The sequence below is a fragment of the Cyanistes caeruleus genome, chromosome 1 (assembly GCF_971803275.1).
Source record: "Cyanistes caeruleus chromosome 1, bCyaCae1.hap1.1, whole genome shotgun sequence".
In the NCBI taxonomy this organism is placed as follows: domain Eukaryota; kingdom Metazoa; phylum Chordata; class Aves; order Passeriformes; family Paridae; genus Cyanistes; species Cyanistes caeruleus.
In genome coordinates, this window is record NC_141701.1 from 38,178,684 (window position 1) to 38,467,041 (window position 288,358).

Sequence of the window (288,358 nt, forward strand, 5' to 3'; positions counted from 1 at the left end):
TGTGTATCATTAAATTACACTTTGGCATTCTTTTGTGTGTGAGGACCTATGGACATGCATTATTCAAAAAAGAAAAAGCTTTTCCAAGACTTAGCTAGGTTTAGCTGACTGCTTGCTCTTCTGGAAAGGAGAGAGGACTTCCATAGTAACCATGACTCAAAGCAAGCATTCTTAGTGATGTTGTCAGAGGCATTGCATTCAGCAGGCAAAACTAATACAAAACTCTGGTTAACATGAAGTCACAGAGAATTCCTGCTACACAGCTTCTAGAGTTTCTCTGTTGCCAGGGTCTGCAACATGTCTTCCACTTAGAAAATATTTGGCTGTTTGTTCAGAGATTTGGGGGAAAGGGCTTATTTTTATTTTTTTTTTAATGCTTTCACTGCTTAGGCTGTGTTTAAATTCACTTAAAGTAGAAAGTTCTGCAGTGAAGGCAATGGGAACACATTCTGATATCATGTGAGGAAGTTTAGTTTCAGGTCACATGAGTCCTTTCCTGAGTATGATCTATAATATTTCCTCTGGAGTTATTCCTGCCTGGCAGAAGGACTCCATTAGGACATGGTGCCATTACAAGCTCCATTTTACCTTCACTGTGACCTCAGAGGGACACTCATATTCTCTCAGACTTCCTTAGGAGCTAATTTATCTTTGCAGAGATTGTCCTGCTCTTAGAAGGCAGAGGATCTTATAATTAAAAATCTGGCTAAGAATTGATCTGGGGAAAGATATATGCCTGTAGAATACAATTTTTTTTAAAAAGTGTATAGAATATGTTTTTTTCTCCCTCTTTTTAAAAAAAATTATCATAGTGAATAATTAATGTGATCTGGGAGCACATGGCAACTTTTTTCTGAAGTCTTCTATTCCAGGCAGAGTTAAGCGTTCTGATGGCGGAAGAAGGAATGAAGCATTGAGAAGCTTAATTTGGGACAGATAAAGGTCAGAGAAGATGCCACATGGGGTAAAAGCTGTTTTGAGGAAAGAAGCAGCCACTGAAAACAAAGAATAGTTTCCTTTCACTAGGGAGAAAAATAGTCTTTCACTAGGGAGAAAAAATTGCAAGCAAAATGCTGAGTGGGATTAGAGCAGTCCTCAGGTCCAGGACCTAGGAGTTCAGAGCTATATGTCACTGTAGGCAGAAAGCAGTTATCTTTACAGTTATCTGTACAACACAGTTAGCTCTCTGTATGTGAGATGGGTACTTCAAGTACAGCCAGGCATCCTAGAAGTGCCCGAGTTTATTCCTTTCCACATGCAGGAACATCATTTTGACAATGGAACTTAGAAATTGAGCCATAACATGTATTTGTTGAAATGCAGAAATGAGCTTTCCCCAAATTATATAAATTGCAAATTGGCATGAAGGGAAGCTGATTTTCTACATGACTGACTATCCAGTTTCAGGAGACTGAAGATGAGTCTTTTGCAGGGTAATGGGATCCTGACAGAAGCCTGTAGTTCATGGACACTGTGGTGAACCTTATGGTTCATGTGGCCTTGTTGTCTATGAATCAGCATGTTACAATCTGCCAGGCTTTTTTGTTTGGTTGGTTTTTGAAGTCATGGCAACGATGATGAATCAAGTTAGTTTTTATATTTAACATAGCTTCCTAATCAAAAGAATTAAAAACTTGTTTCCTCTACTAGGGGTTTGCACAGAGATGAAACATGCCAACAAAGTAGATAAGCAGATGCTTTCACTGAAGTCCCAAGGCTATGGAAGGATTATCTCTCTCTACCTATGTCAAACACACTGCAGTGAAATAGGGTTTTTTCATATAAATACTGAAGTGTAAACTAAAGGCTTCTCTCATGTGCAAAGAACCTAAGAGCAAAGCTAACTTTGCTCTATATATCCTCAAGGATGTATCCTTACAATATTAAACTACAATTCTCTGGACCCCTTCCATGGTAGTAGTGACAGCTGGAACCAAATATCCCATGCAACAGGGATATTGCAGAGTAAAATAGGTGAGCTGTGTGTTGGGAGTGGTCCTTGCCTTATACTATCTCACACACAATGTCTGAGAGCTGTGAGAAAAAAGTGCAAATCAGTCAATGCCAAATAGATTCCAAAGTCCCTTCTAGTACATAAGAGTCAATATGATTTTCAGTTCCCAGCTCACAGTGCCTGTGAACACTCCGCAGTGTCATTTCACTTTCTAGAAGAGAGGTCTATTATGAGTTCATTTTTTATGACCTATTAATGTATATTTTTAAGAGAGGCTGGTGTTACACACAACATCTACAGTGAAATTTGGAACAGCTTTTTTTGTTTTCCTTGCTGGCTATTTAAATGGTTTAGTACTGTCTCCAATTCCCAGCTCTTAAGCTGAACTTTTTTAAAAGTGCAAACAGATGTAGAAACAGAGGTAGATGCTTTTATTAGCAAACAGGCTACCACTTCTATAATGCAAGACAGTTTTTGAAAGGAATTTTGTACTGCTCATGATTAAATGGATGGATATGCATACCGGGATAGCTTCTTTTTCCTAACAAACCTAATCCATAGATTATTTTCAGATGATTGTGTTGATTTTTTCCACACTGTTTTGGCTTACATGAAGATCTGCTTTAGAAAAGAACTAGGATTAAGTACAATTAAGAACTGATCTAACATTTCCTAATAATAGGTATGGAGAAAACAGGTGAATCTTGAGAAAAACTAAGATGAATTATAGTGATATACATACTTTATCCATTAGATTCACAGCCTTTCCATGGGAATGTACACATGTTAAAGTGTACAGAAGGGCTGTTATTCCTTGCTAGCAGCAATATCATGCTGTGAATTATAAATAAAAACATATGTGGCTCACATAGGGCTGTTACATAAAATATCAATCTGTCTCTGGACACACCTAGAAAAAATACCATTCCATTAATTTCACTAAGGCCAGTATACCAGCCAGCGGATCATTTGGAAATAGTAACAAGAATACAACTGAAGTTATTAAATTTGGTTGGATTCACCTCCTCCAGCACCTCCCACCTTATCTTATGATAGAACTTGATAAAGATCAGAACTGCTCAATTTAATTAAAGTAAACAGATCCATGTAGCTAGAGGAACTGCATTATTCGTAATTCTGAAGAGCTACCAATTCTGCTAGACTAGGTTTATAGCTGCAGTAATCTAAACCCAATTAATGTTAGGTGATCATCCCTTTAAAAAACTTGGGTTTGGGCCTTTCTATGGAAATCACACCAATTTGGATGAATTCAGATGAGCCCAAATGCTTCAAGTCCAACATACATACCAGACTGGTTCCAGTCTGGTAGCCAGATATCACTTTAGTGTGGTGCAAAAAAGTACCATTTTATTTTGAGGTCAGACAAAAGAGTGGTCCACAAATCCCTGAGGCATGTGTCAAATGTCTAAAGCATTCATGCAAGTACTTCAAGGGGAGAAAGTCTTCTGTCAGATGACTTAAAATCATTAGGTTACAGTCTGATAGTCAAAAAAAGCTTCTGCACTTGTCTTTTTAAGCAGTGAGAACTTCCTGTCCCCTCCATGTTTTCCTGGGTCAAAAAAGGGACAATTCTCACAGTAATAGAGTTTTTGACACCCGTGTATACAGGTGCATGTAATACAATTATAGCTTTGGCCATAGAGAATTAACAGGTGGGGTCCAAATATTGTAGTAGAATAAACCTCATTGGTAAATTGTGAGCATGTGTGCAATTGTGGACAGGACTGAAGCCAAAGTTAGGAAAAAAGCACAATTTCAGTGATATTGCTGCCTCTACATGTAGTGTAATTACAAAAGCAATTTAGACCATGGAAGTTAAGGGGTTTTATTGACCAGGTAGATCATGTTGTACTATTCCCTTGTGGTCCTATAAGCACACCATCAGCCTGTTAACCCAGCTAGCAGCAAGTGTTACTCAGATGGATTTAATGAGATATGTTTAATAAATACATTCACAATCAAGTTCAACACACAGGATTTTTTGCTTTCCCCGAGCTTCTGACAAAGCCTGTGACCAGCTGTGAAAGTTAATTGTATGTTATGCTGTAACTGTCTGGGGCTGTCAGAGAACCTTTATCCTATGGTATATTTTTGTCCCTTGGCAGCAACACAAAAAAAAAGGAAGGTTGAATTTCATTTTCCCCTGGTTTGATGTATAACAAGTATGGCAATGTGTTTGGACATGTTTTTATGTTGCAGTGAGTTCTAGACGTACTCTTTTAAAATTTTGTCTTTTTGCTTCCACAAAGTGGAACCCTCACAGACTCTTGAGGGTTCATTTTTGTTTAGCACAGGTAAATCCTGCAATAGCGCTTGCCTAGTTTACCACTGCAGTAAACACTGAAGGAAATTTTCTGTTTTTTTTATATCCTTAAAAGTCTTTGTTTTTCTCATCCAGGACATCTTGGTGTTTTTTCTGTTTTGCCTTCTCGCACCTTATCATCCCTTTATTAGTAATATTTTACCATTCCTTTATTAATACCACTGTGATATCCATCTACTCCAGTTGCATGGCTAGTAGTATTTGAATTCTAAACTATCCTATTTGGCATTTACTGATTGAGTTATTTGAAAACATAGCAGCCCTTTTGAGTAGTCTGTTCCAACAGCAATTATTAAAATAAAACTACTTTATCAGTCAGATAATTTTCAAAGTCCCCTTTTCTTCAGCTTTGTGAGTAGCCTCTGCTGTATCTTCCTGAGGGTTACACAATTACATCAAAATGAGAAAGCAGATAATTTTTTTTTTTCATGGGGTTTATATTAATATGCTTGGGCATTCCTTATCTCATGGTGGTTTTTGGGTTTATTTCTTTGCTCCTGCAAACTCATAGATTGGATGTCTTGCCAGAATGAGTGGCAGTGAATTGAGTGGATGGAATGGGCATGTAGCAGGATTAATTTCCTTGTGTTTCAGAAGTATCTGTTTTTTCTTTAGTCAAATCAACGTTTTATGATCAAACAGCAGAAAGACATAATCTTCTTTTCCTACTTCCCGGCATTCCTAATAGATTAAATTTTTTTTTGTGAATGAAAGAAGGTTAAATGTTTGCAAAATAGTAATTACTAGTGTGTGATTTGAACATTAAACAATAAATGAATTGCATGATCTTAAGTGAAGAATTTTAAGACATTTTCTTCTGAAGGTCTCTATTTTAACCTGCCCCTTATAGATTAAAGCTGAGGGGCTTTACAGACTAAAATCAGCCTACCCAAATTCACAGTTGTATGATTTATAATACAGTAGAATCATAGATTTGTCTAGGTTGGAAAAGACCTTTAAGATAATTGAGTGCATCCATTAACATATTATTGACAAGGCCACCACTTAACTATGTCCTACATACCACATCAACACACATTTTAAATAGCCCCAGGGATAGTAACTCCACCACTTCTCTGTGAAGCATGTTCCATTGTCTGACCACCCTTTGTAAAGAAGTTTTCCTTGATATCCAGTCTAAACCTCCCCTTGCATAACTTGAGGCCATTTCCTGTTGCTTCATCATTACCTGGGAGAAGAGGCTGCCCCCCACCTGGCTACAACCTCCTGTCAGGAAGTTGTAGAGGGTGAAAATGTACCACTTGAGTCTCCTTTCCTCCAGTCTAAACAACCATCAGCTCCCTCAGCTGCTCCTCATAAGATCTGTGCTCCAGACCTTTCACAAGCTTTGTGGCCCTTCTCTGGACACATTTCTGTTAGTCTTAAAAAAAAAAATTCCAGCCTTTTGGAATTTTGTTTGGTTGCATTTTGTACCAAAGCTGAACAGTCATTAGTTTGATTTAAAGTGCATCCTCTTAGATTGACTTGTGGCTTATTTGTCTGTCTTTAACTCTTCTCCCTGCTTGGCCTCTGCAAACCTGTTTAAGCTGTGCTCTTGATCTTGCTCTGGGCAGCGCTAGAGCTGAGCTCAGGGGTTCCATGCAAAGAATGTTGCTCCTTGGTGTAACTTGGTTTCCAAACATGTTTAATTAAGCTGGTGAGGCTTTAGGAATAAAAAAGAGAAGGCACCTGGAAGAAGCAGGAGCTGTGCCTGGAAGTGACAGGAGTTTATAGGGTTTGAGGACTTCAGTCCAAACTGGCTCCTTCAGCATGAAAATATATTTCTTGGGCTGGCATCATCAGCACTGTGGGTGCCTTGGGACCCCGCTGCAGTCCAGCTCCTGCAGGTAGCACTACTGTGCTCTCAGGAGGAAACCTGCTGTGGCATGGGACCTGCTTGTTAGGCAAATGACTTGCTGCTGATAGGGGGATGCTCTGTGTCTGCCGGCTCCTAGACTGGGAAAGTAATTCATCTTCAGCTGCAGGTGAGGTGAATAAAAATCAGTCCTGGTAAGGGTGATAAATTACTCATTTAAAAGTTACACTGGTAGTCTAGTTCTAATAAACTTTAGCAATTCTCATCCACTATGATACTGCTACTTTTCTATAGGAGGCTGGTAGAAAGATAACACTGCACTTGGGGAAATCATCCTCTCACAGTAATTTAAATGCAATGCTTCACCACAGATATCTTTTAGTGTTTTCAAATGAAAAATGCCATTGAACTGTGCATTTCCTGTGTTTCACTTTTGCCAGTTGGTATTCCCTCAGTTCTTCTCTGAGCACATCCCCATCTGCATCCTGATATGTACGTACTTAAGATATTTTCCCTTTTTCTGTGTGTTCATTTTTCCTGCTCTAAATATTTGCAGTTGATAATTTCCCAGATCCCCTCCCAGAGCCCTCTTGTTGATCAGCTTCTGCTGTCCCTTCCTGACAATGACCAGTTCAGCCCACGTCCTACATTCTGTACATCTGCTCCATGGAAGTGAAAATTCTTCTTTAGCAGTGCAGAAGAAATCTTGAAAGGATCATTATCTCCACTGGATAGGGAGCAAGCACTTTACAGAGTTGCTTATCCTAGATGTCCACCTGGAAGCTTTAACCAACATAAGACATGCTCAAATTCTTGTAGACAGAATGAACTTTTACAAAATCACATCTGCACTGGCTGTGGACGTAACCTCGATCTGGGTTCAACCTGCACACCTGATTGCCTCAGCTCCTTAGTTATAAAATAGAAATCCAGTGCTTATCAGGTAGTTTGGAGTAAATGTGTTCAAAATTTTGAGCTGGCATAAAATGTTAAGTAATTTATATGGTCATGGTGTATTTATTCCCCAAATTATCTTTAGAAACAACTCTGAGCTTAGCCAATACTGAAAAAAGAGAGGCCTATTGGAAATTCTGCTGCTTAAACCATGTGAAATATATAAATACCATCAAAAATTACAGAAAAAAATGTTATTTAACATAATAGCGCTATGACTGTAGTTAATACCCAAAGGATAAACTACAAAGTGTTGTTAAAAATTGAATCATCAAGGAGAAAAAAATCATCCGTCTTATTTCCTAATGAGATCTTCCAAACAGAGCCCTACATACCCTTTACTGAGTGGGTACCTAATCTGCAAAAGATATTTGTACATTCAGTGAGCACAATACTGTATAAATATATAAATGATCAAATGTTACAGCATATACCATAGAAAAATGCATATCCTCCATTTATTTCCTATTATTAAATCTTTTCACAAAATTGCAAGTTCCAGAATGAAAGGTCAAATACTAAAAAATAAAGATTAAGTACTCCAAAATATTTCTTTCTAGAGCTACAGCTTCAGAGTGGGTTTCTTATAAATTCCATAAATGGAATGATTTTTATTTTGCTGCTCTTCTTCCTGTATTAAATGAGGGAAGCAGAAGAGTCACCATAACAACTGCTCTACCACCAAGAAAAGCAGCATTTTCTTAGAGCAGTACATCAATCATATAAATAGATCTGTAAACATATATATTTGGGGTGTATTGTCTAAGATTGACAGCAATTACATCACTGTTGACAAAATTAAATGAAGAAGCACACCAACATCCTGTGTCCTAGCACCCACAGGGCCATAATTTCTCCTTTTTATTTTCCTCTTCTTATATGCAGGTATATTCAGCAATATTTCTACATGGCACCACGTAGTTCTATTTTTTCCTAGTGTAAAACCTATAAAAATATGGCACTGACAAAGTTTAGCAGAGAGCAGGAGCAGTTTCTTTTGGACTGCTTGGGCTATTTGCTTACATGGAGAAGCTGTCCTACTGACCATGGCACTGGAGGTGGGTGAGTAGTGTTAGAGGATGTCAAGACCTGCAGCTTTTATGTAATGTTAATGTTTAATATCACTACTAAGCTTCCTGTCTTTAAAAAGTGTCTTTTAAAGGTGTCTTTACCTCGTTATCGACATCGGTTCTTTCTTCCCATTATAAAGAAAACAACATTTGATACAAACGAGAAAGCAATCAAATCACAGTTGGAGTATTCCCTAGTTCATTCTAAAGTTTAAGTGTAGCTGGATAAAATAATTAGAACGCAGCAGTGTTGGTAAACAAACCTACTTTACATATAATATCTCACTCCTTGCATCCAAGGAGCTCTCTTAATCCCAGGTGGCATTTTCAGTCACAAGATTATGCATGTAATAGCAATAGACCTTTTTATCCCTCAGGTCTTCCATTTAGCCTCTGGAGGCAGATAATATCTCATAGCTTGTCAGCATGACAAGGAAAATGCTCTAATCAAACACTCCTGTGGACCATTATAGCACATAATAACAGAGGCTTTTGATGGCTTTATCAGACATGCACTGGAAGGTTCCCTTTCAAAAGACAAACAAATTATTTTGTTTTAATGCAAGGCTTTGGGATATACATTAAGAAGGATAGAAACTGAGAGGCAAAATGGAGGGACAAAACTATTATGTCTCCAGTGACACTGGATAACGTGTTTTATAATAAATTATGTTTAAATTGAAATGCTCTCATCACTTCAGCATGATTTCCAGGGTGTGCCCTGGGAGCTGGTAGTGTGCAAAAATCTGCAAATTGTATTATAACCTTTGAAGTTCAAAAGCTGTCCAGAACTGCCCCATTTCAGGGATGATATTTTCAGGACTTGAAAGAATAAAATCAAGCCAGCGTGGAGGAAGCTGGTGTGCCAGACCCCTGCAAGGAATGCCTGAGGGACCACACAGAGCAGTATGGGTCATTTTCAAGCCATCCTATAGAGGAAATAGCTGTGCAGGGTGTTAGATTGTCTAGCTGAGCTGTCTCTACCTGGAGAGGAGATCTGGTGAGTTCCTGCAGTCTCTGGGAATCTGTCAAGGACATGAGCAAATTTGCATGTGTACGTTTGTACATGCTACAATTTTGCTTACAAGTGGAAGAAGCAGAAGGTGGACTGTACTGTGCACACTGCTGGGGTGTGGAAGAGCACAAATAATTTTGCAAAGGAGTAAAATTATGTCAGATTTGAAGCATGAGCTAACGAACACTGTTGCTAAGCCTCTGGAAGACCCTGTCCTTACTATTTTAAAGGACTTCTTAAAATATATGTGTCTTCAGTCTCTTTACTGTTCCTCAGGCAGCTTGTCTGTATTTTCCTATACAAGAAAATTGTGCTGTAATTCTTTAACCTTATGATATAATACTTTATTTATATATATTTTTATATCATAATTTATGATGATCAATACACTCCTGGATTTTTAGTACCTCTTTGGTTTCTCAGAGAGTAGTTGAGGTTAGATGGGAGCTCTGGAGATTATCAAATGCAAGAACATGATAGTGAGAGCAAGTACCCAAGGTAGTTTTGGATTGTGCTTTGGATATTTCCAAGGATAGAGGCTTCACAGTCTCTCTCTGGAATAGTCTGGCTATAAGCATCCAATTCATTACAACTTGTCTTTCTGCACTAAAGTGTAGCTTTTCCTACACTGCCAAGTGGTGACTTTTTTAAAATCAGATTATAAAAATATTACAGACAACAATTGTTTCCAGCTTGACAGCACATGGTGAGTTAAGAGTCAGAGACAACCACTTGCCAGAGACTGGCAGCAGTGTTCTTGTTACAGTCCAGACCACCAGAAAGTTTTCTAGCCAACTTTCCCAGAGTGCAACTACAACGCAAGAGCATCTGTGAAGAAGCTATGGAACAACACTGCGAAACTTTGGCATCTGTTAAAGTATCTCATACTTACCTGAGAATTCTGCTTCTAAATAGGTCACAAGAGACCAGGTTAATGCTGCAGAATGTGTTTACCTGCTTTGAAATCTTACAGGCAATGTTCAAATGGGACTTCATTTATATGATGCAAGCTTAGTATGCAGATAGCTTTAATAAATCTCTTAAGGCAGTGTAGAAAACTTTTTTAGAAATTCATTTAACATAAGTCCTCATAAATAATTTCTTCACATTATACACTACCTCAAAGACTGTATGCCATCTGAACAGATATCTAAATTCTGGGACTGAGCCTACCAGCTGGTGCAGCTGTGGAGGCAATGACAAGCTTGGTGTCACAGCAAAGATGCCAGACACTACATTTAGTTAGCATGCCCAGCAGGTGGATTAATTCACGATTAAACAACCATCTCTTAGGAATCTATTCACCTTTTCCTCTGAGCTGAAGTGTAGGCATGATAACCTGGGAAAGAAAAGTGATGGCTTCAACAAGTACAAATGCAATCTTGAACAATTTAATTCAATAGGGAAGGTGCTCATTCCATTCACATAAGGCAATATTCACACTGTAATGAAAACAGTAATAATAAGCCATTGTATTCAACAGGACAAACTAGTCAAGAAAATACTCTCTCTATATCACATTTTGACACTTTTGGAAATATAAATTGGTTATGATTAACTCTAGAAGTGTTGCCTTGTCCTTTGCAAAACAGATGAGTGGATTTAGGAATTCATCCAGCAAAGAGGCAGCCAAGGGCTTTGTTATTGCCAACAAATACTCCACAGTTTCCTCCACATCACTCTCACACTTGACCTCGCCTCTGAACTGCAACAATGTCTCGTGCTTCCCCTGCCTCTCCGTTGTTTCAGATGTTTGTTGTTTCAGATATATACTTGCCAGATATTCTCTAGGTTTATTAGATTTTGTTTGCTTGTTTCTGAAATACTAACAAATGTTGTCCAGGGATGACATTAAAGCCAGCATATTGATTTCTGTGGCAGTGCAGAACAGAGCTGTGCCTCCTGGCACAGCAGGCAGAAGTGGGCTTGGAGAGGCAGGCTGTGACAAGACCTCTTCCATGCACTGCTCTTCCTGCAGCTCCGTGCTGTGGTTGGGATAAAACCCACAGCAGGGTCTCCTGAAATCAAACAATACCTCAAAGAAGTTAAAATCAGAGGGGATCGGCTAGCTTGCTTTTTATTTTGTGTTTTTTTAATGATTAAAAGTGTAATACTACAACCAAAACAGAGAAACACAATAATCTGACTTCTTTAATTATGACTCTGGCAGAACATGAAGACAAAAACTCACACTTTGGCTTATTGTCACATATTTCTCTCTTTAAATAAAGATTCATTTCTAAACCCTGTATCAGCTTTGAGCACAGTCAGTGATGCTTTTGGAAGAATCCCTTCTCCATTCTTCAGCATTTCTTCAGCACTCATGGCTTAAGTCTTTTGCCACCACTGATGCCCATCTTAAAATTTTTCCATTCTTTTATTTACCCCTATCACAAATAAAAATGCTTCAACATGTTTTTGTTCCTTGCCCATGAAGTATTCTAACATAAAATACCAATTCTAAATCTTAATGTTTCCTATCCTACTGCACAAGAAATCTAAATTATTCACATTCACCTTTGCTAATGTGACCTATGCAAAGGGAATAAAAGTTATAAAGTGATTTTCCCCAGCTGTGATTTCAGTGCTTCAATTCTGTCAATAATACTTTCTTCTCCAAGGTAGTGCCTTTGATAGACAATGTGGTTTTTTCATGGCTACTTGTGATTAATCATCTTTCTGCTCATGCCAACATGGTCTCCAGGACATTTTCACTATGAGTTTCTAAAATCTCAAGTTGGGGGATAATTTTAAAATTTTTTAAAAAATATTATTTTAAATATAACTCATTTGTAGAAAGCCCTAATATAATGGAAAAACATATAAGGATGAAAAGGAGAATTATGTTGACAGTACTTGCTTGTAGATTTTGTCAGCATCTGTGTTTCCCAGGGAAATGTTAGTGGTTTAAGTGCAGGAATTCATATTTTTCTCAAATTTCTGTGATAAATATGACTATTGACACTTTAGGCATATGTATTACTAAACCCAAAGGAGCTATTTTTGTCCTGAAATAGACCATGCAACTAGTAAAATTTTATGACTTCTAGTCATTAATTTATTTTTCACCTTCTCCTTCAGGACAACAAATATAGCCTTATTACCATGAGAAGCAGCCTTTGCTCGATGTGACAGATAAAGAATTTAATCATTTGCCTTAGGCTTTGTCAAACATTCTTTTCTGCTGTGTTGACAAAGAAATGTCGTTTAGGTCCTCAGAGCACTAATTTTATTTTACTTATTTGTTTGGATTGGTAAGGAATGACAATAGAGATAACTGTTTTTTAAACTAAAACATCAGCAGAAACAAATACATTAGTCTCATGTCACTGGGAGAGGAACTGTTTCCAGAATGTCTACATGTCCACAGATAAGAAGGGGACAGAAATTAAGGTAACAGGGCCTGGTGATTTTCTCATTAAAAAGGTCACATTCATAATTCGCTTACTGCAGAGAAATACTTGAACTTTTCAAAGCTGAAAGGGTCACCCAGCTCCTTTAATCAGTGCCTTGTGGGCAGCAGCACGTACACCACATGCACAGGGACTGCTCTGTGAGGCTGAATCTTGCCTCAGCTCTGCCTCCCAGTCGTGCTATCCAACAATACACAGGTAAAATTGTGAAACATCTCTGGAATAACAACACACAAGTGATGTATTTTGGTTCCCAAGAGATGTGTATGAGCTACCCCACTGGTCTGCTGAGGAGGCTGGCACTGAATCAGACCCCATGGCCAGTTGTGCTCCTCCCAGCTTTTTCCCCTGTCCTCTCTCCTATTGTGGTGATTGGAGGCAAGGCAGAGTTTGCAAGCTTCTTGGGTGTTTGAATGTCTTACACCTGTACATTGCAAACTTGTGCAGCATACAGCATAAGTGCACAAAAATTGAGTTCCATCTTCAGTCTGAGTTGAGTTTCCCGCAAGAAAGAGCCTTTCACTTGACTGTTTCTGTGGTCATTTGGGATGAAAGTGTTCACTGGGAGGGAGAGCTGCTTCAAAAGGCACAAAGTTACTCCTCTGGGAGCACTGCTATCTGAAATAGCCTCTAAAGAGAACAACAGATCTTATTCAAGCAGGGTCTGGGCTCGGGGTCAGACATAAACCATAGCTTTAGACCAAATCAGAACACTGAGTTGGAACATGGCCAGTTCCAGGAAAAAAATTGGCTACAAATCTAGACCTGAGCATCATAGCTCAGAGCCTGTTTGAAGGCATGCTTCAGTCCCTATTCTTTGTTTCACTCTGAGCAGATGGGATATGAGCAAGTGGCTGCAGGCTGCTGCTGAGCACTCTGGGTCTGGGAGCAGGATGGTGGCAGCAGTGGGGACACTTCATTCACAGGGCCCTGTAAATTTGTACACATGTGCAAAAGCAGGGATGCCGCTTTTGGGATGGGGAGCCCTTGACCCAGAGATGGCTGGAGGCAATGCTGAGGGAGTGCCACAGGAGGTATTGCTGTCTTTGCCTTGGGTCCATACCCTCCCAACCTGTCTGCTACAAGTTGCTTCTGGAAATTAGAATGAACCAGGTGAAGCTTTTGGCTCCTTTGGTATGGCCAGTCTTAAATGCTGAAACACAAAGGCATCATTTAATACATAAATGCTAAATATTGGCATTACGTAGAAGGTAAGCCAGAGCCAGCTGCATAGGCTGTGAAATACCTTTTGCATTGCTTTTTTTGGGGACTTGGGGGATTCTGAGTCTCAAAAGTTGCTCCTCTGCCAGCCTTTCTTGGTGTGCTCCTTCCCATGAGAACTGAGGGGGAGCTGTGCTCTGGTTATCTATACCTGTACCTGGTGAGAGCCCTGGCCATAAGTCAAAAAAGGCTTGGCAGGCTCAGCTTGGTACTGTCTCCTGCCCCCAGAGTGATCTCAAAGGGAGAACTTAGGAGCACTGCTCCCAAAAAAGTAAGATGGGATGCATTTTCACACAATTTGATTTTACCAAGGAGCTACAATCAAAGTCTCCTCGGCAAAGTGACTTAGTGCTGTAAGAGGGATGGTGCAGGTGGACAAACATTTCTGTCATTTAAAATGCACTTAAATTTCTTCAGAAGACAGTAATAGCTCTTTCTTTTTCAATTTAGAAAGACAAGATACAAGTCAGGAGCTGACAGGTCTCTGAACAGCAAACTGGATGGGATATTCTTTACCAAAAGTGTTGCTAGTTAAGCTAGTCCTTATTTATCCCAGTGGAAGACTTTTAACTAAGGTGGAAGCTTTGGGGCTAACCTCAACATCCAGATCCAATTTGTTAAACAATGATAGTGCTGCCTCCTGCCAAACGCAGTTTTAGATCTACAGATGAATAGTGTTATGGAAGAGGATGGTTTTGCACAGACAGTAGATTAATTACTACATACTCATTACTATGTCTACCAATTGTGGAAGTCCAGGGAACTGCCTCAGGGAATGAAGAATGAGACAAAGCTTCTAGCACAACAAAACTGAAAAACAAAGTTCCAGGAGAGTCATGCCCAGAAAACCCTTTTCTGAGATTACAGCTGAAGTAACAGCAACAATTGGTAAACAGGCATTAATCAAGCCAGCAGATTTCCCTTAGTGAGAGTAATTAGCTACTCTGCCAGCTCCCAGTCTGCTCTGGAGGGTTGATTGGCTGGTAGAAAATTTTCATGGCAGACATATGAATGTACACACCCGTACACAGATCCTGACCAGATTATAAATTAGCTTCACCATGGAAGCTTCCATGCATAAATGCTATTTTGAGAAAGAGAAGTGCTCTATACAAAGCCACTTAGTGTGATGTCTTAGTTCCATGGATGGCAATGGGACATTTTCTATTTATTTTTATGAAGCTAAGATTTTACCATTGGTTTTACTCAGACATATTCTCTCTCCACAAGCATAATCAGGAGATTTTAAACATCTGTCAGACTGAATTGGCTGTGTCAGACTGAAGAAGATGGGCTGGTTTCTGTGTAGTGAACATATTTTGGAATCCAGTAATGGATTAAAGCATGAATTACCCTGATAGCAGATATACTTGGGTAACCACAACTGAAACAAGGGGCTAACTCTAATTTTTGAGTCTAATCTGCCACCCACCTCTAACACAAGGGAAAACTCATGGGAGTACACTTCCTCCATAAGTGAAGTTGCTCACAGAAACCTTTACCTGACTAATCCCTCAGTTTATTCCATCCTAAAGCATACTCCTATGCTAAACTGTAACTGAAAAGTCCATTTGATAGAGTGGGTTGGCAGCCTGGGACTAAATAATCATGGAAGCATAAAAAGTAAGGTAAAAGAGAATGAAAAGATAAACATTTACCTTCTGTGGAGTACATTCACAAAGAATAATGCTTCTGAAAAGCAAGTAACAATTCTGAGCTCTCAAGAAAGTTGATGAAAGAGAGGTTGTATTTCCAAATGTCTGATGCTGAGTGCTCAGGAATGCTGAATCTGGGATCTGAAAAGTGAGGAATTCAAAATTGTTAGGCACCCAACAGAAATATTGGCTGATATTCTTGGATTTGGTAACATTCCTAATTTTGAAACCTTCAGCTGGGTTTATTTATTAAACAGCTGATTTTCAGTTTGAGTGTTCCTCTTCTAATTTCTTGATCTCCTGTTCTTTTGGCTTCTTTCATTAAAGAAAAAGATAGATAAATAGCAGAGTTGAGGGAGCCCATTTCACATGCAAGCAAACAGTTTTTTTCAGCAACCTCTGCATGTTTCTCTCTTTCTTTTGCTACTGCTGTTGTTTAAGTGCTGGCAGGAGCAATGCATGTAGCTGGAGGAGGTGTGTATGGTGCAATTGCTGAGATTACAAATCTCTGAGATTACACAATCTCTGATATTGTGAGAGATTACAAAGGCAGCACATAACTGTTTGGAGGTGCCTCTTCTTGTAGAGAGGCAGTAATATGCAAAATGCTGTTTCCCAGCTGTTCCTTTCACGTATCAAAGAGTTTACAATTGAATTACTCAAATCCAAGGCCATACAAGTCTTCTACCTCTCTTGTAGTCAGCAGTTTATGTATGTATGTGAGTCAGACAGTAGAGCTGAAGTCAAAGGTCTGAATCTTGCAAAACAAAGCTATTCAAGGATGTTAAATCTTCACAAGACTGAAACATGACTGGGAAACCAAATGGATAATAGAGTCTGTGTTAACCAGTAATTTCTGCTGGAAGGATTTGTAACTCATCAAAGTAGAGGAAATCATCTGCATTAGTGTCTTATACAAACTATTAGGCATGTCTGGGCTTTCAATTAAGTGGACTAGAAGAAGAATCAAGCTCTGATTTCATTAGAATCTTTCATTTGTTGTTTACCTTAAGGGTATATATATAATCTGTGGGCTTTTTACTTACAATAAAAATAAAATAATAAAACTACTCCTAGCTACTTCCTTGTGAAAAGCAAATATTGCATAGCAAAACCTGTTTTTTTCAATATTTGTACAGATTAGTAAGGCAGGGATTTACATGTACGTGTCTAACACTGCAGATGTGTATATGCAACATGCATATATCTTTTCTATCCTACAAAAGCATGAAGAGAAGGAGGGCTTTCTGGGATATGTCAGAATCACTAGGAGGACCAATTGATCTAGAATTTGAGACAATTATTTGTGGCACAACGCTGTGCTGTGAGAGATGCCAAATCCAGCCCTGCATAAACCTGTTGTGTTACCAGCCTTGTTAAAGGGCATTGTGCCAAAGGTAATGATGCAGGACCAGCTTCTGCAGGGCTCATCTGGCTGTTTGGCTACTCCAGACTGAACTTAATGAGACATTGGTTCAGTTTAGAGCTCTTGATTTCTGGCTTCTTGAATATTGTTCACCTCCTATATAATGGCACAATATAAACAGAGGGACAGCGTCTTGCTTTTTCTCTGTGTATCTCTCCTACAGCATCAAGATTGGGACATCTACTGGGAATGATCAATGTGTGCATGAATTTTCTTCCCCAGAAGAACTCCAAATTCTGCTTTACTACTTCCATTAGCTATTGGTAAAAATTGCTGTTACTGTCCCATCTGACTATTTGCAAAATAGTGATGTTGTTTGTTGTAGAACAAATGTAAGTGCCACATTTGGAGATGGGGAGCAAATTCAGATGCTTATTACTGAGGCAATATTTATTTGGAGGAATCAACATATTTTGTTAGATTAGCTGATGAAAGTGGTAAAAAATTTTTACCACTCAAGTGGTACTTGAAAATATAAAATATTAGGAGCCTTTCTACTTATCCTAGACATTACTTGTGTCAGTCTAGAACCCCAGTTTACAAATAGTCTGTATGCTGACTGTAGCTTTTGTGTTTCTTCCTGGCTGTATAAGATAAGAGCTTAGCTTGTTTGTGCATTAATGTGTCTACGTGGAGCAGACATTCTTAAAATCAGAGAGGGAAAAATCATGGAAACAGTGAATACACTAACCTTTAAATTTCTCATGTGAAAACAATTAACACTTTATTTTATATTACTTTATTAGGAAGCAATAAAGTAATAAAACTCTGAAAGTCTAGGGCTTTTCTAATAACTCTGCTAGCTATAACACTGCTGATAACAAGACACATCTGCTGATTATGCTGTTTTGAGTTCCCCCTCCTTTCACCTCTTGCTCCCCTCCACACTCTCATTTTGGCACCTGTAATTAATTGTGGCCCTCAATAATCCCCCTCCATCTCCCAAGCCTATCTTCTTCCCAGGGTTTCAGTACCAGTATCCATTTCAGAGCCTCAAATCAAGTAATGAAGGACACTTGTCCTGTTCATATCAAAAGTGCAGATAATTACTGGGCACAGAGAAAGGAAGAGAAAGATCAGAAAAAATTAAAAGACAAACACTCAAAAAATGAAAGAATAGGCTGTGTCTAGCATCTCAGTGATGGAAGCATAGAAGGAGGTTTTTGGGTTAATGATATCCAGGTAGCAGTTACACCCTTCCCACCCAATAAAGCACCGCTGTGCTCAATGCCTCATCTATGATCGCATAAGAGGTGCTGTTAATTTCCAGGGAGTGAGTAATAAGAACAAGTCCTACATGTGCCCACCCTCTGCACAGGCACACTTGAACAGCAGGATCATCTCTTCCCCACAAGTGCCCTGGAGATGCTTCTTTTTGAAGAACTGCACCGTGGGACACATGGCAGTCCCAGCTGCTGCTGTGAATGCCCCATAGGATACAGAGCCTAAAGGGTCAGCTCCTGGTCACACAGAGGCCTCTTGGTAACACACAGAGAGAAGAGGAAAGGAAGTGAGTGATTGTCGCTGCTGGACACGAAGTGATTCACACAGACACAGCTCAATGTGTGATGAAAAAGAGTGTGATTTATTCTGTGGTTCCAGTATTTACAGATTCTCGACAGCGACCAGGGATTGGATAGTAGGTTACCACCTTCCCAACCACACAGGTCATGAGAAACGTCCATCAAAAGGCATTTCTTTAATGGAATGTATCAACATCTATGTTTATAGTTACTTTCTTGGGAAAGTGGCTAGAAACTATGAAAACAAGATCAGAAAGTTTTATTCTCAGGACAACAAGTGATAAAGCATAAGGCCCATCCTAAATGCATACATGGGTACCTTCATGCAAATCCTTCCTGGCCCAAGCTTTGGGAAGTCATACAGAGGCTTAGGGAGTTGCTGTAGTTCCACAAATAATGCTGTGCCAAATGCATGGGGGAGGGCCCTTGGCAGCAAACCCTCTGTCCGCAGTGGCTGCTGCTTGTCCCTGCAGCTGAGCCCTGTCTGCTGGCACGGCTGGCACCGCTCGCCCAGGGCCGGCAGCCAGCGCAGCGGGGCAGAGGCCAAGCGGGGCAGAGCTGCTCGGGGAGCTCAGCCTTTGGCAGAGACATCTGGCACGATTTCCTGTGGTATGGGAAATCTGTGGCATCAGGGGACCTTCCCGTGCTGCAGGGAAGCTAAGCTCACCTGGCTTTTGAGACCACACCAGTCTTCAGAGCTGACAGGATTAAAAATCCACAGGGTTTACTACAATAAGTTTGGCTGCTGCCAAGCATAAATGGGAGAAATCTCACAAACTTCTGGTATTTATTGATGAACAGTCTTCATCTTCCCATTTTAACTGGACAACGCTCCCTTGGGAATTGCGGCAGAGATGGATAGATAGATAGATAGATAGATAGATAGATAGATAGATAGATAGATAGATAGATAGATAGATAGATAGATAGATATCTCAAGAGCAGTCTGGGCTCTGTTATAGCTGCAGATGATTGTGAATGTGATCAGGAACATGCTCTGCCCTACTTGTGCAGCAAAATCAGTCAGGTTGGGATGTAATCTTAAGGCTGACTACACTGTTTTCATCCAGCTTCCCCAAATCAGTGCCATGCAAAGTAAAGTGATGACAGTTATGGAAAAGTGGAAGCATATTTCCTTTGAGGATTCCCTCCTTTCCCTAAGAAGTATGTCAATTTAATGTTACCATTAGGTCCTGTGACTGGTACATGTCAAAATGCTAGTGCTCAGTGTTATCTTTCTATATCTTAGCAGAAAGCTGCTTATAGAAGTGACAGTGATTCTTTTATATAAAACAAATACTGATGTCTTGCTAGAGAGGTTTGCACTTTTCAATCAGAAAAATAAATAATTAAAGGAAACTGGGTATTAAAAGGACATTAGCAAAGTTTTCCTTCTCAAGACTGACAAAAAACCCCTGAGAATACAAAAGACAACACAAGGCAAACATCTGTTCAAATAAAGGGAGTTAGAGAGCTGCCTTTTGTTGCATTGAAGTAATATTCCACCCATAAAAATTAACCTCTCTGTATTTCCCCACACTTTATACCATACTCAGTTCTTAGGATTATGTTTACTGGAAGGTTTTGATTGTGACATTTCTTTTCACTGCAAGCTAATTTATGGTTCCATGTAACTTAATCACATTTTCTTCAGTCTTCTATTAACAATACAAGTCTGGGACAGATAAAAAGCCATCATTCAAAGGAATAACACACCTCCTTAACACAAAATGACACAGGAAAACAGGCTAAGGCTCAGACAGTCCCAGACCTCCTCCATTAAGAGATGAGATTTTTAACAACAGATCTGCTGGACCCCACTGGATATAATGGGCCCTCATCATGGCACGACAGGTGATTATGTTCTGGAAATGTTCCAGTGCCAGCTGTGTTGCTGCACGTTATTTGTAACCTCTGTAATTGCAGCTTTTCAAAAGCATTTTTATTTGGAAAGCCATTATAGAGGAAAAAAAAACAAAACCTAAAAACAACCTAGCACCATTTGTTCAGAGAAGAAAAAATCAGCATATCAAAGCCTGAATAGTAGTGGCCTGTTTTCTGAATTGCTGGCTTAGACACCCTTCTTCTAACAAACCCCCAAACCTTAATGTAATCATTGTTACATGTTTTCCCCTTTCCTCATAGTCCAGTTACTGTTCCTGCTTACAAACGAATGGATCAACAAGCATCTGCTTAATGCCTGCAAGGGCAATTCCTTCTGAAATATTAAAAGGCTGAGAAGCTGGGCCTGTTAATGAGGGCTGCTTGAGCAGTAAGTAGAGAGTCTTCTGTGTGTCTGGGGTTTAACCAAGGAGGGGTCAGAGAAATGAGCTAAGTTTGCTCCCAACTAAGCTTAATGTGTTTTCTCAATTGCGCTTTTAAATATCCTGGCACCATCAGGCTGTGCCTAGAATGAACCTGAGAAACCACATGAGCCAACTACCACCATCTCTGGACCCTGCTACTCCTCTGGTTAGGTCAGTACTGTCACACCAAGTCCTTCATTCAAAACCACCCATGGAGAGAGGACAATCCTTTCCTTCGCTCTGTACAGAGCAGAGCCAACTTTAGACCCCCACATAATTTCTAATTATTTCTAATTATTATTTAGACCCCCACATAATTTCTAATTATTTCACACTGTTCATCTTGCTTGCCTTGACACTTAAGGAAAATTCTAATCCTTGGATTTCTTTCCTTAGGTCACATTTGAATATAGATTTAGAAATTAGTGGGAGAGGATTACTCTGCCCCCCAAGATACAAAAATTGCCTACCCGTTATGCAAGTGATGGATTACTAAGGCAGTGATGTGGGTAGTTTTATTCCTGGTGGAATAAATAATCTGGGCATGAATCACCTTTTCTTCATTGCTGTATATTCAGAGCAAATACTTATATATCCATGTTTTCTCAAACCATCTGAGAAAAAAAGTATATAAAAAGAAGTCACGTGAGAATGGAAGGAAGTTTATAGAGCTTTCCTAGGATTTTTAGTTGCTAGGGTAACCATTTTACTCTGTAATCAATATGTTTGGCATGTTTCTATTGCTTTGTGACTGCTCTCAGAAACAACATGAAAGGTGTTTGGGGAAAACAAAGACAAGCAAAGACAACTACTAACTTTGGGAAAAAATTATTTGGATATGATAAAAGGAAATAACTTATCCCCCAATTAGTCTAAAACTCTATCTGATTTTTTTGGGAAATTGTGGTGTAATTTTGTTTGATAGGTTTGCAGGATTTGAGACAATCCTTTGGAGTATATGAGTTTCAGCACAATGCCTACCAGGTAGCACAGAAGCTACATATCAAGTTTTTTTCCCCATGTTAAATGCATTGCATTGTACACAGTATTCTGTGTCAATCAATGAAGAATTACCTTTTGAGTGATCACCTTCTAAGTTTAAAAAAAACACATAGCAATCCCACCACCAGGTTTAGCAAAATAACTGACCAATGTTACCTATTTAAATTTATTATTGAGAAGACAAGAGCAATATTAGCCACTGATCCAATGCACATTCTTAAGTATTTTAGGAGTATCCCTATTTTTGCAGTGTTTTCTGACCGAGGATTTCAGAGTGTTTTTGTGAATAATTTTTAAGCACTGTTCTTAATTTAAAGGCAGATATATGCTGGCAAGAAGCAATAAAACTAGTTCTTCAACTCTTTGACAGCAAAGCAGGACATGTCTTGTTGCTACAATTATGGCTTATTCCTTTGTAGACATTTCCACCATTCATGTGTCTCCAGTAGCATGGAGCAGAAGCTTATGACCCAATCCCTCTTACTCATCTCCTCCTGCCCTGTTTCTTCTCTTTCTTGGAGTGGTGCATCACAAGGCCTGCATCAGACGTCTGTGAGGGAGCTGACCTAGGTTAAGCAGGTTGTGTGACCTGAAGCCCTGTGTTTCAGAAGGGAAACAGCAAGGGAGCTTTAATGCATTCGCTGTTTGTCAGAACCTCCTCCTACCCCCGCGTTCTGAACCCATGAGACATCAAAATGTTAGAATAACTATTTATTCAGTTCAGCCTATTTTTTATTCCAGTCTTTTTCAAACAGAGAATCTTCAAAAACTTCACAGCTCAAGATAAAATTAGAAACTGCTTTAGAGAACTGGATGCAGAGATGGCAAGATTGTAAGAAAGGAGACATAAGGAGATGTGTCAGAACAGAAAAGGAAAAAAGATTTTATTAAAATGAATGTTTGTATTGATGGGCATTTCCAATAGCTACAAGGCAAAGAGAAAGGGGGAAAATGAAAAAAAAAATAATGTAATGAACTACTTTATTCATTGGCATTTACTTAGATCATAAAGTATGCTTATATTTATTTCTGGAGGTATTGTGCAGATTTTGTGGTGTCTGCAGATGCCCCACATGAAAATTACTCAGTTCAATCAGTTCTTACTGAACCAATCCAAATTTTCTTTCTCTGAAAAAATATTAGAGGTCTTGGTGAATTTAGTGAAAGGTGACAGACACTTCTGTCATTGATCATACCCCTCTTAGCTGGTGCTGTGATAAAAGCTGTTCCACCTCTGGGGAAATCTGCCAGGCAATATATATTCAAGTCAGGTGTTTGCTTCACCTGTGGCACCTGTCTTCTTTCATCTTACTTTATCATTAAATAATAACTACTATTATTTTTGCTTTCTATTTTAATTAAGGACTTATTTTGTGGCCATACCAGAGGGACTAGGAGCTCAAGTACCATTACCTGAGGAAAAATAAGCCTGTGGAGTACAAGCCTGTCATGCCAGTGTCTGTTCCTTCTGATAAAGAAAAGGGAAACATTATTTTTGCAAAACAAACTGTAAAGGCTTCCCATCTCTGCTCAGGAAAAAGTATGGACACCATGTTCTCTATCAGCCACAGATGATGGTGTCAGTCAGTTCCCTCCAGGCAGGTCAACACTGCAGCTCCTGGATCTGCCCTGAGCCCAGCGTGCATCCAACTACATGAAGTAATAGTGGGTAACAGCATGGCTTTTGGAGGGTCTATTGCAAAATGCACCACTTCAGACTGCACTGAGACATTTGGCAATTCATCTGTGCTGTCTCCTTGGCTGTGATGCCTGGAACATCAGCAGTGCAGAGCTGGCTGTTTCAGGGCTGGGCTGGATGCTCTCATGGTGTTTTCAGACACCCATCAGTGTTATCCTTGAAGCCCTTACCAAATGATTTTTATTTTTTTCCCTTAGATCTGTGGGAAAATCATCCTGCATAAAGAAAAAAAGGCAAAACCCATTTTCTTATCCTCACAATTGCAAACACAAAATCCACTGGCCCTTTTCCCCACATTGTTTTTCAACCGTGTGATCCTGATGTGGAAGCCTCATCTCATATTTTTTTTGCTTCTTCAGGTTGACAACACCGTGTAAAAGTTTGTTTTACCAGCAGGAAGGAACCAGAAATGTTATGGTCCAAATTTTTTTGAGTCTAAACCCTCTTAACCATTCTTATGGGAAGGATAGTAATGTGGACAGGGTGCATCTTTCCCTCAGAGACACTCCTGACTTCTAATTTCTCTGCTGCACCACATGCTTGTCTAGGCTACATATTAATTATTTAAAAATACATATTAAACTAGAGTTAGGGTTGAGAATATATACCAGTGTGTTAAGGTAATAAAACCTTACAGGGATGTTATAATTATCCCATAAAGAAACATGACAATCCCAGTGACTTCAGATGAAGCATAAAAGAAATGAAATTGGGTTAGAGATAGGCAAAATGCCTCAGTATAACCTTTACAAGACTCTCTAGTGAGTTCTTGAGAATTATAAAAAGAAAAAAAAATATCAGTTTAAAGTAAAATATCTTTTTCATAAGCAAGCAATCATTGTTTTATGTTCCTATCTCTTATAAGAGCACTATACCTAAACCAGACTAGCTGATGATGGTGTTTGAAATTTAATTAGTATTGCTGATTGCAATGTCTGGGTCAAACTGTCTTGGTTTGCAGCGCTCTTGAGAGACAGGTTGAAACACACTGGAACTCCAGTGAGGACATAAACATGGCATTTGTTTGGACAGAGCTTTCCCAGAATTGTTGAGAGTGTGCTCTACTCTTCTCTTAGAAGAAATTTTGTTGTTCACACTTGACACTGTTTTGTTGTCTGCAGATGTTTCTTAATTAGTTTCAGTTTAAGTGACATCCATATGAGACCTACAAAAAGAAAAATAAAACAAAATTTGATTAAAGGTTATGGAAAAGGAAGCTAAGTATAAAACGCAAAGATTTCATGAGTAAAGGGAAAAATAAATAAGCCATAGTGGGATATAAGACGGCTCGATTATTATGGTGCATTTTCATTTCCATATTGCATCTAGATCCAGTGGTATTATAATACACTGACTGTACAGCCAAGATTATAACAATATCAAACTAAGTCAGACTTCACAGGTTCCAACTTTTCCAAAGGCAGCTTGAGGTGATGTAGTTATCTATGCAACTGCAAAGCAACCTGTCTGCACACAAAAGGCAGAGAAATGTCAACACATATCTGTGGTGATTGCCACTAAGCTGGAATTACAGGCTGGTTGGAATGCTACAGTTCTGCAGAAGAAGGATATGTGGGAAAATGAAAGGAGGTGACTTAATCAAAACAACTTTCTTCTGTGTGTGTGTTTATGTACATAGGCGTGTGTGCCTGAAGTAGTGAACGCTGTGTTTGCCTGGAGGAGGAGGAATAGGCCAACGCCAAGCTGGCTTTGATGTTGTGTTTAGGTACTTTAGGTACCAGGCAGCAATCAGGTCAGGTTTAGTGGAGCTCAGAAACCAGCTCAGTTGTAGCCACAGCTCAGCATCCAAACTGATTTTGTGTTAATTCCCCCCTTGTGTGTTGATTGCCATCTGCTCTCACTGTTGTTTTTTCATGTTTATGTTCACTCTTTATTATTCCACGTTGCAGTACTCTCATTTATTAGTAATGACAGAATTAGTGTCTTCACAAGACAAGCACCACACTCCTATTACTACTCTCTTGCAGCGCTGTTTCTCTGGTTCAGCCCCATTGCCACAGGCACATGTGTTTGGTATAGAATTTTACTTGTTCTTCAATTAATTTTGGTCACAGATTGAAGCATCCAGAGGACTCCCTGGTTTATGTTATATATTATATTCCATATATAGTTGTCCTTTATGATGAATCAGGAAAGGGCTCATCTTGATAACCCTTCTGATAATTGAGTTTCTGTGTTGGTTAAACTTCTCATATAAACTGAAACATGGCAAGGGTATGATGGGTTTTACTTGTGTGCTCCCCATTTATGCTGTATGTATCTATTTTGCTACAAGATTAGCCTGGGCTGCTGCACTTGAGACAGTCAGAGCCATGGCAGGGAGGGAGAGAAGGCAGCAGCAGGGAATGTTTGTGGATCCAGGACTGGGCTACTCAAGGACAGATGCTGCATCAGGGAGACTGCCATGCAGAGGGGCTGGAGGCTTCTGAACAGGGCAGGAAGCACAGAAATGCAGTCAGACCTCAAAGGTGATAGAAAGAAAGAGGTTTCCCCAGCTGTGTAAGGTTTCTTGCAATTAGGAAGTCAGTAGAAGTTTCCTATCTGTGAGCAAGAACGAAAGAAAGGATTTACTGTGAAGTATAGAGGTTTGGATGTGGGGAGGAGAATATTTATTTACAAGATGTTATTTTCTAATCTCTTTCAGATGCAGCTGATTAAGGCTTCCTTGGCTGCAACAGTGACTAAAGTAGCCTGTCTTTTAGCAAAATGGATCTGCGGAGACTAAAACTGTTTTCATGTGCTCAGCAGAAGAAGGTGTAAGGAGATCTACCTCACAGCTCTGCCTCACATCGGGTTGTGTCATATTTATTTGAGTAGAAGTCCTTTTTCACCTTTTCATATCTAATTAAAAGCCTCTCTATTGTGCTTTTCTTAAACAGAGCAGACAAAATCCAGCCAGGCTCTTAGCACAAAAGCAGCCTTCTGCTCCAAAAAACCAGCATCAGTCCTGGCACTGTTTTTTCCTTTCTTGGTGGCTTGTGCATACATCTAAGTACTTAAATCATCCTCAGCTCCCCTCTGAGGACCCTCACAGAGAGAGACAGTCATTTCAATAAATCATTCTCTATTTAACAGATGAAGTTTCTCCACAAAGCCAGAATTTGTATTGCAATTAAGTGTGAGGGATGTTGTCCATGCAGTTTACCTTATATTAGTCTTAGTCTGTTAGCAACATCCATACTGATCCTTCATGATTTTCAGTCACAAGTGCTACTACTGTAGCTGCAATCTGTGCCCTAAGATATTTTAATAATCATCTTCTACAGTAGTAGTTGCATTTTTTTATAGTACCTCTCCCACCTTCTTGTCACATGTAAATGTCAATGCTGCTTCAGGGATTCAACAGTCCTCTCCTTCTCTTTCCTTGGTTTGAGTTTTTTGATCCGAATGTAGTCCAGACTCTTTCTGTGTGTGCTCACAGCCATCGCCTTTAGGACATGACTGTTCTTTGTGTGCTTTTAAATGGAGGTTGTTAGAGCCATCGATCAAAATGCATGGTAAATTAAAAGTATGACTCTCCCTGCTTTTAGATATTATTGTTTGCCACTGTCTACTTCGCCCTCAGCCATTTCCCTATACCTTTTAATCTCTGCAAGCTTCATTCTGTTCAGGTGCCATGTCACATCGAGGTGCTAATGAGCTTGCAGCTCGAACAATGACACATATGTTACTAATATAAATGCTAAGCACTTGCGTTTACATGCAAAGTATGTTTTGAAAAATGGGCTGATTATCATGAAGAGAATCAGGAATGTGCAGATGGCAACTCCATCTCCATCCTGCTCCCGGAGAGTGACCCCTGCTCTGTTGTGCCACGAGCATCCATTATCCCGCTCACAATGCTGATACGGCCAGAGTCCCTTCATCCATATGTAGCATCAGAGAATTCTTCCTCTGAGTGGGTCAATATCCCTGTCTCCTTGATATCAGAGGTCACTGTGGCTCAGATAACAGGATTTTTATTTACAGAACATGAATGAAATTTGGAAAATCCTTGGAGACCATTACAAACTCATTGAGTTTAAAGTATTTTCTTTGTGTTGTTTTCAAAGATTGCCGAGATGCTGGGCTTGGTATGAGACTCCTGTATGTTCATAGGAGGACACAGCACACTAGAGATCATTTTTCATTAATGCTACTATGCATTTCTAAGACATGGCAGCTTATAATTCCTTCTCCAGCATAGCTGAAAAGCAGAAGGCCTTGGAAAAGCTAATCAAATTCTCACATAAGAAATGTGGCATTTCCCACCTTCCAATCCCATTCTTCTGCTCATCTTTCACCTGCAGCATCATTGCCTTTCTGGCTCATGTGCTGCTCTCCCACACAGGTGTGTAATATCGCAGCAGTACAAGCTCTCTCCCATTCAGCCTTTCTGACTTGTGTGGCTACCTATGTCCAGACAGATGTTTATTTTTTCTCAAGCTTTTGTGCTATCTAAGCCTCATGTTCCAGTTCTTCCACATAAATCTGACCTCTTGTGTCTGTGAGGATGGTAAGTCTGCCTTCTCTCACTTGATACATATCTTGCTTGAGATGGTATCTCTATTCGTCTGCCAAAATTCACTTTTCTTCTCATCTTGACAGATTTACAATTTCAGGCTCCAAACTCCCATTCTTTTCAAAGTCCAGTGTCTTTGGTTAAAACTGGGAACAAGAGGGGTGCACCTTCTGCTTATGGTGTTACCACCTTTCTCCCATCCAAATCTGGTAAGACCTCAAAACACACCTCTGTTGCACATGAGCTTCCCAGAGCTGCTCTGCCTCCCTCCAGCCTCCTGATACCACCTTCCATTGCAAAAGTTTTTATTCACACTCTTTAGCCCCCCACATGATTATTATTTCTTCTCCTGTATTCAGCATGAAAATCATCTGCACCATTTAGCACACGAGCTCCTAGCCCCATGTGTTTCTCTTTCATGTTCCCATTGCAAAGTCTAGGCCAGACCTTGCCATGGTGTTGGCACCAGCGCAGCTTCTCCTGTCACTGGAGTGGGGCAGGTGCTGCTCAAGGGAGCATTAACACTTCATCACAGTGGTGAAGCTGTGCTGGTGAAGATCCATCCATCCATCTCTCTGCTCCTGGGTGCCAGATGAAACTTTTCTCTGCACTGCTGGTGGGAATGGGTATACAAACCAGGAGAGCATGTCCAATTTAATTTAAATTTTATACATATTCCCTATAATAATGAGATTGCAGGTACAGGCATACTAACCATTACGTTATATGAAAATTATATTTCCATATTTTCCCAGATGAAACATCATACAGATTCCATCTCTTTTTTTCTCCTGGAAAGGTCTGGAGGAGAATAATTTTTTTAATCTACTTTCAATTACTACAATTGCACAGCCATAAAAACCCTACTAAGATAAAAAAACCTCTGGAAACTATTATGGAGCTACAGAAATGAACTCTTAAATTGCTGTGCTACATTTATTACCTAGCTCAGTAGGCTCTCAATGGTTTATTATAATTTTAACTCAATAAAGAGTGCATCTCTCCAAGGGCAGAAAAGTCTTCCTACCATTATTTTATTGTTTATCAAGTTAATGCAAAATCATTTCATAATGAATACATTTTTACTTTCTAGAATTTTTCTATTTTAAAGCCATTTTCTGGGAAAATAAATGCCGGTGAAACTGAAAATCTCTATTCTGTCAGTTTCATTTTATACTATAATTGTTTGGTTGTTTTCTTCCCTAGTGAGATACTGACCTGAAGAAATACTATCCAAGTTACAAGCACATTTAATTTAGGTCCTCCTATCACCATTGCTGTGTACTCTTTTTAAGTGACTATTGGAAAGGTGATGATTGGTTTGCTGAACATTTCATTTACTAAAAAAACCTGTTTACATTGTCCCTCCACAATTAAATCTTTTTAATAGAATATTTCATTGGATCTGAAATGAACATTTATTTCACTGAGAAATAAAGAAAGAGCTCTTTTTTTTTCTTTCTTTTTTTTTTTAATTTAAATTCTTTTTACCCAACCTCAGTTAAGTCCTGTACTGATGACTCCATCCTTTACAGTTTTACTTACAAGTGGTGCTCCAGTGTTGGTAGAGAAAATTTGCATGGGTGCAGTGGTCACAATCTTGTACTAATTGTACAGATGCAATTTAGGGATACTAGCATCCACCATCTATTTTCATGTATTTAGGATATATACATAAACACATATAAACAAAATACTAATACAAGATATGAATACAGAATAAAGTACAATTCCTAAACAACTCAGTGATTATCCATTGTCACTAAGTACAGAACAGTTTAGAGTGTGGTAACTGCACTGAGAAATTTCCTACCAAGTTTCTGAATCAAATTAATTCAATACCAGCTGAGATCACAGTTTTGTGAGAAGTATTACTCAGTCAATGGAAAATGGTTTAGTCTGCCAGTGTCAGGACATACATGGAAAGATGGAGAGGTTTGGGCAGGTTCAGAGCAGTGCTGACTGTATGGACAGAGCCATCTCCTCTTCCACTGATAGAACCTCCAGCTTTCCAAGGACTCACCCTGACTTGGAAGGAAAGGCAAGACAGATGGAGCACCTCCCCACCAAAAGAATAGATTCACTGTAGGCAAAATTTCCATACACAGTATTCCATGAATACGTCAAAGAGTTGTGTGGCTTGATAGCTCAAAGCCTTCTTTGAAAAGACAACTAGCAAGGATAACTGTCCAAACAGCATATTTGCCCTCCTTTCATCCTCAACCAGTGCTGTGAGACCATCAATCCCTCCCTTCAGGGAGTTCTCCACAGTTCAGTCAGTAGCTTTTAACCCCTAGACATTGTCTAGACAAATACTGTAGTCTGGTCCTCGCTCAAAAATCCAGCTCAAACCATCACCCCAAGGCCTAAGATGTTCTGCAAGCATGTGTGCTCAGACTTATGTGATTTTCTGGACACATACCAACACTGGCAGTAGGGAGATAGAGATGAGTGTGTTCTCAGAAGCCTCACTCCCTCTTGCAGGATTGCTGATGAGGTCAGAATTGGTGCCTGTGAGATAGTCACAATAGTTTTACTGTTACCCTGTGGTGTGTGCTGTATTTTAGCCACTTGTAGCTCTTTGGTCTGCAGCCAGTCTGGGTGCTGCCTGCAGAGTGACTTCCAGCATGTGTCTAGAGGCTCACCGCAGCCCTGTGGTGACTCTGTGATGGTAACAAATGGCCCTGAGTCTCTAACAGGAGCACACCATGCACTGGCAGTGCACAGAGGCTCAGAGGGAGAGTGCAGAACCCTGTTGGAGATGGTTTTCCAAAGGCAAATATACAATAATAGAGAAGAAACTTTGCTCAGTCAGTCAGCACAAATGCAGATCAGCAGGAGCTTAACACTGCTTGCTACCTGTGAGTAGCTTTGAGGGCCTACAGACCATCACTTGCCTCGCCTACTTATTGAAATGTTTGCCATTAAAAAACCAAAAGAACAGTCCTCCCATGAACTGCAAGTTTGCTTTTCTTGCAGTACAATAAAGGAGACAATATATGTATGGGGCATGGGAAGAAAAATATGAGAGTGCTTTTAAAGCAAAAATGAAGAAAAAGTGGGGAAAACTATAAAAAAGAATAAGAGCCTCACTCTTCTTTCTGCAGAAGAGTGCAAGAACATACACAGTAAAAAATTATTACCCCAGGACAGCTGACTTTCTGAAGTGAATTGCTGAAGATTCTTTACCCTGTAGTGCTAATGCTCTGGAGACATCAGGCATCACAACCTCATATTTAACATAACTAATGATGGAGGAATCTCATCCTGCTGTCTGTTTATCCCTAAGTAGGATAAATCACTAGATTACATCCCAGATGTCCTCTTTTGGCCCAGTAATAAGTCCCTAAAGTGTTATCTTGAGTCATACCTTCACTGCTTTGTTCACTTTGTGCTAAGCAGTTTTTCAGAGTTTCTTGAAGGGCTCAGTTGGTTGATCTGGCTACTTGTGAGCCTCACCAGATTGGGTTCTCTTGGAGTGGACTCTAAATCTTTGTCCAATCTAGCTTGGAAGCATGAAAAACAAAGTACAAAGGTACAAAGAAATTGGACAAAGTGCATCCTCTCATAGCCACTACCTCTGTGCAGCACTGAGTTATGCAGAGGAGCAGTGGAATCTCCCCAGCTTGTGTCAAGAAGTGGCTCCCTTAGTTGTAGGAAGCAGTTTAAAATTTTAAAAAGGTTGCTTACTTTGGAAAGAATTTGGAGTCACGGGCCATGAAACTGGAGGTGTCGGGTTTGGTGTCTCCATCATGCTGGGGGACACTGGAGGTGAGAGGCAAGAGATTTTTTTGGGTACAACTGTTTTTTCTACAAGAGGAGGTGTTTTTTACCTGTTTCTTTGTAGATAGAGTTTGAACACAAGAGAATGTGATAAAAAACTCCAGGTGTGTTTTGGATTTATGCGTTATGTTAGCTGCACTAAAGAAAGATGTTAAAATAAACCTTTTTTTTAAAGGAAGATTTATTTATAAGGTGGGATGTGTGTACTCTTCCTGTCTTGCTGTATACATCTTGGTCTTTCCTCAGCTCTTTGACTTATCCTTGAAATTATCAAAGAGCAAATAAAGTTATCAGTGTTTGCTATTAAGGAAAGTAATTCAGATCCAGAGAAGGCTTGTGGATGTCTCTGCTTTACACTATTATTATTCCATCAGGCTTTACCTTGCCATTTACAGGTTCATTCTCAACAGCTGAGAAGTATTGAATTTTGCAGATCATGGATCCAATATCACCAGAGAGAAGGGAAGCTGAATGGCTTTAGAAAGTCTACATGTCACATAAGGCAAATACCATTGTTTTCTTTCAAACCAAAAATGTCAAACACAAAGGTCAGCTCAACCCTAGCAAAAACAATACTATCATGGCCTGTGTATGCATACAGTGCCCTGCTCATATTCCTCAGATCTTAGCAGCTAAAGTGAGATGTGAAAAGTGAGGAAAGACAGAGCAGTGGCCCCTGGGGTGCTGTGATACTGTTCCAGTGGCCTCTTTGAAGGAGACAATGCCTTAGCTCACCCCAGGGACAGCTATGTCTGGTTACACTTTTTAAAATGGGCATACCTGGTTTTCCTGCACAGCTGTAATTTCTTTCTTTGGCCCTGAAAGTTTTCAAGGGGGAGGTCACTGCTGCTGCTGCAGCAATCACAGACTTTGAAAGGTCACAGAGCTCAAATGCCCTGTGGAATGCGCTCAAGTTCCCATGGACCAGTTTCATAACTGAATAAAGGAGATATTGTAATACTTAGAAGACCCTTGTGATTATAATCACAAGATATTAGCAGATAAGAGATGATGTGTGCTGGGATACGATTTCAAACAAAGAAATCTGCTTACTGGCAGTGGAAACTCTTACTCTTCTGGATGGAGTCTCTACCTTTTCACAGATTAAAATTAAAACAGAGAAGAGGGAAAAAGTGAAATCAAATGCTATGTTGATGCAAGATGGAAAAAAATTCTCTATAGAAAAAAACACTTGGCCATTTTCATATCAGTTTGTCTCTAGAGTGAAGAAATGTGCAGTGGATAGTGAGTGTTATTCTTCAATATGTTTACTCTGGTAAAATGTCCAGCAGGTCTTCCAAATTTTAGTGCAGGCAAGACAAAAATCACTTTTTGCAAAATGCAGAGTTTCACAGAGTTATGACAGGAGCGTGCCTGGCCAATACTTACAGGCAAGTTTCTTAGAAGAGATTTGTAGAATGCAGAATGCAAACTGGGGTGTACAAGTACATGTGGATGTGTGTGTTTGAGAAGACTGGAACAGGCTGTTACCCCGAGTCTTGACACTTGCCACTGGCAATGCTGCAGGCTGAGAGTTCTCTCTGAATAGATGGTGAGAGCAGCACGGTCTCCCCTACTCTTGTGGGATTTGGCATCTTGTTATCCCTTCCACAGAGGATAATGGGAACACAGTGTCCCAGAAATAGGAGGATTTACAGGGTGACTTGCTAAGGGAGAGGGCATTCAGCTCCCCTGTGGTGCTCCTGCCCTCAGACAGCTAAGCATTACAGTTTAAGAAAAGCTCGTCTTTTGCCTCTGTTCAGGCTCCATGTATTTATGCAGGCTGTGTGCTCAGAATAGAGATGAACAGAGAATGCAATAAACAGCATTTCAAGGCTCAGTGATAAAACTGATCTTTCCCCCCTCTGGTAGTGTCATTGATTCCACTTCCTTCCTGTATTTCTTCAGCCATCACCTTCTCCCATCACAGAGGTTGCACCTCAGTGTGTGTGGTGAATTAAAGGCTTTTTTCCAGTGTTAATGAGGTGCTTTTCCTGCTGTGAACACTTGGTGTGTTTATATATAAGAACCTTGCACAACCTCAGCACTTTTACTAAGCTGCCTGGTGTTATTGATTTCTCCAGGTTCTGCTGTGAGGGGTTTGTGGTAAAAAGCAGTGACTCAGCTGATGTGCTCAGTGGAGCTTTTTTACAGGCTCAGATTGTGGTGCTATTGCTGCCAAGTGGTTAAAAAAAAAAATCACAGACAAACCTTTAGATTTGTTTGAAGTAAAATGTAGGCAGCAGCAAGGTTTTCTGGCAACTTTGCAGAGATTATTGCAAATGCTCTTAATGGCAGGTCTGATTCTGGGGGATAAGTCTGTGTGCTGCTGCAGCACCAGAAGGGCAGACAGAGATCAAGACTCCAACTTCCCTCTAGGATGGAGCTTGATACACAGAAGTTAAGAACAATCCCACCTGGGGTATTTGGAAGGGGAGATGCCTGGAAATGCTGGCCCAGCTGCTGAAACAGTTCAATGAATATTGGGGCATGTTTGTGCTGGTGATCTCAGCTCTCTATCTGCATCTGCCAGCCTGGCTATGATAGTGATTTACTCAGGGTGAAAACTTTCTTGATGCAGTCCCATGGAAACCTGCAGATGTAAAATGCTTGCCATCTCAACACAAAACAAAGTGGAAACCTCTCTGAAGTTCTCACAGGCAGGAAATTCAGCAAATGTGCAACCTGAGGAACAAGAGGGGGAAAACTACAGCTGTTCTGGAAGGAAAATTTGGTATTGTTTATCTGTTTCTGAAAGATAAATAAGCTGTTCCTGTGATCTTGCTTATCTGAAGAGCAGGACTCCTAGAAGCTTTCAAATCACCACAGATTCATGGAAGTGTAGGTCAGAAGGCACCGTATGGAGCTCTCTAGTTCAAACTCTTGCTAAAGGTATGTTTATCACCAACACTTCATGAATCCATGGCTTTGTCTAATACTTTCAAATATTGAAAAGCTCGAAGGAAGGAGATTCTACAATGTCAGTGGATACCATGCTTTGGTGCTGTACTGTCACCTCAGTAAAGAGTCTTGTCTAATGCCCGTCCTGAACCACTGAACACAGAGCTTGTGGCTATTGCCCTTTGTCATATGGTCTGCTGCTACAGAGGATTTGTATAACCTTTGCACCACTGGTTATATTAAATAACCTGAGCTATTTATTAGTTTCATTAATGACATAGATGGAGGGATTAAGTGCACCCTCAGCAAGTTTGCAGATGACACCAAGCTAAGCGGTGCAGTTGACACTGCCCAAGTGTGCACCAGTTCAAGTGAACCCTCATGAGGTTTAACAAGCCCAAGTTCTGGTGCTGCACCTGGGTCAGGGCAAACCCCTTCCTCAACACAGGCTGGGGGATGAACAGATCCAGAGCAGCTCTGCAAGAAGGACGTGGGGGTGCTGGTAGATGAGAGACTGGAAATGACCCAGCAATGTGCACTCAGCCCAGAAAGCCAAAGTGGCCAGCAGGGACAGGGAGGGGGTTCTGCCCCTCCACTCTGGTGAGACCCCAACTGGAACCCTGCATCCAGATCTGGGGCCCACAACAGAAGAAAGACATGGACTTGTTGGAGAAAGTCCAGAGGAGGGCCACCAAGATAATTAGAAGGATGGAGCACCTCTCCAGTGAGGGAGGGCTAAGACAACCGGAATTGCTCAGCTTGGAAAAGGCTTCAAGATGACTTCATTACAGCCTTCCAGTACCTGAATGGAAGTTACAAGAAAGATGGAGAAGGACTATTTACAAGAGCATGTAGTGACAGGACAAGGGGGAATGGCTTCAAACTGAGAGTAGGTTTAGATTAGATGTTAAGAAATTCTTTACTGTGAGGATGGTGAGGAGGTGCAACAGGTTGCCCAGAGCACCTGTAGATGCCCTGTCCCTGGAAGTGTTCAAGGCCAGATTGGATGGGGCTTTGAGCAACCTGGACTAGTGGAAGCTGTCCCTGCCTGTGGCAGGGTGGTTGGTCCCTTGCAACCCAAACCATTGCATGATTCTGTGATTCCAAAAAGCTGTAGGCTCCTATTGGATTCCCCACCGGCCTCATCTTCACCACACTAAAGAACCCTGCTGCTGCTGGAGATGAAATAGATCACACAAACACAGCTCAAGGTGTGGTGAAAGGAAGAGAGGACTTTATTCCTTCTCTCAGAATTTATAGGTTTCTGACCATGGCCAGGGATTGGATGGTCAGGATAACACTTTCCCAACCGCACTGGCCATGAGAGATGTCCATCACAAGACGTGTAACAGAAAGAATGTACACATATCTATATTTACAGTTACTGTCCTGGGAAAGTCTTTAGAAAACTATGTTAGCAAGCTCAGAAAACTGAGTTTTCAGGGCAACAAAGCCCAACTTTTCATTACAGGATTCATCCTGCAGGACTTACACTCTCCTGTTAACCTTCCACTGGATATTTGCCAGCTTCTCCAAGAACAAACAATTTAGAAAGCCTGACAGGCCCACCAATGGAGCAAAGCCAGGACTTCTGCACTTCACAGGATATGGAGCTGAAACACTCAGGCTTCCCACCACAGTGCTAGAAGCCCATGCTGTGACACCACATCTCTCATCTCCAAATGTTTACCTGGGATTCAGGAGTCTGTAGCAGGTAGCCAGATATACCAAGAGGCACTTAGGCAGTTGCACACAGGAGACAACCTGGCTACATTGAAACAGAACTTTCTTTTTCACTGAGCATTTATGTTTTGACACCCTTATGTTCTTCAATTCCAGTAAAATTTCTGAAATCATATGGGTTACTTCAGGAGAAGGGTCTTGGCTGAAGGGAGGGACTCTTGAGGGGCTTAACCCATGCATGTGCTCTGAATTGCTCAACAGCACTGCCTTGTAAAGAAGAAATGGAAAAAAACAGAGAACAGACTGACCTGAATTCAAAGAGCCTGACAACAAGCCCAGTTGTTGAAAGACTGCGACACAGAAACCTCACAGTGGGATCTCTGAAGGAAGGAGACCTTGGGAAAGAAACGTGGGCACACTGACTTGTCCACAACAATCTCTTGGGTATCACTAGATCCATTCATTACATGTTGTTGAGATCTCAAACTGCCAAACATAGGAAAAATATTTTCAGTTTTATTTAAGAGTTTTGCAATGTCAAGAAAACTTTCTCACCCTTCTGAGTCCTAAGAGAGTTGCTGTGGAGAAACAGCTAAGCTGCTTTCTTTCAAAGTCTGTACTCTCCCTGGATTTATGCATTCAACAACCTTGGCAGACATACAGAGGGAACCCTTTACCATAGCAATGGATTGTTTTTCATTTCTTTCCAGATTACGCAGGAAAAAAGTTCTCTAATCAGATACACAGATTCTGAAATTCCAGTTTTTTCCTCCCTCTTCAATAAAAGGATTTTTAAGTGCAGAGAAAAAACACATACTCCAGCTGTATGGTTTCTCTTGCCCTCCTACAGCATCCCAAGGTAATAGATAAAAAGATGCTATTTGAATTCTCTTTTTTGAATCCAGCATTTAAATTGCAGTTGAAGTTACTATCTATATTGGCAATTTTAGCTCTGTCATGATTGAAACCCATTCTTCCTATCTAAACTTGTGAAGATGTGGTATGTTTTTCTTCATCTGAGAATGTGCAGGAATAGCATTGAGACACAGATGAAGGGAATTTGGAGGATTCCCAACTTCAACAGAGTATTTGCCATGCTGGATCAAACAGGTTTCCTATCCCACCCCTCTGCCTCCCAGTCAGGACTGCTGCATTTGGTAATGACTGGGATTCATGTGAGGAAAATAAGAAAACCTATCCATGACCGATATTCCATGCCAATAGTGCAATACTGTATGTGGAGAGAAGGCAATTTTCTTCTGACCTTGGAAAAGAGCAGCTTAAGAAGTTACTGTTATGGGGTCCAACAAACTCTGTAGTTAATTGTAAAAATCCATCCCTGCTTATGGAAAAAGAAGGTAATACTGGATGTGAAGGCTATAGTACAGTCAAGAAACACCAGCCAGTACTATTATTGATATTCAACAGATTTTGTTTAATGGAATGCCTGGACACATATATTGTAGAAGCTTTTCTTATAAAATGCAGGTCTGTTTCAAAGTTGCTTGACCTTCATTCTAACCTGATGTCTCCACACATTTCTAACTCTTTCTTGCTGGGAAGCTGCCTGCAGGACGTACTCCTACAGGCATAGCAAGAGCCATCTCTGGGTACAATGAGTTCTTTCCCTAGAAACTTCCTCCATGGAGTTATTCTAAAAATCCTTGCAGGCTTAGCCTTCAGTTATCTAGAAAGATAGAGAACGGCTCACGTTTTCAAAGGAACGCTTGTGTACCCTGCTGTTATCATGATACCAGTGAAAACCAGCAGATTACAAAATGTCTCAGTCTGGGACAAACTGTTATATTAATTGGCTGTATATCTGTATTCCAGAAAACTTGGATCATTTAATCCCTTAGCCCCACCACTTCTTTTTTTTAGTCAAGTTACAGTGGTAATGGAAACTAATGGAAATACCTGATGAAGCTTTTAGATTAGAAACTAGGTGTCTGCTAAATTTTCTGCTCTATACTCATAGCCCTGAAAGTGACATAATTCCTTTTTATTAATTATGAAAGTGTGATTACTGCAAGTTCATCAGTTGTAAAACAAAATATTTATGTTACACATTTTAGCAACCTCAGTTTTCACTCCTAACCTGCATGCATGGCTCTTTATAGACAATGGCATCAGCAGTCACTCTAAAAAGGTTTGTTCACAGAAACACATGACTGATGCCAAATATTTACCCACTTCCAAAAGATTTCCTTATTTACCTTTTTGTTAAATAGTGCTAATGTGATTTTCATTAGCCCTTCTTGAAGAGCTAATCAGCACAATTTACCTGAGCACATGTCACACCGAGGGACTTCTCAGTAGATTATCGACAAAAAGAAGTACCACTGCTGCCATTATGACAACACGTATTTACAGGGAAGGTGTGGTGTAATACATAAACAGGTTAAAGCCTTTTGAATTATAGTATAGCTTTTCTGGCTCCGTTGCTCTTTTATCTGGTTTATCTTCAGAAAGGGCTGCTCTTTCTTGCAAACAGTGTAGCAACATGAGGGCAAAGTGGAAACTGCCACAGTTCCCACAGAGATAAACATCAGTGATCTCCAGCTGTTCAGTGGAGCAGTAGTTCTCATGAGTACAGCCCACTGGTTTTGGTCCAAGTCTGGCTCCCCCTTTTACCATGACCTGGCTATTGTCATGTGTGGGAGAAGGAAAGCAGGTCGTGCTGCCAGCAGCTCCCCCCATCATCCTGTCCCTGGACAGGCTCCAGGGGCTTCACACACACACCACCATGCCAGCTGGGCTGGCCAGGTTCCAGCTGTGGCTGCTTCTCTGCCTCTCTTCATGTCTGGTGTATTCTTACAAGAATTTCTGGTAAGCAACAAGCATGGAGGGTATAAATTCATCACAGAAGTTGTTTGCAGAGAGCAGCCTGGAGATGTACATCTTCCCATGCAACCCAGCTGCTGACAAGAAATACAGACCTCTGAGGAAGACCCGGCTTTAGCCATTCTCCCTCTTTCTTGGTATTGTAAATTCATTCCTAAAATGCTGTCTTCCCTCCCATATGGTGGGGAAGAGAGCCATAGCAGTCAGTGCCACGCAAGGATGTGGGCACAGGTGACACAGCTGGGGAGAGACATCCACACTCACCCAGACATGCTGCTCCCTGAGGCTGTCAGCAGAGCAGAGAGCTGCAGGCAATGGGTCATGGAGACGTCTGCAGAAAGAGAGGAGGCTGTCATTTATCAAGATTGAGCCTTAGTGAGAGGAGGGGGACATTCAGTTTACACCAACCTTCCCCAGGAAAGTAGTTCAAAAGTAAATTTATAATGTAATAGTGCATTTATTGTTTCCTGTCTTGACTGGGCCATAAAAAGAAGAATAAATACAAGATGGAAGAAGGTGTGTATTTTGTCTGCCTGGCTTTCACTTTACAGGCCATATACCGGTTTAAGGCAGCCACTATTCAATTTCAACTCAGAATTCAATTGATAAGAAACAACCTTTTAAAACCTTGTTTTCTGCAGAGGCATTTTTTCCTTAGGAAAAATATTCTGTAGTGTCTTTAAGCCATCTGTAGGCAGACAGGAAAGCAAGAGGAAGGATTTCCCTCTGAACTTAGAGCTCTGCTCAGACCTTGCAGTGCAAGTGAGACCCGTTCTGAGCTTGCAGAGACCATAGTCCACCACCATTTAAAACCCCAACACAATATCTACCCAATGAGAATCTCTTGGACATTATACAGATGGGACTCTGCTAAATCTTCTAAGCAATGATGCAGTTCTTTCATCCTCTGAAACCTCAGCTTCTAACAGGTGAAACATGTTTCTCCCCATTTCAGATATAAAGGACAGAGACAGTAAGTGGCTTCAAATCCACAAAATAATCTCTGTCACACCCTCAGACTTTGAACCCAAACTGAAGGTGTGTCAGGTGAAAGTCTCTCCCCAGGACAACCTACTGGTGAAACAGTTCCTATGGACACATGCTGAAGCTGGATACTGTGCTATTAAGTGCAGTTCATTGCTCGCAGGGATGGCAAGGATTGCTGCAAGTGAGCATAATCCTCTCTTGGGACTCAGAATAACTGGACTAACACCTATTATTTTCTACACTAGACTTGTTCAAGAGTTTAGGGACCCTGAGGCCAAACCCATTAAAAACTTGAAGAAAGGAAAACAAAGACTTGGGAAGAGCCATTTGCATTAATACTGAGTATCATCAAGGTGTCTCAGATTCTTGGGGTTTATACACGCTGAAGAAAATTTGCAGATCTTACTCCCCTCTCCCCTTAGTAGAAACCCAATGTAAAAATATAATTGAGAGATTAAAAACACCCCACCTCACATTTTTTCACAGATCTGTACTAGGGCTTCACTAACTTAAGCTCTCTCTTAGCAACTCTTATCTTGTTAGCTCCAGCTGATCAGAGGCTCTCTGAGCTCATTGGGCTGGCAGAGCAATGTTCTTTCTGAAGAACAAAAACTTTTCACAGCTGGGTGCTGCCTTCTGTGTAAAGCCTTTCAAGCAGGTTTACAGCTGTGCCATGGCACTTCTCCTCTGAAAGGTTTATGCTCATTTTACAGCAATCTGGTAGGTTTGGTATCCCTGCCCAAGGCTGGCCTCTCCCTGTTAAATTTCAAACATATGCTAGCTTCAGCTGGCATGGATGGAGGGTCCATAGCCACTTGGTACACATTTGGTTTGGGAATAAGGCTGTCTGGTCTCCCAAACAACCTCTGGAGAAGGAGAACTAATCTGTCCTCAGCTTTGGTGTCTTAAATCCATCCCACTTTCTTCATAATCACTGGTGTAGGGTAAAAGATGCTTGAAGGAGCTGTAGCTCAGCTTCTCTGCTTTCCTGTCTTTTAGACAAAATCCTACTTTTGTTCTCTAACATATAGTCATTCATCAATCTAGCTGTGAAAAAGATGTGAGGATTAATTTAGATGTATTCTCTTTCACATACCAAAAACAAAGTTGTGGGGATTTTGTTATTTCACAGTTAGCTTCCCAGACAAAAGTATGATTGAAATCTTTTGGTTTTATTACAGTTATGATAATAATGTAGTGTATTTGTCCTGGGTTGATTATGATGTTAAATTGTATCCCCATTCGTCCACCTAACCCAGACACAGTAAAACACCCAGACACCCTAATCTAGGACAGTATTTCTTAAAAAAAATAACTCTTTTAAACAAATATCTTTCTTTCAACACTGTAATTCTAGAAATGGTACTGTTATTAATCTTATTTTACCAAGCTTTGGTTAATTCAGACTTCTTTGCTTTAGGAAAAGGGCTTCCTTTGATGAGTCACTATCCCTGGAGGCATTTAGAAGATGTCTAGTTCTGCCACTTAGGGACATGGTTTAATGGTGGACTTGGCAGCGCTGGGTTTACATTTGGACTCAAGGATTTTAGAGGTCTTTTCCAACATGAATGATTTTACGGATCTATGATGTTGCTTCATTTCAGCTGCCACATCGTGTGAGCTGCAGTGACCTGAATATAACTAATTCCCAGGGTTAGTCAGCAGGTTTTCTCAGTGTGTTTCTTCTAGTTCTTTCCCTTCCCAAGACAGCTTAGAAATCTAATTACAGACAAGGTAGGAGTAAGAAGTGGGTAATGGGACTGGAAGAGGACAGAGCTGAGTTGGCATTGCCTTGTGGCAGAGCTCAGCAGGGAGAGAAAGGCAGAGCACTGCAGTCTCTCCATCCATCTTCTACTTTGCTGCCTTCACAGCAGGTTTGGGAAATTATCCTGGAGGAGGTCAGAAAGTTTCTGCAGTAGGAAAAAATTAAAATATTTAGAAATTTTGATTCAGTCAGATGTACTTTCTCTTTCTCTCCCTCTTTTTTTTCTTAATGGAATCTGTTGCCTAAACATTTCTGTGCCTTTGTCCCTGGTTTCTATTCTGCTCTTACTTGAAGGCAGCAATTTTGCTTGAGAGATTCATAACAATGGAAAACAGGAGACAGAAGTCTCACTGATATTTTAGACAACAAAGGAAAAACTGAAAAAGAAGGTAATTAAAGTAAAATCATAAAAGCTCTTCATTCTACAAGGTTAAAAAGTGTCTCTAAATCCCAGTTTAATTTTTCTTGTTGTGTTGACTATCCAGCTCCAATGAACAGACAAAATGTTCTAGTGTATCTCCCTTCATGTACATATTTTTAATTCTTTTTTCCTGTACTTATATTACAAAAGGTTGAGAAGCTGGAAGCAGTTATGTGCACAAAGGAAGAGTATTTGCTCTGCAGTCTGATGCTTATTAGGTTTTAAATCTGTTTGAAATAATGAATTGCAATCTTCTGTAATTAAATATAAAACATTGAGTGTTATTAACTGAGCAAACCAAGAACAACTTGCAAAGTTGGTATTTTCTTCCACAGATATTTCCCTGCACACAAGGACTCTGTATGCTAACCCTTAAAGACTCCATGTCAATTACAAAAGACACTTTTCATTTTCAGATGGGAGGTCATATTTTTTTATTCAATGTAATATTACATTATTTGAAGTTCAGAATTATTGTATGAAAAGCTTATGCAAGAATTTTAGTAGTAAGCCTCGTATTTCTCTCATTGGAGATATTTTGCTACGCATCAGTTCCAGCAGAAAGATTAATATTAGTGGTATTGTTGAATTGAATAGACTGAATATACTTTGCTTGATAATTTAGCTCTGAAAAGCCACACCACAGACTACTATCTTGAGCACTCTGACACTTAGGAGATTCCTATTTACTGCAAAAATTCCATCCAGGAGCAAGTAGTCGAATTTATTGCATGTAGCTCAAATTCTAATCCTTAAGAGTTAATTGATTCTGTCCCATATAGTACTTTGAAGGGCAGTTGATGAAAATTATTTTGGGGCAGAAGGTGCTTGTTTTTGGGAGACCTTAATGAACCTAAAAACTTCTTCAGTTTGGAGAAGCACAGTGTTGACTGGGATAAGGGTATGGTAGCAGATGATTACAGAAACAAAACGTCTTTGGTTGCATGGCATTGTGCACCACCTATTTTCCTTTTTTTCTACCTCCCTGTTGCAAGCAACCTGCTCACTCTAATATATCACTGAGTTGCATGATGTGCCTTGCAGGATCCAGCAAGGTACAAACCCAGGTAAAATTGCTCTTTCCCCTTTTACACTAAAGGCAGCCAGTTTCCCAGCACACCAAAGCAAATAAAACAATTCCTAAAAATTCAGTGGCTGCAGGGCTTTTGACAGAAAAACACTGTAAAGGAAAAGTGTTTCCTTCCAGGCTGAGGGGAGAGAGACAGACAGAAGACTGGCTTCAGTGTACAATAAAGATTTGCCTTGAGCAGCGTCCAGATGCCAGTATTTCGCCAGATGAACCTTGAATCAAGCCTGAGTTAATTGTTAAAGCAGGTATTTTAATTAGGACACGTGACAGCACTCCCTGCAAAAGTAAGGAGGCTCCTCAGCCTCCACCTTTCTCAGAGAGCAGCACCAGCTGTACTCTACCTACCTGTATGCAGAATGATGTCCTTTATTCCCTCCTAAGGAGGGCATAAAGACAAGATTTCCTGCCCATGTTAGTTTTAATTCTGTGACACAGATTAGGAATAAAGCTGAAGCTCTGCAATCCCTTTAGTTTATTACCTCCCAACTTCTCAAGACCCAGTGTCAGTAAAAGATAGATGGGTTCAGGTTTATGTCTTCAGCTCCTTGTCCCCCTAAGTGCAGGGGAGTGTTTGCATGGATTTTGTGTAGCTATCCTTAACCAAACCTCAATGTTCAACCTGGCTAATCCTCATGACTTCTATCTGCACACATAATCCAAACAGCCATCTTTCCCAATATTTTACTTTCTTATTTTCTGTTTGTATAACTCCTGTGAGGTTTGCAGGCTGCATCTAGTTCCCTCAGGGAGGTGGCAAAATCACAGTAAATCAGGCTCTTTGCTCTAAAGTTTCCCAAAGATCAAAGTTTAGTTATCATTAGAATGTAAATGTCACAATATTATGAAACTGGTGCATCGGGAAAGAACATATCTTCCTCTTTGAAAGTGTTTCTATGTGATGTGACATTTTGGTAACATTTGAGGTAGTAAAGACTTTTCTTCTTTTTAATGATTTTTTCTTCTTTTTTTTTTCTTTTTTGGTCATTATAAATGTGCTGCTCTCACCTGTTAAAATGACATTTAAAATATAGTATACCTCAAAATCTTCTTTTTCAAGCTGACTCCAACATCCACCTTATTGTTTTATTTAATGTGTTTTTCAGGGCTAGAGAAATGCAAATGAGTTAATGAATATTAAGAAAGCATAGCTCCTAATCTCATCATAAAATATACTCAGATTATCAATATACCACAGCAAGACATGGGTTGCTGGATGTTGGGGAACAGGGGATCCACTTGAAATAATATTGATGAAGAAACAGAAAACTTGAGATGATAACATGGTACATCGCACGTTGGAGGTGCTCTATGCCAGTCAGGATTGAAGCATCTCACAAAAGCAGCCATTAAAGTCATTAACCTAATGGGACAGAGATTTCAAAATGTGTGTTGCATGAAGCAAAAATACCTATGTAGGAACTATGTAGTGATTATATCAGGTAATGTTGATACTTCGGGCGATTACTTTAAGCCAGCAGCCTGAAAATATTCACCCCCCACAGCAGCCAGCTTTAATAAATTATCAGTGATGTCAGTCAGTTCAGCCTGAAATCAGTATTTATTATTAGTATTATTTTATCTCAGGCCCTGGAAACACTGGTCAGCCAGGTCTGGGCTGCAGATGGACATCTCACCTGCCAGACCCTGCACTGTGCCATGGGTCAGCCTCCAAAGCACAGCCAGATCTCTCTCATCTAGCATGGCCTTCATGTGTGCAGACAGAGGTGGAAGCAGATCCTGTTTTCTAGTGCATTAAATTCAAGTTGATAATTTTTAACTAGTGCATTTCTCCAGCCATAATAAATATGAAAGCAAAAATAGAGAAGGTCAGCGAAAGTGGCTTGGTTGAGGGATGATATTTTTTTTCCCATAAGCATTAAAAACCATCTATATTTTACATTTTGCCTTTTTGAAGATCAAAACTTGCAACTGTTGAATCTTGGCCTGGAAGTTTTAGTGGAGTTGCTCCTGAAGGATCCTTATTCAGGAAAAAACTCCTGAAGACCAATGGCTCATTTTGGTTTTTAACTTTACCACTCAGAGACTCCTGCAAGTCAGGAGACATTCTGTAATTGTTTTAATACAAAAATCTTTAATGGAAGTGGTAATGGCCATTAAAGAGAAATTTATTAGAGGGTGGATCTTGTAAAAAAGAAAACAAGTCCAGACTATATTTATGTGCACATTTTGGCTTGGACATCTTAAGGAATACTTACACTCTTAACTACCGTAGGTGTTTGGTTGTTTGTTTTGGGGTTTTTTTTTTTTTCCATTATAGTGCAGCCAGAATTATACCCTGTAACAACTCTGATAAGACTTGGAAAGGAAACCTATTCAAAGAATTTTAACTTGGCTTGCTTTATTTTCCCTTTTTAAAATAGCATTTTTCAGATTAGGCTTGTATTTCTAGGGATTTTTTTCCCCCTCTGTAGATAAACACTATCAGCTTACACCATCATATCATTGCTAGTGTGCAGTAGGCTACTTAAGTAAATTCTGGTGTTCAGCCTCTGTTGTTATAAACCTATTTTTATTTTAATATGACTAAATTGATGTGGAAAGGCAGGAATATTGCCTGTTATTGCAATGCTGTAAATATACTGTGTATGGAAAACCTAAGTGATAAGAGCTTAATTAACTGTGATTTATATTGATCTATATGATCATAAAATCACCAGAGTTTGGAGCAACCTAATTTGTTTTTAATAAGCATTGCCTGAAAGACTAGTAATTACAGTCATAAACCAATTACTGAACTAAAGCACAGTAAATTTAAAAACAAAAGCAGTCACAAGATATTTCATTAGGAAGCCCACGAAGTTAAAACAAAAGTTACTTCAAGTTTCTATGACACTGGAACTTCAGTAGCACTTGTGGCAGGTGAATTTTCAAGCAGTTTCCCACTCTAAACTCATATTTTTGAGGCTTCCAGAAATATTTATGCTTTGGCTTAACAGTTGTAAGCACAGTCCCAAAGCTGTCTTGTTGATTTAAGTGGATGCAGTTAATATTATTTCTGTGCTGTGTGTGGGTAAGAAGCCCTGACTAGACCCAGAAGTTGGCAGGCTGGGGTGAGGCCACAGTGAAGGACTCTGGAGAGCAAGTTTGTGGATTAATAGAGCAAGAGTCGCCCTTGGCAAAGCCAACAATTGTTGACTGATATATGAACTAGACAAGTAAGAGGCAAAATCATTATTTTCACTCTTTCAAGTCAAATACAGTTCAGCAGGAATAAGCCAAAATGCAGGTCAGGCTGTCTGAGAGGTGATGGGAGCCCCACCCGCAGTAACTGGACACTTACACACATGTAATGCTGTGTTTCACCTCTCTTCTGCTGAAAATAACTTCTTTTTTTAATTAAGATATTTCTAAGGAACCTGAGAGGAAGGCTAAAGTGTGATGGCAAAAGGATAATGAAGACAGGGCCATACTAAAACTTCCACTGTGGCTACACTTCATGGTGCTTATAAGAATCAGTTGCTAGAGGAGACATAAGTCTTTCTGAAAGTTTGTGCTCCAGGCATCACGATACTGGGGCTCCATTTCTGAGGGAATGGAAGAGAAAAAGGACTTAGAAGGAGAAAATAACTACTCCATGTGGTGAATGGAGACTGATGAACACTGTCTTTATGTGATCTCTGAAGACAACATTGAGGGTTACCCTCACAAGTTCCCACAAGTGTATCAGTAGGGTACCTCATTAAAATTTGGCAAGGACTTGCAACAATAACTCATTGAAAGAGAAAGCTATAAAACATTATTAGGAATAGATCATCAATCTTGAGAACTGCAATTGCCCAAGAACTTTGAAGAATCATTGGGGTTTTTTTAACAGATAAAAGAACTAACAAAATCTGAAAATGGAGCAAAATTGTTTTTGTTATGCCAGAGCAAGCAAAGAAAAACACTGCACACTCTAACACAGCAAGGTGCCTGCTCAGAATGATGAGCTTAACCATCAGCTAATAAAAGCCATGTGTACTGAAGGGACAGTGCTCAGCTGGGTACTGAGTCAGGTGTAACTATTCCAGGAAAAGGGGGTTCTAGTAAGGATTGTCCAATGGAATGTGCAGGTGACCCAGGCAAGCTGCTGATGCAATCACTCCCCAACCCCGTTCTGTCACTGGGATCTGGGTTAGCCTCAGCACTTAGAGCAGTGTGTCACTTTTTTCATGTTGCTTTGTGAATTGTTTCTTTAACATGGATCACTGCAGCTGAAGTGGGTTAGGGAGAAATGGCATGGGGTGCTGTGCTAACAGGTCTGGTTACTTTCTGCCTTGTGAATGGCAGGAAGGGACAAGGCTCTGGTCAGGCAGAGAGGGGGAACCTCACAGACCTGCAAAGCTCAGCCATCACTCCAACACTAGGACAAAAGACACAAAAGTGAGAGAATATTATTAACACTATATCAGTGGTGCATGCAGGGTTATTTTGGCTGTGCGCTTCTGCTAGGACACCTTGGAACAGGTAGGATGAAAATCTCTTCATCTGACAGCTGTTTAGTGTACCCCAGAAAAAGTTAAAGGCAGACACACAATCTCTGTGCAGTAAGTAAATCTGTGGTAGTGGGCTCTTCAGCCTTTGCAGCAAATGTACAGCACTACCTCGGGGCTGCTCTTTGAAGCTGGACAAATTCAGACTGCAAAGGAGATTACAATTTATCTAAGCAGGGGGTTATTAACCACTGAAATGATTTAGTAAAAGCTGTTGTGGGTTCTCCATCTCTGCCTTTGTTCAAATCAAAATAGGATTTCTCAACTGAAATACTGCGTAATTTGAAGGGGAAATAATTCATGCCTGGATATAATTGGTGTTATAGAGAGAGTCAGGCAAAACAATTAAAGTGATCTCATCTGGCCTAAAAATTGATGAGTCTGTTTAAAAGGGAAAAAAAACTCAAACCAAACATAACAAAACTGACTCAGGGAATTAATTTCTAGAGGCTGAATTTCACAATGGAGTATCTTTTTCCACTAGCACAAATCCATACCTTGGATAATAGTGCTGCATTTACTCAAAACATTGTTTAAGGAGACAAGTTACTTTTTAAAGGAAGTCACAGTTATAATTCTTGGGTAAAATCAGAGCCTCGGTGACAGAAATAACAGGAGTTTCATTTCTACTGGAGGTCAGAATTTTATCTGCTTTTTCCCTCCTTTCACAGCCATAAGCGTGTCTCATTCTGCAGGATTTTATAGAAGGATACAGGGGATTTTCTGCTCTGCAAGTTGTGGTATTTCTTTTGGAAATGAAGAAAACCCAGCATACACTGGCTGAGTGGTTGGCTTTGATCTGATGATGTCTTGAAGTCAAGGATTAGATGAACAGAGGAATGTCACTGATATTTTTCAACTTCAGAGGGTTGCATTTATATCAGTGTGGCATCCTAAGAAATAATGATCTGGTGGTTTTTATGATATATTGCTAGGAAGGTCTCAAAATCAGAGTGAAAATGCAGAGTACATGCCAAAAATCACTGCTAGCAGCCCAGAAATTTAACTACAAATGAAAAATGCATGTGATGCATTTTAAATACGTTGAAAGAAAAGAGATTAGGTGGAAGAGATAATGGACAAAGTTTCCAAAGCAAAGGACAGACAATAACCCTCTTTACACCAAGGTTACTATACTTACTGGGCAGGAGAGGTCAGAAAAATATTGGGTCCTCAATGCAAAGCCTGTTGCATTTTGATACACTGATGTGTTATCTCTGTGCACATACTGAGTTGTCACAGACACTTCAGTCAGTGTCCAAGGACCCCAGAGAAACCTCCTGTTCAAATTCTGACCAGGGCTGACTGCCAAGCTGAAAAGCAGCATTTTGTTTCTCCTGTTCTCATTCTGAGGTGGCACTTTGTTTGGGAAGGCAGTCAATCCAGTCCCACCTCTCAGTGGTTGCCAACTTGTGGCTGTTTTGCAGTCTGTAACCTAGTCTGCATAAAGAAAAATCTGTGGCCTCTGTTTATTTAGTTTTCAGTGGTTCACATGCGACAAATGTACATATTTTAGAATATTTGGTGTGAGAATGGACCCTTTTTCTGTAGCCTGAACCCTCTTGGAAAGCCTCAGAAAAGGAGGTTTTATTCCTACATTTTCCTACAGAGAACACATCTCTGTTTTTCAGATTTTTTCTTGGAAAGAACTGGAAAAAGGAGGGACTCCAACTGCTATAAATGCCTGCTTCACCTTACAGATTAGACTGAAACAACAATTGTCAGCTGTGCTGACAAAAGCACCCCTGTCTCAGGAAAGAATTCTCTCCAGAAAAGATTGAGATCTCAAAATTCAATTTTCAAATAATTTTAAAAGCTCACAAAGAACAGCAAACACCGACCTTTGTGGTACAGAAGTGCAGGGTCTCAGAGCAGAGGTGGCTCCACCACGGGACATGTTGATTTTGATGTCTGTGAACTCTCCAGGCCCCAAAGACACACCCAGTTTGGACATGAGTTGCCAGATGCAAACCGGCCCATTAAACAATTCATGGTGCTGCAAGGGCTGCTCACCTTTTTTGAAGGAGACCTGTCTTTGGGAAGCAGGGCAAAGAGAACTTGGTTGAGCAACTCAGACAATAAAACTACTCATTTTAAAGATGGAGCCAACTCCACTTGTGAGCAGCAGCCTCTGAGCAGAGGGTTGGGACAGCAGGGGGGTGGGCTGAGGGCAGCAGAAGGGCCCTTCCACTGCTTAAAGTCCACTTATCCCTGGGAGCAGAGGTTTACTGCTCTTTCATGACTCACTTGTCAATCAAAATCTTTGTTAGAAATAATGCAGAACTGTTTCAACCGAATTATTTGATTTGGAGTTCCTATAACTTGAAGGTGGCTTTTTTATTTCCCCTGTTCCACATAAAATTTTCTCAATGTCAGCTCTATTATGCACTTTCAGATAATAAGCAGGGCTCAAAATGAGTTATTTCTTATGGGAAAAACGGTCTGTTGGGAACACATTACACATTCCATTTACTAATCAGAATCTTCTGATAATTTTTACTGTGCATTGCAAATGCAGGCAGCCTGCATTACATCTGCAGTGCTCAGATAGACTGGAACTGCTCCAAACTGCTCCTCAAAAATTTATTTTTAAATTTTTCCATGAACTTACTGTTCCTTCATCTTGGTCACAAATGCATATTTATGCAATGGACTAACTACATGCATGCAATAGTTTAGTAGATTTACATGTACCATAGTGATAAAAAATAGACTGTCTCTCAAAGAATGTAGAAACTGTTGCCTAAAGAAATAAGTGCTTCAATCTGAGGAAGCTGAAAGACTGAAAACATCAGCAAGGAAGATAAATGGCCTCAGTTTAGAGTAAGAAAAAAGCAACAGGAAAACTAAAATTTTAGTGATATGCTTCATGAAACAGTTTCATATGGCTGGACATAAATAAAGCGGAGACCCAGGTTGTCAGAAAAATTTCAAGGACGAGCCAAACAGCTGCAGCCCTGGCTCCTGACTTCACCACTCAACATCAGAATAATAAGATCCAGGAGAAAGGATGTTCAGCTCCTGAGTAGCTGATGTGGAAACATGGGGCTGGGAAAGAAGCAGCAGCGGTGAAATACAGGGCAAGCACAGAGACAAGAAGCATTGCTCTACAGAAGTATAACTTCCTACACCATGGTGGGAAGGGACATGTGAGCCAGCATGCTTCTGAGTGCGTCATTTCTCCCCACACCTACTAAATCACTGTAGAAGTGCTGCCTATTTGCAGCAGCAAAAATGTGGTGGCATGCAGGGCAGGACTTAAAAAAGTTGCAATTTGTTTTCAGCAGAAGCTTGGAGGGTGCCTGGATTTAGCATCTTGTCCAGTGAGGCGGGTAATTCCTTTCCAAAACCTTTAAGAGCTGCAGCTCCTGCCTCCACTGTTGCAGTGCCTCCCCCAAAGGGGGCAGTTTCTCAAGGGAACCGACTGAGGAAAAATTCCTGGACCTTTCCTATTACTCTCATCTCTGCTGTGTTTCACTGCCGAGGGTACAAAGACCTCCAGTATTCTTATCTTGGCACTCCCCACTTAGGGGAATGAGAGAAGCATTACAAATGAGTCTGTAGGGATGTATTGTGAAATCAGTAATAAAAACTAAAAAGCTGGCACCAGTGGCCGTGGCCAGTCAGATCCTTTGGGAGCCTTGGGCAGTGAAGCTGTTCCACATCCCTGCTCTGAAATGCCTGGCATTTAAACCTGGTGACAAGCTCTGCTCCTGCAGACTGTTCATGAGGAAGATCTTATGGTCAGATTGTTGCAGTTAATGCTATTTTCAGGTCACATTTCTGTTCCCCCTTCTACTCTCCTGCAGTCCATGTGCTAAAGCAGCCGTCTCTCCCCTTGCTGTCCCCCCATACCAGACACAACATGATCAGGATACACTAATATCAAGGTTGCTCTGAAAATGCATGCTCTCCCTCCTGCTTTCTCATTTAATGGTTTTAAAGACAGCAAGTCTGTCTATACTTTTAGAACCTAACAACTTACTTGTAGCTGTTGGGAAGGACACATGCAATAGTCAGCATCAGTCAGGAAAATTGTTTCTATATTTTATTGTTAATAGTATTTTTCTGAAGAGGTTCATCTTTATAATTCAGTTATTCATAACCTACTAACAACCCATATTATTATCTACATGACCTGCTCTCATCTGGCCCAGTAAAAAAAGGTGCTGTGTGTCAATAACTGCCAGCCAGGGAACTACTATTGAACTACTTCTCTAACTTTGTATTAAAAAAAAAGCCCACAAAAAAAAAAAACCAAAAAAAACCACACCACTATTCACAAACACATTTAGGTAATGGAATAGATTTACTGCATATTAATATGAGCCAATAAATTAGGCTTAAAAATACTGTATTAAAACATAATTAATTGCCTAAGCCCAGCTTGTGGCATGGCTTTGTAGAGCTAATCTCTCCTCCCAATGCAGTCTTCCCCTTACCTAGCATGTTGTGCTGTATCACAAGGGGCTGATGCAGCTGCAGGACTTCATTGCTCCTGAAGTCACATGAGCTCTGCCCTTCAGTGAGCCAATCAGACCACTGACTTTTGCCCAGTATTTACTGAATGAGTGCTCTGCCAAGATTTCAACTATGGGAAATGGCATTTTTTGCTAAGCAAAACATGATCAGGAAACCTCTTTCCATAAGTTTTCAGCACATTCCACAATTTCATGGCATTACACATCTGTTCACTCAGCAGCTCTGAACACAGCATGACCTGAGCATCAGCTCAGTGTGGAACTGGTGTGGGAATGAACCACGAGAAAAATCTTCAATTTCACGCCACAGCTGCCTTTGGGTATCAAACCACCCATGTCTCTGAGCAATGACAGCACATGGATGTCCTGTATATCGTGGGGGAATAGCCAGAACAAGGTCCTGAAGAGCTCTGTTTGCTTGCTCTTCAATAGCAGAGCTGGAAATAGGACAATGACAGAAGTGAATACTTTCCCATGGTGACCTCCAAGGAGCAGGATCCATCCCAAAAACTTCATAAATGATCTCTCAAATAAATAACGGCCCTTAAAGATTTTTGATATCACAGCTGACTACATAAATGTGGTTTGGAGTAGGATAAATTTGTTTTCAAATAGCCCTGGTCATAGACTGCTCCTGTAAGACCTCCTGAGGCTTGATATGAATATTCATGATGGCTCATTAATTTGCAGGTTTTCCATAATCTGCTTATTAGCTGTTCAGTAAAAAACTCAGAAAACAAATGTGTGCTGCTTATGTGTAGAGACACACCCTGTGCTGGGCAGGTAGGTACTGACCTTGTCTTTACACCAGCACTACTGGTCTGTGCTTCACTAAACCTCTTCTTTGCCTCATCTCCGTAAGGTTTCACTCCTCCCATGACTCCTACCTGCAGTGTCTGGAGGGTTTTCCCCCTTTCACTTTTTGAGACGACAGAATAATAAGTGAGAAAGTAGTAGAAAACTAGTGCATGATATTCACAATAGAGAAACCTCATCCCCAAATAGGCAAAAATATTAAGTTGTCACGGTGGGTGAAATGATGTCTGTCCCACTAAAGATCAGTAGTAAAGTTCCCATTGACTTCAATGGAATTTGGATATTCATTTTTCCATGGTCTTCCCAGATGAAGTGCTCAGAGAGGTTTCAAGGTTTCCTTACACCAAACAAATTTTAAGGTTTCCTGCGGAGAAAACCCAGAATCATGGAATGATTTGAGTTAGAAAAGACCTTTAAAGGCCACTTAGTCCAATCCCTCTGCAGTAAGCAGGGACATCTTCCACTAAGACCAGGTTGCTCACAGACCAATCCAACCTGACCTTGAATGTCTCCAGGGATGGGGCATCTGCTACCTATCTGGGCAACCTGTTCCAGGATTTTAGCACACTCATAGAAAAAAATTTCTGCCAAATATCTAGTCTGACTCTACCTTCATTCAACTTAAACCCATTATACCTTGTCCTATTGCTACTGGCCCTATGATATATTTTTGCACTTTATAAGTGCAAACACACACACTTTATTAGCTTCTTTGGCTCTTTTTGACGGTACAGCATCTTGGAGGGAAAAAAAACCACCAACCTGCAATTTCATTACCAAAAAAAACAGGAAGAAAATTGTTTTCTGCTATGGCTCCATGCCTGTTCTCTACCTCCTGAATTCAGTACCAAAGAATATATATATACTGATAAAAACCTGCTATTTTCACTCAGTCTGTAGGAGAGGAGGATGATGAACATGCTAGAAACAAAACCGGGGGAAATTGAAAGCACTTTGACAGCTCCTTGTTCAGAGTCATTAAGCACAAAACAATCACAGAATCTTGGAAAAGACCTTTAGGATCACCAAGTGTAACCATTAACTCAGCACTGCCAAGTTCACTGCACAAGAACCAAAAACCATGTCCCCATGTGCCACATGTTCACATCTTTTAAATACCTCCAGGGATGGTACATACAATGCTTTTCCCCCTTATCCTGTCACTTGTTATTTAGAAGAAGATACTGACTCCCACCTGGTTACAACCTATTTTCAGGCAGCCCTAGAGAGCAATAAGGTCTCCCCCAGAGCCTCCTTTTCTCCAGTCTAAACAACTCCAGCTCCCTCAGCTGCTCCTCATGAGACTTGTGCTCCAGACCCTTCACCACCTCCATTGCCCTTCTCTAGAAATACTCTAGAAATACCTCAATGTCTGTCTTGTAGATAATATACCAGGTGGACACAAGCCTGTAAGTTTGCAGAAGGTATTTTCAGATGGGATGATTGAGCTTTGTGCCAGTTTTGTGTAAGTTGATATGCCCCGAGGTATGCAAAACATCAATGAAGAAAATCAAGCCTTTGCCAAAACCTAATAATGTAATTTTCATGCAGATACATTAACCTGTATTTCTCAGTCTTGCAGAACACTAATAAATAAGACTATGTTAGTTTTCTATTGCCCCCTACAATCATTTTAAAATAAAGGACAAAAGCCCCACCATCAAAAATTTTAGTAAAATAAAATTCACTTTCAGCTAAGCACCCTTCTATCCTGTTATTTAAATCACTCCAAATCACCGCTGGTACACTTTAAACGCTGTGTGCTGAGAGCAGCAAAGCTTTTACAGTTCAGAATGGCAAGACAGACTTCATAAAAGATTAATATACTTAAAAAGCAGGTCATTTATTAAAGATCTTTTAAAAGCTTCCTTTCTTAAAAAGCAAAACTATCTGCCCACCTCCGCATCTCATCTGAAAGCATTTGCATACACAGCTGTTCTCCAAATTCCAACTCTGTTCCTTTTTTCATCTTCATGTTTTGAGACACGAATAGCAGGCACTTCGTGAAACAGTAGCATGCTTCAGCAAGTGCCTTCTGCTTCCACACACAGATTTATCCCGTCTCCCAGACACTCAGATACCCTTCTCTCACACACACAGGATTGAAATCTCAGACCTTTAGCCCCAGGGCTGCATGAGATGGCAGTTTGGGGACTTTAGCTTCCAAACCTTCTCTTACCACAGCTGAAAGTTTTCCATAACTGCCAGGGTAAGGACAGGCTTTCTCCCTCCTGATCTTCCACTGTTCTTTTGTTTTACAAATCCTTTCAGGCAGTGGTGCCTGGGAACTGCACATGCAGCACAAGTGGTCTGGATGCCAAAGGTGCAAGACACCCTTTTACCAAATAGCAGGAGGCAAAACAATAAGTATTTATTGGATAATAAGCCCATAGCATTCCAGCTCACTGGAAATTGTTACACCTTTGCACACTGCTGTCCTGAAGACAGCATTTTATTTGTAGACAAAGAAATAGCTGGAGTATGCATTGAGTGAGATATGACAGAGAAAAAAAACACAGACAATTTTGGACCAAGAAGTTGATATTTCTGAGATGTTTGACATTCTGTTCTTCACAAGTGTTTTCAATCACTACATCTTCCTGAAGAAGCACCTCTCACTGTCTCATCTTGCCTGCAAATAATATGACACCCCAGAAAATTAAAAATAATCCATTAAAAAGATTACTATCTTTTCAGGACATGGCAGCTCAACTGTAGCCACAGAGTTATCCTCGTGGGAACAGGCTGTCATGAACACAGTGGTAATAAAAGACAGAACAACTTGAGGGAAAGCTGTTTTGAAAGGAGGTTAAGCGAGGAGAATATGATGACCTTGGTTGTAAGTTTCAAAGGAGAGATGATGTAAAAGTCAGACACCACAAGCAAAGGAAGTCACAGAAAAGAAAAAAGCTGGGAAAACTCAGGGCGAGACACCAAGAAGGTGGAGACAACTTGCTGTGCCAAAAGCAAGAAACAATAGCACAGATACCAGCACTCTTGTCATAAGATAGTAATGAAAATTACTATAAATTTAGAAGAATGACATTCAATAGACTACTTTTTTAATCTATAAATGATTGTTTTTCATTATTTTTTTTAAAGTCACTGCTTATTATTAATCAGTTTTGATGGGCAGCCACAATCAAGTTCCTAAGTAATCAAATATAGAATATCCTTGAAGGCTGTTCATACCTATCAGGGCAAGACAGGTGGTGTAGTGTGTCTCCACTTTAGATTGCACTGCAGCCCAAGGGACATCAACTGAGTATTTAACAAAATTGTAATGACTGTAACTCAGCTATTGATCACCATTTGGGCTTTCAGGGAGAAAAATAAAAGGCATCTATGGGTTAATACTTCTGACTGAAATGTGCTTATTTAGATGTTCACTTAACAGATGTCATCATCAGGAGATAAAAGTCCTTACACTGAAAAGACAATTTTAATGGCCTTTCCCATTAAGCTATGGATGACATATTTCAAAGGGCAGATTATTGGAGTCTTTCTGCTGACAGCAAGGAATGACAATTGAATTCAGAATATCAGTGAATTTTTAAGCCTTGGTAACAAAGATTTTAATATAGAGCTATCTTATAATTCAGGACAAAACACCTTGACCGATTTATTCTTCTGTACAGCACATTTATAACCACATTTATATTCATTGCCACAATAGGCAATGGACCCTTACTGTTCATGGGAACAAAACTCCAGATGCTCTTATATTCTAAGCTTAATGTGTTCAGTTACTGGTGTAGCAGCATTAATCACAAAGAACAAGAGTTTTATGGCTTCAGAAAAATGGAACCTCCCAGGTTTGTTAGACTACTCTGCTCAATAAAATGTTTCCTATAAGCAAATGAGCTCTGAATATAATGTACTAAACATTATCACCCCATAATCAATAGGTATCAGGAAGACTGTTTTTAAGGTTTAGTTGGCTTCCCGCTCTCCTCCAGACTGCAATTATTCAGCTCTGTACTGCAGAGCTCCATTAAGCACTTTGTTTTTCATTGAATGACTAGAATCAAGTGCGTATGGCCTCCACGGATGGATAAACTGCTGTAAAAAGAGATAAGTCAGCAATACTGATTGGCTCTGTTGTCTGAGCATGCCTTTTGATTTTTGAATTACTGCCAAAAGCATCATCATTCTGTGTTTACCCTTCAAAAGCCCTCGGTCACTCAGATGGTGCGTATACTCACAGCACAGAGCTCTCCTTTGCAGAGACAGTATTCATAAAAAAAGGACAGTTTCAGTACTTGTATTTGTTGAGTGCAAATTTGTGGCACAGATCCTCTATCTCTCATCTTTCGTGACATTGCTACTATATAATATGAAGTGATTAAAAGACCAGTTTTACTGTGGTGCCGACCTCTTTCACTCAGATAAATGGTTTACCTCTATGCAAAGCTGTAGGTAGCTTTCAAAGTGTAATGGGTCACACTGTTTTCCTCTTCCCTTCCTTCTCTGGCAAGTCAAAGAAACAGAAACCCCCACAAACCTCTGTGGTGGTTTGTTTTGTCTGTATGAGTTTATACCAATCACTGAAGGCACGCTGCATTTTTCTTCACTGCTGTGGCTAGGGCCGTCAGTGCCAGGCTGAGTACTGGCTTTCACAGGACATCACGGGCTTGCATTTCCCTCCAGAGCTGCAACAAGAGCTGCTGTTTAGCTGTGAACACTTGCAGTGCACTTTGTACATGGGTAAATGCCTGCTGGACACAGCAGAAGCATGACCAGAACCGGTCCCTGATGAAGCATTCGAGCTGGTTACAACTCTTTGTGAATTCAACATTTAGCACTCGGGAATCTCCTCCGGCAGAGACAGGTAATCCTACCATGTCAAATATCTTGACATGATAGGATTACCCATCTGCAAAGGCAGATAATATATAATATTATATTATAAAGAATGGTTATTTCCATTTAAATACAAAAACAATCAGACACCAATGATTTGGGTTTTATGCAAACATACAGGTAATAACAAGACCATAAATAATGAAATACTATCTGCAAAAATGGCAATAAAGCGACAAATGAAGGCAATTGTTACCTTGTTCAAAGCCTTGTGGACATTCTGCAATCCTGTGATTTTCATTACTGCAATCTCACCAGAGTTGCAAGTTCAGCTGACTGTGAAGGTCTAGGCCCTGTAAAATCTTATTCATGTGCACACTGTAGGAAGCAGGGGTAGTGAAGGCAAAGCCTGTGCTGTTCCAAAGGCGCTACCTAAGACCTTGGGTGAGGAAATGCCCTCTTACAGATAGCTCACAACCCTTGTGTGATTAAAAGTAAATTCCCAACAAACCTTGGGAAACAAGTTCAGAATACTAGCATATGCTCTTATCCATTTTCTCGCTATAAAGGCTTCTTTATTACTGTTTTTGGCTGACAACACTTGAGATTGCATGTTTATCATCATTCTTAAAACACTTGAGAGAGAACAATGTGGGTGCATTTTTTATTTCGGTTTTAACTTCTTTATTTCATTGCTGTACAGCTGCATTACACTTGGCTTGAATCCCTCAAGCATTATTTTCCTTGGCAAAACAGTCACTGAACTGAGCAGAACTTACTATTGGAAAAATATGCTTGAAAAACCAGTGTTATGTCAATGCCAACTGAAACCCATGGAGCTTAAAATGTCACAAATGTGCCTGTAGCTGAAATACAGAGCTCCTCATTTTTTATTTATTTTTTTTATTTATTTTTTTTTTGTCTGAGCTAGGAATGTTGTAAGTTTTAGGTTGTGAAGTCAACTGTAAAAATCATAGAGTAGCCTCCTGAAGCTGAATGTGTGCTGAAACTGAATGTGTGCTTCTCCCCCTCCATGAACAAACATTTAGAGAACAATTATATAAAACTGGATGTAGGATAATTCCATAGGAAACAAATGACTGCATGGCTCCGTTTCCAGTCTTGCCTGCATTAACTGTAGCTATCTATAAGAAGCTGGGCTACAGGCTTCTCAGAGAAAAGATAGAACCCGACTTTGTAAAACATCTTTAATATTCAAATATATAAATAAGCACTACTGAAGAATAATTCAGAAGACTGCGGTGATTCATTACGAACAGATGCTATAAACGGGAACAGTAACATTGCTAGGTAAGGAAGAAGCAAGCTATTTTAGGAGTCTTGAAAAATCTCTTCTAGTTCTTCAGACAGATCATGCTGCTATAGTTATTTTATAAAAAATTATATTCTGAAAAGCACTTTAGTAAAAGAAACCTTTTACTGGAACTATTATTTAACCAAGACCTTCTACAGCACTAAAACACACTGCAATTGAGTTCCTGTTACAGTTTTAAGAATGGGAGGGGTGAAAATAAGAACAAAAAAACCCTACCATACCTGCACCAGGAGCTATTTATTAGCATAACACTCTTCCTTTTAAAGATTTTGTAACAACTGAAGTATATACAAAGTCTTACAGCATTTACACAATAAAAAAGTTTCCTATTAGCTGATGTAGTATAAGGTAGTGCTGCAATTTACTTCAAAGCGTGAATACAATAATAATGAAGCAGACCACTGTACTTTCAACTTCTCCACTACAACACCACCACTGTCAGTTGAAATGACAGTTAATTAAATCACTGGGAAGACAGGTTGTTGAAAGATTTGTAACAGGTTGATTCGCAGCACTAACCGTCTTAAGGAGAAAAAAAAAAAAAGAAAAGAAAAGCTACATACTGTCATGTTTCTACACTTTCCTAGAGCTGGAACAAACTTTCACAGCCTTAGATATAACATATGCAAGACAACATAATCACATTTTTTTCAGATATAGTTCAGCTACTGGGTGTATTTACTTCTGAATAGGAGGCGTTATATTGATATGGCTGTGTGTTTCCATTTTTGTTCATTAACTGTTTAAATAGGTCTACAAAAAAAAAAAATTAAGACAGCATGGAGTTTGTAGTCATGATGTGTTTTGACTAATAAAGGCATTCAATATCAGCTATAGGATCTAATTATTCCTGTCAAAAGTTTAAGACCAGGAATCTTTGAGTAAATATCAAACCCACAAAATCCTGCACCTGTGCCATTTTCATCTGCTGACTCCAACCTTCTTTAAGCTTTTCCAACTGGTATAATACAAAATCATTAAAATGCTTACACCAACCCAAATGCAAGACTCATTTAGTTTATGAGAGGTCAAGCAGATTCACTAGACTACTTCTGCTGTAAAACAGAGGGAGCTTACCTAGGAAAAAGAAACTTACTGAACAGTGCCTTACTACAAGTAGGGATATATAGTTTAACAACGATACATAATTTAAGAACATAGCATTCTTCGCCTTTTAGAAACAGCTTTCGTGTGCCAATAATGCACTTTCTACAAGAGATAAGGCTGCTTTGCCTATCGTCATATGCCTAAACCTCATATTTTGGCCAATTCCACTTTTCCTCCCCCCAGAGGGATTCTCTTTCAACTTAGAAACGAGTAATGTCAGTTGACAACATCTGTATTAAGACAAAAAGTGACATATATAAAATCCACAAGGAACCACATAAATACCAAAGAAGTCATATAACCTTTCCATGTAAACACTTTGATTCTACTGAAGCCCTAATCAGATTCTTGTCTTAAACTTTTGGCAGATAATGTGTATGCTCAGCCAGGCTTTGTAGTTAGTTATTGTTCAAGTGGAAGCCAGGTCAGCTCACATGTTGACAGGCATGCAACTTGGAAACATTGCACAACAAGCAACACAAAGAGATTTGAGAAGGGTACAAGACTTCAAGTAGACTTCACAACCCTTCACAAACTGAATATTCACAGACAAAGATACAGTCCTTGCTTTTTTTTTTTTTTTTTTTATGGTGGATTTCTCTCTCACACATGGGACACTTTCTGTGACTCTCTAGCTTGCTTGATGCTATATAACCACTTGATGATTCTGGCATTCCTTTCAATGGCAGAAATGCCATATGGCACGCGGTCATTGGCACTGTCATCATTTCTAAGGTCACTGTTGCTGTCCTGAGACTGTTCACAGTCTGAGCTAATCATGCTTGCACTGCGAAAGTTGAGGGATATAATATCAGAATTAGCCCTTGCAAAGTTTTCCATCCCAAGATTTTCAAGCTCTTCAGGATCCAGTCCGCAGTAGTTAAAGAACCGTTCAACATCTGCGTCAACGCGAAAGTATCTGTCGCTTAAGTCTGATTTTGATCGCTGTAGGGAGGGTCTTCTACTAACTCCACATCCAGACTCAACTGCCTCAATCTCTGGGGATTTCAGGGTGGCAATGGCAGCGATTTTGGGCTTTGGAGGCAGAGGTGGGGCTGAACTACTGCAGGGTATTGCTTTTAAGGGCTTTGCACTAGTTACTTTCCTAATGTCTGAAGAGCTGTGAGAGACATGCAAGAAAGTCTCTGCTGACTGATCTAGGAGCCTTCTGCTGACATTGGAGCTGCTCTCCTGTGGGCTGCTCCGGCCCTGCGTGGGGTAAACCTTCAAGGATTCGGCAAACGAGTGTCGGTTCAGCTCTGTCGAGTCGGCCCTGTGGGGTGGCCAATTTCGGGGGCCGTGCTTATGCCCTGAACCCGAGCTGGAGCCTTCAGAGCTGTTGATGATGTTCTTCAAAATCTCAAGTTTCAGATTTTCTCTCTGGACTCCACTCTCAGTCTTTGCATTGTTGCTGAAGACTTTCAAGGTGGGGCTCCCCAGCGCTCGCTTGGCTGCAGGACAGACCGGCGGCTTTGCCAGCACCGCCGGCTTCACAGGCTCCTGCTTGGCATTGATGACCTCCTGGCTCTTGACGTATTTCGCCTTGTCGGCTTCGAGCCTCTCCACCGCACTCAGTCTTTTGGGATTAGGCTCCGCCTGCCTGCGAAAATAGTCAGGTCCTTTGTTCAGGATGCGGAGAGGAACAGCAGATGTGAAAGTCACGGCAGGGCTGACCGGCTTCACCATGCTACCTGTCGGTAATGTTTCTGTAGGCATGTTTGGTGGTCTTTCCCCCGCAGCCGTTTTGGATTCTTCTCTGGGATCTCCTAAATGCACGGTGCAGAAACATGTACATTAAGCACAATGAATAGCCGATGAATCCTGGGATCTGAGCGTTAGCAGCAGTGCCTCATCTCACAGCTCATTAAATAGCACTGCGTTCCTCTTTTTAAAGGCAGCCTTTGTAGGGCAAGGGCACCCGACACAAGTCCGTATTAGTCTGCTCCGCTGGCTCCTTTCTTCTCGCTGAAAGATGCGGGAGTCTCGCCGTCCCCTCCGCGCTCCACGAGCGGCAGCGATCTGAAAGGCAGAATAACCAACCACACGTTAGCGGGAGCGCCTGACATCAGAGCGATAGCAACAGCCGCCTCCCGGCCCTCCTCTGCCACCGCCGCCCGGGATGCTGCCGCTGCCGGCACAGGGAGGCAGCGCGCACGGTGCCCCTGCCCCACCCTTGGCCCAGCACCCCTCCGCATCTCACAAGACATGTGTTGTTTGATATTTACACTCTGAGCTTGGATTTAACATAATCACACTGGGGAAAAAAAAAAAAAAGAATAATAAAAAACATAAGCCCCACCACAATACAGCCATACATTTCTAGAGGGAGAAAGGGAAACAGAAAGAGACAATTCATAGACTTTTACCCACCCATCTCCCAGAAAAAAAGTACTTCATATTAATATATTTGGCTTAGTTAAGTTGATTTGTGAACATGTTTTATCTCTAGCCCCCAAACATTTTTCTCGTTATAGGCAACGTAATAAATCTCAGCAATCAAGTGTATTTTCCTTGCTCATTAAATCGTCCAGAAAACAATCTCGTCTAAAAAGAAGAGAGCAAATAGAGACGTGTAGAGCTTTAAGTGCAATGCACATCTTTCATTGCTATTCCAATATAGAATCAACAAATAAAAACAAGAGATGTCACTAAATCCACCATTTCCAGTTCCTAGTTTCTTTCAACATTAGTGTCCATAGCACTGGTGCTCCAGCAATAAAAGAAGGCTTTCCAAGCTCTTATGATCACCATACAGGCTTAACAGAACAACAGAAAATGACTTTGTTTTTTTATGCAAGACTTTGGGAAATCTTCAAGACCAACCTGCATGGCTGGGTCTGAAAATGAAGAACCCATCTTCGACATGTAGAGACAATCATTCAAGTTTTCCATCAAGCAGTAAGTACAAACAAAATTTATGTTAATCTAAATTATTTTAAGGTTTTATCACTGAGATTGTCACAACAGTCTAAAATCCAACACCATGGATGATATTACAAGTGCTGAAACAATTTTTCCTACACGAGGCACTGAAGGGCACTTATCACGGAATCTACTTTTCAAGCAGTGATTTCGCTAATGGGTCTCATTTGTTTTATTACTGCCCCATTAATCTATGCTGCCCTCTTTAATATCCAATTTCTATTATCACTGTGATCTTCAGGGAGAGGAAGAAAAGCAGCTGCTACATCTTCACTCTACCCTAAAGCATACAGAGCAGCATCCTTCCCTGGGATGACTTACTTTCATGTTGCTGTCATCCTGGGTATTCTCATCCATCAATACCTAACTTACTAACATTTACATTGTTTTGGCAAAAACCAACAAATCCAAAAAACAACAACAAAAAACTCACCACAAAACCAAACAAAAAACACCCCCCCCAAAAATAAGAAATTCCAGCTGAAGTTACACTAACAGCAAAAACAAAAAAAAAACCCTCAACTACTGATGCTCAGAGACATGTGATATATACATTAAATATTTTCTTCATATTATCCAAGGTCAAAGCAAGCAAATGAAATATACAAATGCTATAATGAGATTATAGGAAAAGGCTGAGCTTTTTCCTGAAGGTTCACTGTCACAAGCATTCTTCAAATACAAACTAACACAGTTAGGTGGGTGATAAACCAGACACATATTCAGTGCAACTGAAAGGGTAGGGAAACGTTAATTAAGCTTCTCTTTCAATGTTGTTTTATAAATCCTAGTGCTAACTCTTCAGCAGTTTGACTTCCTGAATTTAAACTAAGTCTCTCTGAAAGAGATAAAGCTTTCCTCATTTGAATCAACATATTTATCGGTACTGTTTTGAAATTAAGTATGAAACTTCCAAATGCACAGAAGGCAATTCCAACATGCATCTGCGCACACATTTCTCTTCCATACACACAAAGCAAATCTTTCCACATTGCCAGCTCAGAGCTGGATGGCTAGGTGCCTGTATAAATACCCCATTGATGTGTATATTTAATACTTGTGTGCAGAAACCAAGTCTGTGTGAGAGCAGGGGTTTTGTCAAGAGGGAGAAAACCCCACAAACAGCTGAGCTCTTTGTACTTAACACTGTCACCCAACTGAGTTAATACCACTTGAGTAAGCAAGACAACTTTCCTCCTTGACCACTGTCATTAAAGGTGACCATGGTCCTGCCCCTGAGGACAGCTGCCAAGTCTGATCTCCTCCTGGTGAGTGGCCCCACACACCACTACAGATCAGAGCTACGGGAACTGAGGCCTCCAGCTCCAGGCTGCTTTTGGAAGTCTTTTCCCAGCATTTAATGACTTCCTCACTTTGGATTAGCTGACCATCCACACTGTCTTCCACACTACACTTAAAAGGAAGAAAAAAGAAGAAAAATGAATCCCACGAGGCATGTGTGTTTATCTGAGGGAACGAATGTGCTCGTTTGCAAGCAGGTATGGAGCCAAGTGTCCTAGAGACAATGGAGACATGCTGCAACTGGCAATGTGCTTCAGGCATGTCTAGAAAGAAAAGCAAGGACCTGGTGAGGAGCCAGGACAGAAATGTCCACTTGAGCCAGCACAGGGAGCCTGGGGGGTAACAGCCAGGTGGTGACATGGCCAGCTATGGAGGCTTTGTACCTGTGGGGCTGCTGCTATAAATTAAGGAACATGCAGCTATGAAAAGGGATCAACTTTTTGTGTATTGTTTCAATTTCTCCATTTCACTGACACGCTGCATTTGAATATTACCAGAAAGCTTATTCAGTATTGTCATCTCAGAGAGATAAAAATTACTAACCAGATACAGTTAAACAAAAAAATGTGATGCAAGAGAGGTGGATGAATGTAAAATCTAATGAAACTTCTGCCTGTGCTGGTGATGGCTGCAGCCTGATCCGACTGCTAACTGGGAAAGTGAGTTCAATTCCTACCAGCCTCTCTTCTGTCTGTGGGCACCTGAAACACCACAGTGACAGAGCCTTGCTACTTACTAATTTTAGAATTAATTACAGAGGCTGAGGGCAGCAGTACAGTGTAGTCTCAGGAAGACTTAAGATTCTAGTTGTGAAAATCATCATTGCAGCAACCAGGGCATAGAAATGGCTTTTTCTTTCTGGCTTAAACTCCAAAGAAACTCACTGCTTAGGCATCTGAATTCCCTGTTGGGTACATTTCTGGTTCCAGCAACAGCCTGCAGAAATTCAAAGGCAAATAGGTTTTCTTTACCCACTCCCAGAAAATGTGTGAAATATACCTAGGGACCCAAGAAATGTTCCTTTCTCTCTGTTTACATCCAGAGGTCTGCTCTATAGGTATAATCCTGCCATGGACTGAACCGTGTTTTTCAGTGTTTACTCTAGATTTCCATTATTGCTCTTCCTTACAAAACTACTAGACTTAAGAAATTATTTCAAGAAAAAAACTTCTGCATGCATTCAAACATTTATTTAATACCACGCATACACTAATAAAACCTTTCTGAAAGGTCTTACTGAGGTCCTCTAATACCCCACAACTATTGCAGAGTAGAATACAAAATGCACAAAATTTTGGGTTTTCAAAGCTGCATTTTCAGCCAGACACTTCAATTCAGGATTCCTTTGTGGCAGAAACAGAGATTCAAAGCACTTAATTCATTCTAGGCATCACATTAATCACTCTTGAGTCCATAATACGTTTGTCAGATATTCATATTTAAATAACCAATGCACTGTCTGCTTGATTTAGGGGAATACAACACAGCCTAGAGCAGCAATAGCTATACAGCTAACATTAATTACAAATAAATCCCCTATAAAATATTCTTTCCTTAATTTAAAGCCAAGGCAGTAGGAGGAGATAAACTGTGCAGAAACTTTGGAATCCCAGGTCCTTATATTCTAAGTATGCAGTTTCTTGAAATGTATGATAAATTTATGAACAGAACCCATTCTGGCAAGTACTTATTTCTAGCACTATTATGGATACAACAGTATTGTACAAAAATAGAGTTCATTTTTTCCTCTCATACCTAAAACTGCATTCTAAACACAGACTGAATGATGTCAACTGACAGTAAATAACATGCTTCCCTCCTCAGTTCTGTGCTGCCCTGTAGCTCCCACGCATTGGCCACGTTTCAGCCAGTCTTGTCTAAAAGAATCCACATTTTATATATGTAAAATACTTACATATTTTAACAATATTCAAGTTACAGAAAAAGCAGCAAAAAGCCATGTGAAAATGTGGTCCAAATGAAATGAGTGAAATTTCTGTCCTTGACTTTGGTGAGGACATTGCTTCACCTGACAAAGTTACAACGAAGCTCATTCCCTTAATTCATCCCTCTGGGACAGATGAAGGGATTGCACAGAAGGGAGGATGATGTACAGTGGATAAATATAATGAAGTTTGACAGCCTTTACTCTGCTTTCCTTGATATTTAAAGGCCTGTGTCAATTTTATTTTCCAGGTGATAAAATATAACTACCACTACCTCAAGATGCACCATAAACATGACATACATTCCAGTAAAAGTAATCAAGAAGTGGCTGCAATGTGACTCAAAGAGATTGCAAAACAAAACCTGCACAGGAACACAGGACACAGGTGAAAAATGTCAGGTTCCTCTAACACCTGGGTGCAGTTCAGAGCTGCAGGTCCCATTACGAAGCTGCTGGTTTTTTTAACAGTCACTGCAAAGCCTACAAATGAGAGCTTCCCTGAGAATGATGGGCTACAGGTCTATGTGCTAAGTTATACTAATATGTATGCCTAAAACTGATACAAGTTATTCTGTCAGAATAATTGTCATTGTAAACCTCACATATATATGCTAATAAGTGTAAAAATACAGGCAAAGCCTAAGTAAACTTGGCTGAAAATTGACAAAAGGTCATCCATATCCAGAATGGCAGCAGTATTTCATTTTTAAAACCAATTTTAGATAAAAATGTGTATGCTGTGTAGTCTTGGTCTCACCTAATATTAACTGTCAAGATAAAGCGTGAGGAGATGAAACAGTCTTCCAGATCAACCATGACTCAAAATACTAATGAAAGTGCCTATTTTCAACTCTGTTCCTCCCTAAAACATGACACAGTGAACAATAAGAGCAATATGCATCTGTTCAAGTACACATTTAAACCTTCAAAAGGTCATGAATAATGTGAACTACAGTGACCTAAAACTAAGAGTGGCAAAATTATATAGGCAAGAGAAATTTCCACCAAGTGGGAAGGCAGTAACTTTAGCAAAGGCAGTCACTTTGCACTGCTGATGTGCTACTTCCAACCAAAAAAACCCAAACAACAACTAGCATTGTTTGCAATAGCTTGCATAGCTGTGCATAATACAAGCTGATATATTTATGCTAATTCTGCTTTGCTCTTACATCAAAGGTTTTTAAGACAAAACTCTCCATAAATACAACAGTGCCACCACTGAGCACTCTATCTCAATGTGCAGTGAAAATGATGAAGCTTAAAGCAGGACATTGCCATAACCAGAAATACTAACGCTGAGTTGAAATAGCTGCTGGAAAATCCATGGAGGTATAAACATCTGGAAACCAGGAAAGCAATCTAGCAGCCATACTTACATACTAACCCTACAATGTATGTCCAGAGCTCACTGGTAGCTGGATAGAGATGCTTCCTTGAAAGACAAAACTTTAGAAAGTATTTTGCTTTTTAGTTCTGAAATCCATCACTGTTACATCTGCCCAGTAGCAGTAATCCACTCTCAGTGATGCTTCTGGGTTAAATACTGCCCTATAGATACTTCTCAATGATGAAAACTCTGATTTCTTTCAACAGGCTACATAAATCCACAAGAAAGCCCAGAAATGAAATTCCCCTTTCTTCCAACCAAGACAGTACAAACCAAAATAAAATGTCTTATTATTTAGAGCAATACCACAGGCTTGGTGTTTGTAAAAGCTGTAGTGGAAATCAGTTCTGTTTTCTTTGGATCCTTGTGTTGCTTAGACAGCACTGTTGTTCTTTGCAATAATTTCAGTCGCTCATTAAAAGTCAAAAAGAATAAGGGCCTAAAAAATTATAATAAGGAATATAATGTTTTACTACATTTGTAGCCTTACATGAATATTTCTATTTCAGTGTGCATTTTATGAAAATGATGCTCTCAACACTTCACAAAGTTTAAGGCAACACCTTTACGGCTTGTTCATCAGCCAGTGTCGTTGGTCTCAAGGCCAAACCACTTTTATACTTTTAATTCTACATCTCTCCATAACCATCATGTTTTAAATTTACAGCTTCCTCCTTACAACAAGGCCACAATTCCTAGTTTATCCTGTGATCTCCTGAGCCTACACAGTTTTTCTAGTATCTTTTACATACTTTTACATATCAACACAGTCCCCTTCTTCAATACAGGATACTTGGCCCTGGTGTTCAGTTACATTTCAGAAGTTCATCAGACCCTGATACAGATCCCTGCTGTACCAAATCCCACCTGCTTGGTCCCTCTACTCTGGAAAAAGGGGGGCTTTTATTCTCTCCCACTACTCCACCTTATCACACTGCTTCCCCATTTCACCATCCCATTTTTGCAAGGTACATCCTGCTCTGCTCTGATGGAAGGAGCAGTGCTATCTGCACTATAATTTTCCTTTCTTCTCTACTGATAGGAAAAGCTACCATCTCATCTCCTTGCTCCTGGTAGATATTCTTCATGGCCATGCTTGGATTTGGCATCCTGGTAAACCACCTTTTTTTCCTGTGGTAGTGCTTGTGGGGGGGGAAAAAAAAGTTAATTGGAGGTTCACTGCTGCAAAGCAGGGGAAAAACAGAGGAAGGCAGAACAAGAAAATAATTTCTATTACGAAGCTCAACAAAAATGTTTTAAATGGAATACTATTCATTTTATTATTTTATTATTTCATTTTTCAAGTCCATTGCAATTCTTAACAAGCCCACTTTCAGAGTGAGACATATTTAAGCGACCCAAATCTTTATGGCAATAGGTTCTGTAGAAGTCATATGCACTTGCAAAGAAGGAAATAAAAATCCATCTCCAAAAATGTGGAGATACACCTGCAAAACACCCTCCTTCTAAGTATTATCACAGATACTTCGCCTCACTAGCAGGATTTTCAGACTTCATCAGCCATGCTGTCCCCACACCACCACTGCCAAGTCTGGTCCTCAACGACAGAAACATGAGTGTCATCAGTAATCAGGCAGCTGGAAAACAGCTCAGTAACTTCTGCAGCATCCCTCACCAAAAAAATATAGTTATTAACTCACCTACAGAACATTCATCTTGATAGCAGTATTTTCAAAATGCCAATTCTGAGCTGCTTGTCACACTGGGATAAATTAAACATAGTCCTAAATCCTTTAAATGTTTGGAAACTCGTATGAATGTTTAAGCCCCCTACTGCAGCATACCAGTGCAGCTATAGGATTAGACTTAATTACACTATGGAGTAAGCCCTAAAACATAAATCACTTTAGCTTAGAAGAACTTTTATCTTGGAAATACTAAGAAATCAAGCCAGATTTAAATGGATAAAGTGCAAGGATAGATTTTCAAAATGAATATTTATATTAAATGTGCAGTGTGCCGACCAACACAGCCTTGTAGTCAAAGACTTAAGGAGCCATGACCAGAAGACTTCTGCAGGCTCATCTCCTTCATAGCTACTGCTGCACGGCAACATCAAGCTGAGCCTTCAAAACTCATTAGCACTGAAACACACACACACCTTAAATGGCATATTCTGTGGGGAAACAGAGCCTCACCATTTAAGTGATAGCAGTACTCATAAAATCTGGGGTAGCTGATATTTAAGCTTGGATCTCACCACAAAGCACCTGTTCCTCTGCCAGTACTTCTCCCCCTCAACTAATACATTGAGAATCACTTCTGAGCTCTTGTGTCTGCCTACAAGGCCTCAGCTAAGTCCTGAACAGCAAACCATGTCACAACCTGGGCACTTTCCCCATCTCCCATATATAACTTCAATGGCTGCCCATCTCCCCTGTTTCACTTCTATGGAAGGGAACTGTGAAAGATCTAGAATGATCACGAGCATGTAGGACAGAAGACATGTTCAGGGAAAGAGGCCCATGAGCTGAGCCCTGAGCACCAATGCCACCTGGCACAGGTGAAGCTCCCATTTTTATTGACAGACATGCAAGCAAATAAGCCTGAAGATAATTTCCAATCTGTAGAAAAAACAGGGATCTCTTCACCTTAGTCATCCATAGTGTCTTATTCAGCAGGTACCTGTCAGACCTAAAAATGGAGTCAGAGTTGTGGAGGATGACAATGAAAACACTTCCTCCACTAGATTTGGAGTCCAGACTGGAAGCAGCCCTCCAGTGCAGATACTCAGGGTACCAGGCTACACCTTGTATTATAAAAATGCCTCAAATGTGGGTGGTCAAGAGGATGGTGCCAGACTCTTTCCAGTGCTGCCAGTGACAGGGTAAGGAGAGATGGCCATAAACAAAAAACAGAGGAGGTTCTGCCTCAGCATCAGGAAGAACTTCCTTACACTGAGGGTGGCAGAGCACTGGAACTGCCCAGGGAGGGAGTCCTCTCTGGAGACATTCAAAACCCACCTGGACACGTTCCTGTGTCACCTGCTCTAAGTGACCCTGCCTTGGCAGGGGGCTTGGATGAGATGATCTCCAGAGATGCCTTCCAACCCTAACAATTTTGTGATTCAATATGTAGAGACAGATCCTTCTCCAGCACTTTCTTTCAAAGGCTTCCACTTTAAAACAACAATAAAAAAAGTATTTGCAAGTTTTCTTTAAATAAAGATCAAAAAAAACCACATAGGGTACTTGACAAGGAAGTTGGATTACTAACCCTGCTCCAGTGCAATTAAATAATTTCTAGCAAGTAGGACATTTCAGCTGAAATAGGAAGATTAACTCAGTTCTTCCTCAGGGGGTCAGAAACTTGCCCCAGTTTGGGGACTGGGGATTTGATCCAATCTCCCATTTCTCAAAAGAGTTCAGCAATCTCTGATTTTATGTACATAAACACTGCTGCCAGCTTGTTCTTGTGGGAAAGGCAAAAATTTACCCAACTGTCATAAAAGGCTCAAGACCCTGAAATATCAAGTTGTCATGTTTAGACTCTTAGTTATTGATGGAAGTTCTCTAAAACTGTTTACAATGAGAAATACATTAAAGGGACGTAGTATCATAGATACAAACAGATTTTATGTGAGAAAAAACCATAAACCCACAATGAAACAGCTTCATTTAGACACTCCCTTGCAGTTACTAATTCTGCAAAACTCCAGAAATGTTCAAATACATGAAGACCCAAAGTAAACAAATACAGCTGAGAAAAGAAAAACAGTTCCAACAACTTATGCAGTGAAAAAACAGAAACCATCAAGAGCTATTTTAAATGGAAAGACATACTTAAAATTTCCTTTCCTTTAGAGATGTCTATAGTAAAAGATTCTTTTGAAAATGCTTATTTTCATAGTTTCAAAACAAAGCTCAATAGCACCTTCCTGAAGTTTCTTACATGTTGTGAAAATGTAGTTGAAAGAAATAGTGCTGAAGAATATTTCTTATAATACTTGTCAAGATTTTACAAGCAAGAAACCAGAAAGCCATCTAATTAATTATATTTAAATATTTTCTTACTTTAACAGCTTGTTACATGGAAAATTCTTTTTAATAAATTCTATACATGAATACAAGCATTTAATCTTTAAAAAGAAATATTAAAATATAGCTAATTAACATCTGCTAGTGATATTAAAAACTTACAAGGCCACCTTTCATAGGCAATACAGTAGGCACAATTAAAAAATTAGCATGGTAAAACCAGTACCATTAGAAAAATGATAATGTTCAGCCAGGGGGATACAATAGAATGGCCTAATTCTGACAACTGTGAATTTTGAGCTGCTCTTCTGATTAGCTGTGGGGTCTTGTTTGTCAAAACTCTTTGTATTAAACAGCCTTTTCTGGAACATGAGATATTACTGCAGTCAGGTCAGCATGGCTAATTAAAAGTAATGTCTACAACCTAATTGCCCTTAGTTAACCATTTCTAAGCACTGAAACTCTACACACATGAAATATTGCAAAATTATTTTTTCTTAAATAAACACACTATAAAAGTTTTGACTATGTAAAAACAAATCAAGTCTTTAAAATTATATTTGGAAAAAGAAAACCCCAACAAAAACAAACCATACATGATTTACAGCAGTGTTCAAGGGCACTGCAACCTTCACAAAAACTCCATGAATGATTTCTTTTATTTTTGAGTGGTACAGCTATGTTTTTCTCTAGATAAGAGGACATTTTCCCATACCACAGGATGGTTCATTCCCCTTTCTTCAGCCTCATGTCTAAAGGTACATGTTGTTAGAAGTCAAGAAAGAAAACTGAAGGCATGTATAACATTATGTCTTGAAGACATACCAGTATATTACAGAGTTCTTCAAGCAGATGGTTAAATGTACCAGTTTTGGCACTGGAACACAATGCAATTTAGGTCCTCATGATGTTGCAATTAATGATTGCAGCTGTGTAACTCAACACAAGTGCTACACTTGTGCATGGTCACACGCTTGTGTGTGTAATACCAGCACTGACTACAGCTGTTGAGGTGTTTGCTGTTAGAACACACTGAGTATATTCTGTTGGGAAATACATGCCACAGAGCTCACTCCTTAAAACTACAGGCCTTCACAAACCATTCACAACCCATTTAACTGGAGATGAACATCAAGCTAGCTGTCAATGAGCATCCAAACTTTTGTTTAATATGCAAATTTGACACTCAAAAGTGGGGCTTTGTATTACTGTTAAATTTAATGACCCTTCACTGAAACAATATTCTTGAAAAGTCTCGTTTTAGAAATCAGACTGTCCAGATTCTTTTGAATGGTTTTGCCTATCTGAGGGGTTTGGTGAAGTTATGATGATGATGATGCTGGAAATTCTTCCTGACCACAGATTATAAGAAACCATAAAATCCTCACCATCCTAAAGAAAACAAAAGCTGTACTGAGTCATGACCACTGCTTTTAATTAAAAGGAGAGAGGAAGGCAGTGCAGGGAAAGTGGAGGCATCCCAGCTCCAAGAAAACAAACAAAGCAAACTAAAGAAACCCAAAACCTGGAATTGTGAGTGTAGGGACAGAAAAAAGAAAAGTGAGAAATGACAAGGCACAGAGAGGTAGAAGAGAAATACTATTAACCAGGCAAAGAGCAGAGAGAAGAAAGTGTTGGGAACAGAGAAGGAGGCACTGAACAATGAGATGAGAAGCAGGAGAAGATTACAAGGACAGAGAAGGATTTTAAGAAAAATGAAAAAGACAGCTCAAGTTCTCTTTCTCATCTCATCTCCTCTCTCACAGCTCCTACATCCTGCAGAAGGAACAGAGCTGGGATAAGGGCACTGTGGAGAAGGGTGAAGCTCTCAGTGAAGCTCCTCATGAAGTAAAGCTCCCTGCTAACCCAGACCATTTTTGGGTTGAGGAGAGAGATACATCTCTCTCCTGCAGCCTCTGTGCCTGAGGCACACTGCTGAGCTTAGAAGGCTGGGGGCAAAGGAGCTGGCACTGGGTGGTTGGCAGGAGGATATCACACAGGGATACCAGGCTCAGAGCACCGCGCACTTTCAGGATGAAAATGCACAGTTGGAGTAAATCCAGCAATCAGAAATACTGACCAGCCGATTGAATGAGTGCTGAGGTTTGCTGCAGACTCCTCAGTAAATCCAGTTCTTCTTTCTGGCAATGTTTCAAGACCCCTTTCATGTGCTGATTGCATATGACCAGATACACAACAGGCTTGTCCCTGGGGATGCTCTCCACCTTGTCCTCACAGGTGCCATAGACTATTGCTTAGAAAGACTGCTTAAACTACTCCTCCATTCCTGCCCTCCCTGAGAGTATCAGACTACCCCAAGATTGCTGTATATCCATTCTCCTCTAAGATACGTGGTTAATTAACAGATCTCCCTTCTCCTGTAAACAAAAGTAAATCTCCAAACTGAAAGTTAAATACAAGATTGATACTGACTGCCCAAAGTAGCATAAGAAATTTATCCCAAACCCATAAATTGGACAGAAATATGGCAATCTTGTATCTACTGCTTTATCTTCATTAAGAGATGAGAATCAGCAAAGTTTTTAAGTAGTTGACTGAAACTACTTGACCCTGCTTGGCAGGGTTAAGATGCCTAAATCAGACAAATAATGAGATGTGGAAACCAAGGTGCCAAACCTCAAATGAGGACACGTGGTGTCTATTTATCTGTTCATGTCTGCTTCATGAAGGTAACTTCTCCTGCCCAGCTGCCCTGCCAGCACACCATCCCCACCACTGCTGGGGAACTGAGTCCCTCCACTGAAGATGTCCCTCAGTCCTAGTTCCAGCTCATCAGTGATCTGGACTGGTTTCAAGGCATTCTTTAAAAGCTAATGAAAAGGGAGGGCTGGCTGTGTCACCCCAGCCAGGACTGAATGCTGCCGTCATCATAAATCACAAATCCAACCTTTCCTGTTGACAAAATGAGCAATATATTTCCAACAAAACTACAGACCTGCTGAAGCATCTGTATGAACACAAAACATTGAATTCCATTTCTAGGATGGCAGAAATAAATCCCATGCAGCACGACATGAGGAAGGTAAAAATATGAAATGTGACTGTAAAATTAATGTAGGTTAACTTGTGATCACAAAAATTAACACAGATCTTTGAATGTTCCTGGTGTCAGTCCATGGCACAGCTAAAATGGTTTGGCTGCCTTAATTTCATAGTATATATGCAATGTATCTAGAATTTCAAGTTCCCAGTTCCTCAGCTGACAGAAATGGCTTCGGAGATGATTTTCACATTCTGGGAACAGATTTTTACCCTTAAATTAGCCATGTGTACTCTCAGACTTAACATTTTGTCTTGAAATAAAACAGCAGCGATAATGGTTAATTTAAGACCCCACACAATGCAAATTTATGTTCTGGAGCCAAATATGCTGATTGGAAACAGATGAACATGAAATGCCTTTTACTGAGCAGAATTAAAACTAAGTATTAGTGAAGTGTGTTGCTAATTTGACACATGACACGTTAGACATTGATTACTGATTTCTTTCTTTGCTACAATGAAATACCAGAAGTGCCCTATTAATCTTTCAAGAATTGTACCACCATTGTTATGAAGTGCCACATGTTCAGCTCCTGTCCCCCCTGCTGCCCTCACGGGCTTCAGCTGGTTTACTTGTACTCAACAAGGATGAAGCTACTCTTTCCATTACTCCTGACAATGGATTCCTGACACCTCTTGTTTTGGAGTTTAAGTGACAAAAATAAAGATTTTAAACTTTAATGCTCATCTTCTGCTCAGACCTTGAGATCAAGCTCAGAGTGTTGTGGATGGACTTGTGCCTGACGACAGGAAAAAAGCACCCCAGCTTTCAAAATGGGCAGGAAAGAGGATACAGGGAACTGCCAGCCAGCCAGCCTTACCTTCCTCCCTGGAAAGGTGATGGAGTGGTTCATTCTAGAGGCCATCTCTATCCACATGGATGACAAGAAAGTGTCAGGAGTAGCAGTTCATTACCTCACTATTATCAGTTTAGTACCTCACTAAAAGTAGATCATGCTTGACCAACTTGATTGCCTTCTGTGATGAAACAACTGCCTGGATGCATGAGGGGAGAGCAGTGCATATTGTCTACCTTGACTTCAGCAAGGCTTTTGACCCTGTCTCTTACAACACCCTCATAGGCAAACTCAGTAAGTGTGGGCAGGATGCCTGGACAGTGAGGTGGATTGAGAACAGGCTAAACAGCAGATCCCAGGGGCCATAAGCAGTGACACAGGGTCTAGTCAGAGGCCTGTCACCAGTGGTGACCCCAGAGCTCTACATTGCATCTACATCAGCACTCCTAACTTGTTCATCAGTGATTTGGAAGAAGGGGAAAATGCCTCCTCAGCAAGTTCACTGATGACACCAAGCTGGGAGCAATGGTCAGTTCTGCAGAGGGCTGTGTGGCCCCTCAACGCTGTGGGACCTCAACAGTTTGCAGAGATGGGCAGAGAAGAATCTTCTGAAGTTTAACAAGGACAAATTCAGGGTCCTGCACCTGGGGAAGAACAACCCCCTGCACCAGCACAGGCTGGGGCTGACCTGCTGGAAAGCAGCTCTGCAGAGAAGGACCTGGGGGTCCTGGGGGACAACATCTGTCCATGAGCCAGCAGTGCTCTGGTGGCCAAGCAGGACAATGGTGTCCTGGGCTGCATTGGGAAAGGCACTGCCAGCAGGTCAAGGGAAGTGATCCTGACCCTCTCCTCAGCCCTGCTCAGGCCACATCTGGAGTGTTGTGTGCAGTTCTGGGCTCCTCAGGACAAGACAGACATGGAGCTCCTGGAGCAGGTCCAGCAAAGGGCAATAAGGATGATCAAGGGACCGGAGCATCTCTCTTATGAGGAAAGGCTGAGAGAGTTGGGCCTGTTTAGCCTTCAGAAGAGACAACTGAGAGGGGACCTCATCAATGTCTATCGGTATCTGAAGGGGGGGTATCAAGAGGATGGATTCAGACTCTTCTCAGAGGGGCCAAGCAATGGGACAAGGGGCAACAGGCAGAATTCGACCCACCTGAATATGAGGAAGAACTTCTTTACCAGCAGAACTTTTTTTAATGGGCACTGGAACAAATTGTTCAGAAAGGTTTTAGAGTCTCCCTGACTGGAGATATTCTAGAACTGTTCAGTCAAAATTCTGTGCCATGTACTTTAGCAACACACTGCTTAAGCAGGGAGGTTGGACCAATGACCCACTATGGTCCCTTCCAACCTCACCCATTCTCTGATTCTGTGGGACTCAGTATTTGGAAAGCAGTATTAATAACCAAGTAACAGAAAGTTCTGAAGTACTGAGGCTACCAGTGCTTGTTTGCACTGAAGGTCTCTGTTACAAAAAGCTAAAGCAATCTACTGAATAGAAAAAACAGTAAACAAAGTCCAGGTTGGGAATAAAGGATGGTAAAAAGCCTGGAACTACTAGAATACTTCCAAAAAGGAGTCAGGTAATAACAAAAATAAATAGAAAGCTCTGGAGGACTAAGGCAAGAAGTCTTGACTTGCTCTGGAGGTCTCCATTGTAAAAAGCTAAAACAAATTTACTGAATGGAGCAACTGCAATCAAAGTAAAGGTTGGGAATAAAGGGTGAGAAAAAGCCTGGAACTACTCAAGTACTTCCAAAAAGGATTCTGCAACATTGATACATACATGGCTGTGTGACTCAGGCCAGCAAGAGAAGAGAAAGCCTCAATTCTTCTGGAATGACATTCAACTATATACTTGCAACTGATAAATCTGCCAACCCAATTGACTAGTAAAGGTAGAGGAACAGAAATTATCACAACATACCTCCTGAGACAACAGGGGAGGACATACTAACATCATTCTGGAATTGCTCTCCTTTTATCAACCCCCTGGACAACAAAATGTGCACTTTAATTCAAAAAGTTACCTGTAGAAGCAGAATGCCAAACGCTTGTCCACACTCCAAACAGGGGAATGTAATGCTCTAAAGGATTCTGGAAAAAAAAAAAAAAAAAATATGAAAAAAGGCATTAAAAAATCCAAAACACAATGTAGCAGTAACACTGCAGGTGCATGCACATCAGTACTGAAGGTCATGGAAACAGGGCACCAAGGTCAGTCCATGCCAGGAGATGGGAGGGGAAGAAGTGCAAGGGAGACACAACATCAATCTGGACTATTTCACATGAAAGGTGAGATAAATGATGACTTCAATGTGGCTGAAGCCTACAAGCTATGTAATAATAACAACTAATTAAAAGGTCATTATGGAAGTCTCAGAACACAAGCTTGCATGTGATTCAGTATCTGATGTGTGAGATGAAATGCATCTGTGCTGAAGATCAATGAATAAATGCAAAAAGGCCAAAATGTCAAAATGCAATTTTTAATTCACTGATGAAGGACAAAAAATTATGCCTTTTAAGTTCTTGTTATAGATAAATAATCCCTTTTATTGTGTTTTTGGCTATTTCTAAATAAAGGAGAGAGAAAATACTGCAAAGGAAAAAACACTACTCTGTTTCTATGATAAAAATTTTGTAGGGCATGGAATCCATGCCAGCTACTTTACAAGTAACTGAGGGGAAAATATCAATATGTAAATGTTAGTGTTATTTCAGGGCAACAGCTAGTTGATTTTGACATGAAAATATGGAATCTATATTGATGATCTGTTTTCGCACACTCAAAGTTAAGGTCAAAGAGCAAAATATTTGTGTGCTTAAAAACTCTCCCTTGCTGGGAGGGATGACAGGATATGTTCCAAGCTAACAGCAAAAAGCACAAAAAATATACTCTTTAATTTCTGTATGTCTGTATGTAAAAATTTTGCTTGTTTTTTTTCTTAGTCTCTTTCCCTTTTCTAAAACATTCATTTTAGACGCTTTTTAAAACTATGCCAGTATTGTATCTACAAAACACTACTCCTGTCTAGTCAATCAATACATCTTTCATTTCATATGCAACACCTTCTCCTTTTTCTCCCCAAAATTATTAGCTACTCTTTTGAGATTTAAACCAGCTACTGAAGTCTACACAGAAAAAAAAAATATATCCAAACCACTGTATTTTGTGTCACCTGCTAAAAAAGATTGAAAATATCTTCATAATAAATTGGCTGACAGAAAAACACATAATTTAAAAATTTTGAGATAATAGTCCTGTAATTAAGCATTTGTGTATGCAAAAGGTAAGGGAAAAATAAGTCAGTGTATTTCTTTGGGAGGAAAACACCTCTGCTGCAGGATGCATCTTTGTATGTGGAAAAAAGGCAGCGATGGAGGAAGGGGAGAAGCAGTTTTCCTCTCTGCTGTGAGCAGGGTGACAGCCAGCAGAAGGGCAGAAATGCCATGCTGAGGAAGACCCACTGTCACAATGGCTTTTAAGAGAGATCCAGAACTCAGTTACCACGTAAGTGCACGCACAAAAAAGTCTTCTTCCCGTACCAACAAGAATACACTTTTACTTTCTAAATGATACAAGTATATGGACATAATAACTCACATACTATTGGTTTATTCCAATAGTAGTAATTCAAACAGACACATTTATGATATGAATGCCAGTGTGAACTATATAGTGGAATATGTGGTTGTTTAGTGAACACCAGTGTACACCATGTTAAGAATGTATAGCCTATTTTATCTTCTAAGTGTTAGAAAGAGGTCACAGCAATAAAAAGTGGAAGAACTAATACTGGAGTAGTTCTTGTACAGTGAGTTGTCATAATCCTCTGTAGACGCACTGCTCCAGGTCTCAAGGATTTCCCAAGATGGTATCCATTAAATTGTCAAACCACCAGGAAAGCACACACCACATGGGCTTCACTGAGCTTGGTTCTGGACCCAGGACAGAAACGACTGAAGAAGATATGCATACACAATTCTAACAGATGAATGTTCTGTGGAGCTTTTAGTGCATAACTGGTTTCATTGTTCATGCCATGAAACAAATCCCCAACAATACTATTTAGCATCTGCTGCAGCAGTGTGCACTGACAAAACTGTCCATGGATAAAGCTTATGGAGTAATGTGGAGGCAGAACAAGTTCTGAACTAACTTACACACTGTACAAGTTCTTCAACATAACACACAATATCCTCACAGCTACATGTCTCACCCATGGAACCGTGAAGCAGCAGTGTGGAAAACCCTCTGTGAGGACTCCTGTCTCTGCCAGCAGGACAGCAAATCCTCAGGCAGGCAGCACTGGTAGGATGAACAGAACAATGCAGAACCATGTACTAATTGCCCTGTTTAAGTAGATGAACTGTTCTGGTAAAAGATGTCACTTAGCACTTTATCAAGTGCTAAACTTTATCATTTCAGACAAATCTCTTAATCAACACAACACCCTTAACACAGCTGAGAAGGGTCACATACCCCACTGTGAGTATTTTTAAACATTAACACAGAACTGCAAGAAAAAGTAGAGAAAATCAAGACTATAGCATAAATTTCAGTAGAATTCATGAGCAAGGGCTTATCAGGATAGCTAAAAGCACCAGATCCTCCTTTCCCAATTTAATATACTGTTTAGCATAAGAGGTGTCACATGAATATTTTTCAAGTTCTAATTATTCACACAAGTGCAATTCTTATGTGTTTAGCAAGCACCATGGCATACCCCTGTCACCAAGTTTTGGCTACTCCAGCTACTTCCCTGTATGGCCCAGTTCCAACGCAGAAGAACCCAGAAAGGCCACCACAACCTACATGCACTTGTTTTTCTTCATGAAAATATAAAAGGAAGATGATAAATAGACAAGAAATAGACTCTGCTCATCCCACTCCTTCTGTGGAACTTGCAGTAGAATACAAGGCCAGACCTGTATTGGAAGAACCATCCTACTTGTGATAAACCAACACCAAATGTTCGGCCTCCAAGAAGGCAACCTATGTCTGACAACTACTATAGCTGATTCTCAGGTGCTTTTTAATTCTTTCTTTGATTTCTTCCTGGATCTGGAGGCCCAGGATTTAATATCTCCTGCAGTTGTATGACTCAGATTAAAATACAGCAGGATATGTTGCTGCACAGATTTACAGTAGAGTTTGAAAATGTTTGTTATCATAAGGAGCTCAATGCTTTTTCCTGGTGATGGAAACCCATTGACACTCTAATATTTATTTTTTTTTCCCTTTAAGTAACTTAACAAGACCTATGTAAGCAGATTTGTATCACAGAATCAGAGAAGGGTTTGGGTTCAAAGTGACTTTAAAGATCATTTGTTTCCAACATCCCCACCATGGCCAGTGACACCTTCCACTAGACCAAGCTGGCTCAAAACCCAGTCCAGCCTGGTTCACTCCAACAGGAAAGACTTCTCTTAAAAATCAATAATAGATATGCTGATGTAGTGCCAAACACACAGCAGCTGAGATATGTGCAAAGAACTGATTGGTCACTGGCTCCTACTAGATAGGTGCAAATGGCCTCAACATGAATATTTAAAGCAACTGTCCTTATCTTTTCAGTTCTATTTTGAGGAAAAAAAAATAAAGAGAGAGAAAGAAAAGTAAGAGAAAGTAAAAACAAAAAAATAATCTAAACCATCTGAGAACCGAAACAACATAAGAAGAGCTCATATCAGACTTCTCAAAATCACAAAAAATCATGACACTGAGTGATGTAGCTGGTTTCTCCTTGGAGCTTCAGCTGAGATTTAGTCTCCTCTGGAAGTGCAGAAAATGCCCCAAACCTAGACAGGAGCATCCAAATCAAGACAAGAAACTCTGGACTAGACTCAGACTGTAAAAAAAAAAAAAATTATCTTCTTTAATTATATGGGTGTGAGCTATTCTCCTCTGAATTGACATTCCTCTGTAGCTTTTTTTCCTCTGTAAAATCCCACACTCATTCAAATTTCTCTCAAAAAAATCCTTGTGGAACGCCTAGAAAAACAGTCCACAATGGCTGGGCAGCTGGCATACTGCAATGGCTCATTATCCTAATTTCAACAGGAAATCTCTTATCTGCTGGTTAAATCAAGGTCAAGTGGAAAATTTTAACAACCAATATGAGGAGATCTGTGCACCTTAAAGTTAAGTTTGTAACTAGATAAATTATAAACATTTTTACCATTTTTTAGAAATGTATTTTTTTGACCATTTGATAAGCAAAAGGCATGCAAATCATTCAGGAAGGAGTGATGCTCCTTTTCAGGACAGACTGACTAACTTGGGGACAGACACACCCAGGCTGGGTACTGGCAGGACAGAAATTCTCCTGCCATTTGTGATGCCAGGTCACTCCAGTAATATGACACACTTAGAAGATTCTAAGATATTATTTAATATCTTCATAATGAGGTTGAGACCTTTAGAACTAAGTCATTGAAACGCTAACGTACATACAAAACCACTGAAAACTTCACCTCGTTTCACCAGTGATCCCTTTAGCTGATCCCTTGCCAGTTCAAAATTCTTACAATAAAAAGCACCCATGATATGAGAAAAACAAATATCAGAGTCCTGCGACTGGCATTGCATATTCAAAATTTTAAAATCCCCAAGGAAGGATTGACCCAAGTGTTTGCCATGTATGCAAGAGCCCAGAGAGGATTTTTAAATGGAGAAAGAGGCCAGCCTAACATCTGGATTTCTTATTTGAGATACATCTGAAGAATGGAAGAGACATCTGTCCCTGGATATTATCAGCAGAGGGACACATCTCATAACATATTCTCAAAGCCATTGTCAAGGACATATCTTCTTCAGCATCTCTTAACTCAAAAGCATGGTGTGCCCCATGCCTGGGGTAAGAATGCAGGCACTGCAGTGAGGATTCAGGGACAGTAGCTGACTTTTCCTATTTTTTACTTGCTGGAAAACAAGGAGTTTGCTTCCTCAGCCTGGCTCCTCTTTAGACAACCACAACATGAGAATTGCCAAAGCTTATCTCAGTTTAATCTCAGAGATATGAATCTTAATGAAGAATAATTACAGCAAAAACTACTTTGCCTTCCTGATAGAAACTGAAATGAAAGAAAAATCAAATGAAATTACTATAAAACAATTTTTAGATAGGCAACATCATGTCAACTGAATGCATCTTATGAAAAGCAAAAATATTTATACCTGAATATGCTTTCTATAGCTGCTCTGCTTATTGCCTTCATGCAGGTTCAGAGAAGTCTCATCCTTGAACATTAAAATCATAGAAATACTACAACAGGAAAAGTGAAAACCGCACGTGAAACTTCATTTGAACTACCAGTATGACAACAAATCTTAATTAGGAGACCACACACCAACATGTACAGACAGAGAGGAATTCCGTGTGCCCAAGCTGGCCAACCTGTAAATGAGTGGAGAGCTCAAAGTTGCTGCCCATGCTCTGCTGAGGAGCACACAGTGCATTAATACAGCAGGAGGTGGGAACCATGACTTGCATGACATAGCAAACCTTACTTCTGACATGCTTCCCATGAAAGAAAAAAAAAAAATAATGTTAAAACACCTCCTAAACCTCTTTCTTTGGAAAAATGTTCATCTCACCACCTTTTTGAAAAAAATACCATAATAGAGGGGAAAAACAAAACAAACCCCAAACAATCAAGGCAGTGACACAGCCACGAAAGAGAAATGGAAATGTTTAAGAGAATGAAATTCAATTCATCACTGACCTTTGCCTGAATGAAACATTGGGAAATTTCACTGGCTTTGGTGACTGCCAGCAAAAGGAGATTTAAAAAGTGCGATGGTTTATATGAAATATTCATATTTAGATGTGTCAGTGACCTTGCTCAGAAAGTGTACCTGGTGTTTCCCATAATGGAATCCTCTATTTCCTCACTTGCATAGCGTTTTTTTGTGTTGATCTCGAAAGTCGTTGATAATCTCAAAGGTCTTTTCCAACCTAGTTCATTCTGTGATTCTGTTTTGTTGGCTTTTTTTTTTTTAATGAGTCTCACATGATTATGATTCACAATTACTGAAGGTAGCCTCTCATTCTGAGAGTTAACATTGAACAAATTTTTAACCAATATAATTTTATTCAGTATTGCCCAATCTACCAAAAATGAAAACCAATTTTTGAAATAAATAATTTGAGCTGGAGAGATGTAATTGGAGCACATTTGAAGCTTACTGTCTTTCCCAACAATCCATGTTAAAGATATAAAAATGTTTTTATAAACAAATATACTTTATTTGTAATTTTTACAAAAAAGAGAAGTATTAATTCAGGTACTGAAAAAGCTAGGCTTGTATTTTTCATGGAAGTGCTTAATTAAGCCTAAATTCAGAGATTCTGTGCAAACTTTCAAGAGGTACTTAGCATCCAAAAGTCAAACTGTGACCATGAAATAGGTCCATGGTGTCTGTGGACACCAAATTTAACAAACCAGATTGGAATTCATGAAGTTGAAGACTGCCTTTTGAAATATTAGACTTTGTGCACTTCTGCTAGATGAAGAAGACACTATGCAGGTGGAAGGAATATAGCCCATTCCTTCTCATATCCCTGGCACATCACCCTTGGCAGCAGATCACACACATCTATTATTAACACCTCTTGCTGAAGAGGAGGAGATGAAAACAGGACTTAGCTGCCTATGTACTGAAAGTACCAAAAGGGGATTCTTGCTTCCTGTCTACAGAAAGAATCCCTTTGATTTTTATGCAGTTTTCTAATTAAATTTCTTTATGCATATTAAGTTTTCAAATGTCTAGCTATTTTAATCTCAGCCCCAAATCAAAAGAACATACATTCATAAATGACCCTTCCACTAAAAGAAACTAAACCAAAAACTAATACAAGGTTAGTTGTGCATAAAGATATCACCCACTCTAGTTGTTTCCTCAGTTCAACCAAGGAGAAGAGATCATGCACATAACTTCTAACTAGGTCGCAAACTCTACCTTTCTAATATTTTATTCATACACCTTGTAAAGGGATGCACATTATTTCAAGTTCCAAGAGGAGCATCATGGAATGAGCAACAGCTCTTCACGAGTGCTTCAGTATTGTGTTGGGATTACTTTATTTAGGGATGGAGAGACAGATCCAGTTTCTTCAGTCAGTGAGAAATAACAACATAAAATCAAGTTGTCAATCTCTTGACATACTATTTGCTTTAATTTATACTCAACAGGTCCTTGATGAGTTGGTGGATTACTCTAGAGGAATTCTCATATATCCTTGTAACAAGAAAATGCATTGTCCAAAGTCTGAATTGCATAATTTATACATATATTAGACAATATTTAATGGTTATAAAGTTTTTAAAATGTATGTACAGAATAACTGTGTGTGAATTTTCAGCTGGGAGATAGTGGATATCTTAAAAAATTACATGAGAATTCATCAAATGCCATAGCTCATTACCTGGGTGTTTAAGCATGCCTGATCCTGCTTCTTAGGATCTTTACAATCTGATGTCTTCTTTCAGGCCAGTATTTGTTACACCTGATTCACTAAGATTCAGAAATTCTAATCTTGAAACTCTCTTTTTTCTCCCCTAGCTAGAAAATGTTAGATATCTACACCACACTCAGTGCTGCTGAGAAAGGCAAGGGCCTTTGCAGAGGTTAAAAGCAGGCTCTGGGCACTGAGCCATCCTCCAAATGTTCTTTGCCCCTGCTAAACTGTGTTTGGATTTGCTGTGAGAGTATACAGTATCTGGAAAGAAATACACCAAGGGCAACCTAATATAAAAAAATAGGGAAGCAGCAGAGGAAACTATTTAAGAGCCATTTTTCCACTTCATTTGCTAACAGAATATGACTTACACAAAGATACTGGACTTGGAGTAGCATCCGCCTTTTTGGGTTGGATGTTTGCATTTGACTGAAGAATATTTAATTTCACACTGGACAACACATTTTAAGTTCTTCAAGAAAACGTCAGGTTCAAGCCTCACTGGATGGGTATAGTTGTAAAAATGAACTTCATGAGAGATAAAAGCAACTGAGTTAAGAATTAACAGTTGCTTATTTTCTTTTCTACTATTATATACGGATTTTGGTGTGACATCATACTCCAGGCAAACACTTGAAAATGCTACTATTTTTGAGAAGTTATGCCAAAAGGTTGAAAAAGGAAAGAAATTAAGGTCAGCTGACATGAAAAGAGAAACCATTCTCAGGGTGCTCATGGGGTGCATCTCAGAAGGGAGTTTTTCCTGTAGGCATGCTGCCTGGGGCAGCACAGGCTGCCTGCTGCCAGACCCCTGTTGACCCACCAGAGGCAGCTGAGGAGCTGGAGCACAGGAGAAGAGGGTGAGTGCACTGTGTTTGCTCAGCCATGAAAAGAGAGGGCTACAGGGAGACCTACCCATTAGCTGATTCTGCCTGATGGGAGGGGACACAGACTGTCCTCAAAGGTGCACAGGGAGGAAGGGGAGCATCAACCAGAGCAGCAATGGGATATTACAAGCCTTCTACAAGGGAAGAAAACTTTTTATTTTCAGGGAAGTGAAACACTGAAACAGAAGTTCAGAAAGTCTGCTGGACCTTCATCCTTGGAGATGCTCCAAAGTATCCTGTGCATTGCCCTGAGCAACCCGATCAGATGGGACTCAGGCTGGTCAGCAGGATGTACTAAATGACCCCTGCAAGTCCCTTCCAACCTATATGATTCCCTGACCTCATCTTGCCACCTCTGTTTCAGAAACCCAAGTGTTTCTTTGTCTCACCCTCTCCTCAGCAGTGCATGATCCAAACACGGAAGACAGAGCAATAAATAAGTACATGTTTAAATTCATCACCATCTTGAGCCACCTCTTTCCATTTCTCCATGCTTCAAAGACTGGAATGTTTGCTTCTCAGTATGCTGGGCACTTCCTCTGCTCTTTTGCTTTTTGCATCTCTTGGTTATTTATTTGCCAACAGCACACAAAACAGGATGACTTGAGAAAATCGAGAAAACACAAAGAAGAGAACAGGAACCACATAGAGAAAGAAAAGCATCATCTCTTCCTTTTTAGCAGCAGGCACCTGTAATTTATTCAGCAAGGCAGCGACTTAACAGGCACTGCTGTGCAGGACTGCTTTGTGTGCAGCATTAAGGAATCAGCTCAGGAAAGGAGGTGAGAAGGATGAAAAACTGCTAATGCCAGTGTTTAACTGCCAGTAGAGGCTAAACAGAGGGCTGATGGGCTGTGCCATTCTGAGCAAGCCTGGCTGTCATGCTGAAAACATGCCCCAAATTCCCTGTATTGGTGATACAGATATGCAGGGACATACAGGGACACACATGATATACTGGGACAAGACCAAGTGACAGGTATAACAAATGCTGCTATTTAGAAACTGTTAAATCAAAGGAGATGTTCTGATACCCCAGAACATGCATCAGTCAGGGAAATTCCTGAAAGTACTTCATAAAGTTCTGTGGTACATATCACATGGACTGAATGAGCCAGTTCAATCATGACCTAATCTGCTCCTTGCCCTCACAGAAGACCACATTGAGGCAGACCCATGCGATGATTTTGTCAAAAGAAAATAGAAGATAATGTAAGCAATATTAAGTTAGTTGGCTGTTTGACTCTCCCCAGTGTTTCTGCCAACAGTACAAGCAAGAACATACCAATATCTGCAGTGATACAAGTCAGTACCAGTATTCCCAGCAGACACTGAGCATCAGAGATCACTGAATTAATTTCTTCTGTTTAGTGAAAGTAAACCATAGCATTATTAGAGACTGACAGAGGACAAACAAACTAAAGCAACTCAGCAAACCCACACAAAACCTGGGTAATTAAACTCCCATTTTTCTCAGCAAGGATGCCTGGAATCTCAACACTGTAAAACATGTGACACGTCCCCCATTCAATTTTCCTTAAATCAGCTCTTTTTCTTCACCATCCCCACCAAACACAAACTGCATTTTGAAAGGATCCATTTTAAGAGATAAGCACAACTCCATAATGAAGTTACTGGAATCAAAGCCCAACCCTCTGGTACTTTGTCACATGGCTCCTGGGAAATGCTGCTGAGAGTCATTAAAGAAGCAAGTAACCGGTGGATTATCATCTTAAAGATGTTCAGTGCAAGACTCAGAGCCTGCATTCACAGCTATCTTATCTGCTAGTTACTAATGCAGAGAAGCAAACTTTGTGCTCACCACCAGTGAACCTCCAGATGGCTTTGCACTGCAGATGCTGTCCACACTGAATGTAAGCCACGATGCTACAAATGTGGTTTATGGTTGGTGAGGTTTCCAGCCAGTGTCTCTGCACTGCCAACAGTCCCTTCTTCAGTTCATTTTCTCATCTTACTGTCTAGCTGCCATTATCCAATCTCATTATTACACCAGCATACCAGGAACCTGCTGCAAAGGAGTACTTATGAGGGTGGAAATGTTTTACTTTAAATATTTCCTATGAAGGAATAAATGCATACAGTTCCCACCTCTGCATCTTTGTTTTCAGGACTTAAGCATTATTAACAACTCTATTGATAAGGAAACTATTATTGTTTTTACATAATAAGAGGTCATGCTAAGGATTAATAATATATATGTAATACTTATTGATTTCACAATGAACAATTTATTTGCACTTATAACCCATACCTCAGCTACAGAGACAGCACAGCTGCCCTCCACTAGTCACCACAGTCACATTAGAACCCCTCCACCAAAGCTCACGGTAAAAAAATGCACAACCAATGTAAACTGCATCACTTCTGAATCACTGCTTCGTGAGTTATGGGAATGCCACAATGTATTAGCTGCAAAACACTACACCTATCCCAAATTCTCCTTCAGCAAACTGTATACCTGGTGGGACCAAGCACCAGAGCAGCAATAGGTAATAGCCAAAGAAATGTCTGCCCTTTCCAGCCCTTTCACCTGGACAAGATGCTGGTGGATAGCTCATCTGTTGGATGAAAGCAGCTTAGAGTAGGATCATCCCGGGAAGGGGCTGTGTTACAACAGCTCTCAGCACAGCCAACCCTGCAGTGCTGGCTTTGCAGAGGTGCTCGCTGCTGTGACAAACTTTTCCTGGGAGCAGGTCCCAGGAAGCAGGAGCAGAGAGGGGCAGGACACCCCAGCCCAGCCCAGGGGAAGCATAGGGCACTGTTTGCACTGCAGGCCAGCTCCTGCTCCCCTGTCTAACAATGGCAAATCTCTTTGTCCCTTGGCAGTTCTGAGAACAGAATATTTGTCTCATAAAATTTCAATGTTGTTTTAATGCTACCATTATTAGCATTGTCTTCAGACAATAAAATGTTCTGTCACAGTCGCTGTGGGCTCACAGCAGTGAATACACACTGAGTCACCCTACATTAACTTAAATAGCACAACTGTGAACACATGTTCTTCAGTTAAATCTACACACACTCAAAAGTAAAAATAAGCAGATCTCCAAGGAAGAACTCGCTTTCTACACAATACAAAAGAACCCTAGCTGTGTGCTTTCACAACCTCAACAAACATGTGGCAAAAGGCTTAGTAAGACTACTCCTATTTTCTGATCTGGTAGTAGATGAATATACAAAGCCACCCCAAAGGGTTATGTAATTAAAAATGTGTGTGCCTAAACCTGTCTTTATCTATCCTGGGACCATGACAACACAAGCAGAGGTGGTACCCACAAGCAGCCACTGTGCACCATGATGCCAACACAGAGCAGCTTCTGTCCCCTCCTTTCTCTTCAGATCAGAACAGCACCTCTCAGGATGAATAATGGCTCAGATGCTGTCTCACTATCTGTAATAACACACTCCCCATGTTATGTGCAGCCCCATTCAGAGCAGGAGATCCCAGAAGATTTCAAAGTGGAGCACAGGGACAGTCTATAGCCCAGACATTCACTCTTATCACAGGACTTGCTGTGCAGCCAATACACCACACACTGCTGAAACCAAAGCACATAAAACCAAAGCAAACAACTGATCTGTGTTCAGACCTGTCTGTGCTGCTGTCCCTTAAGTAAACCGTCACTAGGAATAGGAATGGCATAAAGTAACAGATTCCATACTTTGAAATGAAACTACAAAAGGCACAGAGGGTTAAAATGAACTTTTGTTTGTTTGTTTGTTTTACACCTCTGAAACCATCCAGCACAGTCCTCCTCACACCAAAGCTGCACAGCTGCCTGCAGGCACATTATTTTACACTTCCTGAAGCAAAACCTCCTACGTCTAACAGTTCTAACACACAACCAGATATACTCCATCCAGGTATCATCATTTTAAAAGGATTTTCCTGTCGTGCGTGTGCAATATATTGGGCACCTGAACAACTGTCCTGCCTGATAGAGCGTAACTTCACCATGATACGAATTCAAAGGATGCAAAATTGAGGAAAATAAAGCATTCATACCACCAAAGATGCCTCAATTCCCTTTCTCTAGGAGGAGTTTTGATGCACCTGAAGCTCCTGTCCTTGCCTTACTTGCAGGAACTTCTCTCTTTTCCTGTCCAGTATTTCCTTATGGACAAGAACTAGGGAAAGGAAGTCCCTAGTTCAGGGACTGAACTAGTTCAGCCACCTGGCAGTTTTAAGCCCAAGTTAGAAAACACAAGTAAACAACACAGCACACAAAAGTCTTCAAGGGAAGATCTAGCTATAGGAAAAACAATACCAATAAAAAGCTTTGGTTTTTTACCACAGAGTATATCTGAGGGGGACATTGTTTCACAACTCCCCTAAATTTTCAAACTCTCCCCCTCTACCTCGAGGCAGTGTCTAATGTAAAGAAAAGCAACTTTCTTGCCTTACTGTGAGGAAAGCTGTGGACCATAGCTTCTTACATACACAGAATGAAAGCAATACTTAAAAACCTAAAGAAACAAATTTTTTTTTCCCACCATATTTGAATACCTAATTCCTGCAATTGCCTGTACAGAACAATGAACAATGTTAGATAAACAGCCAGCGGTCTTAAACCTCATTTAAGCCCATGTAGGAGCTGTCTGGAGGAACCGGCAGCTGGCCACCTTGCCAGGGCCCAAGGTGACAGGACACACTATCTTTTGGAGCTGCTTTTATCCTACACTGATTTCCCCTTTTATCCCTGGCAGGTCTCTTGTGCACCTGTGCAATGCAAGCCTGGTTATCTCTGCCAGCCCAAAAGAGCACAGCTCAGCCCACGGGGTTGGTTGCCAGTGGCTGAACTATAGACAAAACAACAGCGTGCCCTTGTCCAAAGCATACACTGTGTGCCACAGGTTATGTGACTGCTGGGGCTCCCTTGGGTCCCTGTGGCACAGTGCTGGGCAGAGTCAACAGCTTCCCCAGCTCTCTCTCCTTCACCCAACAGCAACAAAATGAAACATGCCCTGTGCATGGAAACCAGCTGGGACAGCAATGCCAGACATACTTAGGACACCACAACCTGGTGAAGAAGGGTAGCACACTACTGTTACCAAATACCCATGAAAGCTTATCATACTCACTGAGGAAACTAATGACTTCAACCCCACAGACACAGGGGAAGGAGTAGGGATGAGAGAAATTTGTAGGTGTTTGCCCCAGGTGCCTCCTGGCCTTAAGTTTATGCCCTTATGCTCCAGAAAGCTTTTAGCACAGACTTTAATACTCTGAACTCTTTGCCTTCAAAACTGATGCATTCATACAATAAACATCTTTACAACAACCAACAACTGCTCTTGTCTCTTTGAGACCCAAGACCCCACGCAGAACTCGACACTCTTGCATGGATTTATTTCCCCCAGATGAGGCCACTGAAAGCCTTGCAGGTCATGGTCGGGCTGGTATCCCCTGGGCATGCAACAGTCCTCTCCTTCCAGATCAGACAAGGGAGCCAGAAACAACCACCCCAGTACTGAATACAGCTAGCAGAAATTACAAAGTACCATGGGGATTGAGGGAAATGTTAACACAGTATTCCTGAGCTAAAGTTTTCACTGTTCTCGCATCACTGCCACAAAGGGAAGGGAGCGAGGTTTCTGGGGCATGTTGTTATTGCAGCCCTGCACTGACTTGCACCAAGATCACCTAAATGGCAATGTGCAGCACATTTGGCTGGGCTAACTCCTCCTGTAAGCCACTGCTGCTCATGTGGAATCCAGATGGATATTTTTAATCACACTTCCTAACTACTGGCATTTTCATAGTAGTTACCAAGCAGGTGAATCCTTCAAACAATACCATGCAAAAACTACAAAAAGCCTCAAAATTTCAGGTCACACAATTTTCTCTCCTGCTTAGCACCCCAGATGTTTCAAACAAGGAGAGAGGTGCAGCGCACAGGGGTAGTCTTCCAGAAAAGCTGACTTTCTGGGGCTTACAGCTTATCCTCTGTAGCTCCTGGAAGGCTTATACTTCAACCATGTGAAAATGTTATCACTTATTATTACACTATATTTCATGCTCAATATTTATGCCCTTTTCTCCAGTGCCAAAAGCTCATGTTGATACCTTAAACTTTACTGTGCAAATGCAAGACTTCTATTTTTGGGATGCCTTTTATTTTTTTCCTTTTCTTTCTTGCCCCTCCTCCCTCAGACACCTAGGTAAGCTTTAAGATTTATTCAAAAATCCAACAGCAATGCAATCTTAGGGAAAAAACATCTAAGATGACAACATACCCTGGGCATTAAAAATATATTAAGAACACCATTTTTTTTTATTTCACACATTCAATCCTAGAGTGATTTTTATTAGCCTACAGAGCATTAAAGCCTTGTAAAGTCAGATTTACAACAGAACTTGAAACAGCCCCATCTATAGCCTGTGAAGTGCTGCTGTAACACAAATTCTAAGTGTCAAACTTTAGTGAATTATGTAACTCGGCACTTCCCCTCTTTTTTAGCGGTAATCTTATATGAAAAGCTGCTATCACAAAAACTGCCTGACCTTGTGCTGTAAATATCTCATTATTTTATTTATCTTAAAGCTGTTACAAAAGTAAAAGTGACAAGCCATGCATTAGATTGCTGATTTTGAAACTGTTTTGAAAGCTTGAATTTCATAATGAGTTCTGGATTAATATACATAGATAGAAGCAAAAGGATAAGATAAGACAGGAATGAGTAGGTAGATAAAAAAGAAAACAGGTTTTTAAGTTTTATCTTGTAAAATGTATGGAAGGTAACAGTCAACAAGAAATATCCAATTTGGGCAAAACCACCAATTTGGGCAGTATTTAAAATAAAGAAATGCATATTCCTTCTTCTTAGATTCTCTTAGTTTTTTGTAATTGCTCCAGGACCTTAGCAAAAACATAGAGTGTTCTGATTTTTGGGCACAATCTTTGGGTAAACATTTTTTGTTTTCTTCTCAGTAGCTAAAAATAAAATTTAACAAGTGTGAATGTTTACCTAACTTCCACAGTTCACAAAGTGAACAACTACTGCTCTTTCTGAAGAAATATATTTCAATAAATATGCAAGACCTACATGCATACAAACATGCATTTCTCTTGAAGTCCATAAAAGCACAAAAACTTGGAGTAAAAACTACACAAAATTGCTAAATAAATCTGTGTTACGTTTTCACAGTGAAGCACTACATTCTACTGATGTTACACCTTTTTCATATGATGTCATGCATGCACTGAAAAGATAAATATACACCATGCTGACAGCGAAATCTTCTGTATAAGAGCATGTTTTTTTTACATTACTAATCCTTAAAAAACTACCTTTTTTCCCCACTTAAATTCAGTTATATTCTTTCATTCATCAGTAGTAGAAAACAAGTAACTGAAATGTCAAATGTCACCATTAATATCAGCGTTGCATGAGAAAGCTTAAAACCAGAAGAGATAATTAGGATTATAGAATTATTAAAGTTAGAAAAGCCCTCTAAGATCATTGAGCCCAGCCTTTAACCCAGCACCACCATGCTTATCACTAAGCTATATCTCCATGTGCCACATCCACCACCCTTCCAGGAACAGCGATTCCACCACTTCCTTGGGCAGCCTGTTGCAATGCTTGACCCACCCTTTCAGTGAAGAAACTTTCCTAGCATCCAGTCTAAACCCCCAGGGTGGCAGCCTGGGGCTGTTTCTTCTTGTCTTGTTACCTGGAAGAAGAGACTGACCCCCAGCTCACCACAAGCTCCATTCAGGTAAATGTAGAGAGCAATGAGGTCTCCCTCTGAGCCTCCTTTTCTCCAGGCTAAACAGCCCCAGCTCCCTCAGCCACTCCTCACATTGAGGCTCCAGACCCTTCATTGGCTTCATCCCCCTTCTCTGGACACACTAATTGGAAACACATTTTTTTTTTTTTTACATTACTTCTATATATGCAGGGATGTGTGTGCATTTACAGTATTTATTTATATATTTTATTCTGAATGCCAGAAAAATCACTGCTTTCCTGCCCAGCATACTTCTCCATCTCCTACAGAGATGGATGAAGACCTTAAGCAAAATGTTATAGTTTAGAATGCAAAATATTTTATGAAGACTAAACAGAATCTACCTCATGGGTGGGGGAGGTAAGAGTAAGTGGCAAATGCCAGAAATACTGTCAGAGAGTGAATCTATTCATTACAGAAGTTATTTAGTTCCTAGATTAAAATACCAAAGAAGAAGAATAGATGATCACCATCCCAGATCACTCAGATTTGGAAAAAGGAGGAAAAAAAAAAATCACTTCTATACTAACAAAAACTACAAGATATCAAATGTAGTCATCACATCCTGTGAAAATTTTTCATATTTTCCTCATGATGCAAATTAAATCTCCTTCTCCCCCCCCCCCCCCCACCAAAACCTTCTCTTTCAAGACATTTTCTGGATTAGCTCCAGGGGAAGGGAGAAGCACAGATGAGCTAAAACAAGTAACCCAACTTATCAAGCACACTGCAAGGCTGGATGCATATGGAAATGAAAGATATTCACAAGCAGATAGACTAGATATGTCAGTATGTTTTTGCCATCTCTGATATAAAAATAGATGTCAGCAAAAACCCAGTATAAATTCTTGCAAGCCCCTGCAGGAATGCTGCTGTTTTCCTCTGGATAGTTCAACTAGTGCAATCACTCAGAAACTTCTCATAATTAAGGGAAAAAAGGGGTGGGAGGAGATTCACACCCCAAACCCTCTCACTTGTTGTGTTCAAAACCCCTACCAAAAACCCCCACATTTTTCACATTAGTTGTTGAAAGTACTCCTGGGTCATCACCACCGACCCAGGAATGACAAGATTCTCTTCCTGCGATACTGGTGCCATCACTGGGGGTCAGGAAAGAACTCAGGAGCATTTAGTGACCTAGAAGCAAACCAACAAAAATGTATCTGCTTTTCAACAGCAAAAGCAATGCAAGGCGTGCTCCTACAAGCTTCACCTTACAAAGGAAAACCTCCCTGGCTTTTTGCTGTTGTGTTTTGCTGTGAGCAGGCATCACAACCGGCATGTGCGGGGGCTGATGCCAAGCACTCCTCAAACTTGCACTCCTACACCTTGGATGTTTTTGCCCGTGCTCCTGCACGCATAAAAGACGGTGGCAAAGCGTGGCAGCCGTGACCTGAAGGAAGCACCAAGCGCAGCGGGCTACCCTCCGAATCAATTTATGCACACTTCACAGATGCTCTCCTCCAGCACCAGTGTGGCCAACAGCGATGCACACAATGAAAAAGGAGCTCTCTTAAAAAAACTGAAACAAAAATAAATTAAGAAAAGGGAATTAGAAATGTTTCGCCTGCAGGCAGCTCTTGGTTTCTCCTCCCACCCAAAAAAAAGCTCATGTGTTGCTTTTGTAAGCTATTATTAATCCCTATATACATAAATATAGCAATTTCATGGCTGTTCTAGAAAATTAACAAACTGAACTGCCAAAACACACCCCACTCTATGACCAAAATGCAATATCTTGTGTTTCACTCGAGCTTCTCAAACGCAACTTGTCTTTTTCTGCATTTCTCTCTCTTGCTTTCTCTTTTTCCTTCCATTTTGCCCCAGATTTACAAACTCCAAATTCTAGTAGATTAAATTGGTGGAAATCTTGCTCCTGAACAAAATCACTTCTTGGTCCACAGCTGCAGCAGACAGACAGGCTGCAGCCCGAGGATGCTGGATCAGGCACGGAGTATGGAGCATTTCAAATTTAGGTCACTCGTGCTGCTCTGACCCCAGTGAACAGTGACGGCGTGTTTTTCCACACTTGACTGTTTTGCTGCTGACCTGCATCTCGAACAAGACAAGTCCCAATGCAATTTAAAGAACAAGATCAGCACAGGAGATATTGAATGCTAAATATGCTAGGAAAGGGGCAAAGTGACTGGGAAGAAGAATTCGCTTTCCCAAAGTTTGCCAACGGAGACTGAAGGTGCAAACACTAAAACTGCATGAACACACATCCTTTGGCCGTGTTTGCCGCCTGCATGACTGGGATCCAAAGGGGGGACCGATGGCAGGCAGAAATTGTCACCACATGAGGCAAAACAGAGCAGAGCCAGCAGCACACACAATAAGAATTATCTCTGCTGGAGGCTGCTCGCTGCCGTGCCAGCACCTCGACTCAGCGCTGACAAATGCTGGGGGGAAGCCGGCACCGAGGCCAGAGCCCACTGATGATAAATAAAGCACCTCAGGCACTGAGGCTGTCAAACCAGCAGAGTACCTACCTTGCTGCAAATGAGCTAACCACGCCACATTCAAGAGAGTAAAACTCCTGGAGGAAGTAGCTGCTTGCTGCAGAAAGGTGGGAAATGTAACCAGGCCCCAAGGTAGTGGAAGGTGAAAGGGAGAAAGCCCCAACTCTCTTTCCTTGGGGCTCTGCTGTTTGCTGGAGGGTTGGAGCAGGAGGCAGGGCAAGCTCCAACTGCACCTACTCAAACTGCTTACTAGTTGTTGAACTCAACATTTGTGTTTATTCTCCTGTAGTTCTTAAAAATGAAATAAAATTTTTAAAAAAAGGATTATAAACTTTGCACAACACAACAACCATTTATACAGAAGAATGGTTCCTGTCCAACTATGGTTTAACTACATGTGAATCCAGAGGGGAAAAGCTTAATGAACAACAAAATAAGGTATTTTCACTTGCCCCTAGATGTTATCCTACTGCTTCAAAACTGCAACACATCCCCATGGACATCTTCAAGCACAAGCAGCATGGGCAGTTGTCCTGGGGTGACTTTATGATGCCCAGTTGTCTGTTCTCTTTATGTTGGATGTTAAGTTCTGCACCTTTAAGACAGGTTCTGAGAGCGAAGGGGGTAAAGAAGAAGAGCATAGTTTGTTTGCAGAAATGACACTCACCTCCCCGCATCCCCTTCCAGACTGTTATTATCTGCAGCATGGACAGACAGTGGGACAGAGCTCTTCTCTCCTTTTAGTTAGTTATTAGCTAGCTGAGACAGAAGTTCCCTGGACTGAGGTTTTTAAGCTTTTTTCTTGGAACTGTTCAAACCTTCCCTGGACCAAAACCCCAGGAAAACCCAGGGAGCTCATGCCTGTGGCCTGGGAGTGCCTCCGCACTTTCCAGAGTTGGAGGGACTGATACAAGACTAAGAGAGCCCTACACCCCACAACAAGGAATTTCTGAATTTGCCATCTCTTTGAACAGTGAGAGGTTTTATTGTTTAATATAATTTAGGGCTTTTTTATGCTTGTACATACTTTGCTTGTTAAATAAGCAGGTTTTTCCACTTTTTCTCCAAGGAAATCTTTTCCCGAGCCAGCTGGGAGAGGGGCCGCTTGAATTTGCTTTCAGGAGGGACCCCATTCAGAGGCTTCTTCCCAGATTTGCCCTAAACCAAGACAGCAATCCAAAGGAAGGTAACCTGGAAGGAACTCTGCCCACTGGCTATAGGCTTAGCAAAGATTAACAGAGGGACCAACCAGAGAGGCAACACCTACTGAATACTCACTAGCAAATCAAGCAGCCAAGCTTGTCACTGGGCATTGCAAAAGATTCCCAAAGGGGAAAAAAATCAATCTGGACAGGCTGTAGTAGGAGAAAGAACTTTGTTTTAATGAGTTTTTGATATATGCATGGGTTAGCGATGTTTCACCCAGAGGATGAAATAGTGTGGCCAGCAAGACTAGAGCAGCCATCTCCTGTACTTGACAATAATGAGGCTGAATCTTGAGTCCTGTGTCCTTGGGCCCTTCACAATAAGAAGGACATTGAGATGTTGGAGTGTGTCCAGAGAAGGGCAGAGGAGCTGGTGAAGGGTCTGGAGCACAAGTATCATGAGGAGTAGCTGAGAGACCTGGGGTTGTTCATCCTGGGGAAAAGGAGGCTCAGGGGAGACCTTATCACTCTCTACAGCCACCTGAAAGGATCTCGTAGTGAGGTGGGGTCAGTCTCTTTTCCCAGGTAACAAGCAATAGGACAAGAGCAAATGGCTTCAAGTTGTGCCATGGAAGGTCAAGATTGGATACTAGGAAAAATTTTTTCGTGAAAAGCACTGAAACAGGCTGCCCACAGAAAGGGCTGAGCGGAGGTCTGTAAAATACGTGGAGATGTGGTGCTTAGGGACATGATTTCATGGGGGCCTTGGCAGTGCTGAGTTAAGGGTTGAACTTGGTGACACTGTATGTCTTTCCAACCTAATTCTCAGTTTTAAAGAGCAGAACAAGGAGATGTGCCAGAACAGATCCAACTTAAGGGGAAAAAGAAACCATACTTCATGTAGATGGATATAGGTTTCATGAAAGAGCTGAGACTGAAATTAAAAAGGGAAGAAAAGTCAGTATCATCTCTGTATTATGACAACAGATAGCAGATCTGTCAGTAAGTAAAGTTCATATTAGTTAATAGGTTTTTAAAGAAACAGCAAAGTTCATTCACAGGGTACAATTTTTTATTTTTTTTTATGGGAGATCTGCAGGAAAATCAGAGACAGGCATTGTTCTTGTAACTTTCACACATCTAAAAGACTAGTAAGCAATTAGGAAATACAGACATTAGGAAAAGGACTGTTCCTTTCTCTAATCCTCCGAATTGAAGATTATTCTCTACCACCTCTTAGCTATGGTTTGTAAGATCTAGAACTAGAAACTAAAGGTGGTAGAGCCTTTTCCCAGTTTCTGTAGCAGATTATTCTCTGGATATATGCATCTACAAAATGAGTACCATTACGTTTTTCTCTGTTAATTCCTGATTCTTGTTACATCACCTATACTGAAAGTTTCTTTTGTACTTCAATTTTATTTTGCCCTCACATTTGTGTTTTTCTTTGCTGAAATACTTCAAATATTGTTGACAATATCCCCCAAGGTATAAAGCATCTACAACTGACTGCCTAGATGAGGAGAAACAGAATTTGTTGCAATGCCAACCAACATCACAGGGGTCCAACTTCAGTGGGGTCAGAATCAGATCTTCAGAGCCTCTACTCCCCCCTGCAGTGGGGCATCTTTATATGAACAACCATTGTGAGGCTCCCTCCCACTGTATTTTAGGTCCTTCCTGGTATAATTCCCAAGTATTTCATGGCATTATCCTTTTTTGAAGTCTCTCCACAACATGCAATAGTTTCATTTGGGATACACTTCTGTAAAGTTAATTGCAGTTTTGCATTTTGTTTTATGTTTCTGACCTCTTTAAGTTCTTTTGAACTTTGAATATTTGTCCAGACATGTATATTCAGTTCTCCATAATTCCAATGTCATTCATACAGCATCGGAACCCTCTTCATATGATCAGTTTAGTTTAGAAAGGACAAAAATGAAGCCTTTTGGAGAGAAAAGGCTGGACAAAGTTTCTTGAGAAATGCACAGATAAATCCTGTTTTATCACACTCCCCATCCGATTATTTTGCTGAAGTAATTTTGACTGAAAGTCCTGAAGTACGGGCAGAAATGAAATAGACCCTATTTTGAAGAAAAAAACCCTCAACAACCCAGAATTAAAGTTATATAAGCTTAGACTGACTTCTTTAATAAAGCAATGAGAAGCTTCAAACTGAGGAGAAGACATCAGTAACAGACCCATGGATCAGAGATTATATTGCTGTATTAGAGAAAAATAGACATGACAGAGATGCCCACCTACTGGGAATACTAAATAACATTACTGCTTAAAAAGTAAGAAATTGCAGAAAATAATTCTTTATAGAGTTACAGCTAGGTTATTTTTAGCACCTAAGGAGGTTTTTTTACTTGCTAGTCTAAGAACAACAGTGCCTCTGCAAACAAAACACAGGAAGCTGGGGAAGAAAAAGAAACAGTTTGTATTGAATACTTGAGTTTGGAACTCAATAATTTTTGGAACTTCAATAATTTTTCTGCAGTAGACAAATATAGAAAAGAAAGGTGATGTAGGGACCATATGGCATGCTAATTCCAGTTGTGACAACAGCTCTGTTGTCTGTCTATCCCTTTGCTAGACTGTGAGAAAACATGCAACTTGTGTCACTGACACCAGGAGCAAAGCCCAGTCTGATCAGGCATGGCAAATATGAGTGTATAGGCCAATTTAAGCTTAGAACAGGGAATAAAATTGAATGACCAGCCCTGCGAGTCATCTCTTTCCTGATGGGGAGCATTGCTGACTGCACAAAGAAGGAACAACTTCTAAAGTGTTCAGGGAAGGTAGGATAAACCAAACAAAAAAAACCCTGGAGCGAGAAGGAAACATGCATCTTTTGAAATAGAGCATACAGCAACAACAAAAAAAACATACAGTGTGCTTGGAAAAGAAGCCTGGAACACTCTCCTATAAATCCAACTAGTCTGTACTGCACTAGCACAAAACTTAAGTGTCAAAGAGGACACTGGCACAAGCACTGTGGGTAAAAGCACCCCACCTTTGTGGGAAGGGACAGATCCAAGAGCTGGGTGGTGATGCACCCACATCTTCCCTCCAGGTGAAGGAATAGCAAGAGGAGAGGGCCATCCTGTACTGCCAGTCCAAAAACTGCCTACAAACAGCCTGCATCAGGATGCTGGAAGCAGTTGTTTGGATTTGAGGCATGGAAAGAAACAAAACAGCCTCTGCTTTCACATTCTGTACCGCAGCATGGCAGCGGGTGGCTGCTGCTGTTGGAGGGATTTGGCTTTGCCTACCTGCGTTAAGTCTCCTCATCTGGCAAGCAGGCAAAGAGTACACTTAGAGAAAACAAAGCAAGACAAACAAACAAAATAACTAACCCTCCAAAACCCAAACCCCGCCCCCAAACAAAAGACACAATCAAAAAAAAAATAATAAATAAAACCACCAAAAAACCGAAACAAACCCCAAACCAAACCCAACGACTCAACACAGAAATAAAAGAAAAATAAAGAAGGAAACCACCACCCTCACCAAGCCCTTTGAAATCAATTAGATTATGGTTATAAAAAAATCACCCTAATCTATTTCAAGCTTGAAAAACTGTAAGATATTGATTCTCCAGTCACTGGAGATGAGAAAAACCTCTCAGACATCCAGAAAAAACATTAGTAGCAAAGGGACACGGAACCAGACAAACTAAACAGGGTGCTCAGGCAGGACACAAATTCTTAAACTAAATGACTGTTGTCAAAATGTATTTTTAGTAGGTAAATCCAGACAGAGTTACATTTTTTTTTGTCTCTGGATAATTCCCCAATGTCATTGCTGCTGCTAGTGAGCTCTAGGGAGCAAAGCACATGAAAAAAGCACATGAAAAAAGGAAATTGCTCTTGCTAGATAATGTAATTCAAACTCTAAATATTTATTTACTCTTGCAGGGGAAAGGGAGCAGCTGAAGCACAGCTGGGATAACTCAGCAGCACGAGCCGCCGTGCGCTCCCCCACGCCGTGGCCTCTGGCTGGGCCAGGAGGCTGCAGGGGAAGGGGGAGCAGAGCCAGGCTGGAACACACAGCTGTGGTCTCAGCAGCTCCAGCTTGCACCCTTCAGCCAGCATGCAAACTCAGCCTTAAGACATGGTCCACTTTTCATACTGATGAAAGGAAGCTGGGTTCCCACCCACTCCATCCCCACCAGTGCTCCTCTCTGTGCTACATCTAGCACCAGCGTCCTTGGAAGGGTCCCATGGATGTGTGCTCCAACCTCGCCCTGGGATCTGGTCAGGAGCTCATCCCAGTCTTGAGACCAGCTTCCTTAGGTGCCGTTCCAGCACTGCTAAGTGACCTCTCTGACCTAAAATGAGGCCATTTTGGTCCAGCACATCACCAGGACACCAAAGACTCTGTGTCTGGGCAGGGTCAGGCTGCCAAGAGAAGAGGCTTGGTGATGAGGATGGGTGACTGCAGGCACCCTCTGCAATTGAATAAGGCTGCTGCAATCTGTACTCCACTGGGAACATAGCTTTGCCTGCCTCTCGTGTGGCAGCAAGACCTTTCCCTCCCCTCTGAAAAACCCTTGGGTTACATTGGTGCAACTGCTTGCAGAGGGGCAGCAAAATCAAGATAAAGAAGTGATCCAGGATAACAATAATGTCATCTCCTCAAAAGGAGGTACAGAAGACAGGGAGGAAAACCATCATTTGTAGCCTGGCTCAATTGTGAGTAGATTTTTAACTGTGAGAAACATGCATGATTTTCTTTAGTTTAGTTCAGTTTTTCTTTAAAAATCTTAACTTCAACTACTTTGGTTAACGCACATGACATGCCCTTTTTGCAGCACTGGTTACTCCTTATAAATTCATACCTGCACAGCATTAATCATGATGAGAAAACCTGAAATCCTGGCAAAAACACAGCACCACCTTGTTTTGGTTTGGTTTCTCCCCTCGAGCTGCAGAGGAGCCCTGCAGACTCACTGCATGTTCAGAGGAGAAGAGACAGCAGCCCTCAGACATGAGCTGAAGTTGTTCTTCTTCAGTCAACACCCTCTTGGGCTGGTATGGCACATGAAGCATCTCTAGTACAGAGATACCTGGGAATCTGTCAGCTGCACTCTGCTCACAGATTTAACAATAATCCTTGTGACCAGAAGGGTTCAAAATGCCTTTTACTTTTTTATTTATTTTTATTTTTAATAAAAGCTCAGAATCTAGAACACTCTTGTTTTGCCTAAGCTGGTGTTATAACCTAATCCTGCCTGCTGATTTCTAGATCTGTCAACTTAGTACCATTTAAAAATTAAGATTAAAACCTACCTCCACTCCCAATAAAGGATTTAAGAAATTATCATGAAACAAGAAGTATACCAAGTTGCTACAAAGCAGACTTCATTAAGGAGATTACTGTTTAGTCAATTCTGTTTTAACTGTATTTCTTGATACTCCAATCTTTTTGTCACTTATTTTCAGGCAAAAGTTTTCTTTAGTTAGACTGCAGAATCAGTTCAACTGAGATCTAATAAATAGTGCTTATCTCCCATGCTAAGATTTGTTTTGCTTAACTGAGTTAGGTAAAGAAGTGACAAATCCAGTTGCAGGTATATATTGATATGAAACAGAAAAAAAAACATGCTGCTTTCTAAAGTGAATGAAGAATTGCTGCCAAAAATCCCCTGTAATGAAAAAGACCATAACTTAGCAGCACCCCAGGCATGTTCAGGCCTTACTAATCCCACACAACTCCAGTTTTGGCCAACATCTGCCAGAAACAAGGGTGCATGGCAGCCTTTCAGGGCATTATGAGAATAGGTTCAAGGAACTGAGCCTACAGATTTCTCCACCACATAGCAAGTTACCCACAACAGTAAGTGTAACAGGCATGCTCCCTACTTCTGGCAACTTTTCTTGGTTGTTTATAAATTGAGTATCATAGTACTAGTTACATAGCACTTCAACAGAACTATTCTTTTTCAAATATGCAGAAATTAACAAATATGCAATAAACTCACTGGTCCAGCTGACACAACTCAATGCCACTTGAAAAAAAAATCTGTGACTACACACAAGTAAGATGATGCCAGACCTGTTAACACCCAGGACTCAAAGTACAATTTACAGTACCAGGAGAATGAAGCAAGTAACCCTGAAAACAGCCCCCTGCAGCTGGGGGACTAAGGAGCTGCACCTAACATTTCACAACAGCCTTCACAATGGGACCCCAAGGTCCAATTCCAAGAAGAAAACAAAAGGATTTAATAAGGAACACTGTAAAACCATTAAGATAAATCTGGTTCAGATATTTTTAACAGTATGAGTAAATGTGGATCCTAATAGAAATTTGGGGGGCGGGTGGGAAGTCCACGTGTGTCTAGAGGGCTCATCCTAAACATTTAGCAGTTACTTTCACAATAAGTCTTTTCATGTTTTGGTATACTAGTGCAATGTTCGTGTTCTCAAAGCTTGCCTGAAGGGTTTCTAAATTAGTATGTCAATGTTACCATGGTAACATAATGTACTACCAAAATGGACCACTTTTTATACAGCCACTATAATCGAGTTAGTGACCAAGCAAGTTATAAAAACTCTTGCTTTTTCAGTTTTGGGGAGTTAGGGTTTTACTGGGCTTTTTCATTTGTTTTTATTTGGTTCTTTTAACTCTTTATGATTATTTTTACTATTCCTACACCTTTTAAAAATATTGCTTAGAATTTGTTTTGTTTGTCATGCAGGAATAAATAACAGAAATAGAATCACCACTACCCACAAAAAAATCAGCTCCTAGGGCTTGCTAAGGGTAGTTATAGTTTCAGTTCCCAGGCACACAAAGCTTTAACACCCCACCTCTGGTTTTTGCTTTTGCAGACTGCTCACAAACAGAATACATTCTTTCCTTGTCACAACACTATTTAAAACACAGCAACATCTCTTTCTCAGAGCTTCTTACATACCAGGATCCTGCCCAGCATCCTGTCTCTGATACCCTGGGGCATGTTAAATGGCACTGGATGCCCTAAAAGTCAACCTGCCATCCTTGATCAGACAATCTTCAAACTGAGAATACTCAAGTTAAAAACATTCTCATGTAAAGTTCAGTGTTCAAAAGACATCATCTTCACGGTCATCATATCCACGCAGACCAGAGTATCTGTCCTACATTCACACAAATTTGTTAAACACATGAGTTTCTCTGTATCTCCAAAAGAAAACCATCACCTTGAGAATAAGCGCTCTTTGTACAGCCAACCTTCACCAACAAGGGCCATTTGTGAAAGGATCCCATGTGGAAGAGGAGCCACATCCCTCCAGCAAGTTTTCATGCACTGGTCTTTATTCAAACAGCATCAAGTATTTGAATTAAAATCTTGAAGAACTGTTTTTGGATATTTTCTATTAAGAGGATACTATGTTATTACTATATATTTCTAACAGTATACTTTTGTACCATAAGCCTGCTTTAACCTCCTTGAGTCATTCCTGTAGCCTTCCTGTTTATAAAAATAAAAAAAAAAAATAATTGAGATTATATGAACTTATTTCTGACTCTCGTGTTGAAATGAAAGGGGAAAATAAAAGTCATTGATTTACAGTTGTGTCAATAAGAGCTTGATTTTTTACAGTATCACTTGCCAATAGCATTGGCATTCTAAGTCCATCTCCCAGTTCAGCAAGTCATCAAGTTAGATACACTTTTGTTATGAAAATTAATAAGAATGTTTACTCCCTTTATTAGTGTGAAAATATCCAATCAAAATATCCAACTTTTGGTCTGGCTGACTAGTTTTTATTCTGCCATTTATAGTTGAGATGCAATGCCCAAGCAAATTTGATCAATCTAGTGAAACAACTTGCTATCATTTACATTCCTTTCAGAAAGCTGAAGGAAAAGGAAGAAACAGTGTCCACTGTGCAAATCCTTCCAAGAAGACTTCTAAGAGCCCAATTGCTCCTCGTCTTCCTTTTCCCCATGAAACAACAGTAAAGGATTACCATGAGATTCCCATCCCACTCCACCCTCAGCTTTCCAAAAAAATCACATCTGGAAGATATAAAGGAGAACAACAGTCAAAATATACTATATATATGTGTATAGTGATATATATAGATACGTACATACAGACAATCTCTCTGTGTGTATATGTATACACAGTGCAACAGTTTAACTCATGTGATTTCCAGTGTGGATGCACTTTGGTATGAGTGACTTCCTGCTGTATGGGTGGAGCTTGGGGAAAGAGTGTACTACAATCTTTTCAAAAAACAAATATGCATGAATGAGCCACCAAAGTGAAATTATACATGAAGCTCAAATCATTGTCCACCTTCAGCCTGCTTAACTTCCTAACTTTAAATATCTGGTTTAACAGAATTGTCCAGTCTGCAGTATACTACAATGATTTGTGTGTGCAGCTTCCTCTTCTGCTGATCACAGCTTTTAGGCTATAACTAAAACAAAAGGCGGCTCAGGAATTTTTCATATCCAGCACTGATCACATACCTGAGCAAAAAAGTTAAAAATACCACAATCTTATTTTTACTCCTTAAAAAGTACAAAAGCGCTATAACTGCAAGTGCTCCAAATGTCACAAAAAACCCCAAGTTCAAAGGCATTAGCAATTGTACATTCCCCTATTATGTTGTAAAAAGATGCAGTGTGAAAAATCCTTTAGGATAATCTTCTCCGAATCATTAATTCCCTTCCATTTACATGAGAAAAGAAACACCAGATCTTTTTATGCAGTTTGTCACAAAAATCACAGCCCGGGGTACTTCTCACTAAACATTGAGGCCTGCAACCTGGTCTTTTCCCAGCTGTTTTGAAGGACAGAGCCTTACTTTAGGATTTTCCCATTTACATCACTAGATAAAATAATCCTCCCTCACTCCAGAAGTCCTAACAGCTGCATCTTAATTGGAAAGAAAAACCAATAAGGACCAGAACCAACAACTGTTACTGCAAACTAGTGGCTCTGAATGCCAAGCAGCTGCCTTTCTGCCAAAAAACAATACATGACTTGTAAAAGTAAGGTGCTTGAAAACAAATCAAATACCAAAACTAAGCTACTGCCAACAAGGACATTGTATTTCAGTGATAAAAATGCATGAGACACCAGCCAATTTCAAGCTGCAATCACTTGAACATAATCCTTACATGTAAGGCATCATTTATAGGAAATAATTTGAAATACCAACTGTACAACTTATGACTTAATAGATGGGATGCCAACTGCTAAAACAATTCACACACCTGGTTGTTCTTATACTGTGTGAACTGACGGGATCGTGCAAACTTGAAGTTATTTTCAATGATGACTATGCTGAGAGCATATCTGTTCTTTGAGAGTGGAGAGCACTTCTGGATTTTCATCACCAGACCTGCCATGTTATGACCCTTTGCTGCACAACTGTCTTCCTTAAAACATCAAAGTTTTACTGGAAAATTTCACTGCTTGCCAGAGGAACGTTTAAAATACAGCATCTTCTCTTGTCAAGAGCAATATTTATGTACATGGCAAAAAAATGAAACTGCTGTAACAGTGTGAAAGAGCTGTGAATTTGCCAGGGGAGCACAGTACAAACCTGGGTCCTTCACCTTGGCCATGACATGTAGAAGGAAGGGAAGGGGCTTCTAGGCAGCTACCCAGCTACCCCACAGTGCTCCTCACTCCCCCTCTCCTCTACCTGCTGCATAAACAGTCTGTGGGTAAGGAAAAAAAATCCCGTTTTGAAGTGTTTTGCAGTTGCTTAGCAACTACTACCAAACCTTTAGCGATTTCAGTCAATGGACTGGCACACCCACCTCTCAACATGCTGAGAGGTACGTGAGTGCACACCAGCTCAGCCCCAGGACAGCCCCAACCCCAACAGCAGCATGTCCCCCCTGTCACCTTTCAAACCCACTTCCAGCTGCTGCTTTCTTACAACTTCCAAAACCCCAAAAACCACAGACCAGCAGAGCAAAGCAACCATGTGCTGGGGATGAGATGATTTTTAATTGAGAAGATGCCAGCTACACCCTTCCCTCAGTTACCACACACATACAAACCATGTCTGCCTTAGAAAGAACTGAGATTGAAAAGCTGTCCCTGAACTTGTCCTCCTGTGGTAGAGAGCAGGTTTCTTCCCAAGCTATGAAATGTATAGGCAGTGACCATTACAGGCAACTCCCACACCTGTTATCAGTTTCGGTGGGAAGCACTGACCAAATTGCACAAAACTCTTGGCCTTTGTGATCACACATCATGCCAAATGTTTTCAAATTTTAAAACTTTATGTAGAGATAGATACAGATATACATACGTGAGGATACACAGATTTTGATGTGGAACAAAGGTTCTGCCACCACTCTTCTGTAAACTGCCACTAGATACATACAATCTATGCTAATGATGATGGAAAAAACATTTTATTTTTTAAAATGCTTCACTCCACATAAGAGTACATATGGAGAGGGAAAAAAAACCCCTACACCACACTGCAGTGCAACAAGTTTGACATTATCAGTATAGGAAATGCTGCTAACTAAAAGTAAAAATTTATGCTGGAAATTAAACCATTTGTAACCAGTCCAGACAGGAGTTAGGTTCAGAAACAGCTTTCCAAGTACAGCAACACAGCCAACAAACTGCAGCCACATCCAGTATGCCATGTATCCTGTCCTTCTACAGCTGGCAGGGAAGAACCAACTCCATCACCCAAGCTGGTTGGAGAAGCTACACCACCACCTGCTTGTTTCTCTTCACTGACAGCAATGGCACAGTGGCAACAGGATTGGCTTAGCCCAGTCAAGGAGATTCCACCATGGAAGTGAGCTGTCCCAGGGTGAGGGGCTGCAGGGGCCCTTTAGGGACCCCTGCCTGTTCCATCTTCCCCCACTGCAACCCAGGCCAGAACTGGGAATTGCCCAGACCCGGTGGTTTTGTTGTTTTTCTGTGATCCTTAATGGTGACTGTGAACTCCTCTCACGTGTTACCTTTTACACTAAAATAACATCAACAAAATGTTGCCCCTGTGGTAAACCCAGAAGAAATAGACCACCATATTTCTAAGACAGAGAAAGTCTCAGAGTCCATTTTAATTTCAAGGTGCATCTTGTTTCCTGCACTTACTTTAATTGTTAAACCAGGAAATTCCCTTATTTTACTCCCTTCACTCCCTCCTTTAAACTAGTACCCAGTACTTTTTGAAAACTTACCTGCCCTAATTTATCACCAGTGACTTTCACTTATAAAAGTGTGGTGCTACCAAGTGGACCTCTGTGGTGGTATTTCACAAACAAGTCACTTGGCACATCCAAGGCATCTGGTACATTCCTTATACTTGTAATTCTCACTATAACAAAACCAAATAATACTTTCTTAATTCTTAAGAACGGCACTGTTTGTAAATCTCTCCTAAACATCTCGTAGCTGTAAATGTTCAGAAGCTTTTTTTTATTTCTTTCAACAGTGATTTTAATAGCTCTGCACTGCCAGGTGTTTTTATTGAACACTGGAGAAAGAGGTAAAGGCCTCAATAAATAAGTTTGGTTGTGGGTTCTTTGGTGGTGGGTGGTTTTTTTGGTTTTTTCCCCCTTTGGTTGTTCTCTCTTTGTTAACAGAGTGACCTCCCAGTAGCTTTGCCAGTTGCCTCCACTGGGAGCCAGTGCGTGCAGCGGTTTTGAATTATCTGGAAAACAAAATTGGCCTTGAGACTTTCAGGCATCTTTTAAAAAACCCCACCACCAAACCTGAAAGGACTATAATAAAACCGCCACTGGTTCTCCAGAACAGTATTAAAGAGAGTTAATGAATGCCTGGAACCATGACATGGGTTTGACCATGTCACTCCCATTTTGTACATAAAGACAAGCACTCAATCAGTGGAAGAGAAGTGCAATAACTGCTGCAATTCCTGGCTGCTGAAGGTAGGCTGCATCCCCTCTGCCAGGCCACAATGCAACCCTCAAGTCTTCCAAAATGACACATCTCCCTTTGCTCCTGCAGCCACCAGACATGAACAAATCATTTTGGGAAGCTCCAGAAAACACACACTGAGCTTGTTTAGTACCTTCAATACCAAATACCTCCATAATAAGTTGTATTTTGTTTCATTATTCTTTAGGATTTCCTTTATCTTGCACTAACGTTATACTTTATTTTCCTTCCCAGGACAATTTGCTTTTGTAACTGATGGTATTTCTCATTGCAGACAAATCCATTCACCTAGAAATGCCACTAGGCTAGACTTGTTCTCTGTAATCAGTGACACCACAGTAAGTTTCTGTTGCATTACAAGCCTTTGACTATCATCTGCGCAGAAAACTCTTCCCAGCAGATATGACTCTGCAGGTGCAAACACAAACACAGGTCCTTCTGAAAAGATCTTTTTCTAGGTCTGTTATTATTAACTGAAATGTCACTAATACTCATTTTGCAAGATTGCCTGGTGATACTAGGTAAATTAAAAGACCATAACACAGCGGAGCACACTGAATTTGTTTAAACAGTATTAGCTCTTCCCAGGTGGAAAGGATGTAAAACAAAGCACAAAGATTACTGTTTGAAACTATAACAACAAGATGACTTAGGATGGCATTATGGAGACAATAAACCAAAAAATTTTGGTAATGAATGGAAGATGAGAGATAATATTAGGACATCTTACCAGGAGTTTCAATATTGGGTACAATAGAGAAGAAGGAACCAACAAAAGATGTAAAGACAGATGATATGATCAAAGCCACAGACTTTGGGAAATGCTCTTTCAAGCAATATTCAGAATTGATATAAGTGGGACAAGACTGCTTTCATCCAGGCTAGGAAAGTGACAACAGAGTACTTCAGTAGTAGAATAAGATGGATGGCAGATTTCAGAGTATGGGGAGATAGAGACATGCAGCACTGGGAAAATCTTAAAGATACAGGCTTTCCCTGCTTATGAGGCCCTTGGAAGAATGAAAATAGGGGAAGGAAGGACTGGTCAGTTTTTATTCCACCACTGTGGTACGTGGTGATGACTGCTTTTGTTCACATCTCCATTTTTCATCATTCTAATTATTATTATAAAATATTAAAATGTTTAAGACAGGAAGAAAAAGGGTATTTCTGATTCAAGTGGATTGCAGAATTTTTACCTTACGGAGAAAGTGCTGCTTTGTCTGGAAAGATCATCACAAAGGCTCCTTAAGGCGCAAGGCTCTCAGTAGACTAACTTGACAGAAATTGCACTTCCTGCACAAATTAACTGACCTCTATTGGCAAGAAATATTGTGACACTTCAGGGGTTTAAAAGGCTCTGAAAGCAAATTAAAGATTCCAGCTGAGCAGAGGACAACTTAGAAGGGAGATTAATGCTAACCCCGTTTTCATGTACCTAAAAAGTATACAGACAAACCCTGCATCTATAAAGAAATAAAAGTTTTAATCTAACTATATTAAAGGCAACACAAGCATTCAAAACTCAAGTAGACTATTTAAGGACTTAAGTTTCAAGGGAGAGTACATTTAAAGAAGTACATATCACCTCAGGTGACAGCTTATGTGAAATAAGGAAATCCCCCTGGATTCCAAAAGTATGCTAAAATCATGCTAGATGCAATGGGGACTGAAACAGAATTACACTTAGTATGGTTTTTCTCTTTGAGAAGGAAAAATGCAATTACTTTTTTTGAGGCTGTAACAGTTCTGCATTAGTAACTGGGCCACCTGACTTCTCCCACAAGTGTAAAAAATTGAAATAAACCAGTACTAAAAATTAACCTCATCCACCTGTTTCTTAGTCTTAGCTACTTATTTTCTAAATGTAATAAACAACTTCATTTTAAAGGCAAAACTCAACTGGAGTCCCCAAAGGCATCACCATAGCTGGGTTTCTCTCCTACAAAAACACTCTGAACTTCCAAATTTTTCCATAGCAGAGCAAGGGCACTGATGCAGTAGTGCAAGGTACAGAGTCATGTTTTGATTGGAACCTCTGTGTCTGAAAGAAACCAAACATTGCAAAATTCTCAAAAAAATCACACCTCTGTCACAATGCTCCACATAAAAGCCCCTGGTGCAAGTCCACCTTGGTGGAATTTGCAGTTGTTTCATCACCATTGGGCTTGGTGTGGCAGAATCCTCAAACTGGCAGGCTTCAGGAAGAAACATCCTAAAAACAGCTCATCCAACACCTTCACACTTAATGAATTAATTTCCTTTCCAGCTGTGAGGGAAAGCAGGAAACTCATACCCTGGTACATGCTGAAGGCACTATTGCTAACCCCGTTTTGAAGGTCTGATATCAAGTTCCTAAAGAAAACCCAGTAAACTCTTCCATGAGCTTTATAGATTTGAGAAGAAAAGTGGCTGGGGGACAGAGAGAGGAAGGGATGATTAAAAACACACAGGCAAGGTAAAGAAGAGCAGGGGAGGGAGACTGGAACTGTCAGTGCAAACCCATTTGTTCTTCCTGCATGCTTGTGATACCTGACAACTTCACTACCAGTGGATACCTCTAAATGATTTTCAAAAGACAACTGCACTGACCCAAGAAAGTAATCCATTCAAGTGTAAAAGGCATAATTACCAAACTAAAATGAATGGTACAGCTCATAAGGATTAAAGGGTTTATCAGATTAATTTCTGAAAATTCAACAACAACAACAACAAAAAAAAGGGTTCCAAACTTCCTAGTGGCTGTGATTGAAGCTGGTGTGTTAAACATGAAGCTGAGCAAGCTCTCAGAACCAGAGTTGTGTTTCTTTCATCTTTAAAACAGATTTTATTATTACTGTTGTTATTTTTGCAAGTGCATTTCTAAGAAGTTATTTCATGATCTATGAACAAGCAGGAAAAACAAAACCCCAGACCATATTTGACCATGAAGAGTCAGAAGACAGAACTTGGCATTGCCATTTACTTAAACAAATAAAAATCCAAATGCTTATGGGAAGATTTTTTTTTTTTCAACTTTATGTAAAAAAGCATTCAAGTCTGAATGCTTTGTCACTTATCTTGGCCAAGATATAAACAAAGAAAATCTCTCACCAAACAACATAATGGTCATCATTTAAAGAAGGGGAAAATTGACCTTCATGTGGGTTGAAAAGGAGGAAGAAAATGTGTTAATATTATAAGGCAAGATTCATGGCTTTGAAGGGACACAATGAAGAGCTGTACAAGTGTCTCCTTTTCCCCACAAAGTATCCAATTCATGCTACAAAGGATGCTCACAGACAGCTTCCCCCAACACTACCCCTCAGGACCACCTATATGCCAAGAGGCTACATTTAATTTTAGCAGTCAGCCTTGTCCAGCTTTCTAGTTTTCAAGAGCACCATAAGACAGGCCAGACACAGCTGTGGGCTGCAGAAATAGAGCTGAATACCAGCAAAGCCGTAATTATGCACATATAATACTCCAAAACGTATTTGAAAAAATCCAAAGTGTTGAATGCTTTATATAGATACATAAGCTCAGGCCAGTTTTTATGTGTTTATGGCTTAATTTGGAGCTACCTTTTTGAGAAAGAGGAGTCTAGCTGAGGAAGAACCTCCCTCTCCTGACCCAGAGCCTTCTGCTCTCTGCTTTCTCTCCTCCAGATCTCCTCCTAGATGATTTGTGCCCACTTACACTCAATGTGTACCGGAACAAAGATGCAATTATGTATAAGTAGTGCCCAAGAGAAATAATCTAATAAAAATAAATCTTTCTTTAAAGCAATTTTATCCAGCATTTTTTTTACTATACAGATGTAACATATTTATGGAGAAGGGAAAAAAACCTCACAATGACTGCATAAAGCATGTGTGACCTGTATGAAATGACATTAGGATATTTAAAATATACATGTATAAAAACATTGTACTCTTCCCTTTTCCATCTCTGATATTCTCCAGCTTGTCCTAGTTTTCAAGTACATTCACTGGAGACAGAAATAGGAAGGTGTATACATACCTATACATGTGTACACTCATACCTAGGGTATACCCAGCTATAAAATGTTATACTGTTTGGATTGCAGAATTAATATATAAAAAAATGACTTGTCTGGAGTTGAAAGGCCTGCTTGGTCTGCTGTTTGGAGATTTCTAGTAACAGAATCACAGAACAGCTGAGGCTGGAAGGCACCTCTGTAGCCTGTCTAGTTCAAGCCCTTGCTGATAGCAGGGCCACCTAGAACAGGCTGCCCAGGACCACATTTCAGCTGCGTTCTGAAAATCTACAAGGATGAAGACTTCACCACCTCTTGGGGTAACCAGCATTTGACCATCCTCAGAGTACAAAAGTATTTGCTCACATTTAAATGGAACTACCTGTATTTCAGTTTGTGCCCATTGCTTCCTATCCTGTCATTAGAAGGCTCCATGCTCTTTACCCCCTCCGATCAGGTATTGATACACACTGAAAAGTCCATGATTAATTTTACTGAAAAGCAGGAAAAAAAAAAACCAAACCAGCAACTCTGTGTAGGATCCTAATGCTTCTAGGACTATTTTCCACAAAGCCAGAAGTAAGAGTAATTATAAATGGCAATTCAACAGCAGATGGATTTAGTATCTGTAATATTTTCTAAGAATGGATGTGCTTTAAGAGTTAGTTATAGGCATGCTTTTGCTGCAAATTTAGGCTTCGGAGTTGCAAATTTAGGTTTCAGTACTTCATGCTGAAATAAAATGTGAAAGTGTAAGTTGTTTTGTAGCATACGGAAAGCAAAAATACATGCAAAAACTCTGTCTCTTTAGTGAGCTCAAAATCAAGAGTTGATAGTAAAAAGGCATCCCAGTTTTTCTACACATACCATCGTCCTCATCAAGTCACCCTACAGATGAAAAACCCAAATCCTGTATATTTTAGCACAGGATAGGAACATAATCTGTGTGGCTGTTTTTCTGCGAGGATTTAATGAAGGCAGTCTGAAAAACCTCCTCCCAGTGGACAGCCTGTATCAAGATCCTTTAGGCACCCAGTGCGTGCCAAGTGCCAGCAAAAGAAGAAGAGCAAAATAAATGTGACTTTAAGGCAGTTAAGTACCCACACATCTTTGAGCCCTGCAGGCACCAGTGAAGCTGTCAAAATTCAGGTCAGTAACATGCCACAACTGTCTGAGACACCTCTGAAGAGCAGGAGGAGCAGAAGCAGCTCCTTGGGTCAAGCTGTTGCAGAAACACAGCTGGTGTGAGGTATCTGCATGAAGGCATGACAGAAAGGAGCCCTGTTTGCAGAGTGGTCAGCAAAGCTCATACATCATTTGAGAAAGACCTGATCTAGAGATGACAGGAAGATGAACGGAGATGTTTGCTTTCTGTAAAGAGGTAACTGGCTGAGAGAAAAAAAAGCAGATATGTCAGAATTGAAAAGGTCAGGGGCACGATTTGTATTTGTCAGAATGAGCTTTCCCAGCAAGAGTCAAGGACATCTTGCTCCAACAAATAAATACATAATAACTTTAAAAAATTAAGTATCTTCGGTAAGAGAACTTACATTCTTCACCTGCGTCCTTGGGCACCTCTGCGTAAGTGGTATTTTTGGATATTGTGGCTTAACTCCAGTCACCAGCCACTTGCTCACTCTCCCAACCATCAGGAACAGGGAGAGAACAGGAAGAGTAAAAGCTAGAATACTCATGGGTTAAGATAAGGACAGTTAAATAGGGAAAACAAACCAAGGAATTACTTTGCTGCTTCCCATGAGCAGGTTCAGCCAACTCCTGGGAAAGCAAGTCCCCATCATATCTAACAGTGACTTGGGAAGACAAACACCATCAGTTCAAACATCCACCCTTCCTCCTTCTTCCCCCAGCTTTACATACTGAACATGATTCCACATGGTCTGGAATATCCCTTTGGTCAGCTGGGGTCACCTGTCCTGGCTGTGTCTCCTCCCACCCTCCCATGCACCCCCAGCCCCCTCACCAGCGTGGCAGCACAAAAAGCAGAGAAGGCCTTGGCTCTGTGTGAGCCCTGCTGAGCAACAACAAAAACAGCTCTGAATTATCAACCCTGTGTTCAGCACAAACCCAGAACAGAACCTCATACAGCCACTGGGAAGAAATTCAACTACCCCAGCTGAAACCAGTGCAGATATCCACCTCCCAAAAACGCAGAGGTGGCTGCAAAGATGTCAAAGAGTCCAAGGTTGAATGACAGATAGAAACTGAAGGGCAGAAAGAGGGACTAGACAAAGTAGGGGAAAAAAAGAAGAGTAGATTTAAATGAGAAAACGGAGCAGACAAATTTAGAAACGTGTCAGCAGTAAGGAGAGGAGAACTGTGGTACCAAAACACTGGATGATAATGACATCATATTCGGAGGTCCTCTTCTGCTGCACCCTCCGCAGTACCTGTGTTTCACATGAAACTTACAGCAATTGCACAGCCCCTGCCAGACTTTACCCTGAAGAGCTAGGGGCCAAAACAGCAGCCTGTGCCTTCCACAATATGGCAAAGGAAGATAGGGGACAGCACACAGCACAGAACCATGGATTACAGTAGGGCTGATGTAACAGTAATGGAAGAAGAAGGGATATAATTTATCACGTCTCTCATACATCTACTGACTAGACTGCTGTTGTAATGTCACAGTAGAAATACAAAGCTGCACACTCATTTCCAGATGACTGCTGTGCCCAAAATACCCAATGACAATTATGACATTGAGACAGAAGGAAATCATCCTTAACCTGGGAAGTTTGTACTGTAAGCACTTATATAGACTGGAATAGTTACACTGATCTTATATTTTTCACTCTTTGTAAAGACATTTGTAGTGATGGTTTATAATCCTAAAGCACAGACTGTTCAGTCTACCTTGAAACTCCACAGTTTGTGGTCACATAAAAGATAATTCATCTTTATTGTCTCTGTTTCTCCCTTCCACTATGGCCTTTTTCTGCCTAGATTATACAGCAGGAAACATTTTGGCACAGGCACCGTATCATATCGTGCTTTTGTATTACAGGCCAACACACCACATTGTATTAACATCTCTCCTTCAGTAACATTATATACAAAACCATACCTTAAAACACCCACTTAATATTCATGGACTCTAAAGGACCCTAAATAGATGGGTCTATTCCCATGTTCACAAACTTGTGAAAATGTGCATACCACTGCAAATCTAGATATTCACATTTCTCTCCAGTTAAACGGCACTAATAACTTACAAGTCTTCTGACACATTGTATTATTTTGTTACAGCATTGTTTCTATAGACTTCCTAATCAGGAAGCAGAATAGTCTTTGGTGTAGTCTACCAACTTCCACAATGTTAAACTCTCTTACAAGAAAAGCAAGACTTTAATATCCTTCTTTGCCATTAGTTGGGTTTTTTTGTATTGCACACATTAAGGAAGGTATGGATAATACAGTAAAATAATTCTACCATACCAAACTGACAAGCGGTCAAATAAGTAGATGGCTATAGGATCATCATCAATGTATAAATATTGTTTCAATTAATAAACCAATATACTACAGAAGTATGCAACAGCTACACAACAGGGCACAAACCCAAATAACATCTGTTATGGAAGGATTAATATTTAAAAATAACATATATACAAAGTTAGGATTGGGGTTGGAAGCTGCAGGTAGCAAATATTTTTGTCTACAGGTGGCCAAAGCACATCCATGAAAGACAACGTGAAATTAAGACAGGAATCTCATTACCAGGATTATGCAGACAATAGCATCCAGGATTACTATTTGCTGGCTGTATTCTTCGTTTAATCTATCAAGTCATACTTAATACTGCAGGTAATACATTTAAGAACAATTTAAATTAATCATAACATGAGATTACGTGTAAAAAAAATTAATATCCATTTTGCATCTAATTCCCCATATCATTGTGAGAACTGCAAAAAAGAGCCACTGTCACCTCCTGCTCTAAAAAACACTACTCTTAATATTGCAAATGCCTGACACACAGCTGCCCAAAGCTAGACATTTCATTCCTCCAGTTTCTAAATTCCACATGGTTAGTCCCCAGGGTAACTTGTGCCAGGCAAAGAGCCCTGCAGGAAGGGAAGGCAGGGCAGACCTTCCCTGCCACCAGCTCTCCTGTGCCCAGTCCCAGGGCAGGGGAGGACACATGTCCCTGAACTGGAGCAACAGCTGTCTGCATACAAGGAACATTTTGGACCCCATTCAACAGAGCTGCTGCATCAGTGTGGGAAGAGTGTCACAACAATAAGGCCTTCCCAAGCTGATGCACACTGTGTGGAGGGAATGACCACCGGGAGGGCTCATCCCCTGCACCTTCACACCACCCAGCCCAAAAGTCTTCAGATTTGAAGAATGAAATGACCTTCACTCAACAAAATACAGAAAACAGACTATCGATTTCCTGTGAACTGAAAGTGTTATAATAAGCATTTATAGATGGGCTATTGAATGTCTCGACCATTTAAGCAGATAGTCATTTCATCAGCAAAGTAATAACTGGAGTTGGTTCCAAAAACAGAGGAAAAGCAAAAAGGAGCTTTATGGCACAATGTCACTTTTCTCATTGTAATATAAACCTTTATGCATATATCACTGGCTGCTGCTTTACTTAAAAACTGTAAGGCATGTAAGTACAAATCCTGCAAAATAAACACTGTGGTAATACTTTAAAGCCTTACGACTTTTTCTGGAGTATCTCTTTCATTGTTAACAGGCTACAAAAAAAATGCATTAACCTTAAGTATCATCTTTCCCCTTTAGACTTGGTAAAGGTTTAAATAATGCAAAATTCACTTATATGCAGAGCAGTAAAAGGACATAATATCTTAATAGGGAAGAGCTAGTGCAGAACTGTTTATTACAGCCACTCAGTTTATTGCATATATCCCATCCCCAGCCAGCAGCCAGGTTTGCTGTTTCTAACATTACTGTTCCAAGAGTATTTCCACTGGATTATGATGAGAATACTAGTATGACACTGAAAGTGTTCTCTCCACAAACAAATATTAGATTCATATGGTAGAAAATATATTTGTATTTATATATGTTTACCTGCATATATTAATTGAATACTAGAGATCTTGATTTTCACAACGTACTCTTGTGTTATACATACGTATATACACATACATACTGTATTCCTGTCAGGAAAGAAAAGTTTGCTTTTCACATAACAAAGGACTTGGAGATTTAACTACAAGGCATCACATCAGAAATGAGAACAGTTCACAGAGGCACATAAACATGCTACGCATATATCTCTTAACAAAAGAGTAATTAAAAACTTTTACATCAAGAAACTCACTGACAAAGCTTGAATACAAAATTTCATTGATAATAATCTGAAGTGTGTTAAATTTCCTGGACCAATACACTGGTTATAGTTAAAATAAGCTTATAGTATCAAGGACGTCAACTTTTTAGAGAGTAATTCACACAAACTGTTGCTTCAATTTGTTTTCTTAGTTTACCGAGAAGAAAAATGAGGTTGTAATGCAATGAAGCAATAACAAAGTAGCACATTCCCTGCTGTTAAGCTATTGCAAAGTTAAATTAGAGTGTCTCCAGTTCTAGCTTCACTACTGTCACATTTTCTTCTGATGCTTGCATATATCATCACAGCTCTTTCTAGAGGCAAAGACATGCACACCTGAATAGCTGCTGGTGCATCACTTCAGTTCCAGCGGGTGGTGGCATTACCTGTATCCACCAACAAAAATATGATAACTTTTACAGTGTTTTTCCAGACATACTTTATGCTGCTTATAAATAAGAATAGCCTAATACACGGAGCAGAAAAATATCAGCCTCTCCCTCTCTTGGAAACCCACTTGTCTGGATATGGTAAATGTGATTCAGGTGAGGATATTTACCTTCTACGTTTCACTGTTACTAACATTGATTTCAGTTACTCCTTCATGGGATGCTGTTGTGAAGGCTACAAAAACATAGATAAATTACTTAAGATGAGCCTCTGTTAAAAAAAGGCAGAAGGCATAAATCAGCTTAGAGCATCTTTAAAACACTTTTGGTTTGTAACTTGGGGCAATGACGGAATATGAAACAGCTCAAGAACAACATCCCGAGTCCTTCCTGTCCAGGCTTAACTGCCACAATGCAAAAATGCCTTTTTCCAAGTCTGCCTAAAAGAAAACACCTTCAAAAACAGTTCCTGGGATGTGGGGAAACAACTTATTCTTGACTAAAATAAATACCAAGTTAACTGTTTCAGTCAACAGCAAAACTTCAAACTGTTATGTACCAGCTGTGATTAAACATCCCAAATACTCTTCTGTTTTAACATACAACCACAAATAATAAAGAATGTTTCTTTGCTGTACCCACTGCCATATAAAGTTGGTAACTGAAAAAATACTCACATTTCAGGGTACCTTCTCAGAAGGTAACACAGTTTCACACCACATACTTTAAAAGGGAACAGCCTAAACTTTACTGTGGTTTATACAGCAGAAAAAAACCTCTTCAAGGATAAGTGCAGAGGGAAGAATGAAGACTAATACCAAAATAGCTCCTGTTCCTAACACCTTTCTGATCCTGGCTGAGACAATCTACTCGTACCTCGGACGCATGGTGGCAGCCAGCCAGCCAGATGACTGGTGACTTAATATACAAGTTCATGTGGGCTCTGACACAGACAAGGGCATTAACTCTGAAGTCTCACCAGTCAGCCTTCATATTCAAAACCCATCAAATGAGTCATGGCTACGTTATGAGACTTTTTTTTAACACTTTATGCCTGCTTTCTTTTGTTCTGAACAGCTTTCACTGTAGAATGTTCTCATTAAATATGCGTGCTTTTTATAGGAAAAGTTGAGATCAATTGATGCGTAGGTAAAGTATAAAAAAAAACTTAAATGAGTATGACGCTATGATAAATACTGTAATAGTCTCAGATTCACAGATTAAAAGATTGGCATATATATATCTTGTTTCTTTCTACTGCTGAAGGCAGTTCTCACAATAAACAAGGCTTTGGGCCAAATTCAGCCTTTGAGAACAATAAATATGTATAAAATACATGTATGTGCAAGCAAAGGATATATTGAATTCTACCAGGCTGAATAGCTTCAGTTTCATTTTGAAAGCCATTTAAAATAAAAGCCAGTAGATGAAACAAAGAATCCACCCAAACATGAAGGCTCCAGCATCTTTGTTGAAAGAACAATAGCATAATACTCCTCATCCCTCTACCTTGTTGCAAGAGAACCATCAAGATAGTTACTGCTGTGATCATATTAAAGAATACTTCACAAAATTATTCTTTAAATTGATGAATATGTACAGATTTATCTTCATATGCTAATAGACAGAAATGCTCTAATTCAATTGCTCAGCAGAAAACATTCCAATAAAAGAAATATTTCTATTAGCATAACAAAGGGCAACCAGTAAAATCACTCTCATGCACAGGCTCAAAATTTCAAATGAAAGCAATATTCTCATACCGATAGATCCTATTTTTGAACCGAACCCACTCTAATGATATGTTTTGTCATCTGATGGCTCTCCCACCAGAGTACACATGATATTAACGAAAGCAAGATCAAATTAAACAGATGACATGATTAACAGGATTCATTTCATGCATGACTCTTTTTACCGGAGAGATAAAGACCTGAAAGTAATTACCACCAAGTAAAACTCCTTCACTGACCTCTCTGCTCCCAGCTAGCAGTCCTTAAGTACTGATGCTTTGCAACAAAGACCGGTGCCTTTCATCTGTGGGCTTTCTTTTACGCTACAAGCTGAGCACCTCTCCCTTTGCATGCACGCAGTACCTCTGTATCTATGTCTGTAATGCAGCATAAAGATTACTGGGGAAACCTATCAAACCGGCAGGCAGCAACCCCGGCCGCCAATAAGCGGGAGGCACATGCAGAATCCAGCACATGCTCGCTGAGGCTCGCAGGCTGGCACCGCTGCTGAGCAGGCTGCTAATCTAATTATAGCCCTTCGCCAAGCACAGGGCTGCTGGGGCACGGCGTGGAAACACAGCCCGGCGCATCACACCTTGCAGCCCACAGCATCCACATCTCGGACTGCTATTTGTCTGGCTGCGTGGCAATCAAATTCCCGGTTGGCTTTGTTTTTCTGTCGTTGTTGTGGTTGTTGTTGTTTTTCTGAGTGATTCACCTATGAGGGGGTTTGTTTCCATCTCTGAAAACAAGGATCTATTTCGGCGTGCCCTTTGAGAAGCTGACCACTTGTAGTTTGCTGTGCCTATTTCAAGGAGACAATAAAATGAAGCTGCCAGTAGGAATTCTTGTTTTGAATGTACACATTGCCAGCACCACACAGAGCAGATCTCAGGTTCTGTGCATTACTACACAGTCCACAACGTGGACCTCAGATGCGAGGCAGCACACGCGTGCTTTCAGCTCCACAGAAGCCAACAGGACCCCCTCTGTCCCTTACATTTACCCGTGGGAGGACACCCAGATGATCAGAGGGCTTCTGTGTGCATTGGCACACAAAGTCCTAACTAAGCTTTCACGAGCCTAGGGTGCAAATGCCAAAGAGATTTTTGTCACTATGCAAAACAACTTAAGCCATTAAGGAAAATACTTACCTCGAGCAAAGACTACTTAGATGTATGAAGAACTAACGCAACTAAGTCCTACATGCTTACTTACGCTTATTTTATAAATAAGTCCTCAAAACAAAGGAATGTTATGATCCAAGAAAACATTGTGTATTTGAACGATGCTGGGAGCTTCTACAACATCAGGTAAATAATTATGAAAAAAAGATACAGACGTTTGTTTAGTCTTCCTTGGTAGTACACTTGAATTAATCCTCACTATGATTAGCACAAACAGAAAAACACTCTTCAGATGTTTCCTGTTCCCCCATGGTTCATATAATCACCTAAGCTCTACACTGACCAAAAGGTTTTCAAACATCAGCGACAAAGATGGGAATACACAGCCTATCAGAAAAACCAGCTGTGGTGCCAGCTCTCTCTTGTGAGATACAATACATTTGTCATGACTGATACTACAAAAATATCATAATGCTATAGCATTATGCACATACAAACTACAATGCATTTTTAAGACATTTGACTAAGTTACACATAAACCATATCCATAAACATTACACTAGCAAGATCATGAACCCCACTGCCATAACGAATTCCACTGTGCCCACACTGGCATTTTTCATAATTCTTTACTCTTATCACCAGCACCATACAGTATCAGGCACAGTCCAAGAGTGTGACATTAAAGGCTGTCTATAAATACTTTCTAGCTATTATACTTATTTCAGTACAAAAATTATATTTGGTACTACATAAAATTTTAATAATGGAACAAGATCTCAATAACAGTAACAGTGCAAGACCATATTTACTGGAAATATGTAAATAGCTATGTCACAACTTTCTTAATCTGCCAGTGAAAACTGCTCATAAAGAATTGCTCTGTGCTAGAAGTAGACTTCATTGCTGTAAGAATAATATTCTCAAAGCTATATATGTCTAGAAATAAAAAAGAAATGCAGGAATAGTGACATTTTGCTCCTTGATTCAAGTTCAGTCAACATTAGGTTTTGTGTTTCAATAAAAGAAGGCTGTATTATTAAGCAATAGATTAAGATTAATCATCTAAATTAATAGATTTAGATTAATCATCTAAAAAGCTCATCAATTTTTACAAACTTCTTTAAAATACTGTGTGGTATTCCAAATTTGTCAGTCATACTACTTGAAACCAGGAAATTATGTATTTAATGAAGAAAGGCAGGCGAAGCAGTAATACGGGGGTTAAAAACGTAATTGGAAGAGTTCAAGAGGCATATGAAAAAGATGCAAAATTATTTGATAATCAGATCCAAAATGTTTTTCCAACTTTTTGCCAAAGTAGAACAGGAGAATAAGACCAATAAAAGTTTTTACCCTAGTCCTCTGATTATTGGGAATACTCACACTTGCTAAGCAAAAGAAAAGATGTAGAAATACAAACTAAAAATAAAGTCAAAGAGACTCAAATCATTCTTTTAATCTAATCCCCATTCATAAACTACAAAGGCATGTATGATACTTGAAAAACTGACCAAAAAAACTGAAACAGGAATTAACCATTTGCTCTGGGACTCTCAGTTTTGGCTCTCTCCCATGCAAGCTGCTAAGCCTACGTGTGTGTGTCCCCTCTTCCCAGCAGCTCTCCAAGCCCTCGCTGCTTCACCCTTTCTGAGCACAGCTCCCCAGCAGCCAGCCTCTGTGTGCTCCCACAGAACTGCTGCCTCCAAGGGCATGTTCACCCACAGCCCCAGCAAGGGCTGTCCTGGCAGCTCACTCTCAACACACCACTGCAGGAGGGTGTTTATTCCAGGAGCTGCTTTCTTTTTTAAAACCTCATGGTAGCAGCCGTGACCCACAATCAGTTGCAAAGGTGTGTTTCAAGAAACACCTATTTGTCTCTGCAACAGAATCAATACTCACTAAACCTCTGTGCTTAGCTTTGCAGTGCAGCCAGAAGAGTGCCAATGTCCATGTCAATTTTTACACTTGCTTTTAACCATTGTGACGATGTGCTGGGTCAGGAAGGTATGGGGAACTGGCTAACATTTAGAGACAGCAGTCATTCACAAGAACCCACATTTGGCAATGGCAGATGGCTAAAATTCCAACTGAGGATAATGCAGAGCCCCACCAGCCTGCCCTGCCACCCGTGGTGATGGCACATGAGCACCTGGATCAAGCACTGGACCTGTGACAGTATAGAGCCATCTATAGATGTGCCAGCAAGAGAAGCCAAGAGAGGTTTCATAAGGACACAGTCACAAGAGACTCATCAAGTCCCAGAGAGCATAGGTTTCATGAGGACACAGTCACAAGAGACTCCAGCAAGCCTCTGTTGGAAATGAACAAATTGTGAAAGGTACACAAGTTGGCCAATATTCGGCAGACTTTCATCGAAAGCAAAAGCTTGTCCCTGGCACAAGTTACTCGCCTGTGCTAAGCTTCAAGTTCCTGCTCCTCCGCATGGAAACAGAAGGTCTCTACAACATTTTTAGCAATTATAAGCAAGTTAGGCTTTCTCTAGCTCAGCTACTTGACAGAAGAATTTCAATTAAAATTTTCCAAAACCATATGGTCCGAGGCAGATGCCCATCACAGAGGGGAGGAGAGAGGAAAACCTATGAGGGTATGATGAATTCATCATATGATACTAAAGCCAGCTTCCTACAGTGAAAACTGTCTAGCTAGCACATTAATGAATTTTACACTTCATTTAGGCATATCTAAGAGTATTAACAAACAGATTACTATTTTGGGAACAACTAACTTTTTACAATATTATTATCAGTTGTGTAAGAACTTCCATATCCAATTGTTTTAATACAAGAATATCTTAAAAATTTCTGATGTGTCTTACAACCGAACAGGTTTCACTCTGGATACTACTTAACCTTTAGATTAAAAATGTATCAAATATTGCTTGCAAACTGCTACCTCAGTTAATTAGATTTAGCAAAGTATAGTAAGCATATGGAATGAAAATGAGCTGGGCAAAATGGCTGGTGAATCAACATGCTGCATTTCTAAAGGCAATAGTGTATATATTTCCAAGCTGTAGCCTTGAGAGGTTGAACTGAACCAATTACTCTAATGAATATTTTACTTGGCTTGATGCATTCATTAGACTTTTAGAAGTTAAACCATCCCATGGTTATGTTTACATAACAATAATATCTTAAGATTTCTGACATTCACACAATTTAAAAGATAAGGGGACAATTTTCTCTTCCAGTAATAATTCTACATTCCAGTCTTCCTTCCCAAATAAATTTATCTAGAATTATTTTCTTTTTTCTTTTGAAAACTACCTTTGATTTCACAATAGCTATTTGCTGAGCACTTTCCTTTCCCAGCAAGTATATGGGAAGTCTGCCAACTGGTGACAAAGTCATCACTAGGCCCATCATCATTTATGGAGGAAAATAAAACATGGGCCTAGTGTTTGCTGTATAAACTTTTCTCTGAAAGTCACAAATGCCTTGAGGTTGGCACTCAGCATGAACCAACTTATTTTCATTTTGTGTAGCACTGGGACACTTCTTGGTTTACCCCAATTTTGATTGGTAAGCAAGCAGTTACCCATCCACATGTGTGCATTTGTCAATGCTTTCAATCATGTTTTGGAGTTGGACAGATAACCTGGAACTTCAAGCTTTTTCATTCAAATATGCTCATTATATCCATAAACACCCCAGACAGAACTCCACTGTAAGCTTAGTAACATGCAGAGATGTCTTTATATTTATGACAGAGACTCGCTGCAGGATGCCACTAAGATTGATCCCTACAGACTATTTTTTTATAGCATTCTTATTCACTTTTATCTCAGAAACAGAAAACTCAAAAAAAAAAAAACCCACACCCACATTACATCCCTCACCTCCACAGACCTACACGCCAGCAGTATCTTCACTGCAGACCTAACTGACTGAAATGATGACACCAGTCCATCACTGCCACCTTGGAGAGCCAGGGGAGGAGCAGTTCAGCTGTCAGTGAGATGTGTTTCATCCTACTGCTGATGGATGTGGCATAAAAGGATCTCAAGTGAAGCCTGAAAGAGGTTTACTATGCTGAGCACTTGCACTTTAGACACAAAACCAAACATGGAATAACACAGCATTATTCTGTTTTTAAGAACACAGAAATCCCAAACAAAAGGTCATGTGAAAGATTTCACATCATCCTGAGACATGCTTACCTTCACATACCACCCAACACATCTCCATATCAATGTCAACTTGCCATTCCTCCCCAAGTTCCATCCATTTTTCCTTCAGTGCAAGGTTTCCCTCATATCTATACCATATTTCAGCAGTCACCTCAAACTACACAAATATGCTTTGTATTTCCACCTTACTTACTTTTCCCTCCACTTCCTTTCCTCACAGCTGCCAGCAGAGATGCAGTATGAACCGTCCATTTCAAAAGGCGTAACACCTGTCAGCACGACCGAGGCCTTCTCAAAACCAAAACATGTGTGCCTTGTGGCCACCATTTCACAGCCTCTGGCTGACCAGCTCGATGGCCACAAAAGCTGGTGAACCACAGAAAGGGACCACACTGTTTACAGGGAACACAGAAATAGCTTTAAACAGCGTGTCCAGAACTTGGATCCCATATAATGCATGACTCACTCGCATAGAACCAATGATCATGACCCTGGCGAGTCAAAGATTGGGAAATATGTTACAGAAAAAAACAGCCTCTGCTTCCAAATGGTTAAGTGAGAAAGACACATTTGCAGACCAGAACAAACAAGTTTTAAGAAAAGTTCCATAAAAAAACCCAACAAAAAACCCAAAAGAAAGCCCCCCACGACGGATGTAAGAGGTTGAAGTCCTAACACAAGGTATAAATGCAGCAAAAGTTAACTGCTTAAAAACAAGGACACGGGAGGTTAAAACTACACTAGAACAAGCCACAAAAGAGCTTCAGAAGTGGAGACACATTTTTTGTAGTTGCTGGTGGAAAATAGGGACCATGAGAGCATCACTTAAGCCAGAGAGCTGATAGACAAGTACTGATTTCCCTAGTGGAAGGAGTAGAAAAAGAGCTTGCAATATAGTAAGTAAACTTCCAGCACCTTCACATTATTAATCTTCCTCACCCCTGCTGGCATTTTCTTCTTCTCTATTTAGTAGTGTGCTCACTATGATCACCTTGCTGAAATGGATGACACAACCTCATGTTTAGTACATCCAACTGAGATAAGATTGGCCTTGGGAAAACTTTAAATACAAGTCTTCCACTAGAGGACAGGTGTAATTTTTCAAAAATGCTGTGCTGCAAAGAATGCAAAGGCTGAAAGATGAAGTATTTCTCCCTTTGAAGAAAATACTCTGTCAGACCTGCACACTTCTGTAATTAAGAATGTTATTTCCAATTCTGAGTAGAAAGAGCAGCTCCAAGGTTTTCTTTGATCTTCTGTGATGACAATGAAGACCCATCAGGCTCTCTAAACCCTATTGGGTTTTTTTTCATTCTTCAAAGACTGTTTTTCAGTTTCTTACATCTCTCTATGCGAGAAGGTGTTTATGATGAGCTGCAAGATGCAACAAGAAAGCAAGTCAAGGTGCAACCATTGGAACACGAAGTGGTTCTCTGCAGACACTAATGCATACAGGCACTTGCACAAAACCCTCCTTGCTGCCAAGGCAGCTCTCTGGGAGCTCAGAGATTGCACATCTTTGAAACTACAAGTCTACAGTCCACACCCATAATACAGGATTTCAGAGCAACTCCAAGATCTCATTACTTTATGCCAGAATTGAAGATATTTAGCACAATGAATCCCAGAAGAAAACTATGCAATGGCTTTGGTTACCACAGAAATCAAGGCTAACAAGTTTGAAGGCACCTATTAAACGTCAAGCCCTTTTAGCCAAAAGTAAAATAAATTTAGATTTTAATCTTAGAAAGATTATAATTACATTTCTAGAAATTGCGTCCATATAAAACAACTGTGACTCGCCATACTGGAACCTAGTCTCACGGTCTTCTTACAAGAAGCCAGAAGCATTTTGCTGGCACAGATGAAAAGCCTCTCCAGGAAGAGAGATTTAATTATTTAATAGAGCAAGCCAAAAGCTCTTTCATGAAAGAGTCATCAGGACTCTTATTGCATATAATGTTCCTGAAGAAGAACATACTTTCATCTTGGGCAGCCTGTACACCTAGCAAGTTGAATTTTGCTGAGCTGATAAGATCCCCTTACCCTTCTTCCAAGACCTGCTTGATGCTTTTGTCCAATCCTCTAATGTAAAATGAGCACACAGGTCACATAAGGAGGGCTATAAAACCAGCATAAATGGAGACAAATGAGTGGCCATTCCTCAAGCTGAGTGGCTCCCACCCCTTCCTTTCCATCCTTTTCTGAACATTTGAGCAGACGCTTCCCTCCCTGCATACTGCTCCATCTAAGGTGAAGGGCGAAGTGCTGACCCTACCAAAACTAGCATGAGAGCTAAGAAGCACACTGAAGAAGACAGGAAATGTGCACTAGGGGAATTCTGCCACATTCTGGGGACAAATTACTTACTGTTCTGCCTTTTCAAACCTTTCTTGGGCAAAGCAGCAGGCCTTTTTTTCATCTTCCTTTCCTAGTCTTGGGAGGAAAAGAAATGTCCAATTTCCCAGAAGCACATGTCTGCATGGCACAGTAGCCTCTGTCACCACATGTAATACTCCTGGTGTCAATAAACAATTTCTTCAGGAGGCAATTCTTATGAAGTGCCCCAACTGGACAGAATCTTACAGACCTTTGTCTCAGATGCAACTCCACTGCACATCCAGAACATGTTTCTAAAGGCACAAGCATTAGAATTTTCAGTTTTAAATTAAGCAAATTGCAAATACATAACAATCTCCATCTCATAGACATTGTAATTTAACACTGCTTACACACACATTGTGTTAGCGGGCACTCATTATTTTGTCAAGAATTTATATCAACATAAGACTAGGAAAAATCAGGGTATGATGTAATGGTTACAGGCCTGAAACTAGTGGTCACTGTAAACTCACATATGGTTTGCAAGCACCAACATACAGCAAGTATAACTCAGCTTTTCTAATAATGTACCCAGTGAAGCTCAGCACATTTTTGAGATCATTGATTTCCCACTACATAAACTGGACAACTCTAAATAGTGAGTCCTAAAGTCCTAAACTTTAGGAGGTAGGAAGGGAAATCAGTAATCCTATACAACATAACCTTAAAAGCATAACAGGAACCCTTTTTGTCTCTAAGAAAGCAAGAACAAGCAGGGGAAGATAAGGTCAAAAGGTGAGCACTCAAAACTAAGTGAAGCCAGAATTGGGCCTTTCAGTCAGTCTCAAACATTTATCTCCTGCATGTTCTATAACAATGCAATCTTTACTGACATGAGCCAAAAAACATCTCTTCTTGATGTCTGCTTCAATCAGGATTTACAGAAGAAGCTGCTCCAAAAGTAATCTTCAAATAAAACAGACACTGATATTTTCAAAATATCAATGCAAATTCCAGTAGTCTGTAGTCAAAACATAAGCAGTATAACCACAGTAAAAGGGCTGCTAGAAAAATTAAACACTAGCAAGTTTCAGAGTTGCCCAAGTGTTTAAATCGAACTTCACTGTACACATTATTTGTATTCTATAAAAAAACTGCATAACTATGAAAAATGGCATAACTTGAAAAATGGTATGACTTGAAAAACGTTGTAATTTCTATACTCAGTTGGACTACTGCTGGAAATCCCACCATATCCCACTCACTAGCACGGCTATTCCTATTGGGAAGGACTGAGTGGAAGCAATGTGAATAACCCTGCACACAGAACTGAGTTTTCATGCTCATCAGTTCAGCACTTAGGCTGCAGCACGTGCATGTCTAACTTGCAAAAATCTAAAAATTTATCTCACAGTGTTCAGGCTGTTCAGAGTGCGTACAACTTCCCTGGATATAATTCCGTATCTGTTTCATTTAAAACAAACCGAAACAGCTCTGACATATTGATGTTGGGAAGAATCTACGAGACCCATTTTCTCCTGGGGCACTCCAGATACAATAAACTCTTTTAGTAAACAAGTACACTACATCAAGTAAAAGTAGCTTCTACTATTGTTTTGCATCACATCAATAAAATGAGACCAAAAACCAACCAAATCAGATGTAGGATTTCTTTTTTAAAACGCTACACTCTATGTTCGAGCAAAGAACTGTTTCAGAAATCTGTATTCATTCAGAACTTGGGATTTAAATTGACTTTCACACACCTAAGAGTGCATAAAGAAAGGTCTGAAAATTATCTGTCATGTTCTGCAGTATTCACATCATTTTTTTGCATCTCTGTATACTTATTATTTCAATACTCAAAGCTAGGGGAAGAAAAAATTTAGAGTAAAACCAGAGATTCCTTAAAGTCTTCCCAATTATATTGTATATTAGAACATTTCATGTCTCCCAACACATGACATTCCTCCAGCCTTACTGCAGCTGAGTCTGAATTAATGTTTGGCAGAACTTACAGGTAACTTTCTCAAGTAAATAAAAATACAAAACTAACTAACTGGAAATAAGTGAGCTGGCCTGGATATTAAAAAATAAAAGTCTAAAATCTGTAGAAGCTGCTGGTGGTGAAGGAGATACATGTCTGCACTTGTGAAATATACTATGTCAGAAAATGCCTAAACACAACAAAAACAAAGGAAATCAAAAAAGCATGTGTCAAAGAAGAAAAATGCAACCAAAATGCACATAAAAGGTATTAATAGGCAGAGGACTCCAGAAAACAAAGGATGCCTCCCAGGTGGCAATATATCTTTGCTCACCTCATCAACTTGCAAAGCCTGCTGCAGGCAGATCTACACAACTTGTGAGGAAAACAGTAGAATTGTCATTGTTGTATAGATTATTTGCATCTCACTATTACAAATCTCAGGGGAACTTACAAATAACTACTTTGAAAACAAAATTATCCAGGCAAGATCCTTCCCAACAGCAACACTAACAGCGGCTCATACTTGCCAACTGCATTTCTTGTACTGTAGACATAACTATTTTTACAGCCAGACAGATTTAATTTACATAGTCTTCTAGGCAGTGAGATGGAAAAAGAGTATTGATTTCTTGTCTGAGCCCCTGCAATTCAGCACTTTGATAGAATTAGCTAGAAGGGCTGACCCCCTCAGTGTGGTTAAGACCACGCTCTGTGGCACACAGCAATCCCTCCGTGGAGAAGGAAAGTAGCTAAGGCAGGGTCAAGCCTTGGCAAAGACCAACCACCAAAATGAAGGCACTGCTGCAGGTAGCAGAGAGAAGACATCTCTTCTGAGAAATAGTACCACCTCCAGCTGAAAAGCACAGCCTGTCTGTTGGCAGGTGGGGTCAAGCTGTGCTGTGTTTGAAGGTGCTGTGACAGGAGACTGAGAATTTATCCTCCATATGTCTTGACCATCCCAAGAGAAAGCCTGCAGAGACTGCATGCGTGAGAACCTTGGGAACGCTTCCCACATTGTTTTGGGTGTTTGTTTTTCTAAACATTAATTAAACTCACCGTAGCCTACCACTGAGAAAATGAAGACAGAAACAAGGATAAGAAGATAGAACAAAGCTAAAGATAGGTATAGTTACCTGATGCTTTAGATAACTGGTGAGTCATTTGCGCACTTGCACTAGTATTAAAGTGTTCAAAAATTAAAGGCTGCTGTCATGCAGTCTATAAAAGAATGAAAGACTACACAGGCTACATCTCACAGATCCCTTCTGCCCCACACCCCCTCCTTGCCAAGATTATCTGTATTTTTTGTTACAAGATAAATCAATTTCTTTCTTTATACAAAGTTCTTTAATACAAGGAGTACCATTAATTTGAAGAGACTCAAAATATTAAGCTAACAAGATATGGAACAAACATCATTTAGGATACCTTCTCCTGCTTCCCTTAACACTGATAGTTAAAATGTGGACTATGACTTAAATAGATGAGTGCAGTACCTTAGTATAATCAAAAGCAATTGTCCAAGGAAATGCCGTCTAATACTTGCAATTTAAAATTATCTTGCAATCTGATCTAGAGAATAAAGAAAACAGACATCATTCAGGTGAGTCAACATCTTCATTACAGGCTGCCTATTGCAGTGAAAAAAGTGAATGAGCATTCCAAAAGGCGTTCCTGTAGAAATGAGTTATTAAGATGCAACTAGAAACAGTCACAAAGTAAGTATTGTTTATACAGATTTATTCATTTCTTTGAACCTGTTCTTGTTAGCAAAAAACAGAAAGAGGAGATGACAAACAGAAGGCTCTATAGAAGACAATACTCTAAAGCAATTATCCACAGGCAACAGAAGACTTCATTTACAACTGATGCGAATACAGAAAGCTTGGAAATTGGACTGATTACACTTTAATGCCAAACAGTTCCGGATAAACAACTTAAATCACATTAAAATTACTGATTTTTGGTTGAAGTCATGTATCTCGATCTTTCTTCATTTGAGCAGTTTACTCTAGAGTGCTTCTGATCAAATATTGTTTATATGACACAGGAGAAAATACTTCATTTCTTTGAAAACTTGGAACACCTAACCAAGTATAATTTACAAATCGTGGCTGTAACAGGTAGCAGCAATACAAAAGACACAGTGATAGTATTTTTTAACTTTTTTTTTTGTTAAACAGATCTATGCAAAAGTGTGTTTCTTTCTGGAAAATGCTTTACAAATCAGAAAACTATTTTGAAGATGTTGACACATGTAAGTCAGGGAAGGCTGATTCAGCTTCCAAATTGTGTATTTATCTATCACAAGTATTTATACTTAAGTCTATTAAGAAGTCTGTTAATAAGAAACTTTCTAATTGTTGGGAGTAACAAGCTCTTCTCATTACATTGTGCCATTGTAGGAGGACTTGGGACAATGGTGGAAAAAGAATCAGCCGCAGAAGAGTTCAGAGAATTTATTTTCTATTCTTTGTACTCTTTAGACTTCAAGAGATCACAGAGCCTAGTACCAGTTATTCTGGAAGAAATAAATAGGGATTCTTTTCATTCAACACATCTTCTAAGAAACAGGCCTAGGTGGAAACATTTAATTTCACTGCAGAGCAGGTAATTCTGGATCACCCACTACCACCACCAATACATTAGCTGCCCTTATGGAAGGATAAAGACCATCTTGAAAAGCTACATTTGGTGCCATGATTGCAGCTTTTGGTAAGCTGGGAGACAAGTCCAGAACTGGCAATGACAGTGGTAAAATTCCAGGACTGAGGTCCTCCACTGGAAGTTCACTTACAGCTCACCACCTTGCAGATAAAGAGAGCTGCTTCCTCCACAAAGGAGAGGTGCAGGAGTTCTTGGTGCAGAAAACACACAGCCACTGCCTTCTGAACAGCTCAATGCCCCATATCACCACTGGTCAGCGCTAACCAGGGTTCAGTGAAAAACCCACGATGGACACTCCATGCTCAAGATCAACAGTCAATTGATTAATTTGATCTACTGGCCACATTTGGTACATCGAGTCCCTTATGGAATCATATCTAGTGGATGCAACAGGAGGGTTATCCCCCCACAGTGCCTCAATTCTGTAAACCTTCTCACTCAGACAGGGCCCCAAAAGCCTTTTTGTTATATAAAAATTAGCTTCATCACAAGAGTTAAATTTCTTCAAAACAGAGAGAAGATTCAACGTAATTAGAACAAAAACAACCTCTCTCACATACTACGTGTTTTTGGAATATACTTCCTCATAAATTTAACTTTAATCTTCCTTATAAAAATCTTACAAGGGCCAGAATTTGTTTGTTTTTAGGTTTTATGGCTCTTTCAGGGAAGTAGTAAGATCACATACCTACTATTTTGACAGTGTACCTCTGGTAATTAATACAGCTGAAAATGACATTATCTCTGAACATGTATCCACCAAAGAAACAGCAGGAATACCTAGCCAGCATAGTTATTAGGGGTGAAGGTGGAAGAGCTGAGCATCTCCTAGGAGAATAATTTTACAATTGTCACAGCTGAAAGAAAAGCTTCCAAAAGAACAAAGCTTGTAAGTCATACTAAGTCACTTCTGCATATCAACACTGACTAGCAGCTGGGATCTTATCAAACTCGATTGTTGGTTTTGGTTTTTCTAAGCATTTAACAAACAAAAATAATCAGAAGAAAAGGCAGAGGCAATCCATATACCTCTGTCCTTCAAGTCATCTTCTCTTGAGAAATCAACTGCAGAATTTCTGGTTGACATGAGACAATGCAAGAGCCACAAAACCCCTTTAGGTACTGTGTGGTTTTCAGCAGTGACTGCCCAGAGCCACCAGGGAAACAAATAAGAGGTACTACGTGGGTTGTTTCCATGAGTACTTCACTGACCACTGTACTGCAGTGTGAATGCCACTGTCAGCCTGTGGGCAGCCAAACAAAACACTGACTCTGACCCCTGGACACTCATAAATGTGCTCAAAGATTCTTCTTCCTATCAAGATTTTCTTCACTGTATTGGCTTGGAGAAGACTTGAATGCTTTTTTATCTTGGTAAATGCTCACCTTCCTTCTAGTAGGTCAGAACTTGAACATTAAATGATGGAAAAAGCTAAATCTGTAAGGGGATCCTCCTAGCATTTTGGAACACCTTAAATTGAAGGCCACATACAGTGCAGGCAAAACAGTGCTGAAAAAGACAACTTATTTCTCTTTCTCCAGCTGATGACCTTAATATGACTAATTGTCTGAGAAAAAGCAAAATGCTGAATAACAAAACTCCAGCAAGGACCAAAGAAAGCCCAGAAATATCTCAAGAAGCAGCAAGAAACGGTGATGATCTGTTTACAAAAGTTTGTGTAAACTGAATGAAAGTCTAAGACTTAAGAAGGATAGAGTTCCCTGCATTACTTCATGCTAAAGAGACTTTCTTGTAGTTTTTTGGAGTGCAACTGTATACAGCTATACACAGTGATGTGATTGTCATCCACTGACCTCTCTCAGTATCACAGCAAGCTCTGTGGTCCTGTTTTTCCCCCATCATCAACTTCAGCTATGGTTCACCAGTATCACAATAATACAGCTGGGTCTGTAATTCTCAGAGAAATGTGAAATGAGCTGACACCAAATAAATCAACAAAGGAGATCACTCTAGTGATGAATGAATGATTCATCTTACAAGATCTTGTCCCTTCTCCTCTCTGCCTCTTGCAACTTTACATCTCTTAATTTTTGAGGGGACTGACAATTTTGGGCAATTCTTTAATTGTCAGAAATACCCTGCCAGACCCTCTCATTTCACTGCTTCTCTCACGAGCACTCTGCAGATCTGTATCCCTCTTCTCTTCTGGACTTTGCAACACTAACCCTACTTCAAAGACACAGCTCAGAGGGCCATATCTCCCTCCGCTGCTTTGCCATCCACATGCTGTCCAAGGCCCTCCATCTCTACTTTTGCCTCTCCACCAGTGTGTCTGCAATGCTTTCTTCTGGGCAAGCTTTGTTGTCCCTCATTCAATTCTGTGAATATCAGTGACCTCTTCCCTCCCACCCGACCCTATGCCCATTTCTCCTTCCCCAAGACTTCCCATGTACACCAACCCACTTTCCCCAGCCTCTCACTAACACAAATCTCTCCACTAAGCAGCTTCCAAACATGGCTCAGCAATGCTGCTGAGCAGCACAGCAACCTCAGTCTCACCAACAGCCACCTTCTACTTCCACAGAGCCTCATTTTCCTAGATAGTGGCAGTGCATATATTTCATCTCTAAACTCTGCTATTCAAATTCTTAAGAACTAGAGTAGCAAAAATAGACGGAGTAGTAGCAGCACAAAGTGCAAGTTCAGTAATAAAAAACTGCTAAAAATGCAGCCATCAGCCAGAAACAAGGGAAGAATAAAGACCATAGTCTCAACTATGAGCTGCTGCCATGAAACCACCTGTGAGGGGGTTCTTGAGCGAAACCCATCTCTGAAAGTGAAAAACATACTACAAAGTATGAACTTTCATTAAGATGGAGATGTGCAACCTTGTCATCTGAGAAACAGAGTTAAAAGGACAGCGGAACACTTGAACCAGTTGAAGAAAGAAAACCACATTTTCAGTTACTTCAGCAGGCAAATAAAACGAGATCTTGCACTTTCCAGAGGTGCACACTGAGTAAAAATCACAATGGCAAGAAAATGTAGTTTGTTCACCCACGTTTTGCCTTTCAACCACAAGGGACATAACTGCTCAAGATACAGACTGGAGGAAACAACTGTTCCTTTAGAAGAACAAGGTTTCTACAGCTCATAGAAAACAGACATCAGGCCTATCACATGAACACGTGATGTCCCACGTATTACCTGCGGCATAACCAGTAAGATGAGCACACACCAGTGAATTCATGCATCACTGTTCTTTTGCATAAGAGCACAGTTATATTTTTATATCGTGTAGCAGAACTGTAGCACAGCTTAAGAAAAGCTGGTGCCAGCAGAGGGAGGCAGCTGCTCTCTAGGACATGCATCTTCACATTCCCCGATGCACAGTAGGAAGCCAACAACTTTGTTTTTGTGGAAGTGAACTCACCCCTCAGCCATTGTGTAAATGTGGCTTTAAATCAAGCTGTAATTAGATTTTGCTGTATTTAACAAAACCCCTCTTGTGCTCCTCTTTTCCAGCTCTAGACAGGAAAGAAATGTATTTGTGAAAGAAAAAAGGAAAAAAGTTTATGCCTCTTCCCAGAGCATGTCCTGGCATGCACGCAAAAGCAAGTACAAAACATAAAACAATAAGCTTACAGGACACTCAATCTTCACATTACGTAGGAACACAAGGATCTCTCAGCTGGTCCACTGTTAAATGTCAGCTCATTATTATCAATATTCTGCTTCACCACATTAACCTTGTCAAAAGATACTAACAGTCCAACCCTTGGAGTTTGCTTCTCTTCATAAATTTAATTCACTTGGCAGAAACAGAAGTGGAAAACCTCTGCTAAAGACTCAGGCAAATCAAGACTGCCACGTAGCCCTTCTAAGGACAGATATTTTTTTCCCCCCTCAACTTTTATAGTCATAGCATTCCCATTTTAACTGAGCAGCTTTGTCCCCCACTAGCAGTCTTTGTATATACTTTGTATACAATCCAAAATAAAACTGTGTGTGCTTTTATTTTTTCAGACCTACTTTACTATAATACATGTTGCACGAGGTGGTTTTATTTTGTGCAATTTCTTTATAAACTAAACTGCATAATTCCCCTGCACTTTACTTTTACACTGCCATATGTGGAATTGCACAGAAATGAAGTTGAGTTCACTCAGAATAATAAACAGCTTCAACTGTATTTTGATTACAGGCTTACAAAGAACTTTATGGTGGTGGCAACACTAGTGGATACACAATGGTAAACTGATGCAAGGAAGTCAAAAGGACATGCTCAAGGCACACAGCAAGTCAGCTGTTGTTTTAACAACAAAAAGTTTCTGCTCTTAATCTAGACCTTCTCAGTGAGTCAAAACCTACTGATAACTCTGTGGTCTTATAAATAAGTTTCAGGTCCTTTAGAAGAAATGAGAAGAGACAACACAACTGCCAATTACTCACACACAGATATCTAACCACTGCCAAAGATAAAATGATTTACAAAGTTACTAATTTTTAGGACAGCCTGAAAAGTGTACCTTTTCTAAACCAACTTATTTTAAGAACATATACTCTAACAGCCTAATTCTCTACAAATCATCTGTTATGCTGCAAGTTTTAAGAAACCTAAGGCTGATTTAGACAACTCAAAAGATAACCTCATTCTGAAGTCATTTTGCAGTTTCATCTCTAAATGCAAAAGACCATGGTAAGAACAATATTGGAAGTAGATTATCCTCCTACACATGTAGGAGAATTTTTAAATTTGGTTGTTGTTGGTTGGGGTTTTTTTAGTAGCCAATACTACCTCTCTCCTGAAGGATAATGAAGTTTGGTTCAGCACCAGTCCAAAATGACAATATGAAAATTCTTGCTATGTGCAAAGAGTTTATGATAAATCATCTCAGCAAAGGCTCACAGTACCCTAATCCTTACTCTATCTTTACTAATACATAAATAGAACAATTTAAACCTTCTGTATAAAAGAAACCTAAATTTGGCATAAACAAATAGATTATAGGTAAATTTCCTTTCTCTCACCTTGATTCACAGAAAACAAGAATTTTTCTGTAAGCCTTAAAGTTGTCACAGCATAATGCCATCTAAAACTGAATGAAGCATTTTGAATATTAATGTCTAAGCAAGACAGCAATTCAGAAAAAAAAAAGAGAGAAATCCCATAAAGCAGGTAGTGGATGGTATGGCACCCAAACTCGGAAAGGCAAGTTTCTACACAACCTCCGAAAGTAGAAGCATACAATAGGATTAGCCTTATCTTATTTAAGTTTCTTAATAGCAAGGCTGCATCCTCCTGACGGCATACTGTTTCCAGCAGGACTCAAATTCCAAGCAAGAGCAATTCTTAAAATACAGTAGCTATGTCTGGCAGAGCTGGAACCATGAGGACAACATGAACACTCAAACCAGTTTATTCAGGTTTGACTCAAGAGGAAAAACTACATTTCAGACTAGACAAAAATAAGACCCAACATACCTAAAGAAGCTTCCAGACTACCATTTTTAGGTCATGCCCTGTACTTTTTCCTGTTTTTCAATTCATATGTAGGAAGGTCAGTTCATAAAGTGGATTCCACTGTGGCATTTCAAGTCAGATTATTCTCTACATAATAATTAGTGCTGTTCCTCACATCACTTGCATACTGTTTTGCTAGTCTGAGAATGTTGTGTTTATTTCTGAGAAGCTTTTTTTAATCCCTTCAAAGTACCAGCATCCTAAGCACAGCTATCTCATGCTCCATGAACTTTAGTGCAAATGCTCTAAGAGTTTCTTTTCTTCTTAACAACTTCATTACAGTTTTTACACAGAAATACAGTGCTTGTACTGTAACCATGCAAAGCAAATATTCTGTAGTAAATGTAAGCTTTATTCAAAGTGTAGCTTTAGAAGTCTTTATGGCATACTCCAGCCTGGACTGCCAGCACTAATGCAGAGAAAATGGCAAAAGGAAAACTGTAATGACAGACCTTTCATGCTAACAAGACCTGTGGAATGGTCAAACAGAAAACTTATGGGCCAAACATATTTCCAAAACTAGTCTGCTCCTCTTTGCTAACCCATGACATCCCAAGCTACCCCTACAAAAAGGACCTCAATTCCTCTACACTGTCTTCTCCAGCTGTTTGCTCACCAAGAGACTGTTAAGTGTATGAGAGAAAAATGGCTGGAGGATAAAAAAACCTGGATCACAGTTGCATGAGAAATGGAAGTAGAACTTTCCTTCTTAAAAAGAAGATGAAATGTCCTTTTGGCAAGCTAGCAATCAAGTTGTGATTTTCCTTCTCCTGGAACTAAGTATGACCAGGACACAGACCACCAGTGGCAAGACTTCCCAAAGAAATACAGCATTCAGGGACAACAGCAGTGCCAGGGATCCCTATGGGCCATTCTAGAAAAGACCTTCTGCCAGAAGCAAAGCTCTTAAGCAAGACTGAAATCCTGTTAGGGAAAAAAATATGGAGAGAAACACCAACAGCCTCTTATAGAAGAGTTTAAATACAGTCAAAGCTATTAGACAAAGAGTGAGGAATCAGAAAGGAAACAAAGACAAAACAGTTGGTGTACTATGAAAATCTGCACTGTTGGCTTCACTTATGAAAAAAACCCACAGTTCTCCTCTAAACTTCTTTTGGACTCACACAAAAAACTCTTGCATTTTACCTCTTCTAGCAAGAGAGAAATCAAACAACATTTAAAATTCAGGGCTTATTCTGTACAAACTGGAAAATGATTACACTAGCCCTTAACGCTCACACTGAATGAGGGCCTGCTTTTTGGTGTTGCCCTTTCTTTCATTTGTTTTTAAGGGGGGGGCAAAAAGACTCCACTGAAAGGCACATATGGCCATGTACATAGATCTGCTTTTGCTGATATCACTACCACAGATCTAAGTACTGTAATTCAGAAAAAGAAGAAAATCACTGAATGATTTCATGAAAAAAAAACCAAAAAACATAAGCCCACTAAACCAGGTATTTTGAAATCCAATCTAGTATTAATGGCAATAAAGCAAAAAATAAAATCCAACACCACAATCTCAGAGATACAGTGATGCCTGAATAAATCAAAATCACCAGTTTTGGTTTGTGGTACAGAAGTTTACATTTGAATGCAGCTGGATTGCAGTCAGCTAGCCAGCTCTCACAGCAGCCCCTCCAAGCTGTATTGATTTCTAGGGAAGAAAAGGCACTGTAAATCTGCCTGAGCAGCATTGCGTCATACTTTTGGTTGGCTTGGAAAAAAGCAAATTAAATGTTTTCCATTAGCATGGTAAAGAAGCTATACAATTTTGTTTTTATTTCAAATAGAGTCTCAAGTTACAGAACACTTTAGCCAACTCTGTGGCAAGGACTACATGCTCTGCGTTTGTGAAGCCAGCAATTCATGCTTATGTGAAACCAGATGTGTGCACTGCACAGTTCCCAGGGCTGGGAAGGGTTTTTTAAAACGCGTTGCTGACGATTAAAAAGGACTCTTGCTTTTCACTTAGATCATGGAATATCCTGCAGCAGAAACAACATGTTCTTGCAGGGAAGGGGAAAGCAGGGAAGGGCAAAGAGTCGGAAGCAGAAGAAAACTTTAAGGCCATAAAAACCACACAGAGAGAACAGCTTAGGAGCAGTGCTGTAGTACAACAAAGAGCAGCACAGTTCTAAAAAGCAATAAGCATAACATGATTTGAGGTAACAAGAACTCCTTGATCAATTATTCATATAATTTACAACAGTTACAGCTGCATCAATGAGGGGAAAAAAAAAAAAAAAAAGAATCTAGGGCAAATATAAAATCTTCACAGCTATGAAGTGTCCTTGATTTTCACCAGAACATTTGGCCGTCTCGTATCATGTGTTTCTAGTTAGCAACAAACCCCTCCAACAAAGGGAAACAAGAGACAGAGAGGCACAGAACAAACTGTGCTGTTTGCCTTGCTGGAAGCAGTGAGAGTGTTCAAAGCTGCATTTCACTCATGGATGCTATGCATCACCAAAACCAAACACTGCACTAACACTGCTGTGTTTGAAACCTAACCACCATTCCACCTAGATACACCCATGTACCCCATGGGATTATGAGGAAATCTCCTGTCAAGTCTTCACTCTCTCAACACATAAAACTGCACTTCAAAAATAAATAAATGTTTAAACAACCCCCAGAAGAAATGATGTGTCTTTGTAATGTATTGTTATCTCAACTTGTATTGCTTAGTGTACTCCTAAGGCAAATGTGACAAAGGGAAACATTACAAAGGTAAGATTTTTGGATAGGGTTTTTGCCTTCAGTTTAAAATCACTTTGTAATCAGCAGCAGCTTTTCTGCTCTGTCAAGGTTTGAATACAGTGTCCTCTGCTGCTCAAGATGACCCTGCTAGTGGACTGGAGAAACATAGGTGCAGCTGAAATCTGAGAAATGTGAAGCGAAGAGAGGGCGTGGTGCAGCAAAGGGATGAGGGGGCCTAACTGTGCTTGCTGCACTCACCCCCAGATGTGAACAGCAGATCATGAGGGAAGGTTATGAGTTGAAGAACTGACTCTGCTAATGGGAGAACTTAACACCAATTTTGATTTTACTCCTCAGATGGAAAGACAATATACTTAGGTCTAGCTCAGAGCTCTAATTTCAGTTTAAATTAAGATCAATAAAGGATTAACTAGAAAAAAACTGCAATTCTTCTCAGGCGAATCAAGAAATAGTTATTTAAGAAGCTTTCCAACAATGAAGTTAACACCTTGCAACAGGTAGTTTTTAAATATGGGTAAGCTGACAGAACTTTAAAAGCACCTACCTAAATAAACCTGTAAGAAACATTTCCACTACTACTCACTTTTTTCAGCCAACTCTCTACACTTAGTTCAATTAATCTTGTCAGTATGAAGATTCTGTATATACCATCATTACATTCAAAACACTGGCAAACAAAACCATAGCATAGTCAAATCTCCCCTAAGTGTGTGCAACTCTAGCATTGATAAGTTCAGCAAAGTTCTTTGGGTCACATGTCTTTTTCTTCCATCAGTATTTATCCTGTACAAGCAAGAATGGGTTCTAGATGCTAAGAAATTCCTGAATGTGGAACTTGGAAGTGGGATACGTTTCTAAAAACACTGCATGCCGTAGAGCTCAGAAACAGCCTGTTCCCTTGCCAACAAAAAACTGTAGATTTATCTTTCTACTAATAATCTAAGGAATTATTTCTGGCTCTAACCTACAATGCATATTATGTTGTTTTCCTCTCCCATTCCCCAGCATTGTCTATTACAACACTTGTATCAGGTAGCAAGGAGCTATACACACAAAGGAAGGAGAAAGCTCAAAGATGCATTTGAGTGTTTATTTCGCAAAAAGAAGAATCCTTATTTTGAGAACTGTACCAGACAATTCAATTTGCTTGAAAAATGAGTCACTTTACTTTGGTGTAAGACTTCTGAACCCCTGCTAAAGCTGTCTGGCCAGTTAGGAGGTCTTTACCTTTAGCAGAGATCTTCAGATGAAGGCAGATCTCTCCACCCTTGGACTCCCAGAGGCTCCCTGCAGCAACACCTAGAATCACAGCAACAGGGAAGGCATTTAGCTTTATCAAAGCCACAGTTTTACAGTGTCCTTAAAGGCTGCATCTTGGTTTAAGCAATGTAAACTTCCAAAATTAGAACCCTACATCTTCTTTTGGAGACTTCAAGGCTGCAAAGAGGTGTTTAGCAATACTGGACAAGCTTTCAGCCAGCTATAGATGACTCTAGCCTTTACATTGCCAGTCCCAAAGCATAATCTCCAAGCTATGAAAAGTAACAGGTGACCTACAGGTATCAATTCTGAATTTCTCTCCACATTGAAACTGCTCATAGACATGCACTGGAATTGCTTCAGGGCAAAGAGCACAAGTGTGACACATTATCTTCTCAGGGGACTCACACAGGGCTGGTGCCTCTGCAGGCAAGAAACAGTGCCTGCAAACCACCTAGCCTAGCCTCCCTGCACATGACCTGCAGCCAGCTGACAAAGCAGTCCTTGTTAAAAGTACACTCCAGAACACCACCATGCTCAGAAAAATTAAAAAATAAAAATCTTCAACTTCCACCATCAGAAGGGAAGGAAAACGAGATTGCCTTCCTGAAACGAATGTGTTTCACTACTGCTTTTTACATGCAAAACAACCATACAGAACTTAGTAGTTTGCAAGCTGTGACCTAAATCCCTGTTTATGTTCCTTTTCTCAAAATGCCACCTGAGGTAAGACAAGCTCTAATCACACAGAAAAGTACTTTGATACATGAGATTTCTGTGGCTTGGTTTTATTTGACAGTATGTGGTCAAGCACCCTTACTGGCACAAGCGGATGGCACAGCAGCTTCCTTTAAGCAAACAGTTCTGAGTGGTTTCAAATTACTTTAATTTTCTAATCAGCTATTCACTCCAGAAACAGATCTGCAGTCAGGTTAGAGACCATGTGATGAACACAGGGCTCCTTTAACAAAAATCTCAAAAACATATGCAGAAACAGCTTAAGCACAAATTCAGGAAAACCATTTTTGGTCTCATATTGTTAAGAAACCAAACAGGCAGCAATATTCATCAGACACCAATTACTTTGAGCTTCTCCACTCAGTCTTTGGGGACCCTGAGTTTGGGTCTTGACATTAGTACACTGAAGAGTTTGTGTTAAGTGGGTGGATGAAGTCTCATCTTAGGAGACTGACTACCTTTGAAACAGTGGTACAACAGAAACAAGTAACAATGGGGGGATTTCAGATGTATTGGTATCTGCATGTAAGTACTTAAAAAATAAATATTAATAATATTAATAAAAAATATTATTAATAAAAAAATAATATTTATTTAATAAATAAATTAGAAAAAAATAACGAGACAGATGAAGGGATAAGCATATTCAGAATGATGTAGCATTACAGCTACTCAGCTATTATGAACCTGCTGTCGTAGCATTATTCTGGTATTTGGTAAAAGAAAAAAAATATTTTTCAATCTTCCCTTGTTTAGTACAACAAAGCACAAAAACAAATTATCAGCCAGAAATATACTCTCATATTATTACAAATTATTCTGATATCCAAATTACTGTATTTTAAGCAGTAATTCTAAATGATACTCATTTTACTCAAAAAACCAAAGCAACTCTAAGTTGATACTTGACAAGTCAAAGGGAAAAAAGTGAACATGGTCATTAGCTGCAGCTAGTAAATCTGTTCCAGCCATGTTGCTTGGCCAACAGCCTGAGCAACTTCAAGTACAAACACTTTTATTTCCAAGCTGAGTGACAATTTTTAACAGCTATCAAGTGGTCAGGATAGAACACATCCCCAGAATCCCCAGAAGACTGCTAGATGTACAGCTTGAAAACAAAAACTTGTGACAAAATACCATAGGGGGAAAAAGGTTGTGACTTTTTGTGCAGGTAAATATTCAGCTTCACAAATTTCTTCCCTTCTGCCTGTTGAAATGAGAGTCCCTTTTTTTTTGCTTCTCCACTAAATTCCTGGTTTAGAATCTGTAAAAAATATTTTCACAAATTTATATCTGGTGTTAGTAACGTTAGCAGTCTCATAGGGGAAATAAATATCACTGAATTGAATATATTCGTGTTTAAAGATGAAAGTATGGTATTGAGTGTATGTGTGTGTATGCATCTGCACAAATATATGTATATTAAATATTTATATTATCAGTCAGCTTCTCTAAAGTGCTCAGAATAGCACTTTAAAAATATTTTTATGAACCTGTTTTGTATTTATAGACTACATCCTGAGTTTCAGCCTTTATCCAACAAGCTGGAGCCTTTTATGACACATGTAGTTTCCTGTTTTGGTGTCCAGTATCAACAAGTCCTAGGAATTTTTTTTTCTGAAAGGACTTTTTATCCTCAATGCTATGTTCTTCCTCTCTTGCTAAGTATAAAATCAAAGTTTTAATACTTACAAAAATACACATCTCATGGAAGAGAAGCCAAATGTAATTTAGAAGGATTCATGAATGAATGAATGGCCTTCTTATTCTAATAATCCCAAAGGCATCAATCTAAACCTTCAAACCTGACTCAAGTCTACCATGAGGTTTCCATAATCCAAACTAAAGTCCGTAAAAACGTAGGATTTCCTTACAAAGAAATAAGATGATATGGAAGCTCAGCAGCATATGATTAAGCATCTGATAACTTGATGCTTTGATAAGGCGTCACCTTAATCTCTGTCATGGAGAAGTGCAAGTCAGGAAACTGAAACTAAGCAGCTGGAGGAATCTAGCTACTCAGATAAGATACACTTTCTGTGTCAAAAAATGATATGAATGCTCTCTGCAGCCAAACCTCTGTGAGAGAATTAAATTATTTAACAAAGCAGAAGAGGTAGAGAAGATCTCAGCTTTATATGTAACTAGAAACAAGGGAATATCCAGCAATTTGTATTGTGAAAAACTATTCAACCCTTTTAATGCAGACTCTACATTTTCACAGGCAGCAGGTACAGACTCGCTACTCTCACATCCCTGTTATTTTCAGGTAAAAATCTTGCATCAAGCACAAATTAAAAGGTATAGTCAATTTAGAGAACACAATTTTCAGAACTATTAGTGGAGTTTTGTTAGAAAGGATCCATATCTACTAACTCTGGCAGTTTCTACTCCTGCAGACTGACTTATTTTCATTTACATCAACAATTAAACTAAGTTGTAATCTGTTCCCATATTCAGCATCAACCCACTGAAAAGATGGAGGGATCAAATTAAAGATATACAGAAAAATCTCAAGTCAGGCACTTCTCACAATTAATATTAATACATTTGTACTTCAAACACTGCTACTTTAATTATTACTCTATATTACTTCCGTTGGCTAGTATCTTCAGTACTGAAGGTTTTCCTTCTGAGATAGAATAACATTCATGTTTTCTGACATGATACCCAGTTGATAGGAGTATTCATCCCAATTCAGATCAAGACTAGTAAATTTCATTGCAAAGTAAGACACCTACATGATACAAAGAGGAGCCTTACTCCCCGCCAAGTTTGACAAAAATACTGCTAATTGTCCCAAGCAAGAGTTACATCCACTGGACAACTGGAAGACAGGACTGTCTTTAAAAGTTTCAAGGCCTCACTACCACTATTCCTGCAGCTGTGAGTATTTCACAAGGAGACTCTGGATTAGCCACTATAAACTGCCAGGGAAAGTTACAGTACCTTTGCAGAAGCATGAAAGTGCACTAATTTCCTAAACGTTAATTACACTGAAACAAAGCTTCAATTAGTAGCAGATCATCACCAACACACTAATATTTTTGTTTGCTGGTGTGTACAGATGCAGGTCTGAGAAACATGTCTACAAGGGACAAAAAGCAGTTCTTCATTTTACCTTTATTTGTTTGGGCAGACCACATTCTCAGCTACTCTCTTTTTTACGTTCCAACACCAAGGGTTTAATTTACAGTTTGTATCAGTTATTAAAATATAATAGGAACCAAAAAAAAAGGAACACAGAAAAACAGGCTTTCTGGCCAGCCCATTACCTGGTTCTACAGGAGAGGATTTATTTTTCTGAAGTTAAAAAATAAATGAAAATACAGACATCATGACAGAGTAATTAGAGTGCTTAAGCATCAGTGGGCAGCCTGGTGAAACAGGGCTCGCCCCAAAGACCAGCAAAAAGAGATAGTGTGTTTTTTGAGGAATTATTGTAGAGGGGAATGAAGGACAGTGAAATTACAGGACTTGAACAAAGAGGCAGCATGGAGGGACCTGATGGGTTTCCATGCTGTCACTTTCTTTGTGCACCTGAGGAACAACAGCCAGATGTCAAACAAACTAAGGACAACAAAAAAAGCCATCACAACTAAGCCTTATAAGAATGGTGGCAGTCAAGAGGATAAGAAACAATTCTTATAGAAAACCATTCCTTCAAGAAACTCCTCAGAAAAGCAGATGATAGAAAGTACTCCCCAGCTGAAAGCGCAAACACAATTCAAGGGAACCAACCAAAAACTGCAACTGGGAATTTATGAACTGTGTTTATATGCTAATGTACCACTTCCTACCCTCTTCAGTCTTTGTGAATATACACCTCTTGCCAAGCGACTTGAAAGAAGAAAGCCTGTATAACTTGTGAATGTTCCTGGGTTTGGTGACAACAGCCAACTAAGAGTTCAAAGACAGGCTGCAAAATGAGGAAAATGAGGCACATAATGAAAAGCAAACATAATGATTCAAGAGTGGGGTGGTGTGAGAAGCAGAAAAGGCCTTGACACTGCAAGCTCTGCTCAGGAGTAAGAAAAACATCTCTGTATTATCAACACTGATTTCAGCACAAATCCAAAACATGTCTCCAGACCAGCTACTATGAAGAAAATTTACTCTATCCCAGCCAAAACCAGCACAAAGTGACACCAGAAGACGGCTTAAGAAGGGGCCTGGAACCATGGTTAATTTTAAGTAAGACCAGGAAATCTATTCAAAACAATTGGGTTACTGAAGTTTTCACTGTGAAAGGGAATAGGAAAATGCCACAGTGCCTTATTACTGCAAACATTACAGAGAACCATAACATAGGGAATAGAAGCTGAAATTAAGACAACATAAGAGACCTTTTGTATGAGTTTTTGGTGAATTGTCTATCAGTTTAAAAATAAAAAAGTCAATGAAGCTCTGAAATAGGACATGATTAAAGCAGCTAATTTTCAAATTTTCAAAAAATAATGTATTCTCTGAGACCTTATTGATGATCCAGGGAAGATGTTTGAGACAGTTGGTATACTGTCTCAAAGTTATTTCCCAAATATAATGATTTCTGAACGACAGCCTGGGTAAAATCCCAGAAGTAAGTCAAATTCTGAAATGTCCTGCTTTTCAGTTTACCATTTAGCTTTATTTATTTTTCATAGTCCCCATGAAAGCATAACCACTTTGTTGTTCATAAGATGCAAGCTAAGTAATTGGTTTGACTTTGGAACAAACATTAGAAGCAACCATATGCTATCACCATCTTTGCCTGCTATTTGGAGAAAATCTGAAGACAAGACACTGATGCAAATATACATGAGTACAATTAATTATTTGCAGCTCAAAGGGGAAACATGCATGTTACACTCCCTGCATTCTCACAATAAGATTTCTAAAAATCAGCAGCACTTAATGGGCAGAATTGGCAATCTACTACGCGTATGAAAAGCATGGAAATACAAGCAAAATTACACATGAGGCAGACTAGATCTAACAAGGGTGACACCTCTCTCTAGCTTTTAATAGTGATGCCATTATCATCTTAAGAATGATGGTCTGGAATACACAGACACTTTCAAAAGTCTTTGCAACATCAAAGTTACACAAATGTTCCTTAATGACTTCAGATTTGGACTCATGATTGTTTTTGTTGCAAATCCAGATCTGCATAAGATAAGCTGTGGAAGAGACAAGAGAATCCTAACCATTCCTGGTAGTGAACCCCTACATGAGATGTGTTACTTCTCCCTTGGCTGTGACCAAGGGACAATGACCAACATTCAAAGCAATAAAAGGGACACCCAATTCCATTAAATAATCAGATCAAGGCAGGTCTCAGGTTTTAAGCTCACAGTTAGATGCTGAAGCAAAACCTGCCCAAGCAATTTTGCCAGGGAATGATGCCAGGGAACTGCAAGAGTGGTTCTCCAAAGTACCTGAATGACTAGAGGCAGTAAGACACTTTCATCAGATCTACGGGAAATCAGGAAGTGAGGAAGTGCCAAATGGCTACTGAACACCAAGCCATGCACACATTTTGGAGGAGTTTCAGGTCACCTTTGCCCACTGGTCAACAAAATAAGACCTGGATTTACATTATAACCTTCAGAACTAGAACAAGCACAATTATTAATAATAAGATGGCTCCAAATGCAGAGGAAACCCCACCAGAGCACCCCCCAACCACCTAAGAAAAACCCCACAAAAAAAGAAAAACAAAACACTTCAGAATTCAGATTCAAAAAAGTTAGGCACTTCACACGAAGTAAGAGACAACTAGCAGGAGGAATCAGCTGAGGTAAACAGTCACTGATTTATCAATTCATTACACACGACTGAAACACAGATGGACATTACAGCCTGTAAAGATGAATTTTCCTCTGGCATGAAAGACTCCAGCTGACATTTCTACATTCAAGTTTCCAAGTAAAGACTTTTCATCTCCAAGTTTTTAAAACCTCAAAGTAACAAGAATTCACTTTAATCTCTATTCTATCTCTGCTTAAGGACATCCACTTGCTTACCCTGATTCATACTCAGACTGTCAGTTCTCTCTCCACTCACAGTATAACCAGGAAGAATAACTTGGTTCCTGATTATTCAACTGTAATTGTTTCTCTTTGGATGTTTTACAGCTGGAGGAGGAAAAGATACAAACAGTATCTTTTGATACTCAGTTTTGACTTTAAATCAATCAACAAATGAAATGTTAGTAATAAAAGACAAGAAACAGACACATTACCCATGATAGGAAATACTAAATTTACAGTTGGGCTTCAAAACAAAACCCTACAGTCTACTTTGATGGGAATAGGATATACAAAGCTTTGACTTGGGGTCAGGCCACAGGGTCAAATACAGAAAGAGGATATAAATCAGACATTATTTCTAAAACTTACTTGCCAAAGGACAAGACAGTGAGTACAGAAGTATTTAGGAAAATATATCAACACTGAAAAAACAGCAAGTACAAGGGTGTGCAGATGTCAGCCAGTCACAGATGTGCTGCCTGCTTTGCTTTAGCCTTCAGACCTAATCCCTGGCCCCAGTCAAGCTTGGGGACCTGGCTCTTAGATCCAGGTTTTAAAGCAGGGGAGCTCCCCAGGACTGTATATAATTGAGGAGTACCCCAGGACCCACACTACTGACCATGCTGGGGATTCAGGAAGGCTCAAGTCACAACACCTCAGAGAACACACATTAAAATTTTTTCCTAGAAACTACATTAAACCACTACTGTTGCTTATTAAATATACCTCATACTGGACTACAACAAAGGACAAGGAGTTATTGCTTCTCTTTGTGACCTGTTCCAATACTACACTGTTATCATTGATAGGAACAGTAAAATGGTATCACGCAGGGAAAAAGAGTGCTGGATATAGGATATCAATTATTTAACTTTAACAAGGCTGTGGAAAGAGTCCTTGCATCATGCCCAGCACACCATGGAAAAGGGATGTCTTAGCAAAAAGCCTTCCTCCCTGGATGACAAGAAGCAGAGCCCATCTCCAGGCCATGGCTCAGTACCTAGGATAATTCAGCAGATGGTCATGAAAACAGGAGTTAAGTGTTTTGCCAGCTCTGCAAAAAGCCTACCTTCATTAGACACATTTAATAATAACATTTTTGTTCTGCACACTACAATTTTGAGAAACAGAGAAGCAAACAGCAATGTAGTTACTGATGCAACTCCAGCTTAGAGACAGGCCATTTGAGGCAATTCTGTACAGAAGGAAAAAGTACATGAGATGCCACGATTGATTATTTTTTTTTAAGTCTAGTCATAAAAAAATGGTTTATTGTTTATGCAAATAACCAGAATTTCAGTGCAATGGTACAGCACTTTCATACCCCAGAGAAAGCAAACCCAGGACCCTGTTCATCTCCAAGTAGCAGGAAGCTGGCAAACAAGCAAGGGGCAAGCAGCCAAACCAACCACTACTGCTAAGAGTAGCATAAATCAACAGTTTGAATCAGGCTTTACATTTCCTTTCTGAGGACTCTGCCACTTACTGATTCTTTTAGAAACATTTATCAACCTTGTATCAGGTCACTATGGAAAAGCATGGAAGAGGCAACAGTTGCAGAGCACCTCCAGGGGTTCGACCTTGATTTGGGCTACTTGACTGTCAAATGTTACAACAGGAGTAAAATTTAAGAGACTACAATCTCATACTGTTCTGACATAAACATAACTCAGCACAGCTTAAGATAATGTAGAGCTTTGACACTTTTCTTTATAAAGAAAAATATCAAGCAGTCACATAATGTCACTAGATGCAGGACAAGAAGCCACAGCCAGCCATAGTCTTCCTTTGACAACTCTTACCTTCATTTTACAGCACCGAGTCCAGGCAAGATGGAAAGAGCAGGGAGTATTTAAAAAACAAAAACAAAAAAAAACCCAAAAAAACCAGCTTTACAAAATAGAAACAGAATTTACAAAGTAGATAGCTACTTCAAAGCACCAGTCATAAAAGACACATTGGAGCTTGCAGCTAGTCAGTCACATGCCATCAGCCCATACAGCAAGGACTCTGTTCTACTCTGAAGCCAAGGGGCAACTGAGAGATTGTCCCATCCTGTCACTCATCCTGAAGCTACCTAGCAATTCTTTTTAAATAGTGAGATGGACCACTAACACTGATGCTGCTTAACCTTTGGAATGCCAAAAGAATCTGCAGCTAAGAGAATTATGCTGGTCATTTGGGTAAACAAAAAACCAACAACCAAAACCTCCAAAAATGTAAGCAACATTTTTCTACATCAAAACAGGTATTTTCACTGGAGGCACCTACATATCCCTAAAGGTGCGCATTTTGATGACTCCTCCAGCCTAACAAAATGTTGACATGGCATTCTTCTGTGTAAAAATTGACAATATGATGATCCTGCAGAAAATTCTGTGCAAGTTATTTACATAGACAGGCACCCAAACGAGTACTAAATCCCAAGCACCAAATTTGAACATTCTGAAGGTCAGTATGAGGTATCTAAAGAGATGATTGTGTAACTTACAAAATTAATCAAAATTATCAAAAACACTATAGACAAAAGGAATAAACCTTAAAGATAAGTCAAAGATCTGAAGAGGTATCTATCTTAATTTTAATTGCAGTACTATAACTTCTACTCCTACATTAGCATAGTGTACAAACAACGCATTTACATGTTATTCATGTTATTCCCACAGAATCAGCAGAGTTTGCACTGGAAGGGACCTTCAAAGGCCATCCAGTTCCACCCCTCTGCAATGACCAAAGACATTTTCAAGCAGATCAGACTTCTCAGAGCTCCGTTCAACCTGACCTTGAGTGCTTCCAGAGATGTGGCATCTACCACTGCTCTATGACCATAAAAAGGAGAGAAATTTTCAGAGCCACGCTTTCTCAGAACCTGCTGAGAAGGTGTTTCATATCATGCAATTCAAGCAGAATATGTTTCAATCTGCTTGACACAAACCAGAGAATACTTATTTTATTTTCAAGAAAAAGTAGTGTACCGAAAGTCACCAATCACTAACTAAAAAACTTAAAAGAAGATATACATGAACAGATGTGAACAGAATTTGACAGGTATTCCTAAAATACATTTGACATAATTCTTTCACGTGTTTTATACTTTTAATGATCTTGATAATCTCTGCTCATTTTGCATGCAAATAACCTAACTACGCAAGTTAACTTTTTAATCCAGCACATTTCAAGTGAATTTCAACACTTCAAGAGTTGTTGGGAACAAACTTTCTTTGTATTGACAATACTTTAGCATTTACAATTGCATAGCAATTTAATCGGGATGTTATAATTTGGTTCTGTGTGGGTGTCTGCTGACTTGCTTCGAAGTCTGCTTCACATCTACAGAAGTTATTCACAAAGAAGATGTAATTATATTAATCACTTGGGCGGACTACAGTGTCTAAGCCTTCAGCACATCTCCCTTTGGGAAGTCAGGACCTGCAACTCCACATATTGGAAGACTTCCCCTGAAAGCAGTAAACATATCTCTTGACTTTTGTTGTACAAACCCAGTTTTTCTGGTCCTGTAGCAGTACACAAACAGTCTCCTGTCTAATCTCTCCTACATCCACAAGATCCTGGGCAGGAACAGGGGAAAAACAAAGCCGACACAGGAACCCTTAACACAAACATTTTAACTAAAAATTACCTCTGCTCTCTCAAGTTTGCCCTCTTTCATGCAGTGCTAGATATCAAAAACCAGACTCTAAAGTTCTAAATCCTAATATTTGAAGGAGCTACATCAGAAAGAATTTCAAAATGCCAACACAGAGGGCATCTAAATTAACCTAATTTTTTTTGTCCTTACATACATCATAGCTTACAAGCAGAATGTTTATGAGAAGACTCTTACTGATTTACATAACTTGCAAATTGATGGAAAATTCATTACATTCCCCTGTGTAAGTTATTCCATGATTAATTATCCTAATTTAACTACCTTAGCTTTCAGGTCCAGGGTGACACAAAAGACTAAGATAAAATTAAAGGCTTCATACAACTATTTTCCCCAAGTTAGAGTAACCTACTGTATTAGGGGTTTAAACAATTTGTAAGAGCCAAGAATTTCTGTATTCTTCCAGTTTAGCAGCAATTTTCCCAGTGTTTCCAGTTTAGATATATAATACCAGGCCAAGTCACTGGTGCTGTGCAGCTAAACACACAGGGCAGTAGCTGCTGAGGAACAGCAAAGCTAGACAAGGTCAAGTGAGAGATTTCATGTTGTAGCATCTCTCAATGAACTAAACAAGAATTGGCAAGCCTCTATATTCATTTATTTTGCTGATGGGGATGTGTTCTCAGAGAGCCAAAAAATCAGTCCTGTGGCCCATTTTGTTATATCAATACTATAAGCCCTTTTTTGGGTAGAGCATGGTCAACACTTGGATCAGGAGGCTGGGGACATGGCATGGAGCTGGACAGCAGGCATGGGGAAATGCCAGGAGTCCCCAGCCCCAAGCTTGGCCCCACACTGATAAACACACAAAGAACAGGCTCCTGTGAGGTTCTGTGATGGTGTTCAAAATTCCACAGAGCAAGAAGGATATTGGGGTGCTGGAGCACATCTAGAGAAAGGCAACAAAATTGGTGAAGGGTGTGGAGCTCAAATCTTATGAGAAGCTGATGAGGGGGCTGGGGCCGTTTAGTCTGGAGAAAAGAATGCTCACAGGGGACCTTACTACTGTCTACAACTACTGAGAAGAGATTGTAGCCAGGTGGGGGTCAGTCTCTTCTACCAAGTGACAGGACAAGGGGAAATGGCCTCAAGCTGTGAAGGAAGGTTCAGACTGGATAATAGAAAAAAATTTCCTCACCAAAAGATCTGTCAAGCATTGGAAAGCATGCCCAAGGAAGTGTTGGAGTCACCATACCTCTGTGTAGTGCTCAGGGACATGGTTTAGCAGCGGACTCTGCTGACTGTATTAGGTTAATGGCTGGAATCAATGACCTTACAGGTCTTTCCAAAACTAAATGACTCTATGATTCTAAGGTGAACATCTTAACACCCTGATGGGAAAGAAAAATGCTCCCATCCATATTTGAGAGCAACAGTGCTTCCCCAGTGAGGAAGCTTTCTATCCATGAAGGATAATTTTTGAGAAATAAAGCTTTAAGTTATTAATAAGAATGAAATCGCTTGACCTAGATTTTCTCCAGCTTAAAAAAAAAAAAAAAGGCATACACACAACACAGCCTTCCTCTAAAAACACAAACACATTACACTCATCATAAAACAGAGCACATCAAAACAGATATTTTACAATGAAAACAAAAAGAGGCTTTTTGTGCTCCTCCCTCACCCAGCTTTGTCCAAGAACATGAATACAGATGATGTTTGATTAAAACACAAACCTGAACCCCAAGTTTCATGTATTTACTTTTCAAAAGCATTTTACAATTTGATTGTCTTCTTGCCTGCTGTGATAATTGATGAAAACTACACAGGGATTAAAATGAGCACAGGTGCATGTCTACATAGTTCAAAGAGATTTGATCTCGAATGAAAATAATAATAATAATATTAAAAAGCTTGAGTATTTTTAGGAGTGGATTTAGCATAGCCTAACCAAATAAGCCTAGATTAAAAGTAGGATTTTACAGTCCAGATTTCATGTTACTGAAATTTAAAATGTGTATTTCATAACATATCAGAAACTTTTGCGAGCAGTACTTGATTTACTTGCATTTACAGCCCTCCATATCACACAAGTCAGAGCAGATCCAGAGAAAAAATAAAGCCACTACATACAGTAAGGAGCACCAAAATACAATACAAGGGCATGTGTCACAAAAGACATTTGGCACTAAATCAACCTTATTTTTAAATTTGTGAGAGGTGAAAGGAAAGTCTATGAGCTGAGAATATCTTTCTGCCAATATACAAATCAGCACAAAACCCGTGCTTATTTTCTTTGCCAAATTTATCCTGCTACAGCTGAATCACAACTTCCTTGCACCCATGAGGTCAGGAAGCATTTGAAAAGAAATGCACGATACAGCTAATCTTTGTGTCAGCTCATCATACCTAATGCAAAAAACACTATTTTCCCCGTTTTTCCTGTCCCAGCTTCCTCCAGCAAAGCTAACTAGTATGTTGCTAATCCCAAATTTGTTGCACTACTTTGTTAAACAGATTTAAAAGACAAATGCACACAAATCACAGAGGATAAAGAATTTATTCTGTGCTCAAGGCTTACTGTTGAGCTTCTATTAAGAATTGAAAAAAAAGCCACAAACCAACAGCACTCAATTGTATAAAAAAAAAAATTTATTTGTCTCAAAGGAAGACTCTACACTTACATAGACTTTTTTACACAACAGCTGCTTTCTTGCCTAAACTACCTAAAACACTGTTCCTACAGTAACATGTATTCAATCTTCTTTATGAAGCAGAATCCAATATATTTTTAGGCCTCTGAATAATAACAGCAGGAGATTACAAATATATGGATCAGAGATGGAAGAATTCCCTATCCTCCCTTCCCTCCCCATGTAGGGGGGGCAAGCTTCTGACTCACTCCCAAGGGACACAAGAGCTAATCAGCACTTCCTCCCAACAGGCTTAATTTTCACTTAAGCACCTCTTTGACTAGTGAGAATGAGGGAACACTGGCAATCACTTCACAGAAACACATCAGTGAAATTGTCAACATCTGAAATTTTCCCCAGCAGCCCCCCTGTAACTTGATTTACCCCCATACATTTTCTTGTACACCTTAGCTACGGATTTATACTTTCGTAGCACCCAAATATAAATTAACTCAAACTCCATGTCAAGCATCTTATTAGTGGTTTTGAAACTCCTGAAATTTTGACTTTAGATTTTCATACAACTCTCAGAGGACTCACCAGGGCACCAAGCCCAGTTTTGTAATAGACTGGTAAAGAAACAGAAATTAAGACATGAAAACCTGAAAAAAAAAAAAAAATTAAGCCACCGCAAACATATGTTTCTAGTATGTTTTCTTTAATTAAAAACCCATCCTGTGCCATTACTACACAATTCAAAAATATTTATTTTAAATCTGTTAGAACATCAAGAAACTAATCTTCCTGTTGCTTAAGCCATCTTGTATGCTTGCTATTGATTTAATTTATAAAGACAGATGACTTAAATGGCTCCCTAAATGAAAACTTTCAAGGATAAACAAAAAACTGCATAAAGAGAAAACAGCATTTTATCAGTTTCTTGTCAATTAAACACTGCTGAACAAATTTAGTTGCAAGACCATATCCCAGCCAATATTAAATTGTAGATGCAGATCAGTTCCTGCATACCACATTTAAAACTGCAAAGATCATGAAAGTACAAAAAGCAAGACCACTAAAAAAGTGAAAAATTATTTTTCACATTTCACAAAATCCTGCAGGTCAGTTCAAGCTCTGAAGACAAATATTGGTTGTTTTCTTTTTTTAATTACATCATAAAATTCTGTACATTAGAAACTATATGTATTTATTACAGTTTGAATGTAACAAAGAGGGGGCTAAGACATGCATTGAAAAACACTTAAGACTTCACATCCAAAATAATTTAGGCACTTTAAAATAACCTAAATATAAAATTGCTGTCATTTAGTTTTAATTAACACATAACCAATTTGTTTTCTGCATGAATTTGCATACCTCATAGCTAATTACTAGCTTGTGAAGAGTCTGGGGGGAAAAAAACGGCATCAATCTTTACACAGTTCATCAACAATAAAAACCAAAATACCACAGTGAGTGTCTTTTTTTTTGTTGTTGTGACAGCAGGTGAAAATAAAAACATGCTTTTTAACAGACAGGAAACTAAACAGGAGTAAGACTGTGAAGTGAATCAGTGCAGGAAACCCAGGATTAAGTCTGAAACTTCATTCTAATCCTTCTGTTCACAGAAGTAGCATGTGGTCTGGGCATGCACCTGCAATACACAGGCAGGATTTAAAAGTACTTACAAAAAGATCAAGTTTTGTCTGAGCAAAGTTTCTCTTTGGCTTAGAAAGTGGAGTATCTGCCTTCTCCAAAAAGGAAACAATAACCACAGTTATACACATCACAGTTATACACAGTAATAACACATCAGTTTGTGAGTGATTTTGCCAAAATGATAACCTGGTTGTGACACATGCACAACCCATCATTCCTGGGGACTGACTTGACAGTAGGAAGAACCTCAAGGAAAGACGAACAAAAACAGAAACCCTCTTGCTGTGAACATATTAAACAGTTCAAGCTGACAGCCATACCACACTACTACTCTGAACTTTGCATCACCTTTCTGTAAATTCCTGTATTAACTGATGTAGTCTACCCACTTGGTAAAGGTCTCCACAAACTGAGGAGCAGAGGGAGAATCCTTCAAACATAATGGAATTCCCCTAACAATTAAATAATATTATCATTTATTTGGTCCTGCAAAATGACTAATAAAAGAACAAGGCTAATCTTTAAATAGCATCTCCTTTTGCCTCAAATAACCTTTTCTGATACTTTTGTACTTTAGCATTAGGTGCTGCAGGAGGTGATTCTGGCTGGGCTTGGGACCTCCGGCTGTCTCTATCTGGGAGCTCTTCTGGCACACCTGGGAGCAAAAGGAACATTCTCAAGTCCACAGATCCATTTTGTATCATGGAAAGATGTACTAAAAAGTGTATGGGGAGGTGTTTCTAAGTCCTGTGATTGTAAGTTTAGCAGAGTACAATAAAAAGAGAACCAGAGACCAATATACTTTCCAGTAGGGCAGCTTTGAGAAGTATCTGCTTGCCTCTGAGACCGAGGCTACTGCTGTCAGTCCTAAGTCGTTTTGTTACTAAAGTTTAAATACTAATGCAGCAAGAGACATTTTGCTTACATTTGGTGCTGCTTCTCTTGAAGTGGAGTAGAACTGAATTTGGTGAACTATACCCATAAACTGGGTTCAACTCCTACCCCATTATTAGCCAAATACTGACAATAGTAAAACCACAATTCAACCCTGTGAAGTGGAAATGCTTACAGGCTACTTTTTGGCCCTTTCCCTCAAGCACACGTGACAAGCTGATTGCCATCAGGAATGGTTTCATACCACTTCATGTTCTACCACTAGGTTCTTCTATTGCCTGAAGAGTCAGCTGCAGTCCAGCAACAGCTAACACAGAACAAGGGTCAGCTTACTTATTCCCATACACCATACGGATGCTTGTTCATTTGAAATTAAGATACAGGATCACATCACTAAGTAAACAAAGAATTTTATGGCATTCATTATTATTTTAAAACCATCAGACATCATCTGCCATACCTGACTACGAAGAAACTGTCAGAGGCAAGCAAAAAAAGCTCCTAAAATGTGGGACTCACTAAGCTGATACCAAAAGATACCTGGAAAAATAAAATAGCATTTCAGCTTCCAAACTGAAGATATTTACATAATTAAGATATGCAAATAAGGATAAACAAAAAGAAAGGGAAAAATCTTAAAAAGCTCTGACTGTATCTGCAACCATTTTCCTACTTACAAAGCCACAGCCCTGACTGACAATCAAGTACTAATACTAATCGTTATTTAAAAGTTCATGGTAATTATATAACTTATCCTTTTAAACAGTTTACTGTATTAAAAACTAAACAGCTTTATCCTGCATAAAATCAAGCCAAGATACAACAGAGCCCCTTCACTGCAATTCTCCATTTTCCCTTTGAAAAGCAAACTCATTATGTTCTATAAAGAGAATAAATTCTCTAAAAGAAGACTAAATTCTTTCTTTCTTTCTCAAAGGCAGGCTCTGAAGAGATTGCATAAAAAGAGATTTTATTCTTGGCTCAAATATGAACATTTGGGAATCACTACTTTTGAGCAAGGACTCACCCACTTAAAGGCAGAAGAATTTATTTTGGAAAGTGGTGTGAAATTTCAGGAAAAAAAAAAAAACCCCACATGTATTTTGCACTTCCCAGCTTTTGGTACTTTTCCAGTTAAGACAAAAATCTCAAAATAACCTCTTCCCCATATAACTGTTTTCTCATAGATGCTGCCAAGCTATCTTATACCACCAGCAAGAACCTCTACAAGAAAGTAACTATTTCCAGACAATCCAACTCAGAGGAATGACAGGAAGATAAAAGCAAGAGCATTTCAGATATTTTAGGAAAGAACCTGGGAGAGGGACCAGAGGAATACATTTCACTAGGTGCCCACTTCAGTCTGCCTTGTCAATGGTCTGTTCAGCACCCTTCAGAAGATGTGGGGGAGCAATGCTGTAGCCCAGAATTCATGGACAGCCTCTAAAAGCACAGGGCAGGGCAAGAGTTTGAGCCCAACCCTCCTGCTAAGGACTACGTTCCTACCATAGCTAACAGTTCTCAGAGGAGCAATGCTTTTCCTTTGGATGCAGACCATGTATTGGAAATGTTTCCCCAGATTCAGTCCAAACCAGCTGTAAAAAAGGGAAAGCTCATCTAAAAGATTAGATCAGGTCCCTACAGAAATATTTAGGACTTTTAAACAAAGAATATTATTTGTGTGTGGACACATGTGGACACCATCATGTTACAGAAAGAATATCAAGGGATAGAGAGGAGGATTCAGTCTTCTGTCTTCAAGATGACTCAAGATTACCTGCAGATAAGCCACATAATATTTCTTGATTGTTGAGGAATGTAGTAGATCCCACAGTTAATGGCACAAATCAGAAACCAGATCAACTCCTTTTCCCCATCTCATGCATGCACACTTTCCTGGAAATGCTCTTTTGTGTATTCTCACACTGTTTAACATGAAGGATTTGTCCTTTCTCTCTATTTAAGATGCAAAATCTCAGCTATGACCTGCAAGCACTCTGCAGGGCTCAATTCCTGCTACAGCATCCAATGAATCATCTGTGGTTCTCCTCTGTCAAGTGCCCATCACAGAACCAGAGGAGAGCGACACCAAAGGATTCAGGAGGGATGGCCAGGTACATCCTATGGTCCAACCCAGAGGCCAGCCATGCCCTGATCCAGGGGAGAGGCAGGCCAGGCCATGTCCCCTGGGGGCCTGCAGGAAGCCTGACCTTGGGGCACAGCAGGGAGGCTCTGTGCTTTCCAGGGGCTGCCTCTTCCCAAGATCATCAGGAAGCACAGCTGCAAGGTGCACCCTGCTGCCAGGACAAGCCCAGTACATGCATCCTGCCATCAAGAAGGAACAGAGGACTGAGGACTGACTCTGTCCAAGCAGGCCCTTGGCCTCTGCCTGGCTGCAGATGTCTCCATGAGCTGCCTTTACAGCAAGAATGGGAAAAAACAGCATCAGATGGTGGATATTCTGATAGCTGCCCTCCAATCACAAGCATCAGTCTCCAGCTAAAATTACTGTACCAGGCACCAGACCCATCTATTCTTTTCCTTTTTTATTTAAATACCCACACCCTGGAATGTACATAGAAGTAAATTAAGGCAACTGTATTATATAGGTCAAGTCCTGGCCTGTTCATCTACATTCATTAGCATACAGGTAAAAGTATTAAAGACATCAAAAATGAAGCATTAATGGTTACCTCAAATACACATCCTAGGCACTGTTAGAAGGAAAAAAAAAACTAAAAAAATTTAAGACAACAGAAAAGTAACAACAGAGACAGTAAGGCGGTACTTCGTTTGAATCTTTTTCTCAAGAAAATTTTCCCTTGTGAACACTTAGATGTATTTATGAGTAGACAACATAATAAACCAGACATTTTAATTTTATTTCACTTTACATTTTGCATGAAGACAGGCTGAAGACCAAATATATATATCAAGATAAGTCTGATCTGTCTTGAAACATGCTTTTAAATCATCTGAAAACTTTGTACATGGCTTCCATGAAGTATACATCTCTCTTCATGAAGAATGCAACCCTTTTCTTCCCAAGTCAGAAAAGAATTGGTTAAAACAAAAACCATCATGTAACTGAAAACATATAAGCAGGTATGTTCTGTAATTTCTCACCAGGAAAAAGAAGTTTTCCTATACTTTAAGCTGCCAAAGTCTGCAAACTTTTAATCAGAGATATCATAATATGAAAATAAAGAGAAACTGGAGAACAAGTCAATGGCACACTCCTTTCATTGTCAGAAGCCTTCAGAGGTACAAAGCAGAGAAGCCACAATTAACTCAGCCATACTTTAGCACTGTAATTCCTTCCTCCTTATCCGAGCTCTGCCTCTTCCTTACCCTTGGAGAACACTAACTACAGGTGCCAGTGAAGCTTATAGGGCAGTGACCACAGAGTTTCTGACATTCTCATTTACACTTTTATTAATTGCCATGTCAATAAGTTACTTGATGATGGAAAAAAATTGTAAGAGCTGTTCAACTTGGTAAACAAGATATACCTCACCTCAGTTCTGTTTATCTTGTTGTCAGAAACAGCAATCTTGGCAATTATGAAAAAGTGAGTTCTGACATTGACTTGAGAAAAGTCTCAGCCTAGGAAAACCTCTGCATTTCTGTGGAACGCTGCAGAACAACTTCAAAGAAAGAAAGAAAAAAAGAACTTGTGCCCATGCCATGTGACTGTTCTACAGAAGAACAAAAGGACATTATCTCCACTTCCAACATATCAGTTATTGTAATAACACCAAAAGTGAATATTTGGAGTTTGGTACTCTATACATTGCCTATTAAGAGGAAGTTATTAATGAAATTATGGGAAATCCACAGTTGCAACTCCAGAACTGTAATGCAAAAAGGAACTATTTTATTGCTTCTTTCAGTTCAGTACATTATGGTATGAAATTACACTTCATTGAAGCCAGACTTCATGGGGATTGTCAGCACTCTTCTATCTGGTTCAACGTCAAGAACAGCTGACATGATTTTCAAATATAACATGGCTTTCACAATTTGCCCTAAATTGAATGAGGTATTCCATGAAAGCAAATCACACTGATTAAGGAACAGGTTTTTTTTGCTTCTCATTAGAAGTTCAGCTTTAAATTAGCAGAAGTTCAAGACATGGGAAAGACGTAGGAGAAAGACTGGAACCTCACAGCAGGGAACTTTGCATTAGACAGTATCTGTATCACAACTACCATAATACAAGCTGCCTCCTGGCCTTCATGGCCAACTCATACAGCAGCTCCTTCAGGCTTGAACCTGCAGCAACAGGTGACAGCCTCTGGCCTGCAGAGCTGCAATACTAACCATGTCCACTGCAAGGGCTTTCTGAATACCAGTCTTTGTTCTTCCAGTCTGCACCTTGTTGTCCCAGCTCAGCTGCAACTCCTACAGGGAACAGCATTTTCAGGGAAAGTGTTCTGGGCACAGCAAACTAGAACAAAGAGAGAGTGAGCACGGATCTGTTGGGCAGGCAGCTCCTCTACTCAGCATCTATGCTGATCCCCTTTGAGCAAAATACCCAATACTATTCTGCTGCTCATCAATAAAGCAAGCCTTATTGCCACTAGTGGCATTTGATTGGCCTTGATGACAACGACAGCACAGGAGGCAAATATTCCTCTCTGCTCTCTGGCTCAGAACAGCCCACACAATCTAGTAAAACATATGTAGGAGGTGCAGTGTGTTGATCTGATTTCATACTGGGGCAAGGCAACTCGTGAAAAAATCTTTTCAGTAACAGTCATCCAGAAGTAATATGGAAATCAAATTAGTTGATTGCAACAATCTAAACAGCATCATTTGATATGTTCATAGAGGTTCTTGGATAATGAAAGTTTAGAAGGAGAAATCCTACATTTTATTAAATTTAGCATAGCTGGGGGACAGGGCCTCTCCCTGCAGCTTTTGCCTACTGCATTTTAGGCCAAGTAATAAAAACATTAATGCAGTTTAGCCAGCAAAGCACAAGTTAATTCAGCTCCTATCTTTCCAAAGCCTATCATTTCTCTGGTCTAGTCTTCATGGAGAGCACTTAAAAACATTTCAGACACAAGATGAACAGCCATATAATCATCTCTGCACATGCCTGTTTATGAGAGGTATGGATGCTACTCCAGAAAGCATTGCAGAGCACACAGTTCTCTTCCCAGGCACTGGAAACACAATCAGGTGTACCTGCAAGGTTAGGATATAAAAAAGTAAGCCCTGGAAATGACTTGCAGGTTTCAGCAGGACACTATGGGTAAGCCAGTCATGAGGACACAGCTGTTTCATGGCTGCACAGTACCCAAACCACCATGATTGCACAGGCTGCACACACACGGAAGCCCAGCATGAGCTATGAAATTGACACAGCATGGGCCTTGGGGACTGAAGCAATGCAGGGCACCAACAGAGGGAATGTCAAGCAAAATTCAAGGGCTGCTTAAGATGTGAGATGCCACTGGAACCCAGAAAGGCCTCCATACTCCTAATTCTCAATATAATGCTTGAAAAGGGGGCCTCTAGGACAGTCCTGTATCAATTCTTTTAGCCCAGCATCTGCTTTCTCACTCTTCAGAAGACAAGCCCTTACCTCCCGGTGTTAATTTTTTAATTCACATTCAGCATTTACTCAAAAATCTAATTCGATCCCTCCAGCCTGCAAAGTAATAGAGGTGATCAAGAACAGTAGGCCACTGACTCAATTTTGCATTTTTATTACATCTGGGAGAAAGTCTGCTGCACTAATCTCGTTCTAGCTCACCTACACTTCTGTTCTTTAGTATATATTCTGGATAAAGTCCATGTAGACAAACTAGGAGGGTGATATTTCACATAAATCTTTGTCTTCCTGGTCCAATCTCTCATTTAAATCATGCTTGCTGCCAGTTTCCATGCTCCTAGGTCAGAAGATGGTGTTTCACAGAACTGCCTAGTATGCCAGGATGGATGACTTCACAGCTGGGGCCACAGGCATCAGAACAGGGCAAAGGTGGAGAACCAAGAGACTTTTAGGAATAAATAGTAACAAAAAATAAAATAAAACCAGAAAGGCCAAAGAGCAGTTGATGGTCCCACCTCTAAGAATTCCAAAATACCCATTTAAAATTTCACTCCCAATAGCAACAATGCGAAGAAGCTTCCAGAAAGGCGTGCAGCAAATTATTGCCCTGAATATGACCAAATCTACATTTGCTGAGTGAAAACCATTTGTCTATTTGTGTGCATTTCTGCAATTGCACTTTTCATTCATTAAGATGAAAAATTGCTTTTCTTTAATGCAATCTGCTACTATTCTGATAGCAAAACAAAGTAATGTCTGGTAACAGGCTTGCTGTTTTTGGCTTTAGAAGGGTGGGGGGTTTTCTTCCTCTCTTCCTGTGAGAGGAAAGCTTTTCCCAAAGGATTCAAGCAATTTCATAAAACAAATGTAAAAACAAAGACACTTTTGTTTAAGGACTGAAGGGTTTGTTTTGGTTTAAGGGAGATTGAGAGGGAAGGAAGAGAGAAATGATACTGATCGTCTTTCAATTAAACAGGGGTAAAAAAAAAGAGTTTATCAGTCCTAAAAGAAATTTGTGCAATAGCACAAACTTGCTATAATAACCAGACCATCAGAAAACAAATCAAGATTTATTTTCTAAATAAACAGATCTGTTTATTTTAGTCACAAGTGAACACCTCAAATGACTACAGCAAAGATCAGAGGAAAACGACATTTCTCTCCAAATTAAAGAGGACATTGTCTAAGGCACTCCTGTGTGCTGTGTTTCATTACAATCAGTGTCTCTTTTTCCTCAGACCATCAAACAGAAAGAAAGGGGTGCAAGGGGGAAAGACCTGAAATCTGTGGTCTTAAATACACAAAGATTTGAGGGATTCACTTCAGCCACAAATTCTGAAGCCCAACCTAATAAGCATGATTTCATTTGCAGGAAATACGACCCAATATTACAACAGGAGTAAACCCTGAAACTGCACAGAAAACAGTGCAAGATGGAGACAGCACAGCAACAATAAATAAAGACAAAATTAACTAGAACACCTGAAATCCTTCAGTAAAGTATCTACGGAGGCCTTGAAGGAAATCTGAATAGGCAGACCTTCACAACTGTAATACTCCCCAAGCATTTGCACAAAAGAATTGCAGAAATCACATTATGGAACTGCAATTCTAGTTTCTGATTAGCAGATACTAATTAATAAAATTAATCAATTTATCAGTAAGTCCCTGTATATTGTATCAAGTTGTACTCCATAGAGAGACTATCACAAGTGAACTGCAGTGATAAAATAACATCTATCCAAATGGAGCAAAAACAAACCATGAAGCCCCATTCACACTGCCTACCATTTAAATTCATTCAGGATTGACACTCACTGCAATTATCATTCAACACTCAAACTAATACACTGGGACAACCCAGCAGTAATAAAATTCAGTAATATTGCTGCTCAGAAAGGCAAAACAATGCAGATAAGAATCTTGCAATTAAACACAACATGCACAAGGAATGTATCACCTTACCTACTTGTACTTACATGAGCAATTTACAAATGTTAGCAATAAATATGAATTTTTCAAAAATGAAATCTTGGAAGTAGCATGAGAAGTGAAAAAGATTAAGTAAAATTTAAAAAATGGCCTAAACTCACTGGCATTAGACAGGAAGACAAATAACAGATTGACAAACATATCACAGCAACATTAAATTTTATATATACGAAATAAAGTACAAATTAAAGGCATATTATTATCATCACCACTGACTCAAAATTGTTCTATCCAAGCATTACTTAAATGATTCTCCACCATACTAATTTAAACTGCATATATCTATTATATGCACATGCATCCATGAGAAACAGTTTCCTTTTGGTTGCCTGACCTCCCAAGTAGTAGCATCCGCAGATTAACTTGTCAAATACAGAGACAACATACAAAGGTCATTACAAATCCAAAGGTCTGGGTCCACTCATGAATTTGGGTAGTTACTTAAAACAGACTTGTCTAACACTGTGTAGAGGCACTGGATGAAGAAGATGACTCAGACTATATTCAACACTATTATTATTATCTTCCCTGTCCAATAAAGTCTTAAAACATTTCCTCCCATTTCATAATGCAGACTTTTCCAAGACCTCCAATTGTAACAGGAAATTATTTGAGTGATTTTTGTTTTTAAAGAACACGGCAAAGCATCAGGAGAGAAGTGCTCTGCTCTTTGATTTCCTAAAGACTGTTTGAATTTAGGCTGAATCTCTCTCTTGTAAACATGAAATAACTTTTCCACTTCATCCATTAATATTTGGGACTTGAAGGCTGTCAAGTGAAAGATGTTATAATGCCCAGCCCAGCCCCAGTCTCATTTTTTTTAACTATACACCCAAAACTTGTATAATAAGGCAATAGTAGTAAAAGAAAAATAATAGTAAGCAAACAGCTTAATAATGCATGCTAAAAGCTACCAAGACAATAAATTAAATTTTCCCTGGGATTGTTTTAATTATTCTTCTGATGGCTCAACACAATCTTTTCACAATTACTTCTTATGCTGACACCTTGAGTTCATTACACAGCTCTGCTTTAAAGCAAAAAATGCACATGCATTTAGAGCAAACACCTAAAATTCAATCGTTCAGATTTTTAATAAACTACACTGGAAGGGAGTTTGCAACTGGATTATTTCTAAGAAAGTAAGACACCTACCTTATAAATTCAAAACAAACAGTAATAAAGCAATATCAATATATTGATCTTGCTTTGATGTACAAACACACTCAAAGCACCTTATTTTTTCAATGGATCTTCTCAGAATACATTTACACAGGTGACATCTTTTTCCTTTTTGAAGTCATCTCAAAACTTCCAGAGGTTTCTCTGGGCATACACAGACCAGCCACAGAACAGCTTATAACCAGACAGAGTTTGATGCTACAGCAACGATCAAACAAAGCCAACATGGCATAGCCTCCAAACCACACGTGCCACCTTTAAACTTTCAGTCAAATGGGGCACATGTCTCCTCACCATGTACCAGTCAAGTCTTCAACACTGTCACTAGTGAAAGTGTGTCTCAGCTGGCACACCTCATACCTCAATGTCTTCCCAGTAGTTAGGTTACATTGGCCTTTGCATAGCTCAGCACCAACACTTGGGTCAGGTACTGCAAAACGAAGCTACAGACATCCCCCAAGCTGGGAGCCCCCACCATGGGTCTTCAACAGCTCTGCACCTCATCTACTGCACAAGGCTCTGCCCAAGTCCCTCCCCAGGCAGTCTCCTACTCCCAGGAGCACAGTCCCCAACAAGAGGATGCAGCCCATGCCATGAAACAGTCTAACACCAGAGAGCATGAAATCAGGCAGAGGATAAAGATGGGCACTCACTCGGCAGGAGAACATAACCCTTTTATTTATTTATGGGTGCAAGTCAGCCAACCTGACCTCCAGCCTGCATGTCCATTTATGCATTTTCTGTCCCACACATGTTAATTTGTGGTTATCTTTAATATTTTATGACTTAAGCTTCATTCCACTCCATTATGCACTAAAAAGAGAACAAAATAGCTACTAATGTCATAGATAAGTGTTTTTACTTGCTATAAATTCCATCCACCATCATGTGACTAGACAACACACACTCCCCAAAAATCAGTGCTTCTGCTCATCACACCTCCTTTACTGAAGTGACTTCTTTTTCTGAAGATTAACTGTGAACACCAAAGCACAAAATATGGCAGCTTCAGTTACCTGAACTGCTCAATTCCTGAATAGTCACATGCAAACTTCGATACTTAGCTGGGACTCAGGATACATACAGCTAGGAAGGCATCCAAAATCTGACAGTAAGGGAACTCCTTTTGAATTCCCCATGCACATAACTTTTGTATTCACTCATCAAATTACCCTTCCGTACATCAAGTTTTTAACCCAAAATCACAGATGAATCTTCAGTTTATGACCCTTCCTCTCCTCCAAGAATTTGCCCCAGGGAATTTCAAAGCAGCTGCTATCTCCCATCTCTGCCTTTACTAAGACACAACAGCCAGACTAGTTTAAGTTTTAGTCTCTCAGTCTGTTAAGTTTAGTCTCCAGACTGTTCACACTACATGATCTTTGTAGCTTGGATGTCCGTCTATCTACATGTTCCACTACGATTTAATATTTTCTGTACATAATTACCCAGAACTATGTACAGTATGTGACACAGTCACCCTAATGCCTAATAGCTTGCCTATTTTCACTGAAGAGCTCTCCCTGACCATCACATTTGCTCCACTGAATGGTCAGTATCGAATAAGTCATCCCCAAATAAGTCATCCTGACTATGATAGTCAGGCCTTTTCCTCCAAATCTGTTTTAAGGCATGATTTGCCAGCTGATAGCAGATGTAGTGCTAATAATCACTCAGTAAATAACTTTGCTTTTAGAGCTACTTAACTTCCTGTCATTTCTATTGTTTCAGTCATCACAGACATTCAATTCTTCCTGTGCAATAATCCAACCCATCTCAGTGCTGACTACGTTTCCCAACTTTGCCTCATCAGCAATCATCCTTTTCATATAGTTATTTCAGCCGGTATGGAGAAGTAAAGAGACCAGCTTCCCACTAATACTGATGCAGGGCATGAGTAATTCCTTTATTCAGGCAGGCAAACTTGGCATTTCTCCTTCAGGAGACACCTTTAGCTAAGCCTCACATTTCCAATTTAGTTACTTTTGGTGTATATACATGGAACTGAAGCCTTCTGCTCCTATTTGTCTAGGACATTCAGTATTTAACCAGTAATAATTTGGCTTTAGTCTCCCATGACCTAATTGTGGCAAATGCATGATGCATTTTATCCTGTTTTCCACTTAGCTTTGTATACTTAATTACTTTTTCCATTCCAAATTTATTCTAAATCCTTGAATTCTATTGTGACCAAAGTAAAAGGTGTGAAGATATTCTCTTCTCCTTTTAAAATAAATGAAACTATATATCTTTTGCTATCTTGCTATCACAATTGCTACCTTCAGCCTAACAGATAACACCCAATTCTATTTTTTAACCTGGCTGCAGTGCCCTGCACTAGCTCTTTCAGAGCCCAAAAGCAGAGACCCTTAGACTTAGTTCGACTGGGAACAGACATAACACATTTATTCTAGTCATTTCCATTTGACAACCTATCTTTTCCCCCATATTCAAATCCTCATGCATATCTAAAACTAAACAACTAAAACAAGAACTGCTAATTTTAGAGGCATCAAGCATTTTTCCTACAGCCTGGTCCTCACAACATCATAGCCAAATTCTCTTCTCCTGCTCTTTTTATTTTTTTCCCCCCCTCTTCATCTTAAATTTCTTCATCCTCTAGCTTTTGGCAGTTCACATGCTATCCCTGCAGTTTCTGCTCTCCAACAATCAATCCCCTCCTTTACTTCATTCCTTTTAGGTTTTCTGGTAACTTGCAGTATCTTATTCTCACAGCAAGGTCCACAGCCCCACTTGGCAAGCTTTTCCTCCTCCTTAAAATGCAGTTTCCAAGCAGCTATTGTACCTTCCACTTAAGACGGTCCAAGTCTTTTTCAGTTTTGTTTTAATTTAAACCTCCAACTCCTACAAGCCTTTAGCTCCATGGACAACACAAACTAGTTCTTGTAACTTCTCAGAACTTACCCTCCTAAAATAAAGCTTCCTTGGAAGAAAGACACTTTGTAGTCAACATATACTTACCATTCAGTTTAATTCAAAATTGTTAACTTGCGGCTGATCAACACATATGCTTAAGGCCTTACGGAAGGGAGCCGTACTCTAGAAGCGGATAACAAGACATACTGTCAGCCAGTGAGAGACCAGAGATGTTACAGAATTTAAAGATACACCCTCTAGTTCTGGGCAGGCTATAAACCTAAGCCTTCATTTACTCTGCATTCCACCACAATTAATGGCCAAAATCTACTCTATGATAATTCAGTTCACTGACTTCTAACTTAACTAGTCAGCAGTGGGAAACATACTTACAAAAGCACATTTGAGAAACACCTTCCCTTTACACACTAGCACACTATCCAAAATGAGCTCTGTAGCTCCAAGCAATCAAAACATGTTTGCAAAGTTGCGTCCTATAATTTGACTCAGTTTCGCCTCAGTAAATCAACCTGGGACCTACAGATTTTGAAACAGAACCATGAACCTTTAACAGAAAATCATCTCCCATCCAGTGGAAGACTGCACCTATACTAAGTGCAGCAACAACTGTATCTTCAGCATGGTCACCACAAGCCTAACAGGGGCAGAGAAGAAGGGTGCAGGTGGCCAGCTGCTACAACACAATGCAGAAAGAGCCTCTGTAGCAAAGTGACAGCAAATGATTTCCATCTGAATCTGGAAAACCTGGTTTCCTTCTTAACTTTAGCTTGTGATAGATACAATTTGCTTAACATGGATGCACTGGCATGAAGGCAGTCCAGGCCTTCTATGCAGCAGAGTGAACTTGCTATCAGTCCCATCGAGGCAGTAAATCACGCTTACCACATTCCTGGTATGCCTTCACCTACACAGCAGCACACAGGCACCTGCCTGCTGCCCCCTGAAACCCAGAGGGGAAACTCAGTACCTCAGCACGAAATATCAACTGGCATGCTAAGTTACTAACCCACGTGAAATGGGGGCCCTGAGAGGGCACACAGCTCTGCCAGCTCCAGCAGCCCCACACCACAGCAAGGGCTGCCCACCGTCCATGAAGGATTGATGCAGCCACCACCCTTGGCCACCAACGCCATCGTGTTCATCTCCCCATGGAGCACCTCCAGGCTGCTGGTGCCTTCCGCTCTCATGACCAGTCTCACCAGTTTAAGCCAAGACTCTCCAGCACTGGGGTGGGTGTTCTGGCACCCTCCAGACTGGGAAGCATGGCACTGGACACCTTCAAAAAGCAAGTCATTGTTAGCCATGCACGAGGAAATAGCATCCTACCTTTCACTCCAAAAGTGCTTAAAAGTGTTTCATCCTGTTAATTCTAGGTCAGTTGAGCACACGTGTGGTATGGATTACACTGACCCTTTTAGAGCTCTCAACATTTTTAAATAAGTAGGACACTTAACATTAGATGCCCATAAAGCCACACACCTCCTGTACGCCACATACAAGATCTGCCGGTAGGCTTTAAGGCACAACTAAGGAATAGTTGCTTTATAAAGCATGGCTCTCACAGCACACAAGTACAAATATGAAATAATTTATAAATGCCAAGACTGACCCTGTACCACATTAAATCAATACAGGCGTTTTAGAAAAAAAAAATGCCTGTATTGGATGGACTGAAGTGACCTTTGCAAAGGCACCAAACAAATCAGCAGTAGATTTACAAACAGTACAAGCATTTGGTAGAGTTCAGTACAGCTGAGGGATAAAAACGTCTACATTAAAATTTGTCCTGATGTTCACAAAATGCAACAGCATTGTCATTGCAAGCATAAAGAACATGTTTTATCCTTAAATATCTGAAGATCTAGAACCTTTAAACACGAGGAAGAATCAAAATGCAAAGGACCATGAAATTCAAGTTTAAAAAGTTAACAGTACGATTCACTAGAGACTTGCCAGTACCAGGTCTGTGCAAGTTTTAACCTTCTCTGCACTATCAGCTGCCATATATATTGGACCCTTGGACACAAATAATCCCATTGCTTTCCCTCCTTTTCACAGATACCTGGCCTGAGCGAGGGAAGGAGGACGGTCAGGGAAAAAACGCAACGCGTTTAAATAAATTACCTTTTGGAGCAGCCTCGTTCCCTCGCCCAGCTAAAGTTTTCTTGAGGTCAGATTAGCGCTCCGAAAGGAGAGCAGGCGCCGGCAGGCCCCTTGGCAGGCGGTGCCGTGACAGACGCGGGGCAGACCCAGGGGAGGCGACCATGTGCTCAGCCCCGCATCCCCCCGAAAGGGCATCCCGGGAGGAAGTTCTCACTTCGCACCGACTCGGGGAAATAACTCGGAGGAGTCCAACAGCTATCGCTTCCAGCGGCTTTCTCCTGGGCCATATGTTTTCCCCTGCCATTTAGCGAGGCATTTCCGAGGAGCCAAACCGCCCTACCCGCTCCGCCGCGAACCCGCTCGCGGGCTGCGGGTGGGAGCCGCCGCCCCAGAGGCGGGGGGCGAAGCCGGCTCGGCCGGTGGGGCACCACCCGCGGCACTCACCCCACGGGGCTGCGCTCCGTCCCCGCCGGGAGCCGCCCGCCGACCCCCGGCAGCGTGGCTGAGCTGGGCTGAGCTGTGCTGAGCACGGCAGGGCAGGGCAGGGCTGGGCGGCTCCTACTGCAGCCCCCCGCCGGGGCGAGCCCCCCGCCCGCCCCCGGGGCAGCGCGGCAGCCCCTCCGCCAGACACCCACCGGGGCTGGTGGCGGGGGGTCCCGGCCGCCCCCGCTCCCGGGGCCGCCCCCAGCCAGCGGGGGAGCCGCTTTCGGCACGGAGCCGCTTTCAGCCCCGAGCCGGCACCGCGCCTCCCCCTTACCGTGGTGGCCAGCGCGGCGCGGGAGCCCCCGGAGAGGAGCGAGGCGGAGAAGCGCGAGGAGCCGGGGCCGAGCAGCCGCCGCCGCCGCGAGGAGAAGGCGGAGGGGGCGGAGGATCGGCGGCCGAAGGGCGGAGCCGGGGCCGGGGGAGGTCCGGGCCGCCCGCAGCCGGCGCTTCCTCCCGACGCCTGCCGGGCCGGGCCGGCGAGGCGGGGAGCTCCGCCGGGCCCTGGGCTCGCCCCTTCCCCGGCCCGCGCCGCACAAAGGGGACCCCGCGCTGCCGCCTTTGTTCGGCCGAGCGGCGCCGGGAGGGGAGGGCGGCACGCCGGGCGCTTCTCCCACACGGAGATTGTTCCTGCGGCACTGGCAGGCGCGGTGCAACTTCACCGGAGTTAATTTGGGTCTGCGATGAAAACTCCTCCACCTGTGCCAAGTGCTGCTCGGCATCCAGCACTAAAGTCAGCCTACGCGCGGTGCTTCAGCTGCCTGTTTATGCCTCAGGAGCTGACTGGTGACTCCTGTTAAATTAAGGGTGGGTTTTTTTATTGCTCAGGGTAGATGGCATCTCGAAGATTGGTATCGTAGTATTCTGTGCTTGGCAGCAACCAAGAAGCATGGAAAAACGAATTTCAGATAGACCTTTGCCCCATTTTTTTTGTGGTAGGTCACAGATCTTTCAAACGTGGCTACTCATTTGCCTATCGATCTACATGTCCAATTAAGGTACCTTTCTCAAAGCTTATTTTTATTTCTTCACAATACTTTAGTGCTCATCCTGTGAACCTGCTCCAAGCTTACAGATTTAGTCAGTCAGTTCAGGTACCTGAGGTCATGCAGTCCTGTCACGCCAGTTAAAACAGTAGAAGGGGGAGAATTTCCCCTCATTCACATCTGATTTAGAAGAAACTAAATATAACAGAAATACCTTTGTATGAGGCCTTCTTTGAAGGGTAGTTAGACTTTAGTCGTTTGCATAGAGTTGGAATGAACAGGCATTGTACATCTACAAGTGGACTTTTAAGAAGGCAGAATCAAAAAGAGACTACCCTGGGGTTGTTAAAACCAGGAGTAAACTCTAAGCAGCCTCCTTTAGAAGGTCTTTTCACATAATGTTCATTAAGCCCCAGCAGTTAAAAGATCCCACCTGGGAGCTCTCACTATGCAGGAGCTCTGCTTCCCAGACTGAGAGGGGCAGAGCCGCACAGAGCTTTAGATGCTCAGCCAGGTCCTCAGGTTTAGTACTAGACCACGTTGCATTTTTGTGCTCCAAAGAAGGAGATGATTTATCAGTTCCTCTAGCTATTATCTAGAAATTTTTATGCGTGGTCCATGAGGTATGTGAGGAAGGAGGGGAACCTGTGGCATGTGAGCTCTTCCACATTACCCCCATAGACCTTCTGCTTCCTGCCCGTGTTAGCATAGCTGCATCAGAAAAAGGGAATGAAAAGTATGTGCATTTACTCCCGTAGCTGTGTTGTAGGGGAATAATTTTTTTGTTTTATCTTAAAATTAAAAAAAAATTATGTGCTTGGGGGTAAGAAGTCTGAAAATGTAAAACAGTGTAGTTAGCATGAAGAAGCCTGCCTAAGACATCAGTCAGCCTTAAATAAAGCCAGTGTGCAGAAGAGTAAGATATATCCTAGGTGCTAGTGAGGTCTGCTTGCTGCACTATGCACCAGGGCCAGAAGCCAACCATCGTCCCTGCAGCGTGTGCTGAATGGAGCCTCTGCTGCACAATAGCATAGTCATTTGTCACATGTTCGATCCACAGGCATCCCACCTCTTGTGGCCAACTTTTACAGGATGTGTATTGTGCCCTTCATTCTTTAGGCTGGATGTACGTAGTAAGGGGAGGAGTAAGTAAATGCAGCTCTAATGTGAAATTAAATGACCTGTCCTGGCCAGAAAATTTCCCAATTCCTAGTCAAAACAGAGGCTTATCAATATTTTAACTTCAATATACAGACGTTTGCTAAAGCCTAGGTGCATGTATAGCAGTTCTGTTGTGCCCATTCTGACAAAACAAGAACTAAGGAGTTGTTTCTTACACTACTACCTGGAAAGTTTTTCACATCCAGGCATCAGATGATGGATAGCTTTATTAAATTATGCCACGCTGTGCAGCTGCTGCCTCTGGGAAGAAGTACAGAATACTACAATTAATGCCTCACATTTTAATATGGCTACTCAAATATGATCTTTGTTCTTGCTGTCTAGACTAGTGACAGAAGCCTCAGACAGATGACCAATCCATTGAAGCAGTGGTTAGAGGTCCTCCCACTGCAAGGCAAGCTACAGCCTTGAGCTTACCATGAATACCCATGGACTTTATCACGTGCCAGATCCCTTTAATGAAACCAGCACCCTGGCCCTGAGATGATGTTTAAGGGTACATTAAATGATTATCCTTGTACACAAAACTTTGTATTTCAAAATACTATAGCCCCCGATTTATAAATCATATCTAAGACAAGAAACTAATTTTATAGACATGTGTGAACCTGATTAAATATGCTCAATAAGGCTGTTAAATAGGAGTAAAAATTGTGCATAAAAAATTGTGTTGTCTGGATCTAAGTCAAGAACCCCTGGAAATGAACATAAAATTATCACATTCCAGACTGATTTCTTCTTTGTGCTTTCCAAATAACAGATTATTAAAAAATGCATTAATCCTCTCAGTCCATTAAAATATTTCACAACTTTGAAAAGGTTTTGAGATTAAAAAAAAAATACAATGAACCCCCACCTATTGATCATAACTCTCCTCTTAAATCCATATTCTTGTCAGACCAAGAATGAAGCTCTAATCAATAGGTTTACTCAGAAACAGCTGACACCACTTAAAATCGTGTTAATTAATGCAGGTTCTCAAGGTCCAGTTCTAATGCAGACAAGCTGTGTCCACCTTAAACAGAGCCTCGTTATTGTTCACGCTACTTGAATCTGCCATTAATAGTAAGTCTCCATCTCACAGCTGCTGCTAAACCTAAGGCCTGCTTGCATTCAAAGAGGATTTTAGTTGTAGTTTGGCACTGTATATGCTATTCACAATGTCACCTGTAGCTGTAAGAATGACTGAGAACAAAGCCACTCATTTTCCACTTGTTAGCTCTAAAATCCCTGCTGTGGAAAGTTTTGGGTTTTGATATGTCTTCCTTGTGTAGACTTATGTGTAATGCTCAAATACATTAAAAAATGCAGACTGCTGCCTGAATTACTGCAGCACTCAGGCTGAATAAGCCACAGCAACTCAAGTCCTGAGTGGTGCAGCCTTCCTAGCTGCTCCTACCCCTGTAAGGATGTATAATATTTATCCTTGTAAATATTCTGTCCAGTCTACTGACCCGGAGGTGTGAGTTGGGGTCAGCCACAAGCTCAGCTGACCAAGCTGTAACCTGCAGCAGCTACCCCCTCACCAAGTATTTTAGTGCGCTTGGCCAAACCCATTAGTGAGGCATGTGCACGATGGCCAGCCTGGTCTGCCTGCTCAGACTATCCAGCCATCCCCTCAGCTGTGCCTGCTGAGGTGGGAGTGAGATGGCCAGACAAAACACTGCTTCAGCCATCACAGCTGGATCAGCCCATGTCTGCACATTACTGAGTTGCATGAACACATTCAACAAAGCTCAGTGAGCAATATTTCACAAAAAACATGGCTGAGTTCTCCAGTCCTGCATTTGCTCCGGAGAGTATTATACAAGTTTGGGATTTTTTTACTTTGATCATGAGCTTTGTAAGAAAATGTGTGAGCATCATGTTACTCAGGCTATAAATGGTGCAGGTATTTAGGAGTGCTGGGAAAAGTATTTTCTCAGGATTGTTTGAAGCAGGGGGCTGAAGACAAAGGAGAGGTGTTAGTCATACTGACCCATTCTTCTGGTGCTCAGTAAAAAGGAGATACAAGCCAGAAACCTCCTCCCCAGCTTCTTGAATGTTTCAGCAGTACTTGGAATCATATAATGGTTTATGTTGGAAGAGACCCTTAGGGTCCTCCAGTTCCAGAGCCACTGCCAAAAGCAGGGACACCTTCCAGTAGACAAGGTTGCTCAGAGCCCAGTCCAACCTGGCCTTGAAAATTTTCAGGGATAGGAACCTGTTTCACCACCCTCATAGTGAAGGATTTCCTCCTTATCTAATCTAAACCTACCCTCTTTAAGTTTAAAGCCCTTACCCTTGTCCTATCTTTAGAACTGTTTATTTTCCAGTTTTGGAAGGTGTGTGGATGTAACGCCAGCCAAAATGAAGGAACTGAAAGATGTGAGGCCATGACTGTGCCACCAGACATCCTGCCTCAACCCATGCAAGCAGAGAAATAAAGGCACGTCTGCTCCTGTTTCCTACATATACCTACTTAGAGAACACAGACCCATTAAAGCTGAGCCAGACAGATATCTTTTCTTTAATTAGCTTGTCCTTTTAAGAGTCCCAGGAAAATTATTATAAGAAATACCATATAATTGCCCAAGAACAAATGAGATATGTATTTAAATACCCTTTATTACTAACATTGCATAAGCATTCCAACAATCAAATCTAACAGTTTGTTATCATAGTTGCAATCCCTTTGGCTTAGTAGCAGCAAAATGAATAGCATGTCATATCTCTTATCACCAAATAGCTGCCTGCCTTTGTAAACAAAACTGTCAAGACTGATTCTCCATACACATTTGCAAATTATACTCATTGGTTATGTGACTTGCAGCATATTTAGTGTGCTGCCAAGGGAATGCTACCCTCACATCAGTTTTATATGTTACCAACATCTTAGTATTGTCCAGGAGCAGTTAGGTACCTTGCCTACTGTGGCTTGATTTCACCAATGTCTCCTACAGATCCCTGATGAAAAACCTACTTTTTATCTAGTTTAGAAACATTAAAACCTAGTATGTAAATGAGAAATAAATGTGATATCTGGATATTCAGCTTGCTCCAAAGAGCCCTGTGTCCTCATCCTACCACACCAGCATTTTACTTACTGCCTGGCCAGAAGGAATTAAATTCCTTGTCTCAGTTTGTGTGCAATATAATAATAATAACACTCATTCAGTGGTGGAGAGTAAATTAGTTGTAATGTGTACCCTGTGCTCTAAGGATATAGAGCAAAATATGAACTTATACTCTAAGTTCAACCCCCCCCCACCATCTTTGACATTTAATGTTTCTTGAATTTTATTTCATCTGTGTAATAAATACAGAGGACAAAACTGATAGTCACTGACATTCCCTTTTTGTGATTTTTATATGGAAAAACCTCTGACCATACCACATTAACTATAATATATATTAAAATACTGATACTAAAATTGCTGTAATTTTGTTGCTTTCACTTATAGAAGTAGGCTCATTTTTTTGTATGAAAGCAACTATCATGCTAGTTTTGACATTTTATGTTAATGATGTGTAATAAACTAATATAATTTCAACAGAGAATTCTAATTAGTTGCCAGTAACACAATATAGTCTTGTATAATTACAAATTTTGTGTGTGAGGAGAACTGCCTTGTTCTCATTACAGGAACTGCAAACCACAGAGCATCACATTTCTCAGTATTGTACCAGAGGAATGTAGGAACACACTCATGACCACATTAGGGAATGGCACTAACAAGAGAATCAGTAACAGATAGAAAATGTGATGACACTAAACTGCAGATCATAATTCATCCATGGAAAAAGCCCCCACCCTGCTTTTGTGCTCACATCAGCTTGCAGCACTCAGGCTGCTGCACAGCTCTGAAGCATTGAGGCAGGCTCATCGAGCCAGCATGAGAAGTGATGCTGTCAGGGAAGTCTGGATCAGAAGGAGAGATGAGAAAGATCTAGCAGATCCTATAGGACACAGCAGACACTAGCAGAGAGTGACTCCAGGGGTCATTGCCTGTTGCAATGGCTTTTTCCCTTAAATCCCAGGAGCCAGAAAATTTGAGAGGGGTCAGAATTGCTGAGTGTGATTGAGTATCATCCAAGCCAGATGAGTTGCAGTGTGGATGTTTGAGTGTGAATAAATCCAGAAACAGTGAAGTCTGATTTCAGGATCCCTCCGTTATTTAAGTGTTGTGTGAGGTACAGAACTAGCTCAGAATAGCAGGAGGAAAATGGCAAAACAACACACTAAATTCTCAAGAGCTAAACATGGTTTGAATTGGTAAATCATTAATCCAGAAAGTGGTGTTTGGAAGAAAGCTTGATTTAGCCTTTTTAAAAGATGAAGTTACTTGTTGTTTTCTTCAGAAAAGCAGGTTAGCTTTACAAGGGTCTTGAAAACAATTAAGGGAAAAAAGAATATTAAAAGATGAGCATTAACTGAGTTGTACATAGAAATCAATAACTTCTTGTTTAAACAACTATGGTACAACAAAAAAAAGATAAATTAATCATAATGTTTATTTCATGGTACCTATTGTATCTGTACAATTTTCTAAGTATGAAGGCAGTATACTTGTACTGAAGTACTTTGCAATTACAGTAACACACTAATGTGACAAGCAAAATTCTTAGCCAAAGTCTGAAACATAAGCCTGAAAGACATAAGTCTGAAACATAACATGAAGCTTGAATGCCTTTACAGTTATGCGCACTTTTTTTCTCCTCTTCAGTAAAGCTCTCTGCTCGAAGGAACAGGTGCCTCTTTCTCAAGACCTTCAGCTGCAAGAGTTGCTTCCCTGAACCACCTCTTTCCCATTTCTTTTCCCAGTCTTTCTCAAGAGGGGTCCAGAAGACTGATGGTTTTAGGTTGCATGAGAGGTTTCACTTCCCCTTTGGCTTAGAGCTGTCAGCAGTGCTCTCTCCCTACCTCTGCACCCAGCTGGTGTGGGATCCTACCAGGACACAGGCTGAGTTGCATCCAGCATCCTTCTGTGGTGTGGTGTGAGAGAGGGTTTATTTAAAGAAGTTCTGCAGAACATGAAACTACACCACTTTCCAAGCTTCTCTTGTTCTTCCTCACTTGGCATCAGTGAGCAGCACAAGAGGCAGCTCAATGTGGCCTTATACATTGTCTAACCCCAAATGTGCAATGCCACCCTGGCACTCACCCACAGCGTTCTTCCAGCAGAGCTGCAGCTGCATCCCAGGCACTGATACTTCCAGGCCCAGCTTTGAAGAATGCGTCAAATACCCTGGCAAGGGCAGATTGGGAAAAAAAAAGGAAAAATAAATCAATCTGTGTTGCTGCATCAGAGCTGCTCAGAAAGGGCTTGCCACCCTCCAGAGTTATCAGCTCTTGCTGCTAATAGGTATTTGATCATACTTATATTGTGTGTGTGGGTAGTGACTGTGTCCCTTTCTATGCTGGCTGTTCCAAGAGCTTCTTTTGACAGCTCAGACATGAAAAGATTTGTTATTTTTTGAAATGTAATGGTAGAAGTTTTATACTTTGGGCCGGAGTGTCAGTGAAGGCTCTTTGGTGATGTGTGCATTGGAAGTGACAAGCAGTGAATAACTGACATCAGGCATAAGTAATATTTGTAGTCTGACTTTGATATGTTATTCTTTAAAAAATCCAGTCTGTAAATACAGTCTGCATTTGTTAGCTTGAAAGGAAGGAAAGGGGATGAGTGCAAATGCAGAGGAGAGAAATAACCATGACAAGGAGAAAAAGCAAGCAGAAATAAGCTGATAAAGATAAAAAGGAGTGGAATTATTGAAAGAGAGAATATAGACATACAAATGGGTCAAAACTAATATAGAATTCCTAAAAAGCAGGAGAAAAAATAAGATTAAAGGAATCACAGTGTAACAGATCAGAAAAAAGAAGAAATTGTTTATAAACTCTAATCTGAATTCCTACACACAGCCAATAATGACTTCAGCACCCTATTAAATAAATGTGTTTTTTGTAAACCAGGTATATGATGAAGTCCCACTGATTGTGAGACACTGGTTTGCAAGTAAAATGCATTGTGTAAAGGTATTTAAAATATGCACCAGGGTCAGGCAGGACAATGGGTATGTGAAGTGCAGAAGCAATTTGGATGGTGATGAAGTCACACCATAAAGCAAATATTATGATTAACCCCCATATGAACAATGCAGTTTTTCAGCAAGAAATTACTTATTCCAGGGAAGACATTTGGATGAACTTGTGGGGCTCTTTCAGAGACTCCAGTGAAGCCTATGACTGCATTTTCATTCAGACTTTGTTTTTCTTTGATTATTATCTGTAGACTCTGGCAATGAGACCAATAAACAATAAGATGGTATATACTTTTCCTGAGTTCTTTATTCAACACTGACAATTATTTTCTTCAAAGCAGGAGCAGGTATAATCAAGCAGGGAACAAATCTTTTTAGTCATTGAAGTATCTTCCAAAAGGAAATATTTGATGTGAGGAAAACAGAAGAGAGAGACACAGGGCTTCTAGAGTTGGTCAATGGCTGAAGCAGAGTATCAGGTCCCATGTGGTGGACTTGTTAGCACTCCCAAACAGCATTTTAACATAGAAGAGTTGTCAGATAAAACTTCACATCAGTCAGCACACTTTTTCAATTTACTGAACACAGTAACAGGAGATGTATGCAAATCAGCATGTTTAAATGGCATAAATCATAGAAGAGGCACACTGTATATCTACATTAAAAAAAAAAAAAAAGCCAGCAACAACAGAATTTTAATATTGTATTAAAGAGGTGGAACATCAACTGCCTATTTTCTGTACTTGGCTGCTTATAAGACTTAGTTGCAGCAGAAAAGTCATCCATTAAGCTTTTACAAAGGGATGGAGCCACGACTGGGTATGGCAGGGTAAGGACTGCACTCAGCTCCACTTTCAGAGCAGCCGCAGGTGCTAAACAGCCTCCAAATGTTTGTCTTTCCACAGCTGGGAACGGAGATGCCACTTTTGAAAACATCCTTTCTGTGCTTCTGTTCCAGGAACTGAATAAATATTTGTTATTTCCTCATTTCACAGGCCCTCTGCAAAATGATATTATAAAGAGTGTAAATTGTCAGGAAATCTTGGTGAGGAGGAACTACACAAAACTGGGCATGTACTTTATTATTTAATAGATTAAGTAAAGGAGTCATAGCTTACTTGATTGCTGAGTGCAGCAATGCAGGTGTTTTTTTCACACCAAACAGTCTGTTGTAGATGTTTGTAAAAATGGCAATGTCTTCTAAATTTATCTCTAAAAGAGTGTGCAAAATAACTATAAAAGAGTGGGGATTTTTTGTGAGGAAAACCACTCTCTGCAAAGATATAGTGTAGCATTATAGTTATGTTACAGAATCTGAAAGTATAATTTGCAACAAAAACTTGTCCATAAAAAAATTATTTATTATTTAAATAAATTTATTTAATTTTTAAATATTTTTACTTATTCTTTCTTTTCCAGAATTTTTGAAATTACTCCTGAAGTATTCCCAGTTGTTAAATGGCAGATGTTTTATGAAAGGTACCATATAAGGGGATATATCCTACTTTACTCATCAGCCATTTTTCACTAGCAACAAGGAGATTTTAGGTGAATGAAATGATGGGAACTATTGGTGCATGTGAAGAGAGATTGGATTCTTGTGTTTTATACCCCATTAAAAGAGCCCTAATACAATTCACAGTTTCAGGAAAACCACTGTGCAATATTTAATGGTATATTGTCACAAATTATACATGGAATTTTACTTGCAATCATAATTCCTAATTTTACAATGTTTAATGTAAATAAAAAGCACAACCAGACTTCAGAAACATGAAACATCCTTTTTCAGGTGTGCCTCCAACTTAATTTGTGTTTAGTCCATATTTTCAGTAATAGACTTCAACTACCACTCAAGCATTTTCCTGATTTTTGACCAGGTGTATGTAATATTCATAATCTATTAAAAAACATGGAGAGAAGGCTATTAACCTTTAGGAACATATTTTTTTTCTTGTTAATGCTGCAGATTTAAATTTAAATGTATATTCAAGATGAACATTCAGCTTCAGTTGGTTCAGTTCTACATAAAATTAAGTTTCTTTCTGAGATATGTAAAATAACTAAGAAAGCTACATACAGCTGATTTCAAGAAGAAACATAAAATAATATTCTTGCCTACTAAAGTTTACAGCTTTTATTTATTGTCTGCCTCAGTATATTATTCTCTATCTTACTTGGTTTTGCAAAGCTGTTGTTAATGTGTTTTATTCATAAAATAAAGTGACAAAACCATGGTGTGAATCCTCTTGACTCCATAATAAATCATTGCTTGTTTGCTGTAGTCTAATATGTTTTTTCAATAATGCAAAAGCAAGCTTAGGTCCTTAGGTAATAAAAATATCTATATAAAGCAACTGCACTTTCACAAAAAAAATCAAAACAAACAAACAAAAAAACCCAAAAAAACACCAAAGAGATTTCATCTCTCTAAAATCCCTTGCACTTTGAATACTTTTGTGACTTTCATGTGTGAGATGCCAAGTTTCCCTTCATACTCTGCATTGCTGTGCAGGGTCATTAAACCAGCCAGGCATAGTTTTGTTTTGTACCCACAGATTGAAGGATGACAAGAGTAATTCATGTTGTCCTTTGCCTTTTTGTTAAATTTGAGGTCGGTTTGTAGCAACATCTACTTCCTTTTGCTGAAAGTAATTTAAATATACCAGGCAGGAGAGATTGTACAACTGTTGAGTATATTGTGCTTAGTCCTCTTCTTAAGAAGCATGAAACACATTTTAATAGATGGATAATAAGCTAAGACTTCCTCTTTTTTTAAAAAAAAAAGAAAATTCTTTTCATTTTTTGTTGTTGTATTGTACATGTGGAGTGTGCTAAACTCAATGTGTACCTTGTTAAAAATACCAAATATTCAGAATACAGTCTGAAGTTAGAACCTCTCATGCCTGAATTGCTGTCCTATGTTATGCTACAAATTGCTACTATTCATAAGAAATCTTTAATTATCAACAACTATCTTCCTAGGCCTCAAGTGACTTTTAATGAAAGCGTGTATTCCTTTTGTATAGTCCCTCAAATTTCTTCCCATGTGTTAATCTTGACATTTTGAAAGATTTCATTTTTGAAAACTTCAAAGTATTTTGCAACATTGGCTGTATAAGAATGCTTGCTAACTTTAAATATTCCATATTTCTAATATTAAGAGTTTGTCATTACATGTAACACTAGTAGAAGAAGTAATGGAAACTCTCTCCACCTGAATTAAGTTCAGTCACAAGAAGGTGCTAAATCTCACTTGACCAAAATGGGCTACAGAGTACATTTTCCTTCACGAGTCCAGGTCTGTCTTGGCATACCACCTGAGTTCTCCTTGAAGGAAGGAGTATAACAACCATCTCTAGGAACACAGTGAATCAGATATAAAACTGATTCTGTCCTCAAGGGAGTCATGTTCTGTAATTACCAGCATGATTTCTAATGCTAAAAAGGCTTTTACAGTTGAAACCGTTGTCATTTTGTGTTTTACCCAGGAAGCACCTGGGTGTTGCAATGTGGATGTAACAGTCTCTACCTCTTTGGTCAAGTCTGCTAGAAACACTGTAGATACTTTGATTTCTTCTTTGTTTCCTCTCTCTTAAGAGTGTCCCCCTTAAAGAAAACCCATAAGGAGCTTCCCACACTCCCCCAGCATCAGAGCACATCCTCCGTGGCTAAACATCAAGAGTCTTCTCACACCAGTCCTTTGCAATTCATGGTGTGGCTGCACCAAGTGACAGTACAAAGCCAGCTCCTGGCCCCACCAGAGTTCTTACTGCTGTCACACCCCACAGCAAAGGAAAGCAATGGAAGGGAAAAACAGTTTTCAGCCACCATTTCTCCATAGAGATATTGGAAAGGTCACACCTGCAAGAGAAACCACCAAAACAATACATTTTTCCTTCTGAAAATTCACAATTGTACCATGGCAGAAAAATCAGTGAATGAGAAGTGAATGAAGTATTCCATTGTGCATCTTTTCTCTATATAGACTTTGTTGTCTTTCAAAGCTTGAAGAAACTTTTTTTTTTCCCCCAAAACTGCCATGTGAACCCAAGTCTCACCAACTTCTTGGTGCTTGAGCTACTTTTGAAAAGGAGAGTACATAGTAAATCTTTTACTTGGGGATTAAAAAAAATGGTTATTAGGAGATACTCATCTGAGTAACATAACAACTTCTGAAAAAATTACCATGAAACAAAGAATACATATTTATGAGATTAGTTCTCTTAACATACCACAGTTCTCCTGGGATATCATAAGAAATATGAATGCCATAAGGTTGTAAACAACAGAAACTGCAATTACTGTAGAACTTAATAAATTCTTCATATATGTGTTTACTTCCAACATGATATGCAGTGTAACTGGTTTGTAAGTAAACAAAAAGTGATGCATGTGTGTGTGATGATTCATATCTACAGCTAGATTAAAAGAAACATGAAATATGCTAATACTGCAGGAAAATATCTGCTAAAAGGAATTTTTTTTTTCTCATCTATGGAATAAATGTACTGTATATTGATTATCATCAACCATTCACTGTTAAATAATGTAAATAAAAAACCAAAACCAACAAGAAGAAAATGTCAACATATCATAATGAAACCACACTTGCATGCTTCATTTGAGGCTTTTATTTCAATAGACAGGCCCTGGGAGTTAATGAATATACTTTGTTCTTATCTGAAACATTAATCTGATACTTGCTTTAGAAGTATTTGGGGGGAAATTACTCCATAATAATAAAGCTGTTGCTAGGAGGCCTGGAGAAACCTAAACCAATTTGGCTTGGAGAAACAGATAATCAGTGTCTTAATGCTTTCTTTTTAACGTGCCCCTCGTGCTTTTACCCGAGAGCAGGAAATCAGTGAGTGGAGAATAAATCTCCATTCTGATTGTTTACAGAGCATAATGAGGGCCTCAAGCAAAGAAATGCATCATTTGCTTTGTACCTGCAGCTGAACTGCAAAGCATCCCATTTAATACCCGCCAAATACCATGCCGGACGTGGAACAAAAGCCGTCATTTTAGATGAACACATCATGACTCCGCAAAGGTATAATTATTTGGAGGAAAGTTTAAAGTAGTCCATCCCAGAAAGTGTTTCTGGTCTTTTCATATTTTATAGCAGTGGCCTCAAATTTCAGTTCTCTCATTTTCATTTCTCTCATTTTCTTCCTCATTAACATCTGATCCTGACATAATTTGCTGACAATTTCCCTCGTCCTTTTCCCAAGTCCTGCTTTTTAAACTTTTTATTCAATGCATGTCTCATTCAGGAGAGGAAGACATACTTTGACTACATTCCCCTCCTTCCCCATTCCATAAACAGTATACTTCCTATGCTTTCAGCTGTGATCACTCAATGGCTGCATTTTCTGAGATGAAGCCTCTCTGGGGGCTTCAGTGGCTCCCTGGGCATCTCCAGATTCCCACCCCATATGGGTCACCACGCCTTGCCTGTAGCATGGCTTATTCTCATTCTCTTTCTTGCCTCAGTGCCTCTGACTCTCAAATCCAAAACCATTTTTTTTTCTCTCTCTGAGCATGTTGTGTCTATATCTGTTTCTCTAGTACTCATTCTTGGATCTCCTGTTGCTTCTCAAGGTCAAGCAGCTCTAAAATGGAACATGTCTTACTTCTTCCTAAAATGCCTTCCCTCCCCCATTGCTCTATCATCAGTATTAGGTTTGATCACTCTCACTTCATTCTCTTCACATTAAGACTTCCACTAATTCTTTTTGCTTAATCTGGAATATTTAAAACAGCAGTCTTTTTTTAGTGGGTATGTGATAAAATATAACTAACACTGATCCTCTCTTAATTTGCATTAATCACTTCTTTCACTCTTCTTTTTTAACCTTTACAATGGATGTCATTTCAAATAAGCTTTTCCCAACCTAAGACTTGGTCACCACAGCCCCCATAGATCTTGCTCACAGATTTCAGACTTCCTCATGATCATTTTTAAGATTCTTTGGAGATTCTATCTGACAATATCTCATCTGACAATACCTCATTCCCCCTACTGTCCTCATCTCTCTCTAGATAATTCTTAAGATTTCTCTTCATCCCTCTTTTCATGGTAGCCTTCCGTCTCTAAAAGCAAGTTTTCTTTTCCTTCCTTTCTTGTTGTATTCCTTTTTTCACCTCAATCCTCTAAACACATAAAAATTACTTTATATTAGGATCAACTATTAAGATCCTAATATAAAACCCCAAAACCACCCCAAAACTGTTCAGAGTATGCTTTTGACTTCTGATATTTACAAGTCAAAAGGAGGGCAAGAAAGACATTTGTTGCATTTCGAAACAAGAAGAAAATACATTGCTGTTTGTCTGTTGTTGCATGAGGTACCACAAAGGGTTTTTGTAAGTGGTATTACCTATGCTAAATTTCCTGCAGTCAAACCCCATCAGTGAGACTTTAATTTTTCTGTTGCAACAGTAATTTTCTTAAAGACTTGATCCAACAAAGTACTTAAACACTTGTTTGTGTTCAGACTTGTGAGTGACCTCACTGTAGATACTGGAATTGCACACCTCATATACTTGCAATTAAGCACACAAACAATTATTCTACTCAGATTGTGCTTAAAGCTAGCTTAGTGGTTTATTACATTTATTTTGCTTCCAGGACACAAAAAAAAAATCATTTAAAGAAACATATCTTGCAAGATGCTGTATTTAAGCAGATTTTTCAGGTTTTAAAATGTTTTTAGCTGAGGCATTAACTTTATTCTACAGACTGAGACATTAGTCTTCAGACTTTTATGGAAGTTCACAGATAAAACAAAGAGTATGATAAAAAAATGTGAAATCTCGTTATACTAACACCTGGGAATGAAAATACTTGCAATTTCTTCTCTATCTCACATGAAAAATGCCTTACCATAATGAAACATTTTAAGTGTATTCCTTTTAGTGAGTATTGACTTCCTTAGAAATAAAGATATGGATAAATGGATATTGAAAGGTAGAAATTTATGCCATAGAGCATTTATTGATAAAAAAAGGCTTGGTGTTCTTTCACAGAAACTACTCCAAGTTATTATAGCATTAACAGTGGTTCAAACCCTTCAAAGTCTAATTGCATTGCGGCTGGTGCCAAACCAAAAGATTCAACTGCATACAAGAGAAACTGCATACAAGAGAAAAAAAAAAGTCCTAATATATGTTTGGTACTAAAAAATGAATATATCCTTAAAATACCAGGCAGCATAGGAGGAGTACTTGGAATACTGAGTAGCATTTATATAACACATAATAAATTTTAAGCTTAGAAAGGAAAGAAACTTTTCTTTATAGTTAAAAACAACTCTTTTTCTACTCTTTTAAGCATTTGCAAGTCAGTATTTCCCATAATAGTGAATAAACCTGCAAAATTTTGCTATGATGATAAATATTTACCTCTTCCTCAGGGAAGGGAAGTTTCATGAGCTGATCATAAAATGAATGTTCAACAAATTCACAGAGAATCTGTGAGTGCAGATGAAACAGCTCAGGCTCTGACTCTTGGATTTTAATAATTTTTTTTCCTCACAGATGTTATCCCTTTTTGGATACCTTCCTCCAACAAAAGCTGCCCCTCCAGATCTTCACCACCTTTCCACATATCCTTTTCCAGAAATTACTGCATTAAAGCATCACAATCTCCCACTGCTTCAAAATGTATATCACACTGAGACAATAGCTCTTAAGGTCACTTCCCAGAATCTTTTCCATTGATTAGCATTAAAGGCTATTAGATGCCTGGCTGGGTGAGTGCCTGTTAGGCTACTGCTGGCAGCTCCTTATGTTTTAGTCTGTTTTATGGAAGAGCACATATATAAACTTGGATCTTTTCCTTCCAGGTATCCTATTGCCACATTTAAATATTACATAAGGTATGGGCTGGGAGCAAATGAGGGTATTTTCTCTCATGGTGCACTGTTGAAGAAGAGCACAAAAAGCTGAGCTCTGCATACCCTGAGTGTGCTGGATGGGAGTCAGCAGAGCTCTGTGCAGCAGAGATAGTCCCTTTCATCTGTGAGATCAGAGGTTCAGCCTCTGTGCTGATCAGACCACTGCGGCTTTTAGCAGGGAACTTCGGATTTATGTTCCTGTTTTTTAAATATCTTGATCTGTGCTTGCTGCCAGCTCAGGAGCAGCACTGGGCATTGGGAGGATGAGTGCTAAGGAAAGGTGTTGACTTCTCACACATGTGGGGAGAGTTGTTCGTGCCTGTCTTCTGCCCAGTTCAGGGAAAAGCACTGAGGACAGTGCTCTGAGTTCAGCCTCCTGGGAGCAGGCTCCCTGGCCAAATGCCATCTGCCTAGAGATCCTCTTCTTCCAAAACAGCTATGAAACCATTTTCCCTCTTGCTGTGGTGGTGGACCATGTGCTGCTTGGAATTTCTCAGTTTTTGTCAGAGCAGACATTTCTGTGTTATTACTGTGTTCAGGCTTTGGGTAGTTTATATTTCTGAAGAAGAGCTGTGTATGATTCCAGAGTTCTTCTCCATTTGTTCCTATCACATAGGGGAAAAAAAAATGCCATGCAGTTAGTTTTTCAATGCAAGGGTTAAAAGCTGCTGACTGTTTTCTGAGCTAGGGACCCTGTTCCATCTATACATGTGCAAGTGACACTCATACCCACAAAACTCACTTAATTGAGGACTGAGTCATTCCCTCCTACATTCAAACTCATGCTCCCAACAGCTGGTACACAGTCTTTTGCAGCTTTTAGAGTTCTGGGAGAGTTTTGGTGGAATTTTATTATATATACTATATATATTTATTGTTAAATTAAGGTCACAGTCTTCCCTAACCCAGACATTCCCAGTTTCTACTGGCAGGGCATCAGTAGCTTTTCTTCCTGTTGTCAGTTCTGCTACTGTTGCTCTTGTAAAGATGCTTCTGGGAGTTTTGAGAGGTTTGATTCCTTTAGACAAAGACACCAGCATCAGCCTGGTTCCCATGGCTACAGCTCCTCAATCTCTACTCAATACAGACTTTTCAGCCACTCTCATTCAAAAAAAAAAAAAAAAAAAAAAAAAAAAAAAAAAAAAGTAAAATAAAAATCCTTCCCTTATCTCTGAGCACCGCAAGTTGAATTGCAGCTTCCTCCTGTTATTCACACCGGCAGCAAGAAACCCTAAAGAGAAAACTTAAAGAAGCACATGAGTGTAAAGACTCACTGTGACTGTTCCATTCAAGGCTACTGCTGTCACAAATACATCATACAATCCTGTACATAAATCTGCCAGGATCCATCATGAAATAACTTCTAGGGTTTTTTTCTCTCACCTTTTTCAGCTAGAGGATTGAGTGGATAACTCATTTTTCTGGTTTTCTAGATAAAAATTGGTTACATTTTTGGCATTCTCAAATCAAATTAGTAAAATTAACTGTTTTAACCAAAATAGAGATAATTTTGTTCCCTGTTTTCGCAATGAAGAAAAAAGCAAGCCAAAATAAAATAATTTCATTTTCAATAAGGGCAATTTTAACAAATGTAAGTAACAGAAAAGGCAGATATAGCTCAGAGAACCATACACAGAATAAAGTGAGAAATTTAATTTCTGTTCTCTCTTTTTCAGGCAAGCCAAGGCCTACTTCCCTGACTGAACAAGAGGTTTTTTTGCCTTACTTCAATAAGACTTTAAGGACTTTGCACAAAATCTGACTTAGCTTTAACAGTTTTCTTCCTGCATCGTATCATACTCTCTAGTGGAGTAGTTAAAGCAGTCTCCTAAAGTGCCCTTGCACTTGGGAGAAAACACCAAATTCAGGCTTTTCAGATCCAGAGAGCATCCCAACCCATTAGCTGGTCAGTGAGGATTTCTTTACTTCTCATTTCTAAATCTAGTCATACACATGGGCAAAATTCACTGAAGTGTACAATTGTCTTTAGGATGAAGAAGCTTTCACTGCTATAATTTAATAAACTGGTTTTAGAACTCTCTAGTCTTCTACAGTTTTGTCAAAACAGCATATGTAGAATTTCAGGGGAGAACCAATTAATACCTTTCAGTCATGCATTAACATGCCATACAACTTCTGATGGTACCAAATACTTGATTTGGGTACAATTTAAAGAAGAACATGTTGAGAATGTTTGCGGGTTTCACACTGATTTACCACTGCACAAAACTCCAGAAAACAGAAAATCTGATAGCACAGTATCAGTGACAGCTGGTTGAAACATTTCTTGAAACCACCATTTCTCAAAAAACATAGGCCTTCTTTTGAACTATGAATAGTAGCACTGTATATAAAATACCACGCCTTGATTTGTTTTTCTCGGAACTGATAAAAAACGTTAGCTGAACCAAGGAAAAGCAGCCAGATTTAGATACTAAAAATTGATTAGCTAACACAAAATACATTTAAATTCAATTATACTGGTAGACCTTTCTCAAGTCACGGTTACTTTTGGGACAAATATGAGATGAAATTTCAATGTGTAGGATTCCTATGCAATCTTCAGTTTGCTCTTTGTTGGGAGCCTGAATTAAAATGACCATCAAAGCACTTCTCCTGCAATGACACAGCTCATGGTAGTTTAGCTCCCTGATCCCCCTGAGGGACTGTTCCTAGTGACAGGAATGGTAGGGCTGTCTAGTGTCTGGGTTCCCCCAAATGCCTCCCCTTGGCCCTCTGGAATGGTGGCATGTAAGGAATGTATACATTTGACTGGGATTTAGGGATAACAAAGGACCAAGCTAGAATAGTTTCTTCATCACAGGTTCCTGCTACGCGAGGATCAGCATTTCGCCACGTGTGCGGCAAAGCTGATGTTTTTGGAAGGCTTCAAATCTCCTGCATATGTGTGGTACAAGTGGCCTCTGTGCACACTGAATACACAATCGGGGTCACTGTGGACCATCTGTGCACCACACATGGGGAATCTGACACTTTCTATCATCATTAAGTGTGATATTTGTGCAATACTCAGCACAGGCTTAAATAATGGTCAGAGCAGCTAAAATGGAATCAACCCACAGCTATCCACACTCCTTCCATGCTGGGGTCCTCCTCAGAAATCTCTTCTTCCCAAAACTGCAAATAAAAGCAGGTTTCATTTGACCATTTGACAAATTTATCTGACCAGAAATATGCACTTCTGGGCAATTCAACCCCTCCTCAGCAGCATATTAAAATAGCTCAGATGAACTGCTGCTTAAGACTGCCTATTTCTTTTTTGACGGAGAGCCTAAAATGAAAACATAAGCAGTGAACACCCACCTGCCAAAGGCCATTACAGGGTGAGAGGCATCGCAGTAAGTGTATTTCAGAAAGCTTTTAGCTAAATCTAGGTCCTTTTAAAACGTTCTGTGCCTTTCCAGGGCTGCCTGCCATTGCATCTGTCCTGCCTTCCATCTGCTTGCCACTTGCAGGAGGACCTGCGGGCAAGCCCGAGGCCAACAGCAGGAGCTGACTCCACTTACACAGTTTTCCTACACATCCACCATCTGGCTCTTGGACTTCTGTGGATATACACCCAGACCTTGTGTATCTCTACAAGGTCTCCTCAGCAAGTCTTCCCTCCCCAGACTTAATTGCTTAATTAGCAGTTCCCTTCCAACCCCTGCTACCAGCATCTTGAACTGACTGCTTGGGCACTGGCATTCCTGGGCAGAGCTATAGGAGTGTGGATGCAGTAAGAAGCTAAACAAGATGAATAGTCTGTTTTTTCCCCTTGAAACAAGGAAACAAAAGACTGTACCTTCTAGTGATGAAATACATCCTACATTCATTTCAAACCATCACTGGTGATGCTATTATGTTTCCTCAAATTAAAAGGAATTTATCTTGGGGGAATTATTTTGCCTACTGTCAAACTCATGGATCTAGACCTTGGCTTGAAGGTAAAAATCATGCCAGGGGCTCTTCCACCAGCTTTTTATCTGGGAGAAGTGGAAGTGAAATTTCTCTCAAAAGTCAAGCATGCATTTATATGCAACTTAAAACTTAGCTACTCTCTCAAAATGAGCATTTACACTTCTCAAATCATTAACATCCCCTTGGATACCAATTGTAGTAAACATTTAAAATGACAGCTTTTCTCAGAATTTTCATTACTGTAAGAAGTAACTTGAAGTGAAACTGCCTGTAATTTCAGGCAGATCAATGAAATCCACCTTATGCTGATCTATTAAAGAATGTACTCATTGAGTACAATTTAGAAAAAATACCTGTTAATTCCCCAGAATTAGGCTTCTTAAATATTTCCAGGTACTGCAAGTTAAATTTTTTGTAGTGCTGAAGGACAGACCTGTTTCCTGCTATATTTTTGAAACAGCACAACAGCTTTTCATCTCAAAAGTGTGTAACTGGTTTCAGTTAAGACTAGTATGTACAGACTAATCTCTGTGCAACATATCAGGAACTTTTCAATGAGCTCCATGGCAAAAGAAATACTGAGAAATCAGCACAAGAACCATTCACTACATTTCTGAAGCTTCTTTTGCTATCAAAGGTATATTAAAAATAGTCTAACTATTTGTTAGACTAGATTTGACTAACAGTCAATATGTTAACAACTTACTTCCCATTTAATTGTTCCCTCAAGAGTCATTGCTCTTTCATATGGTCTCTTAATAAAAATAATATACCAGTAATTAACAGATGCAATATAACATTTATTCATAAGGTGTTCTCTCTACAGTAAGCCATTCTGACATACTCCCCTCTCTGAGGGTCTCATGAATTAGTAGTTAAGAAGGTCTTATTTTTGGAGTATTTAATTTGAACAACACTTTCAGACATGTGGCATGATTCTTGGTGTCTCTTACACAGAGCCAGGAGTTGGATTTGGTGATTCTGATGGGTCCCTTCCAACTTAGTGATTCTATGATTCTGTACTGATAATTTTCCCTCATCTCATGAGTTTAGGAAACTAAGCCTAAGAAGCTGTCAGCTTCAAGGGGAGAACTCTTTCCTTTCACTGACAAATGGGATGTCGATGCTGCTTCCCATCATGTGTGCAAAGCTGAGCACGCATGCATGAAGAGCAAAGAGAACAATCCAAGGGGGGTGGTAACTTTCCATGCTCTTCAGTAGATCCAGATGCTCTAGGAGACATTTTATTTTGTGTCTTCCAGCTACCTCTGTCTTTCATGAGGATGAGCAATCCTTGCTTATTCTTGAATCCTGTTCAGCCCCTGAACATCACATCACTTTGTTTGGAGTGGACACTTTCCTTCTGTGACAGCCTTGGCTGAAAGTGGAAGGGCTCATAAAAGCTTGGTTGGTACTCTAATATTTTTCTGGCTCCCAATATATTCCTCTGTACAACATTAAGGCTACTCATAAATATTCAGAAGCCATTTATGCATTTGAATTTTTAGTCTTCTTCAACTAAGTGAGTTATATCATTAAGTTTAATATGCTAACTTTGGGGAATCCACTTTTTCCCCCAACCTTTTTCTTTATAAAGATGACATATATCCCTCTTTTGTATTACCTTACAGCCCCGTGGTGTTTTGTACATTTATTACAGCATATGTTAATTCAAGATCAACATCTGGTATTGATGCTTTACTTTAGAAGAGGGCTGATGCAAAAGCACTGAACCACCCCACTACCTGGATTGCAAACACCAGAATTTATGAGGTGTCTTTGATATAGAGACTGGCTCTCTCTTTCTCCATTGCAGAGTGTGTTCCCATTTGTGCTTTGATAGGTTGAAAAAAGTGGGCTTGCTCAAAAGATTTGTAAATGACAGGTAACACCTCCAGAACTGAGCTTATATTGCTCACCACCACTACCACACAGACCTAGAGTTGTTCTACAGGTATTCACACATTTTTCTTTCTCTATTCACCATGCTTCCATGCTGGCCTATTGGCTTATTTGGCCAATGAATAACAAGTTAAATTTCAAAACTGAAAAAATTCTGTTTGGACAACTCTTGTTTTGATCAAACTTTTCTGGACTCCAAGAATGTAAGAGATTAATTTGGTTAAGGTAGTGGTGGGAAAGGATTTTGCATCTCTCCTGTTTTGAAGATTTTGGTAATTGTTACCTTTTATTAGAATTCAAATATTATAAAAATGCTTGTTGAACAAGCATTTTGCCCTCTGCCTCATTGCTCTGATGGTACCTTCCACTGTGTAAAGTTGCATTATATCCCCTGAAAGACATAAATGGAGCATAAACTAATACAGCAATGACTAAAGAGCCAGGATGTGGATGCTTGAGAGAGATCCCATCACATATGTCCCTCTTGATTCACTGACACAGTTGCAGTCAGACGAGATGCTGATATTTGACCTCCATTTCATAGGACAGGGTGAACTGCTGGCAGATGTTGACCTTACAGGCTTGCATGTCTACAGTGCTTCCCTGCCATTTGCCCAAAATAGCTTTGATTAGCTCATTTTCAGATTGTGCTTCAGTGCCCATTTGTTTTGCCTGGTTCTTGACAAAACACAGTTCAATCAATCTGAGTACAAAAAATGCAATCAGTTTTGGGTTAAGTAATTGGCAAACAGTTGGATTTTCCATACTTTTTTGTATAGTATATCAGAAAAACAAACACATCACAATGTTATTTTGCATATGTTCTGCATTTTAATAATCTTTGAAACCAAGGCTCCCTCTCTTATTCCACGACTGTAATAATCTGGATTTATTTTTTTCCTGGTAATGAAAGGAAATTTTGTGCAAATTCTATTCCCAGACCAGCCAGATTAGCAACTGTAAAACCCTTCAACCCTCTAGTTGGCAAATGATTTATTGACATGACATTCAAATGTGTTTTGCTTCAGCATTAATGACAAGAGTTCCAGAACTTGTCACTAAGGTGATAAATGCATCCTTATACACACAGCCTTGAAAAACTGGGAATGGTGCCATTTTTCCCCTTCAATTTATTGAAAATCACCTCTCTTTACATTTACAGGAAGTAGCCACTTTTTTTCCATGCTGTGGTTATAATATATCACAATTTTGTTTATGAACAGTTAATTACTTTATTCGACCTCGTGTTATTGGGAAGGTATGGGTTAGTACACAGGAAAAGCACTCTGAAAACAGCTGTTGCAGGACTGATTTTTTTTGACCTTGAAGAAGATAACTGGAATTAATAAAGCAGCCTAATCAAATATAATAGTAGTAAAACTGCTATGGTCATGAAATGCACTGATGGCACATTTCCTAATGTGTCTGGTTTAAGCATATCCATACAAGCTTATAAAAATGAGGAAAAGAGGTTCCCAAGGACAAGTTGTTCCTTTACTGGGAAAAAAAAAACTTTGACACTGCAGCCTGTAGCAGTTGCTGAAATATTTATGCAGATAAAAAATAACAGATTTAATCATGGTGCTATAAAAGTTAGAGGTCTCTGATATTTACAAAAGAAAGATGTGATAAATCCTAAGTTTCACTTTTACTCAAAGTGCAGAGAGGAATTCCTTTCACTTTTTATCAAAAGCTTTTACTCTGAAGATTCATATGTATTTGTGAAAAAGAACCAGTTTTAGTGAATTTCTATTTTGTATTTGATTTCACAAAAATATTGTGGATCAAACAAAATGAGTTTGTTTTCCAAACCAAAGAATTCAGACTGTTCATCCTATGATGGCTGTTATTGTAGCAAACTAATTTAACTTGTAGAAAACAGAAAATAATTTTACAATGTTCAAACAAAAATGAAACAGTTTTGTGCTTAAAGGCTTTGATAATCTCCATTCTTTCTTATTATTAACAGTGACCAAGTTGAGAAAATTTTCCTGATTGACTGTTTGGCCTGGTCAGGGTGAGAAAAATGACTTTTAAAAAAAAACTCAGCAGATTCCCAGGAGATAAAGACCATTCTCATTCTTGTTTATTAACAAAATTTTGTATTAAACTCAGTCTGTTCGTATGGGTCACTTGGTATTTTGAAAATACTCTGCATTTGGATGTCCCTGATAGGTTCATAGCCTTTGCTGGTGTGGGTAGGCAGTATGACACCAATTGGGTATTTCACAGCTCAGACACTGCACAGCTCTCCAGGCATGCTGGAAGGACCTGGGTGTCAGACTGCAAGGGAGGAAGAAGACAGGCATGAGAATCAGTGTTGATTGCCTCAAATTCACTTCCTTGCAGCAGGGACCATGCCAACCTCCTCAACTCACTGCCTTAAACTGAACTGCTGTTGTTCAGATGAAAATTAGGGCTTCTCTGCCAAAGTAAGCAGGAGTAAGCTCAGTATGAGTGGATCAATTGCTCTGATGTAAAGCTCAGTACAAAACGCCATCCAGTCTAGGAACAGCTTCTGCATCTCTAACACAGACCATTCATTACAAACCCAACAGCCCAGGCACTGTAATTAATACAGTGCCAGTAGTTTTTTAAATGTGACTCTACTTTATCACAACTTTAATGTGAAAAATTGGATTGAAACTCCTGGGAGTTCAACAAACTTCCCTTCTCCAGTGAATCTGCAGCTCTTGTGCATAGCAGTCCTCCAAAATTCATGCATCTGGAAAAAGTATACGATGAAAGCAGAAAGTGCCCTTGCATGTAAAAAGCTTAAAAGTAACAGGGAGTTTACTGAACTTTGATGTACACTGAAAATGTTTAAACGTTTAAATGTATCAGAGCATTTTTTATTAAACTTTTTTTCCCCATCCTTCATAACAGTAGTACAGCAATAGCTCTATTATTGTCTGTTCTATGAAGATTTATCTTCATCTTGGACAAACTCAGATTCATAGCTGGTATATTTCTGAATGCTGTTTGTTCTGGAAAAGGAAGGCTGTTCCTTAGTCAATTAGATTTCCATGTAAATCTATCTGCTATGATTCCCTGGAGCTGTATTCCATGTGAAAGGTTAAAGGTAGGTTTCCCAAGTCTTATAGGAAACACTCCTACTGTTCAATAGTGCAGGATGCAATTTAAGGTCAGCATTAGGTAAGAGGAAAATATGAGCTGTTTTATACTTGAACAGAAACCACAGGCCTTGCAAAATACCGGTAAAGTTTCAGTGCTGTGAGAAAAATAGTGATGCATTTTTTATTGTTATGAAATTCCTGATAAAGGTTGAAATAGCTTTCATAGCAGAGATTTAAATAAAGTTTCTATTACACTGCTTCCTGGCACTTTATCAAATCAGATGGATGTAGACAACATATAATATAATCAACATCAATCCCACATTCAGTCTCTCCAAAACATCTGAAGACATCTTCAGGAGTGCATGGGGTTTTTTTCTGCTTATTTGTCAATACTTATGGTGTAAACTGGAGACATAATGGTGCTGTGAAGTAGCTCATTCTGATAACAGGTAACACCTTACATTGCCTGTGTTGCTCATTGTTGGCTCCTTTCAGGCTGACTTGTGTTGAGGTGTCTGTGAAGTGCTGGTGACTCGGTGTGGTCCCCAGCAGAGCTGGCTGTTGTTTTCTGTAGCCTCCTGTGACCTGTTTTCAAAAAGAAGGGCAGGTGGAGAAGCTGTGATAAAGAGAATGGTTAAGATTAGGATATGATACATCAGCTTGTTTAGGTATGTAGTGCTTATTATATGCACTCATATATGACTTAGAAGGAGGGGTGATCACTGTGGAAAAGATGAGTCAAGGTGACTTAGAAGAACCAGAGGGCTGAGGAGAAATTCAGGTCTCAGTTACCCAGACGAATGATGGTAAGTGAATTTCATGCCTGTTGAGAAAAGTAAGAACTACCCAAACTACCCAAGAGAATTCTCAATTAACCTTATCAGCCCAGCAGAGAGGACAGGTTCTCACCATAGCACCATTAGGGCTCTGCTGAATGCAGTCACTAAAAGACAGGATATGCTGCAGAGATAAGAATGGGATGATAAACTCTGCAGAAGGTATAATGCTGTAACCAAGCGGTGCCTCCCCATTTAAAATACAAAGAACAGCATTGGAGAGAGGAAAACACAAGTTCAGGAAAGAATGCTGGAAAGATTGACCTGCAAAGTGGAACTCCCTACAACAGAAAGTCAATAGAAGCAGGAATTTAAAAATAATTTTGAAGTGATTATAAATGATGACAACAGTTTTGGGAAATAGCTAGAAAATCTCATGCATAGGCTAGCCTTTATTGGATCAGGAGGCGACACAGTGATGAGGGACAGCTAACCCACTTGCACTTACTGAGAAGTTCTTAAATCCTACATTGAAACATCTGCTGGGCACAGGCTGAGAATACTGGATGGCATTTTTTGTGTAACAATTCCTGAACTCATATATTGCTTGAACATTGAAGAGGAAAGAATGATACAGAGTCACTAACATAGTTGCTTGTAACTTTACCCCTAAAACACCTAAAATTATTTGTCAGAGCTCACTTGAATTTCTATGAAAAGTTACTGTTAATATGCCTTCTTTGTGCTTGTTCAGACATAAATCACAAAAGAATCTTTCCATCAAAAGATCAGCGTGAGACCTACCTCTGAATGCTGACCTCAGAAAAATAGTCTTGTGCTGCTACAAAATTAGACACTTCTGTGTCTCTGCTCTGAATAAGTTGTTAACCTTCACCCTTTTCCCAGCATTAGCAGAAATAATCATTGCTACTTATCATTGTTACTCATTGTTTTCAAAACACATGTGTTTTGAAATCTTCGTCTTGAGAAGATTTTGCAAAAATTGCATATGTACAATTAAAACTAATGGGATATGAATAAACTGTAGTTAACAAGCCACAAAGACCCATTTGAAACAGGACTTTTAAGATGTGATTAGAACACTATGATAGAGAGCACCTGATGAGTGAAAATCCTAGGTTGAAGAAAAGACATGAAATGATAGATTATTAGAGAGGGAAGGACAGATGCATTTGTTCTATAGATGTACTTTAAAATTTACTTCTCTTTTAATTCTACTCCCACTGTAAGGCAAAGCCAAACTTCATATATTTCAGATTTATTTTCCTTTTCATGATCCACTGGACTTGTTGCACCTTGTATGCAGTGCAAGTTTTGGAAAGTGCTCACATTCACAGTGTTACCTATTGTCTAAACTGGGCTTGGTTTGAGCCCACGTTCTAAGGTATGAATACCTGTACTTGGCCAAGTGTCCTCTGACAGGGAATTGCTGAAGGTGAGCAGAACTGACAGTTGCTTTGGGTTTAAGGGCCAGGGTGACCCTAGCTATTTAACTTAAAAGCAGGTTTTGTTCTGTGGGTCCAGAGGTAGCACTGGTTACTGCCTTACATCTCAAAACTAGACCAAACAGAGGGAAAAATGAACATGTTTCTCAACATTGTCTAAGTTCAAGTTTAGATCTCTGCCCACTTGGTGTGCTGCCTGGTCTGAATCTCACCTGAGGCAGCTGGCACTTCTCATGCGCTGCAGGGTGAGCTACAGTGTCCAAACCAGGACAGAAGATTCCTCTTGGGGAGGCAGGACTTTGGGCATTGTAACACCCCCTGGGAAGTACAGCTGCATTCTATTCTCTAACTCAGTTGTGGAGAGCCTGAGGGTATTCTGGCACTTAGATTTTTGAGAACCTTCTTAATAAATACCAACAAAAGTAGAACAAATAATCAACATAGCATCACTTGTGTGCTTTTATCAACCTGGTATACAGAGATCATGTAGTCCATAAATGGTCTGATAGAACAGGAATTATAAAAGTCCCATGGTCCAATGTTCAGAACAGCACATGTCAGAAAAACCTCAGTCATTTCTGCATAGAGATCAAAACTTGTGTTTGGAGAGAGGAGAGAGATCCGACCTTGCTGTGCAGACTTAATGTCTTCACCACATAGAGTGGCACACTGTTCCAGTGGCTAATTATCCACCCTTGCTGCTAGGAATGTGCTATTTCTGGTTTGATTTTGTTTAGCTTCTGCTCCTGGTTTTTTTTTTTTTTTTTTCCTTGTCTTATTCTCTCTTTGCAAAATTAAAGAGACAGCCAGAGCCAATAGTCTTTTTCTTATGTAGGCACTATTAGACTGTAACTGAACCACTACTTAGCCAGTTTCAGTCTGAGCACCTCAGATTTAGTGAGTATCTACGTTAGACTTTCTATAGCACAAATTATTTCTGTTGTTCTTTCTGATCCCACTTTTATTTGCTCTTTTCTCTTTGACAGCACGATCAAACTGTTCCTGTGACAGATTTTATTGTCTTGTGCACAGAGGTAATACCTGTCTCTCTGCTCTAGCTGCCTATCAAACCAAAGATACCACTTTGCAGGATATTTTCTCTTTAGCCTATGCTGAGTTTGTTGGACTGGTGCAACTGTATAAAGGGAGGGATGGGATGGAAATTTCTTCAGAGTAGTACAGAAAAGTGAGCTGCTGCTCCTTTTGGAATAAGGCTGGGGTAATCTCCTATATGCATGGCACAAGGCAATTTATTGCCAGTGTGGCTGGGCACTTACTGTGCCACAGGATCTGCTGCCTGTGGAAGCCTGGGGCAGGAGATCAGGATAGCACTGAGCCTGCAGACAGCCAGCTTTTCAATGGATGAATGTCTGTGAACTTTGATAATTCAATTGAATTGTGAATCTCAGGGTTGTAAATTACATACAATGTTTTAAGTATGTGCCTCTGGGATAGTACCTAAAACTGCTTTCTATCAGAATTGAGAGATTCTTTATGATTATAATCCTTTCACTTTCTGTGCATTATTTCAGCTATATTTTTAAACAAGTGTATTCAAAATTGTTCAACAGACATTTTCTTCATATGTATTTCCAACTACTGCTTATCTAAAAGAGAGTTTTAAAAAATGAGATATGTGCTGTCACTTACCCACAGGTTACTTAAGTAACCTGCTATTATTTCTAGGCCAGGATTGAATGAATCACATGTTTATAAGCAGAAGGAAATATAACCAAAAGATTTCCAGATAGGCTCTGTGGTCATTAGATCTAAGTACCTGCTAGCTTTAGCAATTTCACTGTGTGTTATCTGAATCTTTAGGCTTTGAATCATCTCTCAGTTTGGCTGTATGTTCCTAAGCCAATTTTGAAAAAGGAAATTAGGCTCCTAATTTTGAAAGCTGAATGGCATCAGAGTGAATTAGGCTCTAAAATCTTGCTTGATTCTGTTCACTATCTGTGCCATGACTGCAAGGCACTATAAGGCAGCCATGCCTTTGCAAGAATTTGTGCTTTTTTATTTCACACAGGAAAAGTTATCCTAAAAGTACAGTATATTCAGCCATGAAATTTTTTAATGTATTTATATGCTGTTATGACTAACATAGGCATTCTTAATTAATAAGTCACAATTTCTTATTAGGTCCCTACTCACTAAGTGGCATGTGACTCAGTTGAAAGGAAATCATCAGGCAAAGCTCTGGTGAGTGCTTTAGAAATACTGTAATGGCTGCACTGCAATTAATGAAGTGTTAGAGATAATCCATTGCCATCTGTCTTTATTTTGCTAAGCCACTCAAGCAGAGACCATATTTGAAGGGAGAAAAGAAAATCCAGATCTAGAAGAATACTGCAAATGAGTATTCACCAACATTTGTTCCAGCTCTGAGCAGCTGTTCAGTGTGATCGTGTTCATACCTCCTTTTATTCTCTATTCATGATCATTCTTACAAATGAGGTTTTTCTTCAAGCAAATACCTAATTGCGAAGGAGCACGTTGCTATTCTTCTATTCACAGTGCTTTTGCCTCTCAGGCAGGGACCCAAATCAAACTGTCTGAGTCCTCTGCTCGACAGCCGGCTGCTCACAACGACCTGGGAGCAGTTCTGAGGTGAGGCTTGCATAAAGGGCTTTGGTACAAAAGTCCCCAGGACTCCCCATTTCTGAACCTCGAGTGAAAGGAGAGAACAAATGTAGAAATGACTGAGACTGTCAGGAATATGGCTCACTAAATCTTTTGGCCAGCTGCAGAGTTTTCTAAGCTAGGCTGCAGCCCCAGGGGCTTGGAAAGGCTGTTTGGAAGGTAGGAAGCTCTTTTTCTTCTTTTTAACAGTGAGGTACAATGAGGGCAACAATCTTTCCAAGTGGTCATTCTCATATGCATACTTACATGAACATATGTGGTGGCAGTGCTGCATGGGGATCCAGATGGAAATCCCTGAATCTGCGCATCTTAGGAATCTTAAATGAGTTTTTTTTTCTGCTTTTCCCTCCTTCATCATGGAGACTCACCTCCCTGTCCTACTTACCCACCTTGTGTTCATCAAATATAGGTACATTTCAATCATTAGTATACTTGCACCACTCTGAAGACAACAAAGTCTCTTCTTAAAAAAAGTTTAATTAGTCCTTGTCTGGAGCACTGACCTACCAGTCGGCCCTTTTAAACCAAACAGAAAATGCATGCTAATAGTTGTAAGTCCCCAGCTCTCTCCAGGTGATGATTTTTATGACAATGAAAGCAAAAACTGTGGAAAAAAATGGAAAATGGTCGGTGAGCATCTTTAAAACTGTGTGAAAAGCACTGACCTTTATGAATGTTTATTCCACTCAGTAAAATTGTCCAAATGAAACACTGACAGTTTTATTACCTAGTGGACCGTAATAAACCAAAATTCAATATTCTTTTTTCACTACAACTATTATTTTGGAGCATCTTGAAAGATTATGCTCCTCAGGTCCAGAAACATAAAATGCAGTAATTCAAGATAGACCAAACAGTTTGCCAAATAGATTTTGACAAAGGTTCTTCATCAATATTTTACTGAGAATGAAAAATGAACATCTCCTTTTTATTTATTCTCTCAGGAGCCTAGCAACCTCTCACTATGCTTCAAGGAAAAACTCAGTGCTTCTGAAATGAAAAAGTCTTTCATGCAATCTTTTAAGAAGGTTCCAGTGCCACATGTCTATAATTTTTCATTTACTTTTTAATGGGATCTTTTTCTTAAATTCATATCTGGCATATTTTTGAGTAGTATTCATAGCAAAGCAACACCTTGTCTGCATAGGTATTTATTCCTGCAGAGATCTGCGTTTTGATTTTATCTGTGTATGAAATGAATTCTGACAGCTCAGCTTATCAGTAAAAATGAAGGCTGCTTTTACAAAATCAGTCTGCTCATGCACTCCCCAGCTAAAGAGGCTACAAAAGTCCAGCAGCTTCATCAGGGTGAGGAAGCCTCTGAGTTTGTTGGTTTCCACTTCATAATTATAATGCTTTGTGTGGTGAAGTAGTTCAAAAAGCTGAACAAAGGATGAAGACCTCTCCTTACTCGTTGATAGCCGAATATTCCCACCTTTACCATTCATGAGCATTTTATCCATGTTTGATTCCATTAAGGGGAATCTGCACACATGGGTGAGGGACAGACAGTGCCTTTTACAGGCCATTGCAGAATTGTGACCTAAGTGCTCTGATGGCTCCTTGGCAATTCCTGCCTCCTTTCACTGGGAAGCTGAGGGGAGAAGGATTCATCTCCCATTTCATTGAAATTGGAGGCTCCTAAAGGAGACAGGCTGGAAAGTTTCCATGACACCATGAAATGGGTCTTTCTTTGGAAACCCCCTGCCTACAGAGAGGAAGCCAGGGCAGTGAGGTCTTCTCTTCCTTACTGGCATGGGTCTCTTGGAGAAGGTACCAATGTGGACAGACAATCACAATTTCCCAGCTGGCACTCAGCCCTTGGCTGTCAAGAGATCCATGACACTGCCTTGGGTCCCAGCTAGAACTGGTTATGCTATTTTGGACTCTATGATGGCAGAAAGTAGGATTTATAGTGTACCTTCCTTTCTGATGACCAGAAAGTATCCTTTGACTGGCCAGAAAATATCCTTTGACTAGCCTTAGTCCTGTTATTGTGAATTATTTGAATTATAATGATCTTCTAATATTTTTCATAGAAAAATGTGCAGTATGCCATAGACCTCTGGAAAGAATGAACAAACCCATGGCCTGGAATGATCAAAAGCAGCTTTTGGTGCATCATTCTGCAATGGAGATTTGCCTGCAGCCTCTTTTTCTGTAACATTTCTCTTTAAATGTTTTCTCAGCATCAATCTGCTGGTCATTCCAACACAGCAAAGAATCTTCCTTTGCGACATGCGATGAAGCTGCAAGCACACATAAAACATCTTAGATCATAGAGATTTTCTCAGAAGTGACTGATAATCAGATAAACTGACGGGGAGATAGTTGATGTAGAAGTAAGGCCTTGACATAAATCTTTCAAAGGAAGGGAAATAGCTGGTAAAGAAAATGAAAAACAGAATGTCAAATATTCAGGAAGTTGGATAGAAGTCTAGGTTACAGTGCACTTGCACATCCAGAATACCTGCTCTGAGAGGACAGTAAACCAGAGCATCTGTTCTCCCAGCATTCATGTTTCAATATTGTTTTGGTGTATGTTTCTGGTTTGATGGGGTCAGCAGTTCATTGCATCTAAATGCATTTTTGTCTCCTTAAATGGTCTTTCAGATCATGTTTACTTGTTTACTTCAGTCCTCAGACGGATGTACCCAGTGAAAACTGGCTGCTGTGCATTTTGATGCTACAAGATGCAGAGCACTGCACATCCCTGTATCTGAGGGCACAGTTAAGCCCTCAGAACAGCTGAATTGTGTCTTTGTACAACAGGGGATTTGATAATTGGGCAGATGAAGCATGAAGGAATGAAGCTAGAGAGAGCTGGTGGCCCAAATTCCAGGCTGAATCCAACAAATTGCATTGTAAGAATGATTTTTTTGTCTTTAAAACTTCTTTATAGCAGGGCTGTAATGGAGATAAGGCAAATGTTATTTACTGCTGTAGTATCATTGAAATGTCATTCTTTTAGAAGCATGCTATGCTGCTCATAAGCAGGCACAGGGCAGCAGTCGAGTCACTGTGCTGTCTGCATTTGTAACTGTTCCCACTGAGCAAAATCCTAAGGCCATTCAGTGCCTGCATGACACAGAGCAGGGGCACATCTAAAACATATCCTGTTATGTTTGAGATGCAGTTAGAGAAAATAATAAGTTGGCTTATAGTCTTAATCAGCAATGATTAGATGCATCTCTGCCAGATATGTAGAAAAAACATCTGTAATGTTCATGTCAGTGCTGCATCCAGATTCCTTAGTCAGTTGTGGATGGGAAAAGGAAGTATTTTGAAATATTGCCAGCACATAGATATAAGGTTATTATTTTAATTGACTGCGTCAGCAAATGCACAGAAGTATCATTTACCAAAGAAGTTTCTCTTGGTTAGTCTCTGATAGTGGATTTTTGTTCACATAAATGGAGTTTCTAGAGCTTCCTAAGGAAAGAAATATGAGGAACAGACATCCCATTTATCATCCTCAGGCCAGTGGGGACACTGAATATTTTAGCTGAGTTTTGACAAATTGTGTGTAAGTCAGTGATCTAGGAGTGAAGTTCTGGAAACCATTGGCTATACATTTGTAAAAACAAGTAGGAAATTTAATATGTTAGGAGCCAGAGGGAAGTATTATACCAGTGTCATGCAGAGAGAAACTTACACTTGAGACACAGAACAAACTGTAGTTATAATTACAGAAAAAAATTTTGGCTGCACTGGAGGATGTTTTGTCATTGATTTCAGAGAGAATAGAATTTCATCCAGAGCATGTAGGAGTGAACAGTATTTGTTAGAATCATATCTTTAAGACAGATGCAGGTATGAACTAAAGGACAGATGTTCCAGAGAGAGCAGAAACAGTTAGGAATAAAATTACTTTTTCCCTGAAAAAATGAACTTTCTGAATGGTTTTGTAATGGCATTTTTTGCTCTGCAGGGCAATTTGAGAAAATATGTTTTGTTCCTTCTCCTCCTTTAAATTTGATGCTTTCAAGCTGATTTATGTGAAAGGGAAAAATAATGCAATCCTTAGGTAAGCACTTGCTTCTCAAGGAGAAAAGCTTTTGACATTTGCCTTATGCAAGAATGTAGTGGCATGGAGTGCCAATCCCTAGAAAAGAAGTTTCACATCAGCACAGAGATTGAAAGTGCTGTGTATGTTGATACCAACTTTGTGCAGGGCTATGATCTCCCACTGGCTCTGTAGAAGTGCCACACTGCCCCTTCTTTCCAGACATATCAGCAGGTCCTAAGGGCACATTTCTCTTAGCTGAGCATTCCCATGGCACACTGCTAAAAAAAAGCTGCTGCTAGTTCCTGACCTGAGATCTCAGTGCAATATAAAATGCTTGCTCACAACACCTCTGGTTTAACACCTGTAGGAAGCATTCTTATCTCACTTCTTGTGCAGAAGCAAGGCTGCAAGAGGAACTATGTGGACACAGAACATATTCTGCCAGTGGCAAAACAGGCATTATGAACTACCCTGAAGTATGAACCAAAGTTTGTTTTTAGCGGTAGGGGAAGCACCAAGGGTACATTCTATTCATTCCAGATCTACCTGGGGTCCCAGAGCTTCACAGGGATGAAATTACAACAGTTCTGTGATGCCAGTGCTTAAGGGATTGTCCTTGCTCTGTGTGACACCTCATGAAGAGGATGTTATCTTAGCTGGACATTATCAGCTGTGTAAACTCAAGACTTGAAAAATTCCCTCTTCTAAGTGCATCATTAAAAATTGAAGAAATCTGGAATCTCCTGAAACATTTTGGCAAGCCTGCAAAGTTTTTAACTTCCCTGCTTCCATTTCCATGCTGGAAAATGAAGAGTGGAGGAAAAGCTGTTTACTTTTTTTTTTTTTTTTTCACTTGATGTTATAGTGTTATGAATGCAGAAGTTCAAGGAACATGGAATATAAATGTGCAATGAAAGAACTGATCTGACTGCCAGAACTTCAGCCAAGATTCTGTGCAGCTGTGGCTCAGCAAAGGGGAGATAGGTCAGGAAGTCTCTGTACCATCCATATTGGTCTGGCTGTTCAGAATATCAATTCTGCTCATTGCTGTTGGATTATACACTGAGGAGAAGAGGAAAATTAACTTGCTCTCTGGAATGCAAGATGAGAAATAGTTTTGCTGCCCAGCCTCACATTTTTGAACTATGATTCTGCTGATATCAGCAGCTGTCTGCTGAATCATCTTTCTCTTTTGCTGTTGCCTTGGTCCTTTTAAAGGAAGAATAACCACAATGAAATAAGATGGAGTAAAATACAGCTGAACTTCAAAGGGATTACTGCAGCAGAGACTGGAGATCTGCAAAAAGACACAGTAAATATTAAATGAACATAAACAGATTCTGCTGTTCCTAAATGCAAGTTTCAATTGTTTTGATACAAATATTCCAGCCAAATATAGAAACGGAAGCTCCAGAATAGCACAAAAATGATAACACACATGCACAAACACACACAAAAATATTCCCAAGTTTTCTGTTGCAGTGCCAGACCTTGGCAGCAGAAGATTATTAGCCTCTTTTTCAGAGCTTTCAGAGCTAATTTTTGTCTCTTTTCTAACAGAATAATTTCACTGACTTCAAGAGATACGTTCCTCACTTTTCCAAGATGGATACCACACACAGGCTGGAGAAATACTTGTAACTTAACCAGACAAATAAATCTCCAGATGCTTTTCTGCCTTCAGTGGAAAAAATGGGGGTTTACTCTTGCCTATCTAAACATAACAGTAAAGGCTTGTTTGCTTTCACAAATGAATAATATTCCAGATTATCTTCTGTGCATTTCAGTTGCTATTTCTGCAAATATACATATATTTCCACTTGTCTTATTTTTTTTACTTTTTCAATAAATAGCAAACTACAATAAATATTACTGACACTGTTTATTAAAGTATATAAAAGGATTTAATTCATATCATAGTTTTAAGACAAATTTTCCATTTAGAATTAGTATAGTACAACTGAAAACTGACAATGAATTATAATGTCTAGAGCTGCTATGTATTTATCACAACTAAGGAAATGCACTTCCATATTATAACTTCAATGAATTAACAATTCTCCTAATGGAAAACTCAATTTTTAAAAAATGTGTTCTTTTGTTTTGTTTCATGTTTGTATGTTTTGCTTCATTTTGGTTTCTGTTTGGTTGGGTTTTTTGTTGTTGTTTTTGCTGGGGTTTTTTTGTGGGTTGTTTTAGATAAAATGTCTGTATTTTAGGATTTTGGGTCCAATCATCTTCTGCCAGCCTTTGATAATTCCACTTGGGTGGCAGAAGCAGTGCTCATAACTAGGGTTGGTTTAGGGCTGTGCATGAGCACTTAGCCCTGAGCCTTCCTGGGATATGTGTTTCTCCAAAAGCTGGTTGAGGAAGGCAAAGTTGAACTTCTGCCCTGAATCTCTCTCCCCAAAGCCCATCCTCCTCTGTTGATACCAAGATAATTTCAGCTGTGCTTTCCAGTGGAATATTACCAAATGGATAAGGAAATGGAGAAGCTGTTTAGTATCCATGTGCTTTAGGGTGGTGTCTTTGTTAGCTTCTGGAATGTAATAAGGTGGTGCACAAAAGCTCTAGAAAGCCCTGGCTGATGACCACAGGACTGAAAGGAACAATTCTAGTGGGATGGCCCCAGGGTGACCCAGGGCAGCTCACTAAGCCAGCAAAACCCTACCCTGTTTTTCCCTTAGTTTTCTGCTGATTCAGGGAGTTGAATCATCTCCCTGTGAGGTCAGAGCAAGGTGAGAATGGAGAGGAGAAGGAGGAAGAGGAAGAGCCTTGCCCCTTCAGCAACAACAGTCCTGCAACAGATCAGCCCAACTCAGCTGATCACCTTTTGGCTCAATTTACATGAAATATTGACATAAATTTACAAAAAACTGTGTGACACTCAAGAGGTATTCATTCACCACTTTCACATATCAGTGAAGAACAGTTTATGCATGCAGAATTTCCAATCTCTTCATATGTATTTCAACAATAATATTCACATGTCTGTATCTTGGGTTTAACCCTGCTCAACAAGAAACAGATTCTCAGTCCCTGTCAGGTATGCAATTTTTTTCTGTGTGAGAATGCTGTTCAGTGTGGTCCATTCAGCAGGAACTAGTTAATTTACTTGTGAGTTAATCCGGAAAACCTCTGTGGCAGTCTGAAACAAAGAGGGATTGATGAAAAAACAGACACAGCAGTCATTTATTTGGTGATGTGGTCTGAATCAGAGATGAACAGTAATGGGTTATTTAAACAAGCCTGCTTTATTGTCTTTGTGCTAACAAGATTCTGTGACTTTACAGAAGGAGATCATCAAAAGGTCCAGTAAAGTTCCCTGCCCTTTGGTGTAAAATTTCTCCAATTTCCTCCAGGCAGAAACAATCTGCTGACTAGTGGCATCTGCCCTGTGCTGCACAGGCTCTTTTAGGGTGAAAGAAGTTGTGCTTCCTTCCACATTTGACTACGGGAAGTGAAGGAAGAATTGCTTACCGGATGTATACGCGTGTGCCTATATATAACAACACATATACGTGCACGTACATACACTGGGATAAGTGTAGGTGTGTGTGATTGCATGTGCTACATATAGAGAGACATTATTATAAGTACACATGGGCAAAAAAATGCCTAAAAATGGTAAACTAGACATGCAAAAGTATGGCTTAGAGTTGATCAAAACAACAAGGCAGGAGGTGAGTTGATACATTTCTGCTGCTGTAATCTCTCTTTAGGCCAAGTGTGTTGGAAGTAGGAAAAGCATCACCTTGCCAGCCTGTATCTGCAAAAAGCAAATACAGGCTGGTCAATGCCATCTGCCCCTTTAATGTGACTTAGGTGCATAGGATGGGTAATGCCAGAATGTTTTAGCAGGGCTGTCCCTTCTAAGGGAAGTGGAGATGATTTATATTTGATTTGTGGAACAGCTGGAGATATGGCAGAGCAGACCAATGGAGATGCAGAAAACATGACCTCTGAGGAAGGATTAAAAGACTTGAACTTGTATATCCTAAAGAAGAAAATATTAAGGAGAAGACAAAATAATAGCTTTCAAGTAAAGATGAAAAGACAAAAGGAATAAATTTTCTTTAGAACCATGATGAATCAGATAAGGGGGAATAAAATCAGATTATATCAAGGAAGATTTAGGTCAAAGATTATGAAAAGTTTCTGCAGGGAGCAAGTACATGTGTACACACAGAGGAGATGTGACTGCCAGCACTGAGGTCTTCAAGAATAGAAGAGAAACTATCTTAAGGGGCCTGGATTATTATTTTCTGCAGAGGACTGGAATTTTTAAGGCTTCTGCCAGGCTCATTTTCTGACTTTTTTTGTAATTTTCAGGCTGTTTTATCTGGTCCAATGATTTCTGACTAGAAAATTGAATCAGTATGTATCAGGGACCCTTGGGATATGCCAGGGAAAAACTGAGACATCTGAAGATCATGCATCTGCTACACAAGTGTGATATGCCCAGACAAGGAGAACACAGACCGCAAATGAATCTTTTTGGTGTGTTATATTTGGTAGCTGGAGACACTGAAATTGACTTTGTGTGCCCATACAATGGAGACAAATGATCCTTTATTTCCCAAAACACAGAGAAATGCATTAAAACAAATGTTCTGTGTTAGGATTAAGCTCGACAAATCCAGGAAACTGAGAGTTAAACTTCTCACTCTTTCCCACAACTGAAAGCTGTTGTGCTTGGTCCTTGATGCATAGCTTGAATTTTTGCATAGTTTAGTTAATTTAGAGGATTTAGGAAGGCTTGTTATAAATATTATGTAACAGTAACATTCTGTTGTATTAAGAATGAATACCAAGGACTTTATCAGAGACAAGAGATGAAGTTTGAATCGTGGCAAGGAGGTATGTGGAAAATGATGTTAAAATAGATGTAGAAGCAGTTCAAGCATACTAATATATGCTAATTTTTTTTATCTTCAATTCAGCTTGCTTTCTCCTGACCCCATTTTCCAAAGGACCAAACTATGTTGCAAAACCAGAAAACCAAGTACAGCATAATACTTTTTGGACTTTCTTGGATGCATTAACTCAAAGACTGCTTATGACTTCAGTGGATTTGAATCTTATGAATGCCTGATTGCAGTGCGTGGTGATAATGTAACCAGCAACATAATTTATGTTCATAGTTTTGGAGGAGGGAGAGAAATCATAGGATATGCTACTTTGAATAGCAGTACATTATTTTAACAGAGCATTTCACCCTTTCAGCACCACTGTCTGTCATGTTTTGAAAAACCCAGATAAAGTAGAGTAGGGGACAAGGCTTACACACACAAATGACAATACCTATCGATTCTTTTCCCCCAGCTTGCCCAAAGATTGCTCATCAGGTTGGGCTGCTACCCCTGGAACTTTCCAGTCAGAGATTTTGCAGGAAAAAAAAAAATCATTAGAAATAAAAGCAAATAAGGAATGTGAACAGACAGAAAGGGGGCAAGGGAGAAAGTGACTCTTTAAGAGCAAGACTGCTAGCAGCAGGACAGGTGAAAGCCAGTGAACATTAGAAGTGCCCCCCACACATAGAGCAGCATTTGCAGATTGTCAGTGACACTGATTGTGTGACCCAGGCCTGAGATGCTGCAAGTGTTCTCCTGCAGGGAAGGAATGGTTTGCCATCATCACAGGGATCTGCCAGAAGCTGAGACCAACCCCAAGGTACAAAGTGTCCTCACTGACTGTCCTCTAACAGGCAGAGCTGGATGCTGGTAACAGGGTCCATCAACAGTGCCCTCTCCCTCCCCACAATAAGTGAAAATCCAGGATCCATCCAGGGACACCAGTTGGGAGCAGTAGAAGAAGGGACCAAAGACAGGACTGGAAACAAGGCTGCTACACAGATCCAAGGCCTGTCCATATCTGGGTGAAAGACCAAGCCTGAGCTGAAATAGGGTTCCTGGGCCCAAGGAAAGAGGTGGGATAGTACCTCAATGGTCAGCAATCCACATGGTACTGTGAGTTGGTGACCAAAATTTAGGGTTTTATGCAGCATTGTTCTGCACAACCAATGGGATTCATAGCCTAGTCTTCAGGAAAGTTAGCCAGATGGAAATTGGCCAGTTTGGAATACTATGATTTCCAGGTAAGCTTTATTAGTTATTTGATTATCTATCATTTAAAACCACTTCCTTTCCTAAGGAGCACACTTTCAAAGGTGATATTAGATAATGTCACTTATTAGATCCTCCTTCTGGAACTCTAATCTTGCCCAATTACCCAAACAGACAAGTTTGTATTGGCAGAAGCTTGTTACTGTACAGTGTAAAAAGGGAGGGCATGGAGTACTGGAAAGGTTAAAATGTAAGTAAGAAGCAGTCCCTGCTGCTTCAAATTGCTTGCCCCAGTTCTGACCTGAGAGAATGGCAGAGAAAGAAAAATATCATTAAAAAGCTACAGGTACTGGATTTTGAGTTGTATATGGACTAAACATATCCAGACAATGTTTTCTTAGCTCTTTTCACTTGTTTGAAGCAAGCTGTGTTCCTGTGAACTTTTCTGAGCATCAAATGTCAAGCCAAATCCAAGATTATTAAGTGATATGTATATCCTTTAATGTGACAGAGTAAAATTAGGTTTGGATTGGCTACTTAACACTGTGAATCAAGCTAGAACAAGCATTGCTTTGTTTCCTAGTCTCAAAAGTCAGAAGGTAGCATATGCTCTTGCACAGAAAGTCAAGAGAGAGCTTTGCACCAATCCTGCCTTTGGGTTTATGGAGCCAGCTGATGTTAAGCAGCCACTGGCCATTACCCCTGCAAAATTCACATCTTGGTGAAAGTCCATTAGACAATTCAAGAGCCTGTGGTTGCAAGAATCAGAAAAGTGATTCTTCAAACTATGGAAAAGTTGGTAGAAAAGAGGTCATCTGAATTATGAATAAAAATAACTGAGCTGGGGTTTAGTACATCCTATGCAATAAATATTTACATAGCTCATTCTGTTTCTATCCAGGAAGTTGAATGCTGTGGCCCAGGTTGTTGGGTTTTGGGGTTTTTACAGTGACAAACACCAGCAGAGTGGGTTTGATGACAATTTTGGGCACTGTAGACACCTCAGCAATCTGCCAAGGGTCTTGCTGAAGGTTCTGAGTTCAGCAGTTGGAAATTTAAAAGAATTCTGTATATTATAGCTCGGGCTGGTATAAATCTCCTGTGAAATGTGGCTAACAATATAAAATTAGATGGGAAACCCTGTGTTATCAACATTTCATGGAGATGGCTTAGCAGGGCTGTAGCTCCTGGTTCTGCAATCTCCTTGTGTCTCTAGTTCTGTAGCCAAAACCTTCTGCCATGTCACAGAGCCTAACTGTGGTCATCACAGCCTTGAGGACATGAAGACGCATAGGTGAGGGAGCTGTAGGGAATCTAGCATCCTCAGAGATTCCCTTCTGCTGGAATTCCCCAAAGGCCCAAATGGGAACAGAATCTCATCTGGTCCTCCTCCACATCCAAGCCTTTCTTTAGTTTAGTCAGAAGGTAGAACAATGGAGTCCTGTTGTAGTATAAAACCAGTATTTCAGGAATAGCTGAGCCCTTTTTATTCCAAAGGGAGATATGTAGGGAGGAAAGTTTCTTTCAAAACACAGGAGGGAATGTTGCATTTCTGGCATTCTCCATACAGACACTTATTTCTGATTCAGCTAATAGTGTCTGGTATGTATTTAATCAGAATTCTGTCTTAAATAAATCACAAGAAGAAAACCTCTGAAGAACAAGCATAAGCTGTCACATCTCCAACACTGAGACACTACTATGTGTCACTACCATGTGTTCCACACTTTCCTGTCCATAGTAGACTGTGATTGGATAAGGAGCAAGCATTTGGAGCAGGTTCAGAAGCATGCCTTACAAAAAAAAGTACCTGTAAGATCATAGGGCTCTTGTTTGTGCTGAAGGAGATGGAAACAACAGGTCTCTCTAAGAAAGCAAGAAATCTGTTTCACACCAGTGGCAACAGCTGTCACCTCCCCAAGTAGGTGAGACCACACAGAGATGTTAGAGGACAGCAGCCTGTTCACACCTCCTGGGCTGGAGCTTTGTGTGGGTGACAGAGTGCTTACTGGAAAATTCAGCAGCCCCCACTGTCTGTTTTCATGCTGTTTTTTCCCTCAATGCTTGTTCCTTGGCTTTTCAGCAGGCTCCCTGGGCATCAGAGCACATGCTTGCCTGGCACTCACCAACAGTGTCTGCAAGCAGAGCACTGACCTAAGGTGGAGCTGGGTGGTTGCTGGCTGGCTCCTGGACTCTGTAGCCACTGCCACCAGACTCCAAGCTTCCTGGCCCTCAGTCCTCCTCACCTGGATGGGATTATGAACTGTATTCCCAGTACTTCATGTATTGCTCTCTGGGTTGTGTCTTCAGCTCTTCTGATAGCAGCTGAAGAATTTTTTGACAGGAAAGTCACCAGTCTGAGGTGGCAGAAGGGTCAGGGAGAAATGGTGTTTATTTACAGTGTCCTAGGCCATTCTTCTCTTTCTTCCTTAACCTCATGCTCAGCATACATTTTGTGGCCAAGGCGAGCAGTTTTTTATTATCCTTTGTTTTAATTTCATATTGGGCTGGGGTTGAAGTCACCTCCTCCCCAGACATTTCCTATTCCTGCACTTCTGCAGTGTCTCTGAACCTGGCACCTATTGCTATTACCACCATCAGATACCCTGGGGAAAACTTTCAAGTCTTAAAATTCCTGAGGCAAGCATGATTATTTTATAATTAGAGAGCAAGTGCTGCAGTCCAGAGTATAAAAGTATTGACAGAGACTATGACTCAAGGCTTAAATTTGAAGCTCACTTTGATGACCTGGAGCAAGTCTCTGGCCTCATTTTTTCACCTCTTGAGATGTGTAAACTTAATCAGCTCTTACAGCATGTTTGTCCAGACAGACTCTACCAGATCTCTTTTTTTTTTCTTTGGGAAACCATCTAAGTATCACTGTAATCCAAAAGCAAATCATTTTATAAAGCCAAAAGGGACACCAGAAATCAACAGGCTACCGTATACATATATACATAAAAAGTAAAGAATTAATGTTTAAAGAAGGGGTAAAATGATAAGTTTAATTTGCCCCCATTTGTACTTCTCCCTTTGGACTGTATGATATGAGACTCTTGTTCCTTACTTAAAGAGGCAGAATATTTTAGGGAGTTTGAATGAAAAAAGCTGACTTACTGGTACTACACTTCAAATGTCACCTCAGAATCTGACACTGTGCAGCCATGAGGAGTTACAGCTGGAATATTTCACAGCACAGCAGTCATAAAGTTATTCCTTAACTCTGGAAAGTTGGATGAATGAAAACATTTAAAAATATTAATGTGCCTGCATATTGTGGATCCCTCTCTCGCATGGCTGAAGGCAAGGTGAAAACAAATAAGGACATATGCTGGTATTCTCCTTTGAATTTTTTTACCAATGTCCTTTAATAAGCCTAGTAATTTACAAGGTTTTAGATGAAACTCAGGACAGAAATCAAAATTACTTTGACATTTTAGAAAAATCCTTTTGAACTATCCAATTTTCCCTATGTTTTTAATGCTGTTTTCACAGTTCTTTACAAGCCTTGTAACCTTGTGGTACCTTGCTGACCTCTCCATCAGTGGATAATTAAAAGGCCATCAAGTTCTCATTGGCTGTGACTGACTGATGTCCTTTTAAACACATGGTTGCTGGGTAACAAGACCTTACACTGCATTCCTTCCATGAAATATTTGTCCTATTTTTTATATATTCCTGCCAGTAAGTGTGTCAGCATTCAGCCAGTGTGCTGGAGGGCAAAACGCTAGCTTGAGCTTTTTTTGTATCATGTGGTGCTTTCTAAAAGGAAAAATAGCCAGAACAACAGAAGAGCTTGCACACATTGTGTGGTGAAGGGGTGTATCAACTTAACTTCCACTTTCATACCATATTTTGCTGGCTGAACTACTCTTTGAATGGAAATTCTTAATGGCTTTTACTTCCATTTAGCAGTTTGTCCTCTTGAAAAGCTACTGAAACCTAAAGCACAACTGGGTACACAATGATGTGGGCCAACATGCCTGAATGACCTTTTAGATCATAATAAAGGATATTTAAATGTTCCAATTTCTTGTGATGGTGGCCAGTGTATTATGAGAAAAAAATACAAAAAAAAAAAAAAAAGAAAGGAAGAAGGTGAAATCAAATGATAACTATTTGGAGCTTAGCAAGAATTCTGCAAGGACTGCTTAAAGTCTCTTGGGTACACTCCAAAAGCCCTTGAAATAGCCCCACACACCCCCCCACTCCATCTTAAAAGCCTGCTGTAGTGCTCTTTGTGTGTATATCTTATGATAGCCTCTATTTGGCTGACTTATCAGGAAACTTTGGTCCACTTACTGAAAAAAAAGAAGAACAACAAACAAGCACAAAGAAAACTGAGAAAGCCCAGAGTAAAAGGCATTTGGGGACAGACTCTGGACTTTTTAAAATAATTGGGAATTTAAGAAAAAATAAAAAGAGGTAGAGCTTTGTCATGAGATGCTGCACTTACAAGGATTAAGCAGCTGACTGTACATCTTTATACTAGTAAAGGAGAGAGAGAAAGAAGCACAGTATTTGTTCCAGTAATTCCCCCAGGACTTTGTCTTTTTCATAGATGTTTTGCTCTCAAAGATTGTTTTTCTGTTTTTTGCTCTACCACTCAGCCACTAAATGAACTTGTGAGAACAAACTAAACAGTGAATAAAAATCATAAAAATTATGAAAAGTCTGAGTACTGAATCTGTTAAAGCATCCAGAATATAACAGGATGGAATGGAGTTCCAGCTTCAACTACATCATCATGAAAAGCATAACAATTTCTTATTTCTGGCATTTTCTGTTTTAGAGAAATTCAACTTTGTGACTTTGATGCTAACAGTCTATTTGATTTAAATAATAATATGGAAATAAACATGATATTGAGAGGGAGAATGGGTAGGAGATCAAATTCATTTGCATACAAGGCGTATCTAGTGTACTCATCATCATTTAATATATACTGTGAGCTAAATTCTCTCCTCAGATACAATGGCACAAATCCAGATCAATTTTATTGACTTTGATAGAAGTAATCTGGGTTCACTGTAACAAATGAAGGGAGGGAGGATATTTCCATGCAACAGCTTCTTATGAAAATTGCCGCTAAGTTTGTGTTATTCAATCAAGATCTTCTGTGAACGGACAAATTCCAAGTCACTTCTATCAAAAGCCTTTAAAAGACTTGTTGCTTCTTTGCTTGTAATCAAATAATTTGTCAGGAAACCAGCAGAAAATGAAAAACCTACTGCAGGAAGAAAAAATGTTTTACAGCATAAATTTGGGGAATATGTCTTCCTGAGGACTGCTACCCTGCTCTGAAGAATAATTGCCATGACTTTCAGGGACAGTTGCTCTAGAGCTGGGTATTGCTCAGCACTCAGAAGAGCACGTTCTTTCTCCATATATATATAGTATTTTTTTGCTCTCCTTCCCCAAGAAATTGGTCTCAGATACCATTTGTGATGCTTCAAGTGATGCAAAAACAGCTCAGGCCTTTCTCTGACCTTCCAGGGAGGGAATTCAGCATATGGGAATGATTTGAGTCCTCCAGATGTTCTCAGGGCCAGATGAACATGCAGGCAGCTCTCGCCTGGTACCAGCTGATAGCGCCTGCTGGGGGAATAGCTGCCTGGAGTAGTGAGAGCAGATAGCAACCTGCACAGCTGCTCTCCAGATCCAGGGTGAGGAAAGTGAGGGATGAACAAGGCAGATGAGATGAGGGGGATGCTGAAACCAACCGCTCTGCTCTGATCTTGTTGGTGATATATTGCGATCTGAATTCCAGCACTGATTGTCTTTTGTCATTTCTGCATTTCCTGGTCACTAGGGGAAAGTTTGCACATCAAAATGCAGTTTACTAGAATTTTCAAAAGGCTTCAGATTAGTAAATGAACTCTGTATGTGCTTATTTAATTAATGTCATGAACATGAACTAAGGGATGATGTTTATAAAAACAGTAATTAGTGTTGTGGGTATATGGGTAAATGATGCCATTGATTCCAGATTAAGTTTTCCAAGGGAAAATTTCAGAATATGTGAACAGACCCGCTGTTTCCTCATGTAGCTTTAGCTAGGAAAAGATTGGAAGAGGAAACAAACTATATTTGTAGTTACTAAGACTGTGTTGATTTTACCTTCTGCTGACCCAGGGTGCAAAGGAACCAATCTAAATCCTCTCTCATCTTTCAGGGAAGTGAGTTTGTATCTCTTATTGAAGTGACCTAATCCCAGAATTACTGGTGTTTTGCTGAGAAACTCCCTGGACTGTCATCATTTCTGTTCCTAAGGCTGCTCAAAGGACCCAATAATTGTGCTGCTGTTGCAATCCAGCAAAAAGAGAAGCAGAACGGAAGTAAGGTTACAGAATAGAATTAGATTATGGTCCATTACTGGAGCAGTGTTTGGGTTGTTTTTTTTTTACTAAAGAAGTAACAGTCTTCAGGAAACTAGAGAATTTCTTCATAGTAAAAAAGCCAGACTTTAAGTTCTTAGTCTAAGCTACTGAGATGGAAGTTGTGATGTTCCCTCTTTACGTACCCACACTTTGTTAAGAGTTAAAGGCTGGCTGGTTTAACTTGAAAAAAACATTAATTGCTTCACAAGCTTTAGTTTAAGTTTGTTTTTTTTTTTTTTTTTCTTTCCATGAGAAATGTCCCATCTAAGAAAAAGATTTTCAATGTTTTTTTCCTGGATTTACTTTGCCAATTAACTGAACAAAAGATTCTAAAATCACCAGTATGCAAAGCCAAAATCTCATCTCTGGTAACTGCTTTTTTCCCTTCTGCTGGCAAGGAAGACCAATGAATTTTTCCTTTTCCCCCTTTCATTCTTGTCCTTACTTGCCCTCTTTTACCCCTTTTCTGGTTCTTCCCTTCAGCTGTGTTATTTGAGGGTTATTCACCCTCTATTTTCTTTGCTCAGTAAGAGTCTTCATTCTTTTTGAGCTGCCAACATCAAAGAGGTTGTAGCAGCTCAGCAGAGCCTCGGGAGAGCAGAACAAAGACATTAGGGCTACAAGGATGCTTCATGCAACTTGGGCCAGCTCCACTGCATCCAGCATGGGAGCAGGGATGAAAAGGGCAGTTGCTTCCCAGGGACCAGCCAGGGCTCAGCTTGCACCTGAATAAAGTACAAAATTATTCTGAGAATAAAATATTCCGGATTTACACCACTGTCTTATTTTTGTTTTCTTTCTGGTTCATCCCCATATAGGCTATTTTCCAATTGCTGCCCTGGAAGTTTTCTCCCTTTCTACTTCTACAGTCAGTGGAAAAGAAGATAATAAACACATCTCTTGGTTTTACTCCATTGTGTTTATTTAATGATGTGACTCCAAATGATTTGGTCCTTTGGGGTGGGCTTTGAGGGATCCATGTTTCTGCGGAAAAGTTACTGATTTAATTTTCTGTCCTTCCTACGGGAAAACGGGGTCTGCTTCCATAGGAAGTGGAGTATGAGCTATGTCCCAAATTATGGTGTGTAACAGAAGAATGTCATGAGGACAATGCCTTCTACTCTGCATCAGCCATAAGAAGACCCAAGGGGAGTCTTTTACCATGAAGTTCTGCAGAGGTATGGGCTTATTATTATGAAAAGTTTCAAAAGTGGACAGATAGCAGGGACCTCATAACTCCCTGTGTTTCGCTCTTTCCATGTCGCTGTATTGTGGGTGGTCCTTGGGGGGAAAAAAAGAACTGAAATTTCATTGTCTCCCATATGTATAATGTCAAAAGGCATACAAGAGCCAAAAGGAGTTCCTGTTTTATCCTCAGACTCTCTGACTCAACAGGTTCTATTTCTCCAAGGTGGTTGTGCCAAGACCTCAATGGGAGCAGGAGAAGAAAATTAAATGCCATGTCCTACCTCTTCCTTACTAGGGGCCATGGGAAGGATTGGTGCATAGAAGTTCTCTACAAGAGGAGGAGCAGAAGGTGGGAATCACAGTCAGCTAGAAAAGAGAACCGTGTTTTAAAAAACTCCTTGGATGATGTCGACCACCATCCAACATAAATCTTGAGTATAACCTGGGGTAGATGCCACCATGTCATGGAATAAACAGCATTGAAAACAATTTCCTCTGCAGAGAAAATGAGATTAAATATTTCTTCTTTTAAAAATTATTAGAAAAGAAAGCATTTTCAAAGATTCAGTGAACTTGACAAAATTAAGGAACCTTTATGCAATTACAATATTCCTTCAGTGTATGTTGTTCTTCTGCAGCTTTCCTTTCTCGTGTTTGACCCAGAAAGCCTTAGAGATATATAATTCAGAGGGTGTTTCCTGTGGTGTTCTAGATTAAAACATAACGCAGAACCGCAGAACTGTGACAAAGTAAGAGGCTGTAGGGTTTAATAGAAGTTAAGAGGTTCATTTAAGTTGACAGGGATACAAGTAACCCAGATTCCATCTGGCCTGTATACAGATTCAGCCTCTCAGAAGACAAAATATCTACATTTTTTCAGATAATAATCACTACAAAAAGAAAAGTTAATGGCTGTACTCCTGACTCTTCCTGTCAGGAAAATGCCATGAAATCTGACCATAAATCAGAGAGTATAAAACATGTACAGAGATAATAATAAAACACTAAGGATAATAGGACAAATTCAAATTTCTAATTAGGTAATAATATTTTATTTGGTGTACAGCTAGAAGTGTGTTCAGCTCTAAGCACCCCAGTACAAGAGGTATATAGAGCTACTGGAGAGAATCCAGTGAAGGGCTGCAAAGGTGATTAAGGGACTAGAGCATCTCCCCTGTGAGGAAAGGTTGAGAGAGCTGGGACTGTAAGAAGAGATGGCTCAGGGGGATCTCATCAAAGTGTGCAAATACCTGACAAAGGGATGAAAGGAGGATGGAGCCAGACTTTCCTCAGTGGTGCCCAGTGACAGGACCAGAGGTCCTGATAAGCCATTATCCATTTGTGATAAGCACAAATGTAAGCTCAGAAGAGTCTCTCTGAATGTCAGGAACAGCTTTTTCACTCTGAGCATGACTGAGCACCAACACAGGTTGTCCAGAGAGACTGTGGAACCTCCACCCTTGGAGACAGTTGAAACCTGTATGAAGATGGTCCTGGGAAACTGCCTGTAGGTGCCACAGCTTGGTCAGAGAGATTGGACCCGATGGCCTTCAGAGTTCCCATCCAACCTGAACCCTTCTGTGGTTCTGTGAAGGGAATTATAGCCCTGCAGCTCATTGGAGCTGAACTACAGACAGAGTGGTGGTTCAATGAATGAGTGGAATGCTATGAAAAATACAAGGCTCATTTTCCAGTGAAGTCAAGCACATCTTTTCCAGCCTTTTCTTCACTGGAACTAAGATTGTTTAGTAAGACCGATCTGTAGAGAATTTTTTCCGCAAAGCTGAGGAGTAACGTGACAAATGAGGATGGCACCACTTGTAGGAGATTATAGTTCATACAGATGACAAGTTTTCCACCCTGGAACACCATATTTTGTCTTGTAAGTAATTCCTATCATTGTTACTTTCATAGTGAGAGATTTGCAAGGGGAATGTTGAAGCTGAACATCTACCATTTTGCCATGTATCCTGAAAAAATATTCCGAGCTGTTAGGCAACAGCTCCCAGCTCTGCCTTGCTTCAACCATTCTTCCTGCTCTCAAGGGTATCATTTGCATAACCATTGGTTTCACTGCATTAATTACTCTTGCAGGCTGCAGATGATAAAAGTCTGTAAGTGGAGGTGGAAACCCTGAAGATAAGGGAAAATGGAGGGATTTTCTTTAGAAACATTGATTGCCCTATGCAGGCTGTAAAAGAGAGACACAGACCATACATACTCTAAGTTGTCTGAGGGATGTCATGGTCCAGTCTTGTCTGCACTTCTGCTGGGAAAGCACCATCCAATCAACCCATAAACTGTCCTGAGTTTTTCTCCTATATTTGGAGACTGGTTAATTGTGCAGGAGAGCACTTTAAAGATTTCCTCAGTCTCCATGTGCTGTATTCCTGAAGAAATATAAAAGACAATTATTCCAAACCCAGGATGGGACAGGGCCCTGGGTAAAGGGGCCTGGATGAAGGTTGGGGATGCACCCTCTATGGGAAAAAGAAGGATCCAAACTTCTGTTCACTCTGATCATCTAAGCCCACTATGTGGGTGCCAGGAGCTCTGTCTGCTAGTACCTGCTTCCTGAGTTTCATGAACTCATTGAGGAATGCCTGAATATTCAGGAAAATTATATTTGTTGAGTTCTGTATAATCACAACAAGGAGGAAGAACAAGCTGAAATTTTAAACACAAGATTCTCAAGCTCTTTAAAAATCAGATTTTTCTTTTCATCCAGCTGTCTGCTGGATTTTGCCTTTATTTGAACTGGAAGCAGCAGAAGTGTGATTCCCTACACTGTGGGGTTGCAGTTGTGGGATGCTGTGGAATGAAATCCTATGGCCAAGAACAGACTGTGCTGTGTGGAGGACTGAGGATGTTGGCAGTTCTCACAAATGAAGAAATTGTGACTGGATTCCAGTCAGGCGGTGCATGGTTTTGGTAATATTTTTAAAGTATGATGCTTTAAACAGAAACCTACAGGCTTTTACCTGGAGTGAACTGAAAATTAATGCACTGAAAAACAAATCATTTGTCTTGTTTCAAAATAAATGGCAAAAAGAAACTGTGTCAAACCTTTGAAATTTTGGGCAATGTTTTGCCCTTAAATTACTGTCCAAGGGTGTTCCTCCTGCATTTACAAGAGTACCAGCTGGCACATTGGAAAGTGCATATCATGGATTTTTGTTTCACAGAAGCCTTTTTCCACTTGATCACAAAAGGAGTTGAAGAAGCATTATGCCACACAAGAGAAAAGGGCATCTTATGAGCAGCACCTGGAAACTGAACATAGGCAAGGGAGAGTAGGCACACAAGGATATTGAGTGGGACATATAACGCCTGATGGTGTACAGCCTATAGGTTAATCTAGCCCCTTATGTTTTGAACATAAGCTGTTTTGAAATACATGAATTAAAATGAAATAAACAATCCAAAAATTAAAAAAAAAAAAACCAAAAACAAGCCCTAGTTTAATAATGGTCAGAGACAAGATTTTGTTATCAATTTGATTAAATAAAATGTTGCTTTCATGCATTTTCTCTGTCTGGTTTCCACCTGACATACCAGCACATTTGCCACAGAAGCTCTGATAGCACAAGTTGGTCTTGTTTGATGTATTGGCTTGGATTATGGCAGACTTCAAATAACTTCCTGATTCACTTCTAGTTTTCCATGATCATTACATGCCTGCATTCTCCAAAGGATTCTTTGAAGTGAAAAGACAATAACACTGCCTTTGTCTGGTGTGTCTGACAGTATTTGGCACTCTTCTCCATGTCACACACAGGCTGATCTTGCTAATAAAAATAACAATTCTATCATGTTCTTAATGCTGATGAAGAAAATCTCTAAGCTGACACTGTAACTGAAGATAAATTATGATCATTACAAAGAACAGAATTCCTGCTTCCTTCCCCTGCCCCCAACAAAATGCATTTTAGATTCACCAAACTGCTTTTCAGTGGATCAGAGTACAGGGTCCATTCAGTCTGGAATGAGTGTTTGCTGCAAATCCTCTAAAGCTCCAGAGTGACATTTGCCCTGCAGGCAAAAACTATGGACATCAGAGACAGTGCAGGCCCTGTACTGGCATTTGCAAAAATAATAGGCTATCCATCAGAACAGTAATTTTCCTCACTCCAGGGTCCCAAGCTGAGAAAAGGTTAGTCCTACAGGCCTAAGGGAAACTGCAGAGCACAATAGAGTTCACACCACTGCATGATTGTTATAATTCCACGAGCTGATAAACGCTGCTGTTGTTGATAACCGTCTCAGTTCCTGAAGAAATATTATAAAGTGAGCTCAAGGCTTGGCACCGAAAAAGTTATTTATTTTTGCAGAGGTACTACATAACTTTATCTGTTTTGCTTTTGCAAGTGCTAAATTAAACATGATAAAGGCAGAATCTTGAACCCTCAGGCATCTACGACAAAATGCAAATTTCCTGCTGCTTAGCTACAGCACCACAAATTCTTTGTTGGGAGCTCTTCACTCTGTAGAGAATACAAAACATTTGATCCTCTTTCCCTTGATGTCAATAGGGCTTTAAATGAGTCAGGCCCATAATAGCCTTGTTTGATCAAGTTATTCCTAACAAATTTTAGCACGGTATGATGTGGTTTCTCTGCCCCTGGAATACCTCAGGTGTTCAGGAGCTCTCCTCAAGGCCAAGACAGTGGTTATGGACAGAACTGCAAGGCTGGTCAATGAGATGCATAACAAACAGCCTAAACTCCAGGAGCAGCACACTAAATTGCTCTTACAACCCAAGTGCTTCATCATCACTGCTTCTTGCCTTTGCTCATCTAGCTGCTTTTTCTCTGTCCTAAGGAGAGAACAGAGGGCAAAAGGAGGGTAAAATTGAATTCACAGATTCACAGTCTTAGGTACATAAAGAGAGGAATTTCCTTCTTTTCTATCAAAACTTTCATCATTGAGTCTATCATGTCTTTTCATCATGGTTAAGTGACACTACAGAATATAAACTAACATCAAACTAAGTTTGATGAGTTTTTGGTTTATTTTTCTCCAAAATGTATTCATGATCTTTATGCATGTTTAAATTATTTATCTTGCTTATAGAGCTGCATGAATCCGGGGCATCTTTTCTAATTACTCGTGTACCGAAACATTTGGAATTGCAATGTTTTTTCTTTTTTTTTTTTTTTGTGCAATACTCCAATAACAGCATTTGTTAATAAAACCCATAACCCTTTGAGTTCTAAAACAATTTCACTATCACTATTTGCTGAGTTTACATCAGTTTGCAAAAAGTTTAGCTCCAGTGAGACAGGTTCTTTGCTTGTTTGGAATGACTGTGGCTTGTAAATTAGTTCTGGGCACCTCTATTTCCTGAAAGTTTTGACCCAATAGATTTATATTGGTCTATTTGGTAAAGCTGGTGGAATGAAAAATATGTTTTTTTCTGTTCAACATTTTTTTCTTTTTTGCTCCAGTTTCTTGCTTCTTGTACAACTCTTACTATGTGATTTAAAAGCTCATCAGCATCATAGGGCAATAAATGTCTTCAGCAAATCCATATTTTCTGTGTTTCATATTTGCTGAGCTGTGGCAGATGTTTATGCAAAGCAAATACTGGGAACATAAAGAAGACATATCACAAACAAGAAGTTATTTGTGCTGCAGAATGTGTCATTTTTATTTTACTCCAACACAGTGGAGGAGATACAGGAGATACTAAACCAGAATGTACTTGGTCAGCAAAGGTGATGCAAACATTTTTTTGTCCATTCCTCTTTAGCTGTGAAAGTTCACACCATGCTAAGTGCCTTAAAGAACATCTGTTTCAGTGTGCATTGGAATTCCAGTGTAAGTTGGATATCCATGGTCCTATAGGCTTTCCAATAATACAGTAGACTGATTTTTTTTCTTTTTGTTTGTTTTGTGTCTTTCTATTTGTTAATACTTTGATGAAAACAAATTTTGGGTGAGCAATTGTTTGGATTAGTCTAGTTTGCTATCCAAATTTAGCCATTACCACTGTGTACATCCAGGATAAATAATACTCTTTCTGTATTGCAAGGAGCAGCACAGAATGCAAAAAGCAAGAAGCTGTACCTAAACCTTACATGTCAGCATTTACCATACATGCTGTTAGAGCAAGGGCTGTATCTTCAGAGCTGCCCTTGATAATGATGTTCACTTTTTGCAGAAGGGGAAGGGGAGCCCGACTTACAAAGCTGAGGTGGCTTCTTCCTGTGGCCTCCTGTGGCCAACCACCATGGGTTCACAGCCAGATTTTCCTCAACAAGTCCTGCTAATCAAATCCCAGCTTATTCAATCATGTATTATAGAGATAGAGGTATTATTATGTATCTGACTTTTAAAACCAAATATTTCTAGTCTGGTCTTCTAAAGAAAAGTTCAAAGCTCAACGATGTTTGAATTGTCGAAGTTTTAAAACTAGAAAGCAAGTAAAAAATGACAAGCAAAGAGCTTATCTCATGGTTACAGGTGTTTGGAATTGGCAGTATTTACAGCTTTCTATTCTCCTTTTGAGAATAATTATGTCTAAAGAAATAGCTGAACACCTTGACATTCTGAAGCTAGAAAGATTTTCACAACTGTGTGTCCCCCTTTGGTTGTGTTGATTTCAATGCCTTCAGCTTCAGTCTGAGATTCACTTACATTTCTAGTTGCTCCTGGGTCTCCTGCACATTGTCCTCACCCCCAACAGCCTTTACTGCAGTCACATAAATGACACTAGTCTCCTACTGCTGAGGGTATGAGGAAGGAGATATGCAAACATAGGAGCTGCCTCAAAATAATCCGTAGGGCTCCTATGGTTTCCTTTCATTATCTGAAAGCTCTTGGCCAAGCAGAGATTGAAGAGCAATAGGAGTGTGGCTATTGCATCATAAAATGTGCTTTCTGGCCTGTTGTCCCTATTTAGTGTACCAATCCCAGAAGGCTTGAAATGATTCTTGCCTTTCTTCTTCAAGGTTTTGGATTTTAAAGAGGAATACAGTGTCATCTTTCTTACAAGAAGTCAAAAGGACAAGGTAGGGAATGCAACTGATGCCAGAAAAGGAGCCACCAATAATCAGGGGAAATGATCTTGCCAAGAGATTGTCTCCTGTCTGTCACCACTATCTGTGAGGAAGAAAGCAGCACTAGCAGAAAATGACCTGCTAGATTGTTTCTACCTCTAGATCAATAAAGAAAGTCTCTACAGTTTCCCGGGAAGATATCATTGCGGTCTGACTCTAACACATTGAAGCCAAAGTGAGATTAATATCTATCAGCAGCTACTTAATCATGAGCAAGAACAACAGTCACCCTGGCTACCTTTGGATCAGGTTTTTAAATCACAGAGCAGATAGAGCTGCTGAACTTTTAATTCAGAATAGAAATTAAAGGTAATATATTAACATGGAGTCAGACCTAGAAAAACAAAGATTTACCTGATTTTTTTTTTTTTCCATTGTAATGTAGAAGATTTCTGCCTGAGATTCTTCATTGCACAAAGTAGGGACAGGCAATATGTTCAATGCCCTGAGCATAGGATCAAATGTAGTAAAATCCACAGTTAAAAGAAATCCTGAGTTTTAGCCTAAAACTCTTCACACAATTGATGATTTCTGATGACATTGATTGCTTACTCTCAAAGAATGTCCTGTGCAGCAAATCTGGAAAAAACAGTTTTGGAATCCCCTGGCTGTTGACTTTTGTTTCTTTGTTTAAGTTTTGAATAAATAACTCAGAGAGATCTGAGATTCTTTGGTATGTCAAATCTTATTAATGCAAAATTTCCAGGAGAGTTGATCTGACAATTTTGTAGGAATATTTAAATAAAAAAGCTGAGAAGTTGTCTTTTTAAGCTTGTGAAGAGATTTGTGTCTTTCATTGCTGAAGGATATTGATGCCAAATGAACACAGACTAGGCTCCGCAAACACAATTTAAGTCTCTCTGGGGAGTATGAATATTTGGCACCTGATTTGGTCAAGATATCTATTTCTGGTTCCTCCTAAGAGGGACTCAAACCTTCAAAGTCACAAGTTTACTCTGACTCACTCTACAAACCCTTTCTATTTCTACTATGCTGGAAGGTCATCAATAGAGAATAATCTAGTGTTTGTGTCCAAGGCATGTGCCCAACACGAGGACATTTGGATAATACACTTCTTCTCTTACTCAATTTACATGAATTCATTTTAAAAAATTTAATCCTGTGTTATGGCTGAGTAATATTACAACAACTTTTTCCATCAGATAATGGGTGGCCTATTCAAACTTGTTCTGCTGCCCAGTAATCTACCTTTATTTTCAGTGGAAAAATGACAGTTTGCACACATGGGAGCATCTGGGCCATCATTGCATCAAGCAAAGACATCAGGGAAAGGTTATAGAATAATTTACCAAATAAGTGATTGCTAAGGATATTGTCTTTTTTTCTAAGTAATATAAAAGAACAAATACTGATCTGGAAGCTTTTTTATTTTTTTGTCTTCATTCTTAGGAAGTTGTTGTTTTGGCATATTTACATGGCAATGACTTGTTTAGTATATTATTTCACATTTTATTCTGGTTTTGTGGTTCTTTTGCCAGTGATTAAGCCCTTTTTTACATTCAGCACAAGTTTCAGTTGCCACCTACCCCATCAGCTGAGTTTATGGAAATGATAGGAAAATTTGGTAAGAATATCATAGGCTTATGATGTAAAAAACATTACAACAAGCTGGAAGTTAAGCACTAAATTAAGGAATGTGAGTTGCTTTCACAGAATGTGAGATGCTTTCACAGACTGAGGAGAATTAAAAACTGAAAAAAAAGAACTGATTAGAGAGAAAATCGCAATCAGAATGTTCTAAGACTAATGTCAGCATTAAAGTTCACTATGGGGTGGACTCAAATTTAGAATTGATCCCAGACAGGGCAAGAAGATTCATAATGATCTTGTAATATAGAGCTCTCTCTAAAGCTGGACAGATTCCATGCATTGTTGCAACTCCAGAAATTCGAGTAATAAAAGATGCACAATGTTTAATTGGAGTTGGCAGTTAAACAAAACATAGCAATGCTGTCATATTTAAATTGATGTCATTTTAAATGATTACATGGTAAAAGATTTCCCACTATTTATCTGCAGATATTCTGCAAATATAAAGAAAAATAATTACTCCCATGACCATGGGGCATAGATTGCTATTTTTTTCCTTCTATTTACAGCACAGACCATAGGAGGGAAATTATGCAAGAAAAGCAGCTCATCAGTTTTCAAGCCAGGGGTTTCAATTGCAAATGCAGTGTGACAGCAGACATTTTCCTCTGTCAAAAAGTAACAAAGTAACTGAAAGGGAAGGAAAATAGGACCTGCAAAAAGGTGGTGATTCAGGAAAAATAAACAAATAGCATAAGTAGGAGTCAGTGACCAGGAAGCCTGAGGTGCTGCTTAATTAGATGAACACATATAAAATGTGTGTTATGTTATAATAACATATAAATAATATATTATTAAATATAAATATGAATATATATATAAATATATAAAATATGAGGGCTTGGCCAATGTCATGCTTTTGGTTTTAATTTGTTGACCAAAGGGATGTTTGGGGAATAGTACAGGTGCACTCATTTCTAATGGTCTTCATCCATCCAGTCCACATCCCTTCTAATTGCCCTTACAGGTGATACAGGCTTTTAGAGACACAAAACTATCAGTGTGCCAGAAGGGAAGGGCAGCTTCCCATCCACACTGACATGCTGGGATAGTGTATATAGCACTTGCCTGGCAGAAGGACTGTCTGGGAATAATACTCTGAAATTCAATCCTCTATCTCAAATGACTCCTCAAGGGTTTCTTAAAATGTTTTCATGAACTTCTAGAATCTCCTCAGTAATGTTTGCGGTCTCATCAGTTGCTTTCTTGTTTGTGAATAATACATGGCTCACCATCAGTATAAGTAATTACCTGGGGCCTGAAACATCTATTTCTATCCAGATGATCTATTAGTTTCATTGTTTCTTTTTGTTAGCATCCTGCATATGTCTGAAGTGCTTATCCATAGGCAGCAAAACTTACTCTTGAGCCAATTATGATGCAAATAATTATTACTGGGTTGAGCAAACTCAAGATGCAGACAGCCACAGGAAAAAAGGGAAATATCTTCCCTATTATTCATTTACTTACAGCAATTGATAGCATTATAATGCCTTTCCAATGAAGATAATTAATGTTCTAAGTTCTCCTTCAACAACGTACAGCCAAAATGTCCCTCCGAAACATAATTCTCATCAAGAAGCTTGAATGCATCAGAGAGTAAATAGATTTCAGTCCAGGTAAACAGTAGCACTTCTAGAACTTGACACCTGATGCCCAATTTATTTTTACTTCAAAACATTTGCACGGTGCAGTAACACTGGCAAAGCCAAGAATCTGATCAGCTCCATGGCTTTTCTCAATCACAGAACTAAAAAAGTACTTATCAAGAATTGCTTCTCCCTGCCAATGGACAAATTACTCAGCTGCCAAATTTTTTGAAAGATCTGGTTATTCTCAGAGATCTGAGGGGGGAAAAGTCATCAAGGAAGAGATCACAGTTTTATCCTTATCTACCTAGACAGGGCTGTGTCTGGGTAAGTAAGATCCCTGCCTTGCTCTTTTGCCTTGCCTACCTGGTACAGGACAATATTCAACAAACTTATTTGGTAATTTCACACCCTAATATTCCAGCTGGTCTTTTAACAAGTTACAGAGGAAGAAGGTAAACGTCAAGCCTTTCCCTTGTCTGTGACAAAATTAGAAGTGTACTGTAAGGGTTTACAAACAAAGTGTGTTGACCTAGTTCTCGCCTTGCTCACTGTGAGACTGCAGTGGCTTAGTTTACCTGAATATGCTAAGACAAAAAAGCCCAGAAAAACAAACAGAAAGACAAGAATGGACTGAGATAAGCCACTTCTCAGCAAACACTTCCTGGGGATTCAAAGATCTAAAAAATAAAGTTAAAAAAAAAAATCTGGCAGATTTTAAAAGGGAGTTTTTTCCAAAATAAATATTCTTCAGTTTTGAAAAAGCTTTTTAGTTATTGAATACCCCTTACTTCCAACTTTCAAAAGAAGAATAGCCAGGGCAAACATGGTCCAGTTTGCTGTGTAAACACAAGAGATAAACAAGACACTGAGGTAGAAAGAGATTTGAGAATCTCATCTGGGGTTCAGAAGTAAGTGCTTGGTAAAAGAGAGTCTAATGAAAAAAAAAAGGTGCAACTGAATAACAGTGGCCTGTAAAAAAACTTACTGCTTTTCAAAGGAAGTCTCAGACATCTGTGCTAGTCAATAGAGTGAAAAGGGATGATCTTTTACTTCATGATTTGTACCTGAAAAACTGGTATTTACGAAGCATATAAAAATATCCTAGTGTCTAAAAAAGAAATCTTTCTTACATTTAGTTTCTTCACTTTCTCACCACAATTAGTTTATTAACATATTTTATTCTAGTACACAAGTACATAACTCTTGCAACAAATTGAAAACATATAAGTAAGACACAAATAATAACAAACCAATTGCTTTTCTTTCACAAGAGCCTTCCAGCAAGGAATAATCATAATCACAACCTTCATCTCCCACCCAAGCAACCTCAGGGATGACTCAGTCCAGTTTAACCCTCCTCCTTCTCTCCATTGTCTGCTCAAACAAAGGAGATTTACAGTGGGCAGTCATAAGAGCCTGAAATAACCTGATATCCCTCCTTTTCTGCCTATCTTCTCCTTGTACTCTATCTTGAAATGAAGTCATAGTGCTGCATTTGTGACATCCCATTCATTTCCATGGAAACAGATTACCAGTTCACAGGCGTTTATGGCTTCACTGCCACAAAAAGAGAAGGAACTGATCTCTGTGAAAGAAAGCTCTCCCTGAAAACAGCAGCAATAGACGTGGTTTCTGATAGAAATAGACATATTATCACATTTCTCATTTCCCTTTAAATTCCAATTGACATGCCTGAGACTGGATGCATGGCTGCACTTACATTCTTGTAATTAGTGATGCATTATTCATAGCAACTCATACCTGCTCTGAAAGATGTTATTTCAAGGCTGCATTCTACCTTACTTCCTCTTGCTTCTGGATTTTAATTTTTTCTTTTTACACAAGATATTCAAGTCAGAAAGCAAGCATCCTTCTCTACCTTTCATCTTAATTTTTCTCCCATCATCCATTTTAGCTTTCAGAATCCACTTCAGCATTATTCATCCCTCATGTCTTTCAAGGATCCTTTACACATTTCTGTTTTAATTTTGCATCTTATGTCATTTATCCTGGTTTACTAAAACACAGTAAGATATTCAGAAGGAGGCAGAGGCTTGTCACAACAGCCAAAATTAACTAGATTCTGCCTAGTCCAGTAGTTTGGAGTTTGACCTAAATATTTCGGTCCTTGGGATTATCACCAACATTTTCCTTGGATTTCTCTTTCCATCTTTCCATTACCTGGTTACATTGCTGTAAATTAGGGCTGCCCTCAGGCTGTTCTTATTTTCACTCAAGCTGCCACTTGCCCATTGAGCTATTTGGAAATGTTGATGTTGGCTGCAGCACAGGTTCACTCCAACTGTTCATCCACATCTTTTCATCTAGAAGCCACAGGACACTGAATGGGAACAAATGTGAGGTCGTTTGTCTTCATAATTGCTTATGAAGAACCTTGGTGGTCCTGTTCAAGTGTTTCCAAAATATTTCCCCTTCCCAAGTGACTCTGAACCAAATGGCCTGGTGTGAGCTACACCTGTGCTCTCCTTGTGTGCTTCTGGGCTATAAGAAGTTTTTTTTCCCCCCATTTTCCTTGCTGCAGCTGTTCATGCTGCTGATGAGAAGTTCAGCAGGGCAGGACCTGCTGTTGTTTAAAAGGAGACCCTACGTGACCTACCCTCACAGTCAGGCTGTAGACAGGATGAACACTTTTTCTGAGATCTGACAGAGTCCGCAGAAGCAAGGGACAAGAAAGCATTGATCTAAGGAGTCTTTCATTTGAGGAAAGCTTCCCAGTGGGGAGACAGTGTGGGATGACACAGAATCAAAAGAGTGTCTGAGCTGTGGTTGAAGGCAAGGGAAAGGGGATGTTTATAAACCAGGAAAAGCTGTGCAGCAGTCCCTCTGTCCTGGAGCTGAGCACACCTGCCCCTGAGTCATTCAGCAGGATGTAAATCCAGGGTGATATGCTGTGATATTAAGTTCAAGGCAAGAGTGAAGTCTGTCTGTTGCTCTCCCTACCTTTTAGATGGCAGCCTGCAAACAGCTCACAGACACCGTGAATGCATCCAAAGAAAAGCAGCAAAGTGGATGGGGGGTCTGGAGCACAAGTGATATGAGGAGTGGCTGGGTGAGCTAGGGTTGTTTTATCTGGAGAAAAAGAGACTCAGGTAGGACCTTATTGATCTCTGCAACAACCTGAAAGGAGGTTGTACTGAAGTGGGGATCGGTTTCTTCTCCCAGGTAAAAAGAAATGGTCTGTAGTTGTGCCAGGGAAAGTTTAGATTGGATATTAGGAAAGAATTCTTCACTGAAAGGGTGCTCAAGCATTGGAACAGGCTGCCCAGTGAAGTGGTTGAGTCATTATCCCTGGAGGTATTCAAAAATCATGTATGCGTGGTGTTTAGGGACATGGTTGAGTGGTGACCTTGGCAGAACTTGTTTAACTGCTGGGATCAGTGATCTTAAAGGTCCTTCCTAACCTGAATGATTCTATGATTGTATGAGATAGACTCAAGGGTACAGGAGTAAGAACAGAAAAAGTGGAAAAGCAAAGAAAGTCAGATATGAATAATCCACGTATCTCCTTTTGCTTCTCCCAGGAATATGTATTTTAATGCACTCACTACCAAAGTTATGAAGATCTGCTCTAAGTCAGAACACATTAAAATATTGCCACCTATAAGTTTTGGAAAACAACTTGAAACAGAAGATGAAGTATATACTAAATTAATATATAGACAGAAAATATGATAGCAAAATAAGACACCATTTTTTTGGTATACTATTTATTAATATGCTGCTGGGTTGTCTTCAGTATGAAAGAAGGGCCTCTAATTACAATAATATTTCCAGGGAAGGCTGTGGTACTACTTGTCTGTGTAATGATAGCAGGTTTGTGCTGTACTTTGGTAGCAGACCACCAGAAAGCTTTGTTTGTTTTATCAACTGATTCATTATGATTTATTGTCATTAATAATTCATGGATGTAACATGAAAAGTGCATTTTCATTTCGCTGGATGTCATGGAAATTTCACATGACACCTTTTCACCTTGTGTCTTTTATTAGACATTTCCATCAGCTGGTTTCACAAACGTCATAAATAATATGTGTGGTTCATCATACAGCCCTATTTTAAGGCTGCATGCCCATGCTATGCTATATACCTGCAGTTTCCCTGTCTGGGGGGTTAGGTGAGCGAGGCAGATTTACACCATACCTAAATGCACCTAACATGCAGATTATACTAGTGTTCAGACCACCACTGAAAGTCTCCTGACACACATAACTTTTGACATTATGTTATTTCTGAGAAAAAATCCAAAGCTGTTGATGCTGTTAAGCAACTCCTATTACTTTACTGAATTTGCCTGGGGCAAACATTAGCAGTGATACTACACTACACGTTGACAGAAGCACAAAGGTGTACATTTTAAAATAAATAATTGTCTAGACTAATTTTTTCTCTTAACAGCAGCCTACAGTAGCATCAGAAAGTAACACAGAGTGAGTTATTACTTGGCTCACTTCTTACAAAGAAGTTGGACATTGACATCTTTTCAAAGCCAGCAGAAGCAGAGATCAAGACCAACGTTCTCAGTCAGTGTTAGCTCAGCTCATGTATGTGTGTTATAAAAGACTAAATGGAGTTGAACTCCACATCTTTACTACAGTACCTTCAATACTTCTTCAGAAACATGTTCTGAAAACTTCTTGTTACTCAAAACACCTTGACTGTCCATCATTAAGTATGGAAGTTGTCTGCTGTCAGTCAAAGCACCCTCTAAATGCTGTTCTATTAGCAGAAGGGCCTGATTTGCTCTCTTGCCTGTATCACTCATCTAAGTGATCTTTTGTGACACTTTAACCCAGCCTTTTTTAAAAAAATCCTGCAATTCACTTCCTTGAATAAAAGTACTGACATAAATTACCTGCTTTAGGAAACTGTTGAACATCTGTGGTACCTTGTTTACCCTGGGTCTGCCTGAACAATCCCCTTTCCGTCATTGCTGTCCCAGCTGAGGAAGTCTAGGAGTAAAGAGATGTGATAAAGGTGACTGAAACTGCACAAAAGAGTAGAAGAGGCATGTGACGAGCCACAGCAGGGTATCCCTGGAGGTGGAAGCCCTTCTGTAACAGGCTTCTCTGGACAAACAGACAAGTCTGCTTTCTGCAACCTACTGTGTTTTTTTCTCCAAATCACACTGTCAATTCAAACTGTGGGGAGATAAGTGCAATTTGAAAAATATGGGGCCGGGACTTCTACCTTTATGAGAAGCATTACATTTAATAAAGTGTTTTTTTCATTTCCACATAAACACCTAAACAACAAAGACCCTTATGCTGGTAGGAATTAAACTGTTCTAGCTGCAATCTCTGTCACTCTGTTGCTGTGGAGCTAATCCTAACACAGGAGAAAAGATCCTGCCTTTTTGCTTTATTCCTTGAACAGCCATCCTATATAAACAAACTGCTACCTCACTCCCATTGATGGAAAGTGGCCCTTACCAGTGGTGCCAGAAGGGCACAATTGAGCCCATGCCAAAAGAACAAATGGTGTCAGCACATTTCTTAAGAATCCGGATGACAACATCACAACAACACATTAGCCTTGATATAGAAACACAAAAACTTCATTATAATTATCTGACAGAAATGTGCACAGAGGCGGATTTGGTTTCTGGGTCATGAGGGGCACAATACAACATGTCCGTAGCACAGACTGTTTTTAACTTGTCCTCTGCCCCATGCTTTCCTTCCCTTTGGCTTAAGTATTTGTCTTCCTGCTATTTTATTCTTTTCCCTCTGAGTTCCTCTCCTCTTTTACAGTTACCTCCAGTTTCACCAGCTCTTCAATTCTGCCCATGATCTTACTTTTCCTTTAACTTGGATAAATCTATTTGCCAGGTCAACAATATCTTTCTGCTTCCTTTCATATTTGTAGTAACACTTTGTCCCCTTCCTTTTTTTGCCATCTTTGATTTGTTTCTCAAAACTACTGCTCTTCTTTTCATAAAGTATCGCAATACCAAAAGAAAAAAATAGTAACAGAACCCAATCTTTCTCATCTTACTTCTGTTCCTAATCACAACTCTTTCCTTCTGCCCATCCTAAGTTTCTCTTCTACTTTTTCCTCCTCATACCTGTGCTGTCATAGGAGCTCTGTTCCATACCTTGTCACAATCTCCTCAAAGTATTTTTTCCCTTTTATTATCATCAAGTATTTTCACTTTCCTAGTGTTTTTGCCCCCTCCTACTGCAAGGTTTACTGCCTTCCCCATATTAAAAGTACTCTTGACTTCTTGCTCCTTCAGCTTCTGTTCTGTCTTCTTTCTTCCTTTCATCTTCAAGATTACTGATTCTGTGGTTCTGTGGTCTCAAGCCACACATTTCAGTTCCATTGAAGATGCCTTCTTCCCCTTGCATTCATCTTCAGACACACTTAATATCTTCTAATCTAAATTTTAAGGAAAATACTCCATTTTTAGATATGCCCTCCACTTTTCCTGGGGCAATTCTAGTCTTTTTCTTGAAATTGCACTTCCTCTCATCAGCTGTTACTCTGGCATTCCCTGGTCGTCTTACTCTCTTCTGCATATCTGTCAGAAGCATGTCCTTGCCTTTCCATAGCTCTCAGTGGGGATCCAAATGTGTCTGTCCTTGCTTCCATTCTCACTCATCTTTATAACTTACCTCTGTTTAATCTCATCAACAGAGCACAAATTCAATTATCCTCTCAATGCAGATGACCTACAAAACTCTTCCTCTGCCCAAGACCTCTCCTCTAAAATCTTAGCTGAGTATCATTGTTGCACCAAACTCTCATTAGCTGCAATACTGTTAATCCTGTTTGTGAGTTCTTCTCCACCTCAAACATTAACTCTGTCCCCTGAAATCTCATCATGAGGTAGAACTTCCCCATTTTCTTCTCAGTCAGTGTGATGTCTGTTAGCTCCCACTTCCAGCTGGTTCCTGGTATCACTCTGCAGCACTCATTTATTATTGGTTACACACATTGCAATTTAATTTTGCTAGGAATTAAAAATCTGAGTGTTTTTAGAACTAGATTTAAACTTGAACATGCTTAAGAGCTTACTTCCCAGCTGAGCAGACAGCTATGTAGCATTTCAAAATAAATATGGTCTATTCATTATAAGATAGATATAAATATATGCATCTTCCTCTGTATCCTTTGAGATACTACATCTTACCAACTATCCAGTGCAATCACTTACCATCATATCTCAGCTGGTTCAATAAAACTTTCTTTAGCAAATGCTAAAGATCAGATGTCTATTTACCCAGTATAGAGCCCTCCCTTTGCAGCTTATCTTGCTGCCATCTCTGTCTTCAGATTCTCTCAGCCTACTGACATCCTACCTGTTTTTTTATTCTAATCAGCCCTGAGCACTGGCCCTTTCATCATCTCCTTGTTCAATTTGAAATGAACATTTCTGTGCTGTCCTCTACACAGCCCCTTACACTCGATAGGCAATGCACAAGTATGTGCAAAGGGTATTAATTTTCCCTAAAAGCCATATTAAAGCATTCTTCTCCTAAGCAGTCTTGGGAAAAAACACTGTAAAGCAGAGCTTCTGCTATGGTAGGGCTACTGTCATGGACCAATACTGTTTTATTGTTTGTCAATTTGTTGTTCTATTTATTGTGTCATGACCTATAATTGACTGAAGTTTTTTTGGATCAGGGATCATCTGTTCTGTCCTTGTACAGGATGTTATAAAACACCATAGACAGCTACCACTTACCATTTGGAGGAACAGCAATTTTAGCATGTTGTCCTGAAATAAACTGTCAACTTTTAGTAATATTATTCATCTTATGTAGGGAAAACGAAGAGCAGCTCTCACAGCAAGTAAATTTGCAGCCTCTGTTAAAGGAAAATATGTTTAACTGATTTTTCTCTTGCTCTCAGCAGGCTCCCTGAGACAGCAATCCTGGGTGTGCAAACACTGTTGATTAGAGGCTGGTGGTGCATCTCGACCCTCTGCCTCCTGATGCCCTCAGAGGTGAGAAAGACAGGTTCTACCCATTTATTGTGCAATCAGAGGTGATAATTTAATCCATAAATTCAGAGACTTTCACCTGTAAAATAATAAATAGATATTTAGAGATAGAAATGTTGTTCGTAGCAATGAAATAGCAACAGGGGTGTTTTTCCACAAGGGCAGCTGAGTGTACCAGAGTCACCCAGAAATCATTAGGCTCAGTGCTTCTCGTCACATTCAGTCAGCGGTGGTCTCCTGACATTCAGTTATTGGGCTCTGTTCCAATGACTTGGATGACAAATGGCATTTTTTCAAATGTGTGTACCACTACAATTTGGATTTGGCAGTATGCCCAGCAGATTCCACCAAAGATAAGCTGCAGAATAGGAAAGATGGACCTCAATCTCTATTATATTTTCAGGTAACAAGAAACATGATTCCTCTGAATCATTTCAAAGGATATCAGATTGCTTTTTTTTTTTTTTTAATATAATTTAATGGGAAAAAGAAAATAGACTACTGACTTGGGTTCCAAGCACTATTTTCCACACAGGGACAGATATTTAGGGAATAAACACCTCTTCCTTCTCTTTTTCACAAACCTTCAAACTAGTACCAAAGAAGTACTAGTACCAAAAGTGTGCTACCTCAAGTAAACACCCACAAGATGTACTTCTCTGAACTGGTGATGATATAACAGTGGTTGATAAGAGGTCAGAGCTGTGATGGCCTCCCTGGCACATGTTGTTGAGCATCTCATCTATGGGTAGCAAGCTTTTGTTTGTTTCAAATTAAAAAATAATTCTTAAAAAAGCGTGAGAGAAAAGCTGTATATGTACCCATATGTGAAATTTGATCCATAGATGAGATGAGATCTATAGGATAAGTCTCTTTCAGTCATTTGTCACTCTGTCCAAATTATTGGCAGGCCTAACATAGTGGAGTTCCAGCTCAGTGCACACACACACACTCCAATAAATGGTCTACAGAGAGAAGAACTAAAATGATACTAAAATGATAATTTGGTACACCATTGCATTAGTTATTCAAATCATGCTTCTCAGTCCATCTTTTACATTACCTTCCACAATATCATATTTATAAATAATTCTGGTTTGTAGAATACATTTGAGATTTTTCTATCTATCTATCTATCTATCTATCTATCTATCTATCTATCTATCTATCATCTATCTATCTATCTCCTAATTAAACACTTGTCAGATATGCTAGTTAGCTTAATATTACTTTAACTCTAGCTAAAAAACTAGTGCTCATTTTGGTGTTTCTCTACAAGAATTTCAGTATGAATTATTTGCTTCTTGGGATATCATTCACTTGAGTTCATGCTAAGAAAGACAATAAAATTAAGTAGCAGCTGGTCATTAGAAGCTTATATATTTCATATTCAATACACACATGCTTCTTAATCCCAAATAAATTATATTAATCACAATTTAATTATGCGGCTGCCCTATTAAATTAGAATTAGGGGCTAGAGACGACAATGAAACTAGTCAGAGTTTCACCATCTGCAGATCAGGCTTTGCAAGACCTACTGGGTATTTTTAAAATATTTTAATTTTGAAAGTAGTAATCACCTATGGATATTCAAAACACCTCTGACAGTTGGCATTTATTCATGATTAATGGGTAGCCAGGGGTCCCCTTCACTTGTCCGTGTAATTCAGTCATCATTAAGTGATAAATAGCAGAAAAAAAATGTTTTGTTTGTAGAGTAAAAATAAATGGTGGTAGTTTGTGATATAGAAAGAGGCTGAAGGCTCACATCTTGACACTGTCCCGCACAGCAACCTTATCCCTACACTCTCCAGGTGCCAATTTGACATACAGACCACTCAGTGGGTAAGGAATTGGCTGTGTCATTGCACTCAAAGTGTTCCAGTCAATGGTTCATAATTCCAAGTGGAGGCTAGTGATGAGTGGCATGGCTCAGGGGCTGGAGCTGGGACCAGTGATGTCCAACATCTTTGCTGGTGACATGGACAGTGGGGTCCAGTACAACCTTGGCAAGTTCACTGACAACACCAAGCTGTGGTGCGGTCGACTTGCTGGAGGGAAGGGATGCCATGCAGAGGGACCCGGGCAGGCCTGAGAGGTGGACCCATGTGAAACTCAAGACATTCAACAAGACCAAATGCAAGGTCCAGAACCTGAAGCAAAGCAATCCCAGACACAAACACAGGCTGGGCAGAGAATGAATTGAGCTCAGCTCTGAGGAGAAGGACTTGGGGATGTTGGTTGACAAGGAGCTCAACATGATCAGGCAATGTGCACCCAGCCCAGAATGCCAACCCTGTCCTGGGCTGCATCAAAAGTGGGGCCAGCAGTGTGGTTCTGCCCCTCTCTGCTCTCATGAGAGCCATCTGGAATCCAACTCTGAAGACATGGACCTTTTGGAATGGGTCTAGAGGAGGGTGAGGAAGATGATCAGAGGGCTGGAGCACCTCTCCTACCACAACAGACTGACAGAGCTGGGGTTGTTCAGCCTGGCAAAAAAGAAGGCTTGAGATAGACTTCCAGTACTTAATGTGGGCCTACAAGAAGGCTGTAGAGGGAATGATGACAAGTTCATGTATTGATAGGACAAGGGACAATGGCTTTAAACTGAATAAAAGTAGGTTTAGATTATATATAAGGCAGAATTTTTTTAAGATGAAGGTGGTGAGGAAGTAGAACAGGTTGTTAAGAAAGGTTGTGGATGGCACATCCCTGGAAGTGTTCAAGGCCAGGTTGGATGAGACTTTGAGTAACCTTGTCTCATGGAAGTTGTCACTCCCTGTGGTGGGGTTTGAACTAGATGATCTTGAAGGTGATTTCCAACCCAAACCTTTCTTTGATTCTATGATTTTTCATTAGGAACCTGGGATTTGCAAACATACAGGAGTTCACACAAGCTATTTCTAAGCAATATTCAGATGTTGAATGCTGAAGTGGCATGAATGTGTGCATGTGTGCATATATTGAAGTTCTGATCCTGTCCTCAGAAAAAATGACCATTAATTTTCCTGAAATTTTCCTGAAGTGAAATCTAAAGCACTAGATCATGCCTCTGCATTAAATACCTGCATTAAATACAACATGATCCTTCATTAGCTATGTGTCTTTTTTTGTGGACAGAATGGTTTTTTAGCTTTTGTAAATAGCCAGAGATTCATGTGGGAGTGGCAGGTGCCACTCAGGATACTATGGGGGAAATGTGTCTTTCTGAAGTGGCAGCTAGAGATGAGACTGCAGACCTTGGAGCATTTCAGCTGGCAGTAAACACTACAGATAACTGAAACCAATCCACATTTTCCACCATGTATTCAAACATGCATTTTGAAAATATAAAAATTTGTAAAATAGGTAGACCTTAGACATTCTCCTTGTAAATTGCACCTTAAATGTTTCTGTCCAACTGCACATGGTCAGGTGTCCTATTACAGCAGTTTTGCACAACTTTGCCCAAAGTTTATTCTCACTTCCACTTGGAAACTGAACTGAAACTTGGAAAAATTAAGCTATGTGTGAAATATTCTGCAGAATTTCAGTAATTCCTGGTATGAAATGAACTTCACAGGTCAGGAAAAGAGTTCTCTTTCCCTTCACTGTACACCATTATTTTTATAACCACTCCCTGCTGAGTTATACGTCTCCTTCTGACAGCTTAACTGAACCTTAAATTAGCTTTAAATCATTTCTATCTCTAATAAGGGGATACTGTTAAGTTTTTGTATGGAGGGGAATATTCTCACTTCTCACAAACTGTACTTATCATGAAAGGGGAACCAAAAAAATAGGGAGGGAAGTTGTACAGGTATTATTAGTCCATCTCTCTTTTCCCATGAATTACTCTGAGGATCTCACTTAGGCCAGGCACAGCAACTTTAAGACCACCTAGTGACTGAAATGAGAGGGAGAATACTAGTTGAAAGCAGCTGAAAACCTGGAAACTAGGTACTTGGGATCATCTTAATATAAAATAAAGTGTGTGGGCACAAAACATTAGATTGTACAGCTGGGGATCAATAATCCTCAGCCTTAGGAGAACAAAATAAATGGAGGCTGTAAGCAGGGCTACAGCATCATTCAGCAAGCACTTGGCAGCCATTTCCATTTGAGAGCCAGGATGTGATACTTGGGGAGTGTTCCAGCTGCACATGACTGCTTTTATTAGTATGGCTTTGGCAATACAGCTCCAGCAGTCTGCATCCCTCATTCCTAGTTTGGTTGCTACTGCTTTGGTGGGTTTGTTAGGGAATCTTGTTTACTGCTTCTAAGTGCCTGATGATCTGTCTTTGGTCAATGTCAAAACTCTCTTACTGTCACTTCTGCTTTTGTCCCTCATATATGTGACCATACAGTTGCCTGTGGCTGCTTACTTTTACTTGTGCTCTCATGTTTTGAACCAAATAAGTACATTAAAGCCCATCTAACTTGAAACATTGTTTTAAGCAGCTTACAGGGAGTTCATGTCACATTGTCAGGTCATTCTGAGGCTAACTTACCTAACACTGGCTTCTTGGCAAAGTTGTTTTTTAGTTTGCATCTAGCCAACAGGCAGATCAAAAAGAAAAGGGCAATCACATAAATGTACAGACTAGTAAGAGATTTGGGATTACACTATCTTGAGGAAGAATTTGATTTTCCTGAAAAGTATGACATTGAAACTCAAAAAGGACATGAGCTGTTAAGCACATTTTAAAATCTTGCATGATCATGAAACATGATATAATTGACATCTGTGGATCTCATGTGATATAGGGTACTTCTATGCCTTCTCGTCTTTTGCTCCAGTTTGATGAACAGCCTCAGGAAATATTTCAGGGAACATGGAAGAGGACTTGTGGCACATGTGGAACAGCATCCTTTGGATTTAAATGCCTATTACAAGGTTGCCAAGAAACCTTAGTTCTTCCAGTTTTGTGTTGTTAAGTGTTTTTTGCAGAGTTTGGTGGGCATGTTTTGGAGCAGGAGCAGTTTGCAATGGATGTAGACAAAATTTGTTTCACTGTGAGGAGAAATCTGCATTGGAATACACTGCCAGCAAGGTTGTGCCATCGCCATCTCTGGAGCATCCCCATCTCTGGAGACCCAGCTGCAAAAAGTCCTGAGATACTGGCCCTGACCTTACAGGTGGCTTTACACAGAACAGGAGGATAGGTTCTCTGGGTGCTTCTCAACTGGAGTCACCATGTGATTCTTTGAGGTAATATTTTAGAAGCAAATCTTTTAGAAGATTTTACACAAGGTAAAGGAAGGACTTAGGAAAAAAAACACCACCAAAAAGCAGTTAACTGGAGCCAAGGAGTAGTTAGAGGTGAGAAAACTCTGTGTGAGGCAGGCACTTCTTCTCCCTCCTTCTTCCTTTTCATGGTTTCTTGTGCTTGCCATTTGAATTATTAAGGACATTTTCCTGTAGACAAGGTAGAGAAGGCCCATAGCCATTCATTTAAAGATGGAGCTCAAGAAAGAGGCACTTTCTCTTTGTATCAATGTTCAAACAAAGCAAAAACATTTAAGAAAGAAAAAAAAAATTATGAAAAACCCAGTAATTCTTCTGTTGTTATTCTATAGAATGTTGTATTGATGCTTTACAACACCTATGATCCATGGAAGGAGGGTGAACACAGTTAGAAGTTTGATGCCAAATTTTATTGTTATATGCAAAAGGCTGTCCATGAATCTTAGCTCCAGCTTCAGTTGTTTGATGGAGCAGAAACTCTTGTTTGGCTTTCCAACCTGTTTCTCCAGGGCCTGGATCTGTGCTGTAAGATGCCCAAAGATAAGATCCATTCTCAGACAGGACATTAATTCAAGGAGCAGCCATTCACTTACCTGCTCATTTTATAATGTTTTTTGTTTTTTTCTTTCTTATGTATATCTTTTGATTTTTTATTAAATTTTTTATTATTATTACCACTTGCCTCAGAATCATCCTTGACTTACTTGTTTTCAAAAGACACTGCCCTACAGCCTGGTGTAACTCCATCCACTGGAAGTAGAGGGAATTAGCTCAACTGGTAGAGTGCTCACCCAGAAGATAAGGGATTGGGGTATTGATGCCTGCATCCTACATTTTGGACCACTCAGTGAATAAGAAATTGGCTAAGTAGTCACACTCAAAGAATTGTGGTCCACAGTTTGATGACCAGGGAGAGACCAGCAGCAAGTGTGTTCCTCAGGGATTCATAGTGGGATCAGTATGATTTAACATGAGAGTGACATTTTACAAGGTCATGTAGAGATACCATAAGGGGTAGTGACTTTAAACTCAAAAAGAGAAAGTTTAATTTATAAGGAACAAATTCTTTAGTGAGAGTTTGGTGAGGAACTGGAATAGAGAAGCTGTGGGTCCTCAAGCCTTGAAATTTTCAAGGCCAGGTTAGATGTGGCTTTGAGAAACCTGGTCTAGTGAAAGCTGTCCATGCCTATGGCACGGGGGGTTGGAACAAGATGTTCTTGAAGGTCCCTTCCAACCCAAAACGTTCTATGATTCCATGATTCTATGTTTCTATGTTTCTATGTTTCTATGATTCTATGATTCTATGATTCTATGATTCCATGAGTCTATGATTCTATGATTCCATGATTCTATGAATTTTCTTTAAGATAGGGATGCTTGCACTTCCATAAGCTTTATGAAAAGGAGGAGATATGAGAGAGAGACTAGTTGAAAACCTTCTATAATGCACCAATCTACACATTTTGAATATCTGGTAACACAGATGATTAAGAGCTGGCTTCCTTGGTGTAACAATCCTATGGACTACAGCAGTTTCAGTTGCAGTGGGTACTATCTCTGGTGCAGTCTGGTCATCTTCCATCTTTCTGATCTTGTGACCTGTGAATGTATTTTACATGAGTGCTTTAGGTTACTTCCTCTTGTGAAGGATTTTCCACTTGGCTCAGTTCAAAGATTATTGCTTTCCTGCTCCTTTGGCGTAAATCCATCATCTGAAGTATAACTCATATGTAGTCACAGAGAAAAGAGGAATTTAATTTCCCTAGACCAGTTTTTTCAGACACTCCCTCAGGGACATCTCTGCTGAGTAGTGCCAAACATGTTCTGTGTCTAATACTTAAAGTGGAGATTTCCAGTCCATAGTCTATGAGCACAGATAGACTGTTAAGATGAAAAAGGAAGACTTTCTCAATATTCCTTGTGTTTTAAACTACCAACCTCCCAGTTCTGCAAACAAACAAAGAAAGAAGTTGCAGGACTATTTATGGATCTAAGGTTCAATATCTAACATACATCAGAAAGAATGGGAACATATGGAGAAATGAGTATCTGCAGAAAGAAATCTGTGAAAGCACAAATTGTTGTAAGTCTTTGAGCATTCAGTGCCTTTCTCTTCACTAACTGAAATGAGAACCTGAGAAGAGCTAGCTGTTAGAATCAAAACAGGAATTCCTAAAGGTAAAATAGTTTTTTTTACTTTAAACTTAAATATATTCCCATCACTAACAACAAAAAAAATAAATAAAAAATCATTGTTTTGCTTCCAGAAATAGCGAGAGCTTATTAGTGAAGCTGGTTATGCAAAAGATGTGCTTGCCTGAGACTGATGCACAGTAACTGTGCATAATGGAGCTGAGGAAGTTGCCATATGGGGAAAAGTCATTGGAAGCCTGGCACTAGGTGTGAAGTTCTGCTGTCATATGATAACTGAGATGAATTACTTTTGGGAGAGAGTCTTGCAAGTAAAGGGTCAGAATTAATGATGCAAATAGTGGAAATCCTGGCAGGATTTAGTTCCTATTTAGAGAATTTGCTTTACTAAACCAGAATTAAGCTAGTGTAAAATCTTACATAGCTGCTGACTTTTAATTAATTAAGGCATAGATTTTTTTATGGTTATTAATGAAGTCATGTATATATATGCTTCATCTGTACTTGATACTAAGATTGTTTTAAAGTGATAAGTTGTGACTATATAGAACACTTGCTGCTAAAATTGTCAGTTTCAAATTAAAACTGCAATAAAATAATTTATGTCTAGCATTTGTTATACTTCAATGACAATAAATGTCTAGAATTAAATTGTTCTAATACAATGCTTAAGGATATTTTTGATTTAGGCTTGATGCTGTTCATAGCCCTTGAATCATTTTCATAAATTCTTGTAACAGAAACAACTCATGAAAAATACATAAATGTTGAGGTTTATAACCTTTTCCCCAAGCAGGATTTCCTGGGCAAATTGCATTTAATTACTTGAATATACTGGTCTCTAAATTTATTAAGCTACACATTCACATTTGGGAGTTAGGGATATGACCCTTCACGTAATCTTCTTCAGTGCTAAGTGTTTACCAATGTGGGACATCCCAACAAAGTCCAGGAACTACGATTAGATCCAAATCTGTTGAAGAAAATAAAAATAATCTGAAAATAAACATCCTCTGCATTGAGACCCTTGATGAAACCCTGCTTCCAATGAAGCTTGTGTATAGTGTAGAGAAACTAAACTTCCAGAGATCACATTGAGGTCAGGATTTCACCCTAGAATGATCTTTTGCCAAAGCAACTTATTTTCCAGTAATATCCTCAACCACAGAAATTTATTTATATTTTCAAACATAGGGTCTAACAGACATTTTTTTTCCTCTCTCTGACATGCTCTCTCTCTTTTTCACTGTCTCTCCATTTCTCTTTTTCCTTTTTGAATGGCTCCAAATATACATGAAAGAACATTTCCTACTGATGCCCCAGAAGAATGCTTTGGATAGCAAATCAGAGAACAGAAATACTGTATTTACATTAAACTAGCTAAGAACATGTACCTCTTGCAATATCAACCCCAACCTCCAAAAAACCAGCACCCCTCCACATCCTCAAAACATTTGATTTTCTTGTTGGGAAAACCAGCAGGTTGAGTAATAAGAGTGTTTTCTAAATAGAAATAATTTGGAGAAAGTGTATTGAAGTGCATTTGTTGCAAATCTGGAGTCCTGGATAACACTGAATCCTTACAGACTTTTGAAGTTCCTAAGTTAAATGAATCTCTATTAACGTCTGCCTCCTGAGAAAAAAAAATCAGATTGAAGCTATAGTCATTTGAAACTTTTTCAGCAAAATGTAGGATCAGATTGAGCTCAAGTATCTGCTCATGTTTTCATACTTACCCAATGCTTCAGTAAGGTTCCCCACATTTTACAAACTTTTTAGTTAACTTGGATAAAGTTTTGAGCAAACGTGGGGTTAATTATGACTTCATGTAGAAACCATGATAAACACTGTGGTTTTGTAGAATTTTGATTCAAAACCAGGCAAAACTCATGGGTTTTGGCTAAGCATCACTGAATTTCAGTTGTGTGCTAACCCAAAACTAGAAACAAAAATTGCCTCTGGTAATATTTTAAAAAAACCTAGGAAATTGAAACTGCACACAATTTAAAACACTGAGTTTAATACACTGCTATTTTCAGCTTGGCAAGCTGTCTCCTGACTTTCTATGAACACCTGGTGACAACTTTTCATGACAACAAATGAAGAGCAGTGTTGTTACAGGGTAGGTTTTTTCCCTTGTATCTTGAAGGTTGTGGGATTTTCCTGTTAATATCCAGACCTGTGACACACCAGCACAACGTGTGTTTGTCTCTTTGTGCTCAATATACAAACCTCTGGAAAAAGGGTTTCCCAAATTAAAGAGAAAAAAACCTTTTCTTGAGAAAAAAGGTTTCTCAAGGGGAAGGGAAGGGAAGGGAAGGGAAGGGAAGGGAAGGGAAGGGAAGGGAAGGGAAGGGAAGGGAAGGGAAGGGAAGGGAAGGGAAGGGAAGGGAAGGGAAGGGAAGGGAAGGGAAGGGAAGGGAAGGGAAGGGAAGGGAAGGGAAGGGAAGGGAAGGGAAGGGAAGGGAAGGGAAGGGAAGGGAAGGGAAGGGAAGGGAAGGGAAGGGAAGGGAAGGGAAGGGAAGGGAAGGGAAGGGAAGGGAAGGGAAGGGAAGGGAAGGGAAGGGAAGGGAAGGGAAGGGAAGGGAAGGGAAGGGAAGGGAAGGGAAAGATCTCAGCATTACCAGAACAATTCCTAATATTTAGTTTCACTACAACCATATCTGGAAGAATTTGCTCCAATAGAGCTCCTAGCTGGAGCTGTAATCAAGTCCATCTCTTATAAACAGACTGACTGACAAACTAACAAATAGCAAATGTTGGTGAGAGTGAGACTGGTGAAACCCAAAGAAATTATCCAGCACAAATAGAAAACTGAGATGTTACTTGCATATAGAAATTTTCTAGGAGAATCTAGAAATACAGCAGTCACATATCTCTTGAGCACATATTCAACTGGAATAAAATCCCATTTGGAATAGTATGCCTGACTCACATAAAGTTGGTATCTCTTTATCTATTCAGTAGCTCCACTTTCATATGATAGATGCTCTCACTTCAATGAAAAGCCTGTGCCATGCTTGTCTCGCTTAAGATCCTTCATAACATTAGAATTTATTTAAATTTTACTTGGTGTTTTCATATCTACAGTAGCAACATCTGCTTAAAATGCTCATTTTTTTAAAATATGCAGTGTTATTGCCGATATGTTCTCACTTCCTTCTTGCATAATGTTAAGAGCTGATTTGCTTTGTTTTGTTCTTCACTTTTCATGTAGTAAGAAAACATCAGTAGAGTTTTCTAGCAGCAAAATAAAGATGATAGGCTTTTGCAGGATATTGTTTTCATCTCTGTGGCTATGGCTTCATAGCACATTTTCACCTGGGGCAGCTATGAGGCATCTTTCTGTGTTCAAGAAACTTAATATAATGCCAGACTAGATCCTAAAATACACTTGCATTAGTGTCATGCTCTGCTAGGTTTAGCAAGCTCTGAATTTTTGACTGAAATTGTTGTTAAAGACCAGTTCAGCTGGGTATCCCTGTACAGCTTTATATGACATTGCAACCTCCTTCCAGCATTACAATCATTAATTACCTCCTGTCATAACCTGTTTCACATCATTGACATTATTGTAACTAAGTATATTCTAAAGACTATAACAAAAATTGAGACCTGTTGACTGAATCAATATTTTTATCAATTTAAGAAGTTCATTTTTCTTACTGGTTTTGACTAACACCAAAATAAACCATTCAGGGTCTAATAATTGTAGGAATGTAAGTATTGATGCAGGTTTGACAAAAGTAGTTAGTGGATGCCAATATAGCCGAGATGTGGTCTCTTAATCTTGAATCAGAAAAATAAACACATAATATTGGTGAGCTATGGTGTCAAAGGAAGGAGATGCATTCAAGACTGATTTCAAGAGCATTTTTTGCAGGAAACACTGGCATAATCCTCTTCCACCCTCTGATCTTACCACAAAGCCCCTTTTTGTTCCACTTACAACTTCATGCACGATATTCCATCACTACACAATATCAGAGTATTAGAAATGTGCTTCTGGCTGCCTCAATTAGGATCATATACCTTTTCCCCTCCTTGACACTTACACGTTTAAACAGTGACAAGCATTGGTCGTTTGCTGGGATTGCACATTGCTAATGCGTGTTTATGAAAAGTATCCAAGAAGAGGAGAAGATAAACAAAGGGGAAACAAAATAATCAAAGTGACGAAAACAACAGCAAAGACTTCAACCAGCTGAACTAGAGGAAAAGGATGTAAATATCCCAGTGGAGGAGCTCTGCAAGGGGTTGTATCTGTAGGAGGGAGAAATTAATTTATTTATAAAAGGATGTGTAAAATGTAAGATGCCAAATCATCTGCTTTTTTTCTCCCCACTGAAAAGCAAACTAACATGTTACTTGCCAAGTTTTTTATTTGCATGTGGATCTTAACCTTTTCCTATGTGTGCACTTCTTGATGTTTTGTAAATAACAAAAAAAATACCCCCCAAACCAAACAACAACAAAAACCTAACCAGGAATGAAAATGTTATTTCTTCTGTACCCTCTTTTTACTAGAGAAACAGGCTTGTCTCAATTTAAAGGTATTCCATATAACTATCTAATAATGTTTATGAGATAACAAAGAGAAGTTGGATTCAGACCTTGTTCTACTCTCAAGGAGCATTATCAGAAAAGAAAAACAAAACTCAAAAGCATATTGACCACCCACAACTGCAGCCTCTGATTCCAGTGACCACACTCTCCTTCCTCCTCCTAACCCCAAGGAGGGGAGGCAAGGGGACAAAAGTAGGCACATGTTAGCTTTGTTCTGGTTTGCTTGATGGACAACTCAACTTCAGATCCTGAGCATTCAACCTCAGCTTTGCAATGATCATGCATTTCAAGAGTAATCACCGCTCTTGGGTTTTTGAGTCTTTGATCTAGGACAGCTTAAGAGTTTAAAATCTCTTCAACTTCAGCCCAGAAATTGCTACAGTTCAGCCTATGTTTTCTATAGCTGACCTCTGCCAGCAGCAGTTGAAGGGAATTCAGAGAGCCTGGCTCTTTCCATAAATCATTCCTCTGGTATTCACTTAGCACTCACAGCCATGACTTTATGGATGTTAGAGGATGCACCTTTGTCTGGTCCCTCACTGTCTCTTTGTGTTACTCAGCCCCTTGTTGAACCTGTGGGAGATTGTGTCTTACACTCTCTCAGCAATGAGAATATTAGGTTTTATTTCAGAGTGACACACTTCTCTGCTGAGAAAACCAAACACAAGACTCACCTAAAAATTGACTCATCCAAAAATAGAGGGCCCCAAGTTGTTTCTAGTCACTTAAACAGTGAAAGAACATGAAATATGCACTGAAAATAAAGTGCCTGAAGTCTGGGGTCAGTCCTTTTAAATGAATTTGTGTGCAGCTCAGCATAATGCTCAGGCCCACAAATCTCAGTCTTTCCTTCCTTCACTATAAACACCAAGACAGTTTTCTGGGTCCATGTTTCAAGCCAGACAAATAAATTCTCCTGAGGACTGAAGGACCAACAAAAGCCACCTTGCCTTTACATCTGCTTTTCCTTTGTTTTGACTTTTAACATACATACAGCAGTAATGTGTCATTTTTAAGGACACATTAATCCAAAAGATGCAATGAAATGAAGGAATTCACTTCATCTATCTTTTTGGGAGAGAAAAAACAGTCAAAATACACTTAAAACAGTAATTCTCAAAGCTGTATTTTCTGACCCTCCTTCTTTCTAGAAAGTGTGATGTGCTTGAGCCCTTCCCTCTCATCAAATACACATATACCCCATGGCCTTTTCTGCTCCAGATCCTGCTTGTTCCAGCCCTTTGCAGACAACCTCTGCAACTGTGAGCCCATCCAACTTAACTCTGTCAATTCCTACATTCCAGTTTAGCTTTTTCTGGCTGCCTCATTAGCCTTGAACTCCCTCTGCAACCATCACCAGCTTTGCTCAAAATACTAAAGAGAAAAATCTCTTTATCCTTCACCCACCCCAGCTTCTCGTAGCTTGGTTCCTGGCTTGCTTTGGCTCCTACTGGAAGGATGAATTGAATTAAAATGCATTAATATCTCCCTCCTGCCCAAGCTCAGTGTTGTTTACCATTTTATTGGGAATGAAAAAAGTTTGAGCTTGCAGGCAGCCAGCCACTGCCTCACACGCCCAGCATGGTTCAGTCCGAGGCACTGCCTTCAACTGCCCTCAATTCCCACCACCATTGTGCCTGCTAGAATAATAGGGAACATAAATATTATGTTCCCTATAAGGCTCCCAGGTAGGAGGGAACTACTGCATTGGAGGAGAGGAGAAAAGGTGAGCAAACAGAATGAAGAGAGAAAAAAGACAAAAGACAGATGAAATTTTTTGGTGAGGACTCATCCTGCAGTTTGAGTTCCCCCAGGAGCTTCTGACTTGTTTCACCAGTCAGAAACCAGCTGGCTTGAAATATGTGTAGAAGGTAATTATCAACGAAAAGAAGGTACAATAAAAAAGAACAAATCTTTAAGGAGAAAATACAGCCAAAAAGTTAAAAATCCTCAAACAGAAATACTAAAAAATCTGACTAGTTTAGACTTAAATTTAAAGATGGAAATTACTGTGACTCAGACATGAATGGGAGAATATAAATAGTGTTGGTGGGAGATTTTTCATATGTTCTATTATGAGCTATTTATGTTTCATTTGATACATGAATGAGATGTTTTATTTTATCATAATAACACCCCTGATTGAATACATTTGTCCTCAAGGCTTGCGTAGTAGAAGGCAAGAATGTGATTTGTACTCTGCAGCTTTCAGTCCCTGCCATTACGGCTTGTGCCCCTTCACATCCAGCAAAACAGAAGGCAAGAAGAATTGGCATCAGATCTGAGATGCTTCATGGCCAGCAGAAAGTGCACACCATCGGGTTGAAGTCCAGCTGTTGTTTCAGTCATTCTGTGACATCAGATATAACACTCATCCTCTCAGAAAAATGACCATGCTTTTGGAATTAATTTCCCTCCTGGCGGCACTTCTCAAACAGGGCAAAAGCCTGACAGAAATAACCAATGGGGCTCAGCAGCAGCCAGGAGCAGATTATGGGACAAAAAGAGTCAAAAGAGGAGAAGCACATGCAATAGCAGTCCAAATATCCTCTCACATCTGCTGGCATGGTCTGCTTTAGAGACATTTGAGCTGCAGAATGCAGCTGAACTTCAATCTGCAAATAGCCTTGTGTGTGCAAGGATAACAGTGAACAAATGTTGCTTTACTGTGGGTTTATCAAACATCATGAACACTCTGCTGTGAAGGAGGAGAGTTTTTCTCATCTACAGTCAGAGGAAGTTCATCATAGCACCCTTTATCTTCTGCTAAAGCGTTGAGTTTTAGCTGCTGTTACAAGATGGTTGGCAGGGTTGGACCATTTGGCTTTCTGTAAAAAAATCTGATATCCTCTTCAGGGGAATTTTCCACACATGGAAGTGGTTGCTCTCAATGAGAGCAAACCAGACACACAGGAAGCTGTGTGAGTGCAAAGAGCTCATGTAGTGCTGTATGCCCAGAAAAATTCCCTCGGCATCTGGTGGTCTATAGCTCAGGCAGTCCTGGAGATGGGGGTCTTTGAATTTAGTAGTCTCCAGAAGCCTTTCCTTACAGGAATGTCCCTAATCATTTTTTGAACTAATGTGAGCTTTTACAGTCCACATCACAGGAAGGAGTTTCATAGTTCAACTGCTCATTTTGTGAAAAATACTCATCTTGACTCCCTGAGCTTGGTTCCTACCAGCTTTGTAAGACAACTGCAGTCCAAACAGAGAAATAGACCGTGAGTCATTATCCCCAGCTTTTCCAGCAGTTTTCATAGGTTTTGGTCATCTTTCCCCAGGATGAAGAGAAGGATCATACTATATCCTGACAAATTTGATAATTTTTTCCTGCTTCCATACTTCTCCTCTAATCTTGATATTTTCTTCCTGAAAGCCTGAGTGAGCAGAGAGGACCACACAGTGTCCAAAACTTCAGTGCACCATGGAGTTATAAAGTAACCTACAGTTGTTCTCTAATTGCAACCTATTCCTCTCCTTCCCACCATTCTTTTTGGTTTGTTTTGCTTTGAGTTGCTAGTGTCTTTAACAGATTTATCTATTCATAACCCCAAATCTTGTTTATGCATTAAAACTGTCAGGTCAGACTCTTTTGCTGGGTGAGTAGTGCTGGAATTCTTCCTCCCCCCTGTGAACAACTTAAATCTCTGTTTATTCAAATAGTACAGGTCTCCATTTCTCAGGCAAAGAAGTAATTTCTTTTTAGACATAAAGAAAATTATGTGTACTAATAAGAAACACAATCAATCCTATGTAAATGAGTGCAAAGGGGAACATTTAGCACTGCTGTTGCTTGTCTTTGTGCCTCTCTAGGAAAATTAGCCTTCAGGATCAAATTCTGATGCATAAAGACTATAAAATTTTTGCCCAGGGCAGAAAATTTTTTACCCAGCACCTAAAGGGCACTGTCTATATACATATATATATATCTGTGTGTATATATATATATATCTGTGTGTATATATATATATATATATATATATATATTTATCCCACATTATAAAATAGGACAGAATAAGGTGAGATGTTAACGTCAATATAAGATAGGAATTTTTTAAGACACCACTGGAAATACCTACAAAGTTCCTCTATGGCCAAAAGTATTATCATCAGTACAGCACAGCAAATCCCATCTGTGCAAGAAACCCTAAATCAGAGCAACAGCTGCTCAGTTTAAGGTTGCATATCAATATTACAAGACTGAGTATAAGACTAAATATAAGAAATGTGGAGTATCTGTTAAAGAGGAGTATAAAGGAAAGAGGCACCCAGATTACTTTCAGCTATTTAGTGAATTCCTATCCTACATCCATATTGTCTTTCTCAGCAATTGATAGACTTGTCTTTTAATATTTTGTTATCTCAAATTGCAAAAGTGCTTCCCATTGTTTAAATTTTCCAACCCAAAGAAGATCATGTCATGGAGTGTCCTCTAACGTTTTTATTGAGTCCTTATACTCTCACACTATCATTACCACCCAGAAATTAGGTGATTTGAGCTGCAAGAATGAATCAGGACACTGTTTTATCAGGGTTTTATTCTGTGGCAGCTGGGCTGAAAGCTGAGATGAAATGATCTGATACACAAAAACATGAAATACACCAGTGAATTACCAAAGAAATGAAAACAACCTGGTACATGTGGAAGATGTCCCTGCCTACGTCAATGTGTCGGAATGAGGTGATTTTAAGGTCTCTTCCTACCAAAATCTTCTAAGATTTTATGATTTCATGCTTACATTTTAGCAGAAGTTGAGGAAAAGCTCATTATTTTAGCAGCAGTATTTCAAAACACACATTTAAAAAATTAATTCAAGGACAGCAAGGAAAAACTAGTCTATATTATGCTTCCCACATTATTTAAATAATATGACTACTTTAATAGCAGTTCTCTTCCCTTTCTCTTTTCTCTATTTCATTTTCTTTAATATTCTTTAATGCATTTGCTTGGCTGAGCAAAAAAATACACCAAATTGAATATAGCAACCAACAAAACTGTCAAGTGAGAGCCACAATAATTTCTGTCCAAAAACTTACTTTTCACCTTCACACCATCTAAAGAGCATAGGAACACCTGAGAAATCTTTATAGGAAGGTCTCAGAGAGATTATGGAGGACAGGGAAAGGGGCCAAATGAAAATCTGTGCATCTGCCATCCATCAGAAACACGTGTTTCAGTTGGCTGTAATAGATGGCTAAGCACACATCTAGAGAAATGATCACGCCTCATAAACCCCCAAACTGAAAAGCTGCATAAGATATAAAATAATTTGATACTGGTATATGCATTTTTTACTGTCTAGAACTCATTGTAAATCATCATGCTGCGCGCACTGAGAAATGAATGGTGTTCAAGGTGAGAACTTGTAGACGTTAATTTGATACTGTATCTAAAATATTGCACCCTCATCGCCATTAACTGATCTATAAAAGGACTGAGTAGTTCAGCCAAATAACCTTGGTTAACTATCACAAATTATTGTTCATTCACTCATCTTATGGCCGAAGCTGAGTATCTTGCTAAAGATCTTTAATTTGCAAGAACTCTGCAGATCCCATGTAAAAGGCCGTTCCATGGAATTTAGAAAATTACTTCTATGCTTATGAAAAACTGTAAGATTGCTTTAACTAGCGTGTGGAAGGACTTTTATTTGGTCTCAACTAAAAGGAAATGAGAAGACATGGAGACAGATAGTCATCAGCTCCTCAGTCTACAAAAGGTCTGTTAGTCCATTTACCAGCCATAAAACCCACCAGCATGGCTGGATATGTGGGGCAGGACATAGCGCTGCTGACTTTCCATTTTGGCTTCTTCCACCACTAACATTCTTCCTGGTTAGCAAATAAAATAGACAACCAGTCTCCAGGCTGACAATCCCAACATCAAGGAGGCTTTGGGGTATGGCCTCCATCTCCGTTCTCTCTCTGTTTCCATGGGAGGGAGTAATAACTGGATGTGTAGTAGCAGACTGTGTTGGAATGGCAGTGCTTATTTACTTAAGGTAGACAGCTCCTGGTGTGCATCAAAAATTTGAAAGGTTGTGTTTAAATCACGGAATCATAGAAATGCTTGGGTTGGAAGGGACCCTCAACATCTTCGGCTTCCAACCACCCTGCTGTGGCCAGGGACACCTTCCACTCCTCCAGGTTGCTCAAAGCCCCATCCAGCCTGGCATGGAACACTTCCAGGGATGGGGCATCCACAACATCTTTGGCCAACCTATTCCAGTGCCTTACCACCTCCACAGTAAAGAATTGTTTCCTAATATCTAAGAGAAAGGTACTTTCTTTCAGTTTGAATCCTTTCCCCCTTGTCCTGTCGTATAAATAGTCTCTCTTCCAATGGAGAAATACTGGGAGGGAGAGAGGAGGGGGAAATTAAAGGAAAGGAGAGAACAGATAATCAGCAACACATGTCACGACAGTAGGGATGGATGAAGAGGATCATTTATTTATTTATGTTTATTTATGAATGTTGGGATGAAGAGAGTATTAGAAGAACAGTAACATTTCCAAGATCTGGACTTGTAGGACTATGAAATGAAAAGTTTCAAAGGACTTTTACAATTGCATCACACAGTAGATTGAGCACAGTAGTTAAAGTAGCAAAAGGACAAGATGATTTATATACTGCAGATCAAGAAAAGACAGTGTAACAAATGGCAAGTTTTGGCAAATGTCTTTGATATTCAGAAAGGACAAAAATAGTGGTGTTAGAGGACAAATAGTTCATGTTGCTCTGAGTTCTAGCAAATAGTCACTGGACTATGAGCTGAGCTCACTGTGGTGAAAATGGCTTTCCTTTTCTGGTGATAACTGAAATAACTTGGTTTTCCCCATTGCATTTACTTCTTGGTCTTCTTATCCTCCCTGTAGAAAATCACATCCCCACAAAAATGAGATGTTTTTTCACTGTCTCCCAGCACTGACACACCGGGAAAATAAGCTGTCACACAAGCAAAAATCATAACAAAGAGACAGAGCCAGATTCAGCAAAAGATTCCACAGAAAGCAGAAGTGTGTGAAAGCACTTGCTTGGCTCCATTTTTCAACTGACATAAAGTTGTCCATCTTGGAAAACAGAATTCATGAGAAATCCAGACCATGCTTGGGAGGGAACACTTCAAGGAAATAAAAAAGGACTTTCCTCATCAGGAAGCAATTTTGGCCTGGGGACTGGTTGACTGAAAACTGCAAACCTGAGCAAATCTGGTGGAATAAAGTTTGTACAAAGAGGAAAGGAGTAAGGAAATACACAAAAATATGTTGCATCCTGGGTCAGCAATTTTTGTGAGCTGGGATTAAGCTGACTTCATACCCTATATGCCTCTGTTATGCATGATCCATGGAGGGAGCAAATGTGCTGCATCCCTGACTGAGGCTTTTGTTGTATTTTTGCAGAAGCAACAGCTGCTCAATCTGCCAACCCTGCTGCTGTGTGATTCTACCCTTGGGGACTCATGACAATGGTAAAAAAATCAAAATAGCATGCCCTAGACTGCTTTGTGAAGAAGGCACTGCTTGTGGGACGGAGTGCAGGATTACAAAACAGGGGACCTACCCTTTAGTGCATGGTGAATCACAGCTGATCCCACCACAACTGGCAAAAAATTTGCACTTCTCTTTCCCTCCCCCCTCTTTGATACCATACAGATCCTCTGTTTGTCTGGTGTTAACAAAAACAAGACCCCAGGTCATGCGAGGAACCAAGACCTTCATGTAATGGGAATGATAGATAAAGTCCTGGTGTGAACAAAGGACAAAGCAGATACTTTGTTTCAGTAAAAAATAGCAATTATTCTTGTGTTTCTTAACCACATATTTCTATCCCTCCTTTTCCTTTATTTCTTTCTTTTATTTTTTATTTTAATTTCAAGTGAGCTTCCAAGCTAGTGGTTATTGCTTTCCCAGTAGTGTCTGGTTCTGCCTGATAACATCAAGCTTTGTAAAACAATGTAGTATTGTCTGCAGTCCCTGCTATTATAGTAAGTTAACAGTTACTGTAAACAGAAGGGCTCTTCGTAGAGAAGATGAACCAAAGATATATTTTGAATTAAGCACAAAGCAAACACTCCAGCTGGCAAGCATTGCAGGAATAGTTCATTCTTTCAAAAAACTGCATTGGGTTTGCCCTGCCAATAGTATACACAGAGTCATTGTTTCAGTCTCAGCAAGAGGGTTATTTATACACTTTGAATGCATACTGCTCTCTCTTAAACTTCACAGAAGCAATCCATTAACAATCATACTAAAAGTATGAGGGTTTGTCCTAATGTTTGAGGTTCATTTTCTCTGGTGGGTGCCACTAAAGCTCATTTTAAACAGGTCTTGAGGACAGAGGGGAATATTAGGTCACACAGTCAGATCTATTGTATATCATAGTCCATAAAATTTAGTCCAGCTACTTCTGTATGGAGCCCAATGGCTGACATTTGGCTCAAGTGTGTGCCTGGAAGGTTTGCAGCCTTGAATCTACCACTTTCTGATGTAACTGGTTCCAGCAGAAATCAGCCTCACTATTAAACATTTGTATTGTACTTCAATTTGATTTTCTTTGGCTTTGATTTCCATGCTTAGATTCCCATTGTGCTTTTCTCTGATCCTTTAAAAAGCCCTTTAATAGCTGCTATTTCTTTACCATCCAAGAATCCTGAACCATCTGAATGCCATGTATTTTTGGTTCATTGGTACTTCTGAATAAAGCCAGGAGAGGAAAAGAAAAAAGAGAAAAAAAAATTATTTATCTTGTTTGGGTTTCTTTTTTTTTTTAATAAAAGTTATTTCAGTTTAAATGGTAACGTCTTGCTGTTCAAATTTGTTGTTTCTACTTGAAAAAAAACTTTCAGCAAATTTCAACTTTGGAAAAAGGTGTCTATGAGGAAACACCTGCCCAAAATGACCCCCAAAACCCGGAAGGAAGTTCAGTAAAATTCATGTTAATTTTTATCCAGTCTACATTTCTTGTTAGAATGATTCCATAAACTAAGTAGCATTTACATGTGACAAGCACTTCAATTTTTAATATTATTTAGTATTATGATGGCTTTCCTAAAGTGTACCTGCTACAAAGCCTCTGCCATTCTTCTTAACTGAATATATTTGATGTGGAACATGAAATAACCATTACCATAACATAGAAACATTAGCTGTCTTTACTGTTTCACCAGAATTAAATGTCTTTTCAGTGCACCAGGAAGGGTTTTTCATGAGGGTGTTACTCTCCGTTTCTTGAATTAGGATTGTGTAAAGGTTAACTACACCTTCAATCCAAAAAAGTTGACTAGGCAATGGATCTTACAAAAATACAAGTATTTGAATATGTAGGAATGTCTGTCCTCTCTGTATAGTCCTCTCACACAGTACTAATGCATCAATAACTAGGCAGAAAAATATAAGATGAAATTTACTATTAATTATCTCTAAAAAGATAGCTCCCTGTGATATGCAGACAAGACCACCATTAAGCAAATATTTATATTCCAGAAGATATCAATTTTCCATGCTTCTGATCTCATTTTCATATGTGTTGCACAAGCCTCTATGAATGCTCATCCTTGGCTTCCCATTCTTGCTTTCATTTAGGAGCACAAATCTAACCAGCATCAAGGGAGTATTGAAGGGCAAAATAGTCTCTAAAATTCTATCAATGGCATCTATGCAATTTTAATGGAAATGTAAAGAGAAATTGCCACCTTTTCTGCCCTCATTACACAAATAATGATATTTTCACCTCCATTGAGCTGTAAGTATGCCTTGCTATTGGCATTACATCCAACATTAGCATTCCTTCACTTACTAAGGTGATGATGATGCACAACTAGTGAAACTTTCATTTTAGCCAGCATCAGCACATTGCAATCAATACAGTATTATGCCTTCTGTGATCCTAATAATTTTACTACTGAACATAATTGGCAATCAACAAAATTAGAATGATCACTAGACAGTAGGGATCCTCATACACTCTAAAGTATTTGCTTTAGTATCAGTGAAAAAGTGGGAAACCTGCCAAGAGTTTTCTGGCTGGCAAGTCCTTGAAGGCTTATGAAACTTCCCAGACTCCTCATTTTTCAAGAAAAAAAAGGCAGTTTTGAAAAGTTAAAAAGACTGCAGGCTTTTTGGAGCCTTGTGATAACTTTTAGAGGGAGCAATTCCCTATCAGGTAAAGTCACACAGAGAAATTTCCAGGCAGCTTTCCTAGGCCAGGTAAAAGCCTTCACTGTACAGATCTCAGCTCTGCCATCCTCTGACAAGCAGCCAGGTTCTCTTATGCTTCATTAGAGATGGAACCACCAGACTTGCCCACCTGTGTTTCTTAGGAAAGACAGCCTTTGCCACCTGATGGTGACATTAAACAAGCCTGATGTTTCACCAGATTGAGGAATATTTTCAGTGGAGAATAAAATCTTAATGATGATATTACATCACATTCTTTAATTACAGATTTTAGCATGTAATCTCTTTTCTGTAGCAAATAAAATTGTTGAGCAATGGAAAATGATGCTTCAAGAAGGAGAATAGATAAGTCTATGAAAACAAACAGATGACTTTAAAATGTAGGAAAAGGTTTACTTGCAAGTCTCATGCTCTCTAACGTATCTACAGGTTTATGAGCTTAATCTGCTTAATAACAAAATAGAAACAGGATTCCCTAAACTCAGATGTACATTTTGGCTTTATTTAGCAGGTTACATGTAACATCACCTGCTGTCTTTTTTTCAACAGAATGAAGCACCTGAATACACTCTACCAGCCCTTGAATGATCAAAAGTTTTTCTTATAGTCTTATGAACTGGATGCAGGAATCCTTGAACCTGGAAAATTCCAAGACCTCACAGATGCCAAAGAGAGCTTGAAAAGCTGAATGAAAAGATTTCAGCCACAGGAAGGGAAATAAGAACAAATTTACTTCCATCCCACCCCAAATAATCTTACTGAGAGAACTGTAGTAGTTTGTTTGGCTTTTTAGAATACTGGATGGCAGCAGTACAATGCAGCACTAGGAAATGCCTCTCTGCTCTTGCATCTGGATAAGGCAAGCAACTGAGCAGGCGAGCCAACATTTCTTCTATCTCTTACTTTAGCTGAAACAAGACTCTGGCATGGCAAATTGAAGTCCCATTGAAACAGAGCCACTGTGAAAGTACAGAGGAAATCCAGTCTCAGACTAGTTCTGACACTGTAGAGCTTTCACTTTTTACGTAAGATTTTAGATAAAGTGTTTTTACCTTATAAATAGAGAGGAAGAGACACAAGGGAGACACAAGAACACTTTAGTTATTTCTAAGTAGTTCCTTTTCCTCTTCTTTGTTTTCCTGATGCACTCCCCCGGTACCAGGCTGTCAGTAACACTCAGGCTTTTGCTCTGCAGTCAGATATGCTGTGCAGCACTGCAGTGCATGAAGGCTTTTGAATTAGTGCCCGAGTCGAGAGGTGACCCAGGAGCAAGTTGTTCAAGTCTAATCTCCCTTCCTTGCAACGTGCTAGTCCTTCTGGATAAATTGCTTTCACAGTCCAAAAGTAATTTAGTCAATTAAGAGCTAATTTTCCCTTGGCTAAAGTCTTTAAAGTCTTTTTCATGTGGTCCATTATGGCCTGCCAAGTATGATGGCAAAACCAGCAAAGTCATTATCCTCACAGCAGTGGAAGCTGCGAGGAAGGGCATTGCAAAGCAGTGTCCAGTGACCATGTATGCTGTGCCACGAGTTCCAGTGGGATGGGACAATTCCCCCAGGAACAGGTGGCAAGCCTGTGTACCTTTCAGATCTGATAAATACCACTGCTCTTTTTCCTCCTGTTGTTAACCAGTAAGAAATTGCTTTACTGAAGATAAATGCACGCAGTGAAACTATTTAGATAGCAGCAGTTGATAATTTACTCGAACAGATTCTGTGAAAAAGACAGAAAAAAATCAATGGGGATATCTCTGGTGTATTGATTAGCAGATGGAAATTCATATTATCAGAGATACAAAGTAATTTAAGCAAAGGAGTGAGAATTGAAATGGATTGGTAGCATTAGTTAAGCTGGACAGCATGATGCAAGAAGAAAAATGAATTTTGAGCTCTTTAAAGGAAGCAGCTATGAATGTTCTAATTTCAAAGTAGAAATAAATGGGAATGTAAAAAAAAAAAAAAAAATTCAGTAAGTACTTAAAATTGCTTCAGCTTCCTGGAACAGAATTACTAAAATGAGGACAGAGAGTGGAGGCCTTAGGAAAAAATTGTCTTATGGTGGCTGCAACCAGTATCAGAGTGGTCCAAATATGCTGGGCCAGTCTGCTCTGGTGAGCCCCAGCTGGGATGCCCTGAGCAGGTGATGGGCTGACAAGCCAGTGCAGGTGAAGCTGGGAAGTGCAAACAGCAGGTAGCTGGTCCCTGCCAAGTGGGGTCCACGCTGCAGATGCTGGGTGCTGCATTCCTCCTGTGAGAAACTTCACTTCCCCTGGTGAAGGAATCCATAAACCTCCACTTTAAAAGGGAAATATTCTGAAATCCCCTCTCGAGGGGTTACCCCGTAGAAATATGACAATCTGATAAACAGAGCTCTGATGAAATATGGTCCACATCTGTAGTCATTTTATTGTTGACCAAATGTGCAGCCTGGAGTTTGTATTTGCTAGAGCTAAGATAATAACAGGCCTGAGAACTCCCAGCGGTTGTTTGCTTTGATTTGCAGAATGTTGGTTACACCACATTATAATCAAAAATTGAGTATATCCGCTGGTAAAAATCTCATGAGGTACAAAAACAAAGCTTCTGCCAATATTGTTTTATATTAAAAAAAGGGGAGGGGGGGGGATTAACAGATTTTTTATGAGATAGTGAGGGTTTTGTTTTGTTGGTGTTGTTTTTTTTCTTTTTTTTGCTGAAACATCCTATGGCCTGTGCTAGGACTCATTAAAAAAAAATAAAAATTAAGACAATCATCTACAATATGCTTATCACCTTGTTATCTATGATTCAGATCTCTTAAAAAATGTATCAAGAATGTATGTACTGCTTCCAGAAGTTAAATAAAAGCAATGTTGTTTGAGGTAAAGACGAAAAGAAAGTCCATTCCACAGTGTAGATTGATCAGAGGATCAAGGTATGAGCACCAGGCAATTTCAGTGGCTGAAAGAGTAAAATCTACAGAAATGGGCAATGGGAGATTTACTTTCCTAGCTATCCATCTGTTCAAAAAGCAACAGCGACCCAATTGACAAGGTGCTCACCCTATTTCTTTTTTAAGGGGGTTTAGAAGTTGCTGTAAGTGCAGGCAAATTTTAAATTCAATTACAACTAGAGGAGGCTGAAAATCTGATGGTGAAATGTAGGTAGAAGAGGCCTTAGCAGGAGTTAATTAATATGAGGAAGAAACACACATAAACAGCAGAATAAGGACCTGGGATTCCAACAAAGTATTCACGGTGTCTGGAATGCCACTTGATGGCCATTCTTGAATTGTGTGCTCAAAAGGAGCAAAACAAACAAAGGATAAATAGAAAGCAATAAGGTTAAACTGTTACACTAAATTATGAGGGTAATTCTTCCCCTGAGGAAAAAGAAAAACCCCATGGTAAATGCCAAAAGCAACGGTGAAAGTAGGGTATACAATAAAGGATGCCTGTAAACAAAATAGCATTACAAAAATTTAACAAAAGGTCTCAAACAAACAGAAAAGCTCAAGGGTTTTTGTCTTGCTTTGCCTTGCTTCTTTTTAGAATTCAATATACTAGAAACAGCAAGGCAAAAAGTAAGGGTTCAGAAAATACAAGAAACACAGAGAAGGACCTCAAAGAAAATCTGGTACTTCACAAAAGAGCTCAGAAGTCAGGTAGTAAAGTGAAAGCTGAAGTACTGAGTGCCTGCTTTTTTTCAGGCTGCAGGAGGGAGATTAGTCTTCACCAGACACTGAAAGAAAGTAAATAGGGAAATGGGACAGCACAGAGCAGAGCAGGGTAAAGAGTAAATTAAAGAATGTTTAGACCGTACAGATGTATTTGAGTCAGCAGTGCCTGACAAAATCCATGTCAGTGTACTTAAGGAACAAAGCAGCTGACAAAGATCTGAGATCCCACACAGACCAGGGGAGGTATGGGAGGACATAGTCTGAAAAGAAGGAAAAGGACAGAAATTCTAGGGCAATCAGTCAAAATTTTTTTACCCAAGAGAATTTTTACCAAAACCCAATGCTTCTACAGACACCTAGAGAGTAATGAGGCACAGAAACGAAGTTGCCTACAGTTCACTTCAAACTGCAGGGCACATCACACTGAGAGCTGCAGGAGGTCTCTGCTTCTTAACACTCACTTTATGTTTCTCTTTTAGAACTTAGTGCTCCAATAAAGAATATGTATCTGAACTACCTGAGAAAAAGCAGGCTCAGGAGCATTGTCAGGATCCAAATTCAACTCATTCTTGATGAATCCAGGGATGGGTAGTCTGGAATATTTCAGATTAATTTGAATGAAGGTAGGTTCAAAAAGCTATGTTGCTTGAAGAGAAATCAAATACACAAAATGTGGAATAACAAGCTGAGAAAAATCTTACAGGGAAACAAAAAAAAAAATAAAATCAAAAAACTGTGGCAGCTACAGAACTTATCTCCTAGAATGGAGAGGAATTCCAACCAGCCCAAGATCTTGTTAATGCCTTGCTAAAATTTAATCATGTGTGTAATTTAAGCATATATGTAGGAAGGAGATTGAAAATGTAGGCCAGGACAGTAGTGCTGTGAAGATATAGAAGTCTCCATGATATATGAACATGGAGAAATGCTACAGAGCTTTATTGAAGAAGAGATCTCTCAGGGGTGTTTAGAAGCACATCTTGGTGTAGCAGCTCCTTCAGCTACTATTCAATCAATTCAGTAAGTGCAGGTAGTCTCTTCCATGACAGACCAAGAAAATTAATTTAAGCCATTACATTTGAAATACTTCTGCATTGGAAACATTTTCTGAAAGGGTTAAAGAGCATAAGCTACTGGCTTCAGGTAGTAAGCAGGTTAGAACCTGCAGCATGGGTATTTTTCAGAATCTGCTGTGACACTATATATCCACGTAGTTTGACTTGGTGCCCACTAAGAGATCTCTGAATAGAAGATGCTGTAATTATGTTATGCTGGTACCCAGGATGGAGATCTCAGTCTCCATCCCAAATACACGTAATAATACAAATAATTACCTGAAATTCAATATAAGGGCATGTGTAAGGAAAAAACCCCTAAACACCTTATTCTGAGAGGTATTAGCAGAAGTGTCACTTGCAGGACCCCCAAAACAACTCTTCTGCTCTGCTGCCTGCTTTAGGAACCTGAGAAGATCGGCAAGTTCCATTGCGGGTTGTGCACCACCTCTCAGCAAGTACATAACAAATCTGAGAATAAGGAGGAGAGAAACAAGTATGAAAAGGAGATTGGAGGAATGAAGTTTTGGGGAACACAGAGATGTTTGGGAAAGCAATTGCACCATTTTCTTCCCATGCGCAAAATGCTTTAAAGACAACAACGGAGATTAGTTGTTCTGGCAACAAGGGGAGGGGAGAGGAAGGGAAGGGAGGGGAGCTCCCTTCTTCACATTTCTACCTGCTTTATCTTTTTCCTCTCTGTTTCCCATAAACTTTTCTCTCTTGCCTTACCATCTTTTTCCAATTTTTTCCCTTTTTTTTTTCTTTTTTTTTAATTTTTTTTTTTCTTCCCAGAATGAGACCCTACATTTCCAAGTCACATTTTGATTTTCTGGTTGTGGTGGGTTTTCTCTCCTGTGGCTCTGCACATATTTTCACTGCAGAGCTCTTTTGCCAAGGAAAACATGGACTTCTCTGAACTGCTCAGCGCTAGAAAAGACCAGGCTAAGGAGAAGCATGATGCTGAAAGGGAGGATGACTGGAAAGTGTTCCTTAACGTGTAATATACCTGATTCAAGCAGGAAACTTGGCAGACCTGACCAAGGAAAAGCAGGACCAGACTGCCTAACATCTGCTCAGAATTACCTATGGGCCAGCAATCAAGAGGTGCTAATACCCAGCACACACTCTTTATTTCTTTTCAGCAAAAAATGCGTTCAAACCCTTTCAAGGACACCCTTGGTGCTGTGTCTTCCCACCAAGGCAAACAACAGGTCACTAATTGGATCACCTTCTTGGAGGTCTGATGTATGCATTGATGTGACCATTCTAGGAATTTCAGCCTGAAGGAGGAATTTAAAGAAAGAAAAAAAATCATTTGAAGAGTGGTGTTGCATCCAGAGGAAAAAAAAAAAAAAAAAAGCAAGAGTCTAAGAAAAAAAACAACAAGTGAGGAATAGGTACTATTAACAATGAAAGAAATCAGATATGCTATTACAGAACAGTTCAAATGGTCAGATAAAAGGCTGATTATGTGGTGTCTTAGAATGAGCCACCATGTAATTTTGATCATTACCAGCCTCTTTCTGTCACAGCAGATAATTACTACTTGTGAGACGTGACCAGAATACTTGGTGACAAACATATCTGCAGTCCAGACTTCAATTTCAATCTTAAAGTGATCTGTTTTTAAAAATCACATGTCATTCATTTCACAGAGTGCTTGGACAAAGGAAGTCAGCCAGTTAGATGCCTACAGTGAAACTACTCCCTGCAACTCCAATTCTTCCTGCAGCCAGACAGAGAAAGCCTCACAAGGAACTGCAGCTCATCATACCGTCAAGTGGCTGTCCTGCACATAACAAGGCAATCAATTCTTCTTTTGCAGGTACAAAAGTGATTGATGACCCAAAGGAGAGCTGGAGAATGTCTTAAAATGCATAGTCTGGGGTGATCTCTGCACACTGACCATGAGCATTTTCTTTGTTCTCTCACGTTAAACAGATGCATAAACAGGTGTCAGAAACTGAAACAAGACAATTTTTAAGATAGTTCCTTGGATCTAGGATTAAAAGAATACATATTGAAAATAAGCATTAGGCTTATTTTCAGCCTTAAGATGAAACAGGGGAGATTCAGATTAGATATTAGAATTTATTTTTTTTCACTGTTAGGGTGGTCAGACACTGGAATTGGCTGCCCAGGGAGATGGTAGAATCACCATCCCTGGAGGCATTTAAGAGGCATTTAGATCTGGCACTGCATGATGTGGTTTAGGGGTTTAGGGGTTACAGTAATAGTGCTGAATTGATGGACAGACTTGATAATCTTAAAGGTATCTTCCATGGAACTTGGTGGTTCTATGAATAATGCAGGCATTTGTCAATAGACCACTACTTCTACTGGAGCAGAAAAAAAAAGAGGCAAGGAAAAACTAAAACACACTCTGAGTGCATTTTGAATGCAGCGTTGATGGAGAAAGGAGAAACAGGTCCTCCTAAGAGCAGTCTCCTAGTTTATTTTCCATAAATCTGTTGGGCAACTTGAATCAATAGAGTCTTCTGGAACACTTGAGGGCTATTAGAACCCTTTTCCATCATATACTGTTTTATAAAAGCTCAGTTTATTCAGGCTGAGTGTGTCCATTTGCATATCTATCCTTAGAACTAATCTGAAATAATGATGTAATAATGGTTTTAAGGATAGGCCTCTTGCCATATAAATCTTAGGTTTTAAATTATACAGAGGCCCAGTGGCCCTTTAGAGCTCTTGCACTCCCCGACTGATAAGATTTAAGTCCCTGAGGTCCAAAATTAACTGTGCTATAGCATGCATTATGGCTGCATCACAGAGCAATTTTATCAGCAGTAGGAGACAGCAGAATTGCACGAGTCTGGTGCTATCAATAGGAAGTGATGACTCACCCAGCTAGTGCTTTCAAAGTGGCAATATCCTATACACTAAAAATACCTTTTGGGGGTGATAAGTGACCCCATTGCCAGGAATAGGTGAAAGAATGTTAGCAGCAAGAAAAAGGAAAAATAAATCTTTACGCATCTCACCCTTTACTTCTGATACCTGTGGAAAAAAATGTCATTTAGGTTGTGAGTTTGACCATTAAATTGAATGAGCTTTTCAAGCTTCATTGAAGTGATTTTTGAACTGAGATGTCATCCTTATAAAACAAGTTCATGTCAGTCTTCACAGGGCTCACTGACAATAGTCTGATCATATAAACACAGACAGATACAAGGTCTGGGACGTGTTCAAATAGCACTGTGATAAAAGAACAACCTGACTTGAATGAATGGAGGATAATGTTTAGAACAATAGGTGAAAGGTGCTCAGGAAAGTTAAAATAAAGAGTTCTTACTACTCAGAATGAATCCTAAAGAGGAGTGACATGATTTGGTTGTGTGCAAGCCTATCTGTTCTGCCATTTAGAGATTTTGAAGAGCATTTATAAGGAGCTCAAGAGACAGTGTTTGATAAGCTTAACAATCCATGTGGCACCCTTCCAAATCTGCATGAGGCAACACAAATTCAAGTTGCTTCCAGCTTTCTAGAGAATAGATTGGATGTTAAGTAGAGCAAAGCAAAGCAGATTTCTGCTCTATGTCTAGACTTGGATGGTAAATGACTTTTTTGAGGGTGCATTGATTAGAAAAATGACTGCTTGCCCTTGAGTCACTGCCAAGCTCAGACTGGTTCTATATCATTGATGAATACTGATGCAAGAGGAATGAATAAACTTCTGCAATAACACCAGCTCTACACTGTCACTGAGAACTTTTTGAAAGGAAGAATGTGGATAATCTACTTATGTAAAGGAAAAGCAAGAAACAAAATTGCATTTTAAGCCATCTTAATTTATAATATATAGTTCAGTGGGCTCTAGATCTAATGGCTTCCTATTTTATATGAAATAATGCATTTTCTTGGTTAGAAGACTGATGTTGATTTCTAAAAGACTACAGATTCAGGTTAAAGATTCTTGTTTTTTTTGTTTTTTACTAGGGTTTTGTCTTCTAAAGTTCCTCTGGTGTCTCCTGTGCGCTCCAGAGGAGGAATCCTTCCCCTAACAAGCATCGACTTTTCTTTATTACAGAGTCATTCTTCTCCTTCTAGGAATCTCACAAGGATTTTGATGCTCTTTTAAAGAATTTCAGACTCTTCCATACTTGGCTGATGTTGGACAATGAGTTCAAATGCCATCAAGTCGCTGGAAAGCTGAACACATGAGCACAGATTGAGAGCAAGTACATTTTCTCGCTGTTAGAAGTCAGCAACAAAGGGACTCCTTGAAATGCTGAATTTGCCCCTGGGTTTTTGCTGAAACTGCTCCTTAGCCTCTGGATTTCTCTCTAGTGAAACAGAAAAATTATGTAAAAGAACTCTAATTCCTAAACTGCAAACGCCAAGTGAAATATATGTACAGGCTTTATGTTAGGTACCGATAAAGATAGCAGACTTTTCTCTGGACTGGAGATTTTACCAGCTTGCTTGTAATCCATTATGAAAAGGTCACTAAAAATCTGCAGTGCTCATTCCAGACTCACAATTCAGATATGTCTCCTTGGCCTCTTCTTGAAGGACACAGAAACAATAAGAGCACAAGCAGGGAAAATCCAGGGAAATGACAAATACATTTATTTGAAAGAGATAGTCAGAGAGTTCCAGCAAGATAAGAGCAGTGCAACAAATAGAGATGAGGCAAATACCAGGTCCCAGGTCCTACTGAAACCACCTAAAGGGCAGACTAGCACTGTCAGAGATATTTATATCTCCTGATTATCTCTGGCTACACGTTCCCATCACCAGTTGTGTGCCAGTGCCTCTATGACATAAAAGAATGAGAAAAACAGTCTGGTCAGAGACCTATCACTTTTTATTATTTTGGGACCAGTTTTCAGGCAGATCAGTTTACTGAACCAGTTCACTGGACATCAGGATGAATAGTAGAGGTGGCAAAAAGGGAGAATTGGGAATGTATGGCCAAGTTTAGGTGAGACAGCCTCCACTTCTGTTGACTTAGGGCCATCATAAAATCACAGCCTAAGCTGTAAATACTTGAAAAGCTGGTAGATATTTCTTTCAGAGTGCAGCTGTGCAGGACAAATCATAGATAAAGAAACTTATGGAGTTCTGGGTCCCAAGTAATTGTGTTCACAGGGCAGATACAACACTTTAGCTAAAGAAATTCTCTTTGATATTAATAGAAATAAATTAAAGCATCAGAAGCTATTAACAGAAAAGTGATTAAAATGATTAGCAGCCGATTTCATTTGCACTAAGGGAAAAATTTCCAGAATACACTCAATTCCCACACCTTGACAGAAATGGTCTAAATTTTAAGTTCAATAGAGAAAGACAAAAAAGTCCCAAACCTAACTCCCTGGGAGGTCAGTGGTACAGAATTCAGAGAAGGTTTTGTTCTGCAGTTTTACAAAAACACTGCTTCCAGGGAACTTCAGCTAGTGAGACAACAAATGTGACCTGAAACCCAGTTTGTTTGGAAATGGCTGCACCTATACAAGTCTTAGAGGGGTGAATTAACTAATTTCTTCCAGCAAAAAAAACAACAAAAAATCTGCAAGGTAAGTTGCCTAAGCCACGGAACATCTATATAACTGAGAAAAAGCTGCAGACGCTGACAAATGATTACATAGCAGAGCAGTGATTCTGCATTCTTTTTATTTAAGATGACCCAACATATGTGCACATTTGATAAATTAAAACTGCTGTTTGTAAGTAGCATGAAATTCTGAAACCAGCATACAAAGCAGACCTGTTGTGGTTCCTCTTTCAAGCTGCTTCTTTAGTGACATTGCTAAACAGCTCAATTTCCCTGCCTATGATGCAGTTACCTTTCTTTGGCAACCAAGCACCCCCGACAAGGCAGTGTCATTGAACATCTTATTTCTGAAGACTGCAGTTTTTGAGAAAAAGGTGCAAGATACCAGGAGACATATCCATATTAGTAAATTCTAGCATCCCATGAATAATAAGAACTTAAGTGCTAGTTTTTGCTAGTAACTGCTAGTAGTAATAGCAATTTCATATCACTCATTTATTTCCTGCCTATGTGTTTCCCCCATACCTAGAAACAATTGTCAAAGCAGGCTTAAGAACATTCTACATCCAAGCAGGATGAGAAACAGTATAAGAAAAAAGGACCTTTCTGCTTTGGGGGAAACACAGATTGTGTGATTCAATTTTATTTGTTTTCAGGGTTTTTTTATCTTCTATTTTGCCATTTTGATTGAAATGATTTCTAATCAATGAGCTATTTTGAGTTGGTGTTTTCAGGGTTAGTTTGTTGATGTAGGTTTTACTCTTATTCTTCTTCCTATATAACATGTAATGTGTGTCTTAAAACAAATGTTCTTCCATTCAGGAAAGAATATTCTCAGACAAAAAAAAATCATATTTAAAATATATTGCATTTTGATACCTCATCCACCCAGATGATGATGGAGTTGAAATACCACTTTGTTCACAAGCTTTTGATCTAAATATCATTGTTTTCATACTATTTTTCCCCTTGGGAAGAAATAGAACAAAATAAAAAAATTATCAGTTCACCTTGAGAGCAGGTATGTTTTATTTTGGGCTTTCTGAAACCAGTTGCATGACAGGGAAATGAGCTTAGATTTTGTCTTTTGTTTTGCTTTATTTTGTTTCATTTTGTTTTGTTTTGTTTTGTTTTGCTTTTCTGTCTGTTTCCCCCATTTTCATGGCCTCCCATCTTTCACCTGAATCAACCCTTCTTTCTCTTTGATAAACAAACTTCCATTTAACTGCTTGTCTTGTCATCTCTCTAGTTAAGTGAAATAAGCATAACAGTGCATAATGCCTCAAAAATAATTAACTCATAAATGAGCTACCTCTGCAAGTATAAAAATGTACATGGACAATGGTAGGATGATCTTGTCTATGTACACAGGAATGACTTAATTACAGATAATTACACATTTTTCCAAACTTACTGATTGTTTTCAGTATCTAAAAAGATGTGAGAGTCCAAGTCTCTCCATGTTTGAAAACTTGTAAGAGCTTCCTCTTAGCTGAATTCTCAGGTGTCCAGGAAAGACCATTTTACAGCCTTTCTTTACAGATTAACATCTGGGGGGTTTTGCTTTAGGAATGAATGTTAGAAATAGAACAGTTTTAATTTTCCCTCTGTGCTGTTTATTTCACAAATTGCAGATGAAGGTGTTTGTGTTAGGCAGATATCTCTTGGGTTAAGGTCCCAATTCATGAAAACCAGGGTCTGGTCACAATCTCCTGTGGCACCCTTCTGCCCTTTTTCCTGGTTTCCTTCCAGAGGATGCTGGGCTGCAGAAGAATACAATGCACTTGGTTCTGAGTGGTGATTCCAAATGCAAGCTTTGAAATCAAGGCATGAATGTTAGCAGTGATGAAGGAGGGGAAGCTGCACAGGGAGAGAGGTTGTGCTTTATGAAGAGAATAAAGTCATAGCCTTGTTATGGTTCCTGTCTAAATCTGTATCAGCAAAAAATGACAAAGATAAAAAACACTTTGTTTTCTGCTTTCTTCCATTTCCTCAGGGAAGACCTGAACCAGTCACCAAGATATTTATCACTATCAATTGAGGGAAAGGCAGGTTTTGTATCCTGACTTACATCTGTCATCTGAGCATGACAGTCCACACTCTCAGTGGAGCATTGCATTCCCAGGCATGCAGCAGGAGATGAAGCTGCATGCTCTGGCCTAACTCTGAATAGACAGTATGCATTGTAAAACCACATTGTCATCATTTTTTTGCCTTGGGTGCAGTGCACAGACACTGCTTCAGTTGTAGAGACTGCTCAAATGTAGGCTAATGTGTTTGTTTTGTGTTCTTAGTGCTCTCTTTCCTGAACATCTCAAGATCTTGATCAAAAGAGACATTGAAACAAAAAATCTATTTCTTTTTAATGACTACAATTCTATCAAGAGACAATAACATAACTCCAGGTCTCTGAAGTAACACACAAAAAAATTACTCGATAAAAGTCTCAACAGTCTTGGGATATGACTGGTTGCAAGCAGTTCAGTTCCTGGTCACAACTAAAATATGGGGCTTGCTTTTAAAAACTTATTTCACTATTAAAATAAGATGCTTTTCAATTTGAAAAGCATTTTAAATCCATTTACCTATACATCTGTCAGCCTATTTGTGAATTTACCTACCTACTTACCAAGCAGCCTGCCTATCAGTCAAACACATTATGTTGCAGAGGCCCCCCCTCTGTTAAGAAAGGGAAAAATGAGTGCTGTGTGATGTTCTGTGTCCCTTGGTTCACAGAGGTCTAACTGCAGATAGATTCATAACTGAATAGCAAAAAATGAGCCAGAGAAATCAGAGTGGCTTTGGTTGAATAACAGAATAATGAAAGATTCAACAAAGCTGGCTATGCAACTAAAATGTACATCAGCTTGTAATACTTGATACTTCTCAACAGGAAGAGTTCAGCTACAGTTATGGGTAGAGCTATATTTGAGAGGCTTGAACTTCCAGACTCTGAATACATCAATCAGATTGTGCAGTTTACAAAAAGAACAAGCCTGAATACCATGTTTTGTGAAGGAGAGACAACTTTGATGTCATGATTCTCACTGCAAGGTGTCTAGAACAGCAGCTCTTAGGAAAAAGTGCAACTGAAGGAGTCTATAGGCTCTAGACAGCTTTTGGTATATTGCTGCCCATCAACATACAAAATTGCAGGGATGACCTATTCCTTATTGAGAGCAAGGACTGACAGAGGCAAGGAAGGCATAGATGGATTTCAGCAAAGAGTATCTCTCTCTAAAGTTCTTCCAGACTAATGGAGGTTCAAGTTAGGAAATGAGATAATAGAAAATGGAAGGGAAATTTCAATGACACTGGGTAAAGCAACAAAGAAAAGGAGTAACAGTGACAGAAAAACAATTATGGTCTGTGTATTTTATAGCTAGAGTGAGTAGGAGTGTTTCTCCCACCACACTGGCATGAAAGCAAGAAGAGCATCTCATGCCAGGGGAGTAGCAGATGGAGCAGCTATATTTCATATGAGAACTTGTGTTCTGGGACTGTCAAGCTGCTGTGGGAGCTGCTCAAAATTTGTGTGTCAGCATTGCTGCAGCCCATGACTTATATCCCAAGGACGAAAAAATCATTTTGGCATGTATTATTTACAGAAATACAGGTTGTCCTTTGTTCTGTGTAAGTTGTTTTACTGCCTTCTTTATCCCACGTTTAAATACTTTCTAGAAGTGTTTTAACTAATCTCTGACACATGTGAGTCATGTTCACATCCAGTCTCCAGAATAAATTATGTGTGCAACACAGAAATTAGTTTCCTGTTACATATAAAAACATTGCCAAGGAAAAATTCCCCTTAGATGACAAGAGGGATGGAGGATATTCTCCAGCAGTTCATATGAGCTGGGAACTTTTGGAGATGTCCATGGTTATGGTGCAACATTTCAATCTGACTAGGATGTGCCTATCACATTTGTAACAGGACAGCTTTTCAGACAAACAAAAATGGCAGACAATTATCCTCAAATGCCTCCTCCATGTGGCAAACAATGGTCTGTGAAAACTCCCGAACCTGTATGCTGAGTGATTGATGTGGGGATTTATATCTGCACACAGAGAGATGGTGTCATGGCCACAGCCTCTCACAGGGCTCTTTCCTGTATTTCCAGCTTGAGCTGAAGCTCCATTGTAGACACCTGGTCTGTTTTCATCACCAGACTGAACCTACCCAAGCAATGGGGCACTCTGACTCTGTGGTAGCCCACATCTGATGTAGATGGCAAACCACTGCCTGCCTGCTTAACCTAATTTTGGTTAAGAGCTGAATCCACATCATACAGGATCTCCTAACATTCTACACAGTGCAGGCAGTATAGCAGTATACAAGGCACAGACTCCACATATACACAATGCAGAGCTGAAACTTTTTCAAGAATTTAGACATACAGCATCTTCTGCTAAGCTTTTCATATTTCAGTGTTTGAAATGTCCAGGAAAAAAAAAAATAGAATAAAATCCTTTTCAAGGTGGCAAGTATGCAAATAAAGACCTTTAAACCAAAGTTTTCCAAAATACTGTCTGTCTTTTAAGCCTAAATATTTCACGGACAATTAGCGGGTTCATTAAGAAACTACAGGGCTACCTACAGCACAGGTCAATTAGCAGCTTCAACCTATCTGTTGACTTGCTCAAGAGCAATTTTCACATCCAGTTCTTTGATAGATTATCAAATTATTTTTTCAAAGGAGTAATTCATGCATAACGATAATGGCTAGTCAAATGACATGAGCACAATTTATCAATGACTTTTTTTTTATGCTTGTAGAGGACAGTCTCAAAAGCCTACACAACTCCTGCAACAGTTTCAGCTGAAAATTGAAAACAGCTTGAAAATCCTACCATCAACTTTCTGTGCTTCTGTTCAGCAGGAAGATGAAAAGTTATTAAAAAGTTAAAATACCATAGTGATCAGGAAGCAATTCTGTTTATTTAGCTCATTCTTAGTATAAATATTAAGAGAAATGTAGAGAGAACAGGATGAGATAAAATTCCCCATACAGCTTCAAAAATTTAATTAAAAAAATTTGAGTGCAAATAGTCAATGACAAAACAGCAGTGTAATGACCAAGAAAAAACTTCTACAAAAGCATACAAAAAGCCTGGGCTGGATATGATCATATTTCAGTCTTGGACACATGCTGTATTCTTAGAATACAGGAAGCTCCTCATCATGCCAGATTTCAAACAAAGGCAACATGAAGAGAGGCATTGCTTTAAAAAGCTAAAATACATTCTATTTAAGAATACAAAACACTCAAAGAAGAAAAGACAGAAATATCTCAAGCTCACATTTGGCTAAAATTCCCTTTTCAGCAAAAACCCCTACATTTCAAAGATAGTTGAATTCATTTAAAGAAAAGCATTTATCTGGAGAATGATTTTGCATTACTCTCATAACATGAATTCTATGAACAATAATTGTGCTTCATAGCCCACTAGACCTGGTAATGTAATTCAGCCCAGAAATTTGCAAATATATTATATATTAACAGGAGAAAAATGAGATACTAGAACCAATTGTGAAAGATGCAGATTTTTTAAGGCTGATGAAATTAATAACACTAATGTCGTTTATATATATGTTTCAGGGATCTTTTAAATATTTAAAGAACACAATACTTCTAAGAAGCAGTGTTTATAAATGGATGATTAAAAGAGCACTGAGCAGGTGAGTTCCTCGTACTCATTAGCCACTCTGGCATAGGGTGAGGCTTTCCTCTGGTGAGTGGCAGGGTGGTTAACAGAGGGCTCTAGAGAGCGCTGTGAACAGGAGAGGGAAAATGGGAGTGGCATATCTCAGAGGGCGTGGCACATCTCAGAGGGTGTGGCACATCACAGAGGGTGTGGCACATCTCAGAGGGCATGGCACATCTCAGAGGGTGTGGCACATCTCAGAGGGCGTGGCACATCGCAGAGAGTGTGGCACATCTCAGAGGGCGTGGCACATCGCAGAGGGTGTGGCACATCTCAGAGGGCATGGCACATCACAGAGGGTGTGGCACATCTCAGAGGGCATGACACATCTCAGAGGGTGTGGCACATCTCAGAGGGCGTGGCACATCTCAGAGGGCGTGGCACATCACAGAGGGTGTGGCACATCTCAGAGGGTGTGGCACATCTCAGAGGGCGTGACACATCGCAGAGGGTGTGGCACAGCACTTTGCAGGGTTGTCCGTGCCGGCAGGGTTGCAGGTTTCCTCCTGCTACTGGGGTTTTTAGTTTGTTGTTTGTTGTGTTTTTGTTGGTTGGTTGGTTTTGGAGTTTTTTGCTAGTAATGGTTTTTACATGATCAAAAACTGCAGTTAGTAAAAATGTGTGTAGCCAAAGGAACACAATCCCTGTGAGGAATCGCTGAGGGAGCCAGGGTTGTTTAGCCAGGAGAAAAGGAGACTCAGGGGTGACCTGATCACACTCTGAAACACCCTGAAAGGTGTCTGTAGTCAGGTGAGGGTTGGTCTCTCTCCAGGCAACAGCTGACAGAACGAGGGGTCACAGACTCAAGTTGCACCAAGGGAAATATGGGGATGTTAGGAAAAAGATTTTTTCACAGAAAGGGTGGTAAAGAACTGGAATTGTCTGCCTGGGGAGGTGATGGAGTCACCATCCCTGGATATGTTTAAATAAAGACTGGATGTGGCACTCAGTGCCATGGCTTAGTTGAGGTGTTAGAGCTGGCTTGGACTCCATGATCTTGAAGGTCTCTTCCAACCTTATGATTCTGTGTAAATGAACTCATGCTCATTCCTGAGTATGAAATGACATATGACTGCCATACTGTAAGGCCCATTTTATTTATTCCAAGCACTGAAAGAGTATGAAACTCTTCCTTGTTTAACTCTTAAGAAAAATTCTATTTAAACTAGCTGAATTTTCCTCCAGGAAAGTAACTTAGGAAGTAATCTTAAATGAATCCACTTTTGAGTCTGTGAACTTTAGATTAAGTCTTGCAAGAAAATAGTTTAAATAGCTATTGAAACAAAACCTACAACAGAACAAAGGGAAGATTTTCTTTTCAATCTGGACTCACAACAAATTTTTTGATATTTTGATATTTTGATCCTACTCACCTGCTTTTTATCATAACATTATGACTTAGACAGACAGTTGTCAGTACCTCCCCAACCTTTTAAGCATCTGAGATGTTCATAAAGATCCATCAGGGCAGTCCATCCGTATGAAAAGGTTCTTAGTAATTTGATACTTTAAGAAAAGTTTAGGGGTGAAAAAAAGTCTGCCTAATATATTGAGTTTGGGTTTGTACCTTTGGCAAGGTGTACAATGGGAATAAAGTTGTAGGCAGTCAGGGGCTGATGACAGCATGATGTAGAAACAGGAACCACTGTGCTGAGGGTGTGACTCCTGTTGAGACAGAACAATGGGGCAGCCTCTCTACAACAAGCCACTTCAGATCCAAACTGTTGCACTTGCCTTTTCTGCTTATTTTTCCATTCATTAAGAGCTTAGACATCCTTTTATAACCCATATGTATTAATTTATGCATACATTCTGTATCCGAGACATAGTGTTTTAAAAAACACTCTGCCATGTTTAGAAGGTGAAACAATCATATTGAAGTTGATTCCCATTAATGTCATACTTCTGCAGTCTTACCAAAAGGTTAATAAAATGAGGAAAATGTCTGGAAACCAGGATGGCTGGGTTGTATGTCTATCTTCTGTGAACAGTACAGTATTTTGAAATGTTTGCACTATTTTCAGATATAATTTTCTTCATTTCATTTAAAAGGCTATAAAGGCATGAATCTATAGGTATTCCTCTCTCAAGAACAGACCTTGAAAAGCTCATTTTGGGTTTTCCTGTTTTAGTATCTGATGGTCTGTGTAGTTTTTTAAAGCTTTGTTCTGAAATTATACAGGAAAATACTGTTCAACATCCCTTGGATATTAATGCTATTGTCAGGACAGTGTTTCAGAGTCAGAACTGAATTAAAATTCAGAGATCTAATTTATGAGTTTGCTGTTTTGTTGTTGAACTTCAGTAGCAGATGCATTTGTAATGTAAAGTTAAAATATATTTCCATTTATTCCTTTTACAAATGATCTAGAACTGCCAGTCCATTTTCTCCCATAATCTTTTTGGTTTTGTCTTTGAAGTTACAGCTCTGTTAGAGAGAAGTAATGTAATTTATTCATGTGCAGCATAATATTTAAAAGAAATTACTGTTTGGCATGGAGAAAATAGATGTGTTCTGAGAAATTGTCTTGAACAGGCTCATCTGAGAGGCTACATAACTGATATTTACTATTATTGTCTGCACTTTCTTGAATTTTTCATATGAAATTTAATCAACAAGCAAATAAATAAAATGAAATTAAAGCAAACTAAAATATAAATAGATCCACTACCTGGCAGCTCATGACATAAGGTAATAATAATGTATGTTCCCAGTTTAAATATTTATATACAAGGAGATTTTTCGAGACAGCAAGTGTTCTTAAAAAAGGTCACTTTACAGCACATTTTTATCCACACATAATAAGGTTCCTAGAGCTTAAATAATTTCATAAATTCATTTATTTTGACATCTCAAGAAAGCAGTTTATAATTAAGAGATGCCCAAACAAATCCACCTATGATAAACTGAAAAAAGTGTTAGCCTGAATTTGATTAAAAAGATAGGAGAATCTTTTCCTGTATAAGAAGTAATTTTATTTTCATAAATAGTCTTTGTGTGCAAGGAAAAGTGCAACTTGGCTGAAGACCAGTACATGTTGCAAACCAGCTGAAATTAATAACAAAATTTCTTCTGATCTCAGTAAGAAAGAACTTATTTTCAAGGCCTTCCAGTGATGTAAAATGGCTGAAATTATTTAGTTAATTAACAAAAAGGGGAAATTTGCATACTGTGTCTCATCAAGGCTTGATACATTAATTTCCATGTAAATATATTAAATCCTTGAAGTACCTAAGTGAGAACATATGTCCTTGTATATACTAGAAAAACTGAAAACCATGAAAATTATAAAATTACATTAACAGTCTAGAAATTACTCTCCTGCAGAAAAATGGAAGCAAAAACTCTGTTTCTTAAAAAAATGGTCCTCGTAGTTACAAAAATAAAATGCAAACACCTTGCTTTTAAAGAAAGAATAGTTCATAGTTCTTTTTTACTCCTCTTCCTTAAATTTCATTTATACTAAATATTAAGCAAGAATGATGTGGGACACGTTTCCCCTTTGGAAACACAAAAGCAGTTGGCACCAGGTTTCCTATCTCATTTTAGATATCAACCATTTCAAGATTCTCCAAAACTTTTTATTAACAAGAGGAAATAAATTGTTTGGGAGAAGGCTGTGCATGATAAATAAATGTATATTTAATAGCATCATAGTAAGGCATACTTTATTGAGTATATATTTCATGTGATGTTGATAGCCCAAACAGGCACAGCTGTCTGCTGCTTTCCTTCTAAGGCTCATTTCAATTTTACACAGGTCTCTCTTGTTAGGGGTTGTGCTATGCTTTTTGTTGATCTTTTTTAAAATTAAAATATATATTAATTAAAAATATAACATTTATTAATTTATAAACATAAAATCATTAATTTATATAAATTTATACAATATATTTATAGAATTAATATTTATTAATATATATAAAGGAAATTATATTAATTTATAAACATATAAAATTTATAACATATATTAATTTATAAATTATAGGAAACTTTTCAGTATGCAAGAAGCCACCATCAATGATCCTTCCTGACATTTTGAGATAATCAAAAATCAGCATCTAGTCGTGAATACAATGCAGACAAGGTCCTTCATTGCCCGGATGGTGAGTTTTCCCTGGCACAACAATCTGAAATGGATGGGAAAATAGTCATGTGTCATTGTCTGTACCAAAGATGGGATGTCACAAGGGACTCTGTGGGGTGTAATGGGCTTTGGAAGACAGACCAGGTGGGTGCTGCCTCTCTGCTCCTTCTCAGCTCGTGGGTAAGGTAAGATAAATGACAAGTGGCTACCAACAGAGATGTGCCTTGTTCTGTTGGGAAAAGGGGCCATTTTATTCAGAAGAAATCTCTCAGACATGTAAGAGATGGAAGGAAGGGTTCTAATAATAAATTAAGCAAAAAAACACCCGTCTAATTGAGTGCACAATGAGTTGCAGGGATATGGAGATATGAGATGTGTAAGATTAGCAGAAAATTTACCTTCTCTGGGAAAAGCACTGACACCATTAAGCCACAGTACTAAAACCTTGGGAAAAACTCTATGTTCAAAAGTGAAATGTAACATTATTAGGAAAGACAGAGAGGGTAGATAGGCAGAATGATGTTATGTGGAGCCTTCAACACACCCTTGTTTGCCTCAGAATTATTAGTAATACAGGGAATATAGGACATTGAGAATTCACAGATCACTTATGGTTCAGTAACAAAACCATTGGAACGTACTGTAAGCTACAAACCAGAGCAAGTTACTCAACAAGAACTTCTCAGTAGTATATGAAAAAGAAATCATGTTATTCATGTCATCAGTCTAGGAAACCTTTCATGAAGGATTTGTGTGGGGCCCCATTACTCCCTTATGATGTTTAAGAATGGAAATTACAAAGTAAGGGAAAAAAGTTCTTCTGGTAAAATGTAGGGGCTTTGAGACACTGGTAAACATTAATGCAGACAGGGAAGCTACACAACAAAAGCTCTCTTAATAGATGGGATATACCAACAGAATACAGGACTGCACCCTGGAAAGCAAAGGCTCTGTAAGGAATTAAAATTCACAGCAGGGGAATCAACCTAATTAATGCTTCTGAGTGACATGTATTAGTGAAAAAGCACTGTTTGGACCCTGTAATCCATGAAGTAAAAGTAATTTTATCCCTGTGTGAAACACAGGTGAGGCTAATACTGAAATACAGCATGCGATTTTGGTGGCTGCATTTATAGTGGGGTTTAGAAGTCTCATGAGAGCTCCGATGATAACCACAGTACTTATTCTATTTTCTGGAGAAAACACCTTGCTGTTAAAAGCTTAATGCTTAAATCTGGTTAGCTTATTAAAAGAGAAGATTGAGGAGTGATTTGATTACAGACTATAATGTCTTCACAAGGAGAAAACAGGGGGAAGTACATAGCCTTTTATTTAGTGAGATAGGGGTAAGGAAATCTAAGAAATTGAATCAGATAAATTCGAAAAGGAAACAGAGTACTAAACACAGTAACATTCCAAAAGATTATTTCCTAAAGTAAACTGCTTAGAAAATACATAATCTCCTAAACTCTCCTCATTCTTAAATCAAAGCAGCCCAATTTTCTTTGAAGATGTGCTATCAAAACACAAATCCATTGGATCCAGTAGAAGTAGAGTAGTATGTGGTGTGTGATACAGGTGATCAGCCTAGCTGACTGACACACTACGGCTTGTTGGAAACCCTTTGAATTCAGCAAAGCATCATTTTCTAAGCCCCTCAGTTTACATCTGCTCGTTAGGTACTGAAAGATCTTTAACAAGTAACTGGCAGGAGCACCCTCTGGCAGTGAGTGGGCTCCATCCACACACAACCCATGAGTGGCATCCCACTCATCCCTCACCCAGCTCTCTGGGAAGCCATTCCTCAGAACTGCAGAAGTGCAGTCCTTGGAAAACTCTTCAAATTGCTTCATTTCCTTGGAGAAAAATAAGGTGAGGGACAATGCTGTAAAGGAATGTGATTACACACTCTCCTGCACTGCAATATTTTGCCATGCTAATGCTTTTTGCAGTGAAGAGAGGGAGGAATCAGCTCCTCTGTACTGCAGGGTCCTCCACGGGTGTGTGCTAGGACACCAGGGTGGCTTGACGGGCAAACCTTGCAAAAGAGGATGAAAATGTCAGAGGAATAAAGATGAAAGCAAAACCAAATGTGGACATGAATAAATGCACTATGTGAAAGCAGAGAAGGGAATCAGAATGCGTGTAGCTGGAAACTGAGGAGCTAGGACTGCTGCATATGGAAAAGGGGCCATTTCCAAGTTGAACATCCTAACTGAAGCCACAATGCCTACTGAAATTCTGAAATTCAGGGTTGGGAAGATGACAGGAAAATTGATAATCTGTAATAAAAGAGTCCACAAGACTAGATATTAAAAGACAATGTAAGTAGATGATAAAATTGTGATTTAAATATATGGAAACACAATTTTACAGAGAAACGCTAGACTTATGAATTGCTAAATACTGCGAATGAGAGCACAATTCCACACAAGGATAAAAAAAGGAAAGGAAATGCTTCATAAAATATATTCTATACACTCAGAAGGAATAGCCTCATTATTGCTGGAACTGTGAGTGCTGCAAGATAGGGGTTCATCCATACAGTCACAAAAATGAAGTTAGCAATGAGATTGCTATTGCCATGATTCCTATTGTTGTAGTTTCTATATGAGCAATAGCTCTGCTATTAAATCTTTGAGCACAGAAGGAAGTTCTCAGCAGTGACTAGTCAAGGGGGGCTGAATGTTGCATTCTGCCTGGTTCATTTTATATTTAGATTCACTGCAAGTTTATAGGGCAAAAGGATCATTCCATAAAAAGCCTGGAGCAAAGAGGAAATGAGAATGGAAAACCAGGTGCTGTGGAGACCTCTCCTGCCTCCTAAAACATCAGCGAGCAGTTTAAAATAATTCTTGTGAGGTAATAAAAAAAGTGAATAGTACCCATCTCCAGCAAAAGTTTGCCCTGCTTGTAAAAGCTAGGATGACTGCCTTTCCTAATGCACATACAGCTTCTGTTTTCAATTTCCACTTCTCAGTCAGTTTTTCACTCTCTTCCTCAGATCACTTTACTTTGTGGTCCAAACTGCAAGGCACACTTCAGATGTCTAGGCCAAAATGTCAGTAATTTTGTTTGTGAAGTTGCTTGCAAAGGCAAGGGGCCTGTGCTCACTGTAGAGCTCTTCAGTGCATGCTTTTAAGGCTTTGCTATTTTGTAGTTAGACTCCTAAAGCTGTCAGCCATCACAGCTGTTAGAACAAAGCATTAGAGACACTTGGAAATTGTAAAGAATCAGAATTGGTGAGTCATTATCTATGATATTTGAGGAACTGAACCACCTGAAAATGTGACATAAATCATATTTCTCTTTGTCACCACCGTGACTCACTGTTTCCCAGAAATAAGGTGTTCTTTAACTTTCTTTCTTTTATAAAGCTGTCACATGGGAAATATCCCTCAGGTAAATGGGATGATTTTTCCTGAAAAGAGGTGATCATACCTATGTAAGGAACACTCATACAGCAGCAAGAAAAGTTCTTGCTCTTATAAGTATCAAGTTGCATATTAATTTTTAAATACAACTTAAAACCTAAGTGTATACAGCCTCTCCTCGGGGGACGAGATACATGTGGCTTCAGAAATGATAAATAACAGGTGTGGAAATTCTCCTAAAAGCTTGTTGACAGCTCTGAAGAAACCACCTGCTCCCAGAAGCCAAAGAACTGACTGTCACACCAACAATTGACAAAAGTTATACTGAAACTCCCTTTAGACATTAATAGAGAGGGCAAAAGAGCACATTTGAAGACATCCAAGAGCTCTGGGATGGGAATACTGATGAGGGCTGAAATATGTTGGGGATTCACCTAGCGATAACCACTGGGGGTAGAAACAGGAGACTGGATTCTCTGAAGAGCCTGTCTTTCTCAGTTTCAGGCAGCCTCCTTAGAACAGTCTCCCTGGCTTTCACCCCAGTGCCACCATGCCATGCTCCTCTCACTTCCTCTGTAGAAGTATTTTCTTGCCATGACTTCTTGCGAAAGGTGAGATTTATCAGGGAAAGAACTCAAGCAGAAATCTCAAGATAAAAACATCTCAAGAGGCCTGTAGGTTACCATGTCCTCTGATAAATTCACTTTCTAAAATATTTCTTTTTCAGCTTCAAAACCTTTTCTCAGATATTTTCTCCAATGACCACTTTAAAGGCCTCTTCTCCCTCTTTGTATTTACACTTCTCTTTAGTTTCCAGGCAGGACTGTTTGAACACAGTATTTTTTCATTAAGCTCTGCTGTCCATTCCTAGATAGTGTTTTCTTTGGTATCTTGCTCTCCTTTCAATTTTCTCAAGCCGAAAGCACCTTTCTCTTTCAGACTCTTGTCTTTGATTCATAACATAATACTTCTGTATTTTCTCTTCAGAAGAGTGTTTGCAGTTATCTAGGTCCCATATTACTTATTGGAGGACATTATATCCCCAGAGGCCAAACAGAGCAGCACCAATTTATCTAGCATCTTTTTCCCCAGAAACAAAATGAAGTCTGAAATCTCTCCCAACAACTATAAAGAAACATTTTCTTTCTGGGATGTTGTCCCATCCATTAAGGGTATATTTAATTTAGCAATAGAAAGAAGTGCCATGTAAATAGAATTAGCAGTGAGCTAACAATCTAATAAAGCATTTCTCAAAGCTTGTGTCCTGATTAACAACACTGCTCTACCAGGGTTATATTATGAACTAAAATCTGGCACCGAGTGATGTCTTGTTAGTTTGTTACTCAAGACCCAAGAACCCAGGGCAGGAGGAATGGTGTCAGTGATCTTTTTTTCTAGCAAGGATGAGAGTTACTTGGGGTGTGGAGGCTGTTCCAGTACAGATGTTACACGAGTGTTCTTGAGATTGCTGTTGAATAAGTCAGTAAGTGCTCCCCAGAACATAGCCATAAACCCCACATGCATCCAACTGCAGCAGCAGGGTGGAGAGCAGCTCTGGATGCCCTCAGGTCACTTCAATTGTCTTAGGACAGACTTTTAACTCAGGTTATATAACATGGGGGCTTGGGTTTGTTTTTTTTTTTCTGCAGGTTCTGTTATTCTCAGAACTCCCTATTTTTACCTCCTTTTTCAATTATGTTATTCCATGTTATTTGATTAGGTTGTCATTCCATGTTATGGACTTCATAGCTCTGTATCTGTTAGGAAACATTTTTAAAAGTTCATTAAAAAGTGAAAAGGTGTAGTAGAAATAGGAAACAAGAAAACCCTTCTGAATCCCAGCTTACAAGATCTTTCAGTTAAATTTCAATGTTTCAGTGACATGATGTACACATTTCTTAAATGATAGGAGGTAGAACTTTTTCAGAAATCCTCATCTCTTTTGGGATGTTTGTTTATTCATGTCTTTGAATGAACTTTTGGAAGATAATTTAACTTGACAGCCCTGCGTCAGATAAATTTGTAACGTGAGCATCAGATAAAAGTATTTATAAGCCTAGTTTATTGATTAAGAAAATGCATAATTTGTATCAGCTTGCATTGCAAATGATGGGGTATTTCTTGTGCCTTATTTATAGACTACAAGCAGACACTGAAATGACAAATTTCTGATATTTCAACAAACTTAGTTTACCATTAGGAAGATATATAAAGTGTATAGATAATTTTTTTGGAAATAAATCTTAGAAATGTCAAAGCAAATTAATTTAAAAATGTGTCAGCCACACAAAGACTGAAAAAAATTGATCAGAGAGCCTGAAACTAAAGGTCTGAATACTCATTACTAGCTCAGATCTGCATATGGCAGACTAAGAATTGTTATTGTAAAAACTCAGAAAGTTTGTGAAATAGGTTTTCTGTCCTTATTTTAGGTTTTCACAATAGAAGTGATGATATTATTATCCTCCCTCTGCAATTTAAATTTAATTTTTACTCATTTACTAAAACTGCTTGAGCATTATGTCAACCTCTGCTGACATTTATGTCTTCTGAAAATAAAAGAACTTGAAAATAGACTTTTCTTCATCAGCAAGTAAGCACAATCTGACTATTTATGTGGAAGGTTGAGTTAAATAAGCCCCAGGAGGACCTGAAATATAGCTTAGTTTCTTCCACAAGCCATCTGCTGTCCCTATTTCTACAGAAAAGGAAACAGACTTCACCTTATGGCTGCTTTGCAAAGAACTGCAGGCAATGAAACGCTGAGTCACCGTGGAAGAGGTTGGGTCATGCAGCCTGAACTAACTCCTGCCAAATGCAACTAGAAATTTGGGAGCAGGGAAGAAAGTTTTCTTTTGGGCAAATAGTTTCATAATTGTTCACAACAAGTTCTTTCTACACATTTTTCTCTCTCCAGAATCCCATATCTGATCCACAGGTGATGCTATGTTAGAAGGGTCAAGCACTGCCAGGGATTCCTGGTAATTGAGAGATCTGAATCTGAGAATGATTTTTGTCACCTTTTGGTGATATATTTTCCTGGGAGTTCTGTGGGAAATTAGATGGCTCAACTCATAAACAGAGCTTAAAAACAAATTTAGCAGGGGAAGGGGATGGAATTCCAAGCACTCTAGAGAAACCAGAGGCGGCTGAGGCATTAGGAAGCAACAGGGAAATACCTGGGAATTGCCTCAAGGGAATTAGAAAGAATTCTACAAAGAGGAGTCTCACTATCCCTTCAACTGTTAGCAATTCCACAACTGCTTCCCTGATTTTTCAGTTGGGCAAGGATAAAGTTTGACATATGATGGATGAGATGGAGTGCTTCATATAGAACAGAAGTGCTCCTTTCTTATTCAAGTCAAAGACTTTACCTCTTTTTCCTCTAGTGTCAGTTGCTCTAGTCACCTTTCATAATGTTATTTCTAGACTGATGCCTGGGAAGCTGTCAATGCTCAGATGTTTTAACATTATTTCAGAAAAATATCAGCAAAGAAATGCTTAAATGCAGAACAAGATTTTGGCACCTTTCTGATAGGCCTTGTTTTTCCTATGTATATATGAAAGATTTATTGTTGGAAAACAAGAAGCCTTATGTTGATGTATCTTTCCTCCACATATTAGAACTGATTTTACTAGCATCACATGGAGATTTTGAGGTTCTTTTTCATCAAACTTTCCTGTTCTGCACCACAGTTTGAGAATAGACTTTTCTTTTCCCCTTTTCTCCTATCTTCACAGCTTGCTGTGAACATCAGAAACAAATGATTCTTCTAACTGTGAGTGGGCAGTATATAATGATAGAATTAAAATTTATTAATTTGCAATGCAGACAATGCAGGAGATCCATGCAGGACTTGTCACAAATGAGCTCAAATGGGGTGTTCTTGATTATTTATTCTTAAAATAAATCCTTATTAAAATAAATCACATTAATTGTGGTTTAAGCATTAACATTAAGTTATTTCTAACCATGTCAAGTTACCTCATCTTCAGAATGACTGACAGTAAAGTGAGAGTAGTCTCAGCCATAGTTTCCTTGGCAAACCCATGGGCATCTCACATCACTGCCATAAGAGCAGTGGGACAGTGGAACAGGTGGCCCAGAAAAGTTTTGAATGCCCAACTTTTGCAAGTATTCAGGGCCAGGTTGAGTAGGGCCCAGAGTAACCTGGTCTAGTGGATGGTGTCCCAGCCCATGGGAGGGTCAGAAGTGTGCCCTGGCAGCCAGGAAGATCAACCATGTCCTGGGGTTCATCAGTCACAGCAGTGCCAGCCAGGCAAGAGAAGTGACTCTCCTGCTCTCCTCTGCACTGGGGCAGCCTCACCTCAAGTGCTGGGTGCAGCTTTAGGCATCACAGTATTAGAAGGTTGTAAGATTATTCTCTAATAGCGTTACAAAGCTATAGTGTCCAGAAGAGGGCTACAAAAACAGTGAAGAGCCTTGAGGGGAAACCTTATGAGGAATGGCTGAGGTCACTTGTTCAGCTTGGAGGAGATGCAGAGACTTCAGTGCAGACTACAGTTTCCTGATGAAGGGAAGCAGAGGGGCAGGATCTTTTCTCTCTGGTAATCAGTGTCAGGACTCAAGAGAAAGGCTTGGAGCTATGTCAGGGTAGCTTTAAATCAGATATTCAGGAAAGATTCTTCATTTGGAGGGAGTTTGGGCACTGGAACAGGCACACCAGGGAAGTGGTCACAGTTC

General features: G+C 39.6%; 1 protein-coding gene and 7 long non-coding RNA genes across 57 annotated transcripts in view; 4 read left to right on the top strand and 4 right to left on the bottom strand.

Moving 5' to 3' along the window:
• The first annotated feature begins 18,158 nt into the window (after nucleotides 1–18,158).
• On the top strand, nucleotides 18,159–29,069 carry LOC147655440 (uncharacterized). The gene is made up of 2 exons (XR_015286464.1): nucleotides 18,159–18,378; nucleotides 26,064–29,069. It is a non-coding gene; the product is annotated as an uncharacterized LOC147655440 (long non-coding RNA).
• Nucleotides 22,396–30,431, bottom strand: LOC111924709 (uncharacterized). The gene is made up of 2 exons (XR_002861813.2): nucleotides 30,343–30,431; nucleotides 22,396–24,563 (listed from the first exon to the last, which is right to left on the bottom strand). It is a non-coding gene; the product is annotated as an uncharacterized LOC111924709 (long non-coding RNA).
• A 7,270-nt stretch (nucleotides 30,432–37,701) lies between these two features.
• On the bottom strand, nucleotides 37,702–40,701 carry LOC111924757 (uncharacterized). The gene is made up of 3 exons (XR_002861846.2): nucleotides 40,588–40,701; nucleotides 39,396–39,462; nucleotides 37,702–39,205 (listed from the first exon to the last, which is right to left on the bottom strand). It is a non-coding gene; the product is annotated as an uncharacterized LOC111924757 (long non-coding RNA).
• A 6,818-nt stretch (nucleotides 40,702–47,519) lies between these two features.
• On the top strand, nucleotides 47,520–52,032 carry LOC147655441 (uncharacterized). Its single transcript, XR_015286469.1, has 2 exons — nucleotides 47,520–47,861; nucleotides 49,519–52,032. It is a non-coding gene; the product is annotated as an uncharacterized LOC147655441 (long non-coding RNA).
• Nucleotides 52,033–58,637: 6,605 nt separating this feature from the next.
• FAM110B (family with sequence similarity 110 member B) lies at nucleotides 58,638–173,838 on the bottom strand. Of its 49 annotated transcripts, none has more exons than XM_086887496.1 (7): nucleotides 172,657–172,752; nucleotides 169,881–169,958; nucleotides 163,266–163,354; nucleotides 162,485–162,611; nucleotides 142,587–142,658; nucleotides 77,881–77,947; nucleotides 58,638–62,449 (listed from the first exon to the last, which is right to left on the bottom strand). In XM_086887496.1, the coding sequence occupies exon 7, from the start codon at nucleotides 62,144–62,146 to the stop codon at nucleotides 61,034–61,036; it is 1,113 nt and encodes a 370-aa protein (XP_086743622.1). In that variant the 5' UTR covers nucleotides 62,147–62,449; nucleotides 77,881–77,947; nucleotides 142,587–142,658; nucleotides 162,485–162,611; nucleotides 163,266–163,354; nucleotides 169,881–169,958; nucleotides 172,657–172,752; the 3' UTR covers nucleotides 58,638–61,033. The 49 variants fall into 49 exon arrangements, with proteins under 49 accessions (XP_086743622.1, XP_086743732.1, XP_086743605.1 ...); XM_086887606.1 differs by lacking the exon at nucleotides 172,657–172,752 and adding an exon at nucleotides 171,921–172,241 and having other exon boundaries at nucleotides 142,528–142,658; nucleotides 162,485–162,565; XM_086887479.1 differs by lacking the exons at nucleotides 162,485–162,611; nucleotides 163,266–163,354; nucleotides 172,657–172,752 and adding exons at nucleotides 157,810–157,922; nucleotides 158,622–158,701; nucleotides 172,121–172,227.
• A 1,683-nt stretch (nucleotides 173,839–175,521) lies between these two features.
• LOC111924711 (uncharacterized) lies at nucleotides 175,522–177,044 on the top strand. The gene is made up of 2 exons (XR_015286461.1): nucleotides 175,522–175,612; nucleotides 176,863–177,044. It is a non-coding gene; the product is annotated as an uncharacterized LOC111924711 (long non-coding RNA).
• A 4,217-nt stretch (nucleotides 177,045–181,261) lies between these two features.
• LOC111924758 (uncharacterized) lies at nucleotides 181,262–184,035 on the bottom strand. Its single transcript, XR_002861847.2, has 2 exons — nucleotides 183,789–184,035; nucleotides 181,262–181,571 (listed from the first exon to the last, which is right to left on the bottom strand). It is a non-coding gene; the product is annotated as an uncharacterized LOC111924758 (long non-coding RNA).
• A 92,057-nt stretch (nucleotides 184,036–276,092) lies between these two features.
• The window catches only part of LOC111924759 (uncharacterized), a 16,332-nt gene continuing 4,066 nt past the window's right edge, over nucleotides 276,093–288,358 (top strand). The window contains exons 1-2 of one of the 2 annotated variants that reach the window (XR_015279144.1): nucleotides 276,093–276,165; nucleotides 280,181–280,298. This is a non-coding gene — a long non-coding RNA (uncharacterized LOC111924759). Of the gene's footprint in view, nucleotides 276,166–280,180; nucleotides 280,299–280,430; nucleotides 280,465–288,358 lie in introns of those variants that run through there. The other variant, XR_002861848.2, reaches the window with a different exon arrangement.

What these genes read in the sequence shown, in the direction of transcription:
- FAM110B (XM_086887511.1), bottom strand. Translation starts at nt 62,146, where the DNA reads ATGCCTACAGAAACATTACCGACAGGTAGCATGGTGAAGCCGGTCAGC.